Below are 288,358 nucleotides of genomic sequence, written 5' to 3' on the forward strand. Positions count from 1 at the left end.
ATCAACACTGATAGTATCGGAAATCATTTGATTATCTTTTCTAACTTTGATATTACGCCTTCTAACCATCACCACAGGCACATGGTACGATGTATAGGGAATCGAAGGTCTAATATCGTACGTGTTTCTGCGCCAGACCTTGACGTTTTCTCCCTTTGCGACGGACACAGCATTCGTGGTCTCCGTGTTTACGAGTATGAAATATCGACAACATAATTTGTTTAATTAAGCATTTTTTAGTATTATCATTAAGCTCTTAGCGATTTTAATTTACTTGTCACGAGGTACTAAGTCGACCATAATAGTTTACGTGAATTTAAATATTTAGATATGTCTCCCGAAGGCACTTGAGAGTGCATTTAGACTATCATAAACAGAACAATCAGCTGAACTTCATCCTCCACCACTTGTAATATGTGTACTCAATCTTCAGGGAATTCCAATAACACTCACAGGGCCAATCTGTAATGAAAATCCTCAAGTAATTTTGTGCAACGTGCACAACTTCATCTCGGGTTAATTAGGTTGATTAGCGACACTGAGAAGGGAGACCTTGCGGGACTCTAGTATAGCGTGTAGTGTCACCTCTAACCTCCATTAAACATGTTGTCTCGTGCTGCATGTGGAACCATCACACTTTATTATCATTATTCTTGCGGCGCAACAACATATCCTTAACACCGCGTTTGTGTTTTCCCTTTCCTCTGGTCCTTGTATTTAACTGAATTATTATTAGAATTTGTTATCCTTCGGCAGAGCCTCGTTTTAATTCCAAATAACACTTTCATCATTGACTATGACTGGATTCCAGGATCAATTCACGCAGTGGTTTTTTTTATTTTAATTGATTTTAATCATGCCAAGGACAAACTCAGAACATAGGAATTAACCGTGATTATCAATACCAAAGTAGTCCTGGGCATAACAATGGTGAAGGGCTATACAGTTTTGAGTAGCATTACGCAGTATCGTCGACTATAAGAGGCCGGATTCGGTTGCTAATTGTCGATATGCTTAGTGGTTACCGTTGTTAACAATCCAGTTGTTATCTAGAGAGGTGTACATGGTAGGTATCGTTGGTAAAGCAGAGGACGCATTTACTTCTGAAACACGTGGTCTTGATATCCTTGCTCGTTCAAAATGGCCATGTATGAATATACCATCACCACCAACCACCACCAACAACAACAACAACACCACCATCAATTTGTTGAGAATAATTTCTTTATCGTATGCTAATCATATGAAGATAAAACTTCATCAGAGACTGGATGGTCCTCGCCTGGACTGATTTCAATTATGGATATTGCCTGGGATAAAAATATTAACATCTGCCCTGATATATGCCTGAAAAACGAAACCTAGGCACGGGGTGACTATTGATATTTAACTACAACATACTGGTTAGCATTTGTAATGTAACTTCCGGGGTATCTTCAGAACGTCATTCTAGACGCCAGTCCTAACCTCATGATCACGCGCGGCAAAATCTAGTCGAAGTATGAAAGAATACAAAAGATGTATTTAACCAGAAGTTTAGATATCATCTTTATATAAGAACTTCACTAAACTTATGCTTATATATATTGCTCGATGATGTTGAAGATTGCCATGGTCTCTCAAGAGAGAAAATTTACCAAAGAAATATATATATAAATACAGGCACATACCACCGCAACTCTCTATTTTAATAGCAAGATGAAACCCGGGGAAGCAATCTGTCATTGCCAGTGTAACATATATATATATCGCGACATTATCCAGGTGCTTGGCCATTTCATATTAGTAAGCAACTCGTTAGGAAACGAGAAAATATCTACTTTCTAACTTGACCTTGACAAGTATTACCCAGTGAATGTGACATCCCCATTACAACCTCATCACGCGATCCACAAATCTGAACTCAATTCCCAGAGATAACTTCTAATATAAGCAACCGAACACAGCATTTATCCTTGATTTATGAAAACAATAAAACAAAAGTGATATGAATACATTTCACCTAGGCGGAGGCAACTACAACAAAAGAGTGTCATCTCAGTTCAATGTACCTTTTACGTTTGAAGTAATTTAATTAGCAAAAATGTTTTTTATAGAGTTAGTAATGCCATTTCATTTGTGTCGGCTTCGTATCAATCCGATCAGTTAAACCACATATCTTGGATGTCCATTTCGTTCCCTAGCCGGGTTGGTTTGGTGTTGTATTGTCTAACGTCCTATCCTTAGCTCTGGTCATTAAAGGACAGCTAACGTTCTATCCTTAGCTTTGGTCATTAAAGGACGGCTAACGTCCTATCCTTAGCTCTGGTCATTTAAGGACGGCTAACGTCCTATCCTTAGCTCTGCTCATTAAAGGACGGCTAACGTCCTATCCTTAGCTCTGGTCATTTAAGGACGGCTAACGTTCTATCCTTAGCTCTGGTCATTAAAGGACGGCTAACGTTCTACCCTTAGCTCTAGTCATTAAAGGACGGCTAACGTCCTATCCTTAGCTCTGGTCTTTTTAGGACGGCTAACGTTCTACCCTTAGCTCTGGTCATTAAAGGACGGCTAACGTCATATCCTTAGCTCTGGTCATTAAAGGACGGCTAACGTCCTATCCTTAGCTCTGGTCATTAAAGGACGGCTAACGTCATATCCTTAGCTCTGGTCATTAAAGGACGGCTAACGTCCTATCCTTAGCTCTGGTCATTAAAGGACGGCTAACGTCCTATCCTTAGCTCTAGTCATTAAAGGACAGCTAACGTCCTATCCTTAGCTTTGGTCATTAAAGGACGGCTAACGTTCTATCCTTAGCTCTGGTCATTAAAGGACGGCTAACGTCCTATCCTTAGCTCTAGTCATTAAAGGACAGCTAACGTCCTATCCTTAGCTCTGGTCATTAAAGGACGGCTAACGTCCTATCCTTAGCTCTGGTCATTAAAGGACGGCTAACGTCCTATCCTTAGCTCTGGTCATTAAAGGACGGCTAACGTCCTATCCTTAGCTCTGGTCATTAAAGGACGGCTAACGTCCTATCCTTAGCTCTGGTCATTAAAGGACGGCTAACGTCCTATCCTTAGCTCTGGTCATTAAAGGACGGCTAACGTCCTATCCTTAGCTCTGGTCATTAAAGGACGGCTAACGTCCTATCCTTAGCTCTGGTCATTAAAGGACGGCTAACGTCCTATCCTTAGCTCTGGTCATTAAAGGACGGCTAACGTCCTATCCTTAGCTCTGGTCATTAAAGGACGGCTAACGTCCTATCCTTAGCTCTGGTCATTAAAGGACGGCTAACGTCCTATCCTTAGCTCTGGTCATTAAAGGACGGCTAACGTCCTATCCTTAGCTCTGGTCATTAAAGGACGGCTCACGTTCTATCCTTAGCTCTGGTGATTAAAGGACGGCTAACATCCTTAGCTCTGGTCATTAAAGGACGGCTAACGTTCTATCCTTAGCTCTGGTCATTAAAGGACGGCTAACGTCCTATCCTTAGATCTGGTAATTAAAGGACGGCTAACGTCCTATCCTTAGCTCTGGTCATTAAAGGACGGCTAACGTCCTATCCTTAGCTCTGCTCATTAAAGGACGGCTAACGTCCTATCCTTAGCTCTGCTCATTAAAGGACGGCTAACGTCCTATCCTTAGCTCTGCTCATTAAAGGACGGCTAACGTCATATCCTTAGCTCTGGTCATTAAATGACGGCTAACGTCCTATCCTTAGCTCTGGTCATTAAAGGACGGCTAACGTCCCATCCTTAGCTCTGGTCATTAAAGGACGGCTAACGTCCTATCCTTAGCTCTGGTCATTAAAGGACGGCTAACGTCCTATCCTTAGCTCTGGTCTTTTAGGACGGCTAACGTCCTATCCTTAGCTCTGCTCATTAAAGGACGCCTAACGTTTTATCCTTAGCTCTGGTCATTAAAGGACGGCTAACGTTCTATCCTTAGCCCTTGTCATTAAAGGACGCCTAACGTCCTATCATTAGCTCTGGTAATTAAAGGACGGCTAATGTCCTATCCTTAGCTCTGGTCATTAAAGGACGGCTAACGTCCTATCCTTAGCTTTGGTCATTAAAGGACGGCTAACGTTGTATCCTTAGCTCTACTCGCTTAAAGACGGCTTCAACTGTGTGTGAGAGGCATGCGTGTAATGTATGTTTGTGTTTTTGGAGGTTGTGTGTCTCCTTGTAATATCGCGGAACTGATGTCGACTTAATAGTGCTATCTCATTGCGCCTACTGTCTATGACACCCAACAGCACACCCCATCCGGTCATACTGACAACGGGCAAACCAGTCGTCTTACTTCTTGAATGCCGAGTTCTAAGCGAGAATCGCTGCTACTATTTCATTTACTATGGTAAGTCTTTGCCAGGGAACCCAAATCCTTCATCACAGGGGCGAAAAAAGTCGCCTCTTGCGATCATGGAATGGGGGCAACAAGTACAATTTCTAAGCACTATCTGCAGTGTCCAAGCCGTACAACACGTATGACATTCTCTGTCCATATTGTAGGATATAGTACAACTTAATGTATTGTCAATGGAAAAATATGCATTATGTGTCTTTCATCCAATAACAATACCCTACTTCAAACAATCATTTCTGATGGTTAAAATATCTATAATCATTATGTTATACTAAAAAAATGACGTATTGTTGCTTTAATTGGCTAGAAATTAAATGCTACGAAGTACATGTAATTTATCTGAGGAAAGGGCCATGCCAATGTACATAATGTAGATCAGATTATATCATCTTTACATCTTTATGATTTTTGACGTTATTAAGTTTTCTTTGTATAATCGCTTCGCGCTCAATCTTGACAACACACACCGTTTGTGATTTGTTTTCGTTTGTTTGTAATTTTTTATGTTACACTTTCGGATAGATAGAATGCTGAACAATGATTTTATCTGTTTGCTGGAAAACAATAGCTATTCTTTAGCTATAGTCTGTGCAAAATTGAACCAGTGTTGTAAAGAATTCGGACAAGATAATCGTCGTTAAGGCAGCCAACTACACGCGAAACCTCACAGTGGACATGAGTTATATTGTGTTTCTCCTTATTCAACAAAACACTTCCTTTGGAGGAGTTTGTTTATTTTCTGTATCCGGGAAACACATTCGATTTGACATCAGTCGGAAAGGTGAAGGCCGGCCTTGTCACTCGGATGTGTAACCCTACACTGCGTTTAGATGTGATGTGAACAGTATTTGATGTCTCCTTACGCGTCACCTGGATCTAATTTACCGAGCTATAACCTTCCTGTCTTCCTGGTAGTTCAGTGGGCAATTAAAATGACCAAATCAATATGTTGGCGTCATTAGACGAGCTGGGTGAATAGTTCATGCTGACCATCGCGTCAGCTGATGAAGGGCCCGCGGTAAAAAATATCCTTCTCCAATAAAATTTTGATGGCGTTGCCTTGGAGACCGTAGTACTGAAGTCATGTAATCAGCTAAAGATCACATTTTGACCTGAGGGTCAGACAAAAATGTGTTTACCACTTTGGAAGCCGTAACGTTTCAAGTTAATTTAAAGTGAAACTTTGTGTAAAGTGAGTTAATGTATTAAATCAAGAACATGCTTGTTTATTTTTGTCGTAAACAGGAAGCTCAAATTAAGATAGTTTTGATTGTTATTGGCATTTGTTTTTGAAAAAAAAAATATTATGGGTATCTATTATCCATTCAATATCAGTTAAGTAATAGGACAAAGTCAGACCAGGTAGAACCATGACTATGACATTGTATTGATATCTTGGAGTTGGTAAATCTTACGGAATCCTATCCACGGATTGTGCATTGCTATTTCACATTTACTTCTGTTAAGATTTGACCTGTAAACATTAACATGGTTTAAAATCTATATCAAAAGGGGACATATTTTAATCGGCATGAAGTAAGAAAATAAAAGCAGTGAAAAAGAACATTCGGTCTGCCTAACTGGCGTCACGGATTCCATCTGAATGAGGCATTGAATACGTCTTTTGCTACAATAAGATCGGTTATATTTCACAAATTCGACAATAGCAATATTCCATCTCCATACATCGTCGACAAACGCAATATTTCAAATTTTGTTGTCTTCTAACAACACTTTGTCACCTAACAAATAAGAAAATATGTCTCTGCAATATAGAGCTATATCTCACTACATCAATGTAGAGCTATATCCCACTACATCAATGTAGAGCTATATCCCACTACATCAATGTAGAGCTATATATCACTACATTAGAGCTATATCCCACTACATCAATGTAGAGCTATATCCCACTATATCAATGTAGAGCTATACCCCACTACATCAATGTAGAGCTATATATCACTACATCAATGTAGAGCTATACCCCACTACATCAATGTAGAGCTATATCCCACTACATCAATGTAGAGCTATACCCCACTACATCAATGTAGAGCTATATCCCACTACATTAATGTAGAGCTATATCTCACTACATCAATGTAGAGCTATATCTCACTACATCAATGTAGAGCTATATCCCACTACATCAATGTAGAGCTATATCCCACTACATCAATGTAGATCTATACCCCACTACATCAATGTAGATCTATATCCCACTACATCAATGTAGAGCTATATCTCACTACATCAATGTAGAGCTATACCCCACTACATCAATGTAGAGCTATACCCCACTACATCAATGTAGAGCTATACCCCACTACATCAATGTAGAGCTATACCCCACTTCATCAATGAAGAGCTATATCTCACTACATCAATGTAGAGCTATATCTCACTACATCAATGTAGAGCTATATCTCACTACATCAATGTAGAGCTATATCTCACTACATCAATGTAGAGCTATATCTCACTACATCAATGTAGAGCTATACCCCACTACATCAATGTAGAGCTATACCCCACTACATCAATGTAGAGCTATACCCCACTACATCAATATAGAGCTATATCTCACTACATCAATGTAGAGCTATACCCCACTACATCAATGTAGAGCTATATCTCACTACATCAATGTAGAGCTGTACCCCACTACATCAATGTAGAGCTATATCTCACTACATCAATGTAGAGCTATACCCCACTACATCAATGTAGAGCTATATCTCACTACATCAATGTAGAGCTATATCTCACTACATCAATGTACAGCTATACCCCACTACATCAATGTAGAGCTATACCCCACTACATGATAGAATGATGCGATTGTTTTGACTACCGTTTAACTGTGAGAGTAGTTATTCTTTACAACAATGAGACCATGTTGTTTGAATTCTATTTGTTTAACTGCTCCATCCGTATAACAGTGCTAAACTACTGATACAATTGGATATACAGTTTCTGAGTTTTCCAATTAAATGTATTTGGTTGTCTAAACAGCTGATCATCAATGTGCTATTTTTACATTCATTAAATTATATTACTCTGCCTTTTCGTCAAACTCACTAATTATAATAAATTATGTAAATCGTTGTATGTTAATGTAGAGGAGAGGAATCGGTGTTTATCTTTTTACCTGCAAGTCTGTTCCTGTGTGTAAATAATAATCATACAATCTGCGACTGGTGAAGGACCAGGGAGACGGAATTAGGGAGACATCGGGGGATATAGGATCGGGATAGTAATGGAAGGCCTGTTGGGCTAGGAGATTTCTTCTGTGTTCTTTATTTATAAAACGCTCACGAATCAAATTTTGGGATTATGTTATTTTCACTATCTACTATCATTTCTATAGCCTCAAGTTCTGTAGAGTTTCGTGTGATTACCCGTCTTATGAACACGTTTAACGCTGGAAATCCCGACCGTTGGGTATATATGGAATCTGTTTACGTAGCAACAGTAAAATTTGGCGACATAAACCATGCCATGTGTATTAACGTTTCGAGCGCGTGAGTCCATGGGACCAATCACCTCAACAGCTTTGTGTAGATATATCGACACTTAATCCAATCCCGTTGGACGATATGGACATTGTTCCTACCAGTATTGTGAAATTAAGTCGCAAGAAAGTTATCTGAAGCCCTCCCCGAGGCTAAATAAAACGCGCTATCTACTGGGGAAGATGTGATTTTATAGCACTCTTTTATTGTTCCACTCATTTCCGAAAGAGTGGACATAAGTTACCACGAAATCCCTGGCCAATCAATTCCGACTGCTCCTACCAGGGTTGATATATGTTGTTTGTGTCGTGTGTTTAAACCCCATGATCGCTGACCTCGCGCGCACTTGTCCTCAATTACGTGACTGATTGGACCGTACAGAGTTTCCTTGTTCCCATGAAACCGCGAGATATTTCTGACTATTTAAAAAAAAAAAACTAGACATGCCGCAGTGGTCTATGTGCGTCGATTTATTTAAATATGGCAAGTTAATTTAAAATGTGTTGGGTACATAATTATAAATTGCCTCATACAAACACCACTTGGACTTGTCTCAGATTCCGAACCCCGCGGTATGTGTACCACATTGTAAGCATTGCGTCGTAGCTCAAAAGAAGAGCCAACCCGGACAAAAACTAAATCGTTATTTACCGGCCTAGAAGTGACTATTTAAAACTCGCTGAACGATATAAAAACTGTGCTTTATCATTCTTATTTTTGTGGCAAATTGAAAAGTCACTAACAAGCTACTAAGCTTCTTTTTTTTTTAGTTGCCCCTGTGAGGAAGGCTTTGTGTTCTGTCCCCTGGTCGATACATACATGTACCAGAGTCATTAAAAATGGTAGTTGCTACTCCTGCTTAGCACTCAGCATTTTGGGAGTGGGACGACTGGTTGGCCCGTTGTCAGTATAATGTGACCGGGTGGGGTGTCCTGCTGGATGTCTTCGGCAGTATGCTTCAGTGAGGTAGCACTACAAATCGGCAAAAGTTCCGGCCTATCACAAGGAGACTTAACAGGTACATACGCAGCCTCCCAAAACACACATACGCACTCACCACACGCATGCATATCGCAAACACGGTCAACCTTAAATGACCTTAGCTGTTAATAGGACGTTAAACAAATAAAACCAAACCAAACCAATATTTGCGCAACGGCAAGTTCTCGTCTTAGAAAGGTTGCATTCGACACTCTTTCGCAGAAGACAAAGGTTCCATACCATTCACTAGAGACGGATAGGTGGAAACAGGTTGAATGCTGTTGCTACTCAGAAAATCTTTCATGATAAATAATTACATATTGAACCGATTTTATTAGCCCTGTCTCGTTTTCCCGGCTCGTGTGTTCGTAATTGGACTTGGACTTCTAATTATCATGGCACAAACATTTTATTTCATACAATCGGATACGCTTGGGCGTGAAACAAAAGGTCACCATTTACAACATGTCTTAGATCTCAAGACCTGCGTTTTACATGTGGTCTGCGCATAATGGGCAAATGATTATAAGCTGCCTCGTATAAACAGTACATAGTTGTTGGTACAGTTTTACATTGTAGCTCCCGTAATGAATACCAACCCGAACAAAATTTAAATGATATTTACCCCAAATCTTAGTACAAGAGGCTCAAGGACATTCAACTTACAACTTTCAACTTTAATTCACTTTACAAAAAATATGAGCACAGCGAAAACATTGTATACAACATTCAACGTGTACACAATGCATGTGTATCAATCACAGGTACAGTTGGTAAGACACTTTAAACATAAAGTTTTATAAACTTGCACAAATTACGGAAGATTTTGATATTAGTAATATTCTTTAGCTCTGAAAACTTTACAATATTTGGCCGTGTATAATAATATTTTTCTTAAAAAGACTTTCTTCCAATAGTCATAGTCAAATTAATGAAATTCGTCAATCACTTCGATTTGCCACATGGCTTTTATTGAAATTTTCGATTTTGCTTCTAAAACTAAACATGTTATAGATAATAGGAAATACAAACCTCCTACGGAAATAAACGCCACGCAATCCAATACTGCGTGCTATCTATAAATAAGAAACTTGGTAGGATTTGTTAACTTTTGATTACAAGTATTTCTCTACTTTATATTCGTCAATGGTGACTTTCCCTCACGAGTGTTCAGTCAGATAGACACATGTCGTCACCACAAACGTGGTTCTGGTTTTATCCTGTTCTTCTGTAACAATTGGATAATAACTATTCAGTAAAAAAAACGCCGTCCAACTTCTGGAGCGTTGAGACCGGAAGCTGAGGTATTGGTCCGCGAATTTCTACAGACCTGTAGATAGTATCGTCATCTTTCTCCACAAGAAATCGTTGTGTGTCTTTCTGGACTAGTTTCATCTTATTAACTAATTGTCTCCACATAGCTATGCCGAAGCGTGGCTGAGAGGTGGCACTCGTCTCGAAGTCAACATGAATCCCTGAATCCTTGGTTCTGGGGTTTGTGTTCTTACATCAGGATCTTTCCAATCCTGAACAGTTAAGAATGATTAATGATTCCGATTGCTTGGTCAATTAGCAGTTGGTGAAGAGAGAAATGAATTATGTACCCCTTTGGATTGTGTTTTCGTCAGATCTTTCGTTTTTGATATGGTGTTCTGATTTTGCAAGGGGAAGGTTCTAAAGTCTAGACGAGGGGGCCCATAGAATCGCCCACATATATCATCATGTTTTAAAAAGCGTGATATACGAAATTTTTTTCACAAACGTGTTTATTAAACAAAAGAAAATGTTGCATAATATCCAAAACATCGGTTTAAACTTTTGACGGGTATACAAAAACGTAATCACGTGCATGATGGGCATATGGAATCCACGTGGAATCCACGTGCGGCGTTTGTAAATTAAGTATTTTTGGCAACAAGTCCTGTAGGAACTGCAGTACAAAAACTGGCCGTCTATCTGTAGTAACGGTCAACTAATCCCTCGTAGAGGGCATACGTGATACCTAACAGCACTTTCAATTTCAAAAATGGCTTCACTTTTAATGTTAAAAGAAATATAGATTGTAAAAGCCGTAATGTTATTTATGCTATGATTTGTTCTCAATGTAGTGATTTTTATATTGGACAAACTGGTAATGAATTGAGAACCAGAATGACAGTCCATCGTCAACAAATACGTTCGGATAATCTCAGATTTTTAAATGTTAGTAAGCATATTCATAATTGTAGTAATGGTGATTTTAAAATTTTCCCTTTATATAAGATGGATACTTCTGATACAATAAAACGAGAATCAAAGGAGTCAGAGTTTATTAAGCTATTAAAACCAAGTCTGAATAGTGCGTAAACAGTTTTCATTTGTATGTACATGTAAGTTGTTATTGTTGTAAGTTGTTGGTATTGTATGACGTAACTGTTATTATGGCGTCATGATCATTATGACGTCATGGTGCAATTGAAAATAAACAGTCTGAAGAGTCCCCTAGACGGGACGAAAACGTTAGATGTTGTCTGGGTCATTTTTTTTAATTTTTCCATATATTTTCTTCCACAAGGACTACTATTATTTTTTCTCTCTCTATATATATATATACAGTATACTGTATATGTGTATGTTGTGTAGAGAACCTGAATACACGCGGGAGATACCAAAGGTAGCCTTGACTGATGGACATACAAGGGGCTTTTTTTTTTACTACTTTAGGAATTGGGCCCATGGCTTTGAATTTGGAAAAAAACCCATTATCTAAAATTGGGGAAATAACGAGTCATGAAAATATTTGAATCCTATCATAAGTCACATGTTTATTTCTCTATAGTGTTGATATGGGGCATATAAATGTCATATAAAGATTGAACAAAGCTGACGGTATAGGCGCGTGTATCGCTTAATTATGGATGTATCTTATTATTCATAGGCCGAATTCTACAGTTCCTGAGGTTGAAATTTAAGGCAATAGTCCCTTTAAGGCGAAATAGTTTGAATCTGAAAAGGTACAGAAAGCTCAAAGAGAAGCTGCTCATGTAACAGGCCTGCCTTCTTATGCAAGTATCGAAGGTTTACACTTTCACAAAGATGCTCGTTCTGGTCGTCGAAAACGAAGAAAACTTCCACTTTTATATAAGATGCACAACCAGTTAACACTTGTTTATCAAAACGATCTCCTCTCACCTACCTTTGCAGAAAATAACCAATACACTCTTAGAAATGACAATGATCACTTGGGCCATCTCTCCTCCATACCCTCCGCTATTCGTAGCTGGAACTCATAAGATCTATCATTGCGGTCATTAACCTCCATAAATTTATTTAGAAACTCTCCTACCTTCAATATGCAACCATCCCTACATATTTGCTTCAGTATTGGAGAACGAAATGGTCGAGGGAAATCAAGGTTTACCCGGGAAAAATTACTCAGGAGAAATCAATGTTGACTCAGGGAAATCAATGTTTACTCTGGGGAAATCAATGTTTACTCGGGAGAAATCAATGTTTACCCAGGGGGAATCAAGGTTTACTCGGGAGAAATCAATGTTTACTCGGGAGAAATCAATGTTGACTCAGGGGAAATCAAGGTTTACTCGGAAGAAATTAATGTTTACTCAGGAGAAATCAATGTTTACTCTGGGGAAATCAATGTTTACTCGGGAGAAATCAATGTTTACCCAGGGGGAATCAAGGTTTACTCGGGAGAAATCAAGGTTTACTCGGGGAAATCAAGGTTTACTCAGGAGAAATCAATGTTTACTCGGGAGAAATCAATGTTTACTCGGGATAACTCCATGTTAATTCAGGAGAAATCGATGTTTAATCCGGGGGAAATAAAGGTTTACTCAGGGGAAATCAAGGTTTTACTTTATTCTACATACTAAACTGAGACTCAAATGTTCTCTTTATCGTGTGAATCTAGTTGAGGATCAAGCTTGTTTCTATAGAAATTCCATGTGAAAATGTCATTTTTTTCCCGACAATGAAAGGCGCATTGTGCTCCATAATTGGACTACTTTTATTTGGTAATTCAGAACTTTCTGTAGACCTTAGCTCCATTTTTATTTAGAAGCGTGCACAGTTTTATCACAAACCAGCAATACATTTTGAGAGTGGTATTTTTGTGGTGTACTTGTACGTGTATTGTATATACTACTCCATGTTTATGTCTATTTCGTTGTTATCATGTAATTGTAAATATATGATGGAAGAAGGCTCCAATAAGTTGGAACAACTTGTGCCAAATGCTTTGTTCATATCAATTTTGGCGATACAATATGTTAAAGTAAAGAAAAGTACACGTTGTACAGATCACACCATCCAGATTTTTGCTTTGACAAATTGTTAAACTACAGTTTTTGAAGAGTTTTGATTGGATTGGGGGGAAAACGAGAATTTCGCCTTTGTGAATCGGGCCCATATTTGACCACAAATCCATACAAAAAATCCTCAATTAGGAGTTAATATATCTGGACAAGGAAGCCACCTGCGGTAGTCACATTAGTGTGTTAAAGCTAATTCAGACAGGCGCCCATTATTACGACAATCTTCCTTGTGAATTCTTTAAAGCTTCCGAACTTGTCAGAGCAGGAGCGTGTATCCATTAGTGATAGGATGCCATTTTAGAATCCCTTTAAGCGTTCAAAACATCCAAGTGTCTTCTTCAGCTCGTGAAATATGTGAGAATTTGATTCATATAAAGGTGGTTCTAGGTCTTGTTCTTCTTGATAAAGTGGCTGGTGTTTCAAAAACGTCAACATGCTATTAAGAAACGAGACCCGATCGGTAGCGAAATCCGAAATTCTAGCGCCGGTCTAGTCCACAGGCGCTTGCATAGAAAATATGACTTTACATTTTTTTTTGATATGACAGTGGTATGTGTAGCTTAATAGATTACACATACCACTGTCATATCAAAAAAAAAAATGTAAAGTCATATTTTCTATGCAAGCGCCTGTGGTCTAGTCCAGCATGATGTAGGCAGGTGTTTTACATTTCTATCAGATCTCCACAGTGTGTCCAAACATCTATTGTCTGTCATATAAAGTGTGTAAGTAAATAAAGTAACATTTGTAACCTAACGTGTTAATAATTAGTACCAAGGTCATATTTCAACAATGTTTATTTCCTACATCTAACTTATCATTGTAACATTGTTTTCAACGTCTCTGCTAGGAACCAAAGGACACCTGCTCATTAGCCTCAGTTCTACTGAATGAGCCAAGAGAAATTCTCCCTGGCTGAATCTGCTGGGTGCCGCTTGTATCTTTATGTACATGTGTATGTAACGATGATGTCATCGTCAGTTATCTATATACCCTGTGTAACTTATATCCTGACCATAGCAGGTCAACGGAGAAATTATAGTGATTGTGAAGAGGCTCAGGAGCCTTAGCCTTCATTTACTTTAAATTGGTGGCCCTTCGTCCAAGCCCTTTACAGGTCCAGTAGCATGACCATTAACTCATATGACCTATGCGACCTTGAAATTAGGTCAAGGTCATTCATTTAAACAAAATTGATAACCCTTCATCATTGCCCTATACAGACCTAACACCATGACCCTTGGACACTTGGGTCTATTGGTTATAGAGAAGACATTGTTTAAAATGTTAACACATTTGACCGCTGTGACCTTCAAAAAACCGTTATATGTATTTGAACAAGCTTGAACAGCCCTTGAAACTCATCTGTAGTTTCCTGTTTCAATGCCAAAAGTGATGATTGTACATTAACAGGATATAATGTGAATCCTGGTTCTATGCCAATAACGATACTTTTTTTTTTTTTTTTTTTATGAAAATAAATTCTTTAATAGTGCGATAATCACTTTAACTACTATACATAATTGTACATATATCTCCTATCTTAACGACACTTACCCAGAATAACTTTACATATATCTCCTACATGTATCTGAACGACACTTACTCAGAATAATTGTACATATATCTCCTATCTTAACGACACTTACCCAGACAGTATCAAATAACGATACTTGCATATTAACAAGATATAAAAGTAAATCAAAATTGTTTGATACTTTTTATTGCAGTTCACATGACATTAACAATTCACAACTCACTTCCATTCTTCAACACATAAATCAAACAAGAGGCCCAGGGGCCTTAACGGTCATCTGACTCTAAATTAAAGACCCTTATAATATTGTAGTATGCATTCTCTGCAGGTTTAGGGGCACTGTTGGCCATGGCGGCCATCTTGGATTTCTGACCTACCTTAAAAATAATAACACTTGGCCATGACCATCTCAGGATCATTTCTGGTAAGTTAGAGCCAAATCCCAAGGGTGGAATTTGAGAAGAAGTTTGAAATACGTGTTGTTCAGGAAAAACATGATTGCGCAATCATGTTACAAAATGGCCACCGTGGCTGCCATTTCAAAGTTTTTACGAGGCCGAAAAATAACAACACTTTGTTGGCTCCCCGTCCTTAACATCCTCACCAATTTCCAGCTCAATGGCACCAGTGAAACTGGAGAAGAAGTTTAAAATATGTTTTTCAAGATGGTTGCCATGATGGCCATCTTGGATTTCTGATCGACTTTAAAAATAACAACACTTGGTCAGGACTATCTCAGGATCATTTCTGTTAAGTAAGAGCTGAATCCCACTGGTGGAATTTGAGAAGAAGTTTGAAATAGGTCTTGTTCATAAGAACCATGATTGCGCAATCATTTTACAAAATGGCTGCCGTGGCTGCAATGTCGAAGTTTTTACAAAGCCGAAAAATAACAACACTTTATTGGCTCTCCTTCCTTAACATCCTCACCAATTTCCAGCTCAATCGCACCAGCGGAACTGGAGAAGAAGTTTAAAATGTGTTTTTCAAGATGGTTGCCATGGCGGCCATCTTGGATTTCTGACCGACTTGAAAAATAACAACACTTGGTCAGGACCATCCCAGGATCATTTCTGGTAAGTTAGAGCTGAATCCCACTGATGGAATTTGAGAAGAAGTTTGAAATAGGTGTTGTTAAGGGAGAACCATGATTGCGCAATCATGTTACAAAATGGCTGCCGTGGCTGCCATGTCAAAGTTTTCACGAAGCCGAAAAATAACAACACTTTATTGGCTTTCCTTCCTTAACATCCTCACCAATTTCTAGCTCAATCGCACCAGTGGAACTGGAGAAGAAGTTTAAAATGTATTTTTCAAGATGGTTGCCATGGCGGCCATCTTGGATTTCTGACCGACCTGAAAAATAACAACACTTCCTCAGGACCATCCCAGGATCATTTCAGGCAAGTTTCAGCTCAATCTCACCAGTGGAACTTGAGAAGAAGTTTAAAATGTGTTTTCAAAATGGCGGTCATGGCGGCCATCTTGGATTTCAGACTGACCCGAAAAATAACAACACTTGGTCAGGACCATCCAAGCATCATTTCAGGCAAGTTTCAGCTCAATCCCACTGGTGGAACTTGAGAAGAAGTTTGAAATGTGAAAAGTTTACGCACGGCGCACGGCGCACGGCAGACGGCGCGGCGGACGGCGCACGACGACGGACGACGACGGACGAAACATGATGACTATAGGTCATCCTGACCCTTCGGGTCAGATGACCTAATAAGTAATGACTGATGTACTGTATCAACTTATAAACAGAATGATGATGAGATATATTTTTTGCATTGATGTATGTAGGAAGCTATTACGTACATTAATAGCTATAGTATCAAAGTATACACAAGTGAAAAAGGCCGTCAATAATTATATTACCAATATACCACCATTACGTCTCCTTCAAAATTTTGACACAGATGCACCAGCATTTGTGATACAAAATAAGAGAAATAGCTCTTGTCTCACAAACACTTAATATCATTTTAACTTCAAATATTTTACTGAGTGACAAAATTATTACAGGTTGATGGCATGATTTACATCCTGAGGTAAAAGTTTTTACTGTTCTAAGACTTCCTTTTTTAAATCAGTTGAATTTTCAAATATTATCAACAAGGAGCCTAAATGCCTTTAGCTCCACACATTTTTTATTTCATTATATTTTCTATATAAAATATGAATCCATATTTCTGTACAACCAGCCAAACTCTGGTATGGAAAAACCATATCTTAAAAAGGTACAACAATTTTTTGTGACCAAGTATCCAGTGATCAGGCAAAAATGTAGTTATAAGTCTCTTTATGTGCATGTCGCTTCCCTGTATTGGGGTCCTGAAAATAAATCATAAAAGAGTTTGTCCAATTGGTCAAAACATGCTCCAGAAAAAATTATTGTCTCAGTCTATTCAGCTGTTCTAGACAAGAAGAATTTTTACGGAAAGTTGTTGACACAGACAGAAAATGGCCAAATGTTGTGCCACAAAACTTAACAATCAAATTGAAAACAAACGGTCTTAAAAGATTGGGCCAATGTTGACACACTGAGACAACCTCATCAACTTTCCCTCAATATAACATACAGTATATGACTAGCCAATGATATGTTATACTTCCATGAGATAAAAAGCAAAATCATCATTTTTATTTTTTACAAAGTTACATAAAAATACATGAAGAGAAAAGTGGCCTCTAAAAATACATTAGATACATAAACAGAAGGAACTTCTTTATCCTAAATACTCTACTTATTTCACAAAAAGACAAATTCTCAGAGACAAAAAGAATTGTAATTAGAATGTTTCCCATTCTTTAACTAGACTCTGGATTTTAAAATGATTATATCAACAAGTATGGATTGCCTTTATAAAACTCTGATCCAAATATGTCCCTATCCATCACTATTAACAAAGAGGTATGGTCGTTTTCCGCTTATCCTGACCTAGGCCACGTAAAGCGATAGTCTGGGTTAAAAATACAGGTAAAATATCACGTGACCCCAGTGATTCCCACAGTACCAAAATAGATCGTCATGGTTCAATGACGCGCTGTGTGTTGTGAATGGATTATGTAGTCAATCAATACCATGAATACTATATGAAACAAGAGGCCCAGAGGGCCTGCATCGCTCACCTGGATTTAAAATTTTTTAAAATCCTTACCAAAAAGGATGCTACCAGTCAAATATGAGCTGTTTCAGAGAAGAAGTTGTTCATATCAATTTGGCAAAATTGACCCCTTTTGGCCCCACCCCTTAGCCCCCTGGTGGGGTCAACCCTAAAATTTGTAAAATTTTGAATCCTCACCCCATGACCATGCTACCATACAAATGTGAGTGATATCCAATGCTTAGTTTCAGAGAAGAAGTTGTTTATATCAATTTAACCAAATTGACCCTTTTTGGCCCCACCCCTCAGCCCCCTGGGGGTTAGCCCTGTCATTTGTTCAATTTGAATCCTTCACCTAAGTGAATGCTACCAGTCAAATGTTAGAGATATCCATTGGTTAGTTTCAGAAAAAAGTTGTTTATATCAATTCTGCCAAAATGACCCCTTTTGGCCCCGCCTCTCAGCCCCAAGAGAGGTCAGCCCCACCATTTGTACAATTTTGAATCCCGACTCCAAAGGGACGCTCACAGTCAAATATGAGCAATATCTATTGCTTGGTTTCAGAGAAGAAATTGTTCATATCAATTTAGCCAAATTGACCCCTTTTGACCCCGCCCCTCAGGCCCCTGTGGGGTCAGCCTCACCTTTTGTACAATTTTGAATCCCCACCCCATAGTGATGCTACCAGGCAAATATGAGCGATATCCATTGCTCGATTTCAGAGAAGAAGTCGTTAATATCAATATAGCTATATTGACCCTTTTTGGCCCCGCCCCTCAGGCCCCCAGGGGGTTAGCCCCACCATTTGTACAATTTTGAATCCTCACCCCATAGTGATGCTACCAGGCAAATAGGAGCAATATCCTTTGCTTGGTTTCAGAGAAGAAGTCGTTTATATTAATAGAGCCAAATGGACCCCTTTTGGCCCCGCCCCTCAGACCCCTGGGGGGTCAGCCCCACCATTTGTACAATTTTGAGTCCCCACCTCATAGGGATGCTTCTGACCAAATTTGGTCAAATTCTGACCAGTGGCTATGAAGAAGAAGTCAATTGTTGACGGACGGACAAACGGACGGATGACGGACGTTACGGTATGGCATAAGCTCACCTTGGTCCTTCGGACCAAGTGAGCTAATAAAGTGAAATTGACGTGTTAAATATGAATTTTACACTACCCATCCATGTATTCCTGTTGTTGACGATGCAGTTCATTTACAGTTTACTTTGAATGATATGGGGTAAATCGGTTATTATTTTACTCTTTTTTTTTTTATCCAAGTGAAGTTTTTCTATCTTAACATTTTAATCTTTATCTAAATACTTTATATCAAATATGAATTTAAAGTTGCAAATATCTTTCAAATACGATGACGGATCAAGATAAATTAAATGGTATCAAGAAACAACAAAATATGAAAAAGATACACTTTTGTGATTCAAACTCCAAACTTTTGGGTTGCAAAGCGATGGTTCTACCATATGAGCTATGCGGACTTATGGGAATGTGATGTTTATGTTATGAGATATAGTCAGTCTAGTTAATGCTAAATTAAAATATTTTATCAAGTACCTCGGTACGTTTTCAATTTTTCGATACCAGCGCATCGGAGAACCACTTTTAAGAATAGGATTTTAGTTGTCTTTTGGTACATAGAATGAAATTAGACATTGTAAAAGTTGGTCTTCTGATGCGCTCTATGTAAAAAAATGATATGAATGCGGGGAAACCCCCCTCGAAAGTTGCAAATAGCCCGATGAAGCAAATTTACGGTCATTTAATGAAATATCCATTACAATGAACAAACACATTTTTCACAAATAAGAATATTTATATGTTATAGATTTAAGGTTTGTATTCAAAAAATCCGTTTTTAACATTTATTTTTTTATTTTGAAAACGGTCACCGTTAGGTCGAAACAGGCCAATATGCGCCATACCTCTTTACTACTAAAACTCCCATTTTCATTACTTGTCACAGAAGCATTTATGAAATATAAAATAGTTTATTCATAGAGTTTATTCTGTATATCCCCCAGAAAACTAGAAAAAATAATGTACATTCTACAAATATATAATGAAGCTCCTCTTCGCTAGCCAAAGGTTGCATTGATGTCTCTACTCACTTCACTCTTTGCCATTATATGTATATTAACTGGTCATTGATGTCTCTACTCACTTCACTCTTTGCCATTATATGTATATTAACTATGTTTCATATTTCCCTCCACTGCCACATAGCAGAGTCTTTAACTTTCTTCAACAGCAAATCTTTTAACCAATCAAAATGGACACAGCATGAACAGTATGTTTAGGATGCTTACATGGCTTAGATAATCAAAGAATCAATTTGGAATGTTTAAGAGAAAATCAGATAAAATGCTTGCACATATACCGACAGGTAATTTCCCAAATACCACCCTCCTTTGTTTTATGGTTGACAAAGTCTACAGGGCGATTCAGCACATGTGTACTGGCAACTGCAATTACTATTTAGGCAGACTTTCAACCCAGTATGTAAAATGCAATTTCATTGGATGCCCTGGAAAGGTAGGGTATGATAACTTAACAGTTTAAAAAACACGGCAAAATCAGCCAAGGGTAATAAAATGAGTGTAAGCAAATGGAACTCTTGGCTAGTCGAGATGAATGAACCTACGTATCTGGAAAGCTATCGACTTTGAACAGAAATACTGGTCCCGTCAATGTTTTGTTTACAGCAGATTCCCTGTACCTCACATAAATTTTTGTCTCTTCTATATATCGACACTGTATTTATCATGTAACTGGCCTGTACTACCAAGTAATATGGTCACGTCATCAATGATATACCAGTATCATCTCACAAGTAATATATGATGAAAAGGCTTGTGGCATATAAAATTATTGAACTTTTTTTTCATAAATTCATATGACATAGCCACTCAAATAATATGCCCTATCTTTGAGGATGAGTGTACTTCACTACAAAGTTAAAGTTAATACATATTCATTGTTCATAGTAAACACTTTGTATATAGTAGTGGGTCATGTCTCTCATGGATGGTTGACAGTATTGCCACACCAATATCGAGGTCTCATACCAAACACCTTTCTCCTGAAACCTGTCTTACATAACTCTTTGTGTCTCTCTCTACATCTCTATCCATATGTCTGTCTGTCTCTCTCTCTATGTCTGTCTCTCTCTCTCTCTGTCTGTCTCTCTCTCTTTCTCTCTCTGTCAAATAAACAACTTTCTCTCCCTTGACATATATATGGCCTTATAAGTTTGCTGTAGAATATATATATATATTTTCATGTTGTAAGACATTAACAACAGAAGTATAAAATGAGAAAATCATCTATATACATTGAGAAGCTGAACCTGATTTTAATAGACTAGATAATGTTTGTCTGAGTGTCCCTGGTCTACCCCAACACAAAATCTAACAAGTTTAAAACATTGCTAAATGTTGGAATTACTTAAATAAATTTTCAACAGCAATGGTGATTGAACTCAAAAGAACTTTGATGTAAAGTATCAGGATAATATCATTATCAAAGATGCTACATTGCCGACAAGAGTAACTGATCGATTTGAAAACAAAAATAGGGTGTTGTATACTTTTATACTTTATCATTACTGAAAGATGTGTAATTTATGCAACCAGTAAATAATTAATTGCATCAAAAAGAAATTCTGCCTTATTTCATCACTAAATTTGATATGTAATTGTCACTTTTAATAATAACATTCTAGGATGTTCTTAAGTTTCTGATTTATTGTCGTTAATTAAGATATATTTCTATACTATATGTGCCATATTATGTACTTATAATCAGTTTATACTCTCCGCTGTAGCATTTTTAATGAGTGAATGACAGATTCTGCAAACTTTTAAATCGAAATAACGACTTAATTGACAGCGGCGGGACAAGGGGAGGTAATTAATCAACATGGTGTCATTGACGACAAAACGGCACCTATATAGATGTCTGCTGTAGTCACTCTACACTTAAACCACACACTCTGTCCCAGTTCTCAACATGGTAAAGGAATATGTGGTGATGGTGATTCTGTTGTGAATAGCTTGATCCAACAAGTACAGAAGGGTTACTTTGAGATTCTTCAAATATCTATAGCAACAGAGATGGACAAAATACCTCCATTGTACAAAAAAAGACAGAATCTCAGTTATTTAAAACTTTCTTAAAATGAAAAAAAAAGTTCACATAAAAATGTTAACAAGTAACAAGAAACTCTACCAATTTTTCTTCAAAAAAAAAATTGATATAATTTTAAAACATACAATTTTTATTGTGATTAATCACAAATATACTATAACATTGTAGCAAATGTTTTCTTTAATAAATACTCTGACCATTTGAATGTTACCTGTGATTAGTAATACCACACTGTCATATCTGACAACAGAATTTCACAAACTCAACTGTGTCACAACTGACAACAGAAATTCACAAACTGAAATGATACAATATATTGCACCACATACTGCTCGAGATGACTACAGTGTTTAACACTTTTATTCGGCACACTCTCTGTATTTTTTTATGCGTTTCCATTCTCCTGTCTGATAGTTCATTTGGAAAAAGGTGTCCGCAATCATGGTTTTCTGTGAAGAGTCTAATTGTGATACCATTTCTTTGTTCTCACTCAAACGTATACTTAACACACTGCCCTGCTGAGGACACGGATTTTCTGAAAAAGAAGAAAGATGAAAGAATTTCAATCAAATTTTCTATGTGTCTCATGCATATTTATAATAGGATATTTTAGTAACATTGCAGCTGAGTAAAAAAGTTGTTGCCTTCAACCAGTATGTCCAGAATAGTGGAGCTTAAAAAAACCCAGTTGATACTCAAACATATTTGTCATTTGCAGCAGCTCTAAATGTCGAGTTGCCACAGATAACACTTAAAGGGGCATAACTCTTACTGTAATGTATTGATCAAAGCTTCCTAAATACTCTGCCATTAACAAAGTTCTTGGACAATTTATAGAAAATATTCATAGTTAAGAATTGTAATTTATAACTGATAACTTTTTAATATAATACTTTTGTCGTTTATATGAATATTGGTGATCTAGAAATCCTCAAAATACAATATCATGACATTTGTCTTTTTAGAAATATCACTCCATTAAGAGCATATTTTCACAGAATAAAATTTTTTTTGAATTGATCATTCATAGAGTGTAATGTTATGGTACACCTTTAACAATTACACAATACATTTTTTATACATTTAGAATATCCAGGAGAATGGGTACCTCTCTGAAGTTTCATCAAGATGGGTTATTTTACTATTGTCCCTGACATATTTGTAATCTTCAGGATATTGCAAAGGTAAAGATTCTAATGCATTTATGATATTTAGAGTGTGTATAATTTTTTGTGAATGGCAGTGTATATCCATGAAATGGTGCACCAAAATTATAAAGAAACAGTAATATATCAAGTGAAATTAGTGCAACATAATTTAGAGTTTTGTTTCTAGTGAAAAAGCACTAAAATTAGATTTTATACATAAATACATACATTTACAATAAGATTAACATCTGTGTCAATGTTACCCACCTCTTGATCCTGCCATGAAGCCAAGAATTAAGGCTTTTTCTGGTCTTGTAACTTTGTTTGAGGTTCTAAACATTTCTTGTGCTTCCAACATTTGTTCTCTCTGAAATGAAACACAATTTTTTAATCACTGTTTTACCAATACAATTTCTTATCAAAATGAGTTTTGACAATAACATCCTTCACTTCAAACCTATTTCTTAGTTTTCAAAATAAGCAATATCAGGTAATGAGAATACAGAACAAGACTGGTTATAATGTTTTGTCACAAAATGATACAAAATTGTAGTATTGAGCAATATCATAGAAATGCAGAAATTAAACAAATTTCAGCCAATGTCTACTATTAAAGGGATATATGGCCCTGTAATAAAAGGTTTGTCCCCTCACCGTGAGTGACAGTCCCTTCTTTGGCTGCTGTCCTGGTTGTGGCGTGGGCATGACTGGTGTCGGTTGTGTTGGCGTGGTGGTGGTAGCCGGCTGGACCAGCTGTGGGGTGAGAACTGTGGTAAATGTGGAAGGTGTTGTGGGAGTGGTCGCATCCGAGGTGGGGGCAGGCTCTGAGGGGTTATAGGAGGGTGTGTCACTCGTACCCCCTCCTGGTCGTGTGGATTTGTTAAGCTGCTGTAGTTGCTGTTGGAGGTTTTCACGGGCCTGTTGTGTAGAACTAGATAGAGAGGCGGCTGTAACAGAGATCACATAACAATGGTTACTGTATATCAGTAAATAAAATATACACAATATTGGTGAATACCATTAGATATAATAATTGTAATCATGACAATGATATTAACCATGGCAGACAGGAGGAGAACCCTAGATGTTTTGGTTGGCGACACTTACCTTGTAAGGATGTGACTGAGGGGTTGAGAACTCCAGATGTTCAGGTAGGAGATACTTACCTTGGAAGGATGTGACCGAGAGGTTGAGAACCCTTGATGTTCAAGTAGGTGATACTTACCTTGGAAGGGTGTGACTGAGGGGTTGAGAACCCTTGATGTTGTAGCTGGTACATAGGATGCTGTAGGTGTAGTGACATTGTTTGTACTCCCTACAGACACAACTGCAATTTTCTGTTCAAATAAACAAATTTATCTATTAAGAATTTTACAGAGACAACAAGAAGCCCAGGGACTTAATGGTCACCTGAGTTCTGATAGATGATGTTTTAGTTTTAAACCAACATTCAACATATCTTAACACTATGACATTGAAAAGTAGGTCAAGGTCATTGATTTGAACAAACTTTGCAGCCCTTCAACCCGGCATGCTACTTGCCCAATATCATTACCCATGGCCTCTTGGCTACTGAGAGGAAGTTGTTTAAAGATTTTAAGTCATTTGACCCCTATGACCTTGAAAAAAGGTCAAGGTCATTCATTTGAACAAACTTTGTAGCCATATATCCAAGCATGTTACTGACTTACCAGAATTGCCCTGGGCCTCTTGGTTATTGAGAAGAAAAGGTCATTCATTTGAACAAACTTTGTTACCCTTTATCCTAGTATGCTACTTGCCCAATATCTTGACTCCAGGCCTCTTGGTTATTGAGAAGATGTCATTGAAACATTTTAAGACATTTCACCCCTGTGACCTTGAAAGTTGGTCAGTGTCATTGATTTGAACAAACTTTGCAGCCCTTCATCTAAGCATGCTACTGGCACAATATCATGACCTAGGGCCTCTTGGTTTTTGAGAAGAACTCAAAAATATAAATTGTTTATGACACATAACGCCGGAAAAAAAAAAGTCACCTGAACTAAAAAGTTACATGATTAGCATATAGCTAAAGCATAATTCCAAAAAAAATAATACTGTAAAATGATTCTTTTTCAGGATATAAAACAAAAGAATACAAAAGGTAAGTTTTTGAATGAAGGAAAATAAACAAAAAGAAATGGTGATCCTTGCCCTTTCTGTAGCATAAAATCCCAGTCTTGTAAAAACGTGGCCACTATCCCTGTCTAGTAATAAATGGATATGAAGTTGTTGACTTACTGATGTTGGACCAGACACAAGTCCAGCAGCGTAGTCTGGGGTGTATGAAGCTGTTGTTGTTGTGGTAGTGGCTGCCGTGGCTGCCACTGCTTCCTTTTCTTTCTTCTTTGTCTCCATCTCCTCCATATCTGTCAGAAAACAATTCAAGATTGGATATGCTCTTTTTATATTTAAACTTAATATGTCTACTCTATTACAATATTAATTCATATCTATAACTTATAGTGAAAGGCATTTCTGACACATTTCAAAAATACTGGTAGTCAACACCTTTTATTTAGGATTATAGTTTTGTTGCAAACTGAAAGCAGAATGACATGAAAGGCTGACTAGGGGAGTTTTAATAATTATATATGTTGTTTAATACAATATATATTAATCAATATTAGAGTTTCTTTCATAATTCAGACGTACAGTCTTGAGTGAATTTCTGTTGTAAGTAGTATAAATAGTCATTGTAAGTAATTTCAGTGGTAAGAGCTTGGGTACATATGAAAGTTGAATGTTCAATCAAAAATTTTTTCTTGAAGACATTTGGCAATATCAGTGGAAACTGATAATTGATTACCAGTATTGTGAAGTCATTTTTATAGTTATCATGAAGTTATTTACTTGATTTTTTTATTTGTTGTTATCAAGGAGACCTACAGAATTTCACCAACCAATGAAACAGATCATATTTGGCAATTTCACCCCAAGTCTATAAAGGAAAGAAATGAAATATTTCAAAAATGAAACCAAAGACACTAGGTTTGTCAGAAGTATTTTTGCAAAGTTACAAACCTGCCATCTTTTTACGTCTTTTTGCTTCTCTTGCCCCAACAGGGAGTGCTTCCAAATCCAGGAGCTGGAAAGTGAGTCAATAATATATACAGTGTATATGATAAACTAATAAGATTTAACTGAATATTCTTTTTGTGTTATGGTATAACAGCTTGATAGATTTCAACATTTTTTATGATCAATATTTTGTTGAAGAAAAAGATTTAATGAGGAAAGTTGGAAAAAATTATGTTTAACTCAAACATAACTAGGATTAACTGAGAAAAATTAATTCTGTTAATTGTCGCTTTAATACGGATGGGCCAATGTTGTCCTACTTTGGACAGAAAAATGATCATCAGATTATTATATAAAGAAGAAAAGTGATGGAACTCAATCTATATTTTTTTCCTGCATGAACACTCCCGATACTTTGAAATTTTTATGAATTCTACAAATGAAATTTGACAAATTATAACATACTTTGATACCACCTTCCTTGCGCAATGGACTGGGTCGATGTGATGACAAAGGTGTCCCACCTCCCATCGGAGAGGAATTGAGTCGGTTGAGTCCCGCTGAGGGTGACCTAAATCCTGGAGTGCTGGTCGAACGTCCAGGCATGGCTTTTAAGGGAGCTTGAGAATACATAACAAATTTTCTTTACCCCATAATTTATCTCTGTAATTCAATATTAACTGTGTGTCAATTGTCATTGAATTTGTCAGAGGCAGAATACTTCTTTTGTCAGCATTAAAGCAATAACTTGTAAATTGCTAAAGGTTTGGCGTTTTTTTCTTCAAAATTATCAAATATTTCTTAGAAAACTGATATCAAACACAAGCAATTTCAAATCTACCAACTAAAAATCAGAACACGGTTCATTTTTCAAAACGAAGCAAGATTATCTCATTGCAGTTGAAAACAGTGAGAGAAGAATTTTCAATAATACACTAATTATACTCTCAACTTTTCAGTCAGATAAAAAAAAATAAACACACAGTGTTATTCGTAAAGACATTTATTTGCCAATCATTTAAGCATTTGATATCAATACTTTTTTTAGCTTCATAGGGGTATGAAAAAAAAAATTCATACTATAATGGAACTAAAAAATATTGACATCAATGCTCATAAGCAATTTCTGAAACTGTATTTCAAATCAAAAGCATGTTATTTAAGTACAATTCTACTTATTTAATGAAGGATTCTTTTGACCAAATCAATATGTAACGTCAATAGTCGTATTGTGATGTAGAGTTTTTCACACAATTTACATTTTATTCCTAGAGGTATTAAAAGAAAAACTCAACCAATCAGAAAGCTGCATTCTGCATCAAAACAATGGAAAATTAATTATTGTGACCTGATGGACATAGTATATAGATGAAATTCATGATACTCACTGCCATCATCCATCTTCTTGGCAAAGCTTCGCATCTTTACTGGAATACTGTTAGGGACATTGTTCTTCTTGTTAGATGCTACTTCTGATGCTAAAACACATACAAGTCATAAATATTTTAGTCAATTATTACAAAATTTTTAATCAAATAAATGTTTTTTATCAGAAAAAAAAGACAATCTATATCCCGCAAATGTTAGAATTAAATATGATACTAACTTTTATTTAAATTGCTCCAATGCATCTTACTGTACTATGTTAAGGCAGCCTAATATTAATCTTATATTTGCTGGAGTATTTTTTAACAATTTTACCTGTCAAAACTGACCACAGCAAATTAATTTTGATGCTGACAAAAGTTTTAGAAGTCATTATAAAGAGTTATTAAAATGTATATAATAAGGCCAGACATTTTTCAACTTGCACGGAATATCCCTTCAAGTCATATTCATTGTCAAGGATCAAACACTCATGCTCATAATATTCAATGAGTTTATTGATTCATTAATCATATGAAATGAGCTTTTGATGAGTTTCATATGAAATCAATGAATAAGTTTATTTCAATATTTAATAAGCATATTGAAGTGTTAGACTTTATCTATTATCAATTAACATTTTCACAGATGTATTTCAATGTGTCTGCTCTATGGTATCGTGATTGAGGGATTTTTATTCCTACAAAGTCTATAGATACATGTAGGAGTCATTTACGGTATGACATTATATGTCACAATCAATAGCATTCCCACAATGACACCAGACTCAATGTTTGAATGTTTATTATATGTGTGCCATATTGTCCAATTGAATAGCAGATAACTAAAACTGTTTAATATTTTTTAACTCTTAATTACTATTCCAATCTTTTTGCCAGGGTGGAAGCAAACAGTGAATATTAATATGGGAGGAATTGTTCAGTAGTATCTAGAATACCACATGGGAAACACACCAATAAAGGTCTGATAAAGGAATTCAACTCTGATTGTCTTTGTGAATAATTAGTGTTATATACTGCACCAACTTGTTTTAACAGACATTTTGTCATCAACAAAACACTTTAGAGTTTTCTGCATATAATGACACAATACTTACATTTCTGTAATAATTCAGCCCTAAGAATGGCAGACTTGGGTTTTCTCTTCAAGGCAAAATGTTTGACTGGTGCCGGCTGAGTCCCCGCCACGGCTGTGAAAGCAGTCTTGTTCAAAAACTGGCACTCCATTGGTAACATCCTCACACTTGCTGCTTTCTTCACTACAGAAAAATTCTTTTGTGTATAAAATAGCCATCTTTTCAGTATTTGTCCTGAGTATGTAAGGTTGGTTGTAAAATCCATAGGTAGGTGAAAGGTTAAATTGTCTTAACAATACATTAATCAGTGTAAGATTGTTCCCACTAAATTTTTACAGTTTGATCTAAATGTCAATGACACAGCTCAACAGATGTAATTTACATACACATATGCTATAATGCTTGTACTATTTTCATGGTAAGACCCAAAGACCAAGCCTGCATAGGCAGAACTGGACCCCAGGGATAATCATTGTGGTGGTGATGGTGAACATTTCTGTGTCATTACAAATGGACCAAGACCCCCAAAGCAGGATAACTTTAGACACATAATCCTAGAAGCATGAGTGTTTGTCTTTCTATGCCTAGCAAGCCAGTATGGTATATAAATTGCTACAGGGTAGGGATCTCAGAGGAACGAATAGCATAATTGTATACACAATATTTCAAGAACCAAATCAAGATATATTACTATAAAAGTGGATATTTTCGCGTGTGGAAATTTTCGCTTAGCCAGCTTCCAAAGTGTTCGTGGTGTGGATATTTTCGCGCCATCAAGATATTTTTGCGCTAACTTGTATCTTTTATATTTAGTATTGTTATGTGTTAATATATTCGTTTGTGGAAATTTTCGCTTAGATTTACTGATAGCGAAATAAGCGAAAATTTCCACACCGCGAATATTTCCACTTTTACAGTATATGGTATTTTTGAAAAAGCAACTTACCAACTTTATTGAGATCCGACAGTATCTCTGTAAAGGTTGCGTTGTTATCATTGAGGTCAAGGTTGAGTGATCCTGTAGAAGGGAAAGGTCTGAGGATCTCCCCAACCATAGACACCCATTGGTCAGTGTCATGTATAGCCATAAGCAGTATTTCTTCCATGTCCATCCGCCACTGAAACGATTAATGTGTAATACTAATTTTGAAGTTAAACATCAGATCCCAGAATTACTCATCATTATAAGCTGCACAAAGTGTAGTACATGAACATCAGTATGTACTCAGGATGTCTCTGCAACTCTATTGAGTAACATTCCTACACAACCTGATAAAAATGTCACATTTTACCTTTAAGGTCCTATGTACCTTAATTTTTTTAGTAAACTGTAACAGAAATTTTTGTGAAATCATGATTTCTATGAAATGAAAGTTGCTATGGCATATACATCAGATCTTATATAATATATAGTACAGCTGTGTCCGGTTGAGTTGCGCATCCGGTAATCTTACGAACCTGTTTTTACATCACTTCCGGCTAGCTGTCACAGACGACATACTTCATATTACATGTACTTGTTTTCAACGCTGTTTTGCGAGAAAATCAAGAGAAATTGGTAAAAAAAAAAAGGCAAAATAATGAGAAACTTTACCAAAATTGTATCAAATAACTGACCTGCTGAATACAGTGCATTAAATGTTTACGGAAGTGTTATGTGCATTTTGTTTACATTTTGGATCACGTCATCCTCTTAAATATGCATGAACCCCAAACTACCGTCCACTCATAACAACACTATTAAATTAGACTTCCCAAACATTGCAACATTAGACATTTGTCATACCGTAACTATGACTACTTACATATCACTTATAAATCGTGTATAATCACCCAAAGGAAAAGGACCCGCAAAGAAGATTGCAACATGTAAAAAACAGAGAGTTCTTACATATAGTGAAGACGACGATGAAGTTTGTGTTGTTTGTGGCAAGTGGCAACCAGAAGGGGTCAACCTGACCAATGGGGTTAAATTTGTATCGTGGGGACACTGGGCTTTATTTGTAAAGGTTGGGTCCATCTACAGTTCTGTGTGGATGAAGATCATCTGGATGATGATGACATTTTTTTTCTGTGCAAAATGTGCGCATGAGGTGTAAGACAAGTAAAACAGTACGTGGTTGTGCATACAATTACATGCACTTGACACACAGATGTTGTTGTTAAATTAAGAATGTTGAAATAATTGATGTTGGTTTCTTTTTAAGTTTAATATAAATCAAAGTACTGAAAGTACTGTAGGAGGCGTTAGTCAGATGTAAAAGGAGATATTTGAAATAAAGCAAGAATACAAATTAAACTGATATCAACATGACTAAACATTTCCACTTAAATGTGTCAAACCAACCGGACATAATGGTTTTCACAGTCCTGATGAATGTAATGGTTTAGACTGTTCCGATGTACATAATGGTTTTAACCATCTTAAAAGTTGCAAACCTACTTCTAAAAGAAGTTAAACATTTCTTATTTCAATCAAACCTTTACTTAAAAAGTCAAACATTTTAAATTTTTTCAAATCAACGTCTACTTAGGTACATGTCATTAACATTCATACTTTAAACCATCTTTTATACTTAAGTAGTTCATAATTTGCATTTATGTGTTTAAAACAAACTTATATTTTATAGGCCTGGGTATTAGAAATGACGAAACAATAAGATATGCATTTCGATAAGTTATAGCAATACACGATATGTATTGAAAATACAGGGAGTGTCTGCTACTTTTTTGTTGAAAGTGTACAATGTCTTTCAATATCTTGTAAACAAAATTGTTTATTCCTTTCTATTTTGATCTTAGAATAATACCAAAATTAGATTGACAGCTTTTAAAAGTTATTACACTTTTTTTTTAACAAAGACCTCATTTTTAAGGACAATTATTTCAAAATTAGATATCAATTCCATCTATTTTAATAGATCCAATGTCAATATTAACAATAAACTGTGATTTGTTGCTTTTAAATTTACCACCAAGATGTAGATAATAGCCTAGTAGCTATAGGTACTGTATATAAATATACAGCGTTTTACATGCAAAATATTGAAGAAAACTTTCATATTTGATATCAATTCAATATGATTGTATAAGTCCCTTGGGGTGGGGAAAGAACCCTGGGCCTATTTTTACATCAGGATTGTGTAAAAATGTCAATTTAGCGAAATTGACCTATTTTGGTCCCATCCTTCAGCCCCCGGGAGGTTAACCCCAACATTCGTACAATTTTGAATACCCACCCCATAACCATGCTACCATACAAATGTAGGTTTTATACCAAATTGTGCAATTAATCCATGAAATGAAATTGACTTTGGGTACAACCCCATAGGGATTGCTACCACACCAATGTGAGTTATATCCATAACTTAGTTTCAGAGAAACCAATTGACCCCTTTTGACCCTGCCCCCCGGGGGTCAACTCCACCATTTTTACAATTTTGAATCCCTACCCAAAAGGATGCTACCAGTCAAGTATGAGCTATATCGATTGCTTAGTTTCAGAGAAGAAGTTATTTATGTCAATTGAGCCAAATTGACCCCTTTTGAGCCAACAATTGAATTGCAGTTTAAGGATAATTTTTGATTTTGGCAAGAAAACATTCTTTAAAGGGCATGTCTGCATCATTTTTAATAATTTGCCCTTGAAACTTCGCACACACCTTCATAAGAGCCGGTTCTTTAAAATGTGAATGAAGGTCAAGGTCAGAGAGATAAACTCAATATTTGTAGCCAGTTACACATGTTACATGTATCTGTTTGCTAAATATCCAGCCTTCATGTGTATGTGCAGTTTTGGGTCATTTTTTCATTTTGGTAGGAATTTCTTTTTAAAAGTGCCATATCTGCGTCATTTTGATTATTTGACCTTGATACATTGCACACACCTTTAAAAGGGCTGATTCTTTAAAATGTGACCCAAATTAATAATTTTGAAAGAACTTCTCTTCATCATTTGACCCCCGTGACCTTAAATGAAGGTCAAGGTCAAATATAAGTATAACATTTGTAGCCAGCCATACGTTATCGATGCGCCAAACATCAAGCCTTCATGTGTATATTATAGATAAAAGAGCAGAAACCTTTATTCTGCAATTTTGGATTATTTTTTAATTTTGGCTGGAGAAAATAGCTTTATGATTCTTTTCCAAGTGCCATATCTTTCTGCCATATTTTTATCTGATGACAATAAAATATGCACCTTCTGTTTCAGTGGACTATGTTCTTTCATATGAAATGAAAAAAATAATCAATATAAGATTTTTATTTTTGACATTTGAACCCATAACAAGTCGTTGGCCTTGACATTCTCTGACAATATATCATTGAGAAAAGTTTGCCCTAACCACGTGCTAACCAATTTCCAATGATAATGAAACAAATTATGCTAAAATATGTGTGATGAGTTTCCTATATAAACTATAGTAAAATGTCCTCTCCCCAGGGAGAATGTGACACATAGGGGGCCATGAAATTAACAATTTTGATAAAATAGCTTAAGAACCTTTTGTACACCATTCTGCGATATCTTGGTCTTAAGAAGAAGACCGACGCATGACGACAGATCAAATTATAATGGTGTATATTATGAGCTGAATGTCGAAGGATTGTAAACTCTGTACAAATTGTATTATATTATCAGGTAGTCAGCCTTAATGTACGTTTCATATCTACCATATTAGAAGTTTGATGTTTTGTACGATATATATATATACTTAATTTTTACACATACATTAAAGGAGTTAGCTACTTTCATAAATTAAGATGTTTTTTCTAGAGTTTACTAGGCCGGATGAAATATGATCATGAGCAATCAGTATGGTCAATATGAGATTTGATAAAATGCCTCTCGTAGTCAACCACTCATGATCACTCAACTTCTTTTTGTAGGAGTCAATATTATATGTAGGAGAATTAAACTCTTGCGATGTCTGTTGCACACAAGTACAAAGAAATACATTATCACTTAAGCCGAAAAAATTCACACTTAAGTAGCAATAACACATAATAGTCAAAAACCCAATATATGTGATCAGTGGTAAGAAACAGTACTTATAAGCATTTTTGGCAATTTATCCTGAAACAGCTATATAGCCTTCCATATTTGACATCCAACAGATTGTTGCTTGTATATATATAGTTTTAAAGGTCAACATTGGAAAAAACCTAAATGGTTATACATGAATTCATAATAAATAGAATTATTGACAAAAAAGTTTCATTTATTTTCACACTTTCTGGAGACCAATAAGGAGATTGATGATCATTTTAAGGGATTTGTTCATGACATGAAAATCAAACATTTTTAATTAAATTTCAAAAGCAAATATAGATTTATTTTGAAAGTTATGAGGAATATTGATATTTGAGAGTCTTATATTATATGGATTTGATATATCGATTGCCAATAGATATACATGTATTTATCATTTTACATGAAAACAACAAAAAGTTATATTACATGAAAACATTTGAAAAGGTTGAATCGTGAGCTGAATAATATATAAATAAGACAAGCTGGTTCAATAATAATTTAGCATTTTCATATATATTACGAGTGCGAGTAGCTACTGCAGTAAACCTTATCACAAAAGCCCCGATTATGTATATTGTCTCTGTCGGGGAGGGTACAGCACAAATGACCACCACGACAGATATGTGCCAGTTTTCTTAGTTTTAAAAAATAAACGATCGAATTCCATCACGCCATCACCGATCACGTTAGGTCTACCGATTCATAGATTTGAAACACAGGAACTTCGATCAGTTATCGCAGTAATCCGAAGGGTTCTGGTGTTGATATCGCTGATTAAAGTCTGCATATAGTATATAGGAAGATCGTCAGAAAATTCGGACTGTAATCGCAGTAGATATTGTGATTTTGTGGTCTGGCCAGGCCTGAACAACTTATCGTAAACAGTTTCGTCCTAAATAAACAAACACTTATTTCAGTGGGTCAACAAACAGATTTAAACTTTGAAAGCAACTTGCCTTTAATTCATGTTGATAGATATTAATTTCTAGCGACAAACATCACACTTTGATGCTTCGTGTGAAGCCCGTGTCCACGTGCCTCCATTTTGACAGAGTCCTCGCTCACGAAAACAGACGGAGCACGTGATCGCTAAATATCGGACCAAATCTCATAAAATCTCGTGAACAAACTACCAAGTTGTAAACAAAAGAAATGTTGTTAGCCAAAACCTGGAGGGTATTATGAAAATCGGGAATTTGTTTGCGCTTTGTTGTTATGCCGTCTTTATTCCTAGTAGTTAAACAAGTGTCCTCTGTAAGGTAACGTCAGAATCTCGCAGTTATCTCCCTTCAAACAGTATTTTCGATATAGATTTGCAAAAATCGATGCAGGTGTAGATATTTACAAGACATTATTCTTATTGTTTATTCAAAATAGTTCCTGAAATGTTCACAACATAATAAGCATAGTTAATACATTTCTGTGCACATCTACTTTGAAAGACGGACTACAATGACGTGCCTCATACTTGGAACTAATAGTATAAGCTATTAGTTATAGAAATTACCACCAGAGGTCTCAAATTCCGGGCTTCCGCCGAAGAGAAATTTATACTGAATATACCTTTTTTCATGTAATAGCACTTTATTTGTAGTCTTGATAGTTTTCATAAATGTATATATAGTTCAACTACATCATATATGAACCGAAAGAAACTACAAAATGAACTGTGAAAGGAAATATAACGAAAATGAAAGTGAGAGATTGTGACGTCACAACTCGTAGGTGATTTAATACGATTTTTAATACGATAAATAATGGACGCAGGCTGTAAGCCTCTATGTCCATATCAATTGATATTACAATGTTTACAATGTGATATACATCTGGTGTGCAATGAGTTAATTTGTCCTTTTTCATATATATACACAAGTTATTTGTTGGTATTATCCCAGTGATTGTCCAGTGCAATTTCAAACTGTTTAACCTCCTCGGCATCTATAACATGTTGTGGCAAATTGTTCCAAACATCTACTACCCTGAAGCTGAAAAAGTTTTTTCTTATGTCTAGGTTACATCGTTTTTTGAATATTTTGTGCGAGTGTCCCCTTGTCCTGCTGGTGGTGTCCATTTGGAACATATTTGTTGTGACTCGCTCGTCATAAATATTCTTCACGATTTTAAAGACGTTGATTAGGTCACCTCTATTCCTTCGGTGTTCTAAGGTTGGCAGTTTCAGTCTCTGCAAGCGTTCCGGGTACGACAAGTTTTTAAAACCAGGTATGAGTTTTGTGGCCCTCCTCTGGACGTTCTCTATCAAATCGATGTGATTGTAATATGGCAGGCGTAAACGCCTCCATAAAAACTACATTCAAAATGAAATATTCACATAATGTTGTGGCTTGTTATTGAACATCACTTGTTTTGTTCCATTTTGGCTTCCATAGCTCGCAAATCATGTAGTGCCCAATTCAACCGGACACTTTGACATCAGACTTGGCAGGGGGGTATACGTAGCTGCCTATTTTCATTACAAAATACTTTATTCAATCAAGCATTTGAATTAATTTACATACAATATTTCATATTAGAGATAGATTTTAAGCTGCCTTATATGGATAATTATCACGTTTTTCTGCATTATTTTCATGATTTTTCTTTAAAAACATTGAAAAAAAAGACTAATCTATCAACCAATACTGATTTTAATTCAAAATGTCGTTATTGCTGTTTTTAAAATACACTTGATTCCTTAGGAGCGCAAGATTACCAGACAGCACTGTATTTCTATAGCTAAATATAGCAAATCATTTTTTTTAAACGGATGTTTAATATCATTAGCTTAATAAATATTTGTGAATCTAACCTCGAAATAATCTGTTTTCATATACTGTATATACATGTATCCCCCCCCCCCAACATCCAAAACACATTGCCATTAATTAACAGCATCGTGATAAACGCCCACCATGGCTTTGCTACTTGTGTCACTTTTTGTCATTTTCACAAGTCGGTATTTTTTTTTTGAAGACCATTTGATCATGACGTTATAAGGTACATATGTAGAAGAAAAAATCCGCCACAGGGGTGTGTAGAGCAGTAATAGCAGTCAAAAATTGGGAGCCCGTGAAAGCTTATGGCTATGAACAGTTTTAGAATTCAGCTGACTAGGTCAGTAGGTCTGCTGTACGTATACATGCATGATATATGCCAAACAGTCAAAGGCATAAAAAGTAATCAAACAAGACATTGAGACAAGAGTTGGCACCTGTTCTACATTTCGGCGATGGATATGAAGGAATGACAACATCAGTTTGACTTTGACGTGAGGCTGGAGTGCATGGAAACATTGGTGAATGCTCTGGAGTTTTTGATGTGACAGCTGAGCGCATATTGTCTTCCCAGACCACAAATCGTCCGTTGATCCTAACTTGTTGTGCAGCCATAGTGCTGTGTCTCCGGTGGCCATATTGGAAAAAGGTGTTTCAACGGTTTTGATTGGCTGCCGACATAAATATATCTATTATAACGAATAGTCCAAAAGAATCCGAAATTGAAATAACCTGAATAGTTTAGTCGTTGTTTTACATCAAATCTATGGGAAAGTTCCGAGATAACTCAAATGGTCAATCTTTAACACATGCGCAGTACAGATTAGCGGGCTTTTGAAACGAGAAACAGTTGTTTTGATTAGGAACACACAATCATTACGATTATAGATCTATCTAGAGTGAGTATCGTGCCAATTGCAAGGACATCTGTCAAATTGTTATACATTGCCACTGGTTATTTTGCGCCCATCGTTAATGCCTTCAAACCGCATTAACCTCTCCTGCTCGCCTTCTGTAGCTAGTGTAGACTGTAGTGAGTGTTGATTCCCTCATGTCTACATGTACTCTCCATTTCCAAGAGACGAGTCAAAATTTTGATTGTATGATCATCAATTCTTGACCCACAGACACTCAGTTATAACATCAATAGTGGCATTGTGTAATGTTGATATCCTGATAGGTTATCAATATCATAGCCTCGTTGGCATAATGGCATCTCATGATGACTGCTGGTTGCAGCCATGTTCAACCCCGTCCCAAAAACATTTTTTAATAATTTAATTTTTAACTGATTCTTCATAAATTAGTCTGAATGACAGCATTAATCTATCCTGCTGTCACTACACATAAGGGCTGGTGATCAGTTCCGTCCAACGAGTGCATAAAGTGTGAGCACTAACAAATTTTGGAGGGTTCATTGTGCCAATGTTGATTCAGACGTGACTTTGATAAATCCAGAGGACTTGTGCATATCACTTTTCCCCCCAAACTGTTCCGTACATCAACTACTCTACTACTGAATCTGTTTTTGGTGATCATTGGTTTAGTCCAGACACAATAAACGTGACATACATGTGTAGTAGGAGTGGAAAAATGCACGGCCAGACCGGGGTTCGAACCCGGGACCTCCGAACACTAGCCGGATGCTCCACTGATTGAGCTACCTGGTCGCCAATGATCGACCCGGTCCAGTTCCGCTACACTCTTCCCTCCCTTTTTTAAGTCTTCGACCCCGAAGACTTCACAACTCATAACCCAGGTTCGGTTATCCCCTTGTCAAGTACTCACATGAAACAAGGTTTGGTCACTGGCACCAAATGTAACAGGAGTGGAAAAATGCACGGCCAGACCGGTGTTCGAACTCGGGACCTCTGAACACTAGCCGGATGCTCTACCGATTGAGCTACCTGGTCGCCGATGATCGACCCTGTCCAGTTCCGCTACACTTGTAACTTGTATGTTTCAATATTTTTGTTGGCAGTAACGGGCGATATTGTACACGTCTGTCCTTATATCAACAATATCAATATTGTTGATTGTTTTGTAAAATTTTACAATATCTGCCTGTTTATAGGATAAGTGGGATTAGCCATTCACAATAAATTAACTCCTCTGGGTTGACTTTTTCAGTCGTCATCTGGTCCTTGATTAGCAATTGTTTCACATAGATGATGCATATTCCAAATGTGGACTGGTAAGCATTTTATACAGACTTAAAACATTTCTTTATTCTGAAAGGTGAACGTCCTGAATATAATCCATTTATTTCGTTAACAGCCTCTGAAACACATGGTGACTGAATTTTAATTGATGATCGAATATTACACCAAGGTCTTTAATTTCTCTGAATAACATTTGGTAATTTTTTCCTTTTTACCATGATTTTCAGTATTGTATAATGTAAGTGTAGTTAGAAATTTCATGGGAAGTTTCCAATATATGTGCTTGCAATATGTTCACACATCGGTCCATTTAGAAATGATGTCCATGTCATTCGAGAGTTCTTCTCTGTCTCTGTTATAATTACATCCTATACTTTTCATTGATATGGCGTCTTCAGAGAAAATTGAATACTGTGGCTGGCATTGACAGCTCCCATTCACACTGCTGACTGTGAATGTAGCTTTAGTGGACAAAACAGAATCAAAAGTAGCTACAGAAACAGGATAAAGCCATCTACAGTTGATGACCTGTTAACTGTATCACTTGAAGGACTGCCAGTTAAAGAGTTTAACTTTAGTGAAAGTGTTAAAATCTGGAAGGCAAAGAAACAAAGAAAAATCTTTTCCTAACTTGAGGTTCCTGGTTATGAAATGAACTAAGCAACTCTGAACTGTTTGATCATACAATGATGATGACAACTTTTAAGTTTTTGGACCAGACTGGTCCTTTTGATAAGTTCATTGTTCCTGGATCATAATGATTCATTGATGTGAAATTGTGTGAATTTTGATGTGAAAGATTAAGAAAAAAAACAACAAAACAAATTATACTGGTAATACTACATTACTTTTATTAAATGTTTCTTGATGTGATATTGACTTGACATTTGAATTTTTGATGTGCATGTGAAGATTTAGAAGAAAAAAATAAAACAAAACAATTTATAACAGTACTAGTGGTCAGACTAAAATCATTTTTCGTGTAATTTTTACCTTGGCCCTACTTTTTTGGCCAATGACCCCATTTTTTCAACCCAAGGGGGCCTAATGGCCCCCCTTTTCACAAATCTAAAATGAACACTGCTGTGTCGACTTCTTCCAGCATGTTGTCAATGAATATCAAAAACAACAAAATGCTGCTTATGACATCATGAAGATATTGATAAGTTCCCCATTCATGCGCATGCAGACTTGCTGTTTCATGCATGCTGACAATAACCTTTTGATCCAGTCTAGGACTGGAAATTTACCCTTTAATTTATTCCATATTTTTCTATCTTAAGTAGTAGCCTATTGTGGACAGCTTCTAAAAGGACTTCGTTCACATGTATCGTTATTTGATCTTTTATTTATAATTAATGCATTGAAGAATTTTGCAAGGAACAGGTTAAACTGATCGGCCGAACTTTGTGCTAAAATTAAGATTGATATCGCTGGCTTTGCTCTCCATTGACTGCACAGGGTAGCCATTGAGAGCATTTAGTGCAAATATCAGAGATGAGCATGAATTAACCTGTGTTTTATATTTATAGCTCCATTATAATCAATGGAGGTGATAACATTGGTGTCTTACAAAAAAAAAAAAACTGAATTATTTCCCTTTTGGTCTAAAAATGTACCCTGTTGCTTAGGTTATGGGGCCATATTAAAAATATGACACGCTTTTTTGTTACAAAGGTATACAAGAAATTTAAGTGTTTCCATTTCAAATTGATTAATAAATTAAATTATCCTGCATTTGGGTAACTTATCTATTACTCAAAGTAGCAACTGTTACTGAAATGCAGGTCTGTTACCTACATACATATACAGAGCTATGTACATGTCCAACCTGTAAAACTGTTGTGTCAACAGAATTAAACTCAGAGACTAAATTCTACACTAATTTTTCCTGTGCACCATCTCAAGTCAAACAGTGATTGGGTATGCTATGATATACACATGTCATGTTTTGGAGAGAAGTTTTGAGAACTAACCAGTAATTATATACATGTAGTGCATCAATAGATGAACATGATAATGCACATATAATGGATAAAAGTATTTCTATATTTCAAACCTTCTAATTGTAGGCCTACAATTGCTACTTTCCATCCAAATGAAATATGGATTTGATGGAGTTCTCTATGACTGAGGGTAATGATACCCTGACTGGGGATGAGAACTTTCTGCCTCCGCAACTGATGCAGACACCTGTGGTGGTCAACTCCATCCTAAAGCCATCCACTAAGGGCAATCTGATGCAACTGCACACACCCAAACCACAGCAAAAAAATCTCAAGGTTAGTTCTTGGCTCGTAACAGCTAAACAAACCTCAGCATAAAAAAAAAGCAAGAAGAAACAAACTTGAGATCTTACTGCTACTTCACACACCTATTTATCCTCAGCAGAGAAATCTCAAGGTGAGATCTTTCTTCAATACCACCTCAGCAGAGAAATCTCACGGTTAGATCATACTTCACACACCCATTTAACCATAGCAGTGAATTCTCCAGGTGAGATTGTACTTCACACACATATTTGATCTTGGCTAATTGTACAAGTAGGGTGATGAGTTATTTAATCTTATTGATTAGATTGAATGTAAGATTTGGTAGGATTTTGGTGGTCATCAGTCAAAGTTAAAGGCCGAAGGTGACTTGTCACAGTTGACCACTTTTGAAATGGAAAAAAAAAATGTTTGTGATAGAAAAAGTATATATTTATGATAGCTCCTGAACCCCTGGACAAAAGCAGATCACATTCACACCATAACATCACAGCAAGAAATTCTACACGGTCATCTGTCAGGGTTAAATATCAAAGGCTTCATTTGACTACAAATAAAAAGCTTTTGTACAAGATATCCCAGGAACCCCTGGACTGTTTTATTGATAGGGTTTGGAAATATATCTATGTGAGCCCCACTCACTTTACTTTTATCTTTCCAGGTGAAGTTTGAAACACCTCGCTCCGTGAAGAAAGTTACACCCACACGGTACGAAAAGATTGCTGATTTGGATGAGAAAGAAAACTGGATAGAGAGGACAGCCATTGTCACCAAAACAGATCACATGTTAAACATTGAGTGTGCCAGAGATATTCTCGACAACCTGGTAGAAAAACTTCCCATATTGAAAAGGTAAAGATATGAATTTATTAAAGAACTTCATACTCTAATAAACATGTTTCTTTGACACAAACAGTATTTCACATCCGTCTTTAAAACACCAACTTTTCAATTAAAGGTCTTTAATCGTACACCACTACTGTGCCTTTTGTGCTGACTGTCCAATATAAACATGCATTGTACAATTTAGAAGTTTACAAGTTAGAACTGTTAATTTAAAACTGTTATAGGTGGCATATTTTTGTGTGGACACTTTTGAAGTTGAATATTGACTAATTATAGAATAACAATTCTGAAATACTTTTAGATTATGTTATTTTCCCCTGACATTACAACACTTTTGGAGCTTTACTTTTTGGGCTACAACAGCAAGCTACAGTCTTTCTTAAATCTTAGATTTGGAGGGAATTTGTGTGTTCATGCAAAAGTATTCTCTTTTTTTTCCCCATCAAAGTCTGGCAACTTCATTTTAAAGATTTTGATCAAACTTTATCAATATAGTTAATATATATATTGTATATGGGAATACCTCAAATGTGTTCATGTTTCTGGGTGCCCAGTTGCAGGTCAAAGTCACAGATACTAACTGATTTTGATGAAATTTCATATTGGTCCAGGATTAGCACATATATACCTACCTCATGTCTCCAATGATTTTGTGTTTGTGTGCCAAGGTTAAGTTCACAATTACTATATTAAGAATATCATGGTCATCAGATGATTTTAAAACAAATTTTGATCAAACGTCATGTCTTTGTTTTGTGTTTCAGGATGCAAATAAATTTCACATATTGCTCAGTTATGAGAATGCCACATAAGGGTTTTTTGTAAAGGCTATTTGGGGCCGTTAATGCAAATTGTCTCTATTCCCAGCTTCCCAACAGAAATTATTTTGTGTTTTTAAAAGCCAAATTCACAAAATGTGCAGTTTATTCAGAAAAAAAATCTTTTCAATTCATCAATGTTTTTTCCCAAACTGAGACAAATGTGTCATTTATAAACAAGTTTATTTTTCCAAGGTTTTTTTTTAATCACTTGTGATATAACATGTGTCTTAGGGAAAATTTTGTGTTGGAAGTGTGATTCCAGTATCAACTCCTTGCCTTGAGGAGTGATAGACACTTTTTTATAGATCACAGACGACCACCTATTGAATCATTGAACTGCTTTAATGTAGGTATTCAGATTAATTTAACCCTTTCATCCTGATATCAATGCACATCTTTTTTTATTGATACCAAATAAGTACTTTTTATGGATGACAAAATATTACATAATTGGGTCATATTCCTCACTGATGGTACTTAACATGTATTTTATAAGTCAAATGTCTTCAGTTAGGGGAACTGGAATTGCTTAAATTGGTTTTGGCTCCTGGAAATCAGACCTCAATGTACAGATTATGTAAACCTTTTCAATGCCCTAGAAACCTAACTCCAATGGCAATCACACGTACTTACATTGCTATATGATTGTTATTGCAGTGAGTCAACAACAGAAAAGCCTGGAAATGAAAGTGATGATGAGACATTTTTTGATGCCAGTGATGACACTGAAAAAGCTACATCTGATACTCTGGGATATTCTGGTCCTGCCTCACAACAGGTAGCTGACACTTTACCTGTATCAGCCCCACAACAGGTAGTCGATACATTGCCTGTATCAGCTTCACAACAGGTAGTCGATACATTACCTGTATCAGCCCCACAACAGGTAGTCGATACATTACCTGTATCAGCCCCACAACAGGTAGTCGATACATTACCTGTATCAGCCCCACAACAGGTAGGCGATACATTACCTGTATCAGCCCCACAACAGGTAGTCGATACATTACCTGTATCAGCCCCACACCAGGTAGCTAATACTTTGCCTGTATCAGCCCTACCAGCTGCTACAGGAATACTTGATGTTAGCATGGAATGTTGTGAAGCCGAGGATTTAGTTGATGATGAACCAATGGACTGTGATGAAACTGCAATAGAAACCACAGTTATTTGCAATAAAACCTTGGTTGAGGACAAAGCATTAGGCCAGGAAATTGTTGAGGACAACCCTGTGACATTGGTAAAATCTCCTCCACTCCCGGCAAGCAAAGGGGCATACTCTATTGACTTTGATAATCTAGACAGTTTTAATCCATTCCAGACAAAGGCTGCTATGACAAATTCACCTGTGTTAAATGTTGAAAAAGACGGCAAAGCAGAAGACGGAGGAAAAGATGTTGCAGAACAAGCGCCTCTTAAAACAGATGCAGTCGAAGGTATACTTGACTCACAAGCACCAGAGGGTATACTAGACATAGAGGTTGAGGTTGACACAGACTTGTTGTCTGAGGTCCTTCCTGATGTTGGTGGGGGGCAGGAACAAGGTATTTACAGTTTGGACTTTGATGAGAACACAGACCCATTTGCAACCAAGTCACAGGTTACAAATTCTCCTTTCTTAGCTGATGCTCTTCCAACCAAGTTACCAGCACATAGTTATGATGTAAATTCCGACATAAGAACAGTATGTGACTCCCAATCATTTCCTGTGAATGAAGATGTTACAACACCCAAGAGACCTTTGAAAGCTGATGATAGTGATCCATTCTCTACAAAATCTAAGGTTATGAATTCACCTACTGCAGTCTTGAATAACTCAAATCCCTTTGCTACTAAGGCAAATGTATGTAACTCTCCAATATTGCCGCCTGATGAAATGATATCAAAAAGCTCACAGTTGCAAACCCCGATTAAAAATAACAATGCAGACCAGCTCTCATTACCAACAGGGCCCGAGTCCTTGGACACTGTCCACCTTTCTAACTATGTGACCAGTCCAGCTGCAGTTGTATCTGTAATCACTTCTGAAAAGACATTAGGTGTTGAAGTTTCAGACCCCATGTCAATGAAGCCAAATATGGCCAACTTGTCTTCATCGTCTCTAGCTGTTAATGAATTAAACAGTTGTGATCCCTTTGCAACAAAATCCAGTGTATTAAATTCTCCTGTGCCTGGAGCACCCAAGGAGGAGAATCTGTTTGTCTCGAATGTTAAAACATCTGATTCTTTAGAAGTTTCACAGAATGTCAGTTCTCAATCAGATGAAGAAAAAATATCGGATATCAAATATGATCTTGATATTGAACTCTTTGCCAGAGCTCCTGACTCCCAAATGGTTTCAGGTTCTGAAAATACAGGTGGAAATATTAGTACTGACAAATCAAACACAGACAAACAATCAGCACCTGCTACAGAAACAGACCTAGAAGTGGGGACAGTAAAGGTATTAGAAAATGACCCAATCACAACAATATCCAAGGTACCTAGCTCTCCTCCATCTTTAGTAACAGCAAGAAAAGACCCTTTGGCTGATTTAGATCCCTTTTCCACCAAATCCAATGTGGCCAACTCCCCGACACCTGCGCAGGCAACAGACGATCCGATGATTGATCCCTTTTCCACCAAATCCAAGGTGGCCAACTCCCCGACACCTGCGCAGGCAACAGACGATCCGATGATTGATCCCTTTTCAACAAAATCTAAGGTGGCCAACTCCCCAGCGTCTTCAGCGAAACCAACAGAAGATCCGATGATTGATCCCTTTTCCACCAAATCCAAGGTGGCCAACTCTCCGACACCTGCGCAGGCAACGGACGATCCGATGATTGATCCCTTTTCAACAAAATCTAAGGTGGCCAACTCCCCAGCGTCTTCAGCGAAACCAACAGAAGATCCGATGATCGATCCCTTTTCTACCAAATCCAAGGTGGCCAACTCCCCGACACCTTCAGCTAAACCAACAGAAGATCCAATGATCGATCCCTTTTCTACCAAATCCAAGGTGGCCAACTCCCCGACACCTGCGCAGGCAACAGACGATCCGATGATTGATCCCTTTTCCACCAAATCCAAGGTGGCCAACTCCCCGACACCTGCGCAGGCAACAGACGATCCGATGATTGATTCCTTTTCAACAAAATCTAAGGTGGCCAACTCCCCAGCGTCTTCAGCGAAACCAACAGAAGATCCGATGATTGATCCCTTTTCCACCAAATCCAAGGTGGCCAACTCTCCGACACCTGCGCAGGCAACGGACAATCCAATGATTGATCCCTTTTCAACAAAATCTAAGGTGGCCAACTCCCCGACACCTGCGCAGGCAACAGACAATCCGATGATTGATCCCTTTTCAACAAAATCTAAGGTGGCCAACTCCCCAGCGTCTTCAGCGAAACCAACAGAAGATCCGATGATTGATCCCTTTTCAACAAAATCCAATGTGGCCAACTCCCCAACACCTGCGAAGGCAACAGACGATCCGATGATCGATCCCTTTTCATCCAAATCCAAGGTGGCCAACTCTCCGATACCTTCAGCTAAACCAACAGACGATCCGATGATCGATCCCTTTTCAACAAAATCTAAGGTGGCCAACTCCCCAGCGTCTTCAGCGAAACCAACAGACGATCCGATGATTGATCCCTTTTCATCCAAATCCAAGGTGGCCAACTCCCCGACACCTGCGAAGGCAACAGACGATCCGATGATTGATCCCTTTTCCACAAAATCCAAGGTTCCGAATTCTCCATCATCTCAAGCACCTACAGAAGTAAAAGTCTCCAACTTGCCTGGGATGATGTCACAGACTGCACAGCAAGTGTAAGCATTCTTTTCCTAATCCTTCCATTGGTGCTGATAAGGTACATATTAACAGTCTGTTTGTGTCTTTAGTGACTGTAATTTAATTTTAGATTTAATACATACAGTTGTATGCAAAAAAGGTTTGCAATGAATATAAGATGTAGGATCTTTTCCTGATTTTACCCAACCATGAAATTTGTGGGGGGTGGGGGGCATATAGTGTTACTCATGTCCGTCCCGCCCTGTCCTGTCCCATCCCGTCCTGTCCCATCTCGTCCCGATGCAATGTAACTAGCTAATCTCAGGAACTGCTGAGGTTTCGGGGTGTCAAGTGGCAGCAGGGGCAATTTTGTCTTGCAGACATTTTCTATTTTTCATATTTGCTTTGTTCATAAATTTATGAGACTTGGTATTCATGTTCAGTACCTTACGTAGTTGTACTATATTAGGAGTTGTATTCCTGTGGGGAATTATTATATTAAGTTAGCTTTCAGGTTTGTTTTTTTACAAAACCTTGTTTACAAACAGTATTTCCTATAGTGATAATTGTCTGTGTTGTACCAGTTTTATGGTCAAGTGAATTCATTCTGTTTGTGTTTAATGATGTCCGTTGGGCTTTGTTTTCCCTGTAACTAAATGCTTATATAGACAGGATATATTTTCCAGAAGTGGCCTGTCAAGTTCGGAGAACAAGTTTCCTGAGGTAAGTTACATAAAAATGTGATAATTCATCTGCTGTATATATGATCAGCATAATATAAAATGTTCATATTAGACAAATCTTACAGCATAGTATAGAATGTTCATATTAGACAAATCTTTCATTTTAGATTCTATAGTATTACTTGGAATATGTATTCTGTCACCTAATTAAGGTGCCTAATTTTGCTGGCAAATACCTCTCGACATGTGACCAGTTGTAAATGTAGTTATGAGCCTTACCACTGTATCACTGGCCATTTCACACTTACGTACTGTGTTACTGATGATTTCTCAAGTCTGTTTTAATAAAAGTACATTTTGGGATGTAGTGAATGTCATTCATTAAAATCAGGGCCCGGGTGTTCAAAAGGTGAATATTGAGCTTAATCACTGGTTTAGTGAAAACATCACTTCTCCTTTACTTCAAAACCTTTGTCTGTGATTTGTATTCCTTAATATAGGCAATTTGGGCGAGAATGAGGAGTTTTACATAAAAAGTCTCATAAAATCTTGTCAAATTATTTTTACCAGAAATGATTTTCTCATGATTTTAAAATTGTTGTTAAACTGATAAGCCTAATCACCTATTAAACAACTTGGCCCTGGTCTCGCATATATAATTCATACTCTGCTACAATGACTTCATTGTATAAGTTTATTGATTACTGAAATTATCTGAAGGTGAGGTACTCACTGGAATGATTCATTTTGCCTTGTGTGTTTAGATTGTTAGCTGTACATGTCCTTGTACACAAATGTAACACCTGGTGACTGCCTTCTTGTTAAAATTACAGCTATGTCTTTTGGCCTGTCTTTCTCTTTGATGCGATTAAATTTTTTATAGTAAATTTGTATCTACCCAATAACTTCCTCTCTTGAATTGTGACATGGAGATATGGACATTTTCTATGAAACCTGTGGGGCGACGGTAGCCGAGTGGTTAAGATGTACCGACACTTTATCACTAGCCCTCCACTTCTGAGTAGCGAGTTCGAAACCCACGTGGGGCAGTTGCCTGGAACTGACCCTCCTAGGCTGGTGAATTTTCTCCGACTTTCCTCCACCACCAAAACCTGGCATGCCCCTGACTGATAATAGGATGATAAACACAATAAACCAAACTATAGACCTGTTTTCATAGGTTACTTTTGTTGTCAGTAGAAAATTAATTTTCATAATGTTACTTTTGTTGTCAGTAGAAAATTAATTCCCTCTGGGACGATCAGAGATGTTTAGGCATTGTTACTCCCATGCATTCTTTTTTAAAAGCCTCAAGGCTGAATAAGTCCCATGTATATAATGTACACTTGATACACTAATCCTGCTATTGATACCTTTGTGATATTATTTATTTTGAAGGGCGAATTTCCTAACATTACCAAGGAAAGAACTGTTCAAGAGAGTGCATCAAGTGTCCCTGATTTTTCTGATGAAGAATTCCGGCCGGCAACAGAATGCTGTAAGTCTACAAAAAAATTCCCATCGATTATAAAATAAAAGATGTAGCCAGGGGATATGAAATGATCACTCGGTTCACATTACAATTTATTTTTGCATGATTTACCCTGATGTGATATTATTTAGGGTGGTTAATTGTGATCCAGCCCTGTTAGGCCAGTAGCCCTGCTTTGTGGTCAGTAATCCTCGGAAATTAGTCACAAGCAATCGGGTTGTGGTTATCATTTGTCAATGTACTCATTCTATCTCTCACCTGTCCTTTTGTAAGCTTACTGAATTTTTTTTAACAAGTTAGTAGTCAAGCATGCGGTATGTTTCAAAATAAATGGCAGTATAAGGTGATAATGTATTTATCCTGTATACAGTTCAGGAGGCCACACATAAATGTTTTCGGGGCCGCGGTGGCCGAGTGGTTAAGGTGTACCGACACTTTATCACTAGCCCTCCACCACTGGGTTGCGAGTTCGAAACCTTCGTGGGGCAGTTGCCAGGTACTGACCGTAGGCCGGTGGTTTTTCTCCGGGTACTCCGGCTTTCCTCCACCTCCAAAACCTGGCACGTCCTTAAATGACCCTGGCTGTTAATAGGACGTTAAACAAAAACAAACCAAACAAACCAAAATAAATATTTTCATGCCATATTTCTGCTGTTAGAAGTCTGGCTTAAAGTAGAGGGTGGGCTTATTGCAGGACATTGAATTAGCTTTTGTTTAAAGACTTAAACAATAGATTTTGGTGGGGGAAGGACCAAACATGAACTTATTGCCTGATAAATAGACTTATTGATACCTTCATTTGTACGATGTTTATGAGGTTATTTTATGCCAAGGATCACTCCATGATCAGAATCATTCTGAACAACATTCTGTACATTTATGTCAATGTTAAACATGTTTTAGTACAGTAGAGTACATGGAAAGTTAAAATTTTATTTGGGGGCTGTTTTCATTCTTCTCAAAAGCTGCTTTTCCGTACAAACAATGTGTTTGTTTATTTATCTCCCTAGTGTTCAACGATGCTTCATTCCTGGATGTGCTCGAGAAGTTTGGCAGCAGCAACACTGTGAGTATAGTGAAGTCTTAGACACACATGATAAAATGGCACATCAGTGTTAATGTGTACCACATTCGTCGTTATGATAGTTTTTCCATCAACTTTTTATCCCTAAGTGTGGTTGACAGGATAACGGGGATCTGTCTGTTCTTCCATGCATACCCCAATGACTTCCTTGCTCCATTGATTTAATCTATCATGAAACCTGAAGTACATGGCATTAGATGTTAGGTCACTGTTAGTTTAGTATAAATAGTATTTGGACATCCTCACTCTACCAACTTCAGTCTTAATCTTATTGTCGTGAAACTTTGTTCACAACCTCCAGCTTTTGTACAAGTTCAGTAAAATTTTAAATTTTTGTTCTTTAACCAGGAGAGCAAAGCATCTGACCTTGCCCGAATGTCGCTGTACGTCAAGTTTGATCCCCTGGTCGACCTGCCAGCCGCTGGTATGTGCATCTGTCTACATTTAAACTAAAGATTCAACAAAAGTGCTATGGAAAGCAATGTTTTGGTACATTTTATTACATGTTTTGGCTCCCCTCTTTAAGAGATGGTGATACCCCAGTGTCGGTGTCAGCGTTGGTTTCTAAATGTTAAGGTTTTAGTACAATTTATTACATTACATTTCTATATTCGTTAATGTTTGCAGTACTTTGCACTTGAATATTGATAAAATCTCAGCTATTCTTAGATTTGTACCTTAGGTACTGTAGGAAGAATGTTATTGCAGATCTGATTTGAACTAGATCACTTTTAGGTTTTATGAGAGTTGAACTGACACACTTAAGGAGATTTCATTTACTATCTACAGATCCTCGCCGTGCAAGTATGAATTTACTGAAGCGTGCCAGTATCATGAATATGCCAAGAAGAAGTCTGTCTGGAAAGAGTCTTTATGATGTGTGAGTGTGTAACCTTGAGAATTGGACAGTAATCTCCAACCCAAGAGATGATACTACCGGTACTCTTACCAAGTGGACACTTGGGTGTCATGGCTTACCTCTTAATCCGAGCACTAGCCTCGACACTTACAAACAGACTGTCACCCAAGGGACATTAATTCAGTGTATAATATTCAATTGGGGGGGGGGGGGATATACATTTGGTATTTGGGTGTTATAGTAACTGTATATGGTTGTGGCTTACCACTATATCTGAGTGCTAGCCTCAGTGCTTACAAGCAGACTGTCACCCAGGGCTCAGTGTATAATATCAAATGGTTGGGGGGGGGGGGGGGGGATACATGGTTTGAAAATAAAATGATACATTACATTTCATTTCTCTATCATCGGTAGATTTCTTTCTGCCATCATTCCTCCTGAATCTGGTACAGGTGAAATATCTCCTTCCTTGGGAGTATTGTTTTACACCTTTTCACTGTGCTGTAGGTGTAATGCTGAGGAGAGCATGTTACTGATGGGCACGCCACCTAAACAGATGTCACGTCTCGCTAATATCTCCAGCCGCCCCCAGCACACTGGATTTACACCTGGGAGTATTCCAACCACCCCGAAAGCCTTCAAACCTCAGCTCGACCTCCTGTGTGCCAATACACCCCCACGTAGTGTCAAAAAGGTAAAAGGCGACCTATTTATGGCCAGATTGTAATGTAGCTTAAAGATCAGCGTACTACAGTCCGTTTGTCTGACATCAACATTTAGATTAATGTTTTGTTGTTGGATTTTATATAGCAAATGCACCAGGCATACAGTAAGTTGGGATTTTGTTGAGTCTTGTGGTCAACATTACTTCACGTATGAAAATGATGCGGCATTGTTTTCAAAGTGATGCAGTGACATACAACATAACCGTGTACCTTTCCACTAATTAAATTCCAGTAAGAAGCACCACTAGTTAAATTCCAGTAAGAAGCACCACTAGTTAAATTCCAGTAAGAAGCACCACTAGTTAAATTCCAGTAAGAAGTACCACTAGTTAAATTCTAGTAAGAGGCATTTGAAAGTCATTGTTTAAGTAGATAATTACTTGATATATTAGCCAGAGTAATGCTGAGCTAATGATGCTCAGTCTCAGTGTTTTCTGTCCAGTAACAGCAGCCCTAAAACCAGATGTGCTCCTTTCTCCGAATGATACAACATTTCCTAGTATATGTATATGCTAAACAACCTTGTTTTTTGTAGAAATGCTACAAACTAGCAGTGTTCAGCCATTTAGTTTCAGATGGACAGGACTGAAACCTTGCATCTACCTAGAAGGCTGGTACATTTACTAAATGCTCCAGATGTCAGTCTCGGTCTGTGGCTATCTGTGTGGAAGGCTGGTACATTAACTAAATGCTCCAGATGTCAGTCTAGGTCTGATGGCTATCTGTGTGGAAGGCTGGTACATTTACTAAATGCTCCAGATTTCAGTCTCGGTCTGATGGCTATCTGTGTAGAAGGCTGGTACATTTACTAAATGCTCCAGATTTCAGTCTCAGTCTGATGGCTATCTGTGTAGAAGGCTGGTACATTTACTAAGTGCTCCAGATGTCAGTCTCGGTCTGATGGCTATCTGTGTAGAAGGCTGGTACATTTACTAAATGCTCCAGATGTCAGTCTCGGTCTGATGGCTATCTATGTTTTAGGTGGTAATGTGTTATTTGGAAGGTGACCTATTTTGTTGTTAGCTGTTATACTGTTGTATCTGATGTTGTTTCTATGTTACAGTCCACTACGCCTGCACCTGTAAAGGTCAATTCAAACCTGCCCGAGGAACCAGCGGACAACTTAGCTGGTGGTTCTGATGACAATATCATTGAGGTAATGATCCCGATACACAACATTTATAAACAATACTTCAATATAAATGATGGAAGAAATGAGAGTAAGAAGAGAAAGGAAGTTCTCTTTTAAAAAAAATAATGTTGGAACAATTTGAATATTTGAACTTTTTAATGAAGTATGGGGCCCTTCATGAATGAGGCTCTAAACACTTTCATCCACACTTCCTTCTCCTTACAAACTGACATACACTTGTATCACCAGGTACTACAGTATACAGACAAGGACATGTGTGAGTTGAAGACGTCCCTATTCCTCGAGTTCCAAGGCCAGAAGCTATTACTAGAACGAGAATGGACCAAGGTGGTCGACAAACTCAAGGCAAAGATAGAGGAACAAAACAAAACACTGGAAAAGAAGCAAGCAGATATAGAGCTAATGGGGTGGGTCATAGAAATATTCTTATCATATTGTGACCGCCTGACTGTAACTTGAAAAAGGATCGCATAGGTCAAGTTTTACTGTTAAAGAATCAGCATATATACCAATAATGATAATTTTGATACTGTTTGTGCCTACAAAATTCAGTTTTATCCTTTTATCATATCTAGCTTTGTAGAGGTGAGTGTCTGCTGTACATAGAACTAACGTGATTCCTCATAAAATACACAATAGATCCTGTTTATACAATACTCAAAAGGTAGCAATTCACATTTGGCCATTTTTAGGGGTTAAATTACATCTTTGTCAGCCATTTTTGGCTTTGTTTTATTTGTATATTTTTGTTTATCGAATTCTGATGATCTGTTTTTACTTTCATGTTTTTAACTCTATTCTAATTCTATTTCAGGAATATTTCAAAGGAATTGGAAAATATAGTGGAAGGGCTGATTCGTAAGTTCAACTGTTTCTTTAATGAATTGTTATACTATTGTTTTAGATATAAACCACTTGACCTTGTGAAATCATGTCAAAACAACTACAATGGAACTCTTCTAAACTGATCATGCATGATACATGAATATTTGGCCTGTTTAGAGAGGGTTCGTTTTGGAGAATTGATATATTTTGACCGGTCAGGATACGTTTTGTATCTTTGAAGCATTGATAATGGTATGGAAGTTAATGAATACATAGAATACGGAATTGATCAATCAAAACTAATTAAATAATTTCTGAAATAACTAGACTTTCAGTCAAACGAAACATGATCAAAATTGATTACTAGATGGATTTAAAGTTGAAAGCACATTTTATATAAACAAATATCAGTATGTTTCATGAAAATTATACCCTCAAAATATAGATTTTTTTTCATAATTTTCTTATGCAAATAAGCAGAGTTTGGTGTAAATGTCTATGCAAACACCTGAAGTTAAGATAGAAAGACAAAAATGGAAAAAATGGAGATTTTTTTTGTAAATAAAAGTGGGTTATAAGATGTAAATAACTACTATGCAATTCAGTTGGTTTCTCTGTAATTTCTCTTATCCTTTCACAATGCTATCTGCGACACTGGTCTTCATCTGACCTGGCGCTGCATCACTGTGCTTACAGGGCATGATAAGGGGCATGTATTTCATTGCAAACTAGAACAGTTTGACAAATAAAAATAAGAACAGTAATTTAAACATTTACCAGTTCCTATCGACCATATCCAGGACATCGATATTGTATCAAGAGGTGACACATCTGGTTTTGGGAAGTATTTGAATTTGCCAAACAGACAAAACTGTGATGCCACTAATATTTCATTGTCATCAAATCAGTTGTGATTTGTGTGTGACATAAATTATCCATATCCTGGACCTGTGCACATAGTGAAAGTTAGGATCTCCTTACTTACTGTTAAAGAATTTTCTTAATTATTGTTTTCTTTGACATATTGTGGAATAGTAACTGTCGATCAAAAGTCAGTAAATGTTTTTGGGAAAGTTTTTTAAAATGTCTTCAGTTAAGTCAAAAATCATTCTTGGTATGATTGTTCTTGTTGGGTCTTTATTAAACTGATAGTTTGTGAATTGAATTTGTGACATCAATTTTCAATCTTACAAACATTATACCATAATTCATGTTCAACTTTACTTTTTGATGCAGAAAAGTGTTTTTCTTTTGATGCTGGAAATATTTCCATATGAATGGATCAATACTATCAAGGATATACACTAATGTAGGCATTGGAAAGGCCTAAAGGGCCTGTTAGGATAGCAGCTGCCTGTTGGACTGGCGTATCAAACATCCATTCACAGTGTATTAATGACAAACTTTATTAATGACAAACTTTGTCTTTATACAGAGGAGAAAGAGAACGGGAAAACAGCCACAACTGAGCTACAGAAGGAAAGAGATCAGGTGAGTTAGTCTGTAGGGATGTGATGACATCTAACCTATTAGAAGGATAATGTGTTGTCTGATTACTGGCACCTTTTGGTCCAGAGCATCAGTTATTTCATGAAGATTATGTTTTGTTTTGTTTGTTTTCTTAAAAATACTGTAATAAGTCCTTGGAGCAACACTATTCAGTTTGAATTGAATTCAGTAGATATGTGTGGGCACTAGTTTAGGAATAGAATCAAGATAAATCAAACTTTCCTTATATTATATTGTCTTCTGATATGTCAATACAAAATGCTATGTTAAATATCTGGTACATTTCAGGCTGTACAAGACACACAATCTTTAGAAAAGGCATTTTCAGAACTCCATCGACGAAATGAGAAACTGAAAGAAGCATTGAGTGGTTATGTCAAGGTAAGTGTAGCCTTCAGGTTGTAAATAACCCGTTTTTTAGGGAGTAGCTATGGGGATATGTTTACAGTTGTGTGGCAATGTCACAATATAAATCAATGGACTGAAAATGAAATTATTTGTCCATTATGATGTCTTAAATGTAGTTTGGGGACACAACAGTTCACTGTCAAAACGGGTGTATTATATCTAGAGGACTGCACTATCGTGAGGCAGTAAAAGGTGAAGGAAATGTAAGAACAGGCCTTGCTACACTGGCCGGTTTGGTATTTAGAATTTTTATAATATATTGCACAATAAACTATTAATAACATATCAACACATATTTAACTTGGGAGTTGTAGAACTTACAGGATTATTAATGTTGATTCTTAGTAATGATTAATCTGAACCTGTTATTTGTGTGTTGGACAGCTACAGATAAAAATGTAGCTTGTTGGACAGCTTAAACCAAACCTCATTCAGAATTTATGGTCCAGTGACTAGAAATTAGTGATGCTGGGAATCTTAAGTTTTTGTGTTTAGAAGTTTATCTCTGGTAGTATTAAAATCACTTCAAATTACAAGTTTATCTTTGATAGTACAGTGGACCCTCGATAATCCGAACACCTTCGTTCCCAGTCCAAACCGTCCGGATTACGAGTTTTCCGGACTGCCGAATTTCGTGTCCCAGGTCAAAAAAATTGTCGTGTAAGAGTTATCTCCCTTGATTATATACAATCCGGGACGTTTCATAAACACGTCTAATTGTCAGACTTTTTAACAATAAATATACTTATGTTTCTGATATGATTCTTGTTTTGTTTTGTAGAAAGTTTCTTGTTTTGTTTTGTAGAAAGTAAAAAATAAACTATGTTTTTAAAAGAACATGTAAAGTGAAAGTTGTTTTATTTATAGGGGGCATATGTGACCTAAAAACAACACACATGTGTCACGTCCCGGAGGTTCACAAACAAGTAGAAATTACAAATGTTAAATTCCTTAAATAAAATACCCGGATTTTACAACTTACCGTCAGTCCATGTTTTTTTATGATTTTTACGTACCAGAAACCCCAAGCTATCTATTTAAAAGTACGCGATACCAGCGAGAACTACCCAAGATGTCCGATAATTATTAAACCCGTATTCACTTAACAATGTGACGCTTAGTTAGGCCTAAGTATCAGACGACTATTGACTAATTTGTTTGTAATCAACACAGTTCTTGTGATCACTGCTTAATACGTAAATGTGTATGTAATTAATAACATGCATCTTTCAATGAGTTTTCGTTTCATGTAACGGTGTTACAAAGCCGATATCCGTGTTTACCCAATACAAGTGTTAATGATGTTAATTACCGGTCATAAATTTATTACATGTATTTGAGATTGATTAATTATCGTATCACGTACTGTATGTTTGTGCATAAATTCTGTAACATTTAGGTCGTAGAGAAAATGCAATGTACCGTTATAAAAACAAAAGCTACACATTGTAACACAGGTAAACACCCGGGGCTATGACCTGGCAGCGGTCGCTATGACTACGCACAGTGTCAAGCGATAGTCTGTACAGCTGTCGACACGGGTGACTTGCCCCGACATTTTTTTCTCCTCGTGGTGAAAAAATCGTCCGGATTATTGAGGGAAATTTACTAATGAAAAGTACGTTCCGTTCCCAAAATTGGCTTCCGGAATCGGAATCCGAATTTCCGGACTGGTGAGTACAAATAACGTTACAGAAATCCGTTCCCGTGCATTTCCGTCCGGACTGTGAGTTTTCCGGACTATCGGCGTCCGGATTATCGCGGGTCCACTGTACATATTAAAATCACTTCAGATTGCATGGTCACCAGTTTACCTTTGATGGCTTGTTATTGTAGAATCAAGAAACTCTTACTGCACATGCCAAGGAATTACAGAAAGCTCTGACAGGAGTTAAAACAGAGAGTAAGGAGAAAATCACAGAGTGAGTATAATTATACTAATGTTGTCATCACAACCAGTAACTGAATTCCATAGATCTACAACAATAAATGAACATGAGATTTTTGTGCAAATGTTATTCTCATATAAACATCCATTCAAACTTAGATTTAAGCAAAATCTCTTGTAAAAATATTTTGTTTCTGAGAACTATTTCGGATCTGTCAGATATGGTATTAATATGTCGGGGAACTGGATGGAATTAGCTGATCTCCATTGGCCAGGTAGCTCAACTAAAATACTCACAGAAGGTAGTATTGGGTTGCCTGTGTGTTGTTGGAGGCAAAGACTTTGTTAAATGGAGGAGGTATGTAGCAGAACAGGACTCTGCTGATCGCTGGTGGCCAGGTTAAATGGGGGAGGTATGTAGCAGAACAGGACTCTGCTGATCGCTGGTGGCCAGGTAGCTCAAATGCTTAGAGCATCCGTCTAGAATTCAGAGGTCCCAGGTTTGAGTTCCGGACTGGTCTCCTATTACATACATTTATTAGCTCACCGGTTACGAGTAACCGAGAGCTAATGCTGTCACCCCGGCGTCCGCGTCCGCGTCCCACCCCAAAACTTTAAAGTTTTTGGGGTAAGTTTTTGGAAAGCTTTTTTCGCATTTTACCATTTTGTGGACTTTACTTTTTTTGCACCAAAACCCACTTTAAAGTTTTTGGGGTAAGTTTTTGGAAAGCTTTTAAGTCCAAAAGTATACACCTCATGCCCTTCTAAATTGGTGTATACATTCATTAGAGTTCTAGGAGTGATGTTATGGCAAAATCATGCAGAAAAAAATTGTGATTTTTTACAATTTGCCATTTTGTGGACTTTACTTTTTTTGCACCAAAACTCACTTTAAAATTTTGGGGGTAAGTCCAAAATTATACACCTATCACCCTTCTAATTTGGTTTATACATTCATTAGAGATCCAGGAGTGATGTTATGGCAAAATCATGCAGAAAAAAATTGTGATTTATTTTTGGCATTTTACCATTTAGTGGATTTACTTTTTTTGACACCCACTTTAAAGATTATAGGGGGTTAGTTTTGGAAGCTTGTAAGTCCACACTCTTCTTATTTGGTTTATACATCCATTAGAGGTCTAGGAGCGATATTATGTGACATACAATTTCAAAATGACATGCTTATACATACATAAAAAATGAATGCATAGTGTGATTGCTGCCGCCGGTGAGCTTTCACAATCATTGATTGCACTTGTATCTACTAGCTAATGATTTGTCAATGTAGTACAAGATAACCTTGTCTTTTGGTGGGATTTGTTGTTTGCTGTTGTCCACTGCAAACTCCTCCAGAGATCCCCAAAAGTTGAATGGGATAAAAAATTGTTTAGAGGGGAATCAACTTATTTCACTTTTATTTCTGCTTTTTGTCTTGCTCTATTAAAACAAGATCAGAGACAAATATGTTCTAAAAATGTTCTTACTGATATAGTATTGTATTTATATGTATATTTATTTATATATATATACATTGTATATATATTATAGACTGTTAAATATATTGATATGTCAAGTTTCTGTGATATACTGGCCAGCTAAGTGGAGATTAATTAGGCTATTTTCTCAAAGGAAGGAACAACGTTAACAGCAATTGACATGTCCTGGCTATATGATCATGATGACCAAGGCATGACACTGCATGTACATCTGATATATAGACTTCTTTTTTAGGAAACTCAATTGTGATTTTGTTCTACTTGCAGACTTGCACAACAACTAGCAAAAGCAAAGTCTGACCTGAATCTAATAACAACATCCTCTGAGGCCAGGACAAAGCGAGACAAACTGCAAATAGAGAGTCTGCAGAAAACTGTGGATCAAAAGGTGAGAAGTTTCTTTACATTGATAGTTATGTATGGAGCTAATAATATAAAGCTGCACTATTCTAACATCCTCAAAATACTACATGGAACTCTATACATTTAATACATTGATAGTAATGTATGGTACTAATAGTGTAAAGTCGCACTAGTCTATTATCCTCAAAATCCTACAGACAACTCTAAACAAGGTTTCTATTTCTCAGTTTTATAGAATGTTAACTTAGCTACAACTATGTCATTGACATTCAATATGAAGATCTACTGTCTAGATGGTAATATTCGAGGAAGGATTTATTATACCCCTAGAAGTTGGGGGGGGGGGTATATTGGAATCGGGTTGTCTGTCCGTCTGTAGACACAACGATGTACCAGCTACTCTTCCTAAACTACTGAGGGAATTTCAACGAAACTTTATGGCAATAACCCTTATACATTGTAGATGTGCGTAATCTATATCATGTTAAAATTTTGTGGTTACCATGGTAACCAGGTCACTATACTTTGTTTTTTGGGTGAGGGGGAATTTTGTCCAGTCAACTCCTCATAAACCTGTGAACTGCTTCAAGTCAAACTACACAGGAGTGATAGGGAGTCCGGACCATGTGTAAATGTGAATGTATGATATTTCTCAGGTTTCAATACCGATATTCTTGTGGAAAACTTTTTCAAGACAACTCTGACAACTCCTATATAGCTATCAACTGATTTCATTTGAAATACACAGGAATGTTAGGGACTCATAATGTGTACATATGCATGTAGGTTTTTTCCCCACAAATTTAGGTTGCCGTAGTAACCCGTTCACTGAAAACAGATTTTTGTTGGAAAATCTTCACCAGAGGGGCGGGGGGTATGAGTGTGCCCTCTGGACGACAGTTCTAGTTTTCGCTGTATTGCAGTCATTACATACAGTGGAAAAATAACTACCTAGGTAACCGAAAGAATTTTCCTACCGTGAATTTCAAAATACTGGCCCTGTGAAATTAAACAACTATACATAATATCTGGACAGGTTTCTGACAGATTTACTTTAGATAAACTTGACTAAATACATTATGTAGATACATGTTTCTCTGTAAACATTTATCTTGGATGTGAAATTGGCATGAACATGTTATTTTTTGAGATTCTCTATATTTATATTGTTCTACTTGTTGTTTCAGATGTCTGAAAACAAGGAACTTACCCAGATGTGTGATGAGTTACTGGCAAAAGTTTCAACATAGACTGAATCTGATTCTCAAAGGTGCTATGATCTACGTGAAAGTTGTTACACAATGCAAACAAGGAATTTACCCAGGTGTGAGATGAATAACTTCATAATACACTTGTAATCTGGTACTCAAATGTGCTATTGATCTGTGTTTGCTAGATGTTCTGAACGACTGGCAATTGTTTAACCAAAGCCTCAAGTGTGCTACCAAGTTCAGAGCAAAAGAGCTCGGATGTTGACATGGACGGATACATAGTCATTGCTTTTACTCTAAATATTACCTTAGTATCCAGACAGATTCTGTAACCCGGATTTACATATGTACACAGTAACTGCATGTTGAATTTCCGAGTCCTACCAGTATTGCTGAGGAGACTGAAGTTAGTAAAAGTGTATCACTTCAAATGGAGCATACGTAATATACTCGATTACAATGGACGAGTGTTGTGTGGGAGTACCTATAGGATGAGAGGCTTGCACCAATACAGCTTAGTAAACAAATATTCGGTACATTTTTGGCGAGTGTCGTGTGTCTTGTGACTAGTTGTATGCAGAGTTATGACTCTTTATTCACAATTTCACCATTTTGTGCATCATCTGGTTCTTTCACATACAATTGCCAAGTTTTGTATTCGTGTAATGGTGGAATGTTATACACATCTGTCTCCTTCCCTACTATACATGTTATGGCTGCCGTTTAATTTTATCACTTAGTTTATAAAAAAGAGCATTTATATATGGACAGGTTGCAATAATTTGCCTTCTTATTTGATTTGTATATCAACATCTGCTCTAAATACTGCTTTCTTTCTATAAATCTTTCCATAAATCTTTCTTCCTTTCTTTAATAGCCTTTCTCATGTTAAATCTTTTTTTTTCTTTCTTGTCCGTCTTGACATCCATTCTCTCCTCTTTCTTCCTATATATTTTTCAAATCAGATGCCATATGTACATTTCAAAGTTGCATATTCTGTGTAAAGAATTTTGTTACTGAAATGAAATTGTTGCTGCAATTTAATTTTGTTTTAGAGTGTATACAGAAGTGTTTATTTAGAGTGTATACAGAAGTGTTTATTGATTAAGTTGAAGTCTTTGTCTCAATCATGAAGACTCCTTCAAAGATTTTATTTTATTTTCGCCCACATAGTAAGTATTCAATGAATCTTATACAATTAGTTACTGAATGAAGATTGTTTTGTGGTCTTGATTAATCTCTTGGCTTGACAGCAGGACTAAAAAGTCCAGCTGCTATACAAATCTGTTTAGGTTTGGTATACTGTAATAAAAAAAAGTGGTTTCAAACAGGGATGGAACATCAAAGAAAACAAAAAGCAAGCTTCAAGTTAGTATTTTAAAAAATACATAGTACTACTACTACCCATACTCGGGGACAGATTATATTGTCTACATTAACACTAAAAAGGGAAACTGTTCTGTAACATACAGAAGAAGAAACTGTATGGGATACATAAAGTTTCCGTGGAGTTTAATCAGTTAGTCATTGAACTGTGCAGTTTTTGTGTTTATATATTATTGTATTTAGTGCTTTGTTATTTTAGTTTCATTTTCCCTTTTTTTTTTTTTTAGTTTTCTGTGGATTTGTTCGATTAATGATCAGTACATGTATTTATTGTTACAGGTCATAGAGCCACTTTCATTGTTAGTGGCGGTGACTGGATTGGGATGGTCGAGTTAGTGTTGTACCGGCCAGCAGTGGTTATCATATATAATCATAATTCAGGGATTAGTGTAAAATCTGAAATAATTTTCATTCAGAATTGAACCAGTAGTTCGCCTATTAGTTATTAGTTTAGCTTGTCAAGCTTGAACAAGCTTAAACAAGTCCAGGTGGATAGCGCGTCTTGATTAGTGCTGGCTGGATTATATCTAGTCGAGAGTGTATTTATAGTGAGGAGTTCGTGCTGTAATGTCATGCTAGGTCATATACATACTATGTATTATACATTTGTTTAAGGTTTCTGTTGTCTTTATGTCTGAATGATGTCAATCATGGAATAAAAAGGATTGCAATTTATTATGAATATTCTCCAGTACAGATCTGTATCTTTACAAGTGTCTCTTTTTTATGTGAATAAACACGGAAGAATATTATCATTTGGGCTTCTGTTTTCATTATTAAGCTTTGTCCGATCTGAGCATTGAACCCAGACTTGCCGAGGTGAAATACAAGTGGTACCACCACCAAAGTCAGTCTATAGCCAATTTATTGAACTTGTCAATTTCTATTCATCATCATCATGGTTGTATTTTTTGGGAGTAAACAAAGAATCTAAATTACAACAGGTCTGGCAAAGAATTAAAAAAAAACTCAGCAGAGCTTGCATAATATAGTAATAAATTTACTAGACTTGAAACAGTATTATTTGTACAGTATCATAGATATATTATATATATAACTCAACTAAAAACCTGTTTTCAAGTACACAGGATATATCTAGATAGTATTGAATATTCTATAATGTCAGAAAAGAAAAACTATATACATTTTTTTCTGCCATTATAGTAAGTCCTAATTTCAGCATCGTCTACAGACTGGAAAATTAATTAACTTCAATTTCAAATGTACAATTTGAGACTAATGTTAAATTGATCTCAAAGATCATCATGTAACGTGTGTATAATACTTTTGATGATTACAGCCTTTACTCTTAACAATATGACACTTCTCTATTTCATTCATGAACATGCATAATTTTGTCATATAATTAAAACTGATATTTATTTATACAGTATTACGGTACTAAAATGCAAAGAAAAGAAAGAATATGGTTTCCTGAATCTTTCTCTGATGTAAAGAATTTTGGGTAGTGGCTTTCCATGATGCATATATGGAGCCGATTCAATAGTTACAGAATGGGACTTTGTAAGATCACTTGTTTAACACATTAAACTATTTCTCCATGCTGAGATTTTTTTTTAGTAATTTCAGCCTTTTTCAGTAACATACAGATGCAATACAAAAAGAAGAAACTTACCAGCCACTGTGGCCTTATGTAATATGTATCTTGTCTCAACACTTCTCACCTTTCCTGATATTTACCAGTTCTATTGACATATTTTATTAACAAAATATGACAATTATTTCTGTTTTCCTGAACAAACAAAAAATTGATTTGGAAAAGTTCCATGATTAAAAAAAAAATTATGAATTTTGAAGATATTTTTAAGAACAAAGGGCATTTGTAACTATAGACATGAAAATTCATTTTTTAGCCATTTTGCCCATCTAAAGCAAAATTTCATCTATGTTTGTGATTGCCACAATGATGTTATAAGGACATATAAAGGTATGCCAAGATGTCATAGCATTATACAGCACACAGGGACTTTGTACAATTCCAAACCCATGGATCAGCTTGATACATGTACATTATGGACTGTGGATTTGGAATTGATCTGTGCCAAGTCCCTGTTCATATAATACAGTATAGGATGATTTTGTTCAGTGAGAAGGGATTTGAAAATTGTTCATATAATAATGAAAAGTCAAGGTCACATACCACTCATGTAAACTAATGCTACATTATTTAAAGTTGAATAAGGACACAGAAATAGCTCAGGGTAGTAACACTGATCAGTGACAAATAAATATACAAGGTCATAGAACTAGCTCGTGGCTACACGTACCAGGATTGGTCAAGGTCAAAGTATTCAATTTAAACATACACGGTCAAAGTAACAAAGATAAAACAACACATTGTAAAGAAGCATACATACTGATATACATTCTGTATGCTACAGATTTCACTGTAATTTTAACTGGTACAAAAGTTCTGTTTTAAATAGCATTTATCAAAATATTATACATGTGTACCTTATTATAAAAAAGTACATTTAAATTATTGTAGAATATGAATAACAGATTATTCACGACAATTACATGTTTACCTCTTTGTCCCCTTTGTCTATATACATTTGTAGTGTTTTCTACACTATTTATACTTGAAGCAATGGATGAATGAAATAAGTTGGTCTCCAATTCACTCACAAGGCCAGTAACTGAAGAATCTTTCTTGTTTACGAATCTCCTATCTGCCCCTAAGGGGGTTTGAAATCCCTTATCTGCCCCGAAGGACATTTGAAATCCCCTATCTTACCCTCAGGGAGGTTTGGAATCACCTATCTGCCTCTGAGGGAGGTTTTAAATCAGCTCTCAGCCCTGATGGGAGTGAATTCAAAATGATATTAAAATTCTTACACCAGGAAAAGTGTCAACTAAACCCAACAAGTGAACACTTCAGTCATAATGCTTGTTTGTTTTGCTGGATTGATTGCCCAGTGAACAGCCAGGGCCCCTTTGAGTCTCTTTGTAGTAGTTTGTGACTACCTGAACATACAGGAGGCACGTCGCATGCCACCCGGAGCAATTAGGGTAAAGTATCTTGCCCAAGGTCACAACCACAAGCACAGACATGCTGGTATGCTTCAATGAAGTGGATATATAATCTTAATTAACTTAATATTGACTAGTAGGAAAAGAAGTTAGCCTGTGCTATTTTTCTGTGTCAAGATGAACCAGTCTAGCTAGCAGGCAATGCTCCTCCATTTAACTTACAAGATACTTTTTGACAGACATTTTAGCATAATAATGAGTCGGGATATGTTTGTTTGTTTGTTGTTTTTTGTTTAACATCCTATTAACAGCCAGGGTCATTTAAGGACGTGCCAGGTTTTGGAGGTGGAGGAAAGCCGGAGTACCCGGAGAAAAACCACCGGCCTACGGTCAGTACCTGGCAACTGCCCCACGTAGGTTTCGAACTCGCAACCCAGTGGTGGAGGGCTAGTGTTAAAGTGTCGGTACACCTTAACCACTCGGCCACCGCAGCCCCTAGTCGGGATATGACAATAATAGTGTCCATGTAATATCAAACCAATTGAAAACAAATACTTGAACAAGCTTTTGGCAAGTTCTATATGAAATTAATAAAACAAAAGTTTAATTAATTCATTTTAACATGAACACAAGTTTGTTTATTAAGTTACTTCATTAAAATGCTTACAAATTTATTGTCAATGCCTCTCTTATAACATCAACAGAAGCATGACATAGTTTGACTGTAAAAGATGTCACATATGTTTACGTGTGCTATGTTTTTATTGAACAGAATTATTGCACTGCAAACAGCCATTTATGTAATAATATCTAATGATAAAACAACTGACCAGCAGCCTCGTAAACCATAGCAACACGAAAAATATAACCCTACACATGAAAAACAAAACTGAACTCAAGCAAGTCAATAAAATCATCTTTGTCTTAATATAATACAGAGAGAGAGAATTTCTGTACAGGAAGTAAAACTGCTATATTCAGAGCATCTTTGGAGCTGTCTTTAGTTAAAGCTTGAGTACACTCAGGATTAGACACATGTGTATTATCAACATTTCTGAATCTAGGGAATTTAAAGTATTTGTGGAAGAGGCATTTTTTGGGAATGTTATTGTCATCTTCAATGCATTACTTGAATCTGAAAACAAAAATCAACTCTTATGGTAAGTGGATTTTTGTAGATGTGGCAATCCATAGTCATACCGTACATTCTGTTGGTAGTATCTTCCTTCTAAACAGCTATGCAGAGGATGATAATACAGGTACTAGAATTATCCTCGAAAATCCTACAATAAATAGATAGTTCCACATCCAGATGTGACCCTTTTAAGTAACTTGTCCAGGCTGAAAAGTTAAACACATGGTATCAGTGGTGAGGTCATACAGAAGTTCCACCAAGATTTGATTATCTGAATCTCCAACATGAAAACTCTCTGTGCTCTTCAAACTACACCAACAAAAATTTCACGTAAAGGCTAAAACTTACTCCATTATTCTTGTAAGTTCTACCTCAGCCTTGGATTGTTTGTAGTGGCATTTATAGACAATATAAATTCCAACTGTACAAAATTAAATTCAATGAAGTGTGTACATTGTATTGACACTCTCTAATGAGTAAAAGGCTTATAGATATAGTGGCATATAGTTATCATAACAGCAGATATCACTTAGCCTTTTCATTGTTTCCATAGTAACAGATATACCCAGTAATCGCATGGAGATATTTGTATTTCATTCTTGTACAAATTACTAGCTCCCTCCATATTCATAGTACATATGTTCTGATTACATTAATTATTTGAATTTTAAAATCCTAGATTTTACACCTTTTTATTCAAGCTTTCATATTATTAAAAAATCACAGACCAAAAAATCTCTAGCAGATTTGAATTAATATTTCCTGGTATATGCTGACCAGTTGGAATATAAGTTATCTCCCTTTTTGTCAGCTTGAGGAAGTGGGCTGGTGGGAGAACTTTCGCCCCATATCTCGTCTAGGCACTGGCCCATGATAATAATCTAGGGAGCGTGCTCGAACACCACGATACACTTCTCTCTTGTCAGTGGCAGGCAGATTTGAGGACACAAAGCTGCAACCAAATCCATCACTATTCCGTGGTGACAGGCCATAATTAATTAGCGAGGGTGGAGGGCCGGTATCCTCGTCAGAAATGTCACCTTCTTCCTCTTCCACTAGACTGTCCTCCTGGAGAGGGGTGACGTGAGTCAGGTGGTCCACTTTGACACCCTCTCCTTGACTGTCAAAACAACTGTTGATCTTGACCTTAGACGTATCCTCTCCTATGTTCAGTTTCATGATATTCATTATATCTCTGGAAGTATAAATAGTACACATATTATATTTTGATTCACACCTCTTATTTTCATGCTGAATGTTTCTCCTTTGTCACCGATAAAACTGAGACAAAAATTGAGACAAAATTCATGTAATATCTTATATTAGTATCAACTTAGCAAAGTTTAACTGAAAGGTCTACCGGTACTACCTTTGGGTATCTTTCTGGTGCTTGGTGAACTTGATCTTCCCTTTGAAAATTCTATTATAAATATGCGTGATTGAATATAAAAATTGTATATTGCTACCTGCTATAAACACACGGGTATCCAGGTTACTATGACCCTGGCTGTTAATAGGACGTTAAACAAAAACAAACAAACCAGGTTACTAACACTCCATGGTAGAAAGATTTGCCATGCAGTGAAGGTCGTCAGTGCAATGTGTGTCTAACTTTACAATGAGTATGCGAGTGTTACTTTCGTGCTAGACAATTAATACAACTACAGCTGGAAGCGCCACAAACTCATCAAATACGTACCATATGTAACATTCAAGTTACAACATCTGGGGCTGCAGCCAACATTTTGTCCACACATTTTTTTATAGTATATTTGTCCAGCAATAAACGTCATGCTCGAAAACTCACAAAGTGATGCATTTCTTACCATCATTATTAAAGTTTAAAATTCTGGTGCTGTGACAAATTAAGGATTTCCTTAAAACTGATCCATGCAAATAACTTGAGGTGCTGCTTTCGATACAGAACTACAGAACAGAATTGTTTTGTGTCGCATTATGTTCATCAATACACCAAAACTGCATACAAATATAAACATTTATGTATTTACCAATTAGAGACCTGTGGGCATAGGAAAAATAATTAATAAATTGGTAAATTATGGTAAAGCAATGATTTTCCAGACCATATTCATTACCCAGAACCTTTCTCTAGAGATTGTTGAATTTTCATATCCAGAATTTTTGTTTGAATCAGAAAAGTTCTATCACAAAATGAAACATTAGTGTCATGAAAAAACTGATATTCATTCGATAATGCTGACCTAAATTTGCTTTAGATATAAGGTAACCCAAAAATATTGCTTTGAACAGAAGTGCCATCATTAAAGCAACTACAACTGTAGATTTCATACTAATTAATACTTTTTATAAATAGTGAAATAGGTTTAAGATAACAATACACAAGCCCATACTGTGAATCATGTTCTATAAATATCTGTTTATGAGTTTTTAAACACTGATTAAGAATTAAGGGAAAGTCATCATTTATCTATGGTAAAAATATTTTATTCCCAGAGCAGTATATAAAATTATAAAAATATATACAGTATACTACTTATGTCTCTTCTGTAAAATTTATTTGTATAATGTACAGTGTATTCTTAAAAAATATTACACCTGCTGATATTTTCCAACAGTGATTTTTACAGTTATCCATGTAGTTCCTTTAATTCAGTGTAGCTTTAACCGACATGCTGAACTTACTAAATGGCTGGTAATTGACACACTGAACTTACTAAATGACTGGTAATTGACACACTGAACTTACTAAATGGCTGGTAATTGACACACTGAACTTCCTAATGACTGGTAATTAACACACTGAACTTACTAAATGGCTGGTAATTGACACACTGAACTTACTAAATGGCTGGTAATTGACACACTGAACTTACTAAATGGCTGGTAATTGACACACTGAACTTACTAAATGACTGGTAATTGATTGACACACTGAACTTACTAAATACATTTTTTTTTGTATGTCCAACAATCACAATGGGCCCCAACTTCTAGTTCAATTAATATCCTGGATATTGTAATGCTTTTTTTCAAGAAATTAGACTGTACATGAATCACATTTTGTTCAATAACTGTAGTCTGATCAAAACATTTGATGTGGCTTGCATCAACAGGTAATTGTAGATCTCACAAATAGAAAAGATGAAGTGACTTCTCAAAATAATATGTGAACAGATTGCTCATCCACAACAAGAGTGAAAGTACTAAGTGATTAGTGATGCCGTGCCAGATGGAAAGATACAGGTACAAGTATAATCGGAGAAGTTTGACAAAACATGGCATTCAAGTCCGTCATTCCTGTGTAGGATTTACACAAGGCATTCCACTATAAGTGTACCACACGTTACAGCATTGGAGCTGTTTCTAATATAAGAGGTATATCTACGTAGAGTAAAGAGAGAACTAATAGATGTTAATGTCACACATACATGTACTTATACATCCTCTTCTTTACATTTATTTGCTTCACAATGTTGTAGGGATAGCATTAACCTATTTTTAATTTCAATTTTGCCCCATTGACCCTGTTTATTGCACTACCTCCAAGATAAAGCATTACTCATCATCAACAGTGTTTCACTGCCATTCTGCTGATTTCATTCCTCAATATGTCCTTGCTGATTAGCTTACATTCAGCTTCTCTAAATATGGAACACTAAATTTAATCACCATCATACTGGTAGTTGGCCTTATATAATCTTACGCATTATTCAAATGATATCTGCAGTGCAGGGCATACTCATGGACAAACAGGAGGCTTTTAATTTCACCTCTGCTTTGGTTTCATGCTAAAATACATGATTTTATTATGACTTAATGAATTTAACTCTGGTAGTCTTTGTTAAATCCAAATTCAAGCCTGTTTTACCACGGAGATCAGGAATATTATTATTAACATAAAGAAAGAAAAGAGAGGAGTTCACGCTATATATAATACACTAGAGTGAGAATAAGGCTAACTTCAATTATACCGCAGCAAATATCTTACCATCCGGCGCCTGTGACCTACTTAACAGAAAAAAAGGGTAAAGACTTCAAATTTGATGTGAAGTGTATAAACAGTAATCAATGAATGGGAATTTAATAATTCATAATCAATGAAATTATAACTGGAAGATATATTATGTACAGAGAGGAGGTTATTATGACAAGACTAATCAGATTAATGTACAAACAAAAACCAAGAAAAATATCCTAAAAACAAAAATAAATTGTAGTCTAAATGTTTCCCGTGAAAACTCACCTTTCCCGATTATATATTGGGAAATATTTGTAGATTTCTTCTTCTCCATCTTGTGATAAATCTCCTTCCTGAAATGAAAAAATTGATTTTGTTATAAATTTAGTTCAGATCAGTAAACTGAGGTTACCTCCCCTGGAACCATTTTTTTGGTTCATCATATTGAACCTCCTGATGCTTTTAACTGTTTTATCTGGACAATAAGTGGGTCAAACCAACTTCAATAACTACCATGTTAACATTCTACACTTAATATAAAAAATATCTGTGCAAATGTTGCATCCTCAATTTTTAAAGAACTTTGAGAACCGAGATCTTTTTCATAATGGAACTCAAGAAAGCTACAACAAACAAATCTACCACTTTTACCTCCAATAGTACATCAAAGTTATTTCATAGGCGAATTTGTAGATCAACAAATTTAAAGCAAAGTTGGTTTGTCAGGAGTCCTCTGAGTGACCTTCCCTATAGGTAAGATAATGTTGGTGGCTTATACCTTTGTATTTATATAAATTTCCAAGTGAGCATGACAGCACCAGAACTGATAATTCATCAAGATTCTAGACTATCATTTAACTACCATTTAAATACCAGTTAACTACCATTTAAATACCAGTTAACTACCAGTTAAATACCAGTTGGTATGTATGGCTCACTTGGTATTCAATTCTGTTCACCAACATATTTTACATGTGTACCTAAACAAGGCACTGATTCATGTATAGGAAGGTTTAGAAAAGGCTTTCAAAACAACCTTGTTTGTATTGTATAAAGAAAGGTACACGCCAAATATCAGCATCTGCCAGCATGGAATCTGGACCTTACCATTATCACTACAGTGGATCATTTTTCCCCCTGTGACCTTGACTATATGTAAAGATCATTTCTTTTTAAACGATCTGCTTTTTTCCTATTTTCATTTTTTTATGCTCATATATATTACCATGGTCTTCCTTTGACATACAAAACAACTACACTATTTTCAAACATATTTTATATTTTTACCGTGGAACAGCCACTCTCACTGCGCCTGGAATTCTGTTTAGCTAATCGTTTCTTCTTTTTGTGAAGAGGTTTTGACTCGATAATCATCTCCTCAAGTTCATATGTAGGATCACAGTTTAGATGGTCTTTCTGGAAAACAAAGTATAAACATTGTCTTTAAATGATGATTTCACTCTAACATAAAACGACTAACTCTTTCTGGAATACAAAGTATAAACATTGCCTTTAAATGATGATTTCACTCTAACAATGATGATTTCACTCTAACATAAAACGACTAACTCTTTCTGGAACACAAAGTATAAACATCGCCTTTAAATGATGATTTCACTCTAACATAAAACGACTAACTCTTTCTGGAACACAAAGTATAAACATTGCCTTTAAATGATGATTTCACTCTAACATAAAACGACCAACTATTTCTGGAACACAAAGTATAAACATTGCCTTTAAATGATGATTTCACTCTAACATAAAACGACCAACTCTTTCTGGAATACAAAGTATAAACATTGTCTTTAAATGATGATTTCACTCTAACATAAAACGACTAACTCTTTCTGGAATACCAAGTATAAACATTGCCTTTTAATGATGATTTCACACTGTTTAGAACAAGAGTATACCATGAAAGACAATATGTTTGATTGTTGGTTTAAACATATTTATTTGCCTTTAAATGGTTTTAGTGACAAATAGGATTTGGGCACAAGTTCTCAAACTTATCGAGGCCCTCTCCTGAACATACATCAAATGTTTACAGTGTATAAAGGCTGCATATAAGCTATAAATAAATTTGTAAATACTTTACAGTGAATTAGAATTACAATTTCAATTTCAATTACAATTTCAATTTCAATTTCATTTGGACCTTGTTATCTCGAGCTCTCCTGATTGCTAGAAATGGGACTGTATCAATTTTAATAATATAGACTCAATAATAATTAAGTTGTGTGTTCAATTTTTTAGGATTATACATTGCTTATGATTTCTGGATATGTGATAATTCATGTTAAAGATAACAAGGTCCGACTGTTATTATTTGGATAAATAGCACTGTTGAAAAGGATAAGCAAAGGAGAATAAGAAAAGAAAAAAAAAAAAAAAAAGATAGAAAGAAAATAGTTTAAAACTGGTTGTTGACAGCTGTTTCGATGCCCAATTTTTTGCACAACATTTTTTACCTGGTTGCCACATGAATTGATTAAAAGTTGTATTTCTTAAAAAGATGTTGAGGTGCTAAAAATGGTCTGTATCTTTAATGTATTTGCATACGTAGTTAAAAATCTCATTATTCAGGTCTTCAGACAGATTTGGGTTTCCCCACAACAAGGTATTAATATCATATAACAAAAAGTCTGGAAGATTTAAACTTCTGAGATTGTTTAGTAATTGATTTCTAGGTAGTGTATATAAAGGGCAAGAATAGAAGAAATGAAAATTGTTTTCAAAATCTCCGCATGAACACGACGGATCGTTAATTAAATTGGCCCTAAATAGATCATCCTGGAGAATACTGCATTTATTTCTAAGTCTTGTGTGTAAAATTGTGAGTTTCCTGTCTCCCATAGTGAGAAATTTTGGAGTTGAGATTATATCAGGTTTTATTTGATTTTTAAAGCCAACAAGAGAGTTAGTGGTTTTTAATGTGGGGGCAAGGGAATTCCATTGGGATATAGAAGAGGGTATAAATGATTTCCTAAATAATTCGGTCCTACATCTTGGGATTGTAAAGTCGTTTAAGTTTCGAGTGGAATATGCAGATGCTACAGAGCGCAAGTTTGGTAAAAGATCTGAAAGATAATTTGGTGTCATATTGTTTTGAATGCGAAATATAGTTGATAGTTTTAATTGTTTACGACGTTCTGAAAGTAGTTCCCAACCTGTTTCATAATATAAAGATTGTCTTGATGCATAAACAGGTAAACCTGTGACTATTCGAGCGGCCAATAATTGAACTTTTTCAAGTTTCTCTGAGTCCTGAAGAGAGCAACCGTCCCAAACTACAGATGCGTATTCTAAAAGAGGACGGATATATGTTTTATAGAGTATTGATAATGAAAATCTGGACACTGTGTATTTAAGTTTTTTTAGTAAAATTAATTTTTTATAAGCTGATTTGGCAATGCAATCGATGTGGTAAGACCAACTACCATCACTTGAGAAATTGAGCCCTAGATGTTTATGGTGTTGAGTAAATGACAAGCTGACATTTTGAAAAACAATATCTGGTATTTGTGAGTTTCGTCTTCTTGAGAAAAGGATAGCCTTAGTTTTTTCAGCATTAAATCTCATCATCCATTTTTTAGACCAATTTTCTAATATTAGCATATCATGATTAATAAAGGCTTCAATCTCCTGAGTAGATCGGGATGACTTACTCAGTGAGGTATCATCAGCGAAAAGTCTACTGATGCTTATCATATTTTCGGCAATATCGTTAACATAAATTAAAAAAAGTAAAGGACCCAGCACTGAGCCCTGGGGTACCCCAGCTGATATGTTTAATAATTTAGAGTTACATGACTTGTAGATAACTCTTTGTTTTCGGTTTGATAGATAATCTTTTAACCATAATAAAAAATTTCCAGTTATTCCATATTTTTTTAATTTATGTAGTAATCCTTTATGCCATACCCTGTCAAAAGCTTTAGATAGATCACAAAAAACAATACAACATTCCTCTTGAATATCTATGGCAGAAGCAATATTATGGTAGATTTCCAATAACTGAAAGACAGTTGAGTGATTTGGTAAAAATCCTGACTGATATTTGTAAAATAAATCATTAGATTGAAAAAAGTTATATATATTTTTAAAAACAAGACGCTCAAACACTTTGCTTATGCAGCTTAATAATGAAATTGGTCTGTAGTTTGATTGTTGTATCAAAGTATAAAATACATACGGAAGGCACAAAAGAAGGTTTGATGTCGCGGGTGAGCACTTTGGAGAAATCCACATCACACACATACATGTGTTTCTTTAACATCTCCAAACTGGAAACTCTTTTGTTGGGATCAAGGTAGAGTAACTGAAACATCAAAATAATAATCAGTTAAATCTGCTCTTTTGGAGACCTAGTTGCCTAGTGGTAGCATATGGGGCTACATGACCAAACGGTCTCTAGTTCGAGTCCCGGTACCTGTCCTATAAAATTCTGATCCCCATGAAATACCGACCCGGGTCAGTATTTTATGCATAAAATATTGACCCGGGTCGGTATTTTATGGGGGGTCAATATTTTATATGACACCGGCATGGCCGCTGTGTTGCATTCTAGAACAAGATACTTTACTCCGTTTGTATTGCAGTCAACGCAGCTGTAAACAAGTAGATGATAGGGCAGTGCAAGAAATGATGTATGTATGCTGTTAGCACCAAAATGGCAGCTCCAGCTGTATGCTCCCAGGGGGGGGTTGAGAAAGGTATATCTGGTTGCTAAAATAACAATGGATAACAATTTGTGAATCGCTTTGAGATCTCTATATTGCTGTGATAGAGCAGTATGGAAGAACTTCAGATTTTGATTACTATTATCATAATTTAATGTTGTGTACATGTCAACTTCAATTATCAACTATGGAGAATTTGTTTTACAATGTTTATAGGGAAATTACAAAGATTGTTTTCATGTTGAGACGATTCACCCCACAAGGACCTGTTTATAAACATTGCTCTTTTTCAGAAAATCACTGTAGATTCTGCCGAACTGATCAGAGTAGTTATGACATGTTAGTTATCACACCAACTAAACACATACCTGTATATTAAATCTATTCAGGTTAATTACAAGTTGTTAGTTACCTTTTTATGTCTTAGTAACATATTATATATGTAACATGTATATGTAAAAGTTAAGCTATGTACACCCATTAAAAGATTACTTTCAGTACAATTTATCTAAAGACAACAAGAGACACAACCTGGAGACCTAAGCTTGTTATCAGATATACATGTTCTTCCTGTGGTCATTATATAACAAACATCTTAACAACAGTCAAGGTAAATTATTACTGTGATGTACATACAAAGGTCCAAATTGTGAAATATTAACTATTAGCTGAATTTTCAAACACACCTTGTTTTTGTGGGGCTGTGACCTTGTAAGTAGGTCAAGGTCATTTAAATGAGGAAGCATTACAGCATTCATTTTTGTAGCTAAAACTGAAGCTGTATTCCGTTTGGACATTTGATACAGCTGTCTGATAGCGTACTGCCTTCATTGGAATTTTGTTCTTTTCAAAAGGTGATTCTTGTGTTCTCTGCCAGTTGAACATGACACCCTATAATTGCCTCTGAAGAGCTATACATACTGTATCATAACCTTTTCCATTATGGATTCTTCATACAAAACTAAATGTAATCAACATCCTGTCAGATGTTCTGGGCTTGATCAGTACTGATTTAGAAGATAAGACTGTAGCATGAGCTTAATTACTAGACCTTAGCCATCACCAGCAAAACCTTAAAACATCAAGCCACCAACCTCACATAATTTGTAGTAACTTAGGCAAAGAAATGACAGACCAAAGAGTCAGCCATGTACCTGGCCTTGACTCCCGCTGGCTCCTCTTACCTACTAATCATTGTATATACAGAGAGTGATCTAAGATAGGAGATGGTCACAACAAAAGGCTCGCCTATATCAGTGTGTAGACAAAAAACATGTTCAATATTACACTGTTCTAGATTGTAACAAATAACAGAATACATTAATTGGAGTTCCTGTTGTTCCTTGTGAGCAAATTCCAGCACTTTTCCAGTACTGACCCCTAATTCCAGTATTTCCTGCACTGACCCCTAATTCCAGTACTTTTCCAGCACTGACCCCTAATTCCAGTATTTTTCCAGAACTGACCCCCTAATTCCAGTACTTTTCCAGCACTGACCCCTAATTCCAGTATATTTCCAGAACTGACCACTAATTCCAGTATTTTTCCAGAACTGACCCCTAATTCCAGTACTTTTCCAGCACTGACCCCTAATTCCAGTATTTTCCAGAACTGACCCCCTAATTCCTGTACTTTTCCAGCACTGACCCCTAATTCCAGTATATTTCCAGAACTGACCACTAATTCCAGTATTTTTCCAGCACTGACCCCTAATTCCAGTACTTTTCCAGCACTGACTCCTAATTCCAGTACTTAATTCATCTGTACAAACCTTGTAGGTCACTATCTAGGATGAATCATATATCCATGTACAGGTGTGCATATCTTGAAAACAATACAGTAATTCTTCACAGTACTTTATTTTACAAGTTCATCTAACAATTTGTAACCATAAAAAAATTCATTCAGGGTATACAATTTAACAATCACAAATTTGACTACCCAAGTATTCACTTACAATATCTAGTGGTTTGGTTTGATTTGGTTTATTTTGTTTAACGTCCTATTAACAGCTAAGGTCATTTAAGGACGGCCTCCCGTGCGTGCGACATGCATGCGTGTGGTGAGTGCGTATGTGTGTTTTGGGAGGCTGCGGTATGTTCGAATACACAATATACACATCGAAATGATATACAGAACTCAGTTAATGGCTGTTCTGCTTTAGCAATTATCTTTGAACAGTCGACATAAGAGAGGAATGACCAGGGAATGGTAAGTGTATATAATCACTGCCTTCCTGGTTCCTCTAGTTCCTCAGGTGTAATGTCCATGGAATGAAGATCACTAATATAAAGTAAAAGACTCATTTCTGTCCTGGTTGAGATGTAAGCACACGATTTGTTTCTCACTGAAGACGGTGAGGTAACTACCTAAAGACTCTACTTCCTTCTCCTAATGGATCAATAGGCAATTCGTCTACAGGTTTATTAGTGATTCCTCGACAAGTTTATTAGTGATGAAGGATACTTAACATCCCTCTCCAGTGCAGGATAATCTCTTATACATTGTTGAAGTTACATAGAAAAAACTCTCAGATAGCTAATTTAGAATATATAGGCCGGGTGTCTCTTAATTACTATGGTAAATTTTTAGAAGTAAGTGATGCCATGTAGTTGGACTAGAGTGTAACATCCACACTTCACCCATAATAATGAAACATCCACCCTTCACTTATAATAATAAAACATCAACCCTTCACCTATAATAAAGAAACATCCACCCTTCACCTATAATAATAAAACATCCACCCTTACAGTCTTTTGATTGGTCATGAATTTGAACTTTGACACGAACTGCAATTGTTATTAATGTCATCAATAATCGAATGACGTCACTGTACATCACCGGGTCCCAGCCGTCACCAGTACAACTTATTTGTATAGGCGAAATTAGACTTGGTCACGTTCCCCTTTGATTCAAGCCGATATCATTGTGGTAGAAACAGGTTACATATGACTCATGATTTTTGGATATGGAATTTATTTCACACTCATAAGTTATTTTTTAAAAGTTACAAAAGACACTCACTAAAGCTTGTGTCTTTTGTAACTTTGGAAAAATAACTTACAAGTGTGAAATAAATTCTATATCCAACAACCATTCCTTGTGTAACCTCTATATATTAATCACTCTTGTTGGTAAGCAAGCTAGCTATATATACTAGAGGACTTACAGTGGGATGAAACTGTGAAACATGGGTGGACAGGTGAATCCCATAGGTACCTTTTCACATTGATCTGGGAATTGAACCCTGATCACATAGGTAAAAGGCAAGAATATTACCAATGCATCACCGAATCACCTGAAATTAACACCATTCAAGTACTTCCTTCAGATTGAACAGGTAATACAAATGTTGTATAAAATGATAAGAAATCATAAAATACCTGTTTGAGTACATCCTTGAGTCCATCAGTCCAGATGGAGTTGAAGTGTATTTTGAGGCTGGTGAACATCTGTTTGACTTCGTGTATAGAGGTACTGTTGTGGATCTCATATGGTCGCTACAAAATAGGAAACTCATCACAAAATACTCAAATTACCTACAAGATATTTCACTTCAAATAAATTACAGGATGTATGTACATAAAAATTTAATATTCTGCTCAAATATTATGAATTTGTATCAGATATAAAGTTTGGTTCATGCAATGTCAAAGATTTACTCTAAGTAGAGGTCTCCTCGAGTACATTACATATGTTGATTATTGTAGAAAAAGGAAAATGATACAGAGATGATGGATTTAGTTTAATGTGAAATTCTATATCAGTAAAACATCTTTGGATCTGTTTAACACCTTTATCAAAGTGGTAGAAAAGTTCACTTAGAGTTAGTTTTCTTGGTTTATTGCCAATGAACAGCCAGGGTCATTTTGAGGGCGGGGTCTGCTTGTAGTAGTTGGTGACTACCTCATTGAACAACATACAGGAGGCCCGTCATATGCTTTCCACAACAATTAAGGTAAATTGTATTGCCCAAGGACACAACCAAGACAACACAGACTGGCCCGTTTCTCAGCATTTCGAGAAACACAAACCAAACTTCATCTGTGGTTATGTCTTGGTTATGTGGGGGCGCTTTATCAAGACCACTTTTTAACTCCAAAGAATACCTGTTCGCTCATTAAAAGAATGTTTGGTAGGAATCTTCTTTCTTTCTTTTTAGATTTAGGAATTCCAATTTTACAATTTACCACCGAGAATCCTTACCCTTCCTTTTAGCATTTCATAAGCACAAATGCCAAGTGACCACCAATCCACTGCAAAACTGTAACCTGTACACTCATCCAGCGCGCAAGCAAACACCTCTGGGGCTGGAACAAAACATTAACTTATATACAATCTGTACATCGATCAAATGTTAATTTTTTTTGTTAATATATATCTACCCAAAGATTTGATAATTATAAATACACTACATATTTTCCCTCATATTTTACACAATGTTTAGAGAACATCGTAATATTTTATAGCAAGTTATTTCAAATATCATGAATCATCAAATAATTAAGTTCATAAATTTAAGAATTAAAAACCAAAGTTTTTAGATGATTAGTGAATAATTAATTTTTGTAAACCGTGGTATAAAACTGTTCCTGACACATGTTTTGAATAATATACAGTTTGCTTATAGATAATAAGCATATATTATTCAAAAAATGTGTTAGGAATGAATAATGTAATTACCAACAACTATCCGAGATACACATTCTCAATGCTATTTATAATAGTATTAAAACAAAGAGATGTTGATGTGACATGATTGAATTGTCAGCATGACGTCATGGTATTGTTGACGTGACGAAATGCAATTGCTGAGAATGTGCAAAGAGCATGTGTAGCGTGTCTCAACCTTAGGGTGAGATAAGAAAATCTCACTCTGGTAAAACTGTGGATATCCCTGTCAAGGGTGAGAGAATAATAGAATCTCTCACCCCTTTTGGGGTGAGATAGGGGGATCTCAACCCGAGGTGGGGAGATTGTTAAATTCCCAAACACGAGGCTTGCCGAGTGTTTGGGAACTTAACAATCTCCCCGGGAGGGCTTTTGTCCTACACTCATGCAAGTGTATATTGGGAGAAGGATATATGTAAATTAGTTATAACTAACATTAGTCTAAATGCCTTAAGTATCATCCAATGTTCTATTGATTTGATAATAAAATGTTTAAATCAAAATAAAATATTCTAGTATTTATTAATCTGATGATGTATATTATACATGAAAATAATAAAGAAATAATCAGAAAAACTTTTTTTATGATATGAATTCTTTTGTAGAAATATGATAAATAAAGTATTTCTTTAAAAAATGAAAATAATGAAGAAATTATGAAAAATATTTTCCCAATATCACCTCTTTTTCAGCAATAATAAAAAGTGTTTTTCCAATATCGCCTCTTTTTAAGAAATATAATAAAACAAGAATTTATAAAATGAAAATAATAAAGAAATTATTACAAATGTTTTTCCATCATCAACTCTTTTAACAAAATATAATAAATCAAGTAAATTACCATGACTTGGTAGTTTTCTTTATTTATTATATTTCTTAAAACAAGGTGATGTTGGAAAAACGTTTGTTATAATTTCTTCATTGTTTTCATATTCAAATGTTTAAATCATAAATCAAATATTCTGGTAAATTACTAATCCCATGTTCAAGAAATATGTTTTATCATTAGTGAAGTTAATGTCATATATAATACATTTTCCTCAATCCAGCTAGATCAATCTTTCTTTTGCAAGTTCTTTTTTAATTGGCATCAAGGTTTTGTTATTTGAAATGAATGCTGCCTGTAATCAGATGCCTGTCACTCCCTGGTCACTGCAAGGTGTCAGGCAATTACAGGTAAACAACACACTTGAAACTCAGACCAATTATTGGTTCAACTAACAACACATCTGTAACTGTCTATTAGTGATCTTAATGCCACACCTGAGACTGACCAATCATTAGTTCAAACAAACATGGGAATACTCTTTTGTTTGAAGAGTCAGGTGTGATTTGGACTCACCTGACATCTTGTGTCATCAGATGCTGGTGAGCTGATCAATCACAGGTAGATTTTACAGGTATAAAAAGACCAATATATATCACACCTGGCAGAAAAACAATTGGAAACTTCTACCTTCTGTTTTGTACCTTAGTATATCATTAAGTGATAATTTTTTTTAAAGATACTGGTGACAGGTTTGAATACCCTTGCAATTGTGTATTATACCTTCATACAAGGTATAGAGACATGTGACAGGTTGATCTTGTGTATTGTAAAATTAAGTTTGGATATGGACCTCTGTGTACTGTGTAGGAAGTGACAGCCAGACTCCTGGGAAGCCTAGAGGTAGATACCTGTATCACTATATTACTGAGGACACACATCATCATGTCTACCAGATATGCCTTGTTTGGATCCAGTTACATTGCACGTCTTGGACATTTCTGCGACCACAATTTACGCCTCAATGGAACTTGTAGATTCTTTGGACAGGGTGGAATGCGCTCGGACAGGATTCCTAGCCAGCTGTTAGAAGACCTTGTAGACTTCCGACCAGACATTGTGTTTCTTAATTTAGGTGGAAACGACATTTCTAAGACATCCGAACCACAGGAGATATTTGATCGCCTCGTTGCTTTAATAGATCAGCTGACACACTCTGGCGTGAAACATGTCTTTGTCTCAGAAATCATCACCAGAGGGCAGTTTAACAAGTCTCCTGGACTAACCAGATTGAATTTCGACGTGCAACGTTTGAAGATTAACAAGTTGTTGAGAGTGAAATATACAGATCATTATGTGCGTTTATCAGACCAAGTGCAGTTCCCAGCTGATTATGACAGTGACAAGGTACATATCGGTGTCCCAAGGGGTATGAGGAAATATAAAATTCGGATAGAGGAGGTTTTCAGCAAGTGTTCCGATACATGAGTTTTTAAAAATTTGAAAACTATTTGTCTATTTCAACGGATTTTAAAGTGTTCGTTGATTAATTTAGAACCACAGTATGGTACCGGATGGTGTGCTCTAGACACTGTAAAGTATTTTGTGACTTAAGAATAACGCTAGTGGTATATTAATTATACTGTGGATCACAGAAGGACGACACTGGAACATAATGACCATAATAAAAATATGCAGCTTATGTGGAACTTTGTCCGAGAAATACAGCATGTGCAGCAACTTTATGGACATGGAGCGTGTGTTATATCATATCTTCTGAAGCTGCAACATTTTACAGCCAATAATTATAACAACTGGACATGTGCAACGTTATGGTGTATATATAGATAACAGGTTTTGAAGACAGACAGATCGACATACATCCAATATGAGTTAGCTATACAACTATCAGTTTAAAACACCATATTGCTTAATTAATGGAGATTATTATACTAGTACCACATACATCTGCTCTTTTTTAACATTTAGAGGAAAAGTATAACAACTTATAAAATATGCTCCTTAATTAACACAAATCAGCATTAAACTACCAGAAGACATATTATGTCCTTATATATATAGTCCCAAGTTTTAAATATACAATGACTTGTCTAACGTAACTGAATTCATCATCATGTGTCAAACAAGAACTTCTTGTGTTTATGTAATTCAAATGGCAGTACAGCTAGCTCTTAATTATATATGTAATTTTCTAAATCGAAAGTACATATTTTTTTAGCTAACATTTTATTTTTCAAGTTGTCAATAACTTATACTTCTTACAATAGTACTTTTACATAGGACATTAATATATCCAAATGTTGATTTTAATTCAGATATAATTTGGTTTTTTTTTTCATTATGTTGTTGATTGTATAGATGAAACTTGTAAAATTTTATTGGATGAAATTCTCTATTATGATATCGAGGTATAAAAAGACATTATTTTTAAATTATTTTTTACCTATTTTGAGTTTAATCCAAGGAATTAGTCATAGTAACTTAATATCCTCAGGGATAAAATTTTGCTGTGCTGCATGTTAATCTATGCCAATATGTTGTAAATAATTCAATCTTGACAATCAAATTTATATTTGTTTCATCATTTTTAAACAAACATGTATTACAATATATTGAAGTGTAATTGGTTTATTGGGTAATTGTTAATTGGTTTGAAGTGTATTTAGTATTAATAATTTATTTATTAAAGTATATTATTTTAAACTTTTTACTCGTTTTGTTTTAGTCCTTTGAAAATAATGTTGGGATTCTTAGAAAGGTCTTAATAAATCTTAATTGAAATATATAATACTCCTGAAAATAACCATCTTTACAACATTTAGCTATGATTTTTACCTTATCAATGGGCATTATATAATGACAACGAGGTAATAAATGGGTGTTATTTAATGATAACACGGTAGTTATGTATGTGTTATGACAATGATAAATGGTAGTTATATGGTACGAAACTGATAACATGATTTATATATGTTATTGATGTTATGACATTGATAACAGGTGCACATGTTATGACACTGATAACAGGAGTTATATATATGTTATGACATTGATAACAGGTGCAAATGTTATTACACTGATAACAGGAGTTATATATATGTTATAACAATGATAACAGGAGTATATGTTATGACACTGATAACAGGAGTTACATATGTTATGGCACTGATAACTGGAGTTACATATGTTATGACACTGATAACAGGAGTTATATATGTTATGACACTGATAACAGGAGTTATATATGTTATGACACTGATAACAGGAGTTATATATATGTTATGACACTGATAACAGGATTATATGTGTTATGACACTGATAACAGGAGTTATATATGTTATGACACTGATAACAGGAGTTATATATGTTATGACACTGATAACAGGAGTTATATATGTTATGACACTGATAACAGGAGTTACATATGTTATGACACTGATAACAGGAGTTATATATGTTATGATACTGATAACAGGAGTTACATATGTTATGACACTGATAACAGGAGTTATATATATTTTATGACACTGATAACAGGAGTTATATATGTTATAACACTGATAACAGGAGTTACATATGTTATGACACTGATAACAGGAGTTATATATGTTATGACACTGATAACAGGAGTTACATATGTTATGACACTGATAACAGGAGTTACATATGTTATGACACTGATAACAGGAGTTATATATGTTATGACACTGATAACAGGAGTTACATATGTTATTACACCGATATGTACATATACGGAGTGGTGCTGGACAATGATGATAGAGGTGACCAACTGACCATCACTCAGGACTGTGGCTAATATACATACCCATATATGGAGTGGTGCCGGACAAAGTGGTGACCAAGTACTGACCATCACTCAGGACTGGCTAATATATATACCCATATATGGAGTGGTGCCGGACATAGTGGTGACCAAGTTCTGACCATCACTAAGGACTGGCTAATATATATACCCATATATGGAGTGGTGCCGGACATAGAGGTGGCCAACTGACCATCACTAAGGACTGTGGCTTATATATACATACCCATATATGGAGTGGTGCCGGACATAGAGGTGGCCAACTGACCATCACTAAGGACTGTGGCTAATATACATACCCATATATGGAGTGGTGCCGGACATAGAGGTGGCCAACTGACCATCACTCAGGACTGTGGCTAATATACATACCCATATATGGAGTGGTGCCGGACATAGAGGTGGCCAACTGACCATCACTCAGGACTGTGGCTATGTTGAAATCTGTTATATGGACATGACCTGTGTAAAAAAACATGCATCATATCAATAAGAAATCAATCTTAACAAAACTAGGGAATGGACTAGGGAATGGACTAGGGAATGGACTAGAGAATGGACTAGGGAATGGACTAGGGAATGGACTAGAGAATGGACTAGGGTATGGACTAGGGTATGGACTAGGGAATGGACTAGGGAATGGACTAGGGCATGGACTAGGGAATGGACTAGGGAATGGACTAGGGCATGGACTAGGGTATGGACTAGGGAATGGACTAGGGAATGGATTTCTTGTGTTTATTGGATGTGGTCTACCAGATTACACTGGCATGTATCAAAATCAAAGTTACAACTTAAGCTACAGCATAATAAACACACATAAACAAGTGTATATATACAGAGAGTTTGTTTATAAGATCATACGAAGACTGAATACAAATATTTAAATATTGTTCTAAAGATGACACAAGTTAACATATGTTAAATGGTAGATATGAGCATCTCAGACAACCTATATTAGGTGAAGATCTGAAATGTGTGGTTATAGATTCCTAATAAGGAGTGTATGTTTCTCAAGAATCCCAGAATGTTCTGGATAGCATATATATATGTATTTAATGAGGTAGACACCAACTACTACATGGAACACCCCATTTCAAAATCATTTACTTGGCTTGTTTGGTGATCAACAGATTGATATGCTCAGCTTGCTTCTTAAAACAATAAAAAAAAACATAAAATAAACAAGCATACTGGGTATTGTTTAAGCAAAACATGTCCTCAACCGACCTCTGCTAAAAATAGTAACAGTGACCATGACTCATACTGAAGTTACATACCAACATACGTTAACACAATGACAGAGAGAACAGAGAGGAACCTATACCCCTCCCCCCCCCCCCCCCCCCCCCCCCTCAGCTTACCAGTAGGGGACTAGTTAGGGGGACTATGTGACATGTAAAACACAAATGTACAGGAACTTTATGACCTCTAGGTAATACTACCCAAACACGTAGAACTATATGACCTCTAGGTAATACTACCCAAAACACGTAGAACTTTATGACCTCTAGGTAATACTACCCAAACACATAGAACTATATGACCTCTAGGTAATACTACCCAAACACATAGAACTATATGACCTCTAGGTAATACTACCCAAACACATAGAACTATATGACCTCTAGGTAATACTACCCAAACACATAGAACTATATGACCTCTAGGTAATACTACCCAAACACGTAGATCTTTATGACCTCTATGTAATACTACCGAAACACGTAGAACTTTATGACCACTAGGTAATACTACCCAAACACATAGAACTTTATGACCTCTATGTAATACTACCGAAACACGTAGAACTTTATGACCTCTACGTAATACTACCCAAACACATCAAACTATATGACCTCTACGTAATACTACCCAAACATGCAGAACTTTATGACCTCTAGGTAATACTACCCAAACACGTAGAACTATATATGACCTCTAGGTAATACTACCCAAACACGTAGAACTTTATGACCTCTAGGTAATACTACCCAAACACGTAGAACTTTATGACCTCTAGGTAATACTACCCAAACACGTAGAACTTTATGACCTCTTGGTAATACTACCCAAACACGTAGAACTATATGACCTCTACGTAATACTACCCAAACACGAAGAACTTTATGACCACTACGTAATACTACCCAAACACGTAGAACTATATGACCTCTACGTAATACTACCCAAACACGTAGAACTTTATGACCTCTAGGTAATACTACCCAAACACATAGAACTTTATGACCTCTAGGTAATACTACCCAAACACATAGAACTATATGACCTCTAGGTAACACTACCCAAACACGTAGAACTATATATGACCTCTAGGTAATACTACCCAAACACGTAGAACTTTATGACCTCTAGGTAATACTACCCAAACACGTAGAACTTTATGACCTCTAGGTAATACTACCCAAACACGTAGAACTTTATGACCTCTAGGTAATACTACCCAAACACGTAGAACTATATGACCTCTACGTAATACTACCCAAACACGTAGAACTTTATGACCTCTAGGTAATACTACCCAAACACGTAGAACTTTATGACCTCTATGTAATACTACCCAAACACGTAGAACTATATGACCTCTATGTAATACTACTCAAACACGTAGAACTATATGACCTCTACGTAATACTACCCAAACACATCAAACTATATGATCGCTACGTAATACTACCCAACAAGAGATCACAGAGGGATCTTGGCATCCACCATTGAATGATCCAATATATATCAGTCTAATGAAAAACTGATATTTTTTTTCTTCTTTCGCTCTTCCTTGTAAGGATTTCATAACTTTATATAACATTATTTAGCAGAAGAACCTGCAATTGCCAAAATCCACGTTGGCCATACTCTTTGTCATCCATTGATTTATTTCAATTAGACTTGCATGCACAACTGTAGACCAAGGTGAACCTCTATATTTAAATTTGAAAAAGACCCGTAGCAGCCATGTTGTTGTCAGGTAACGTTGGTCCAGCCGGAATATGCATAACTAGGATCAAAGGAAACCTAACTTCAATTGTCAAAAGCTAAGATGGCTGCCTGTCAGCCATGTTGTTTTCCGATTGGTCCCAAAATGCAATACGCATAACTAGGGATCAAGGGGAACTTACATTTAAAATTTGAGAAAGGTCTCTTTAGTACTTTCTGAGACATAGTAATAACAAACTTCAATTGTCAAGATCTAAGATGGCCGTCTGTCTGCCATGGTTTATTCCAATCGGTCCCAAAATGCAATATGCACAACTAGGGACCAAGGGAAACCTAAAGGTAAAATAACTACCCAAAAATGTAGAGGAACTGTATGTCATTGACCTCTAGGTAATACTACCCAACATGAGGCCCATGGGCCTTAACGTCACCTGAGTTTTGATATATTTTAGCATATTTTGCCCCTGTGACCTTGAATGAAGGTCAAGGTCATCAATTTCAACAAACGTAGTAGCCCTTTATCCCAGTATGCTACAGACCTAATATTGGGTCTCTTGGCCTTTTGGTTATTGAGAAGAAGACGTTTAAAAATTTTAGCATATTTGACCGCTTTGATCTTGAATGAAGATTAAGGTCATGTATTAGAACAAACTTGGTAACCCTTCATCGCAGCATGATACAGACCTAATAATGGGTCTCAGGGCCTTTTGGTTATCAAGACAAGAAGTTGTTTAAAGACTTTAGTATATTTGACCCTGTGACCTTGAATGAAGTGAATGAAGGTCTCAGGTGACCTAAAAATGTAGAGGAACTATATGTCATTGACCTCAAGGTAATACAGTCAAACCTGCCTTAGCGACCACCTGAATTAAACGACTTCCTTTCATATGCGACCGTATTTTTTCCTCCCAGCGTTATTTACTATACTAGTGACCTGAATTAAGCGACTACCTGTCAGACGCGACTAACGACCATCATTTCCGTGTCCCAAATGCTGAAAAACGACTTTTTTCAGCGACTTTCCAAGTTTTAAAACGGAAGCAGAAGTCATAATCAAGAAGAAACCGGACGAACTTGTCTGCTTTCAAAGATTAAAAAATACTTCAGAAATGCATGAAATGTCTTATTCTGTCTCAAAAAATGTACTGAATTTATTATCTTTGCCCTGATAACACCCAGAAACGAACGAAACTACTTTACTTCTAAAGAATGAAAGGAGATGGGATATGGCGAAAAAAACGTCCTCGCCATTCAGACGATTTTCACGAAATTTTGATAGATAAAAATACAAACATTTGCTTGAGAAGTATGAAAAAGAGTGAATAAACAGTTAACTTACTGTTTAACTGAAATTTATGTTCTTTTTGAGACATTAGGACAGATATTTGCCAGTTAAAAACGTCTCCATCGTTATGAAGGAAATGCAGTTACGTAACTAATAATCCGGACGGAAGTCCGGACCAGAAATTCAGGAATGAAAAAAAAAAAAATTTGTGTGTAAATGTATCCGGCACTGGATATAATCAAATGAGCCATTCAAACTCTTTGATTATTTTTTGTATTCTAAAATAAAAAAGATAATTGTAACATGCTAAAAGAATTTAAATATATATATTAATGAAAATAAAAGAAACTGAATTAAATTTATAAAAATAAATATTGTACTACATATGTAGAAATGGGGATATTTTTATATATTATCCATTATTATAAATATTTTATTTCATTAAGTGAATAGTGATTTTTCTTCTTCTTTTTTTTTCTTTTATTTTCCTCAAGAGGTCTCTAACAGATTTGATTATATTCACAATCTTAATTGTTGACTGAGGTAATTCCTTTTCAAATATGTACTAATACTTGTAGCTGACAAATATTACATATGTGGCAGAATAATTATGAACTTTCCTTTTCGGGTCATTTTCTTTGAACCTGGATTAAGAGACCACCTGTCATATGTGACCTTTTTTATTGACTCCCTTGAAAGGTCACATATGACAGGTTTGACTGTACTTCCTAAAAATGTAGAGGAACTATATGTCATTGACCTCTAGGTAATACTACTCAAAAATGTAGAGGAACTACAAGTCATTGACCTCTAGGTAATTCTGTACTACCCAAAAATGTAGAGGAACTATATGTCATTGACCTCAAGGTATAATACTACCCAACAAGAGGCCCATGGGCCTTAACGGTCACCTGATTTTTGAAATATTTCAGTAAATTTGAATGAAAGAATGAATTTCAAAACAAATAAAACAAATGATAGTCAAAAATGTGATTTCCCTATAACTATACCCAGTGGGCACACAACGTCTGGAGAACGTTGCAGTTACGTCAGGATGCAACGTTGCATTTAGGTTATAGTAAGGTTGCAAATGAAAGTTTGGGGAACGTTTTCAAACAACGTTCCCACAACGTTACTGTGTTACGATGTGGCAACGTTTTATTTACGTTGTATAGACGTTGTCACAACGTCGTATTATTTTATTTTCTACTATTGCTACCTATGTACAACAAAAACTCAAGTTGTTTTATACAGTATTTTAATGTCTTTATTTCCATGTGTCCATGTGGTTGCACTCCTCCCATCACTCCTATCTGATGTCTCTGATTACCTCGGTGCATCCAGTTATCTCCATTTAATCTGTAAATAGAAAAACAACCAAAACAATAATTATTGATATACCGTAAACTTTTCGGCAATATATCATAACGTATGTGTTCGGTTAACAAATATGTGTGAAACTAAACGTATGCCCGGTGATACCAAACACGTACATCCGTTGTACGCACGTACGTGAAGATAAATCATAACATGCCCGCGATCTGTTTGTAAATAAACACAAGTCAAAATCAAACTCAGTATAATAGAAAATACGAATCATATAGAACTTACCTTGAATTACTGATCTGTATTCGGGAAGAAAGCTGATTCCATATGTTATTTTGAAAGCAAATACATAATCCAGTACAGCAAGTCAACAGTCCGATTGAAATGTGTGTGTGTTGGGCCCATGTGTGTTTGCAGAACAAAGAACCGGAAGTTAAAATTACCGCGCAAATATTAATACCCTTTTTTCGTCTCTCTATCTATTTCTTTTCCCGAAAAAAAAATCGCAACAGTTTCAACCAAAACATGATATTTTCATGCAGTTTAAACTGAAATTAAGTCGTTTAAAAAAATGTTTTTGAAATGAATGTGAATGTTTGTATTGCCCCCTGGCGGATATATATTGCAACATAAAGGGAGGTAACACCGATTTGTTATCGTAACCTCGTAAGTTCGAGTTTTATCACATTTATTGGTATAAAAGGAGGTCTAACAGCAAAATAGGAACAGGAAAGGATCAATGATCGATATATGTTATCAGGGCACATTATAGGCGACGTAGGTTGCTTTTAAACTAATCTAAACAGATTCATTATTGACAAATAAAATTTCGAGCCAATTAGATAATTAAATTTATCATGAAATTTGATGTTTTCGTTCGGTATGTCTTTGGCATTTGTGTAAACTTGCAACCCGTTTAAAATTAACAACAAATACACAAAGTTTGCATTAAAACCTTGTGACAACGTTGTTACAACGTCAAAAGCTAACGTTGCACTAACGTTTGACATGAAACGTTCTCACAACGTTGTAGGAAAGTCCCGGACGTTGTGACCTGAATAGGACGTTTTCCGGACGTTCTCCGAACGTTTTGTGTCCACTGGGTAGTAAAGTTTATCCCCTCCCATGGGGCAAACGCGAGACCCCAGGGCTAGGAAATTCACAATTATGGTAAAGCACCTTAAGACCCTTCGATCTGTGAAGAGTATTTAATTCTACCTTATTTGGGTTGTAAGAAGAAGATTTTTGAAATTTCAGTTAATATGACCCTTTTTGGCCCCGCCCATCAGCCCCTGGGGGTCAGTCAGGGCCAACATGTACATCAAACTGTCATCCCAAGCTGATAACGTTAACGAAGTTAGAATGAATTCCAATAAAAATCCAACAAATAATAGTCAAAAATGTGATTTCCCTATATAAACTATAGTAAAGTTTACCCCCTACCCAGGAGCAAACGTGAGACCCCAGGGTCATGAAATTCACAATTTTGGTAAAGCATCATAAGACCCCTTCATCTATGAAGAGTATTTGATTCTAACTTATCTGAGAGTAGAGAAGAAGATTTTTGAAATTTTAGTCAATTTGACCCTTTTTGGCCCCGCCCACCAGCCCCTGGGGGTCAACCAGGGCCAACATGTACATACCATCAAACTGTCATCCTATGTTGATAATTTGAACAAAGTTAGAATAAATTCCAATAGAAATCCAACAAATAATAGTCAAAAATGTGATTTCCCTATATAAACTATAGTAAAGTTTACCCCCTCCCCAGGGGCAAACGTGAGACCCCAGGGTCATGAAATTCACAATTTTGGTAAAGCACCATAAGACCCCTTCATCTATGAAGAGTATTTGATTCTAACATATGTGAGAGTAGAGAAGAAGATTTTTGAAATTTCAGTCAATTTGACACTTTTTGACCCCGCCCCTCAGCCCCTGGGGGTCAACCAGGGCCAACATGTACATACCATCAAACTGTCATCCCATGCTGATAATTTGAACCAAGTTAGAATGAATTCCAATAGATATCCAACAAATAATAGTCAAAAATGTGATTTCCCTATATAATCTATAGTAAAGTTTACCCCCTACCAAGGGGCAAACGTGAGACCCCAGGGTCATGAAATTCACAATTTTGGTAAAGCACCTTAAGAGCCTTCCATCTATGAAGAGTATTTGATTCTAATATATCTGAGAGTAGAGAAGAAGATTTTTGAAATTTCAGTCAATTTGACCCTTTTTGGCCCTGCCCACCAGCCCCTGGGGGTCAACCAGGGCCAACATGTACATACCATCAAACTGTCATCCCATGCTGATAATTTGAACCAAGTTAGAATGAATTCCAATAGATATCCAACAAATAATAGTCAAAAATGTGATTTCCCTATATAAACTATAGTAAAGTTTACCCCCTCCCCAGGGGCAAACGTGAGACCCCAGGGTCATGAAATTCACAATTTTGGTAAAGCACCTTAAGACCCTTCCATCTATGAAAAGTATTTGATTCTACCATATCTGAGAGTAGAGAAGAAGATTTTTGAAATTTTAGTCAATTTGACCCTTTTTGGCCCCGCCCCTCAGGCCCCTGGGGGGTGGGGACCATATAATTCACAATTTTGGTTCACCCTCAGCCATGGAAGCTTCCTGTAAAATTTCATTGAATTTAGTTCAGCAGTTTTTAAGAAGAAGTTGAAAATGTAAATTGTTTACGACGCACGACGCACGACGCCGGACAAAAGGCGATTGCAATAGGTCAACTGAGACTTCGTCTCAGGTGACCTAAAAATGTAGAGGAACTACATGTCATTGACCTCTAGGTAATACTACCCAAAAATGTAGAGGAACTATATGTCATTGACCTCAAGGTATAATACTACCCAAAAATGTAGAGGAACTGTATGTCATTGACCTCTTAAGGTAATACTACCCAAAAATGTAGAGGAACTATATGTCATTGACCTCTAGGTAATACTACCCAAAAATGTAGAGGAACTATATGTCATTGACCTCAAGGTAATACTAGCCATAAAAAAGTACCTCAGGTAGCACACTACAGGACAGCATGGCCATGGGCGATTTTTTTGTTAAGCAAATAACTCCTGTATTATGATATGCATAAAAAATAAAAAAAAAATAAATTTACACTATAATTGGTATATTCAGTATGAAGAAGTACATACAGGCTTCACATTTGTTAAAACAAAAATTAATAAATTGGTTCCGGATTTTAAATTTCCGGATTTTCCGCAAGTGTGTTTATACAGGAAATTTAGTTTTGCCTACAGCGAAAAATGGAAGCCCACAGTAAAGGTGAGAGAGCGGAAAAACTTAATTTACAACATATGTCAAAACAAGATAAATTCTGTCTTTGGGATAGAGATATTTAATTTTAAATAGGTTTCAGAAAAAAAATTGTGTAGAGAATTGTGTCATTTTGGGTCAAATATCATAATATTTTGCAATTTTTGAGCATTTTTTAAGCTGTTACCATGGTATTCACAGCTCTAAAAATCACAGAATATATCAGTTAACTTATCCTTCAGAGCTGTATTAAAATTGCAAATGTTGTACAGATTACAAATATATACTTTATTAGAGTTTATATGTAGGGTTAACTGGCAATGTTTACATATCTAAGACGTGTCATATTTTTCAAAATTGTGCATTTTTACTGTACACTGCTACCTCAAGGTAACTTTTAAAACACTGATGGACTTAATTTTGTTTTTTTAAACACATAGTTTGCACATTATAGACAAGGATTATGAGTCCTATGGGACATTAAAACACAGCGTAACTATAATCTCAAGGTGACATTGGTCATATAGAATGACAGAGTTCTCAGCAGGACTCGTAATTACCACATTATACGCAGACTTGTGATCTCAAGGAGATGATACGAATATAGAACAATTAAGGACGAGGTCAGAGCCACATGTACAACACATAACTACAGACTTATCATCTCCAGGAGACAAAATCACACATTCAGCGGGGATAATATCTCAAGATAATAACAAAAAAATGTGGGGATATCATCTGAAGAGAAAGCCAATGACACACAAAACACCAAGTTTATGACAAAGGGAAGGCTTCCATCACTGCCTGTTGGAGCCTCAGATCCTTTACCCAACATAATGTTTAAACAAGGAGGAGATATAAACTTAAATTCTTTTCTTACTTTTCTTTTTGTTTTTAAATGTAAATAATCCAATGGATTTGAAGGATGACTTGATACACTGCACATGGTAGAAACAGCTTATAGAGCTTTCTATCATATCACAGATCACAATATATAGACAACATCATAAGTAGTTGTTTCCAAACTTTTAATCAAAGTACCAAGGCCACTCATGGGTGCTGTGCATGAGGGATTAAACAAAGGAGGAAATCAAAAAATAAAGTGATATGAAATGGCAGAAAATAGTAATTGTGTATTCCTGGATGGTAACATATGATACCAGGTAATCATGTTATTTTCAGGAATGTGATTTAGACTTTGAAAAAGCTGAAGACTTGCATTAACATCCGTTGAAGGATGCAGAATTACTGTTTTAAAGTTCACTTGAATTGGCATACTGCGATCATAATTGCGACCTTACAGACCAGTGGGATTAACAGCCATTCACAGCCCTAATTGCCATATGAAAGCTGAACTAACCAATGTGTATTGTTAAAAGGATAAATTTCTGGTATGTTTGCTATATTATTCTTGGGGTCTTCTGGAATATCATAAAATATCTCGCTCCAGCAACCGATCTCAAATATTCAAGGTAGCAAGGGAAACTACATATGAAATTTGAGAAAGATACCTCAGAGTCCAATACCTTACTGAGAGATTAATGCCAAAACAAACTTCGGCTGTCAAAATACAGGAAGGCCACCTATCTGTCATTTTGTTATTCCAATCTGCCTCAAAATAAAATAAGCATTAACTTGGAATATAGGAGAAAATATATATAAAGAGATCCATTAAATACTTCTTGAGAAATAAAAGAAAAATAGTGATGACACAGCTTGAAATTTAGTTTGAGGACAAACTAACAAAGGGCGATACGAAGAGGATGGAAGTGGAAATGTATACACCCACACACATCCGCACACATACAAAGGACTCATGACTAATATGTCCAGTATAGGCTGATGTGATAATGCCCAATAGCTTAATTAACACCTAGATAAACCGTGACCATAGAATAATAGATAAAAAATTGTCATGGTACTAGAAAGTAATTTGTAATTTGGTGTTCTGATGGCTATAGTCCACAGAGTGTTAAGAATGTCCATCAATATCATATTGATGGCTTCACCACATAATTGTCCATATAATACAAGCATACGATATGAGGAGTTCATGAGATATCGACCAGTCTATGTGCTAATTTCCAATCTACCAGCTTGTGACAAGGGTAAAGAACTTTGTGATTTCCTGTGTTAGCCTTGCCTCATTTCTACAGCGCACTTTTGTAAATAACTGCAAGCCATGATTTTAAGTACCACATCTTGTTAAATATCTTAGATTCTTCAAAAATATTCAATGCTGTTTAAGAATGGGATCTTAGAAAAAGCTAGAAATCTGAAATTTTAACAATAGGTCTGGATAAATGACTATTTCAGAAAAAAATGAAAACTTTATTTTACAACAATTGCAAAACAAGCTATATAAGCTTATATTAATCTGTCTTAATAGCCCAAATGAAAGTGGGTGAGGTTCTTACTGTGGGAGGAAATACCCCGGTGAAAGTCAAATGTAACCACCTAAATATATCTCAGAAGACCCAAAAAAATACAAAAAAGTTTAGTATCCATAATTATAGTAAAAGAATATAACAGATTTGAATCAGTCAGGTTTTATGAAAATTTGAATTTGTGTCTGTAAACATGTATTTTTTGTCTGTAAACATGCAATTTGAATGTTAGTTATACATAAACATTCAGTTTCTGACTTTCAATATTTGATGAACACTTTCTAACTCTGAGGACTGGATATCCATGAACTATTCACTGCCTTATAACATTTGATATCCATGAACTATTCATTGCCTTATAACTCTGAGGATTGGATATCCATAAACTATTCATTGCCTTATAACTCAGATGATTTGATATCCATAAACTATTCACTGCCTTATAACTCTCAGGATTGGATATTCATGAACTATCCATTGCCTTATAACTCTAAGGAATGGATATCCATAAACTATTCGTTGCCTTATAACTCTCAGGATTGGATATCCATGAACTATTCATTGCCTTATAACTCTGAGGATTTGATATCCATGAACTATTCAATGCTTTATAACATTTGATATCCATAAACTATTCATTGCCTTATAACTCTGAGGATTGGATATCCATAAACTATTCATTGCCTTATAACTCTAAGGATTGGATATCAATGAACTATTCATTGCCTTATAACTCTGAGGATTGGATATCCATAAACTATTCATTGCCTTACAACTCTGAGGGCTGGATATCCATGAACTATTCACTGCCTTTATTAAAATAACTCTAAGGATTGGATATCCAGGGACTATTCATTGCCTTATAACTCTGAGGATTAGATATCCTTGAACTATTGTTGCCTTATAACTCTAAGGATTGGCTTTCTATGCACTTTTCAGACTTCAAGCAATGTAATGAAAGTATATATATCATTGTTTTCATAAAAATGAAGGTTACTTGGGGAATATCCCATTTTTCCAATATCACAAACATTTCATGGTATAAGCATCCTTTATTTAATACTCAACAGCACTGAGTGATTTGTCCTGATCAATATGCTGCTATGAACATTGTATTACCCTCATTGCTTTTTTGCTTTTATTGCAAAATCAAATTCCCAAAACACAACCAAGCATGCATTTCCTATCAAATTGTATAAATTTCATTGATTTCTTTTGTTGCAGAAGTTAAGATTTAACATCAAATTACTTTCATTCTGCTGATGTTGCCAGAAATACATATAAATATCCTATACACAAGTCAGTATTGTTATTTGGTTGCCATGGCCACCATCAAGATAACAGAAACTGCAAATTCATTAGGATGATTTATTCAACTTTGATAAAGTTTGCTCAACCTTAGAATATGTGATGAATGTCGTGAAATTGGCAATTTGAACAAGTCCCAGTTGGTCTGTACCAACCAAATTGACAATCTTGGTTCCTAAATTGATAGGTAAATAGCACTGTACAGTAACTTTCAATGGCAAAATTCAGTTACTCACAACATACTTTCAACCCTGGATCCCATTTTGAAGGGAAACCCTCAAAGTTTCGTTTTTTTCTGCTAATTTTAGACACAAGTTATGTGTTACCTTTTTTACATCACACAAAACTTCAAAAATCCAAACCTTTCCACCAAGAATAGCAGCTCATTGTATACATATTCACAATAACATTAGTGTTCATACTCCAATAAGCATCCCCTCCATTTTTTCATGGAATTTTAGTATAATCGTACCATTTTTACGATAAAATGTAGCTTGTATATAAAGACAATAATTTTTTTTTCCTAAATCAGAAATGTTTCCCAATAGCTCAAAGGTCATTTTAACTGCCTACCTCAGATGAACCCATGCCCTAAGTTCCAGTGTTAAGAAATGTAGTATATAAAGCTTGGACAAGATTATGTGTGGAAGAACAGAGGGTCAAACAGACACAATGTTAAATTGTAGTCCACCCTGATTCCTGGTGGGGGACTAATCAAATTTCTGATATGTCAAGAACTGGAGACATACATGTCCATAAGCCTTGAAGCTTCCTCACATGGGCACATGCTAAACCCAAAGACCAAATGGATATGCAATGTCAATGTTTTCATAAAGAATAAAAAGATTTCAAGAGGAATAGAATCAAAAGTTTAAAAATCTCAAATTGAGACCTATGTTGCATCTTAAGAATCATACTTTCAATAAACATGGCAGCTTAAAATTACCAAGCCCCTATATAATTATAATACCTGAAGGGACTTTCAGTACCTTAAGTTAACGAGTAAGAAAATGATTTGTTAACGATCTAAGTTCATTTAATTTGATTTAATTAAGACAATTTAATCTTGGATCACTTTGACTTCAACAACATCTTGTTTTCTCATGAATTGAAAAATTGTTTGTTTCATTTATTATATTCAAAGTTTGATGCTAAAAATAAATGTTCAGAATTTGTTGATTTTTTTTCATTTCAGTACTTTTGGCATACAATTAATGAATGTTATTGCTGATTATGATGTAAATGTTTGTGAAGTTAACGAGAAAGAAAATGATTTGTTGACGATTCACGTTGGCCACATTGATCTACAAGCTAAAGACAACACAACCTTGGCTGGTTATAACCATGGACGCAATATAATTACCTTCTTCATCCAGGAGTATGTTGTCAGGCTTGATGTCCCTGTGGAAGAGAAAATCATTATCATCACAGCGTAGTTATTTATATATTCATCTATGCATTATCTCAGGTATTTAGATTGGTCCTATTGACTAACAGATTCCTCTATTCTAAAATGTAGCATTTCAGGCACACATATCAAGATATGGGATCAATGCATGACAACAATAATGGTCTTCAAAATCTTTGTCAAAATCCACCAGAAACATAAATAAGATCTCAAGGTTTGGCTTCACTTAATACATGGAAAACTGTGGTCCAACTCAGATTAAACCATTTTGACCAGGATCAACAAAATCAGCCTAATTAAATGTAAGTCATAGGTGAAACACTTAGCGTACTGGCTGCCTGCCTCTTCTAAAAATAGTAACAGTGACTTTGACCAAAAACCTGAACTTGTACCTGATATTGTAGTCCTTTGTAAGTGTGTGAAGATTGATTAAAATTCCTCAAGGAATAAAGCCCCTTAGAGCATTGACAAGCTTTGGTGTTACATACATACACGCAATTAAAAATCAAAAGATGGGTGGAATCCCCTCAGTTTCACTGGTTGGGGACTGATAATGTAAGCATTACCAAGCCTTACCGTTTTAATTAATTATTTTATAATCGTATCATTATGTATTTACATATTCGTTACCATATCTTAACAGTCAATTAAGTCTTAAACATAAACTATCTTCTACCTGAGTCTTAAACATGTAACTTTGGTTTGTTTTGTTTTTGTTTAACGTCCTATTAACAGCCAGGGTCATTTAAGGACGTGCCAGGTTTTGGAGGTGGAGGAAAGCCGGAGTACCCGGAGAAAAACCACCGGCCTACGGTCAGTACCTGGCAACTGCCCCACGTAGGTTTCGAACTCGCAACCCAGAGGTGGAGGGCTAGTGATAAAGTGTCAGTACACCTTAACCACTCGACCACCGCGGCCCACAAACATGTAACTATCTTCCATGTATTAAACATGTAACCATCTTCTACCCGAGTCTTAAACATGTTTAACTATCTCTCATGTATTTACAGTGTATTTTTTAACAGTTCCAATAAAAATAATTGTAAACTTTCACTCCTCCCAATAATTCTAAGCAATTTTGAATCATTTCCGATGGACATGATGCAAATCATGCTAAAAAGATGTGATTTTAAAGCATATTGAATTTCAGCACCTATCTAGGGAGAAACATGGCATCTAGGGGCCATATGAAATTTACAATTTTGATCCTTCTATCCATGAAGAGTATTTGATTCTACCAAATCTGAGTCTTGATGAGAGCATTTTTGAAATTTCAGTCAATTAGACACAAAACATGGGATTTCCACCCAGGAAATGACCTCAGATATGTTATCGATCTTTCCTACATATTACTTACGTTTTCTCTTCACTTTGACCGGTCATTTGATTACTGTGACCTTGAACTTTGATGGTCAAGGTCAACTATTTGCACCGACAACTCATGCTGTAGATATGCTAATTATCAAGTGTTAATGTGTCACAGTAATGAAAGAAAAACATTTGACTTACATTTTTTGGATAATTGAATTTTGGCAGGAAAAAGAGCCATATCAGCATCATTTTTGATGAATTGACTTTGAAACGTTGCACACACTTTCATAAGATCTTGTTCTTTAAAGTGTGACCCAAATAAACCATTTCGAAAGTATTTTTTTGAATTTTTCATCATTTGTCACCCCTGAGATCTTGAATGAAGGTCACGGTCAACGATAAGCATAACATTTGTAGCCAATGATAAACACTATGGATGTGGGAAAATCAAGCCTTCATGTGTATAAATCAAGCAACAGAAACATTTTATGTGCAATATTGGGAGATTTTTGAATTTTGGAGGGAAAAACATTGCTGTTTTTGTTTTCTCAAAATCTCTGTCATTTTTCATCTTATGATCATAAAACTTGCATATTCTGTTTCATTGGATCATATTCTTTCTTATGTGATGGGAAAAAAATGGCCTATTTTTGACCCCATAGCAAGGCCTTTACCTTGAATCGTACTCTGATAAAATGTTATAAGTAAGCCTGACCAGATTCTAAAAAATTATGCTAAAAAATGTGAGCATCCTATATAAACTTTAGCAAAATTTAGCCCCTCCCAAGGGGGGAATGCGAAACCATGGGGCCATGAAATTCACAATTTTGATAAAGCACCTTAAGAACCTTCCATCCATGAAGAGTATTTGATTCTACCATATCTGGATCTTGAGACAATTTATGAAATATCATTAAGCGACCCCTTTTAGCCCCAGCCCCTAATAGGCCACAGAGGGGTTGGGACCATATATAATTTACAATGTTGGTAGACCTTTAGACCAAAAAGGTTTCTGCAACATTTCATCAAAAATGGTGCAGGAGTTTCTCAGAAGAAGTCGAAAATGTGCAAAATGTTTACTAACGTCCGACGATGACGGCGGACAAAGCTGGATGGAAACAATCACCTGGGCTTATAAATTAATGAAACCTCAATTGCTTCCACAATTTTTCATGATTTAAGCAGGTCATAATATATGTTTGTTTTTTGTCTTTTGTTTTGTTTGGAAGACTAAACCCTAGATAATAATTATCTAAATTATCAATAATTATGGATATACATTGGCCAACATAACTCATCACCAGTATAAATGGCCAATTTGAATATTGCTACAATAAACCACTCATATACATGTACTATGAGAGTAAACATATTCCTGAGTTAAGCTTGTTGAACTTTTCCAAAGGAAAAAGCCTTGTTTAACTTCCTGAATCCACCAACACAATGAGATTCTGGCCTGCTTGATAAGACAGGTCTCCAGAGCATGTGTTGATCCATAGCTGGACAGTTTCTTTTGCTCCAGACAAATAAGCTATCCACATGTATAGATGGAAATGGGAGAACATTGCTCCAAGACACTTCCTAACTTTAAGATTGATGTTCACAGGGAACTTCCAAATTAATGTCTGGTTTCCTTTTCCCTTCTTTTAATCTACAGGCAGTGTACTTATAAAAAAAAAAAGATTTCTTCTTTTTTTTTTCAGTTTCCATTTACAAGTACAAACTAGACAGTTAAATGAGAAGATTTGTCTTTGTTTACAGATGTGGAATGCTTCTGGAAGCTTGTAGGTAATGTGTTACGTAACAATCTTAAAAAAAAATGGTTGTCACTCAAAGTCTAAAAGTTGACTTCACACTTTTTCGTGCATTTTGGAGGATAAGCCACTATAGGGATTCGGCAATCTCTAGGAAGCTGATGGACACACATTTCGCCAATCTGACAGGCTTCTGTGCAGTGAAGCACTAAAGGGTCTTAGAGAAAAGTCAACTAGCAACCATTTCCTGGTTATATAGACACAGGAATCTGATCAAGTTTTTGAGACACCATCCTGAAAATGAAGGAATGTTTTGAAGCAATGTTAATGATATTTACAGACTTTCTATTGACCTAAACTCTATTTTAATCACTTATATTTGGATTGACATATTTACATGGTGATGATTGTGTAAATTGTTATTTCATGAAAGCCTGGTCTACATTGACCATAGCTTGGAATTCCAGCATCATCATGTTAACTTTCAGAATGTTTCACCTTCTGGATTCCGAGATATTTTCTAGAACAAAGGTGCTGACAGACTGATGTCCAGACAGATGAACAGACACCATGATTACTATCGGGCACCTGCGATGCGGTGCCCTAATTAATTAACTGTCAGTTCCAACTTTCAGTAAAACAAGAGGCCAGGTCTTTCTAGTATATAACAGGTGATGGTACTAACTTAAGTTGGATTAGCTATAATTACCTCCCCTGTTCTGTGATACCTACCTCAGTTGGTGTTAATTTGTATTTAACTCCCCATTTGTCTTGGCATGGCTGCCATGGCAACAAAACCTACAGAGTGATGTTCGATATATATCCTAATACCAAAATTTGGTCAAAATCAGACAATATCTAAATTAAAATTCAAAATTAAATATCATGGTGATTGCTTTGGAAACAACTACTAATATGTCAAATGACATGATTTAAAAAACAAATATTGCAATTACCTTACCTGTTCTGTGACCCTTACCTATGGATGGTGTTGTAATTACCTCCCCTGTTCTGCGACCCCTACCTATGGATGGTGTTGTAATTACCTCCCTTGTATTTGTGTCACCTACCTATGGATGGTGTTGCAATTACCTCCCTTGTTCTGCGACCCCTACCTATGAGTGGTGTTGCAATTACCTCCCCTGTTCTGTGACCCTTACCTATGAATGGTGTTGTTATTACCTCCCTTGTATTTGTGACACATACCTATGGATGGTGTTGTAATTACCTCCTTGTATTTATGACACCTACCTATGGATGGTGATACAATTACCTCCCCTGTTCTGTGACACCTACCTATGGATGGTGTTGTAATTACCTCCCCTGTTCTGTGACACCTACCTATGGATGGTGTTGTAATTACCTCCCCTGTTCTGTGACACCTACCTATGGATGGTGTTGTAATTACCTCCCCTGTTCTGTGACACCTACCTATGGATGGTGTTGTAATTACCTCCCCTGTTCTGTGACCCTTACCTATGGATGGTGTTGTAATTACCTCCCCTGTTCTGTGACCCCTACCTATGGATGGTGTTGTAATTACCTCCTCTGTATTTGTGACACCTACCTATGAATTATGTTGTATGTCTGTAGATAATCCAAGGCCAGAGCTAACTCACAGATGTACAATTTCACATGTGACTCGTCAAAGTGTACTTCCTGTTGTATATGGTAACGAAGGTCACCCCCTAGTAACAGATCCACAACAACAAACATGTCCTCCTCATCCTGAAAGGTGAACCATAAGTTAACGAGGAATGGATGATCCAACGCCATCAGGATCTCGACCTCACGGAACACATTCCGCACTGCGTCTTTCTTTATACACATCGACTTGTTCATATACTTCATGGCATACATCTTCTTACTGTCCTTTTTCTGCACTATACACACCTACAAATGTAGAATTACAAAATACCTTTATATCTAGTTATCTAAACACATCTACAAATGTAGAATTACAAAATACATTTATATCTAGTTATCTAAACACACCTACAAATGTAAAATTACAAAATACCTTTATATCTAGTTATCTAAACACACCTACAAATGTAAAATTACAAAATACCTTTATATCTAGTTATCTAAACACACCTACAAATGTAAAATTACAAAATACCTTTATATCTAGTTATCTAAACACATCTACAAATGTAGAATTACAAAATACCTTTATATCTAGTTATCTAAACACACCTACAAATGTAAAATTATAAAATACCTTTATATCTAGTTATCTAAACACACCTACAAATGTAAAATTACAAAATACCTTTATATCTAGTTATCTAAACACACCTACAAATGTAAAATTACAAAATATCTTTATATCTAGTTATCTAAACATACCTACAAATGTAGAATTACAAAATACCTTTATATGTAGTTATCTAAACACACCTACAAATGTAAAATTACAAAATACCTTTATATCTAGTTATCTAAACACACCTACAAATGTAAAATTACAAAATACCTTTATATCTAGTTATCTAAACACACCTACAAATGTAAAATTACAAAATACCTTTATAACTAGTTATCTAAACACACCTACAAATGTAAAATGACAATCTAGTTATCTTGTAATGGTTCTAATGGTTTCATAATTCTATCCGCTGATGAAAAAGCAGATAATTAGATATTGATGCTGGAAAACATTGACTAAAGGTGAACCTTAAGATATACTATCTAATTCATTCCAAAATTTAATGGTTTTTCCTATACTGTATAGCATGAAATGTTGGTGTGTACTTTCTATCATGGTTTATTGGGGCTTTCAAATTACAGTAAAACCTCGTTATATCGCCACCTTCTGTTCTCCGCGATTTTGGCGATATAACGAGTTTGGCGGTATATCGGGTTTGTCGCTCAAACCCAAGTTTCCTGTCCAAACACTATAAATAGTGTTTCCCTAACAACTGTACACTGTGAAAATCAAAAACAATTTATTCATATCAAAATATTGCATCAAATTTTACACATACATGTATATGCTTGATAAGAAATAAATATTAATTTCAATTATTTTCCCGAGAATGTCATCGTAATTTGCATCACATGATTTAGTAGTCGTAACATGATTTTCATCGTTACCTCGTTTAACTGTGTGCATGTTCTACCGGGTGCCGAAAAACGTTCAATTGTCGTCTGTTTTGCCTTCAACCGACAAACTGACAAAACAAACTGTTGAAGAGATCAACATTTCTCAATTTCTGATTCAGCTCTAGAATGCTAGTGTTGACAACGTTTCATCATTAGCTCGCGCGAGTAATGTTTTTAGATGTTTGTCTGGAGTTTCCGGTTACTGTTAACGTTGCGTCATCACGTGGTACGATAGCTCTGTGTACCCGACATCTTACTGTTGTCTCTACAGTAACAGAGTCCTATGACATTTTAACAAAGAGTGAAGCGGTATCACAAAAGTGAGTTTTATTCATCATAACTTACGAAACTTTCCTAAAGAAATACCACAAAGCACTAGCCACGGTTCATTGATTTCATGTGTGTACACGCGCTCACGGTGTGTACAGCTAATTATCTGTCAGTCGACAGTCAGTCACGTAACAATAACATATAAACACACGTCCTTCTGGACTCAATTTGGCGATATTAACGAGGTCAATATGATATTATTTTACCGTTTGTTCTGGAAATATGATGGCAAATGGCGGTATGCAAGTTTGGCGGTAAAACGGGTGTTATAGCATGGTAAGAAATCCGTTCTGAATGAATTCATGGCGATTAGCGAGTTTGGTGGTATAACGGGTGGCAATATAACGGGGTTTTACTCCACAAATTTTGTGGTTAACCCATGCAACAATAACATAACAATAATACATATTCGTTGTATCCATATTTGCGGTTCCATAGCAACCACGAAAACAACAAAAGTTCACACACAACAAAAGTTTCATGTTATGAAATTCACTAAAGATATCTTCAGTAACAACACAATATCAATGTCTCTTAATGTATTTTTACACAAAAATCATCAATGAAGCTTGGCATATCAAATATCAACACTATTGAAGATTTTATTAGGTGTATGGGAAACTCATGAGACAAAATGCTTTTACAATGTAGAAAGAATAAAAACATTACACAGTTGAAAACTTTCAATTGATAAAAAACAGGTTTTTTTGATTTGTATTAATTTCTTTATCCGGCAATAAACTTAAGTAATTTGAATTAACATTATGAAAATAAATTATAACTAAAAATTCTCAATATTACGTCATGAGGAAATAATTTTTTCTAACCCCTTGGAGATCGTTTTTTGACAAAAATCTTCGGTGCACAAAATAAACAGGTAGAATTTTTGTTTTTCATCAATTTAAATCCAAAAATGTACCTGCGCAAATTACACAGTTTTTATGGTATATATCAGACAATAAGCCCAAACAATTGGCAGTGCTGTACAAAACTTATTTTGTTGTCCTACAAAGAGAAAGCCATCATGAAATGACTCCTGGTAGCTGAGGTCTGTACATATATAGCTGTTGATTCACATTAAGACACGGTTGTATTGTGGTCAAAACATTTACATGGGCCACAAGAATATGAATGGACAAACACCATGTTGTATCTTACATGAAATAATTTCCTCCAGATATGTGATATTTTGAACTAAGCACTCAGTTACTCAGGGGTATTTCTGTCCAATTTGTTTGGTACCTTTACATGACATTTGACACCAAGTGACAACACACACTAAATGGTAATTAAATTGACATCAAATCCAATTTGCTTCTGACAAACAGCCACCAAGGGAGGTAATTCAGTTGAATTAAAGAATTTTGGGGGGAAATTTTCTTCAACATTGACACAATGCTTATGAGAAAAAAAATGATTATCATGGATAAGTTCAAGGTCAATTTATCTGTTTTGCGCTGACATTCTATGAAATCTAATTCTCATTTTTGCCTTGATTAAAATTTGGTTACAGAACTTCAGCTCTAGATTGAGACAAATTCATCTGGAGAACATACAAATAGAAGGTATCAGATTCTATAATAGAACCCTGTTTATTGTAAAAATATGTTTGAAAATGAAACATAGTCTCTTAAGAAAAAAGAAAATATTTGTATCGGTAATCAGATATTCAGCTTATTGATTACTTAGAAATGGTGAAGAGGAAAACAACTACTGTGTTATACAGTACGACTGTATAATATAAACTTTATATGTAAATTATAACAATCTCTAAACAAGTTATATCAACTCATATTAGTCACTTTAGTCACTTTTATTACCCCTAATGGAAGTGTGTGAGGGTTTTACGGGGAGAAACTGGTGAAGTATGGAGAAAACCAACATGGTCTGGCTGGTGACCCTTGGTGGTCCTTCATGGAATCGAACCCAGACCATCAAAGTTGGTTTGGTTTGTTTGGTTTGTTTTTGTTTAACGTCCTATTAACAGCCAGGGTCATTTCAGGACGTGCCAGGTTTTGGAGGTGGAGGAAAGCTTGAGTACCCGGAGATAGATAATTGCCACTGTGTGTACCCACCACCCTATGTATACCACGTACATGCCAATTTCCTTTAAAAGCAATACGTAATTGTCTCCCTTCACCTTATATTTTATACATCTGTACAACTCAAAGAGGTACTGGCGGCCGCAATACTTTAGTCCCTTAGAGTGCTAGCCGTAACCTCAGGTGAAGATCCAAGGTGCATGGTTTAACGTTCCCTACCCGTGTTGGTTTGTGTTTCTCTGGAAGCTGAGAAACTGGCTCATCTGTGCTGTCACTGTTGTGTCCTTGGCCAAGACACTTTACCCGGATTGCTCTAGATGACATGCAACACGTCTCCCCGTATGTTGTTCAGTAAGGTAGGTGGGTGGGGTTTTGGAACCATATAATTCCTAATTTTTTGGCTGAGATTTGGCCATGAAAAGCTTCGGCAAATTTTCATTGAAATTCGTCAAGGGATTGTGGAGAATAGAAAAATGAATAGGTTGAAAATATAAATTGTTTACGAATGATGCACAAGATGGACAAAAGTGATTAGTTTACTTGAGATTTTATTTCAGTTGACCAAAAAATTTTAACAAAAATTCTTCAAATAATATAAACAATTTCGCAAATGACTAAGACTTGAACATCAACAGATCACTTAAGAATTTAGAAAGGGCCGTGATAATGTAATGTAATGTGTATTTGTTGTATCATTTTCTTGTATTAGATATTAAATTCTATTTTTAAAAAGCACAATAATATTGTGAAATACATGTATTGATCCCAAAAGGACTAATTTCAGGACAAACGAAGATTCAGTGACGCAAATTAATCTAGGTCAGTGGATGCTAAGGACTATTAACTCCATTCTTATTGCACTCTCCAGACATAATCTCCTCTTGATTGAGAATAAACGTAATTAGTTGGCCAGTCAGCTGCCCAAGGCCAGTCATTCTACCCATTCTTCATCATCCTACAGGGCATGACATTTAGAGGCTGACCATATATTCACATAAGTCAAGTTTGTCCAAGTTCTGCAGACATCTGTTATCAAATCACGTCAAGGCTATCTCTCATTCCCATTTCTCATTTTATTAGACAATCGCTCATACCGTTTCCTAGTTTCATTAAGAAATATTTCATATTACCTTGTTCTATTTTAGGTAATTCTCCATTCCCAGTTTTCATTAGATATAAATCACTCATTGCCATTCTTCGCTCTATATGACAATCTCTCATACTTATTTATTTAATTTCCTAGTTTTATTAAAGCAGTATCTCATGGTATTTCCCTGGTCTTACATCTCATTAAATCTTTGTTCCATGCAAAAATATCTTTTTCTAATTCTACCAGTCAATCTCTCATTAAATTTCTTTGTTCCAAACAGAAATCTCTCATAACATTTCTAATTCTATCAGCCAATCTCTCAATAAATTTCTTTGTTCTATAACTGGCAATCTATCATAAATTTCCTTATTCTATCAGCCAATCTCTCAATAAATTTCTTTGTTCTATTACTGGCAATCTCTCATAACATTTCCTAATCCTACCAGCCAATCTCTCAATAAATATCTTTGTTCCAAACAGAAATCTCTCATAACATTTCTAGTTCTACCAGCCAATCTCTCATTAAATTTCTCTGTCCATTACAGGCAATTTCTCATTCTATTTCCTTGTTCCACTAACATATTCTATAAAGTTGACAATGCTTTGTTTGTTGTTTGCTAGGTTTATCGCCCTGTGAGCAGCCAGGGTCATTTTGAGGCAGGGTCTCCTTGTAGTAGTTGGTGACTACCTCACTGTACAACATACAGGTGGCCCAATGTATGCCATCCAGAACAATTAAGGTAAAGTGTCAAGTATGGAGTGTCTCGAATCATGCACCTCGGATCTTCACCAGACTGAGCTATCGCAGCCCCGAGTTGGCAATGGTACAATAAGAGAATACATTCCATATGACATATCCACTCATGTGAGAACCTCTAATTAATCAACAAATGTTTGAGGACAAAATTGGAAGGAACAGATAGAGGTAAGAACCAAAAGGAATAGAAAGGCAGTTTGTACTGTGGACTTTTTAAACATTCATTGTTATGTTACACAGAATTTAATTTAGGCACTTTATCTTCATTATGGACACAGTGAAAGTACATGTATCGATACAGTTCGGATGTTCATTAAAATAAATGGAAGGGAAAAGCCATTCTACTGTGTGAAGTGATGACAGTTTCCATGGTTATTTAAGTCTGTTAGCCAAACCTTTTCTTTACTAAATTTAGAATCCATACACATCAATCTTTCTCTAGCCCATTACTTAAGCTTAAACCTTGAATGTATTCTGAAACAGTGACATTGTCTATTACAACCTATTTGGTACTTTTTATAACATTCCATTGATTATGAAGCAGATTTGGTTTGACAGTCTGTATATGTATTTACTAAGACCCAATGAAAGCATGATGGATGTGAAATGCGAGAAGCGAGTCCTTTCTCTTTAAGCTCCTAAGGTGATAGATACATCTATCACATTTAACTTCTGATAGTGTATACTGCAATACTCATGTCCTACTGTTTCTTCGGCAGAAATGATGATCTGTGAATATAATCTATGATACATGACTAATATATTTCTGTTCAAAATGAGAAACAAGACCATTATCAATATCAGTTGTTATTCTAACCAAGTCTGATAGCTGTTCATGTGTTTGCTTGCTGAGTTTATATATTGCCCTGTAAACAGCCAGGGTCATTTTGAGGTAGGGTCTCCTTGTAGTAGTTGGTGTCTCCAAACAACATACAGGGGCCTGTTGCATGCTATCAAGAGCAATATGGGTAAAGTTTGTTGTCCAAGGACACAACCATGACAGTAGAGAGCAACCGTTTCTGATCTTCTTCTTTTAAAAGACAATCTGCCACTGGTAGGGAGCATCAAACCAGGCACCTCCGATCTTCACCTGAGGTTCATCGTAGCCACTTCTCTAACCAACTCAGCTGAGGATTCAGTATGACAAATTCTCTTGATTGAAATGAACAATATTTTTGTTCAATTTTAATCTATATAGAGTTCTTTCTTAAATGTCCAGAGTTATTGATAGGACATTAAAAAATACAAAACCAACCTAAAACTGAACTAATGGTCCCATGGAGATTATCTCCCAATTGGTATTAAATTTAATTTAATGACATCAGTTGTGTAATGTAATGACATTGCCTTCTGTTTAAAGAGAAAACCAGAACCACATGGTATTAGGGGTGTCAACATGTCCTTGAAGTTTAATGATGCAATTTTAACTAATTTAATAATATCCATAGTCATTAATTTATATGCTCGTTAGCATTTCACACTGGCTGGTTTAATTTTAAGTTAGTATCATATGACAAGATAATCTAATTACAAAACAGGAGATCCCAGGATTGTGGCATTTGCCATGGTATTAACTGGTTCTATGCAAGTTTGATATTTTTCTTTACTCTTCTTCAGTTTTCTCCTCTTTCCCTTATCATCTTTTCTATTGCTATAGTTTAGGGATAAATTATGACTATGTACTTTTAATCTTCTGATCAGTTAGTTCTGATTAAACAAAGAACCTACAAATAAGTTCTGGAAAAAGACAAACGGAAAAAAAATCTAAGATTGCTATTTGTCCGCCTTTTTGTTTTTCTGATAATTCTCATAATTAAATAAGTCATTGTAGGGACCAATTAAAGGTACACCTACATATGAAATTTGAGAAAAACACATGAAACACTTTAGAAAAAAATCCAAGATGGCCCCATAACCAGCCATTTTATGTTTTTAATCAGTTTCAAGACTAAACATGCACAATCGGAAACAAGACAAAGCTACATATGTATATGCACATGTAATTTGAAAAAGCGGAAAGTACTTCCCGCGAAATAGTGATACCAAATCTCAACTTGTAAAATCCAAGATGGCCATCTTTTGACCATTTTGTTTTTCTGATCAGTTTCAAAATTAGACAATCACAACTAGGAATCAAGGTAAACCTACAACTGAAACTTTAAAAAGATCCTCCCAGACCATCTCAAGAAATAGTGATAGCTGTCACAAGGATGGCTGACAGGAAACCTGGAGGAAGAGTTGTTCAGACAAGAACAGACAATTTGGGCAAAATAATCAAATCTTAACAAGTCAAAAATTCATCAGAGTTCATATAAGCTCTTAGTTTCTGAATTGATAACTAGAATTTATATATTTCCATTAGCCAACCCCTTCTAAACTGGATGTTGATGGTTTGCTAAACATTTCAGCCAAAAAAGGGCTTGCCATATCTTTCTTTCTGAATCCAATCCTGCACTACTGACAAAGGAACATCTGAAGTAAAAGTTGTGCATTCAAGACCCAGATGGACTATTAACAGCCCCTTTGTTCATCATGTACAAGACTTTAAGCTTGCCCTATCAGAATACAATGACTTTGCCCATTATGCATGACATTTTTTGACAAACTTATAATGATGTAAAGCCATAGAGCCCAGATGAGCATATTAATCATATATCAATGAATTCTGTCATAGCTACCTAAACTAATCTATTGAAGGGAATTTCAGTTGTAGCTTTTTTGATAATTTAAAAGAATGTATTTCACAAGTTCTGCATCATAACTTGAAAACTGACACGTCGGAGAGGGCCCCTCTATATGTCTGACCCTGAACGGAACACTGACATGTCATCGAGGGCCCCCTCTATGTGTGTGACCCTGAACGAACACTGACATGTCAGAGAGAGGGCCCCTCTATGTGTCTGACCCTGAACTGAACACTGACATGTCATCGAGGGCCCCTCTATGTGTCTGACCCTGAACAGAACACTGACACGTCAGAGAAGGCCGCATGTCATCTCCTCAATTTTGTGTCTGACCCTTAAGGGTCAATTTTATAACTTAGTATCATATTGATATCAAATTGTTAGTTATTTATGCTCTTGAACAACTTTTGCTAATGTCCCATTAATATCTGCATTTATGTGGCCACTGATGATACTTATTTTGCCTCCATTTTTTGAAAAAGCTAGCTCAAAAAAATGTCTACAAGCATTTAACTTGAAGACTGATTTAAAGCTAATATTTAGGAGCACATAAATTATCATTGACTAAAATATCGTTTTTTTAAACAAGGCAAATTCCAGAGGGTTTGCTGAAGAAACACAGTACAATGTACCAAATGTGAAGAAAAGCAGTCGCATTAAACCTTGTTTGATTCCAAGCAATTTTGCCTCATAATATGTCATAACAAAATGTTCAGTGTATAGATGATAAATCTGACCTTGACATTTGACCCAATAACCATAATCATTGGTCAGTTGAAACGTTTTTGATTCCAGTCAGCTTTGCTGCATAATTTCTTAACAAAATATTTACCAGTTAAGAGATGTAATTCTGACCTTGACCTTTCGTCAGTTAATTTGTTTCCTTTATTTTGATTGTGATCAACTTTACCTCATAATGTTAAGCAGTTCAAAGATACAAACTCTGACCTTTGATTTGATGACCTTGACTTTCAATCAGTTAACTTCTTGTTATATTATGACAAACTTTGATTGACAATGTCATAACAAAATGTTTACTAGTTAAGAGCAAAAAAACTATTTTTTTTAACATTTAAAAAAAAGATGACTAATTAGCAGCCATTTTGAATCGGATCGGCCTCAAAAATTATCAAGCAGAATTAATATGCATGAGAAATCTTCATGTGAAATTTTAAAATTACTCCATTTACTTCCATCAATATTGTGTGAAACAAAACAAAAAAACTGTCACTTCACAGATGGATGTACAAATGGCCGGATGGACAGACAACATGATTACAAAAAGGCACCAGCATCTTTGATACAGGGCCCTAATCAAGTTTTTTTTCTGTTAAAGGAGAAAAACAAAAACACATTTTTTAAGGAGAGTGAAAATGTCCTTGAAGTTTGAGTGACATTGGTGGCCAAATTAATGCTCATTAGTGAGACACGTTTTCTCTTTAAGTTAGTATGACAAAATAATAATCTCATTACAAGACCATAACAAGCTAAAAACAGCCAGAATGAATTTATTAGTAAAAGCCTTTAAATATTTACGGCTTTCCCATATTTAGGGAAAAGATTTATTTTAGCTATCATTATTATTATAGTGCAGTATACCTTTCATTTTGAAGTCCCTACTTTGTTTCTTTAAACCACTCTGGACGCTCGATCTTTATCAATTTTTGGTAAAAAAACTCTAACCAACAATTAATTAATCATTCATCCACGTTAGATTCTGCCCTTTTGCCATGAGGCACATAAAAACCAAAACCCTTCCTTCCTTCCTTCCTTCCTTCCTTTAATATTTCCCATTCCATCTGCTTTCTCCTTTAAAGTATTCCTATGATTTCCAATGTTAAAATCTATTATCAATTTTCTATGCCCTGTCCACAGAATTTAATTTCTAATTTATCTTAAGGTGACAGATTTGTATAATTATCTTAGACGTTTGTTTCCCTTTTCCTTTTATACCTATGCTTTGTTAACTAAAACTAAATAGTGACCAATCTCCTCCTATTGGCCATTCTCCTCCTCAGGGACGGGTTGCTTTGTTAACTAAAACTAAATAGTGACCCTCTCCTCTTCCTATTGGCCATTCTCCTCCTCAGGGACGGGCTGCTTTGTTAACTAAAACTAAATATGAACCCTCTCCTCCTCAGGGAGGGGTTGCTTTGTTAATATGACACTGAATTCCTTTACTCAAAGGATCAGTTTATACCAAACATAAGGATTGAGTTCCGCTTCCGAGCTGCAATTTTTCATCCCGCAGGGGACACACAATTCACTTGTATACAATAATTAGCTGCATTGCAATACACAAGATCCTTTATACCAAATCAGATCAAAATCCATTTGTTCCTCATTACAATAATGTAACCTTAAACTGAACTCTTATTCCTTGATAATGCCCACACCCCTGATGTCCCTAAGGAATTCACTCCTATCGGCCTAATCAACATTGAGACATTTCCCTTAAAAAGGATACATTTTACCAATTAGGTGAGGATCTTTTCAATCATACTAATGATGTTTTTTTATTTTTAAAATACAAATTTCTCCCCCCAGGAGGAAACACACCTTACTTACATTTGAAAAATCATTTTTCTGAGTAAAAACTTGTAAACTTTGGATTTGTTTTGCCGGTGTGAGATGTGCATTATAAAATAGTACATGTATGCAGTGCCACTTACCTTTCCAAAACTTCCTTTTCCAATGGCTCGGAGAATTTGAAAATGGTCGAAGTTAACTGGAAGTAAACAAAAAAATTAATTTCATTCAGTGAATATCATACCTGGTATGTCCCATGTGAAATTCCCCCATAGCGTAAAGCTTCATCATGCCCTGTAATTTGGGTGTCATAACACCCTATTATATAAATTGAGCATCTTGCATGAGTTGCTATTTCATAGCCAAAAGTGTAAGATTCTTTTTTGTAATATAAGTCATTTATGAAAATAAATTAAGTGAAAATTCTCAAATAAGTTTCTTAAGACAGCCGAATTTTGAATCAGAAAGTATGTTTTTCTCTATAGAGATAATTACATACAGTATTTATTATGACATCATAAATTACACAAATGTCTTATATTTATGACATAAATATTTCGTGGTAGATCAGGGCTATTATGTGATCAATTATATTACAAAAACATGTGTAATAATGTCTACCTAGCAGAGTTCTCATTGGGTAATAACACCTCGCTCGCAGAGCTCTCATTGGGTAATAACACCTAACTGGCAGAGTTATCATTGGGTAAAAACACCTCGCAGACAGAGTTCTCATTGGGTAATAACACCTCGCTCGCAGAGTTCTCATTGGGTAATACTGATCAGTAATATTTGCGGGGAATTTATTTTAGCTGTATTTCAACCATTGAATATAACGCAATATCCATCAAATACTAATAAATGCATGCACACAAATGTTTGGAATTATCTACTGCAGAATATTTACAAGTCAGAGTTGTTGGAAATTTAATACCAGCATACAAGATTCGACTGAGACATGTGGAAAATATTTGCACCTCAAAGTTTTCAACAATACAGTATTTTTCTCTTGTTCTACCAATTTTGAATTAGAATTAAGGTTTGGCTTGCAAATTCGTATTCTGTTTGTTGTACATTGTATACTGCATTTGGTTACACTTGCAATGTTGTCACTAATGGACCCAGTTCTTTGGCAAGAAGGGAGAGAAAAAAGTGCTATTACAACAGAGAAATGGAAATCCTACCTGTGGGTATAAAATTGGCTCACAAACAAGCAGAGAAAAAACAAGAAGTTTTATGGTGAACAAATGATGCTGCTCAGAGGACAATAGAAACATTTTTTATTTTGTGATTTAATTAACGTGTGTAAAGTGTAATATTTACACTGCATTTCACCTAATAGGTGTCCTGATTATACTTAAATTGAGAAATTAGGATGATTACAAAACCTTTCAAAATTTTCAAATAAAAGCCAAAAGTAGATATTTTTCTTTCAAGGAAATTGGTAAATTAAAGTGAAAGCCATTTATATATAGGGATCGGACATAAGATGCAGAAATCACAAATCCATCAAAATGAAGGCCTGAATTACAATGTATCAGATTCAGAAGTAACAATAACATAAAAAAAACTAGTTTAACAAAGGACTAGTGGCCGTCACCGTTTGCTTGGCTCCTCAGGTACGTATAATGCCACAGTAGTGATGACTAAAACCTTGCCCGTGTCTCTCATCAATTAACACATCCATAGATTTCCTGTCAGTATCGCGACTTATAATTATGTTCAGCATATCAACCCTTCTGTTGACCTTGGCTATATATAAGTATATTGATTCCTACATCGTGAAAAATATATGTTTTAATTAAACTGATAAAGGAGTGTTTTCATGTAATTGTGTTTACCATTATTATCCCAACATAAACTCAGGGCTTCCAAGACTTCTTGAAAGTAGTGTCAATCTAATAGCATTTGTTAGCAATATACACTATATACATTATTGTCTTGTTCAGAGGGCACTATGATCTGATAGTGTTGTCGAGAGATGGCATAGTACCCAAGTCGTGGGGGAGGTCTGATGGTATTGTCCAGTATGGCATAGTACCCAAGTCGTGGGGTAGGTCTGATAGTGTTGTCCAGTATGGCATAGTACCCGAGTCGTGGGGGAGGTGTGATAGTGTTGTCGAGGGTGGCATAGTACCCGAGTCGTGGGGGAGGTCTGATAGTGTTGTCGAGGGATGGCATAGTACCCAAGTCGTGGGGGAGGTCTGATAGTGTTGTCGAGGGTGGCATAGTACCCAAGTCGTGGGGGAGGTCTGATAGTGTTGTCGAGGGTGGCATAGTACCCAAGTCGTGGGGGAGGTCTGATAGTGTTGTAGAGGGTGGCATAGTACCCGAGTCACGGGGGAGGTGTGATAGTGTTGTCGAGGGTGGCATAGTACCCAAGTCGTGGGGGAGGTCTGATAGTGTTGTCGAGGGTGGCATAGTACCCAAGTCGTGGGGGAGGTCTGATAGTGTTGTAGAGGGTGGCATAGTACCCGAGTCGTGGGGGAGGTCTGATAGTATTGTCCAGTATGGCATAGTACCCAAGTCGTGGGGGAGGTCTGATAGTGTTGTCGAGGGTGGCATAGTACCCGAGTCACGGGGGAGGTGTGATAGTGTTGTCGAGGGATGGCATAGTACCCAAGTCGTGGGGGAGGTCTGATAGTGTTGTCGAGGGTGGCATAGTACCCGAGTCATGGGGGAGGTCTGATAGTGTTGTCGAGGGTGGCATAGTACCAAAGTCGTGGGTGAGGTCTGATAGTGTTGTAGAGGGATGGCATAGTACCCAAGTCGTTGGGGGGGTCTGATAGTGTTGTCGAGGGATGGCATAGTACCCGAGTCACGGGGGAGGTGTGATAGTGTTGTCGAGGGATGGCATAGTACCCAAGTCGTGGGGGAGGTGTGATAGTGTTGTCGAGGGATGGCATAGTACCCGAGTCACGGGGGAGGTGTGATAGTGTTGTCGAGGGATGGCATAGTACCCAAGTCGTGGGGGAGGTGTAATAGTGTTGTCGAGGGATGGCATAGTACCCGAGGCATGGGGGAGGTCTGATAGTATTGTAGAGGGATGGCATAGTACCCAAGTCATGGGGGAGGTGTGATAGTGTTGTCAAGGGATGGCATAGTACCCGAGGCATGGGGGAGGTCTGATAGTATTGTCGAGGGTGGCATAGTACCCAAGTCATGGGGGAGGTGTGATAGTGTTGTAGAGGGTGGCATAGTACCCGAGGCATGGGGGAGGTTTGATAGTATTGTAGAGGGATGGCATAGTACCCGAGGCATGGGGGAGGTCTGATAGTGTTGTAGAGGGTGGCATAGTACCCGAGGCATGGGGGAGGTCTGATAGTGTTGTCGAGGGTGGCATAGTACCCAAGTCATGGGGGAGGTGTGATAGTGTTGTAGAGGGATGGCATAGTACTCGAGTCATGGGGAGGTGTGATAGTGTTGTAGAGGGTGGCATAGTACTCGAGTCATGGGGAGGTGTGATAGTGTTGTCGAGGGTGGCATAGTACTCGAGTCATGGGGAGGTGTGATAGTGTTGTAGAGGGTGGCATAGTACCCAAGTCATGGGGAGGTGTGATAGTGTTGTAGAGGGTGGCATAGTACTCGAGTCATGGGGAGGTGTGATAGTGTTGTAGAGGGTGGCATAGTACTCGAGTCATGGGGAGGTGTGATAGTGTTGTCGAGGGTGGCATAGTACTCGAGTCATGGGGAGGTGTGATAGTGTTGTAGAGGGTGGCATAGTACCCAAGTCATTGGGGAGGTGTGATAGTGTTGTCGAGGGATGGCATAGTACCCGTGTCGTGGGGGAGGTGTAATAGTGTTGTCGAGGGATGGCATAGTACCCGAGGCATGGGGGAGGTGTGATAGTGTTGTCTAGGGTTGCATAGTACCCAAGTCGAGGGGGAGGTCTGATAGTGTTGTCGAGGGTTGCATAGTACCCAAGTCATGGGGGAGGTCTGATAGTGTTGTCGAGGGATGGCATAGTACCCGAGGCATGGGGGAGGTGTAATAGTGTTGTCGAGGGATGGCATAGTACCCGAGGCATGGGGGAGGTGTGATAGTGTTGTCTAGGGTTGCATAGTACCCAAGTCGAGGGGGAGGTCTGATAGTGTTGTCGAGGGTTGCATAGTACCCAATCTGCAGGTGAGGTCTGATAATATTGTCGAGGGGCGGAATAGTACCCGAGCTGGAGGTGAGGTCTGTTATTGTTGTTGTTGTTGTATGATATAGTGCTTGAGCCATAGATGAGGTCTGAGGAGCTGGAGGCAAGGTCTGATAGTATTGTTGAGGGACGACTTGTAACAAAGCTAGAGGTGTCAGGGTACTTTACTATCTCTAGACAACACTATCATAGTGCCCTCAAAAGAAGGCTATATGTTTTTTGAGTACATCAAACATGTTATGTACTAAACTGCCATAGAAATGGGTGGGCTAATCACCAGGCATATAGGCTTAATATATTGTCCTATAGATACAGTACTTGTGTGAAACTCAGAAAACAGTCTGAGATTTATCAAATAAAATGATTAATTTTAGACCTATTTCGGCACTTTGAAAAGTCATTTGCAAGCAAATCATTGTTTGAAAGCTAGGTTATTTTATTGGCTTGATGTAATATGGCATAAAAATTATGTTCAGTAGTTCAGAAAATGTCTTGTATGTAATCTTTTCTTTATGGAGATATAAGTAAAGAAAAATTTTCAATTGGTTTATAACTTCTGGCAAAGATACAGTTGATGCGAGGGTATTGATTAATGTAATCAGACAAATTTCAAATTAAATTGCACATTATGTGGAAATGTCTTCTTTTGTTCACTCTCAGTAATTACCATCAATATCTAACTCATTTCTGTGTAGAGTCTTGATGTGTATTATGTTTGTCTATGATAAAAGGGTAAACTGCCTGGTAAATGCGACAACTTTGTGATTCTTTAGTACTTCCCTGATTATTCTGTGGGTGGTAGATATTAAACATTGTCTTGGTGACTGTGGTTATGGTGTAAATTACCTCTATATATCATTTGTATTCTTATGTACATGTGTCTGCTAATATCAGCTTACTGCTTAATGAGACACGTTTGTCCTTCCGCCCAACACCCACACACCTTCACTCCAGTTTCACAGAAACCCTTCATCACATACACAATTATTGATATTGTTCTACTGTCTGGCAACAAATTGCTTTCTGTTCAAAATTAACACATTCTTATGGCAAAGAAATTGCAACATACCTTGAATCATTTTGCCATAATCTTTAAGGATATTTTATGGGTTGAGAATGCACAGAATATATACATTGTGATAAAGTGCCCAGGCCATTCATACTGGAGATATGCACAAGGGAATAAAACAAAGGAGTAAAGAAGTAATATAAAATGGCAGGAAATAGGAAGACAGTTTTATTCTTTTAAGTAATTTTTGCATTCCTGAATGGGTACTGAATTTGATAATAATACTTTCATGAATGTTAGTGACTTTGAAATGGCTATGGTTTCACTTGGCATAAAAGAGGCCCATGGGCCTTAACGGTCACCCTGATTCACTCTTCCATCTATGAAGAATATTTTATTCTACCTAAGTGGGTCTAGAAAAGAAATTTTTGGAAATTTCAGTCAATTTGGTCGACCCCTTTTGGTCCCATCCCTCTAAGCCCATGGATGGTGGGGACTATATAATTTAAGGTTTAAGGTTAGAAAGTTTTTGAGAATTTGGCAATGTTTAAATGTTAACTAACAATGGATGAAGCTAGATTAGAAAAGGTCACCGAGTCTTGCTCAGGTTACCTAAAAATATATATCTGCTGAGTTCTTAGATCAGCAGGTGTTTTGAATGTCCATAAAATTGTTACTTTATCATATATTTTTGTTCCTGCCTTTTTAAAGTTTTCATTAATTCAGTGTTTTTTCTACAAATTAATTGATCTGGATCATGATTAGATAAGTAAATTGTTTGTTATCGATGAATGTCCATTTATGTGATTTCTTTATGCTCCACATTCATGCCACATAAACATGTAAGCGTTTCAGTACCAACTTTTTTAAACCATGCAAACACTTTAGGCCCTATTGTTATTGAAATCTCCATTGTTGAAAACAGCTAGCTTTAACCATGTATTCACTCTGACTAGCTCAACTAGCACGGCCATTTTTGCACTTTGGTGCCTTTCCAATGTCGCTTCTCAATGAGGGTACAGTACATTCCACTTAATGGGGTAACGCTTAATAGGGTATTTCGTTTATTGGGGTAAGAATTCAAAAACCAAAACCATTTTCTCTTGAATCATGTTTAAAAAAATTGTTTAATTGGGTTGGAAAAGTCGTATTTTTCAGTTATTCGACTACAACAATCCGACCAAAAAAATAGAAATGCTCAAATTTTCACAAAAGTCATCACGTATTTCTTTAAGTTTTAGACATTTATCAACAAATTTGAGGTTTTTAAAGTAAAACCAATTTTCATGAGGTAATACTTACCATAACTTTAGTATGCATATTCATCACTTACACCCATCTTTGTATCCCCAAAAAACAAGATTCAAAAATCCCACCCTCCCTACCGTCACATGACCTGTATCTTAATGATTACGCAACAGAGTGATCTCCCATCCTCAAAAACCTTTATGGAGCCACATGGGCAGCCAGGATAATGAGTTAAGGGGAGGAATAAAAGGGTGGGACTCCATAAAGTTATGGTAAGTATTACCTCATGAAAATTGGTTTTACTTTAAAAACCTCAATTTCATTTCAGTAATAATTACCATAACTTTAGTATGCGAATTCGTCTTACCGTAGTGGAGACTCGAAGCCAGGCAGCCCATAACGACGGCACAGCAACCCAGACGCAACTCCAGGTAGGTAGGGAGATAAATAGGTTCAAGAACCCCCCAATTTTAGCCGACAATGATTAAAAAATGGCAACTACCTCCGCGTATGCAGAGCAGGTGTACCATTGTGATGCCTGATCGCATGATAAATTAAAAAACCCTACAGATTACTGTGGAGGCACAGCCACAGACTGTGCCACCACCACCGGACCAAGAGAGTACAACCCATCTGAATGCGAAGCCAATGACCGGAGATAAAAATCTGTAAAGGTATTCTGCCCACGCCAGAAGGCAGCGGACATGACATCCTGAAAGGAGGAGCCATTGAGAAGAGCCCATGATGTAGCAAAGGCCCTAACCTCATGAGCTCTCACCTTGTAACGAGCCTGAACCTGATCATCAGAATGGTCATAAGCAAACTTGATAACCTGACAGATCCATCTGGAAATGGACTGGGAGGAGATCTCCTGCTGACCCTGCTTGATGGACAAGAAAAGCCGGGATCGAGTACCCCGCCCCCCCTTGGTTTTCTCAAGGTAAAACCTAAGTGCCCGACAGGGACAGAGCAGTTTATCCCGCTCCACAGAACCCATTGAGCCCTGCAAGGAAGGGATCTTGATAGGCTCAGGCAAGAAACCAGGAACCTGATTCTTAGCCAAAAAGGCAGGATCAGTGAGAAGGGTCACGGCAGAAAAGTTCCTAGCCCAACGGAGGCAAGAGGGGTGAGAGGACAAAGCATGGATCTCACTTCTCCTACGACCAGAAGCCAAAGCGATGAGGAACACCACCTTGAAAGTAAGAAACTTCAAGGTGGCCGACTCCAAAGGCTCATAAGGAGCACGCGTCAGAGAATCGAGCACCAGAGCAAGATTCCATTGAGGAGCCAACTGCCGTATTCTAGGTCTGTCCAACCCAAACCCCCTAATCAGGGCAGATAGCGAAGAGGATGAGCTCACCTCTGATCTACCCTGAAAGGAAAGCACACTGGCTATCGCCGTACGATAACCAGCAATTGTGCCCGGGGCAAGATTGCGATCTCTGAACAACCAAAGCAGAAAATCAGCAATCAGTTGTACAGATGCCTTGACCGGATCAACCTTCCTGCCGACACACCAATCACAGAAAATCTTCCATCTTGATTGGTAGACGGCAGAAGAGGAAGACCTAATCGATCGAGCGATGCGAGCTGACACGTCTCTAGAAAAGCCCGCCTGAGCGAGGCCTCCTGAGATAGCCTCCACGCGTGAAGGTGGAGTATCTCTGGACGAGAGTGCATCGTCCTGGACCGAGGCTGGCGAAGGAGATTCGTTCTGAGTGGGAGAATCAGAGGATCTTCCACCAGAAACGACAAAAGCTCCGGAAACCAAGGCTGCCTCGGCCACAGGGGTGCTATCAGGAGCAGGGAGTAATGATGCTTCCGAAACTTCTGCAACACCCTGCCCACCAAATTGAAGGGGGGGGAATGCATAAGCATGCATCCCCTCCCAGTCCAGAGATAGAGCGTCCACGGCCCAAGCCCTCGGATCTGGAACCGGAGAGACAAACGTTGGCAACTGATTGTTCAGGGATGTGGCGAACAGATCTATGTGAGGTCTGTCCCACACCTGACAGACTCCCTCGAAAATCGAAGGATTCAGTTGCCATTCCGTCAACACCGGTTGGCGGCGCCTGGACAGAGTATCCGCCAACACATTCAATCTGCCCGGAAGATGCTTGACAAGGATAGTTAATTGCATCTCCTGGCACAGAAGAAGAACACGGATAGCGAGGGCACACAGGATGTGGGACCTGGTACCCCCCTGCCTCTCCAGATACGCGACAACTGTTGAGTTGTCCGTAGCCACACAAATCACCTTGGATTGCAAGATCCCCCGAAGAGACTGCAATGCCAATAGAACAGACCTCATCTCAAGCACGTTGATGTGCTCGGAGAGCTGTTCCCCAGACCACTCCCCCGACCGGCAATGCCCGTCGAGGTACCCCCCCCCAACCCGTCATGGAAGCATCCGTGAACAGGGTCATAGTGGGAACGGGCTTGGACAAAGGAACCCCACGGAGAACGTTGTCCTGAAGGGTCCACCAACGGGCAAACTCCTTGACCGACTGGTCCAGAGGAATCCAAGCTTCCCAGTCCCTTGACGAAGGGACCCAATTGCCAAGAAGGAACATCTGGAGAGGTCTGATGTGAAGTCTCCCCAAGGGGACCACATCTGCCAGGGAGTTGAGAAATCCCAGGAAACTGAGAAACCAACGCACCTGGACCCGAGACCAGCCGATGAAAGTCAGGGCGAGATCCCTGGCTTTCTCGAACTTCTCCATTGGTGGAAGGGCAATGCCCTGAACCGTGTTGAAACGGTTTCCCAGGAAAACGAAATCCTGAGATGGGGTCACCTCCGACTTCTCCCTGGATGGAATGAAACCGACCTTTAGGAAGAGTTTCAGGACCAATCGGGTGTCCTGCAACAAGGATCTCCTCACTAGGTGAAGCATGAGGGAATCGTCGAAATAGATGTGAACATCTATTCCCCGAGAATGCAGGAATCCCACGACCACCTGCAGCAGCTTGGTAAACACCAAAGGTGCAGTCGTGAGCCCGAATGGCATGGCCCGGAACTGAAAGACCTTCCCGTTGCAAGTGAACCGGAGGAACTTCCGTGCCGACTTCTTGATGGGGATGTGGAAGTAGGCATCCTTCAAATCTATTGAAGTGGCCCACATTCCATCTCTCACGGAGGCGATTATGCCCCGAGGAGTCTCCATCTTGAAGTGAGGAGAATCTACGTGCCTGTTGAAGGCACTTAGATCTATGATCGGGCGCCACGCCCCGGACTTTTTCCGTACCAGAAACATTCTGGAATAGAAGCCGGGGGTGCACTCCGCCAAAGGTACCTCCTCGACCGCGCCCTTGACAAGCATGGTCCTTACTTCCTCCTGGAGAGCCAAAGCCTTTCCTGGATCCCCGGGAGGAGGAAAAAAGATTGGCCTTGACGCTAACGGCGGATCCCGCAAAAGCGGAATGCCTAGCCCCTCCTTGACCACAGACAAGGCCCAGGCGTCCTCCGTGATCTCCCTCCACTCTGGGAGGAAGGCGGATAGACGTCCCCCCACAGGAAGATCTGGCCGTGGCAGATCGAGCCCTTGCCAAGCAAGAGAGTCGTCTGCCAAGCCTGATCCTAATCCTGCGAGAGACGGACCGGAATCTGAAACGGGAGGACTGCACTCCTCCCGTACAAACTCCTCGTCTGAAAGGACCAAGGAGGGTAGAAGAGAGTCAGGAACTCTTCTTCTTACCCCCAGGAGGGTTCTTCCCTTTCTTACCTTTCCCTTTGTTGCCCTTGAAGGAAGGCTTCGCCTTTGGCTGAGCAAAAGTTTGCGTAGCCGAAGGTTTTGCCTTCTTCTTAGGAGGCGCTGACCCCTGCGAGGTGCGGGCCTTCTCAGCCTGAATCCTCTTCACCAAAAGTGCTGAGGCGACTGAGTCCTCCTTCAAATCCTTCTGAACAGAAGGAAGGGACCCTCCAAAAAGAGTGGACCCAGAGAAGGGGGCAGTCAACAACCGGGAGCGGTAAGGTTCATCGACCGGGCGGTTTTTCAAAACTGAAAAACGCCTAGCCAACAAGACATTGACCAGCAAAGACACCTGCAAGGCTGCCAGAGCTCTCAATGCCCCGTTCAGGGCAGAGGTCATCCTGTCCTGGATGTCGGCCTGTTCTGTCTCGGAAATCCGACCCTCAGGCACATCGGAAACCCTATACAGACAAACTGTCAGAAAGTCTATATATGACAGAATCTGGATGGAAAGACGCAGCAGTCTCTCCATCTTGTGGTGCTCTTTAGATCCAAACACCACCTGATCCACTGACTTACCGGGCCAAGCCGCCAGCTCTCTCGATTCCAGTCTAGCTGGTTGAGAAACAAGCAGGCCATCATGTGTGGCATAGTCAGAGGGATGAACCTCAGACAGGTCACCAACACTGAGCTGCAACCCAGCAAACCCAGGCGTACGGGTTGAAGACGAATTCTTCTCCAGAACCCGTGACTGGGCAGTGGCCAGAGCTGAAGACACAATAGTGCCTTCTGGCAGAGAGCGGTCCGACTGGGCGGATGCTCTAGGAGCCACCAAGGAACCCAAAAGGGTGGTGGACTCCGGGATAGATGACGCAGAAGGAGGTGGGCAAACCTTCTCCCCGAGAATCCGGGAAACGTCGGCCCTAAGGGCCCGCATACCGGACAAGACGTGCTGGGCCTCAGCCTCAGCAGCCTCAGGGTCACCCTCATCCTGGGAATCCCCACCTAGAGGATCGTCATCAGACGACCCGGACAGACCAGCGTCTATGTCCGAGCACCCAGGAGAGAGATGAACGACATCCTCCTCATCTGCCATACCCGCGTCCTCACAGTCCATAGCCTCCACACTAGCGGGACATGAAGTCTCGACTGCATGGAACGGGCCAGCCATAGGAACCAATTCAGGAGAATCCTGAAGGGGCTCCACAAAACGGCGTTTAGGTGCAGATCGCCTAACAACCGTGGCTGCAGGCTTAGACTTAGAAGTCACAGCCCTGCCCTTGGACCCGGAGACAAACGAGTCCGCACGCGAGGCAGAAGTCCTAAAGGTGCGGCAAACCTTCTTAGGACCGGCCACAGTGGCCCCCGAAGAAGCAGAGCGCTGGAGGGGGTCAGCGGAACTGCCAAAACGTCTCCGTGAGGGGGAGACCAAACCCCAAGGGTTCCAAGCAGGAAAAGCCATAGGGTTAAAACCATATCCCTGAGGAAATGGAAAAGGTCCCGCAGGTTGGGAGTGACCCCAGAACTGGTCAAACTGACCCGCCTGAGACTGGGGCTGGCCACCCAGTCCGAAAGACATGGGTGGACCACCACTCCCACCAGGTGGAAACCCGGACATGTGCGGGCTAGGCCCGCAACTGCCGGGATGCTGACGATACCCAAAACCATCCGCAGGCTGGTTTGGGTGGCCCAAGGATGGTTGCCCGCAGGCAACCCTATACCCTGAACCAGAGGGAAACGGCGCCTGGAACCCAGTCGCCTGTCCAGCAAAACACTCCCGTGGGAGAACACCCCCTGGGAAACCCGAACCAGCACACTCCGGGCTGGACCTAATAGGACCAGGGCCGGTTAACTGGCCAGGATGAAAAGCCGGACCAGAATTGATGCAGGAATAAGACAGCTGCGCATCCCTTACCCCAGTGGAAGTGGACAATCCCGCAAGAAAATCCGTAACCCCTGGACCTGAACTCGGAGGAACAGGCCCTGCATCAAAACTGCCCCCATCGACAACACCACCTGGATTGCCGAGATCACTGACCAAACCAGTGACCGGCGGCTGAAATTCCCTACCCAAAGGCAAGCTCGAAAGCTTACGGGAATTGTCAGCCAATTCGACCCTGGGCAGAGTTAAACCAGGGTCGGGATGTCCCTCCCCTACTCCAGGGAGTTCCTGAATGGGAAGGACCACCCTCCCGTCACGAGAAGAACCCGACGACACGGGAGCTCCCGAGATAGGAACAACAGAGTTGACAACCGACTCAGAGCCGGGAGCAACATTCTTAACATGCTTCCCTCTCTTGCCGGAAGATAAAGACGAATCCTTCCTACGGGAAGAAGAGGGTCGCCCAGGTGCTAGAGAAACCCCGTCATGAGGTTCGTCCTGAGTAGTAACGCACGGCAAATCCTCATGACCGGAACGATCAAGGGAACATATCTCATTAGAATCCCGTTCTCCGTAGAGATAGGAACGCTCATGAGACGAACCCCGTCGTAGTCCCGAGCGAGACATACTACCTACTAGCACACGACGTTTGTATTCAAAAAACAACAAACACGTAAAAAACAAACTAAAACATACAACGTACGTAAACAAGAATGAACTTTACATGCAGTGTAAAACAGGAACGATGTCAAAAAACAACAACGAAAAACTGCTACAAACGGCCGAACAAAGACCGGCGATTTACAAACGACAGTGACTGCAAAACAATGGCGGACCACGTGGTACACCGCCCGCACACGTGGAATGTAAACACCGGCCGAAAACGGCACAAAACAAAAATATGTATATACAAAATGTATGTAACTCAACACAAAAGGGGAGATGGGCAAAAAGCAAACAAGCGTTGCCAAAATTTGACCAAATAGTCAAAACAAACAGCTAAATAACAATGTCGGGATATCCACAAACTATGAGCCGTCAGCTATCAGCAAGCGCCATAAAGGAAAAAGGATGGGAGATCACTCTGTTGCGTAATCATTAAGATACAGGTCACGTGACGGTAGGGAGGGTGGGATTTTTGAATCTTGTTTTTTGGGGATACAAAGATGGGTGTAAGTGATGAATATGCATACTAAAGTTATGGTAATTATTACTGAAATGAAAAGGGTAATTTAGATGGTTATAATGTCAAAAAACGGTAAAATATTACCTTAAACGATAATGTTATGTCGAGGTTTTGTCATGTTTAGAACTGTTTTGTTGTTCTGCCTCGTGGAGGTTTTCCCCAACAGAAAGTCGATTAAGAATTGTGGGTAAAATTAAATGTTATTTTTAGAGTCAGCAACAGGCCAAAGTAATGGGGTTTAAAGGCATAATTAAGCCACTAGACAATTAAACTTTTACTTCTGGGATGCAAAATCAACGAAGCAGAAACCTAAACAATAGGTTTTGACCTGGGTCTGACTTTGCTACAGACCGATTGATATCACTGCTAACTGTTAACAGTGGCGGATTAAAAGTGAGGGGTTTGCCACGGGGAAATGTGACGACACCGGTACACAGGCAAGTTATTAGAAAAAACAGTTGCAAGCAGATAAATGGACAGACGCCAGACGTTAGCTTATAATTCCTACTCAGGTGAGGGTTATAACTGGTTATTAAAAACATCAAATTGGATTTCGTGTTGTTTTATCAGTGACTGCCAGTGTCAAGGTCGAATTTATACCAAAGGAAACGACCCAAATAAACTCGGTTTCTCCAATCTCTGTGCTTTGGCAATTGGAAATAATATGGTATATTAAAAATGTAATAGCGAACAGAATGCCTCTATGATAAACATAAGGGATTTGAGCTGTAGTTGTCAGCAAGTCCTTAGATCTTATGTCAAATTAGGAACATGTGGATGAAACATGGATCGATGTATGGCATGGATTTGAGGTGCTACGATTGTACTGGATTTTATTATTTTAATACACATATTTTTATACAATATGGAATAGTAATCTGACAATTTGACATCAGTAAAAGAAAAAAACAAAAACACTGTTTATTAACAATAATAAACGCAAATATTTTCATCCAAAAACGACCTAAGTCTGACAACCATTACGGACCAAATCCAAGATGGTGACGTGCATTTCGGCTTATTGCATAAGTCGGTTAATCGGGTAAAAAGCCCCCGCAAATAGGCAACCCAATTAAGCGGAATGCACTGTATATGTAAGTGTGCAGAAAATACTTTGGAATACACACTAGTACTCATTGTTTATAATTTTAACGTTTTTTTTCTTTAATACATTTATCTTAAACAGATCTCTTCAATCATAAAAAGCATGAAACTACAAACAAATACTTGAAAGTGTGTTGTTTGTTTTTTGTGAGGAAATTATTTGGTCCCGTTCTGAACTCATCATATATCATTGTAGAAATATGCAATAGTAAATTCTCTGAGAAGATTTGAATGACTTGGTCCTCACTTAGGAGACCTATACATTAAAACCTTAAAATATAACAAATTCACTGGTACAATACAAACTTGTTCCTTATATATGCAAATTTCACAACAAGCATTTCCACCTTCAATTGTGTCGTATAGTACCATACCGTGCCATTCATCGAATGGTATTATCAGTAAATAGTTATGTGTCGTATAGTACCATACCGTGCCGTTCATCGAATGGTATTATCAGTAAATAGTTATGTATCGTATAGTACCATACCCGTGCTGTCATCGAATGGTATTATCGTAATAGTTATGTGTCGTATAGTACCATACCGTGCCGTTCATCTAATGGTATTATCAGTAAATAGTTATGTGTCGTATAGTACCATACCGTGCTGTTCATCGAATGGTATTATCAGTAAATAGTTATGTGTCGTATAGTACCATACCGTGCCGTTCATCGAATGGTATTATCAGTAAATAGTTATGTGTCGTATAGTACCATACCGTGCCGTTCATCTAATGGTATTATCAGTAAATAGTTATGTGTCGTATAGTACCATACCGTGCTGTTCATCGAATGGTATTATCAGTAAAAAGTTATGTGTCGTATAGTACCATACCGTGCCGTTCATCTAATGGTATTATCAGTAATAGTTATGTGTCGTATAGTACCATACCGTGCTGTTCATCGAATGGTATTATCAGTAAATAGTTATGTGTCGTATAGTACCATACCGTGCCGTTCATCTAATGGTATTATCAGTAAATAGTTATGTGTCGTATAGTACCATACCGTGCTGTTCATCTAATGGTATTAATCAGTAAATAGTTATGTGTCGTATAGTACCATACCGTGCTGTTCATCTAATGGTATTATCAGTAAATAGTTATGTGTCGTATAGTACCATACCGTGCTGTTCATCTAATGGTATTATCAGTAAATAGTTATGTGTCGTATAGTACCATACCGTGCCGTTCATCGAATGGTATTATCAGTAAATTATTATAAGTTATTTGAGAAAAAGTAATCATGTGTATAACAATGTTACAATGTACATATTCATTTATCAAAAAAGAAAATCATTACAAATTCCATGTGTCAGTGTATGAACAGGTAATATGTACACGACCTCACGGTGTACTTTGACCTGTCGACCATTTTGCACACTTTAGACTTTATCTTAATTTTGCAATGTTATTTTCTTCATAAAAAGATTATAAGGCTGCTAACCATGTTTCTACCACAATACCCTGTGTTATTCAACTCTCAGACCATCAGTTAATCATTACAGCCGTTGATTAACAATCTGTTTATACCACACGTGGTATAAACTCTGTACGCATTTTGATTGGCTAACACGGTGAACTTTGACCCAAGCTGCAATTGTTATTGATGTCATCAATAATCTAATGACGTCACATCACCGGGTCCCGGACGTCACCGGTACACTTTATTTGCATACGCGAAATTATACTTGGCCACGTTTCCCTTTGATTCAAGCCGATATTATTGTGGTAGAAACAGGTCACACGACTCGAAATTGTTGGATATGGAATTTATTTCACACTCGTAAGTTATTTTTTAAAAGTTGCAAAAAACACTCGCTAAAGCTCGTGTCTTTTGTAACTTTTAAAAAAATAACTTACTTGTGTGAAATAAATTCCATATCCAACAACCACTCGTTGTGTAACCTCTATTTAACACTCAGAACCTGTTTACATATGCTAACCTCTATTTAACACTCAGAACCTGTTTACATATGCTAACCTCTATTTAACACTCAGAACCTGTTTACATATGCTAACCTCTATTTAACACTCAGAACCTGTTTACATATGCTAACTCTTTCATAATGGGCCTGCTACTTTCTGAACATAGCTTTCAGAATACTATCGACGAGTGAGGAATATGCCACATCCGGTTAAAAATCACTCGTGGGACCAAGAAGTACATTTTCTATAAGTCAATTTTAGTTAAGGACCAAGCATATTTATTAGGTAAGAACACAGGAAATGGCCAGGGATAATTATTTTGTTCATAACAAGAGAATTTTCATATCATAAAAAGGTTTTACTGTAGGTACAAGAAACAGTACCTAAAAACTATGTGTTAATTTTTTGTATAAGAAGATCTATATTAAGAATATTGTAATTGGCTCCACTGAACAGAAAAAATATTTAATGTATAAGCATAAGAATAGAACAAATTTAAATCATTTTAACAATACTAAGATCTTTAACTCCATCTTCCTCATCATCGTCGTCATCATCATCATCATCATCATCATCATCATCATCATCATCTGTATTATAATTTGCTATAATGACATAGAAATGTTAGAGAGAAATAATCAATCATCGAGTGTGATGGAGTGACAGTGTCACCCCTTACTGGCCCCGGGGTCAGATACCTCTGTCTACATCACACAGGGGTTGAGGTTCTGTCAATCTATCACAACCTCAGCCTTTCCTTGGTGGATGTGATCAACAGCTCCTGAGAAATTCACTTCTGATACAACACCTTCATGACAACACTTATAAAAAGGAATCTGTAGAGATTTAAATTGGTTTATTACCAACCTCAGTGACTGCCCATAAAGCCCCCTTCTTCATTTTTTCAGAATCATCGATTTAAGAATTGTAAGTTAAAAGTGGTTCACAACAAAAGTCCTCACGTAACCTTTAATGCTAATTAAACTTTTTCCATTAGCTACTGTACTCTGATACATAAGGTACAATTTGTAGACACATTTTAGCTTAAAAGCCTCACCAGAATGACTCTCTTCAAAGAGTGAAAATCTTAAACTGCTATTTAAAAGTTTCAGTAGTCGGGCCTCCATTGCTATCTCCATTAAAGCAGAGGATGCTCTTTTATTGACCTTTCCAACACAGCAAAATAACTGAACCATCTTGAGGCTTCATTAATTTGTGGAAGTTCTACTCCAATAAATTTTTCTGATTTTCTCTGGATTGTCCATGATCAGTCTTGGTTATTGCTGGTACACTTAAGAGCATAATAATGCTTTATAATGAAAACAATTAAGATTATTAAGATTCTGGTAACTGCGTCAGCTCAAAAACAACTAAGAAAATATATCATTAAACACTTACAGTGAATGTAGGACCTATGTATATTTTGGATTTAGGTATTCCAGGGTCATGAAATTCACAATATTGGAAAAGTACCTTTAAATTCATTCCATCTATTTGAATCTACATTATTTGGGTCTTGAGAAGAACCTTTTTTGCCATGCCCCTCAGGTCCCTGGGGATGGGAGCATAACATAACTAGAACTGTCCCCAGGATAGCTGACTATAATACCCCCGCAATCTGCACGAGTCAATGGTGAATTGGAACTGTTAACTAGAGGCTAACTAAGATAACCCAGTAATATAGTGACCAGTTGCCAGAGCAACCATAATTTTGAGAAAAAAGAAAGTGAGATGCACATCTATACATGGTCCTCTATATTTGTGTGAAGTTTCATTGAAATCGGCCCTTCAGTTTAGGAGTTGTCCTCACAAACTTAAAGTTATGGTTCTTATCGGAAAACCTGTTTATAGTGACCAGTTGCCATAGCAACCAAAATTTTGAGAAAAAGAAAGTGGCAGGCACATCTAAACATGATCATTAATATGTGTGTGAAGTTTCATTGAAATCGGCCCATCGGTTTAGGAGGAGTTGTCCGGAAAAAATGTGTCTACAGACAGACAGACGGACGGACAACCTGATTCCAGTATACCCCCCTAACCTCGTTGCGGGAGTATAAGTCTTTTGGTGGAACTTAGGCCCAGGAAGATTTCTGCAAAATTCCGTTGAAATTGGTTGAGGGGATTCTGAGAAGAAGGTAGAAAATGTTAATTGTGTCCAGACGTGACGACGCGCACAACAGACGTAAGGCGACTGGAATAGGTCATTTGAGACTTCGTCCCAGGTGACCTAATAAAGTTTAATTTAATTTTACCAAATTTTGCTGCATTTTTCTTTTTCTTACTACCATTCTGGTTTCATGCTAGCCTCTTAAAGCACAACATTGACCCCTGACATGTTTTAGAAGTACTAAATTCCTATTAAATTATGACATTGTTATTTTGAACAATCATTAGTACACTAAAACTTGTTTATAACTAGAAAATGTCTGTAAGACATACATGCACCCACTGCCACTTGACACCCCGAAACCTCAGCAGTTTCTCATATTAGCTAGTTACATTGCATCGGGACGGGATGGACATGGGTAACACTACATGCCTCCCCAATCCACGGCGAGGGCATAACAAATTCAATGTTACAAGTGAAAATTCTATTGGTCATAATATCAGAAATCTATACTGAGTATTGCTAAAGCAATTATCTATTCAATACATGTCCCCTACCAGCCCCCTCTAAATATTATTTACAAGTGTCTGAAGTTTGATCCAAATCCCTATGAAATGAAGCCTCTCGAAGGCCGACAAGGATTTTCTTAAAATTGCAATGGTGAATTTGACCTGGACCAGCTTTGAACCTAGAAACCCAAACTTGTCTGAGATACCATTGTCCTTTGTGATTGTGTGAAGTTTGATGAAAAGCTCTCAATAAATGAAGCCGCTAGAACACTGAAAATGAATTTTCTAGAAATAGTAATGGTGACCTTGACCCTGACCCAACAACCTTGAAACTCCAACTTTTCTGAGATATTATGGTCCTTTGTAATTGTGTGAAGTTTGATCAAAATCTCTCAATGAATGAAGCCACTAAAGCGCTGATTTTCTAACACTCAAGTGACAGTGACCTTGAACAAACAACCCTGAAACTCAAACTTGTCAGAGATAATGTGGTCTTTTGTGGGCCGCGGTGGCCGAGTGGTTAAGGTGTCCCGACACTTTATCACTAGCCCTCCACCTCTGGGTTGCGAGTTCGAAACCTACGTGGGGCAGTTGCCAGGTACTGACTGCAGGCCGGTGGTTTTTCTCCGGGTACTCCGGCTTTCCTCCACCTCCAAAACCTGGCACGTCCTTAAATGACCCTGGCTGTTAATAGGACTTTAACAAAAACAAACCAAATCTTTTGTGATTGTGTGAAATTCTATTAAAATCCTTCAAGTAATGAAACTGCTATAGTGCTGACAAACTTTGGTATTACATAGATGCAAGATCGACAGAGCGAAAACCGATAATGAGTCACTCCCTATAAGTTTCACTGGAAAAGTTAGAAGATTTTAACATAGTTCGCTATAAGCAGAAATGCATCAAGTCTGTTTGTCTTAAGTTATCTATATTTAATAGGCTGATATAATGCCCAAAGTGATATATTTTCTGAACCTAGACTCAAGAACATCAAATAAAATGTGTGATGGTTTCATATCTGTATTGTTTCAGTGTATTGATTGTATTGCACTACACTGTTACTGTATTACATAGGCAAAATTAAAAATGTCACTATAATACTGCCAACAATTCAATACTTCCAACATAGAAGTAACTGACACCGTGATACCATGGGTTTTAAGCTAATCAACGCAGGCCAGTGTGAAAATGGAATCCTGGGAGATATCCGCAGTAAAATGCAACAGTTCAGAACTCTTTAATCCCAGAGTTCCATTCTGTCAGTGTCATGTGTGATCAGTCTGCATTACCTCTGTCTAAGAAGCGAGAATTAGCTGAGAGCAATTCAATATTGATCTATATGAGATCTTCAAAGCATGATAAGCTTCTTAATATAGTATTCGATGTAATCTCACAACAGATGTCTTTGTTTGTTATGAATATTTAAAAGTCCCATTCAAGTACAAATTTCATTCATTTTTTTTTACAACAGTAACGAAAAAGGCTTTTAATGGTAAGATCTGACGATAATCTATAGTACCTGTGAGATTAATCAGAACAGGCTTTATATTCCTAGATAGTAGTGTCTGCTAAATGTCACTAGAAATAGACTTCATATTCCTTGCCCTGTCTGATAAATGTGACAAGGCTTTCCTTTCACTCTGGTGTCTGAGAGTAAAATTGTGTCCAGAAAAGAACAGGGTTAGTGGACAGCTCTCATGTTTCCTGGTGTAGTATTCATTCTAGATTTCCACACTCTTTGGCTCTTAGACCTGCTGGCTGGAGGCATCACTGTAAAGATGGAGTCCTGGAAGGACAAAATAGCTGTATGATGCAGTTTATTAATTAGTTGACGCATCCTTGAGCTGTCATTGTTAACAATATTCAATCTTACATGTCTTTTGTACCATCCATCTTACTGTAGTATCAATGGGAATATTTGACTGGCAGCCTAGTCTGATATGATATTCCTTCTACAATATATAGTGTTTGTGAAATGAATGTGAATCAAAACAGACCTGCTGTGTTAAGGACTGGAAATTTCCTTTAGCTCAGTTCCAGAAAAGCACTCAGCCCTATGTTAAATCTGTTGTCCTGCACTTTAATAAGTACTCTATGTTAAATCAGTTGCCCAGCACTTTAATGTTGGCTAACTATAATAATTTCCTGGAATTCAATTCAGCTCCATCAGTAGAATGATATAACATCTACTAAGACTAAACTCCAAGCAAAGAGTCAATGACAGCTGGAACACAGTTGTTAAACAGCACTTCATTTTTATGTTTTGAGGATTCTGGCTGGTTATCCTTCAGAAGGCATCCTCTTCCATTCCAATGCTTAAGTCTCTATCATTAATTGTTAGGTCCTGGAACAGACCAAATGTTTATACACTTGTCTGGCTATATTTTTGAAAATGTACCTGTACAATAACTCATTCCTGATATATAACATCCCTCAATTATGCCACATTGGTGTCAGAAGTGAGATCCCTTCCCAGAATCCTCAGAAATGTACATAACACCACAGAGCAATTTCACACCAAATAATCTGATAATTTCTAACACCTGATTGTGTCTCTTTGAACTAATGATAATAATTCAGCTGTGTCTTCTAAATAAAGGTATAGCAAACAGATTATTGTTCTGATGTAAGAATTGCCGTGATCAATTTGACTGGGCCAGTATTAAGTGGATAACTGTCTGCCATAACGGCCACAATTTACTGGGTGTTGGACATATGTCACACTTCAGTAATTAGCTTCCTCAGACAGATTTCTGCTAAATTGAATTTCTATGTTCAAGTGTCAAGTTCATGTAGAATAAAATGTACCCTAATTCAATAGAACTTGTCTGCATATTCTCTGAAAATGATGTTGATTTTTCTTGCTGAATTAGCTTTGTGCATGAGTGATATATGTGCCGTCTCTTTCTCTTCGTATGCATAACATCATCAGGGCTTACAATCCAGATAGACTCTGTCAACTCATGCTGGCTATAGATTACTTTTTGCATAATAGAATAGTTCACTTCAACACTTGTGTCTGTGTTTTTGTAAGCAATGGCTCCCAATACCAATATAATGTGAAATGTATATCATTACGCAATACAAAAATTAATACCTTAATGGAGTCACATTCACTGTTTGGAAGTAACAACAGAGTAATAAGCCTTAATATGATGTAATATTATAACTTTCACAATTTTTATTGGATTTGAATTTCCGATTACTTCTGTAGCTATTGTTTTATACAACAGAGCACATGATAGATTAAATTTAAATCACTGACTCTGCTAGGAATCGAACCTGGGACCTCTCGCTTACTAGTCCGTCACTCAACCGATCGTAATAAAGAGAAGATGTTTCTCTCTAGCTAAGTGGTATATTGCTGCAGTATTTACCAAGGTTACAGTTATTTTATATGGTAACATTTTCAGATCTCTTAATAATGCAATTTTGATGTATGTATACCGTATTTGACCTAATAAGGGCGCCCCTACCTTTTTTCATGGCAATAAATGTTTGACTGAGTGTCAAAATGGTGTTCAAAAGTAATGATTCATGTGAAATGTTTTGCTGCTTAATGTGTTCAATTTTCTTCAGCAAATTAAGTAACTGGAACACAAGTTTTCACCACATTTTGTCTATTCCTACAGATGACATGTCAGTGCAAAGAGTACCCGAAACTAAACACACATACAAATAATAACTTACCATCTTTATTTGAAGATAAAGTAAGACTTCATTCTTGTTGATAAAAAACTTTTGTTCAGAACAGAAAGGTAGACTAGTAAAATACATTGTAAATCAATTATTAGGTAGAAGAAAACGATGTCTGGTATGATCTAGGAAATCACCTGTGTCTATAAATAGAACACAAAAGAGTTCCATTTTAACATAAATGGTGGAACACACGTTCTCTGGTCTAAAGATCATGATCAGCTGGCATGGTTTACAAGCTTACAGGAATATTCAAGTGATGTTTAATCTTAATATATGATAATAAATAGATATCTTCATCTGGAATTTTTTATGACTGAATATTTTACTGTTTCCACAGCCTTGGGTATTCTGCTATAAGGGGGGGCCGTGGTGGCCGAGTGGTTAAGGTGTCCCGACACTTTAACACTAGCCTTCCACCTCTGGGTTGCGAGTTCGAAACCTATGTGAGGCAGTTGCCAGGTACTGACCGTATGCCGGTGGTTTTTCTCCGGGTACTCCGGCTTTCCTCCACCTCCAAACCTGGCACATCCTTAAATGACCCTGGCCGTTAATAGGACGTTAAACAAAAACAAACAAACAAATCTGCTATAAGGTATAGTCTGTTTCATAAAACTTCAGAATAACTAATCTTAATAAGGGCGCCCCCACTGTCAATTACCCACGCCCTGCACCCTTATTAGGTCAAATACGGTATGTTCTATTACTTCTATTAATTAAATTATATGTGCCAATACGTTTGATAAGGAATGTATATCTTGCATGCAGAAATCAATTCTAAAATCCAAATTTGTTCCCCCGATGACTTCTCAGGACCACACAAGACAAGTTTCAATTTAAATCCCACTGGTAACACATGAAATGTCTGTTGTTTAGAAAAACCAATGATTGCCAAATCATCTCTGAATATGGCCATCAGAAGTGAAGAGCAAACTGGGGACCTTCCTAGCTGATACAGGCTTAAAAGATAATTTTCTTTTAGCCTAACGGTAGGATGTCTGTTCATTTCTCCTTCCTTTTACAGATTTTTTGTACCGTTGACCTTTCCAAGTGAAAGCTATCGGAAAGCCAGAGGTCACTGGTTTGAGCACCAGTATGGGCCTGATATTTTTCATTACACTACTATTACTATCAAGGAAAATAAAACGCTTTGTCGTCTAGAGGCACGGACCATTTTTAGTTTGGGTTGAATCATACTGGTTTCTAGAACTTTATGCGATTTTCTTTCTTTTTTTTAAATTTTGTTTTTCTAGATGGCCACCATGATCGCGGCAGCTTGAATTTCTAACTGACCCCAAATGTAACAGCACATGGTCGGGCCTGACCTCAGGATCATTCCTAGCAAATTTAAGTAAATGCCAGTTGTGAGTATTCAGAAGAAGTTTAACATTTGAAAAGTGTATGTACATGGTGCATCATGTAGACCATGATGGATAAATAGAGGTTACACGAGTGATTTTTGGATATGGAATTTATTTCACACAAGTAAGTTATTTTTTCAAAGTTACAAAAGACACGAGCTTTAGTGAGTAAGTTATTTTTTAAAAGTTACAAAAGACACCAGCTTTAGTGAGAAATAAATTCCATATACAAAAATCACGATTCGTGTGACCTGTTTCTATAATATCGGCTTGAATCAAAGGGAAACATATGGCCAAGTCTTATTTCGCATATACAAATAAGGTGTACTGGTGACGTCTGGAACCCAGTGATGTGACTTCATTCTATTATTGATGACGTCAATAACAATTGCAGCTCGGGTCAAAGTTCCAATTCTTGACCAATCAAAAGACCAGAAGGTCATATTCCACTAGTGGTATAAACATATATGTATCCAACAATCGGCACATTTATACAATGGCTTCAGAGTGGAATAACACAGGGTATTGTGGTAGAAACGACTCGGCAACCGCGGCTGAGTATCACTGTAGCTATCCACTCTTCATTGTGTTTGAGATCTGATAAAAAAAAACAGCTGATCCAAACTACCTACACTATAATAGAAAATGTAAGAGTATTATGTAAAGCTTATTTTTGTGAAATTTCATGGGTTCAAAATTTCATGATTCTGGAACTTATTCATAAATTGCAAGGGTTTAAGGTCGCAGACTACCAAATATTTGTGAGTGTTTCAGAACACATTGTGTAATAGTTCTATGTGTCAGTTACTTAAGCAGTAATCATTTCCATGATTATTACATTTCACAAATTTGATGCATTCATGAATTCAGCAAAATTAAAACCTCACAAATATTAGCAACTGCAAAGTAGTTGAGACAAGACAAACATGTAGTAGTGTAACAAATCCATCACTAATCATCATCCTTCATAAACACCACCAGTCAATTTTCTGATCTGAGCCTCATCCCTGTTAACTCCTAAACCTCAGTCCCAAGGGTTGGGAACACCAATGTATCAATCCCCTTAACCACACAATGAGGAGGTTAAATATTTAGACTAGCTTTTACTTCTAAAATTCATTCAGTCAAACATTTCAATACATCATCTCTTTAATTTAGACAAAGTACATTTAATACATTACTTGGAAAAAACAATGTGATAGTCAATGCAGAATGAGCAGAGAAACAAATAAACAACTTTTTTTTTTGGATAAAACTGGCAAACTGTTGGGTTTGTTTATGACTTAATAGCCAATCTTACACAATAAGGTCATTTAAAGACACCATTTTACTGTGAAATGGAGATTTGATCCAAACCAAGGGAAGCCAGTGAAGGAGAGGAAGTGGTAGGGTTAATTGACATGGCCTAATATTTGCTTCCCAAAAGTCTTCAGGGAGAACAGGCAAATAGATTTCTAATGTTATTTTCACCCACATAATGCTTTCTTTCTAATAACACCTCATCCTTCATGAACACTACCAGTCAATTTTCTTATCTGAGCCTCCCCAACACATCCCTGTTAACTCCTAAACCTCAGCCCCAGGGGTTGAGAACAGCCATGTATCAACCCTCTCCACACCACAATAAGGAGTGTACAAATATTTACTAACTTTTACTAATTCTATACTTCATTCAGTCAAACACTTCAATACATCATGTCTTTTTTTCTGATAAAATAACAGGTCAATTAGGACATTATTCAACAATGTGAAGTCAATTCGTTGTGTTATCATTTAATCTCAAATCCTTCAAAACACTTAGTCTATATTCTTGCTTTTTTCAGTGTCGAACAATTTAGCCATTGTCTGTCCAGGAAGATTTCATCCAGTTGACATTGTCTCTCCCTCAAACCCAGAACATTTTATCCAGGAGGACATTGTCTGTCCCTCAAACCCAGAACATTTTATCCTCAAGGACATTGTCTCTCCCTCAAACCCAGAACATTTTATCCAGGATGACATTGTCTGTCCCTCAAACCCAGAACATTTTATCCTCAAGGACATTATCTCTCCCTCAAACCCAGAACATTTTATCCTCAAGGACATTATCTCTCCCTCAAACCCAGAACATTTTATCCTCAAGGACATTGTCTCTCCCTCAAACCCAGAACATTTTATCCTCAAGGACATTGTCTCTCCCTCAAACCCAGAACATTTTATCCTCAAGGACATTATCTCTCCCTCAAACCCAGAACATTTTATCCTCAAGGACATTGTCTCTCCCTCAAACCCAGAACATTTTATCCTCAAGGACATTGTCTCTCCCTCAAACCCAGAACATTTTATCCTCAAGGACATTGTCTCTCCCTCAAACCCAGAACATTTTATCCTCAAGGACATTGTCTCTCCCTCAAACCCAGAACATTTTATCCTCAAGGACATCATCTCTCCCTCAAACCCAGAACATTTTATCCTCAAGGACATTATCTCTCCCTCAAACCCAGAACATTTTATCCTCAAGGACATTGTCTCTCCCTCAAACCCAGAACATTTTATCCTCAAGGACATTTTCTCTCCCTCAAACCCAGAACATTTTATCCTCAAGGACATTTTCTGTTCCTCAAACCCAGAACATTTTATCCTCAAAGACATTGTCTGTCCCTCAAACCCAGAACATTTTATCCTCAATGACATTGTCTCTCCCTCAAACCCAGAACATTTTATCCTCAAGGACATTGTCTCTCCCTCAAACCCAGAACATTTTATCCTCAAGGACATTGTCTCTCCCTCAAACCCAGAACATTTTATCCTCAAGGACATTGTCTCTCCCTCAAACCCAGAACATTTTATCCTCAAGGACATTGTCTGTCCCTCAAACCCAGAACATTTTATCCTCAATGACATTGTCTGTCCCTCAAACCCAGAACAATATTGTTCAGGCCGGAGGACATTGTCTGTCCCTCAATCCCAGGACATCTTATCCTCAAGGACATTGTCTGTCCCTCATTGCCAATACATGAACATGTCTGACACCAGAATGATGGACTAACTACAGAATGGTCAGGTGGCAGTGGTAACACACACACGCCATCACTAATTGGCAGCCCGGTGCGATTTCGTGATCACAAGTGAAGGTATGCAATGTCACTAAACTGAACTACATGGTACACCAGTTTCCTCCTACAGTAAGACTCCAAGAATGCTCTCATCCGGGCTTACAAGAATGATTGTTTAGCAATTGTTGTAAAACAGATCAGTTTATGTCAGCTCAATTCTTTGACAATATACTTGTGCTTTTTCCTGCGAAACAATACTCCCAACCTGTTGGCATAGGGATGGAACCTGTTGGCATGGAGATGGAACCTGTTGGCATTGGGATGGAACCTGTTGGTATGGGGATGGAACCTGTTGGCATGGAAATGGAACCTGTTGGCATAGGGATGGAACCTGTTGCATGGAGATGGAACCTGTTGGCATAGAGATGGAACTTGTTGGCATTGGGAGGGAACCTGTTGGCATGGATATCAAACCTGTTTGCATTGGAAATGGAACCTGTTGGCATGGAGATGGAACCTGTTGGAATAGGGATGGAACCTGTTGGCATTGGGATGGAACCTGTTGGCATTGGGATAGAACCTGTTGGCATGGGGATGGAACCTGTTGGCATTGGGATGGAACCTGTTGGCATGGGGATGGAACTTGTTGACATGGAGATGGAACTTGTTGGCATGGAGATGGAACCTGTTGGCATAGGGATGGAACCTGTTGGCATGGAGATGGAACCTGTTGGCGTTGGGATGGAACCTGTTGGCATAGGGATGGAACCTGTTGGCATGGAGATGGAACCTGTTGGTATGGGGATGGAACCTGTTGGCATAGGGAAACCTGTTGGCATGGGGATGGAACCTGTTGGTATGGGGATGGAACCTGTTGGCATAGGGATGGAACATGTTGGCATGGAGATGGAACCTGTTGGCATGGAAATGGAACATGTTGGCATGGAGATGGAACCTGTTGGCATTGGGATGGAACCTGTTGGCATGGGGATGGAACTTGTTGACATGGAGATGGAACCTGTTGGCATTGGGATGGAGCCTGTTGGCATGGAGATGGAACCTGTTGGCATAGGGATGGAACCTGTTGGCATGGAGATGGAACCTGTTGGCGTTGGGATGGAACCTGTTGGCATAGGGATGGAACCTGTTGGCATGGAGATGGAACCTGTTGGTATGGGGATGGAACCTGTTGGCATAGGGAAACCTGTTGGCATAGGGATGGAACCTGTTGGCATGGAGATGGAACCTGTTCGCATGGAAATGGAACCTGTTGGCATGGAGATTGAACCTGTTGGCATGGGGATGGAACTTGTTGGCATGGAGATGGAACCTGTTGGCATTGGGATGGAACCTGTTGGCCTAAGGATGGAACATGTTGGCATGGGGATGGAACCTGTTGGCATAGGGATGGAACCTGTTGGCATTGAGATGGAACCTGTTGGCATAGGGATGGAACCTGTTTGCATAGGGAAGGAATTCGTTGGCATATAGAGATGGAACTGGTTGGCATAGGGAAGGAACTTGTTGGCCTAGGAATGGAACTGGTTGGCATTGGGATGGAACCTATTGGCATGGAGATGGAACCTGTTGGCATTGGGATGGAACCTGTTGGCATGGGGATGGAACCTGTTGACATGGGGATGGAACCTGTTGGTATGGGGATGGAACCTGTTGGCATGGAGATGGAACCTGTTGGCATGGAAATGGAACATGTTGGCATGGAGATGGAACCTGTTGGCATTGGGATGGAACCTGTTGGCATGGGGATGGAACTTGTTGACATGGAGTTGGAACCTGTTGGCGTTGGGATGGAACCTGTTGGCATAGGGATGGAACCTGTTGGCATGGAGATGGAACCTGTTGGTATGGGGATGGAACCTGTTGGCATAGGGATGGAACCTGTTGGCATGGAGATGGAACCTGTTGGCATGGAAATGGAACATGTTGGCATGGAGATTGAACCTGTTGGCATGGGGATGGAACCTGTTGGCATGGAGATGGAACCTGTTGGCATTGGGATGGAACCTGTTGGCATAGGGATGGAACATGTTGGCATGGGGATGGAACCTGTTGGCATAGGGATGGAACCTGTTGGCATTGAGATGGAACCTGTTGGCATAGGGATGGAACCTGTTTGCATAGGGAAGGAATTTGTTGGCATATAGAGATGGAACTGGTTGGCATAGGGAAGGAACTTGTTGGCCTAGGAATGGAACTGGTTGGCATTGGGATGGAACCTATTGGCATAGGGATGGAACCTGTTGGCATGGAGATGGAACCTGTTGGCATGGGGATGGAACCTGTTGGCATAGGGATGGAACCTGTTGGCATAGGGATGGAACCTGTTGGCATATAGGGATGGAACCTGTTGGCATAAAGGGATGAAACCTGTTGGTATGGGGATGGAACCTGTTGGCATGAAAATCCAACGCAATACAAGACCAACTGAGCCAGGAAACATGGTCAGTCAATTGAGTACTTAGCATTACAGTATTAAACCACTTTTTCATTCAAAAGAATCAAACCTCTTTTCTATAGTGCATAGTGATAAAAGGCAAGGAATGCCAAGGAATTTCTATCTGGGGACATCAATCAATGGAAGTAACAAGTTTTGGTTCTGTTTTCTATTCACAAAAATGTCCCTTTTTTCAGGTCAAATACTACTTTCTACTAACACAATATTTGCATACATTTTAAAAATCGCACATCATCATTAGAGTAAGATGTCTCTTGAGTCATCTCAAAGTCAATTTGACCATGAAAAAACTTTGAAATATCCAAAATGTATTTCAGGTAACCGAGTATATTTTACATAGAAGTTTTACCGTCTGGTTACTTCAAGTTACATTATAACTAAGGGTTTTCAAGTAATATAATTTTGAGATATCAAGGTTTGACTGTATTAGATATTATACAAACATTTGAAAATCTGTCATATACCAAGGTACACCCCAACCAGGATTCATAATTGACCCTTTTATAGCTATAGACATAGTCTGCTTGTAACTTGGCTTAATGAATCTCATTTGTAGGTGTAGAGCAATTTTATTCTTACTTGTCAAGCATTTTCTTTTCTTCTCTGAGTAAATGAGAAGTCAACAGTAATTTTGCTGGGTTTACTGATGGGGACTAAAGGGTGTGATTGTAGCTACTACTAAACCTGAATTATCAATTAAGTACAAGCCTGTATAGGTACTAATGGTCAATTAGTACTAATGACCCAGCATAGCTAGACCATAGGCGACAGAAATCCGATATAGCTTGGCTGACACCAGCTTAACCAGACACCAAGTTTCCAAAGACAGAAAATTGATTGGTTTTCTATATAATACTGCAAACATGCAGTTTTGTCGACAGAGTTCCGTTTCAGGTAGTTTGGAGTAATATTTACAATTATTTCATTTTAAAAATGTTTAATTTATATCCGTTAAAGCATATTCATATTAATTCTTCAAAACTAGTTAATTTTCATATCTTGGCAAAAACTTGTCCTAAATTTGTCCTTCCTTGGTAACATATGATGTCATATTCTATTGTTTTATAATCACATGACCTCCATTAATTGTCACTCAGGTTAAGTTTATCGTACAAGCTCCATCTGATGACAGCAAAACATGATATGTTGGCTACCAGCTGACTACGTAGGCAATATAAAAATAATGTTACTGGAAATCCCTGGTGTCAGAAGGTTCTTTTCGTTGTTTAACACTTTGACACTAATTTTTTTTTTAATTTCGAAACAAATGAATGTTAATTTGTAAAAGAAATATACAAATGTTCCCTGCTTCCCTGCCAATTATGCTTTGATGGAATTTGTCAGTGAAATGCAAAGCTAAACTATAACCTTATGAAGGTATAATAAAACAGAAAAAGTAGGTTACAGTGACCTATATATCTTTCATACATTGAAGTGGTCAGTACATTATGTACAACTAAAGGTGAAAACCTTTGATGACTCGGATATACAATATCACAGAAAGAGATACAAATCAACACCAAGGTTCATCCATGAAGGAAAACATTAATGATACCTTCTATTATCACACCAGAGATACATCAATTTATTTAATTTGTGTCTCTCGCCACAGCTGACATATCAATTCACTCTAATTTGTGTCTCGCGATCTGCACAGCAGAGACATATCAATTCACTCTAATTTGTGTCTCTCTTCAATGCAGAGAAATATTAATTCACTCTAATTTATATCTCTCTTCACAGCAGAGGGTACGGACAAAATTATGTGACAACAACAAGGATAATTCTGGGTCATTTATGTTACAGGAGAAAGTTTAGGGTTTAGAGAAAATTCAGTGAGATTTTCAGCAAAAGCATTGGTAAATGAACTCCTTTAATTAATTTTGGCGCTGAGTGATCCTGCCCCTGCAACCTGACTTAGAAATTACAAAGAAAGTGTTGGATGTATCATATAACAATACATATGTCTATGCATTGTCTATGTTAGATATAAGTATTTAATTGTATTGGTACAAGTTTTCTAATCAGTCAGTACATATGGCAAAATCCTACAGGAATGGTTAGGTCAACATTAGCCAGCAACATCGGTGAAATCTAAGTATTTCTTCCGGAACTTACCAGTGACTATCCAGTAACTGACAAAAGACTGATGAGTGACATCTCTCTGCACAGTATTTTATGATATGGTAAAATGATGTCATTTATACTGGTGCTACATCTCCTAAAGTTGATCTAATGAAACTTATTACGCCATTACAACCCTCCAGATAACTTTGACATTTTCTTGTTAGAGCAGGTCTATCTGAAATACAGTACTATAATGTGGAGAAAGCACTAATACAGTACTATAATGTGGAGAAACACTAATACAGTACTATAATGTGGAGAAACACTAATACAGTACTATAATGTGGAGAAACACTAATACAGTACTATAATGTGGAGAAAAAACTAATACAGTACTATAATGTGGAGAAAGCACTAATACAGTACTATAATGTGGAGAAAGCACTAATACAGTACTATAATGTGGAGAAAGCACTAATACAGTACTATAATGTGGAGAAACACTAATACAGCACTATAATGTGGTGAAACACTAATACAGTACTATAATGTGGAGAAACACTAATACAGTACTATAATGTGGAGAAACACTAATACAGTACTATAATGTGGAGAAACACTAATACAGTACTATAATGTGGAGAAACACTAATACAGTACTATAATGTGGAGAAACACTAATACAGTACTATAATGTGGAGAAACACTAATACAGTACTATAATGTGGAGAAACACTAATACAGTACTATAATGTGGAGAAAGCACTAATACAGTACTATAATGTGGAGAAACACTAATACAGTACTATAATGTGGAGAAACACTAATACAGTACTATAATGTGGAGAAACACTAATACAGTACTATAATGTGGAGAAACACTAATACAGTACTATAATGTGGAGAACGCACTAATACAGTACTATAATGTGGAGAAAGCACTAATACAGTACTATAATGTGGAGAAACACTAATACAGTACTATAATGTGGAGAAAGCACTAATACAGTACTATAATGTGGAGAAAGCACTAATACAGTACTATAATGTGGAGAAACACTAATACAGTACTATAATGTGGAGAAACACTAATACAGTACTATAATGTGGAGAAACACTAATACAGTACTATAATGTGGAGAAACACTAATACAGTACTATAATGTGGAGAAACACTAATACAGTACTATAATGTGGAGAAACACTAATACAGTACTATAATGTGGAGAAACACTAATACAGTACTATAATGTGGAGAAACACTAATACAGTACTATAATGTGGAGAAACACTAATACAGTACTATAATGTGGAGAAAGCACTAATACAGTACTATAATGTGGAGAAACACTAATACAGTACTATAATGTGGAGAACGCACTAATACAGTACTATAATGTGGAGAAACACTAATACAGTACTATAATGTGGAGAAACACTAATACAGCACTATAATGTGGAGAAACACTAATACAGTACTATAATGTGGAGAAACACTAATACAGTACTATAATGTGGAGAAACACTAATACAGTACTATAATGTGGAGAAACACTAATACAGTACTATAATGTGGAGAAACACTAATACAGTACTATAATGTGGAGAAACACTAATACAGCACTATAATGTGGAGAAACACTAATACAGTACTATAATGTGGAGAAACACTAATACAGTACTATAATGTGGAGAAACACTAATACAGTACTATAATGTGGAGAAACACTAATACAGTACTATAATGTGGAGAAACACTAATACAGTACTATAATGTGGAGAATGTCACTTTCCTGCGTTACGTAGTATAGCAGGAAATATATGTCTGAGGGTTTCGTATTTAGTAGTTATGAATATTCATGGATAGGAGCGAGGTGCACGAGTTTTGCGTGAGGGTACACGTGTCTAGGAGAGTACAGGTGAGAATACAGGTGAGATAGTCATTCTAGCCAGAGACCCGCATGGCAGTACACCGTTCTAGTACTAGTTCGAAGATGGACCCTAGAGACATTAACGCTTTAGTTGAAAATTCAGTCAAGGAGTCCCAAAACACCATTTTAAGCAGATTAGGGGACCTGATGTCTTCCAAACTTGATAATTTCCAGCAGGAAATGCATGAGAGTCAGAAGGCTCTCGGTGAAGTTCAGGTTTCAAAACTTGAGCTTTTGACAGCGGATGCTTACAAATTCAACAAAAAAGGAATTGAGGAACAGTTCAAAGTGAATGCCAAAATTGGACAAAAAATTAGAGAAGCGGAGGTTGCCGTGAAGGATAACTCAACCGAACAAGCCCTAGAAAAGATATCTGAAGGTATGAGCATTCTGGAGCGTCGTCAAAAACTCATAAAATTGGCCGATAGTTCGGAGTTGGGGTGGAGAACTGTATCAGAATATGAGACTAATTCCATAGCAGATAATTCGGACGATGAGAAAAAAATGTGGAAAGCCGAAAGTAGAGCTCAAAGAAAATTCAAAATGTCAAGGAGGACGTCATCATATAGGGGCTACAAGCGAACGCACCCTTACATTCCGGAGGTTCAGCAGACCATGACCATGCCGCCGGCCACGTCGGACAACACGAGGAGCCAGAGAATGTTCAACAGGAAGCCAGGAACTTGTTTCAGATGTGGCAAACCGGGACACTGGAGATATGAATGTCAGGAGGCACAAGGCAGACCAGAGGAAAGAAATGAAAAGCTAAGTATTCAGCTTAATTTGTTTGTTGATGAGAGTCATGACTGCGAGAAAAATGTAAACAAAGGTGAGTTCGATTCGAAATCTAATGTTTTGACCACAGTAGGAAGGCTAAGGAAGGCTAGAGATAAATGGCTCGAGATAGGTGCTAGTGAGTCAGTATTAGAAATAATAGATTATGGTTACAAGATACCCTTTTTCACAATGCCAGGGAGGGTCGATTTAACAAATAATAAGTCGGCAAGAGATCACAGAGAGTTTGTAGAAGAAGAAATAGGTAAGTTGATGGAGAAGGGGTGTATTTCAGAGGTGAAAGAAAAACCTTTTGTTGTTAATCCTTTGACAGTTGCAGACAATAAAGAAAAACTGAGGTTAGTACTAGATTGCAGACACATAAATCCACATTTGTTCAAAAACAAGTTTAAGTACGAGGGAGAGGAGGTAGCGAAGGATATTTTGAAAAAAGGGGATAAGATCTTTGGATTTGACCTGAAATCCGCTTACCATCACATAGAGATTTTTGAACAACACAGGTCATATTTAGGTTTGGCTTGGGAATTTGAAACCGGTCGTCGATATTTTGTTTTCAATGTTCTCCCTTTTGGAATATCCACAGCAGGATATGTATTTACAAAGGTAACTAGATCGTTAGTAAAGTATTGGAGATCAAAGGGAGAAAATATCATAATGTTTTTGGATGTTGGTATTGGAGGTGCAAATGAACAGAAAAAAGCAGAAACATTCAGCTTAGAAATACAGAAAGATTTATTAGATTTGGGTTTTTTGATAGCACAAGAGAAATGTAACTGGGAACCTCAGAATAGACTTATTTGGTTAGGATTTTGTTGGAACATGGAAGAGGGCAAAGTCTATGTCACAGGTAAGAGGATAGAGGCACTTAAGAGAAATATAGAAAGCGTGTTGGAGTACACTGCAAACCAAAATTTAATATCGGTAAGAGAAGTCGCAAAAGTTGCAGGGCGGATAATATCAATGCAGCCGGCAGTCGGAAAGATGGTACAGTTAAAAACTAGAGAGTTGTTTACATGTATTAATTCTAAAGCAAGCTGGAATGCCCCAGTGGTCTTAAGCGAGAGAGCCAAATCTGAGCTGAAGTTTTGGTATTTGAACATTGATCACTTAAACGGCATAGAGTTGGTAAATATGACAGAATACTCGTATTCTGTGTATACAGATGCATCAGGAGAAGGATATGGTGGGTATGTGGTAGAGAAAGAAAATTCAGAAGTGATAGGTTCATGGTCAAAAAGTGAACAGAGAAAGAGTTCGACTTGGAGAGAGCTCGAGGCTGTGAACAGAGTGTTGAAGTCCTCTGAGATAAGCCTGGAAGGGCAAGGTGTACAGTGGTACACGGACAACAAAAATGTTGTAAGCATCATCCAGAAGGGCAGTAAGAGAACTCAGTTACAGGACAAAGCCATTGAGATAAATGAAACATGCAATAGGTGTCATATAATGATTAACCCGGTATGGGTTAGTAGAGACAAAAATATTAAGGCAGATGGTCTGAGCAGGTGCTCTGACAGTGATGATTGGTACATAGATTACAAAACATTTAGAATTTTGGATGATCATTGGGGTATACACACAGTTGATAGGTTTTCGAATGAATACAATAATCACTGTAAGAAGTTTAATTCAAGATGGTGGTGTCCAGGTACATCAGGTGTGGATGCTTTCAAACAAAATTGGGCAAATGAAATGAACTGGTGGGTGCCCCCACCTCGTTTGATATGCAAAACTATTGGGAAAATAAAGAAAGATAAAGCGAATGGGACTTTAATTATTCCTATGTGGCAGTCAGCACCATTTTGGCCAAAATTACGGTGCGAGTCTGGGTATGCTGATTTTGTTAAAGAATTTCAAGTATTAGATTCTGAGGTGTCAAAGAAGGGAAGGGGAAATAATGGAGTTTTCGGTAACAGAAAACTGAAATTCAAGTTCATGGCTTTTTGTGTTAAAACCTAGCATTTTATTAAAATTTTCAGGCCTAAATCTGAAGGAAGCTGTGGTAGCAGACCTGCATAAGACTGGGGTAGTAACAGGCAGCCTCATGGACTTGGCCAACAGCATGTCTACACATATTCTGAAATCAAGGGGAGACAACACAGTGTCAAAATATTATGGATCATTCAGGAGATGGGAACGGTTTATCAACACGGAAGGAGGTAGTGCTATACCAGCGCAGCCGGTGCATGTGGCCCTATATTTAACAAGTTTGATAGACAAAAACTGTTCAGTAAGTGTTATACAGTCGGCAATTTATGGAATTAAATGGGCTCACAGCATCAGAGGAATGAATGACCCTACGGACAATCACTATATCAAACATTTACTTGAATCTTGTAAGAGGCAAAACAGTGTGCCAGTGGTGAGAAAGGATATTGTAACTTCAGAGCAGATAGTGAGTTTATGTGAGAAATATGGAAGCTCGAATGATATACTGGTCTTGAGAGATTTAAGCATGATAGTGTTAAGTTTCAGTGGTTTTCTGAGATTTCAGGAGGTAAGCAATTTAAGGTGTAAAGATTTATCTTTTCACGAGAATTTTATGTCACTTTTTCTGGTGAAGTCAAAAACTGATCAGTATCGTCAAGGGAGCAAAGTTTTAATCAATGAAGGGAGAACTACCGGGTGTCCAATTAGGATTCTTAAGAGATATATTTCAACAGCCAATGTAGATTTGAAATCTGGGGAATTTTTGTTCAAACCAGCCTATAGGTCAAAGGGCAAATGTTGTCTTATTAAGAAAAATAAGCCAATTAGTTACACCAGGGCCAGAGAGACAATTTTGGCCAGATTGAAGGAGGTTTGTGGAGATGCAAATTTGGGCTTGCATTCAATGAGGGCAGGCGGTGCATCTATGGCGGCAAGGTCCGCAGTCAATGACCGATGCTGGAAGAGGCATGGGCGTTGGAGAGGTGAAAAATCCAAAGATGGTTATGTAGAAGATACTATTGAGAAAAGGCTGGAGGTTTCAAAGTTCTTAAACTTATAAAAAAAAAAAAAAAAAAAATTATACAATATTTTTCTCGTCAACATAGCCCACAGAATTCTACCCGTTCTTTGTTATTTTCTATAAGTCTCTCGGGCAGGCTACTTCCAAAAAGTATTTTGGTGTTGAGTTATATATATTATATATGGTTTGAGTATATCACAGACTGTCACTTTCCTGCGTTACGTAGTATAGCAGGAAATATATGTCTGAGGGTTTCGTATTTAGTAGTTATGAATATTCATGGATAGGAGCGAGGTGCACGAGTTTTGCGTGAGGGTACACGTGTCTAGGAGAGTACAGGTGAGAATACAGGTGAGATAGTCATTCTAGCCAGAGACCCGCATGGCAGTACACCGTTCTAGTCTATATTGTATTTACATTTATATATACATGTAGGTAGGGTTAATGTTTGTATTGATATTATTACCACTTTTGTGTGAAGATACTGATAGGGGTAAGACGTCAAAAGGTTTTCCAGAGTTTTTGTCTCATTGAGTTTGACCTCTGGTTTTTAACCCTGGACGTTGCGCACAAGCACATGCTGTATATATGTGCTTATGGAGTGATTTGAAGCTTAGCTCAAATTTCATTAGTAAAGTGTGGGAGTGAGAGTAGACAATGTTGTATTGACACTGTATTATTACCAAATATGCTGCAAATAAAAGTCGGTCCATCAAGTCTCTCGGGCAGGCTACTTCCAAAAAGTATTTTGGTGTTGAGTTATATATATTATATATGGTTTGAGTATATCACAGACACACTAATACAGTACTATAATGTGGAGAAACACTAATACAGTACTATAATGTGGAGAAACACTAATACAGTACTATAATGTGGAGAAAGCACTAATACAGTACTATAATGTGGAGAAACACTAATACAGCACTATAATGTGGAGAAACACTAATACAGTACTATAATGTGGAGAAACACTAATACAGTACTATAATGTGGAGAAACACTAATACAGTACTATAATGTGGAGAAACACTAATACAGTACTATAATGTGGAGAAACACTAATACAGTACTATAATGTGGAGAACGCACTAATACAGTACTATAATGTGGAGAAACACTAATACAGTACTATAATGTGGAGAAACACTAATACAGTACTATAATGTGGAGAAACACTAATACAGTACTATAATGTGGAGAAAGCTCTAAGTCAATGCACAAATTCACTTCTGCATACCATTATGTCTCATATCGTTGACCAAGTCTGCAAAAAGGAAATGTTCCAAATTGATATCTGCAACATCAGATATAAAGCAATATATGATGTCCAAAGTAAATACAGACATTTTAGGTGAATTAATTCTAGTCTAAAAGGTACAAATGGTTAGAAAACAAGCTAGTAAGCAATGCTTTCTATGGTGTCTGGGTGTTTGATTATAACTTGATGTTTACTTCCCAGAAGACAACAGCTGGGAAGCTGTTACCATGCAGCTGGACCTTGGCCACTCAGGACCCGTGATCAATAATCATACCACTATGACCAGCCACATATCCAGGTCAGGAAACAAATTATTATGGCCATTGACCATAGGAGTCTTGGAAATTCTGATAATTATGTCGATTCAGCACTAATCAGTGCCAGGCCTCATCTGAAACGTGCTGCGCAAAAACATGGCTGTTCATTGCTGTATCAGTGTATATTTGCTTATCTTTTTGTGTTGATCTACCTTACCAAATGTTTAATATCGGGTCTATGGGCCTTTTGGTTATCAAGAAGAAATTGTTTAAAGATTTTACCATATTTGAACCCTGTAACCTTCAATGAAGGTCAAGGTCATCCATTTGAACAAACTTGGCAGCCCTTCATACTATTACTCTATAGACCCAATATCAGGTCTATGGGCCTTTCGGTTATCAAGAAGAAATTGTTTAAAGATTTTAGCATATTTGAACCCTATAACCTTGAATGAAGGTCAAGGATCATCCATTTGAACAAACTTGGAAGCCTTTCATCCAAGCGTGCTACAAATCCAGTCCCTTGGCCTGTTGATTATTGTGAAGAGGTTAAAAATGTAAATTGTTTATGATACACACCGAACGACGCCGGACAGAAGGCAATCGCAATAGGTCAACAGAGCCTTCATTTCAGGTGACCATAAAAGTAGATATGAAATTATGTTCAATGAATACTTAACTCTTTACGTACTCATTCAAATTTCGCGGTCGCTACCGGAAGTGAATGCTGGGTAGGTCCTTTGTGTATTGGAGCATATGGCTATCACATCAGACGTCGATAAAACGATCTTTTACTGATCTTTTACTGTTGTATAATGCTTAATATTAAATGAAGTTTATCATATGGAACAAGTACTGAGTACGGAAACTCTTTTACCCAATTTTTCCTTTAAAATACGGCGAAATCACCAGGCAGAATCGCGGGAAATGACATGTTAATCGGCACATGTGTCACACATGTGCAAGAAATCATGCAGCCAAAACATTGTTTTTTCGGTGTGTAAAAATATTTTACGTATTTCTTACTTATTTTGATGATAAACGTTACTCAATTATATATATATTATCGTTTTTAATTGTTTTATTGTGTTTAACACCTCAACAATCTCGCAGAAAACGAAAGTAAATTTGAGGCCGCCATTTTGTAGCTATGTAAACAGCTCGGCATGAACCGGCGGAATTCTTTGAAATAGACAATCTTAACGAATGAATTATGCTTCTGGTACGTAAAATATACCATCAATACAATATTTACATTGCTTTTTATTTCTTAAAAACATCATTTCCGTGTCAATTCCTTCGTATGACTATGCTAAACCAGCAAGTAATATCAACATCTTTCGCGATGTTTTACGACGATTTGAGTCGTCACAAAGGATGGAAGGCATGTTAATTGTGACGTGTGTAGTCGTTATGAAGGATACAAGAGCACATTTTTGTGACGTCTGTAGTCGTCGTGAGTACGGAAAGAGTTAAAAAGAACTTCAGCCTGGTTATCAAATTTTGAATCACATTGTATAGTCATATAATGATATTGTTGTACTCTTGTAAAGTATCCTTTGCCATACATAGTTTTTGTCAATATTTATTGCCATAAGCTGTATCATATATTAAACATCAAAAGTTCTTCACTACAACCAATTCAGGATAGATCAAACCCTTTATCGAATCTGTTCCATTTCTCACTTATTGCAGAAAGGCTAAGAAATCAACATTTCTTATGACGCATGCTGAAACTATTAAAAAACAAAGAGGCCAAATGGGCCTGAATAGCTCACCTGCTTCTAGAGTAACTTTAAAGTTGATCTAAGCCATTTAAATGCAGATCTTAACTAATGTTGATGACCACTTTATCAAAATATCAGAGAAGGCTAGCTAGGTATATTGATGTAAGTTAATTTTGAAAGCCTTCATTCCAGCATACTAATTTGGGCAAATAGCAGGTCTGGGGAGTCTCTTGGCTATCGAGAGATGATGTTTAAAGATTTTGACATATTTGACCCCTGTGACCTTCAATTATATTCAAGGTCATTCATTTGAACAAAATTGGAAGCCCTTTAACCAAGCATGCTACAGACCCAATATCATCTCCCTTGGGTCTCTTAGTTATTGAGAAAAGTTGTTTAAATATACATAAAGTACATTAAGTATGTCAAGGTCATTAATTTAAACATACTTGGTAGCTGTTCAACACAGCATGCTACAACCTCAATATCAAGTGCCTTGGCCTCTTGGTTATTGAGAAGAAGACATTAATAAGATTTTAGCCAATTTGACCTTGTGACATTGAATGTAGGTCAAGCTCTCTCAAATTTATTTGAAAAAACTTGAAAGCCCTTTCCCAAACCAAGTTACTTGCCCTATTTCAAGTCGTTGGGCCTCTTCAACTTAGGGTCATTAATAAGAAGTTGTTTAAAGCTTTTAGCTTATTTGACCACTGTGACCTTGAATATGAAGGTCATTAATTTGAGCAAACGTCGTAACCCTTCATTCCAGCAAGCCACATGACCAATATCAGGTGCGTCTTTATTTTTGAGAGGAAGTTGTTTAGAGGAAAAAGTTGATGCTTGACGGACCGTACGGACCACAAAGCCACACCAAGGCATAAGCTCACTTACTGCCTTTCGGGCAGGTGAGCTAAAAATGAAATTTTTTTGATATCCCCCAAGGAGAGTAACCTAGCATTTGCTGGTGTAGGCAATCTTGATACATCCATCCATGATTAAACTGAAGAGATATGATTATTCATTTGGTGAAACTATTTCTGTATTATGGCTTGTGTGTAAGCCTCAGAGAGCACAAACATTACTCTGCCCTGATGACAATCCCCAATATATTCAGAAGCGCACATAAAACCTAGTTATTGCTGTTTTATGACTTAACATAAAACATAAATCCCTGTTGATAATCAGACAATTACTTTGGCCATTAATGAATGGTGCAAATGAGCTTCTGAATCTTACAGATAAGAGTACTCAACTTGGCCAATCGTAACATTAAATGGGTATACCTGATGAGAAAATGACCCAACAGTCTGAACAGTCCTATAACTTGCACGAGTTTGGTGACTGCTAAAGTGTGCATTCCTGGGTAATCCTGTTTTTCTGTGAAGGATCAATTCAATGTCATTGCATTGATCTCCCTACTTGGAAAGGACAATTGCAATGTTTCATGTCAGAGTGTAGCCCTTGGGATCATCAGCTCCGACGCCAGCTTCAGATATACTGATATGACCTAATGGAACCCAGAGAACACAGCTAGTCTAACCAAATAAATCACAGCTTTCTTCTACAAATATTTTTGAAATAACATTCATTTCATTTAACATAATTTCCAAAAAAACTTGAATTAAAACAAAGGAAAATCAATTGTAATTCTGACAAAATAGGAGGTAACTATGTTAAGTTGTCCATACATTCATTACACACAACAATTAGTGAAAGGCTTCAAGCAATCCCCAACAGTTCTCAGATATCACCAACTGAAAATTCTCATCAACACTGATCACAAAGGATATATATAGATCTGTATACCATGATTTTACTGATGATACCAAATACTGAGTCACATTAACTTGAAACAGACAAAAAATAGAATTTTGATCATATCTTAATTGGAAAAAAATGATTGCAATTCAAAAAAAATAAATTTTCTTTTTTTTTTGGTTTTTTTGGCTTTTTTCTGTTAACTTATATTGCATTGAGAGATACCCAACCTGAATTGCACTATGCTACACTACATTTATCACCCATGGGCCAGCTCAGTGAAAAATCTTTTTTTTTCAATAGAGGCTTTTTGATTGGTTCCCTCACATTTTCCTATTGGAATTTTAGCCAATCAGATTGAAGGTAACTTATGCTTTATAGAAACCGCTTATCAAGAACAGTGGCATCAATTAAGTGATCTCAAAAACATGTTTCAGAAATTTAATATCAACAGGTTTTGATCATTTCAGCAGAATATCATTGTTGTCCTTTTGTCTGACAGAGATGTCTTCCTATCAACTAAAACAGGTGGTGGAAACCCTGCAATCAGGCAATTCAGCACATGTGGACAATTGTTATACCAAGACTTTGTTAAATTCTGATACTCTGTTAAGCTTTTTGACGCACAAATTACATGCTAAACACACCTGGGCTGTCATCACAAATACATTGCCATATTAGGTTATACTCATTTAAAACATTAAAGACCTGTCAGTCCAGCTCTATATGTTTATAACATAATCTGCACATCCTCATGGGCATAGCCGTATTATTATAAATGTACTTTTTAATATTTCTCCTCTAATCCTGAGGAGTTCTTACTCTGAAAGGTGAATGTGTTGATTGGTTTCTATTTTTAGAGAAACGTATTGAAACGACGAATAAAGTGTCTTACAATTCTAGATATAACAAAATAATGAAACCTAGGAGATATTGATCAGATGAACATTCCCACAAGTCATTGCGTTATTATTATCGGACAGTATGACAGGGTGAAGTACATATAGTCATGTCCAAACTGTCTGAATCCTGTCTACACTGTTCACCATATTTTTGGACATACATATATAATGGACATCTGTAAGGTTCAAACTTCATAACAAAATCAATGGTTGAGATGAAATCAGCACCAAAGGAATGAAGTCTTATTAATTTGATTCAAATCACTGCCTCCACAAGGGATTATAACTATGGGACCTCTAGCTTATTACACTCCACTGATCGAACTAAATAGAAGATCTCTGTAGCCAAGTGATAAATTGTGGCTATAGTATTTACCAGAGTTACATACTCCTCCTCCAGCAAAGAACTCATCTTCGAGTGTTTCCTAAGGTAACAGCGATGCCTGTGGAGCAAGGCTGAGTATTACTCCTGGGTCCCAACATGGGGACCAATCTAACATGATTAATTAAATGTAAATCACCCCCCTCTGCTAGGGATTGAACCCAGGACCTTTGGCTTACTGCATGGTCTTCTTTTACCTTAAATATGTTGAAAATCAGTAGATAAATATAATAATGAGTTGGCAGAAAACAATTGTCAATATCTGCTTAGTTACAATTATGACAGTAAAAAAGGACCTATCGACCTTAACGGTCACCCAAATTTTTATATATTTTAGCAGATTGGATTCCCATGACCTTGAATTTGAGATCAATGGCATTCACCCACACATGCTACAAGCCATATATCAGGTTTCTAAGTGTGTTGGTTCAAGAAAAGAAGATATTTTAAATATTTTAGCATATTTGATCCCTGTGACCTTGAATGAAGGCCAGGGTCATTTATTTCATCAATAGTGATAGCCCTTCACCCAAGCATGCTATAGGCCAAATATCAAGACCAATACTGTATGAGCATTTTTTTGTGTTGACTCGATTCCTTGACCTATAACTGCAATAACTGCATAAATAGGGTATCACACCCTGGGTTGATAACAGCATTAATACAGTATCACACCCTGGGTTGATAACAGCATGAATACGGTATGCCGATGTGTTAATCTCCTTTTTGCTGACACCCTACAGGTAGAGATGTCGAGAAATAGTCTGTTACTGTGCTGTTAATCACATGGTGCTTTCATTCTCTTAATTAATACCTCAAGTTAGCAAATGAAATTCTATAACTAAATTGTAACAAAACTGATTAGAGCAGAACTGAGTCGATCACCCTGAAGATTCCAAATTGTGTTGTTAAGTCTCATCGCTCCAAAGAGCTGCACTCTAGTGATAGCATGATTGGTTCATTACAATTTCCTTGGATTAACTGTCACAATCTTTAAACCATTTCCAATGACATAAGTGGTATTTTAATTTGTTTTTAACAATTCTACATTAATTTCAACTCTTTGCATCTTGCAATTGAAAGTGTTTTATAAAGAAAGTTGCTAGAGTACATGACAAGCAACAGATATGGGTCACATACTGCTGACAATATCACTAAGGTAAATGTGAAGTAAGCCATGGGTGGCATTGTGGCTATGGGAGAGATTAATCTATTGCTGCTTGGCTTTAGGAAATTAAGTTAACAAGCAAATATGATACAGAAATAGGATAATCTAGGTACATTTTATGCTCGCTTGACTTTTTTTATGATTACTTTTATAAACTGTAAGTATTAACATTTTAGCTTAACAAAGGAGGCCTTATATGTCTGAAAGAAATTACAAAAAGAAATAAGAGCCTTTACATAAATAATCTTGAAGACACATTTATCTGAAATGACATTGGCAATTAAGAATCAGATAAAAAAAACAAGAGTCCAAGAGGGCCTGCTTCGCTTACCTCGATATTTCAGTAATCATGGTGAAATACTCTCATATAAGTCATTTAAATACTTTCCTATTTTACTTAACTATATCTCACTACAATGGTTTAAAGCAAATGTGGACCCAAACCTATCATTCCTAAAGAAAGAGAAGAAGGATTTTCAAGAATTTGCCTTATTTCCTAAAGAAGGAAAAGAAGGATTTTCAAGAATTTGCCTTATTTCCTAAAGGAGAAGAAGGCTTTTCAAGAATTTGCCTTATTTCCTAAAGAAGGAGAAGAAGGATTTTCAAGAATTTGCCTTATTTCCTAAAGAAGGAGAAAAACGATTTTCAAGAATTTGCCTTATTTCCTAAAGAAGGAGAAGAAGGATTTTCAAGAATTTGCCTTGTTTCCTAAAGGAGAAGAAGAACGATTTTCAAGAATTTGCTTTATTTCCTAAAGAAGGAGAAAAACGATTTTCAAGAATTTTCCTTATTTCCTAAAGAAGGAGAAGAAGGCTTTTCAAGAATTTGCCTTATTTTCTAAAGAAGGAGAATAAGGATTTTCAAGAATTTGCCTTATTTCCTAAAGAAGGAGAAAAACAATTTTCAAGAATTTGCCTTATTCCCTAAAGAAGGAGAAGAAGAATTTTCAAGAATTTGCCTTATTTGCCTGAAGTGTTGTTGGTATAGTATTGCAGAAAGTGAAATATGTGGTGATCAACATAGATTGTTGTAGCGCCATGACATCTTGTATCTGAAGACTGGTGTTCTTACACCTGGCTTATTTGTTCTGATAGCGGTCACAGATGATGTCAAGGGCTTTTTCAATGGGCGTGTTTGTAAATAGCTAAACTAGTATATCATCATGCGAGATGAATCCTCCTGGTTTAGGACTGTGGACATATTTTCTGCAAAATCTTTAGAATATATCATATGATGTTCGGACTTTCTAACTAGAGGACCCAGAATGTCTGCTAGGGGCATAGATATATTGTAACCAATGGCACCAGCGTAGTACACCATCTCATACAATATACCGTCTCAGTGTACACATATGTTATACTGGTCAATTAAGTCAGAGGAAGGTAACAGACATGTTATAGAAAAGTCACCAAGATAACAGACCTGTTATAGAAAAGTCACCAAAATAACAGACATGTTATGGAAAAGTCACAAAAGATAACAGACCTGTTATGGAAAAGTCACTAAGATAACAGACCTGTTATAGAAAAGTAACCAAAGATAACAGACCTGTTATGGAAAAGTCACCAAAGATAACAGACCTGTTATAGAAAAGTCACCAAGATAACAGACCTGTTATAGAAAAGTCACCAAGATAACAGACCTGTTATGGAAAAGTCACCAAGATAACAGACATGTTATAGAAAAGTCACCAAGATAACAGACCTGTTATAGAAAAGTCACCAAAGATAACAGACCTGTAATAGAAAAGTCACCAAAGATAACAGACCTGTTATAGAAAAGTAACCAAAGATAACAGACATGTTATGGAAAAGTCACCAAGATAACAGACATGTTATGGAAAAGTCACCAAAGATAACAGACCTGTTATAGAAAAGTCACCAAAGATAACAGACCTGTTATGGAAAAGTCACCAAAGATAACAGACCTGTTATGGAAAAGTCACCAAAGATAACAGACCTGTTATAGAAAAGTCACCAAAGATAACAGACCTGTTATAGAAAAGTCACCAAAGATAACAGACCTGTTATGGAAAAGTTACCAAAGATAACAGACCTGTTATGGAAAAGTCACCAAGATAACAGACCTGTTACTGAAAAGTCACCAAAGATAACAGACCTGTTATGGAAAAGTAACCAAAGATAACAGACCTGTTATAGAAAAGTCACCAAGATAACAGACCTGTTATAGAAAAGTCACTAAGATAACAGACCTGTTATAGAAAAGTCACCAAGATAACAGACCTGTTATAGAAAAGTCATCAGCTATAACTTTATTGGTTGTGTTAAATAACCTTTTATATAGCAATCTTTACCAATTTAAAAATTATGTTTTACATTTTTAGATGTCTTGTTCAGGTTAGGATTTACGTAAATCTTACTCACTGGTTATGCATTTGATAACTGACTGAGGTAAATTTTAATTGATACCAGACAGAAATGAATATTCAGCATGTTTCATCTCTCAACTAAGCTGGTTATCATCTACCTCACCACATTCTCTATTACAGAATATATATAAAAATCAGCATCAAAAAGCTTATGGAAAACACAGGCTAAACAAATTACGTGATTACAAACAACAGGTTTGACCAACGTCGTTAAAAATTGTGGCCTCAGACATAATGTTGGTAGTGCTGTGTTCTATTTCCTGTGTTTAATGTACCAAACACTGTTTCGTTAAGTGTCTCCTCAGGAAGATGTATCAGGAGAGCGCAGAATCCAAATAATAAACATTGATTTCTAGCATGTAACACTGAATAAATACCAACCCTTTAACCTAACATCAAAAATATAGCTTTCTACATGCCAACTCTTATCTCTATGCTGCAATAATTTCTCTATCTCAGATCAACTAAGAATGAACATTTTATTCCAGCAGATATCACAATCCATGACTGTGTAATGGAAAATATCCTAAAAAGAATCTTGTATGTGTAAAATGCTACTTATAGTGCAGCCTGTCTAGACAGCAGAAATATAACATGATATAGCCAAACTGACGTTTACTATATCAAACCTTCAATTAACAGCCACAGCTTCTGTGTCACCAAATGTTACATAATGACTGACCTCACTGTAATGTCTACAGTCACGGTATCTCGGTCACCTGTATGACTGACCTCACTGTAATGTCTACAGTCACAGTATCTCGGTCATCTGTATGACTGACCTCACTGTAATGACTACAGTCACAGTATCTGGGTCATCTGTATGACTGACCTCACTGTAATGTCTACAGTCACAGTATCTCGGTCATCTGTATGACTGACCTCACTGTAATGTCTACAGTCACAGTATCTGGGTCATCTGTATGACTGACCTCACTGTAATGTCTACAGTCACAGTATCTGGGTCATCTGTATGACTGACCTCACTGTAATGTCTACAGTCACAGTATCTCTGTCATCTGTATGACTGACCTCACTGTAATGTCTACAGTCACAGTATCTCGGTCATCTGTATGACTGACCTCACGGTAATGTCTACAGTCACAGTATCTTGGTCATCTGTATGACTGACCTCACTGTAATGTCTACAGTCACAGTATCTGTGTCATCTGTATGACTGACCTCACTGCAATGTCTACAGTCATAGTATCTGGGTCATCTGTATGACTGACCTCACTGTAATGTCTACAGTCACAGTATCTCAGTCATCTGTATGACTGACCCCACTGTAATGTCTACAGTCACAGTATCTCGGTCATCTGTATGACTGACCTCACTGTAATGTCTACAGTCACAGTATCTCCGTCATCTGTATGACTGACCTCACTGTAATGTCTAGTCATAGTATCTCGGTCATCTGTATGACTGACCTCACTGTAATGTCTACAGTCATAGTATCTGGATCATCTGTATGACTGACATCACTGTAATGTCTACAGTCACAGTATCTGGATCATCTGTATGACTGACCTCACTGTAATGTCTTCAGTCACAGTATCTGGGTCATCTGTATGACTGACCCCACTGTAATGTCTACAGTCACAGTATCTGGGTCATCTGTATGACTGACCTCACTGTAATGTCTACAGTCATAGTATCTGGGTCATCTGTATGACTGACCTCACTGTAATGTCTACAGTCACAGTATCTGGGTCATCTGTATGACTGACCCCACTGTAATGTCTAGTCATAGTATCTCGGTCATCTGTATGACTGACCTCACTGTAATGTCTACAGTCACAGTATCTGGGTCATCTGTATGACTGACCCCACTGTAATGTCTAGTCATAGTATCTCGGTCATCTGTATGACTGACCTCACTGTAATGTCTACAGTCACAGTATCTCGGTCATCTGTATGACTGACCCCACTGTAATGTCTACAGTCACAGTATCTCGGTCATCTGTATGACTGACCTCACTGTAATGTCTAGTCACAGTATCTGGGCCATCTGTATGACTGACCTCACTGAAAGGTCTACAGTCACAGTATCTCGGTCATCTGTATGACTGACCTCACTAATGTCTAGTCACAGTATCTGGGTCATCTGTATGACTGACCTCACTGTAATGTCTACAGTCACGGTATCTGGGCCATCTGTATGACTGACCCTATTGTAATGTCTACAGTCACAGTATCTGGGTCATCTGTATGACTGACCTCACTAATGTCTAGTCACAGTATCTGGGTCATCTGTATGACTGACCTCACTGTAATGTCTACAGTCACAGTATCTCGGTCATCTGTATGACTGACCTCACTGTAATGTCTACAGTCACAGTAACTCGGTCATCTGTATGACTGACCTCACTGTAATGTCTACAGTCACAGTATCTCGGTCATCTGTATGACTGACCTCACTGTAATGTCTACAGTCACAGGATCTGGGTCATCTGTATGACTGACCTCACTGTAATGTCTACAGTCACAGTATCTCGGTCATCTGTATGACTGACATCACTGTAATGTCTACAGTCACAGTATCTGGGTCATCTGTATGACTGACCTCACTGTTATGTCTACAGTCAAAGTATCTGGGTCATCTGTATGACTGACCTCACTGTAATGTCTACAGTCACGGTATCTGGGTCATCTGTATGACTGACCTCACTGTAATGTCTAGTCATAGTAACTCGGTCACCTAACCCTGTCTACTAACCCCAGTAACCTAACCTAACCCGGAGTCTCCTAACCCCTGCTACCTAATCTAAACCAGTCACCTAACACAATCACCTAACCCTTGAAGTCACCTAACCCAGTCACCTAACCCAGTCACCTAAACCAGTCACTGAACCTTACAGTCACCTAACCCAGTCATCTAACTCAGTCACCTAACCCATGCAATCTCCTCACCCATAATACTTGTCCAAGTCACCAAACGAAATAACCTTACCCAGTCATCTAACCCTTGCAGTAACCTAATAAAGTCACCTAACCCAGTCACCTAAACCAGTCACTGAACCTTACAGTCACCTAAACCAGTCACTGAACATTACAGTCACCTAACCCAGTCACCTAACTCAGTCACCTAACCCTAGCCCGAGTTTTCTCTGGCCCTGTCACCATGTCTGGTGTAGGGCCAGAGCGCACTACTATATGAAAACGTGGAATTATCCGACACCGTTTGGTGTCGCTAAGAATTTGATGCAAAAACAATAAAATCGGGTGTGACATAACACCTACCTTACATATATGGATAAATGAGATATTTATGTACCCCAAAACACCCATTTAGTCCCATCTAGGCGTTTTATTCCGTCCGTACAGGCCCTCGCTTTACGCTAGTCAAAATTTCATACTGTTGACCCGCCATTTTGTAAGTGACAGTACGACTAACCACCCAAATCGGAACGCAATGGACCGATAAGACCACATATCATTTATTGTGTTTTTCTTCTTACAAAGTTTAAATTATGAAAACTAAGTTGATTATTTCCCAAAAGATGTTATATTCCATCAAAAAAAATCATTATTTATAAATTATAAGCGGTAAAATATATAAAAATAAATGTTGTATTTTTTTTCTTTTCGCTCCATCGCGCACAGATTAGGGTAATTAGGCGAACCGCGACCTACATAGTTAGCAATATGGCGTCGAGTCAAGTATGAAATTTTGACTAGTGTAAAGTGAGGGTCTATACGGACGGAAAAAACACCTAGATGAGACTAAATGGGTGTTTTGGGGTACATAAATATCTCATTTATCCATATATGTAAGGTAGGTGTTATGTCACACCCGATTTTATTGTTTTTGCATCAAATTCTTAGCGACACCAAACGGTGTCGGATAATTCCACGTTTTCATATAGTAGTGCGCTCTGGCCCTACACCAGACATGGTGACAGGGCCAGAGAAAACTCGGGCTAACCTAACCCATGCAATCTCCTCACCCATAATACTTGTCCAAGTCACCAAACGAAATAACCTAATCAAGCCATCTAACCCTTGCAGTAACCTAATAAAGTTACCTAACCAAGTCACCTAAACAAGTCACCTAACCAAGTCACCTAACCAAGTCACCTAACCAAGTCACCTAACCAAGTCGCCTAAACAAGTCATCTAACCAAGTCACCTAATTTACTCACCTAACCAAGTCATCTAACCAAGTCACCTAACCTCACAGTCACCTAACCAAGTCATATAACCATTGCAGTCACCTAACCAAGTCACCTAACCAAGTCACCTAAACAAGTCACCTAACTTACTCACCAAACCCAGTCACCTAACCCAATCATCTAACCCTTGCAGTCACCTAACCCAGTCACCTAACCCATGCAATCTCCTCACCCATAATACTTGTCCAAGTCACCAAACGAAATAACCTAACCCAGCCATCTAACCCTTGCAGTAACCTAATAAAGTTACCTAATCCAGTCACCTAACCAAGTCACCTAACCAAGTCATCTAAACAAGTCACCTAAACAAGTCATCTAACCAAGTCACCTAACCAAGTCATCTAACAAAGTCACCTAACCAAGTCATCTAACAAAGTCACCTAACCAAGTCATCTAACAAAGTCACCTAACCAAGTCATCTAACAAAGTCACCTAACCAAGTCATCTAACCCTTGTAGTCACCTAGCCAAGTCACATAACCCAGGCACCTAACCTTACAGTCACCTAACCTTACGGTCACCTTACCCAGTCTCCTAACCTCACTTACCTTATCTTAACCAAGATCTTATCCAGTAACAGAGCACAGTCTCTTAACACCAGTTACCTGACCTATTCTGTTACCCTGGGTCACCTAACCCTTGCAGTCACATAACCCAGTCACCTAACCCTTGCAGTCACCTAACCCTTGTAGTCACCTAACCCTTGTAGTCACCTAACCCTTGTAGTCACCTAACCCTTGTAGTCACCTAACCCTTGTAGTCATCTAACCCTTGTAGTCACATAACCCTTGTAGTCACCTAACTCTTGTAGTCATCTAACCCTTGTAGTCATCTAACCCTTGTAGTCATCTAACCCTTGTAGTCACCTAACCCTTGTAGTCATCTAACCCTTGTAGTCACATAACCCTTGTAGTCATCTAACCCTTGTAGTCATCTAACCCTTGTAGTCATCTAACCCTTGTAGTCATATAACCCTTGTAGTCACATAACCCTTGTAGTCATCTAACCCTTGTAGTCATCTAACCCTTGTAGTCACCTAACCCTTGTAGTCACATAACCCTTGTAGTCATCTAACCCTTGTAGTCATCTAACCCTTGTAGTCATCTAACCCTTGTAGTCACCTAACCCTTGTAGTCATCTAACCCTTGTAGTCATCTAACCCTTGTAGTCATCTAACCCTTGTAGTCATCTAACCCTTGTAGTCACCTAACCCTTGTAGTCATCTAACCCTTGTAGTCATCTAACCCTTGTAGTCACCTAACCCTTGTAGTCACCTAACCCCTGTAGTCACCTAACCCTTGTTGTCACCTAACCCTTGTAGTCATCTAACCCTTGTAGTCACCTAACCCTTGTAGTCATCTAACCCTTGTAGTCACCTAACCCCTGTAGTCACCTAACCCAGTCACCTAACCCAGTCACCTAACCCTTGTAGTCACCTAACCCTTGTAGTCACCTAACCCTTGTAGTCATCTAACCCAGTCACCTTACCCTTGTAGTCACCTAACCCTTGTAGTCACCTAACCCAGTCACCTAACCCAGTCACCTTACCCTTGTAGTCACCTAACCCAGTCACCTAACCCAGTCACCTAACCCTTGTAGTCACCTAACCCTTGTAGTCATCTAACCCTTGTAGTCATCTAACCCTTGTAGTCATCTAACCCTTGTAGTCACCTAACCCTTGTAGTCATCTAACCCTTGTAGTCACCTAACCCAGTCACCTAACCCTTGTAGTCACCTAACCCAGTCACCTAACCCTTGTAGTCACCTAACCCTTGTAGTCACCTAACCCAGTCACCTAACCCTTGTAGTCACCTAACCCTTGTAGTCACCTAACCCTTGTAGTCACCTAACCCCTGTAGTCACCTAACCCTTGTAGTCACCTAACCCTTGTAGTCACCTAACCCTTGTAGTCACCTAACCCTTGTAGTCACCTAACCCCTGTAGTCACCTAACCCTTGTAGTCACCTAACCCAGTCACCTAACCCCTGTAGTCACCTAACCCTTGTAGTCACCTAACCCTTGTAGTCACCTAACCCCTGTAGTCACCTAACCCTTGTAGTCACCTAACCCAGTCACCTAACCCTTGTAGTCACCTAACCCTTGTAGTCACCTAACCCTTGTAGTCACCTAACCCTTGTAGTCACCTAACCCTTGTAGTCATCTAACCATTGTAGTCATCTAACCCTTGTAGTCATCTAACCCTTGTAGTCATCTAACCATTGTAGTCATCTAACCCTTGTAGTCATCTAACCCTTGTAGTCACATAACCCTTGTAGTCACCTAACCCTTGTAGTCACCTAACCCGTGTAGTCATCTAACCCTTGTAGTCACCTAACCCTTGTAGTCACCTAACCCTTGTAGTCACCTAACCCAGTCATCTAACCCTTGTAGTCACCTAACCCAGTCACCTAACCCTTGTAGTCACCTAACCCTTGTAGTCACCTAATCCAGTCACCTAACCCTTGTAGTCACCTAACCCTTGTAGTCACCTAACCCTTGTAGTCACCTAACCCTTGTAGTCACCCAACCCTTGTAGTCACCTAACCCTTGTAGTCACCTAACCCTTGTAGTCACCTAACCCAGTCACCTAACCCTTGTAGTCACCTAACCCCTGTAGTCACCTAACCCAGTCACCTAACCCAGTCACCTAACCCTTGTAGTCATCTAACCCTTGTTGTCACCTAACCCAGTCACCTAACCCTTGTAGTCACCTAACCCTTGTAGTCACCTAACCCTTGTAGTCATCTAACCCTTGTAATCACCTAACCCTTGTAGTCACCTAACCCCTGTAGTCACCTAACCCAGTCACCTAACCCAGTCACCTAACCCAGTCACCTAACCCTTGTAGTCACCTAACCCTTGTAGTCACCTAACCCTTGTAGTCACCTAACCCAGTCACCTAACCCAGTCATCTAACCCTTGTAGTCACCTAACCCTTGTAGTCACCTAACCCAGTCATCTAACCCTTGTAGTCACCTAACCCTTGTAGTCACCTAACCCTTGTAGTCACCTAACCCCTGTAGTCACCTAACCCTTGTAGTCACCTAACCCAGTCATCTAACCCTTGTAGTCACCTAACCCTTGTAATCACCTAACCCTTGTAGTCACCTAACCCCTGTAGTCACCTAACCCTTGTTGTCACCTAACCCAGTCACCTAACCCAGTCACCTAACCCAGTCACCTAACCCTTGTAGTCACCTAACCCTTGTAGTCATCTAACCCTTGTAGTCATCTAACCCTTGTAGTCACCTAACCCTTGCAGTCACCTAACCCTTGTAGTCACCTTACCCTTGTAGTCACCTTACCCTTGTAGTCACCTAACCCTTGTTGTCACCTAACCCAGTCACCTAACCCAGTCACCTAACCCAGTCACCTAACCCTTGTAGTCACCTAACCCTTGTAGTCATCTAACCCTTGTAGTCATCTAACCCTTGTAGTCACCTAACCCTTGCAGTCACCTAACCCTTGTAGTCACCTTACCCTTGTAGTCACCTAACCCTTGTAGTCATCTAACCCTTGTAGTCACCTTACCCTTGTAGTCATTTAACCCTTGTAGTCACATAACCCAGTCACCTAACCCTTGTAGTCACCTAACCCTTGTAGTCACCTAACCCTTGTAGTCATCTAACCCAGTCATCTAACCCAGTCACCTAACCCTTGTAGTCACCTAACCCTTGTAGTCACCTAACCCTTGTAGTCACCTAACCCCTGTAGTCACCTAACCCTTGTTGTCACCTAACCCTTGTTGTCATCTAACCCTTATAGTCACCTAGCCCTTGTAGTCATCTAACCCTTGTAGTCACCTAACCCTTGTAGTCACCTAACCCTTGTAGTCACCTAACCCTTGTAGTCACCTAACCCTTGTAGTCACCTAACCCTTGTAGTCACCTAACCCTTATAGTCACCTAACCCTTGTAGTCATCTAACCCTTGTAGTCACCTAACCCTTGTAGTCACCTAACCCTTGTAGTCATCTAACCCTTGTAGTCACCTAACCCTTATAGTCACCTAACCCTTGTAGTCATCTAACCCTTGTAGTCACCTAACCCTTGTAGTCACCTAACCCTTGTAGTCACCTAACCCTTGTAGTCATCTAACCCTTGTAGTCACCTAACCCTTGTAGTCACCTAACCCTTGTAGTCATCTAACCCTTGTAGTCATCTAACCCTTGTAGTCACCTAACCCAGTCACCTAACCCTTGTAGTCACCTAACCCTTGTAGTCACCTAACCCTTGTAGTCACCTAACCCAGTCACCTAACCCAGTCACACTACATTTATTGCTTTTATATGTCTCAAAGACAACAATATTACCCCGGTTTAAATGCCTATCCCTTTGTAGAATACATACTTTACTTATGAGCAGAATTTGTCAAAGGATCACTGTAAGACAAAAAAGAGGCCCAGAGGGCCTGTATTACTCACCTGGTTTATTAGAACAAACTTCAAAATAATGCCCATGTTCCATTATATTTAATAGCTTTATTTGTTGATGTCTAACAATGCTATGTGAATGATTATTGGATGGTGATGTCAACTGCTTAAAAGATATACTCATGATCAGTAACTCAGAAACGAAGTCAAGACTCAACATGATTGTGTTTGATATATATGGTTAGGGGTCAGCCCCATTATTTGTATAAATTTGAATCCCAGTCACATGGTGATGCTTCCTACCAAATTTGGTTAAATTGTGATCAGCGGTTAAGAAGAAGTCAATTGTTGACGGTTGGACGCTGGACACTGGACGCCGGACTCCGGACACTGGACATCACGGTATGGCATAACATCACGAGCTAAAAAAGAAATTGCAGGGACAGACCAGAATCTAAAATACCACCAACATTGAACTCCAGACAATCCAATTGAACTAATCCTGACGGATAACCTAGTCCTGAGCTCCACTAAGAAATATCACCTGCTTCTCTCTGGTTATTTTACTTTACGTTGTACCACCGCCTTTAGGATAATCCAATAATCCAATTTTAAAATATGGTTGCGTGAATCTTTAACAATTCAGACTTGTCACACTACCATTCTGACGTGATGTTGTAAAGACCAATAGACAGGAATAGTGTCTGCCATCATAGTTGTCAATCCCAAGAAACACAAATTTCTTTATCAGAAGTCTATATTCTTCCCCTACCATGATAGTGAAGGAAAATCTTGAAGTCTAAATATCAATATGAATATTGATGATTCTGGTCTCATCACTGACCTGAGCAATTTTTATTTTAAATATTTTCATAAGGGAATCAACCTGGCCATGTTTGAATGGATGTAGTCAAAGTAGCACAAAGGGACTTGTACACACACAAGCTTACAGCCAAACCTATATATATGGGGATCAAAGTCCCTCACTGTTTTCCTGCCCACACACATAAAACAGGGCCTTTATGACTCCTGCAGCAGCCCACACAGGAACCTGACAATATTGATTGTAATTCACATGTCTGTGTGTTAAAGTGTTCATCGCAAAGACAACATGCATCAATATGCAAACAGATACGGTTAATGTAGACAAAACTATGGTCGATAAGAATAACCTTTTATAGCAATGTCATCATTGATATGAAACTGATTATTTTTAATGTACACATGGGTACATGTATATACTTTTTAATAAAGGTTTTATTGTACAATGTACATGTGTATATATATTTAACTAAATTTGCTTTATCTTTAATAAATGGTAAAGAAAATTAAATCTGACAAAAATGCAGTTTAACCAATCAGCTACAGAGTTCCCTAGTCTTTCGTTAGACGATTTTGGTTTGAACACAATTATCTAACAAAGTAAACTCTATGAGGTTCGCAATCTGAGTTATATGGAAGCAAGCATTCATCTTCCCATGTACGGCAACTACTGTATGATTGTTTCATGGGACTATAAAAAATATAACCTTTTGCAGTTGTACAATGTCCCAATTGGATAGTTTGTGGGTATTAAATGTCACACAACCATAGTATATGCCTTGTAAACACTTGCAATAAATGCTTATATACATTTCAGTATACGGTCAAACCTGCTCTAACTAAGCTCTGAATAAGCGGCCAGTCTGTGGTCCGCCCGATTGGAAAACACTATATAATGAACCAGGTATTTTTTATCAAATTCATCAAAACTTTCATCTTTGTTGGTTTTCATTTCAAACTACACTGTACATGGTTTATTGTTATCAATATCAATAGGTGCATTATAATATGAAAAAATTCAATAAACTGTTGAAAAAAGAATTGGGCAACAGGCCGCTTCTGGCCAACCTGGTTTAAGCAGCCACCTGTCTTAAGCAGCCAATATCTGTCAGTCCCTTGGGTAGCTGCTTAATACAGGTTTGACTGTATGTGTACATAAAATATTCGCAAATATGTCCATCAGGTAACAAAATGAAATTCTCGGGTACATATATTATAACCAACAACATTGGTTCATATCACACATGTTTTGTTATAGTTCACATTAAATGTCTTCTTACCTTCACCCTGAGCATCGAAGGAATCTTTCCTACTAGAATTGGCGGCTCCCATCACGGCTGCTAGGAGTTTTCTGAGCAATAGGATTTGAAGGAAGGGCTGATAGAGCCCTATAGACGGGAATGAACTTCCACCCCGGGGCTGGGTGGGGTCATGGTCACGGTCTCCTGCACACCAACACCATTAATTCTGTAATGTACAGTAATTCCAATAAGTGATTCTTTTGGGAAAACAGAATAGATTTAGGTCAGCATTTTTCACAGGGCTCTTTATTCAGGTTTGTCAAACTTACCAGTACAAATATTTGTCGGACAAGGACATTTTACCATTCACTTATTTTAGCTGAAAGATACTTTTAAAAATGAAAAATAAACAAAATGCATTCCTTAAACTCTTACGCTGTTTTTTTTTTGTTTTTAAAGAGATTGAACTACGATACACAAATATCAGATATTGATTTCCCTGAAGTAAGTTACTAATTAACGTTTGCTAGTAAAAATCATAGGTTATTTTGAATAAATTCTCTATCGCAATTGCATTTGTATTAAAAGTTTTCATTAGTAAAAGCATTTCAATGAAATGGAATACTGTCGACTGCAGAGTTAGGTTACACCAGCTCTACAAGATGAATTTTACACATTTTTGTTTTGTTAGTGATGTATTTCAGTCACTTAAATATCTTATGGAAATATAACCAACTATGTCTGTGTTTTTATCAACTCTTCAGCAAGGTTCAAAATTTAGACAAAAGCATTTAGCTGTCGGACAAGTATAGCTTTTGAATCTATTTGTCCTGCAAGTTAACAGAAAAGTGAGAAAAATGATAATGTAGAGCCTTGATAAATGTCACATATTTATCCTTAAATAAATCCCACTCCACTTGTGTGACAGTTTAGAATTGTAAGCGAGGGAAGGATTTATTTGTGAACCGTCCACTTTTAGCTTACTATTTTCAAATTGATATTCTGTAAAAATAAAAAAAAATTTAGGCATCAAGGCTTATTTGTGTATAAATACAGTAGTCTAGTACAGTTGAGTCTCAGGTGGGTGGTACTTAGGGAATCTAGTATGTACTGTAGACCAGTGGCCTACTGAAGGTTGAGGAAATAATGGAGGCACGCACCAACAATTCTATCAAGCTTACCACTGAGTAGGAGTACTTGTTTACGATAAAAAGGACACCTGTATATTCAATTAGGAGGAGGAATATCAGTTGAAAATGTGGCAGATACAGTGACTACATCAGACACAATGACATGAAGCATCACAGATCACAATAGGTCAAAGATACCACACCATTGAGCATATCTCTGAGGACATGTAATACCAGAGATCCCAGAGGGATCATAGCGCCCACCATCACATGTTCTCCATTGGTTCTATTGTAAACTTGATTCATCTCTCAATTCTTCTCTTATCTAGTCTGGTGTGCTGATATTCATGTCCACAGCAAATGAATGATGTTAACATCGCTACATGTTCTGAGATTATTTTGTTTTGTTTGAAACAGTGCTTAAAATGAGAACGCGCCATTCCATCTGTAAACCAGAATAGTAACAAGAGGCCCATAGGCCTTAATGGTCACCTGACTTTAACAGACCCTCGTACTAGAATGTATTATAAATACGCAGTAGCAGTATAATGTACCGACAACAATTGGGATTGATCAATACTGTATGTTGGCCATGGTGGCCATCTTGGATTGCTCAGCAACCTAAAAAACACTTAGTCAGAACCATTTCAAAATCATTTCAGGCAAGTTTGAGTTGAAACCAACTGGATGAATTTGAGAAGAATATTGAAAAGTGTTTTTCAGACTTTCGCATTTCAGACCGACTCAAAAATAACTACATAAGGCAAAACCATCTCAGAATTATTTTAGCAAAGTTCAAAGAGCTAAATCCCACTTGTGAAACTTGAGTAGAAGTTTAAAGATGGCAACTATGGCAGCTATCTTGGATTTTTGACCGACCCAAAAAATAACAGCACTTGGTCAGGGCCATCATCTCAGGATCATTTCAGACAAGTTTGAGTTGAATCCCACTGGTGGAACTTCAGAAAAAGTTCAAAATATGGTTTTGAAGATGGCTGTCATGGTGGCCATCTTGAATTTGGAACAGACGCAAAAAGTAACAACACTTGGCCAATTAAGTCCATTTCAAGAAAATTTGAGCTGGTGGAACTTGAGAAGAAGTGAGTCTAAAATTTGGTGTTCAGGAAAACTACAGTTGAACTTCGTTTGTTAACTCAAAGTCGGAAAACTTGAATACCTCGTTTAACTCGAAGTACTTCCTCAGTCCCGCCCGAATTCTCTTTTTATCCTAGCAAAAAAATCTCTACCCTACTTGAAATGATACAATAACTCGAAGTATCGTTTTTAGTCTAACAACGATCGGTGGAAAACGGCAAATTTTTTTCAACATCAAATTTACGTTTTGTAATACTGAAGGTATCGGCACTACAAACCTACCAATTATTATATGCTATTATAAGTGTTTAATAAATTAATAAATTGTCTGTTGAATCTTATAACAACAATTCTCAGTGATAAAAAGTACGGCATACTTGCATCAGGTAATTTCCCAATGAGGTCACCGACAATAATACGCACTACAGTCAACATTACTCATCTATCCGCTCGCTGAAGCGGAACTAATCTCTGACACACTGGTACTCGGCTGATGTTTTTACAGGTGTAAAAATGAAAAAGTCAACGCTGCCTATTAAATCTTTAAAAGACTGAAACAATGGTTCTGTTACATTTTACATATAATCTGTGTTAAATTTAAACGGTTATTTTATATGACGCTAATAAATTGTTATTTGTTTGAATTTTGTTTTATCGTTATCCCTTTTGCAAACATGACATTAAATTATATCGTTATTGAAGTGATTTAGTGAAAGAAACTCTATCGTGACTAAATCGGCAAAACTACACTAAACTACAAGTGACAGAAAGAAACATTACATATACATGTACATGTATTGACCAGTCTTTACACTGAACTGATGAGCGACAGAGTGCAGTAATATTGATCAAATAATGTTGAAAAATATTGGCCAAACTTTGCACCAAAAATGACAACTCGCTTAATTTGACCACTCACATAACTCAAAGTTTTCTCGTGGCCCCGTCGACGTAGAGTTAACAAAGTTCCACTGTATAATGATTGTGCAATCATATTACAAATGGTAGCTGAAGCTGCAGTGTTGAAGTTAGTGCTGCAACCATATGCTTCCCTCACCATACGATCCATATCGCGATACTTGTCTTATGATACAATATATATCACAGAACATTTACTTCACAAAAAATCAATAACATATATCAAACACCATTTTTTTCCTGTTACACGAAAACTAAAATGTTGCCAAATATCTTATTTAAATGAAGCATGCGGTTCTTTCAAATCTAAACAGTCACTCGGTGAAAGCACGTTCACTGCCATGCTGGTTGTGGGCGACACTTATCCGGAAAACCAATTGGGCATCATAACCATGATGCGAGAACAAAAATATACTATGAACTGAACCGTGCTATTTACATCACAATATATCGCCCCACAGATTACTGTTGTAGCAGTAGTTCAAGTTTTGACTAGTCTGAAAAATAACAACACTTTGAGCTTCCCTTCCCTAACATTCCTACCAATTTCCAGTTTAATGGCATCAGCAGAATGTGATAAAAATTTTAAAAGATGGCAGTCATGAACTCATGAATGACCCAAAAAATAGCAACACTTGGTAAACATCATGTCAGGATAATTTCAGGAAAGTTTGAGCTGAATCCCAAAAGTAGAACTTGAGAAGAAGTTTGAAGAGGGATATTAGTTAATGAGAGGGGCACATCAGACGACAGACGGAATACAATGCCTATCAGACGACAGACGAAATACAATGCCTATCAGGTAATCAGGAGTAGTAGTATAAGTTTGCTGTAAACATCCAAAAGTCATATCCTATGAAGCTATAGTGTGATGATAATTATTCAAGGATTGCAAAATATTGGAAGAAGAAGACATGAAGCACAAAATATGACATGCACAAATTTGACGCAGACTAAAGATACCCATAATGTTTCGAGATAATTTCTACACTACATGTCCTGGAGAATTAAACAGCAGTTCTAAACAAACTTAATGTGCCAAAAGTTAAAATAGGCTGCCTGGCAACCATGTAGAATAACCAATCAAGTCAAAATGTGATAATTGTTTGGCAAGACACAGGCTGAATATGAGTTTATGAGTTTAGGTTTATTTTCTCTAACGTCCTATTAACTAGCAGCCAGGGTCTTTAAAGGACATGCCAGGTTTTGGAGGTGGAGGAAAGCAAGTACCCAGAGAAAAAACACCGACCTACGGTCGGTACCAGCCAAATGCCACACATGGGTTTCGAACTTGCAACCCAGAGTTGGAAGGCTAGTGATAAAGTGGTGGTCACATAACACCTTAACCACTCGGCCACTGAGGCCCCTGTCTGAAAATGACCTTCACATTTCAAAAAGATGTCATAAGTTTATTCCTATGGAAAATTCCCTTAATTAAGCTCAGGAAAAATAGATGAAATTCGGGCAAGCTGATATCCTTTTTTAGGTTGAGGTATAGTTTAATACTAGGAGGGGTCAAAACTAACACATAATTCATGGTTGCGCAATTCAATCTGACATGACAAGAGATTAATAATTCTTCGTTAAAATTTCCACATCAATTCTGAAAATTTTTGATTGCATTTCCGCTCCAATGGATCTCCTAAGAATAAAGATTAATACAACTAATCCTCAGAATCAAGCATTCATTTCAAAGTGCTAGCTTCAAATTTCATTCACATATGATCAGGAAGTGACCTTACATGGTAGCAATCACAAGCAGCATTTTCTTAAAAACAAAAAACAAAAAAGAAATAAATAAAAGAAAGTCTCTTCTGGGTTTGAGAATAATGCCAAATTTTAACACACCCAGGTTAAAATGTGATATTCCAGAACAAATCTGCGTCCTTTCTCTAAAGGCTTCAGTGTTCGACACCGAGCCAACTGTGATCAGGGTTTGTGTGAAGCTTATAAATTCTTAATGAGAATATTTCAAATTTTGAAATTCTGTGTTGATTAGACTATAGTAATATGAATATGTACAATGTATTCCCAATAGATGTATTGATGGGCGAATGAATAAATAATTTTGTACTGGATCCCCTGTGTGTTATAGACAGGCGGATAACCCACGTATTGATCTGTTTCATCACACCTGCCACAGTGGATCCTTGCTTCATGATGTTGTTCAATAATTTGAAAATTTTGTTTCTAGTCGCATGAAAAAGAGGAATGTAGGTGTCTTGGCAGCTCTCGCTAGAAAGAACTTTTGCTTTTATATAGTAGTAGTGCTTATGCTAATTAGTGAGAGGCAACTAATTCAAACCCAAGACAGGATAATTATCATCACTCCGTCCTATTACATTGGAATTGACCACTCAATTAAACCTATAGGAGGTTTTGATAGATTCAATCAGTAGAGCATAGAAAAATTGAGCTTAGCTATAGAACCCACCAATTTGTAGGTTTTATATAAGTTTGATCTTTTGTCTACTTTTTCATTATTTTATAGCTTTGTTGTCTGTAGCCGCATCACACTTCAAACAAATATTCGCAAACATATGATTTTGTAAACACTGATCTAGAAATTACTTAAAATTTGCGAATGATGAGATATTAGTGTCAATTAAGGGCTCTGCAAGACTCCTATATCGGTACACTTACTGATAGGCTGGCTACCATCCAAAAGTGTTATTTTTATACAAATAATCGCAATGGATTTGAATGCACAATAGACTCTCCTCTCATATTAAAGTGAAAATAAATCCGACATGAAAAGTGATCTACAGTACAAGAATATTTTTTTAAATGTTTTATTAATATCGCTAAGTGTTAGTGTTATTTTTTGGTTACTTCACACGTAAAAACAAAACTATTTGTCACTAGGGGTGAAACGGCACACTTTCAGCACGGTTCGGTACGTATTGCGGAATAGTGTTGACAGATTTATTTTAAGATATATAAACCAAAATACAAATTGATGAATAGCTGATGCGGAATATCTGTAAAACAAATTCGGCAAGTAGCTGCCGCCGCATCCTTTATCGGAAACCAAAATGTTTCTATATGGAAGATTGATATGAAGCCAGGGAATCTCTTAGGATTAGCACCATTTTCCGGTCATGGGGGCTCTCTTTTTTTGGTAACTTGTGTCACCATTTCAATCGATTTGGCCTTTAAAATTCAATATTTGCTGAATTTTTATCCCCCAATTCATTTTTGAGGGTTAATTTAAGCTATCATGTTCTTTTTCATTATTTAACTTTTATGGATACACCTGCCGGGCTCTCCCCAGGTGCTACTTCTGACCTCCTGGGCTAACCTATAGTGCTGGTACTATAAAAGTGCTGGTACTATAAACCCCAGGCAGAATGTTAGTTTTTACAGAGTAGCCCCTAAGAATGCCAAAATATAGTTAGTTAGTTTCGGTTCATTAATAAATCCAATTAACCTTACTACTGGACTTTGTTGTTTTGTATAAAATTTTAATTTATTTAATTTAAGTTTATACAAGTGTGAAAAGTCCATCCTCTTATCGTCTAAACATGTTATTAAATAGGTTAGTATATTGGAGGTAGATCGTAAGGGAAATATATGCTAATTAGGCCAAGAGGAAGTAACTGCTATAGTAGTCACGTGACCTAACTGACCAATGGTCAGCAGGAAGCATCCAGTCAGCCATCTTTGTGATGCGAGGATAAGTCAGACTCTAGAGATAGTTCATCTGCTTGATCGTCAACACCCGCCAACCCTCCCAAGTTTTATTTATTATATAATTAAGTATATACAGGATGCCTGCCGGGCTCTCCCCAGGTCTTCCTACATTTAAAATTTTAGGCTAACATCTACACCTGCCGGGCTCCCCCCGGGTGTCAAAATTTTTTTTAGAATATGTTTATATTAGCTTATACACCTGCCGGGCTCCCCCCGGGTGTTAATCTCTTAGAATGTGTTTCTATTAGCTTATACACCTGCCGGGCTCCCCCCGGGTGTCAATCTCTGAGAATGTGGTTATATTTGCTTACACACCTGCCGGGGTTCCCTCCGGGTGTCAATCTCTTAGAATGTGGTCATAATATTAGTTTATACATGTACACCTGCCGGGCTCCCCCCCGGGTGTCAATCTCCTAGATTGTGGTTATATTAGCTACACACCTGCCGGGCTCCCCCCGGGTGTCAATCTCTTAGATTGTGGTTATATTAGCTACACACCTGCCGGGCTCCCCCCGGGTGTCAATCTCTGAGAGTTTGGTTATATTTGCTTACACACCTGCCAGGTGTCATCTTTTTATTGACAGCATTTTGCATCTCATATAATTGGTGTGAGCAGTGGTGTTAGTCAGTCACAGACAATGCAAGTTATTGTCATGTTTTATTTAATTGCAATGCTTAGTTTAATTTTAGGTGCGAAGTGATTCTATTTTTGTATCAGTACAGTTACAACTGTCATATGCTCATCGTTACATGATTGTATATGGTTATACATATAATCGATTGTTTTAAGACAAGGTTATGAAAATATGTACTTGCATGGCAGAGATTGCTTTAACAGTTTCTTTATGAATGAGTGTATGTATGTTTGTGTATTCCTGCTGGTTTTACGCATACTCTATTACATTGTTTTTGTATATCATGTCACTTACCACCATTGGGCTACTCTGTAAGATGAATTTTATCATAAGTTCTTTTTGACTGCCTTATTGATATTTACGGAATTCTTTAATTTAGGCCTTTAAAATTCAATATTTGCTGAATTTTTATCCCCCAATTCATTTTTGAGGGTTAATTTAAGCTATCATGTTCTTTTTCATTATTTAACTTTTATGGATACACCTGCCGGGCTCTCCCCAGGTGCTACTTCTGACCTCCTGGGCTAACCTATAGTGCTGGTACTATAAAAGTGCTGGTACTATAAACCCCAGGCAGAATGTTAGTTTTTACAGAGTAGCCCCTAAGAATGCCAAAATATAGTTAGTTAGTTTCGGTTCATTAATAAATCCAATTAACCTTACTACTGGACTTTGTTGTTTTGTATAAAACATCGCTTTAATGTAAGGCCTCTTCTGATTGGGACTCATCAAATTCGCTTGATTTATCAGAAACCAGCTTTTATATATATCGTCAGTCTACCTTCTGCCGGCGGATAGTGAAATAGACACCCATATAAAAATTAACCTCTCATGGTGCATGTACCGTAATTTGCCATAGCTATGCTATGTACTGAACCGAAAGAAAACCATTGCAGTTCAGTTACACAGCGATAAACCTTTTCATCCTATTTGTCATTGCATATAAGAAAGTTTCTATTTGAAGTGAAGAGTCATCATTGGGTGTTCTATCTGTTGTAATTCCTCCCACCAGTAAACAACTTTTACAAGATTACCATATCATTTACAAATGGGGATTGATTTACATAAAAAATATAATAGAAAGTCATGTAAGTGTAAATATAGTGATTGGATTTCACTTTTATGTTAAGCACGCTTTTATGGAGCAATTCCTCTAAGAATCTACCGTAACTCATCAAATATATTCTTAGAGGAATTGCTCCATAAAAGCGTGGTTAACATTAAAGTGAAATCCAATCCCTTTTTTGATGACACTTCATCATCATCATCATTTTATTTTGGTCAAAGTTATGTCTATTGGACACAGCTGGGACTTTGGTTGGTTGAATATGTTTTTAAGATGGAGACCTTTACATCTTTTACCTTTCATAGAATATCAGGCTTATAGGTGTAATTTTTAATTTAAGGCTTCATGTTTTCAAGGAGTTTTATCTTTGCAATTTCAAACCACAGAATAAAATCATGAACAAGAGGCCCCTCAGGCTTTATCAGTCACCTGAGTTCCGATATGATCACGTTTTGTTTCTTAACACATCTCACCCCTGTGACCTTGATAGTAGATCAAGGTTTGTTCATTTGTATAAACATGTAGATATTTATTCCAGCATGCTATCTCACTAATATCATGATTCTATGGCTTTGGAAAGAGAAAAAGGTCATTCATTTCAACAAACTCTGCAGCCTTTCATCCCCATATGCTACTGCCCCAATATCATGTCCCTCGGCCTTAAGGCCTCTTTGTTATTAAAAAGAAGTTGTTTAAACATTTTAACACATTTGACCCCTCACTACAGTGACCTTAAAACATGTCAAGGTCATTGAAGGTTATTTAAAAGAAGTTGTTTAAACATTTTAAGGTCATTGAAGGTTAATGAAAACAAGTTGTTTAAACATTTTAAGGTCATTGAAGGTTATTAAAAAGAAGTTGTTTAAACATTTTAAGGTCATTGAAGGTAAATAAAAAGAAGTTGTTTAAACATTTTAACACATTTAACCCCTCATTACAGTGGCCTTAAAACATAAGTCAAGGTCATTAATTTCAACAAACTTTGTATCCCTTCATCCTAACATGCTACTTGCCCAATATCATTAACCTCAGGGCCTCTTGATTATTGAGAAGTCAATTATAATCTTAACACTTTGACCCCTGTGACCTTGAAAGTAAGTCAATGTCATTCATTTGAACAAACTTGATAGCTCTTCATTCCAGCATGCCAGTAGTCCTATATCATAACCCTGGGCTTCTTGCTTACCGAGATGAAGTCAAAAAAGTAAATTGTTTACTGATGCATGACGATGGATAAATTTAGATGATAATTATTAGACTTTGTCTCATTCTGTTCTTTTCCAATAATTCTGATGAAAATATATCCTTTCTACTGTAAACTTTTAATAAAATCATAAACAATTTAAACAATGGGGAAAAAAATCAACCTATTCAATCTTACCAAATAACCCATAGAATGATGAAAAGAATTCTCTAAATTAAAAATAATGTGTTTTTTAAGGCTATGATGTGTGTGGGAATATTTTTACAATTCCAATTTAAGACACTGTCTTTATCATAAAGTGAAAAGATGTGATGTGTTTGTTGGACTAGAATTAATCATGATAAATTGAAATTTAAAAACAGGTTAAGGAATCTGACATTTAACATCACATGGATTTTATTTCTGTAAAGCCTCAATTAATGTGTTGCAATAAATCATCAATAATTATATTTCCCCAAAAAACCTCTAATGAATGTTTCATCACTGCATTCATCATCACTGACTCCACACATCAAATCTCGAAATGTTGAACAAATCAATTAAACATGTTCCAGCAAGTTCACACCCAGTAAATGCAAGAAGTTACAACAAAATGAGGTTCATTTTGAGACTGCCATTTTGAGAGAAGGTCAGTTGGTTGTAGCAACCTCATATAGGGGTGTGGATACCTTACTGAACATCAGACTGCAGATCCATCACATTCTATCCAGAGAGGCAAAGCGTTTACAACACAGGATGGTTCAAGGTCACAACCTCAACAGCACAGGATGGTTCAAGGTCACATCCTCAACAGTACAGAAAAGTTCAAGGTCACAACCCTATCAGCACATGCTGGTTCAAGGACACATCACAACAGCACATCAAGGTTCAAGGTCACAACCTCAATAGCATGGGATATGGCTCTCAAGGTCACAACTCTAACACCACAGGATGGCTTTTAAGGTCACAACTTCCATAATATGTGCATGGATTGTAACACATCTTAGCTTGCAGCAGTCCAATTCTCTATGTGAGCTACTCACATGTAGTCCCTATTTTTGTTTTTGTACAGACTGTGTTATTAAAGTTAATACTAATGAAAATCATGGAAAGACAATTTTACATCAATAAATAGGTTGTAGTCAGTCAGAAAGACATGTCCACATAAAGTGACAGCAACGCATGAAATCCAGTAAGTCAGCTAGGACAGACTTCAACAGACACACAAAATTAGCATCTCTGTTATACAGTTTAGTCTAGCACACTTGATATAACAGGCAAAATCAACTTGATTATTTCAAGCATTCACACAATGTCTCAAAATGAACACTTCTCTGCAAATTTGATTTATTCTGAATTTCACACAGGAAAACCAATTCATGGTGAATTGGTCTACTGTGGACCATCAAATCGTAGAACCATCCACCTGTTCCAAATCGGCACCATTCTTTAAGAGCCAATGGGATAAATGTCGCTGTAATCAGGCTTGCCTATCCAGCCCTGTGGGATCAGTGTTTATTCTGAACCCTGTATTCATGACCTTCTAATGGTCTTCATTTGATAACTCAATTATTGTGGTAGAGCGCTCCTCATCTAAGCCAGAAGTCTAACACATGCTCACACAGATATGTAGAGTTCAGATTATGATGATAAAGTTAACCCTTCCACATATTGTACAAGGACAAACAAACTGACATTTACATATCATACGGTAAATGTACAGTCTAATCTGTAATTAAGGGACCATCTTTATTAGGAGACTCTCTGTTCTAAGTGACCCCTTGTCCTTTTTTATTATATATTATAAATCGATAAGCGTCCCTCTCTTTACGCGCACAGCGATTACAGAATTTCTTCCTTATGATCGCAATAACTCTCTAATAAATGACCAGAAGTCTTTAAAAAAAAAAAACACATTCAGTTCCCATTTTTGCCTTGATAACACCCAAGTACAAAGAAACTTTACTTTTTTGTGAAGAAGGAAGAGGGAGTAAAAAGACATTCTAGCAATTCTAACAATTCTCAGACATTTGACTGATAAAAATACATAAATTTACATCAGAAGTACAACAAAGAATGCATAAACTGACTATGAAACCATTACAAGACACACAATATAAGCTGTTTAAGTTTCTGAGAATGAAAGTTTTTGTACAATCATGCTGTCTCAGAATTTAGTAATTCTATTAGATCATCTCGATATATTGGCTAAGCTTCAGCAGATATCAGTACCCAGAGAGCACACATCATACAGTATAATTCACTACCATTCAGAATTAAAGTCTTTGTACATCTGACGATTCAATGATGTCAATGAAGCCAGGCACTGAAGTAAAGTCAACATTACATACATGCAAGGGCCAAAATGGTAGGTGAAAAGCAATCCTCAGGGATGACCGAGAAGAAGATCTCATCCCTCCAGGTAAGACTCTTAAAAAGCCTTATTTTCATCCAGTTAAGAATCCCCACACTTGGGTTAAGATTCACATTGACACTGCTTGCTCCATGTGATACCCTCCAAATACCCACCGGTATATTATACTTTCCCAGTTTAATATACCCTCCCAGTATATCATACCAACCGGGTATATCATACCCACCCAGTACAGTCGAATCTGTCCAGGTGGGTATATCATACCCACCCAGTACAGTCGAATCTGTCCAAACGACCATCTCTATTTAGCGACCCTCTGTTCTATGCGACCATTTCAATTCCTCCCGAGCGTTTTCGCTATATATTTTAACTCTATTAAGCGACCCTCTGTTTACGCGACCAGCGACCACAATTTTTCGTTCCAGTGATAAAAATAACTCTCCAATAAGCGACCAGAAGTCTCCAAAATGCCTTACATAACCATTTTCGCCTTAATAACACCCAAGTAGTTTTACTTTTCGTGTATAAGGACGGGAGATGAGGCGAAGTGACCGTCTGGAATTCTGACGATTTTCAGACGTTTTATATACGATATATCTCATTTTGCATGCGAAATATAACAATGAATGAAAGCATAAACAGTTAACTAACTGTTAAATCGTGATTTGTTTTCTTTTTTGAGACATTAAAACAGATATTTGCCAGTGAAAAAGTCGCCGTTTTTAAAGTAGGAAATGCAGGAATGTAAATAATAATCGGAGTGGAAATCCGGACCAAGATTTCAAGGAATTAAAAAAAATATATAAATAATTTGAAAGTAATCTAATTAACCAATGAAATATATTTCTCATGTTAAATCGATGTATTTTGCTATGCTGAAAGAATTTCAAAATATACATATAGTGATGAAAAATTAGCACAGTAATAATTATTAAAAAAAAAATACACAAAAAAAAAAAAAAAAAAAAATTATTTTGTTTTATTCAAAGTGGTGGTTCATTTTTCATATATATTATCAATCATTATTGCCAATTTATAAAGCGAATAAAAAGCTTATGAACATTTATTAAATTTAAGATACCATCTCTATTAAGAGACCACTCTCCATTAAGAGACCGTTTTTCAACTTCCCTTGAGTGGTCGCTTAATACAGATTCGACTGTATATCATACCCTCCCCATGTATCATACCCACCCAGTATATCATACCCTCCTCATGTATCATACCCACCCAGTATATCATACCAACTGGGTATATCATACCCTCCCAGTATATCATACCCACCCAGTATATCATACCCTCCTCATGTATCATACCCACCCAGTATATCATACTCTCCCTGTATATCATACCCTCCTCATGTATCATACCCACCCAGTATATCATACCCACCCAGTATATCATACCCACCCAGTATATCATACCCACCCAGTATATCATACCCACCCAGTATATCATACCCACCCAGTATATCATACCCACCCAGTATATCATACCAACTGGGTATATCATACCCTCCCAGTATATCATACCCTCCCCATGTATCATACCCACACAGTATATCATACCCTCCCCGTGTATCATACCCTCCCAGTATATCATACCCATCCAGTATATCATACCCACCCAGTATATCATACCCACCCAGTATATCATACCCACCCAGTATATCATACCCACCCCATGTATCATACCCACCCAGAATATCATACCCTCCCCATGTATCATACCCACCCAGTATATCATACCCTCCCCATGTATCATACCCACCCAGTATATCATACCCATCCAGTATATCATACCCTCCCAGTATATCATACCCTCCCAGTATATCATACCCACCCAGTATATCATACCCACCCAGTATATCATACCCACCCAGTATATCATACCCTCCCAGTATATCATACCCTCCCAGTATATCATACCCACCCAGTTTATCATACCCTCCCAGTATATCATACCCACCCAGTATATCATACCCACCCAGTATATCATACCCACCCAGTATATCATACCCACCCAGTATATCATACCCACACAGTATATCATACCCACACAGTATATCATACCCACCCAGTATATCACACCCTCCCCATGTATCATACCCTCCCAGTATATCATACCCACCCAGTATATCATACCCACCCAGTATATCATACCCACCCAGTATATCATACCCACCCAGTATATCATACCCACCCAGTATATCATACCCACCCGGTATATATTACCCACCCGGTATATCATACCCACCCGGTATATCATACCCACCCAGTATATCATACGCACCCAGTATATCATACGCACCCAGTATATCATACCCTCCCAGTATATCATACCCACCCGGTATATCATACCCACCCAGTATATCATACCCTCCCTGTATATCATACCCACCTGGTATATCATACCCTCCCCATGTATCATACCCACCCAGTATATCATACCCATCCAGTATATCAAACCCACCCAGTATATCATACCCACCCAGTATATCATACCCACCCAGTATATCATACCCACCCAGTATATCATACCCACACAGTATATCATACCCTCCCAGTATATCATACCCACCCGGTATATCATACCCACCCGGTATATCATACCCACCCAGTATATCATACGCACCCAGTATATCATACCCTCCCAGTATATCATACCCACCCGGTATATCATACCCACCCAGTATATCATACCCTCCCTGTATATCATACCCACCTGGTATATCATACCCTCCCCATGTATCATACCCACCCAGTATATCATACCCACCCGGTATATCATACCCACCCAGTATATCATACCCACCCGGTATATCATACCCTCCCCGTGTATCATACCCTCCCCGTGTATCATACCCACCCAGTATATCATACCCACCCAGTATATCATACCCACCCAGTATATCATACCCACCCAGTATATCATACCCACCCAGTATATCATACCCACCCAGTATATCATACCCTCCCAGTATATCATACCCACCCAGTATATCATACTCTCCCTGTATATCATACCCTCCCAGTATATCATATCCTCCCCATGTATCATACCCACCCAGTATATCATACGCACCCAGTATATCATACCCACCCAGTATATCATACCCACCCAGTATATCATACCCACCCAGTATATCATACGCACCCAGTATATCATACCCACCCAGTATATCATACCCACCCAGTATATCATACCCACCCAGTATATCATACCCACCCAGTATATCATACCCTCCCCATGTATCATACCCTCCCCATGTATCATACCCTCCCCATGTATCATACCCTCCCAGTATATCATACCCTCCCCATGTATCATACCCACCCAGTATATCATACCCACACAGTATATCATATCCTCCCCATGTATCATACCCACCCAGTATATCATACCCTCCCAGTATATCATACCCACCCAGTATATCATACCCTCCCAGTATATCATACCCTCCCAGTATATCATACCCACCCAGTATATCATACCCTGCCAGTATATCATACCCACCCAGTATATCATACCCTTCCCATGTATCATACCCACCCAGTATATCATACCCACCCAGTATATCATACCCACCCAGTATATCATACCCACCCAGTATATCATACCCACCCAGTATATCATACCCTCCCAGTATATCATACCCTCCCAGTATATCATACCCACCCAGTATATCATACCCTGCCAGTATATCATACCCACCCAGTATATCATACCCTTCCCATGTATCATACCCACCCATTATATCATACCCACCTGGTATATCATACCCACCCAGTATATCATACCCACCCAGTATATCATACGCACCCAGTATATCATACCCACCCAGTATATCATACCCACCCAGTATATCATACCCACCCAGTATATCATACGCACCCAGTATATCATACCCACCCGGTATATCATACCCACCCAGTATATCATACCCACCCAGTATATCATACCCACACAGTATATCATATCCTCCCCATGTATCATACCCACCCAGTATATCATACCCTCCCTGTATATCATACCCACACAGTATATCATATCCTCCCCATGTATCATACCTACCCGGTATATCGTACCCTTCGAGTAAATGATTAAGATAATCAAACTAAATAGTAAAATAAGTCCTACATGGTTGTAAATGTGTGAATAATAACAGTCACAAAGTCTTCAATAATTATAAAATATATATCATACCTAATGCAGATACGTACACAACCATACACCATTAAGACTCGACCAAAAATATTAAATATTAAAGCAATGACAGGCTGGCTGTCTTCCATACACCCCCACAATAATTTGTCAGAGATGTCACTTATGCCACTGCACTGTTATTTGACAGCTGAAACCGACTTAAAAGATAGATGGAAGGGTCTTATGGTGCTTTACTAAAATTATGAATTTCATGACCCTGTGGTCACACATTTACCCCTGGGGATGGGGTGAATTTTATTATAGTTTATATCTATAGGGAAATCACATTTTTGACTATGATTTGTTTGATTTCTATTGGAATTCATTCTAATTTCATTAACATTATCAGCTTGGGATGGTAGTTGATGGTATGCACATATTGGCCCTGACTGACCCCTTGGGGCTGATGGGAGGGACTTAAAAAGGGTAAAATTGATTGAAATTGCAAAAATCTTCTTCTCAAGACCCAAATAAGGTAGAATCAAATACTCTTCATAGATGGAAGGGTCTAATGGTGCTTTACTAAATAGGATTTATTAGAGGATTACATTCAAATATGATCCGTCATCTCTTCCAATACTGTCAGGTTCCTACAGTCAAATATGATCCGTCATCTCTCCCAGTATTGTCACAATACTACAGTCCAATATGATCTGTCATCTCTCCAAGTACTGTCACAATACTACAGTCCAATATGATCCGTCATCTCTCCCTGTACTGTCACAATACTACAGTCCAATATGATCTGTCTTCTCTCCCGGTATACTGTCACAATACTACAGTCCAATATGATCCGTCAATTGTCTCCCAGTACTGTCACAATACTACAGTCCAATATGATCTGTCATATCTCTCCCGGTAATGTCACAATACTACAGTCCAATATGATCCGTCATCTCTCCCTGTACTGTCACAATACTACAGTCCAATATGATCTGTCATCTCTCCCGGTATACTGTCACAATACTACAGTACAATATGATCCGTCAATTGTCTCCCAGTATTTTCACAATACTACAGTCCAATATGATCCGTCATCTCTCCCAGTACAGTCACAATACTACAGTCCAATATGATCTGTTATTTCTCCCAGTACTGTCACAATACTACAGTCCAATATGATCCATCATATCTCCCAGTATTGTCACAATACTACAGTCCAATATGATCTGTCATCTCTCCTAGTACTGTCACAATACTACAGTCCAATATGATCCGTCATCTCTCCAAGTACTGTCACAATACTACAGTCCAATATGATCCGTCATCTCTCCCAGTACTGTCACAATACTACAGTCCAATATGATCCGTCATCTCTCCCAGTATTGTCACAATACTACAGTCAAATATGATCTGTCATCTCTCCCTGTACTGTCACAATACTACAGTCCAATATGATCTGTCATCTCTCCCAGTACTGTCACAATACTACAGTCCAATATGATCCGTCATCTCTCCCTGTACTGTTACAATACTACAGTCCAATATGATCTGTCATCTCTCCCAGTATTTTCACAATACTACAGTCCAATATGATCTGTCATCTCTCCCAGTTTTGTCACGTTACTAGTCAAATCTAGTCTGCAATATATAGACTTGCATGGGAATTCCTGTAAAAGTACAAGGAGAATAAGACCATGTGCTCTGGAAGATTAAAATGAAGTCTTTTCTAAGTGACTTCAATTCTGCTTAAGCGCCAACACTGGCCATAAAAATCAAGGTCAAATCTGGGGTAAGAATTTCAATCTCAAATGAGAGTTGATCCACTTGGCATATCAACAAGCATTAAACATGTCTGACTTCATATCAAATAAGAAAAGAGAATATATTTCCAATTGAGATCAAGATGCCCACCATAAAATGTTGTAATATCCCATGATCTTCATCTACCTGCATACAAGGAAAATTGCATAACAGAAATCAGTTTAAACTTCGGGTACCAATTATTTCTGAGTGTCAGCATGACCTCCTTCATTTAATGAATATCAGGAGTATAAAGACCACAATGTACTTATGTGCATGTGATCGCTCAAATATTTCAAGATTAAAATTATGTTATGGATGCCTTCAAGTGAGGTGTTGAATGTAATGGAACAGGGAGTACACAGGCACCGAGTAACTTAGGATGACGTCAATCTAGTGTGGACAGAAACACCTCGGCACTCAAAACTCTGCAGGACAGTGATTATAAAGTGCCAAATTAGCACTCATGTAATTAGGTTTTCGATGTAGGTCCCCGAAGAACAATCTCATCTTTTGTCGCCTTTAGGAAAACATACTGGTGACTTAGACTCTGTAGGGAATTTTGGAAATTCCTGTACTTTGAGCTTAGAGTTCAATTAATGATGTTCAATAACTGTTCAAGTTAGTTCAATAACATTCACACATGTTTATACTACCTTATTGCCAACGTACCTGAACATTAACTAATATAAATATATTACAAGGATCTTAAATATGTACGATACAATCTATATCCTTATTGTTATAATATCATATTTTTTACACTTTCTAATTGACTAAAATAGTGTCATGTGATTCCTGATTAAAAGTCATATTGACTGGCTGTGCAAAAAATCTGGTAAAAAATGCTGGTTGACTGGGTGTTTTTAACAATAGATTGATTATGAATTACTTCCCCTTGGTATTGTCCAATAGGTAGCAGTGTACAGTAAAAATGCCCAATTTTGAAAAATATGACACATGTCTTAGATATGTAAACATTGCCAGTTAACCCTACATATAAACTCTAATAAAGTATATATATTTGTAATCTGTGAATACCATGGTTACAGCTTAAAAAATGCTCAAAAATTGCAAAATATTATGATATTTGACACAAAATGACAATTTTTTTTCTGAAACCTATTTAAAATTCAATATCTCTATCCCAAAGACAGAATTAATCTTGTTTGGACATATGTTGTAAATTAAGTTTTTCTGCTATCTCACCTTTACTGTGGGCATCCATTTCTCGCTGTAGGCAAAATTAAATTTCCTGTGTAAACACACTTGCGGAAAATCCGGAAATTTAAAATCCGGAACCAATTTATTAATTTTTCTTTTAACAAATGTGAAGCCTGTATGTACTTCTTCATACTGAATATACAAATTATAGTGTACATTTATTTTTTTCATTTTTTATGCATATCATAATACAGGAGTTATTTGCTTAACAAAAAAAATGCCCATGGCCAGGCTGTCCTACTGTAGTGTGCTACCATAGTGTCAAATATCATGCACACTTTTGAAACATGACAAGCATAACTTTAATTATTAGAATATTAAATAATATTATCAAATTTTAACAGATAAGCATAAAAGTTTGCACATTACCAAATTTTAACAGATTAGCATAATACTGAATTTACACACCCATACTATTTTCTATAGAGATTTAAATCATAATTTAGCTCAATGCCTCAGTGTGAAGTGCTAAAATAAAGATTACTTCATGCTGCATTAGTTAAGTTGTCCTAAGATAGTCTGTGGACTTCCGGATTTTACTGTCCGATTCCTCTTCTGCTTGCCATTATATGTGTTTCTGATATTTTTCTTGAAAAATGTAAGTCTGATTTTCAAGTCAACACACTTTAAGGAAGTATCACTGATGGCCTATAGATGTATACAAACAAACTTTTTTTTCCTAAAAATTATTAAAGATGGCTGACACAGCCTCTAATTGGCTAAAATGTTTTAAGCAATAACTTTTGTTCAATTTGGGGCAACAAAATGAATACTGGTGGAATGGATAATTAAAAGACACACTCTAAGAGGAAACAGAATAATTGGACATAGTCTGCAAAATGGCCACCCAGTGAAGGCTTCTGATTGATTGAAATTTAGATGTCAGATTTTTATGAAAATTGGTAATTTATCAGTGTGGTTTGGCATAAATGCAATGATGAAATCTGTTTTGTGATTAGACAATTAACAGGCTTCTGAATATTAATACTAAATATATTGTCCAGATTTGATGAAATTTGAATGCAGGTGTATTACGGAAACAGTTTCGAATAGCTTGGGTGAAAATTGAGGTCTCTGATTGGCCAAAATTTAGATGATTTTCCCGAAAATTGGTACATAGGGGTTACTGACTTTCATTTCTGGATTTGAAAAATCAACTACAGCCATTTAGTGTTCAATTACAATGGGAAATGTGTTTAAAAGTATTATGACTTATGGAACAATATTGTGGTTTCATTATAAGCTTCATTTGCTACTGTGGTGGTAAATTTTGGGGGCTTAATTCTTTAATGTTGTAATTATAAGTCGCTCGTTGAGATTGTTTTTCATGAAAAAAAGATAGATAGGAGGTTATAGTTATTCAAAATTTAAGTTTTTATATATATATACCACTGGTATTTAACAATCAAACACTTGTTAGATTGTATCTATACAATATAAATGCAATCTCTGTGACAGATAAGTAGAATGGCGCCCATATAAGGGCACCATGAATATTTATCTGTGACCTAGATTGCATTTATATTGTTATATTTAACATTTACTTATGTTAAACTCTTAACTAAATATACATTTTTCGTTTTCATCCATTTCCTTATAATTATATATGTTCATATCATTTGAAAGAATATCATTTTTAAATCAGCTTCCTTTCTGTGTTTGAATTGCAAACAATTTGACACACAGTACAAGGCCTTGCCATGAGGATGATCAACATAGCGCAAAAATGATGTCATAATGATGCAATTGTTCTCAATCATTATCTTCACTGTATTTCATTCATAGCGCATAGGAAAGCATAATAATCATGTCATGTGATCTTGACTGCATCTATACACTCATAGATGCAGTCAAGATTAACACTGAGGCAATGGGAGACTGTAGTGCCAAACATAAAGATATATTGTTAGACACAAATTTGTATTAATATTGAAATGTACTCAATCAGTGCCATATTTGGTTCACTTTACTGAAAGGAATATTGATTCTAGTGAGAGAACAAACTACACAAATTGAAGAAAATTTAATTTCCTTGTAGACAGACCATGCTGGTATACATTTGTAGGTGTGATTTGATTTGTCTTGCTTCATTCCTGCACATCTAAACATTATAGACCTACCGCTGTATTCGCCTTAACTATAATAAAGTATGGAGATTTTTTCAAACTGAAATTTCCAAAAATGATCTTAAAATCCACCCCTATTCTGATTTGATATTTCTGATGGTCACAGTATATCCCAGAAAGACCTATAGCTATAGATCAATTTTGTCTGTCCTGAATACAATATTACCCCTTTTTTCACAATTTATGTCAGTTCATCTCACGTGACTTATGTATGCTATATGTAAGTGTAAGTGTGAACGCATGAAAATGCCTCATTCCAGCTTTAAGTGTTTGTGTGGACTTTGCCTCCAAAGATAGTCAGACCGCCCGCTGACAAAGACAGACATCAATGTTTCTATTGGCGAATCCAGCAAAAACTATAAGGTATGTGTAATTATACTTTCTTAATTATATTGAAAGGGTTATTATTCTTCAGTAGATAATCTGGATGAAAAGCAAAACCAAAGATCTGCTCGCACCTCAAACTAGCAGCTGCTCTCTCTCCAAGCAGGGAAAATTCCCGCTTTAAAGCCTAAGCTAGTTATGACCTGTTGTTTCTACTTTACACTACTTCCTCGATCTATCATAAATCTTTGTCCCAAAAGACAATCACAGTCAGGTTCTTTTGCTCAAAGGAAGCCTCTCAATCTCCTATAGCTTACACTTGGAGAGGTCAACGACACCAAATCTGTAACAGGAGGGAGGAATGAAAAATACTCTGCCCACTCAGGCTCAACTAGCTATCTTTTAACTCTCTAGATGTCCATCCTTCCACAAAAATAAAGTGAAATTCCTGCTAGTCTGAGCATACAAAGATCTCTCGATGATCTTTTGTTAACATTCAAACCCAGATAGTAAATTGTCTGATAAGATTCTTTTAGAATTCTTACAAGCTTTATGTAACCGCCCTTGAAATATTTGCATAAGCTAGCACACTCCGTATAAAAATATCATCTTTGTGTGTTGGTTGGTCATTAAATTTCCTGTTTTTAATATTTTTCACTCTGAACTGACAATCTTGTTTAGAAATGTATCATTTATGCGCCATTCACATGAGAAATTTTATTACAAACAGCTTAGGAGATTGTAAATTATTTGTATTTTTCATGTGAAAGTGTCATGTAAAATGGCCATAATGGTTGTTTTTTAAGTGTTACCTTTTTCAAGTCTGTCATCTTCATAGCCAAAAAATTAAACAACATTTTGTCGATTTTGATGGTGTTACTTATGTGGTTGGGACATGCTATATTTCTGCATTTTAATCTTTAAGGAAAAAACTCTAGCATTTTGATGATAACTTTTCCGCCATATGGCCCAAAGGGTTATAAAACGATGACCATTAGTCTTTATATTTTATCTGTCATCTACTGTCCAAAAATCTTTAAAAAATTTTGATAGCTCAATTGGTTTGCGTACTGGCCAGTTAACCTCGGGTGAAGATTGGAGGTGCATTGTTCAATGCTCCCTGCCCACGTAAGTTTGTGTTTGTGGTAAGCTGGGAAAGGGAGCCAGTCTGTGCTGTTGTGGTTGTGGCAAGACACTAAACTCTAATTTCTGTGGATGGAATGCGATGGGCCTCCTGTTAGTCCTGTATGTTGTTAAGTGAGGTAGTCAACAACTACTACAAGGAGTCAACAACTACTACAAAGTTTTTTTTTTTTTTTTTTTTGTTTAACGTCCTATTAACAGCCAGGGTCATTTAAGGACTTGCCAGGTTATGGAGGTGGAGGAAAGCTGGAGTACCCAGAGAAAAACCACCGGCCTACAGTCAGTACCTGGCAACTGCCCCACGTAGGTTTTGAACTCGCAACCCAGAGGTGGAGGGCTAGTGATAAAGTGTTAGGACACCTTAACCAATTGGCCACCGCGGCCCCTACTACAAGGAGTCAACAACTACTACAAGGAGACCCTGCCTCAGAATGACCTTGACTGTTTGAGGGGCGATAAACCCAGCAAACAAACAAACAAAAATGGCCAGAATGATCCATGTGAGGAATTATGAGTTGTTAAGATTTAAAGGAGGACTTCTTGATCTGCTCTCCTTGTGGGTGGGGTTTTAATTACTGAGGCCTAAACATAGTAAATGTTCACATTACCTGTATTCAAAATTTCAAGATCTATAATCACTTAAGTTAAATGGTATTTGTATGTTGGAAGGAATAAAATTTGCTCATGCCAATTGTGTTTGTCCCTGAGCTCCAGTGAGGAGTCAGAATTTACTTTAGGTGTAGGAAATGCATATTGTTACCTACTGTGACATCATGGATTGGTCAATTTGATTGGGTTTTGTGATGAGAAAAATTTTGCCATGAATGCCACAGCTACAGTAAAAGTTTACTTGTATTTATTGTATGTAATAAAGGGATTATTACCTGTGATTTAATGTTATTTAAGCCAGATACGTCTGTGGATTCCTCTAGATATTTTTGTGCGAACAAATTATACAGCAACCAGTGTTGCCATCACTGTCATGCTCAACATGAAACGGAAATCAACAGCACAAGCAACACACCATTGGCAACTACAGACTCCTTTAGACATTCCAGGAGAGGTTAGAATTGATGCATCCATATTGTTGATGTTCCTTGATAATATTGGCCTCAGAATACCTGCCGAAAATGTCCAATAGCTAGGTGACACACTAATTGGCTATTCAAATCGGTGATTATCTTAATGTGATCCTGATTGCAGTATCTTCAGATACTCAAGTGTAGTATATTGTCGCAAAAAAAATTATATGGACAGACGATTTTAATCAGATTAAAAGTACCAAGCTAAAACCCCCTTCTTCTGGTCTTTGTCATTTTTGGACATTGTTATGGTGTTTGCAATATATCAATACTGTAGATTCCATACTGTAGACATTTTTACTTTACATTTAGATTTTCAAAATGCACAAAACAAATATGTTAGGGAAAACACATATGGTTTGGTTTATTTTGTTTAACGTCCTATTAACATCCAGGGTCATTTAAGGATGTGCCAGGTTTTAGAGGTGGAGGAAAGCCGGAGTACCTGGAGAAAAACCACCGGCCTAGTCTGTCAGTCACTGGCAACTGCCCCACGTAGGTTTCGAACTCGCAACCCAGAGGTGGAGGGCTAGAGATAAAGTGTCGGAACACCTTAACCACTCGGCCACAGCGGCCCCTAAAAACACATAAGGAATCTATACTGCAAAAGTCTTCCAGTCAACATCTGCAAGTTTAAAGAATAAGAATAAAAGGAGAAATACACTTGAATTCTGCTTTATCTGCAGATTTTGATCTACTCCAAAACTAAGCAGATAATTGTCATTGCATGTCTTGAACTGAACTGTTTCCTCTGACAACATATCAAACACGCCACACAGATCAACAAGCCCAATACTACAGAAAGACATGCTATATGTGATCTATATATACTCCGGATAAAGACATGTTCACTATATATAACACACTCTATAGCTAAACATGCACCATTTAGCTAGTGTAGACATCGAGCATCAGTGCCAGAGATGAGCACCAACTGAAGTGCTTGCATGGACAGATACTAATTATTATGAACAGAAGTGGGTGTTCACGTTTGTTTAAAAGGAAGGAGTAATGAAAAATACCCTGCCTGTGACGGAGGCTTCGAACTAGCAACCTTTCGCGTTTTTAAGGCAAACATCCTACCACAAGGCTAAAGGGAAATTCCCACTAGTCTGAACTAGGTGACTTTATACTCTCTACTTTTACACTTGCATTCAAAATGGCAACCTCCTGCTTAAATGTAAAATACAGTTGTGTGATTTGGTTATTACAGTAATAACTCACCACTCCAGCATGATCATCATTATTTATTCAAATATATAATTCTTACTGGAATGAAAACTATTTAGGGCATCTTTTTTAAGAACAATTCATATGTAACTCACTCATCCTTTTCTTCATAGTAATTACATTGGATGCATTTTGGATTTACTGGGAAACTAAATAAAATTTACACCAGATAGATTTACAATTGGTTTATTTTGTTTAACTTCCTACAGCTAGCTATAGGGTCATTTAAGGACGTGCCAGGTTTTGGAGGTGGAGGAAAGCCAGAGTACCCAGAGAAAAACCACCGGCCTACGGTCAGTACCTGGCAACTGCCCCATATAGGTTTCAAACTCAGAAAGCAGAGGTGGAGGGCTAGTGATAATGTGTCGGGACATCTACTACTACTCGGCTACTGTGGCCCAAAGAGATTTACAAACACCAGGTGGATCCACCTACATTATACCAGATAGAGGTGCAAACACCAGGTGGAGCCACCTATATTATACCAGATAGAGGTACAAACACAAGGTGGAGCCATATATAGATCTATATTATACCATATAGAGGTACAAACACAAGGTGGAGCCACCTATACTATACCATATAGAGGTACAAACACAAGGTGGAGCCACCTATACTATACCAGATATAGGTACAAACACCAGGTGGAGCCACCTATATTATACCAGATAGAGGTACAAACACCAGGTGGAGCCACCTACACTATACCAGATAGAGGTACAAACACCAGGTGGAGCCACCTACACTATACCAGATAGAGGTACAAACACCAGGTGGAGCCACCTATACTATACCAGATAGAGGTACAAACACCAGGTGGAGCCACCTATACTATACCAGATAGAGGTACAAACACCAGGTGGAGCCACCTATACTATACCAGATAGAGGTACAAACACCAGGTGAAGCCATCTATCATATACCAAACAGTGCCACAAAACATTGTGGAGATATCCCTTATCAATTTGCAGCATGGACTGCAATGCAGCATATGCTGCAATCATGCTGCTTTTATGCTGGCATCATGCTGCTAGTTTCACAGCATGATTGCAGCATGTGCTGCATAGCAGCATGGTACCATGCTTCTGTACAGCATGTACTGCAACCATGCTTTAAAAATTGAGGTAATTGAATATCTGAACTCTATCATGCTGCAATCATGCTTTGTCGACTTAGTTAATTTATCATATGCACTGTATCATGCTGCAACCATGCTGCAATAACTTTGCCAGTTTGGATATCAAATTATATCATGCTGCAATCATGCTGTGTGGACTTGGTAAATTTATCATATGAATTGTATCATGCTGCAACCATACTGCAATAACTTTGTCATTTTAGACAGGATATGTACCATGCTGCAACCATGCTGCAATAACTTTGCCAGTTTGGATATCGAATTATATCATGCTGCAATCATGCTGTGTGGACTTAGTAAATTTATCATATGAAATGCATCATGCTGCAACCATGCTGCAATAACTTTGGCATTTTAGATAGGATCTGTACCATGCTGCAACCATGCTGTATTAACTTTGCCATTTTAGATACAAACTGTACCATGCTGCAATTATGCTGTATTAACTTAGTTAATTTAATGAACTGCACCATTCTTTCATGTATTAACATGAATTATTTAGTTGAAATGTGTATATGCTTTGCCATTCTGTATTAGCTTAAAAGGGCATTCCTTTGTTCGGACATCACAAAATTTCTGTGGGTGAAATGTAGGTCCAAGCGAGGATCCAAAATCTAGGACCAAATTTCCCAGATACCAAGATTAACCTAAACAATTATTAATAAAATAAGATATAGAAAATTATCAAAAGTTGGTGTTAGATATTTTAGTATCTTTTTTTTAATTTTAAATAAAATATAGAAAATTTCCAGGTATCAAAATAAAATAATTTTTAAAAACATGTTTGTGTTGCAGAATTTCCTTTTTATACTTGATCAGTACCACACATGTTTATTTAAAATTCAATAACAATTATTTTAATTAAATATTTCATTTATAAGTATGTTCTTTGTTTAGTATAACGGTTCACAGCTTTTAAATGTGATATTTTGTCAGCTTTCACTTGTAGTTCTATCTCAGAAGGAATTAACTTAAACATTGATGATGTTGCAAGTTAGTACATTCGTGTGACGACTTAAAACTCATCCCTATAAAAATTTCATTCAAATTTTCAGAGTTTAGATCGTTTTTTGAAGAACCAGTATATTGACTTTTGCTTCGATTATACACTTTTTATCGGAGATAGAATCAGTCACTTTATCCAAACACTGACATAAACCAAGACGTTGCCATTTACCATGCACCAGCTTACTACCAGGTAGCCATACATGTAGTTCGATCGCCAAAACAAAATCGGGGTCACTCTACCGACAGTTACACATGTGCTTGGAATATCGCTTTTAATTCAATCAAATAAGATTAAAATCACCTGCTCTTTGTCTTTGTATCGCATACTTTCTGGATATATGCGGTGTTAAGATTACATCTGATAATAGCATACGAAATCACGTCGTGTTTGACACAACATTCATCGCTATAAACTCCAATAAACATGTGTCGAACTTATGTTGTCACTCGGACGCTTTCTTGTAAAACGTATATTGAAGTTAAGCGCTGTGATGATCTCGACCTCGACATGAGTTTTTACTAACAAACGATATATTCCCTGAATAATCTGAATTATTTGAAATCGTGAACATGAAAAGAAAACGTGAATATGGTCGGTTCCTCGTCTGAAAATACATCCATATTAAACAATAGGCGTATGACAGACGAGGCCAAAACCTCTGGTCAGATTACATGTTTATCGTTCGGTTCACCTATGACCTCGTTTGTTTACCTTGCTCCCGAGATGTGACGAGAGTGCTCCTCGAGCTCGTGCGATCTAAATGTGTATGATGCAAGTATTAAATACTGTAATATTTATCTTAAAAGTATGACACAATATAAGTTTATGATTTAGAATAAAAAACACGCACAAGTAAAAATGAATCGTGTTAATCTCTGGCAGTAAAGTATTTATCCCATGATGCAACACACACGAGTTTAGCGGGAAGTCTGATAGCCATGTTTGAATTCACCGGATGTTTATTTCCAGAAGAAAAGTATAAACAAACACGACGATAGCCTAAAAACGAAGTTTGTTTCCCGTCTTACTGAAGAAGATCGACTTACTCCAAGTTACCGACGAAAGAATATCAGCTTTCTCGTTGTTTTTGACGACCGATGCATATTTTTGCCGACAAACATCGTTACGAGACAGGGTAAGTTTTAATTATATAATCTTCTTCACGTTCTGACATCGTTTCACCTACGTCTACGACGATGAATTTGATATAGACTAGATCTATTCATATCAATAATACCTATTTTTTTTTATTTTTCAGGGTTTTGATGATTAATTTATCACAGATTACACGACTGAATGAAACGCAGTACCGATCCATGTGTTACAATCGTAAGTTTTCAATTTTATTTATTTATTATTAACGATCTTCGGCCCGACTTAAATTGCATTTTTTCCCCACTCACACAACCCTTGTTATGATTATGACGTACATACGTATTCACAAACAATGGTGAGGAAAATTTGTGTTTTGGATTATGAAACCTTTCGGGAAAGATCTTAATTTACCTCCACACTTTTGAGGATCGATGTTTGCAGATTATTGCATCAAATTGAAACGATTAAATGAAATAGGTGAATTAAGATGAATTATAAGTAAGTAACATTGTTTTATGTATAGTATATTGCAGTTTCACATTGATATGAACTGATGGAGAATTCGGGAGTAGCTTGATTTAATTAATAATTAAGTCATTCTGGCAAGTTTTATTTTGTAGCTTTGTGTGGCTGGCTTAAATTTTCTTGATAAAAAGGCTTCCAAAGCAAACATAATGTAAATGATAGCAAAGTGATTATGAAAAGTACATAAGTTAAATACATACATTATCTTCAAAAACTTCACAATTATTCTAATTTTGAAATAAAAGAATATTCTAAAATTCTTTCTTTCTTCCAACAGAGACTGAGTCTGCATGCAGTACATTCTGGAATGAGGGACACCGCATGCATTGTGGTCCAAATTGATGGCATTGACTTAACACAAAGCAGAAAGGAATGAAGAGAAATTAAGAAGTTTATGTTTCACATTAATTAAGATTATTCGAGATATGTTATCTGTCGAGGTATACAACATTTCCTTTCATAATAAGTGTAAACATTAATATATATACAAAAAAAATCATGTATATAATCTAAAAATCCTTGTTAGTTATTTGTTGTACTAGCAACAAAATATAATATAGCCATCTCAAGCTTGGTTGTATTGAAATCCCCGGGGACAGTGACCGAGATATATCACTACAGTACATGCTACATCAAACAACACACCATTGTTCAAATTGTCAATCAACATTTCATTTAGTCAGTATTTAGAATTGATTCCCAAATTATGATAATCTTTTCACAGTTTAGTAGAAATAATGTTAAATTCGATAGAAGTAGTCTTCGACTGTTGCTTGTTTTTGTTTATTTTAAGTTCACGGACACACATGAAAACAGTTTCCAGTACATCTGGGCTACTTCGAGGAAACTGTGTATACTGTCTGAAATCAGTCTTGTGCATCGGTGACAAAATGTATACATATCCTACTTTAACTCTGCTGGAAAATATTATTTTATACTATTTTCCTACTATTTTAGAAAAAAAAACCAGAATTATAAATACATACTGTAGTATATGTACTGACATTGAACTTGTATATCTTGTTGACTATTTTTGTTGAAACAAACCACTTCTAGCTAGGATGAATTGATATTAGTTGTATTTGAAAATTGTACTAGAAAAAGATAGCTGTGTTGTGTATGTGATGGAAGTTTTGAGAAAAAGAATATAAGAGGCAAATAAAATAAGTACCATGGGTAAATTAGAATTAAAATTTGTTTTGTCACATTCTCATTTCATTGATGAGTTGTAAATGTTTGAACTAGAAAAAACAGCCTGTATGAAAAGTTTTATACCATGTTAATTACCAAATAAAATGTAATACAGAAGTATTCTTCAAGTTTTTATTGCATGATTTACATTGATTTTGTAAACCATGCTGCCATAAAGCATGATTGAAGCATGATCCCAGCATAATTTGCATAATTGAAACATGCTGGGATCATGCTGCAGACCATGCTGGGATCATGCTGCAAACCATGCTGGCATCATGCTGCAGACCATGCTGGGATCATGCTTCACAGACCATGCTGGGATCATGCTGCAGCCATGCTTCCTTAAAGCATAAATGCAGCATGATCCCAGCATAATTTGCATAATTGAAACATGCTGCAATCATGCTTTAACTAGTAAGAATATATAGTGAGGTAAATTAGGCACCATGCTGCAGCCATGCTTCATTCATGCTGCAATTCCATGCTGCATTCATACTGCATCTATGCTGTGATCATGCTGCAAATTCATAAGGGGACACTCAACATATGCCACAAAATATAACCAAACAGATTCTTCCCAGCTATTAAGCCACCTAGCTATTTTTTCCAGTCACAATGCATGCATCATGTGGAGACATTTATCATACACCAGGTGGAGTCACTCAACATACACCAGATAGTCAGCAACAAAATATCACCAAATAGAACCACTTAGCTGTCCTCTACCAAATTGAACCCCTAGGTGGAGCCACATATTTCCCATGCTCTGTATACCTATGGTCATGCAACATCACAGTGAGATTGAAGGACAGATTCGTTGTCTAGGTCATTATTTCTGATCCATCATTAGAAAGAAATATGTTTTTATCATTACATACCATACAGTGATTAATTGCTGTGATCTATGTGTACTGCAAGCCTTACCATCATTTATGTACAAAATAATTACAAAGTCTGTCAATCTCTGTATAATTTTACTAATTAAGGTTTCCATGGAAACCTTTAAGTTTACTCATGAAAAAGATGGGTAGTATGCCATTACACACATGGAAGCAGTAAAACTCTTTGATAGCAGAATCAATATCACCTTCCTGTGGTGGCGACTAGGTAATGAAGGTAGTGCGGTCAACTGATAAAAAGTCATGGTAAGCTATGCATAATGACAGACTTCTTAGATTTTCTTCCTACATAATATAATGGTTGCTTATTTTGAAATGATACTGGCCTGATGACTAACCATACAAGTTAAATCATTTGCTGCCATGGCTTTTGTGGCATCTATACATAAAATACATTTTTAGATTATGTCATTCTTTGAGGCGCTAATATAAGAAAGGATAAAAATTAGTACCATTGAAAATTCCTGTGGATTCTACTGTATTCCACTAGCATTCAATAATACCACTACAAGTTCCACTGACATTACTGGAGTATCAGTGGAATTCTAACAATAGGCCCAGAGGGCCTGTATCGCTCACCTGGTTTATTTGAGCAAACATCAAAATAATGTTTATGTTCCATTTGCTAATAGCTTTATTTGTTGATGTATGATTATATATAATTATGTTGTGGGGATCTCAACTGCCTCAAGATATAACCCAGAAACAAAGTCAAGATTCAAAATGATTGTATTTAATGAAACTATAAGTCCCTTAGGGTGGGGAAAGAACCCTGAGCCTATTTTCACATCAGGATTGTGTTCATCTATTGATGCCCAGCAAGGCTATATATGATTATGGGGTGGGGATCTGAATGGTTTCACAGATAAAACAAAGTAATAAGTCTCCAAGGGTTGGGAAAAACCCAAGGGAGAGGTGTCAGCCCCATTATTTGTATAAATTTGAATCCCAGCCTCCTAGGGATGTTACCACTGAAATATCAATGTCATACATCGCTTAGTTCCAGAGAAGAAGTCATTAACATCAATATTGCCAAATGGACCCTTTTTGGCTCTGCCCCTTAGGCCCCCAGGGGGGTCAGCCCCACCATTTGCACAATTTTGTATCCCTACCTCATAAGGATGCTACCAATCAAATATGAGCAATGTTCATAACTTAGTTTTAGACAAGTCGTTTATATATCTTTAGCCAAACTGAACCCTTTAGACCCACCCTTCAGCCCCCTGGGGTCAGCTAGACCATTCATAGTTTTTTTAATCCCCACCCCTAGGGATGCTACCAGTCAAATATGATAGATATATATCACTTTCTTCCAGACAATTAATTGTTTATATCAATTTTGCCAAATTGACCCCTTTTTGCCTCGCCCCTCAGGCCCCCAGGGGATCAGCCCCACCATTTGTATAATTTTGAATCCCTACCCAATAACGATGGTACCAGACAAATATGAGTGATATCCATTTCAAAGTTTCAGTGAAGAAGTTGTTTTTATCAATTGAGCCAAATTGACCCCTTTTGGCCCCGCCCCTAGGCCCCCGGGTGATCAGCCTCACCATATGAACAATTTTTAATCTCCACCCCATAACAATGCTACCAGACAAATATGAGTAATATCTATTGCTTAGTTTCAGAGAAGAAGTTGTTTACATCAATTGAGCCAAATTGACCCATTTTGGCCATGTCCCTCAGGCCCCCAAGGGGTCAGCCCCATCATTTGTACAATTTTGTATCCCTACCCCATAAGGATGCTACCAGTCAAATATGAGTGATATCTGTTGCTTAGTTCCAGAGAAGAAGTCGTTTATATCAATTAAGCCAAATTGACCCTTTTTGGCCCCACCCTCTGGCCCCTGGGAGTCAGCCCCATCATTTGTACAATTTTGAATCCCTACCCCATAAGGATAGTACCAGACAAATATGAGTGATATCCAAGGCTTAGTTCCAGAGAAGAAGTTGTTTATATCAATTAAGCCAAATTTACCCTTTTTGGCCCCGCCCCTCAGCCCCCAAGGGGATCAGCCCCACCATTTGAACAATTTCTAGTCCCGACCCCATAATGATCCTACCAGTCAAACTTTGTTCAATTCCAATCAGCGGTTATGAAGAAGAAGTCAATTGTTGATGGACGGACAGACGACAGGTGCCGGATGATGGACGCAGGCACCACGGTATGGCATAAGGTCACCTTGGTCCTTTCGGACTAGGTGAGCTAATAGCTGTGGAACACCGGTGGATTTCACTGGACAGTGGAAATACATATGGTTCAAACTTTCATGCAAAAAAATAAAATAAAAATGAAACAAAAAACTCATGGGACTTAACGGTCATCCGACTCTAAAGACCTTTAATTGTACTATTGAAGTATATACTCAGTAAGCAAGTATAGTGGTACTGTTGGCCACGGCAACCACCTTGGATTTCTGACTGACCCAAAAAAATAACACCGCTTAGTCAGGACCATATCAGTATAATTTTTGGCAAGTTTGAATCCCACTGGTGGAACTTAAGAAGAAGAAAAAGGTTGTGTTTAGAACAACCAGGATGGTGTAATCATGTTACAAAACGGCCACTAAGGCTGCCGTGTCGACATTTTCACTAGGCTGAAAAATAACAATACTTTGTTGACTGTCCTTCCTTAACATCCCTATCCATTTTCAGTTCAATGGCACCAGTGGAACTGGTGGAGAAGTTTAAAATGTGTTTTTCAAGATGGCAGTTATCTTGGATTTCAGGCTGACCCGAAAAATAAACACCTGGGTATCGTTTTACAAAGCTTCATAACTTACGAATTTTGCGTAAGTCAGATTTACGAATTACTAAGCATTTCACAAAAGTTTTGTAACTTACAAACGTTTGTAAGTTACGCAAAAACCTTGCGTAACTTTACTCCATTATCCCCCCTGTCGTAACTTAGAAAACAATTCCAAATTGTACGCAAGCAAGCTCTTTTGAACAAAAATGACATCGTACTCAATTACAAATTAGCATAAGAGAATGTGAGCAATTGTTCCAGGTGGAAACAGAGTTTTTGAATGTCAAGGAGGATGCAGGCAAAATACTTATTGACATGCAACTAATTGTAGGTATATTGGCAGACTGTGCCAATAGTTAGTCTATTTTAAGAGCATTACATACCGTATTTGACCTAATAAGGGCGCAGGGCACGGGTAATTGACGGCGGGGGCGCCCTTATTAAGGTTAGAAATTCCGAAGTTTTATGAAACAGACTATAGGCAGCACCAGGCAGTGTAAAGATCAAAGAATAAATATACGTTGAAATTTGAAACAGACTATAGCGAACTTCCCGCGAAATCCTTTTATTTGCTGTCTAGACAGAATTCTAGCACGTGCCGTCTTTCATTGACAACCTGTCACCTTGGCAAGATGAAAAGTTATGAAAATAGATTTAAACTGCAAGTAATTACATTTGCTAAAGAAAATGGCAACAGGAAAACGGCTAAGCATTTTCGTGTTGATAGAAAATGTGTTCAGCGGTGGCGAAAAAATGAGGAAAAAATCATCAATAGCGAAAAGAAAAGGAAAAAATTGACAGGTGGCGGAAGAAAAGTGCACAGTCTGGATATTGACATTAAATTGATGGAATGGCTCCAGGAACATCGCGAAAGCGGTGTTCGGGTTACTGGGAAGGTCCCAAAAAATAGAGGCGATTAGACTACATAGAGAAAACGGTTGTCAGTCTTTCAAAGCCTCAAGCAGATGATTTCGGTGCTTCAAAAAAAGACACAATATCAGTATGAGACGAACAACACACATTGCCCAAAAAAGTGTATCGGCTATAGATGACCGCATTGATTATTTCCTACGTTTCGTTAACAGAATGAGACGGTCTCGTAATTATGATTTAAAATGCATCGGCAATATGGATGAGACCCCCGTTTGGATGGAAATGCCAGGAAAATCTACCCTCGATATCAAAGGAAGAAAAAGTGTAAGCGTAATGTCTACGGGTCACGAGAAAGAAAGACTAACGGTAATGTTAGCAGCTTACGCGGATGGAACAAAAATGTCACCTTTCGTCTTGTTACCCAGAGATAAAACCCTACCGAAGACCGATATTCCTAGTGGAGTCATCGTGCACATGTGTGGTAGCGGTAAGAAATCATGGGCAGACGAAAACACAATTTCGCTGTGGCTGAAAACCGTGTGGGGCAGAAATAACACGGACAAGCGATTACTTGTATGGGACACGTTTAGAGGTCACCTCACAGAAAAGGTCAAAGATATTGCTAGGAAAAGATGTAATACTGATCTTGCCTACATTCCGGGTGGCTGTACAAGCAAGTTACAGCCTGCTGATGTATCGTGGAATAGACCTTTTAAATCGGCATCCGCTGAAAAGTATGACGAGTGGTTGTTCAACGGAGAAGTGAGCCTTACTGCACATGAAAATCGGCGGCCGCCATCCAAAAAAATCATTCTCCGATGGATCAAAGAATCTTGGATAAATATAACACCAGAAATTATTCGGAAATCATTTTAAAAATGTGGAATAACTAACGCGTTAGATGGAACTGAAGACGATATATTCATGGCAGAGTCGGAATCGGAAAATGAGGTGTTTGAAGGCTTCGATCAAGTTGATGTTGATGTTGCGCAAGCTGTTTATGAAAACACAAGTGCCGATGTGCATAATATACATTGAACTTTCTGAAAGCAGTGATGACTCCGACAGTGATATGAATGACGCTGATGATTACTACGACTGTGCCAGTCCTGGCCATTAGCCTTTATTTAAGTTTTTCCCGTGGTTGTGTTGCAGTTGATACGTTCAACGTTAATGACAATTTGTGAAGCGCTTGTGCGATTTAATTTTGTGATTTTAATTGGACAAATAAATCTGAAAATGGTAAGTGTATTATATATATTTTTTATTAATTCTGAACACCATAATCATGACGCCATATGCAGCCAAAGATTTTTTTCATGTAAAAAATGGGGGGCACCCTTATTAGGGCAGGCGCCCTTATTAGGTCAAATACGGTGTATCTGTGAGCAGTGGGCAAAATCTGTGAAAATTGCATTGTTACTGTTTGTTTTACCGGATGACAGACAATATCATATTGAAATTTTACAGAAAATTTGATCTTCTCTCAATAATACGATTGTTTTGATAGAACAAAAGGAAGTTTATAGTGTGGGTACGGGACTCGGGAAAAGGAGCGGCGTACAATTTTCACTTCAAAAGTGTCGTCTTTTTTACCTCCAATTTAGAGAGTGGTATAATTTTACCGGGAGAATGTATAATTTGACGTAAGATACGATAAAAGTTACGAACACCTTTGTGAAACGGTCTTACAAACTTCGTAAGTTTTGCATAACTTTTTCGTAAATATTTACAAACGTTGGTAAGTTACGAAGCTTTGTGAAATGATACCCTGGTCAGGACCATCTCAGGATCATTTCAGCTAAGTTTGAGCTGAATCCTACTAGTGAATCTTGAGAAGAAGTTTGATTGAAATGTGAAAAGATTATAAAAGGCAAGATGACAGATTCAGTATAATCTTCAATGATGGTAACTCCTAATGGATTGTCATGAATCGGCTGCCTATTCGATTATCTGGACAATGCTGTTCTAGCCTCTCCAAAGTGTGGGAAGAATATTTTTCATTACTCCTTCCTGTTACACAAATTATACAAATAAAATGAGAACATATCTATTCTGTATACATTGTGTAGTCTTTCTCATAAATCATATTCTCAATTTTCATTTCTCCCGATCTGAACTTTTAATCCAAGTAAAGGTGAATGGCACATCTGGTCCTCAGATGTGACCTTGAAACATAGAACTCAACAATTTGAATACTTCAACTTACAAACTGTGAATAAAAAACTGATGTGTTTGACATTAAAGTTTAACTGCATGATCCTCAAAGTTGCTTCTGTGATCAATAAGCGAAAAAAGCAAAGGAGTGTTTTCTCTAACATCAAATACAAATTTGACATACTGCAGAACCCTTACATTCCAAATGCTCAAAAGTTATTAATTCTTTTTTTGTTGAGTATACTTGCAATCATTTGGATAGAATTAAATATAGATCAATATTTTTGAAAGGGATAGGTCTACTCTTTACAATACTGTTAAAGGAATGACATCATTTATGTTGTCAGACTATATTCACTCGGAGTACACCCCCACACAAAAAAAATGACACTTCAGTACCTAGTGTTGGCACTTCTTGGAGGAATCCCTCAAGGATTCTCTTATGCATAGTATTTATTAGAATGTCAAATCACCTGAAGGGAATATTGTTCCATTCTTCTTTCAATGCTGTAATCAATGGGGTTTGGTTAGTTGGAGAGTTGACATTTTCTGATATGCAATGCAAATCATGTTCCAAAAGATGCTAAATGTCAGAGTTATATGGAGGCTATTAAGGTGGTTCTAGAGGCTGGACAATATTTGCTATGAGAAAATCATGGTAGACTCTAGCAACATGTAGCTGAGCATAGTCTTGCTGACAATTCTAAGAAGTAGAAAGTATGAAGGATTTCTCAGTATTAATGACATTGAGGTTTTGGTTCAGGGTACCATTTAGATAATATCTAAAATCACATGACAAAGGTGATTGTAAGCAACTCCTATTATGGTAGGAATGCCAGGTATGTACCTGACAGTAGAAAGTGAGAGTTTCAGGAAAATTGCTGTACTTGAAAGGCACTATTCGTACAAAAATGCCAGCTTAACGCACTGTTCCTGTATGGCTGGTCTGGAGTATGGACAGAATGGAAGCATTAATATATAATAGAGGACGACTCCATTTCTGTAACTTTGATGAACTGTGAATAATTCTGGATATGATTAAGACAATATTTAAGTACTGGATTAGTTAAGTGGATTTCCTATGGTTGTAAAAGGAATATATTTTATTTTATTTCAGCTTTGCTCAGAGATTTTCGTAAGATTAACTTGTTCTTTTCATCTAAACACTAGGTCAGACATGCATTTAATAATGTAGCTTAATGTGCTTAAAATGACGCTTATAGCAAGCTGAACTACTTATAACTATTAACTAATGAATGAAAAGCAAACATGTTATTGTAAGAGTAACGTCCCTTCATTTTGAAAGCGAATCTAGTTAGTTATCAGTGATTATTAATTAGCAGGTAGGTAAGAAATACTGTACATAGTTAATGATTATACTGTTATTGGTAAAAAGATATTTCACCAGTAAATTTGTGATTATTTTTGGTAGAATCATATGTTTAATATATAAAATTTTTGTGCACCCAATACACCATGCAATTTGCATGCCTATAAAGCTTTGCTTCATTTCATTTTGTTTCGTTTTGTTTTGCTTTTGTTTTGCACTTTACAAGAGTTAAAGAACAGAGTGAATATTGCGATAAATTTATTCTTACCTGTGTGTTGTTTTTACACCGATGAAGGGACACTTGGGCCTATATACAGTCTAATATTTTTTTCATTTTTTCAATGGTTCCTTTTTCATTTCGTTTCAATTCGTTTTGAAGTTTGAGCACTGCTAGCTTAGGGTCTACCATGAGTGTCTAAGGTATGCGATGCTGAGTGGGACGCTCATTATCTAACCCTGAGTGGCACGAAACTGTTGTGCTATGACCATCCATAAGTATTGCATTTGCTAAAGCCTTTTGAATTTGTGTTAAATGTATGTGGCACCTTTGATAATGGAGAAATCAAAATGTTTACATGCAACCTTAATGTGGCGCTTAACCCAAAGTCTCCACTGGAATGATTTGTTAAAAATGACCTTGCTTAGTCAGGTCATGTGATTCGGACTGACCTTGCTTAGTCAGGTCATGTGATGTGGACTGACCTTGCTTATTCAGGTCATGTGATGTGGACTGACCTTGCTGTGTCAGGTCATGTGATTCAGACTGACCTTGCTGTGTCAGGTCATGTGATTCAGACTGACCTTGCTTAGTCAGGTCATGTGATTCGGACTGACCTTGCTTAGTCAGGTCAAGTGATTTGAACTGCATGACCTTGCTTAGTCAGGTCATGTGATTCGGACTTAAGAAGCTTATAAAGCCAGGTAAATGTCTAGAAAGGTCATACATGCTATGTTTTACATTTTTATTACACACTAAGGTGTTGTGCAGGGGGAATTTTTATATGTTTATTTATTTACTTTTATTTGTCAAGTATAGTTTTGTAGCTGTTGTGTTGTTTCAATAGGTAACATTCCAGTCAGCATAAGGTAGACATATATCACGGAATCACTGCAGATAGCACCTGCACCTGTCGTCAATAACAGCTAATGTATATCCTTTATTAGACCACTATCCTTTATTAGACCACGTAAATGTTCGATCAGGTACTCAGGGGACCTTACATGTATACCATGTGTTTAACTTCCTGGTTTGAAAAAGAATGTGAAAATAGATAACAGCTCTATGGTAATCCCATGGTAATCTGTTAGTAGTGATGATCACCTCTTATGTAGTCTACATCTAAGAAGCTAAGGAATTATTTGTGTATAGGGTTGAAACTATGACAGTATGGGATGGGAGGTGTCACCGTGTGAAGGCAGTATTTATATGTTTTATAATCAGACGCAGAGAAAGAGAGGTGAAAATTGATTGATGTCTGATGTTAGACAGAAGACAGTCTGTTAAGAACATGGTGCTATTGTGAGATAGTGTAATATGTTGTAAAAGAAAGATAGGAATTCCAAATTTCAGTAAAACTCTAAGACAGACCGAGACCCATGAGGACAGGGAGGAGATAACTTCGGGAAATGTGGTCTGCTGTTCTCCAATAGGAGAGGCTGAGTTAGTAACAGATTGAATTCCATCGATACATCATCAGTTTATGTTTACCGAAATGAATAAAAGTTGGAACTGGAAAGGTGTGTCATATAATGGTTCGCCTGACCGTATACAAGCAAATATGTATACTGATTTAAGCAAGGTCAGTTGGTTACAACCAATATCATTACAGTGCAGACTTTGGGTTTATAGCCACATTAACGTCACAAAACAATTAAGACCTAGAGTGTTGACAATACATACTGTTTCTCACAAAAATTTCTTAAAAATGGCATCCACAGTGTAGAAATATATTAATTAACACAAATTAATGTTAAAAAAAAATAGAAATATGTTAATTAACACAAATTAATGATAAAAAAAAGAGTCCTAAAGATGATTGCTTAATCATAATACCAGAAGTCGCATTACAAAATATAAAGGCGGAGTATGATGGATTTCTTCAGTATACAATTAATTAATCATTTACTCTCAATTCAAAAACTAGAATGAGAAGCTCAAACTTTTGGAGGGTAATAATAGTGTAAAGTATGTAACATTTGGAGGGTGGTGAGTAGTGTAAAGTATGTAACTTTTGGAGGGTGGTAGTAGTGTTAAGTATATGTAACGTTTGGAGGGTGGTGAGTAGTGTTAAGTATATGTAACGTTTGGAGGGTGGTAATAGCAGTGTAAAGTATGTAACATTGGATGGTGGTAATAGTGTAAAGTATGTAACATTGGATGGTGGTAATAGTGTAAAGTATGTAACATTGGATGGTGGTAATAGTGTAAAGTATGTAACTTTGTGGAGGGTCGTGATAGTGTAAAGTAAGTAACTTTTGGAGGGTGGTGAAAGTGTAAAGTATGTAACTTTGTGGAGGGTCGTGATAGTGTAAAGTATGTAACCTTTGGTAGGGTGGTGATAGTGTAAAGTATGTAACTTTGGGGAGGGTGGTGATAGTGTAAAGTATGTAACTTTGGGGAGGGTGGTGATAGTGTAAAGTATGTAACTTTGGGGAGGGTGGTGATAGTGTAAAGTATGTAACTTTTGGAGGGTGGTGATAGTGTAAAGTATGTAACTTTGGGGAGGGTGGTGATAGTGTAAAGTATGTAACTTTTGGAGGGTGGTAATAGTGTAAAGCATGTCACATTTGGAGGGTGGTGATAGTGTAAAGTATGTAACTTTGTGGAGGGTGGTGATAGTGTAAAGTATGTAACTTTGGGGAGGGTGGTGATAGTGTTAAGTATGTAACTTTTGGAGGGTGGTGATAGTGTAAAGTATGTCACATTTGGAGGGTGGTGATAGTGTAAAGTAAGTAACTTTTGGAGGGTGGTGATAGTGTAAAGTATGTAACTTTTGGAGGGTGGTGAGTAGTGTAAAGTATGTAACTTTGTGGAGGGTGGTGATAGTGTAAAGTATGTAACTTTTGGAGGGTGGTGATAGTGTAAAGTATGTAACTTTTGGAGGGTGGTGATAGTGTAAAGTATGCAACTTTTCTGGAGGGTGGTGATAGTGTAAAGTATGTAACTTTTGGAGGTTGGTGATAGTGTAAAGTATGTAACTTTTCTGGAGGGTGGTGATATAGTGTAAAGTATGTAACTTTTCTGGAGGGTGGTGATAGTGTAAAGTATGTAACTTTTGGAGGTTGGTAATAGTGTAAAGCATGTCACATTTGGAGGGTGGTGATAGTGTAAAGTATGTAACTTTTGGAGGGTGGTAATAGTGTAAAGCATGTCACATTTGGAGGGTGGTGATAGTGTAAAGTATGTAACTTTGGGGAGGGTGGTGATAGTGTAAAGTATGTAACTTTGGGGAGGGTGGTGATAGTGTAAAGTATGTAACTTTTGGAGGGTGGTGATAGTGTAAAGTATGTAACTTTGGGGAGGGTGGTGATAGTGTAAAGTATGTAACTTTGGGGAGGGTGGTAATAGTGTAAAGCATGTCACATTTGGAGGGTGGTGATAGTGTAAAGTATGTAACTTTGTGGAGGGTGGTGATAGTGTAAAGTATGTAACTTTGGGGAGGGTGGTGATAGTGTTAAGTATGTAACTTTTGGAGGGTGGTGATAGTGTAAAGTATGTCACATTTGGAGGGTGGTGATAGTGTAAAGTAAGTAACTTTTGGAGGTTGGTGATAGTGTAAAGTATGTAACTTTTCTGGAGGGTGGTGAGTAGTGTAAAGTATGTAACTTTGTGGAGGGTGGTGATAGTGTAAAGTATGTAACTTTTGGAGGGTGGTGATAGTGTAAAGTATGTAACTTTTGGAGGGTGGTAATAGTGTAAAGTATGTAACTTTTGGAGGGTGGTGATAGTGTAAAGTATGCAACTTTTCTGGAGGGTGGTGATAGTGTAAAGTATGTAACTTTTGGAGGTTGGTGATAGTGTAAAGTATGTAACTTTTCTGGAGGGTGGTGATATAGTGTAAAGTATGTAACTTTTCTGGAGGGTGGTGATAGTGTAAAGTATGTAACTTTTGGAGGTTGGTAATAGTGTAAAGCATGTCACATTTGGAGGGTGGTGATAGTGTAAAGTATGTAACTTTTGGAGGGTGGTGATAGTGTAAAGTATGTAACTTTGTGGAGGGTGGTGATAGTGTAAAGTATGTAACTTTTGGAGGTTGGTGATAGTGTAAAGTATGTAACTTTTGGATGGTTGTAATAGTGTAAAGTATGTAACTTTTGGAGGTTGGTGATAGTGTAAAGTATGTAACTTTTGGAGGTTGGTGATAGTGTAAAGTATGTAACTTTGTGGAGGGTGGTGATATAGTGTAAAGTATGTAACTTTGGGGAGGGTGGTGATAGTGTAAAGTATGTAACTTTTGGAGGGTGGTAATAGTGTAAAGTATGTAACTTTTGGATGGTTGTAATAGTGTAAAGTATGTAACTTTGGGGAGGGTGGTGATAGTGTAAAGTATGTAACTTTTGGAGGTTGGTGATAGTGTAAAGTATGTAACTTTTGGATGGTTGTAATAGTGTAAAGTATGTAACTTTTGGAGGTTGGTGATAGTGTAAAGTATGTAACTTTTGGAGGTTGGTGATAGTGTAAAGTATGTAACTTTTGGAGGGTTGTAATAGTGTAAAGTATGTAACTTTGGGGAGGGTGGTGAAAGTGTAAAGTATGTAACATTTGGATGGTTGTAATAGTATAGTGTAAAGTATGTAACTTTTGGTATTGTTTAAAAATATGCACTCATATTCTTCTCTTCCATGGATCACATTTATTCTTTGTCTATGGTGGTATCTTTAAACAATAATTTTGTTTTTCCATTATTAGCAACATCAGGTATCCAGTATTTTAATTTCCAAAATGAAGCACAATGTTTATTCATATTCAATCATAAGCATACTATTGATTGAAATCTGCCATTTTTGTAGTGTATAAATAGGAGTTGTGAACTGTCAATGTGGCAATTACACAAGTGGATTTACGCTAAATACACTGAAGGCCATTCAGCCTCAAGAATTTCCCCTACATGGTATGGTTTTGTCATGCATGTGATGTTTATAGAACATTTGCAAAATAAAATTAGAGGCCCACCGGCCATAATAGACATCTGATAACATTACACCATATACCAGTGTAGCAAGTTGTGGAACTTGAAAAGATAATTGTTTAAGATAATGTTATTCAAGAAAACCATGATTGAACAATCATATTATGAAATGGCCAACATGACTACCATGTTAATCTTTTGACAAGGTGAAAAATGAGAGCATTTTGTCAGCTTTCTTTCATTAATATCACCAACAATTTTCAGATCTGTTGGCACCAATGGGACTGGAGAAGAGTTTAAAAGGTGAGTTTTTTTCAAAATAATGGCCATCTCAGAAAATATATACACTTAGCCAGAACCATCTCAGGATAATATCCCACAGGTGGAACTTGAAATATAAGAAAGCCATGTATAGTACAATCATGGTACAAAATGGCTGCTGAGGACGACATGTTGAACTTTTGACAAAGCCAAAAACATAAAAACACATTGTTGGCTTCCTTTCCTTAACATCCCGACCAATTTTCAGCACAATGCCACTAGGAGAACAAAAGTCTGTTTTTCAAGATAGCAGCTGTGGCAACCATCTTGGATTTCTAAAATGCTCTAAAAATCAGACCACTTCGTCAGCACAATCTCAGGACCATTCATGGCAAGCTTCAGATCAATCCCACTGAGATGGAACAAGAGAAGAAAATTGACAAGAGGCCCCCACTTTCATGCACTTTTTATATAAATATAGTAAAGTTTATCCACTCCCCAGGAGGAAACTTACGAACCAAGGGTTATGAATGTCACAGTTTTGATAAAGCACCTTATAAAGAAGAATATTTGTGGTCATGATTTTACAATATCTGGATCTTGAAAAGAAGATTTTTGAAATTTCTGTTAATTTGACCATTTTTAGTCCTGCCCCTCAGATGCCTTAGGAGTTGGGGGCGATCTAGTCCACAAATTTGGTTGCCCTTTGGCCAATGAAGTTTTCATTGAAATTAGTTCAGTGGTTTATGAGAAGAAATAAAAAATGTGAAATGTTAACAGCCGACAGACAGCGGACAACAGACAGTGGACAGGAGACAGCTGCGGACGGAACACAATGACTATATATAGATCATCCTGACCCTTTGGGTCAGATGACCTAAAAAGGTACATTGATCACAAATAACCCATACATGTACAGTTTACCTATCGATATCGCAAACTTAAACCCTGCAGAAATAGCCATGTTTACAGTATTCAGTACATAATATGACATTTGTCCCAACACGCCAAACAGGATATCAAACAAACCTGTATCTGACCGATTAATGATCTGATTTACCCACAACAGTTGATACAATATATATGTTATAACTGAAACCTATAAAGACAAATTAAATTGACTTAATTTGTATCAAATAACAACCAGTCACATTAGATTAATCTTTTATGTTTAAGTCCTACGATCCTAAAACCTTTTAGGGTTAAATTACTCTATCATGTTTGTATCATCATGGCCAGTTTTAAACACTCTGGCAATAATGACTTATTATCAATTGATTCCGAAAGTCTGATAATCAATCCTAAGTATCAGACCCATTCCCAGATCCTTATTTAAAGTTGAAAGTAAACCAGTTCTCACTGTGATTAATATGCTGTTTCTATCTCACTAAAATGTAAATTATTTATACCTACATTAACAATGTTACAGAGAAACTACATGGGTGTGACAAAGCATGAAAAACTACAAATTTGGTTGAATACTTACATCTCATCAAGCTTTAACATTATAGCAGAGAAAGTGGTAAACTTGTAATATATGATATAGCTTTATACTCGGCAATAACAGATATCAAGTGTAATGTTTCTGTAAAACGTCTATTTAGGGGATAGTACGTTGTTTTGAGTGGCTATACTGACGATTAGAACATGAAATTTGGTTTGAACTCGAGATCGATAGGTCGAGAGTTTAAACCAAATTTCATGTACTAATCGCTAGTATAGTCATGAAAACAATGTACTATCCCCATTCTGACACGTTTACTGGTATTAAAATATATATAGAAATATTGTTTTACTTCGCTACAAATACGCTGTTAAGTAAGAAGCTTTCAAAGTCGTTCAATTGGCCACGCCCATACTGGCGAGAGTTCGACCTGTACGTTGACAAAGCGGTGTATTTGGATTGTTGTGAAAGTCCTGTTACAGAAGATTTAACGACATATTTGGATTTACTCTGCAGTATGCACAACGAAATGTGCGTTTTGACAAAGTCAGTGTTGATGTGTTTCTATAGGCCCAACCGTTATGTGAAATTTTGTGAACTTGTTCCATTGCATTTCGGATTTAACTTGGCTAGATGACTACACATGGACGGAATGAACGTTTCAATCAACAAGAGGCCCAGAGGGCCTGTATTGCTGACCTGGATTTCATGAGATATGAAACAAGAATGATGATTAAGTATATTTGTCACTGGTATTGCTATGTCATTGTATCATAGGCATTTTATATGGGTACGTGAGGATTTGATGTCAAAAAATGCATTAATCCATGAAATAAAATTAACTTTTGGCACAACCCCATAGGGATGCTACCACACAAATGTGAGTGATATCCATTGCTTAGTTTCAGAAAAGAAGTTGTTGAAACCAATTGACCCCTTTTGACTCCGCCTTCTGCACCCCGGGGGGAGTGGAGGTCAGTTCCTTCCTTTATAAAATTTTCAATCCCTACCCAAAAGGATGCTACCAGGCAAATATGAGCTGTTTCAGAGAAGAAGTTGTTCATATCAATTTAGCCAAATTAACCCCTTTTGGCCCCACCCCTCAGCCCCCTGATGGGTCGGCCCCATTATTTGTACAATTTTGAATCCCTACCCCAGGGGGGTGCTACCAGGCAAATATTAGATATCCATTGCTTAATTTCAGAGAAAAAAATGTTTACTTATCAATTCTGCCAAAATGACCCCTTTTGGCCCCGCCTCTTAACTCCCTGGGGGGTCAGCCCTGTCATTTGTACAATTTTAAATCCCTACCCTAGGGGGGTGCTACCAGGCAAATATGAGTGATATCCATTGAATCCCTACCCCAGGGGGGTGCTACCAGGCAAATATGAGCGATATCCATTGCTTAGTTTCAGAGAAGAAATTGTTTATATCAATTCAGCCAAAATGACCCCTTTTGGCCCCGCCTCTTAGCTCCCTGGGGGTCAGCCCTGTCATTTGTACAATTTTGAATCCCTACCCCAGGGGGGTGCGACCAGGCAAATATGAGCGATATCCATTGAATCCCTACCCCAGGGGGGTGCTACCAGGCAAATATGAGCGATATCCATTGCTTTATTTCAGAGAAGAAATTGTTTATATCAATTCAGCCAAATTAACCCCTTTTGGCCCCACCCCTCAGCCCCCTGGGAGGTCAGCCCCACCATTTGTGCAATTTTGAATCCTAACCCCAAAAGGATGCTACCAGGCAATTATGAGCAATATATCCATTGCTCGGTTTCAGAGAAGAAGTCGCTTATATCAATATAGCCCAATTGACCACATTTGGCCCTGCTCCTCAGGCCCCTGGGGGGTCAGCTCCATCATTTGTACAATTTTGAATCCCCACCCAATGGTGATGCTACCGTTTCTAGTTTAAGGTTATCAGAAATCAATTTCTGTTTCCAAAATCATTTCAGGCTTATCATTAATCAGAAATTAATACAAACATCTGTACTGCAACTTCAACTGATTAGCAGTGACGAGATTACCTAATCATCAACTGATCTGATAATAGACCGTAATATCTTGCATTTGATTATAGGTAGATTAATATTTTCTTTTTATTCTCTTCTCAAATGATGTATAGAGAAAACATATTTACAATATAATATATATATTAATGATACATTAAGCAGTCTGTTTCAAAACATAACATTGACATTATTACCAAGGAGGACAAATTATGTTATCAATTATTCTGATAAAAGTACACATTTTGATTAGTGTTTTAACATTAGTTGTATTCATCAGTTCATTAAATTTAATAATATTTGGTCTAGATAAAAACATTTCATAGCCTTCTTAACATACATAAATCATAATGATGTCCATCATAGACACATTTTATTCATATAAGCTAAGGATATAAGTTCAGCATTTTTGATTAATAAAATAAACTTGAGAGTTTATTCCTTTATTATGAAATTTCAACAGAATTTTGTGATCAATTATTAATCTGTACGTCGGTAGTCCTTTCCCAGAATAACCAATAACTGATTATGGATTTACAACTAACATCCCTTCGTTACAGCTTTGTCACTCATAAGGAATTTCATAGTCGATTAATTGAAATGGGTTGTGTACTGATTTTCGATAATTATTAATCATCTGACATAATGCTTAGCATTACATAACAAAAGGATAAAAATCCTTGCTCAGTAACCAATCATCAAAACAGACCTTTGAATGTTAAACCAGATCTTGTGTAGTTTGGGTACAGATATTTCATATATAGTACAAGTACGTGTAATTTCTACACTTTTGGACTGGGCCCCTGTAGCTGGGGTGTCCCTGAGGCCCTTTGAAATATGGAATTTCCCTCTGCTGTTTTTGTTCAAACTATACAAACTGGGACATTTTACTTTCCAGGAGTTACAGAAACGAAAGTATCACTATGTACTGTGCATGACAAGATCAGTCAGGTAGAATATTGAAGCACACCACCATAATCAAAGCAGCATTTCTATATGATGGATTTACTTTAACAAGAATTGAGTTAGACTTCATTTTTGACAAGTCTTTTTACAAATACCATTGGGAAAAGTAACCAAGCATATTGAAAAAAAGGCTAACTTTTTGATGATGAGAATCGCAGTCCCAAAAACGGCAAAAAATCGCAGTCCCAAAAACGGCAAAAAATCGCAGTCCCAAAAACGGCAAAAATTACACTAAGTGGTGGTGGGCCGGTAATCGAAAATAATAGCAAATTAGTCAAAAAATAAAAATAAAATAAAACAGATCATGGATGACAATTTTGAAAAGGCAACGGTTTGGCATATATTTGTAATGGTACCGAACCAAGAAAAACTTGATCTTATATTCTACTGATATATTTATTGGTCGTTTACAAGAGATTAAGGAGATTTAAATATATTTACGACCATTACTAGTAGCTTTACTGATAACAAGGCTAAGACATGTAATACTGTACTTGTGATGTACACCTATTTTCTACAAAAGTGGCAATTCTGTGCCGAAATTATAATTGACAATCAATCGATTTTGTGTTCTGATTATTGATTCTGAAAGTGAAACTGATTCCCATCTCTTAGTACTTTACTACCAGGTATTCAAATCTAAACTTAAACAGAAAGTTTGATCTTACAATGTAGATCTGAATCCAAAGCCAAGAGTATAATAAACTGGGTGATATTCTACTGAGGATGTATTTATTTAACTATCTATTTTTTACAATAATTAACTTCTTTTGTTAATTTCTTGGCATCAAACTCTTTACTAGCTTAGTTAAGGTTCAGAGCCTCACTGAACCATTTGGTTTGTATATATACAATGTATCTAATCGTTTTTCAATTTTGTCATATTTTTAATTTTGTTTAAGTCTAAATATAGGTTGTATGTTCCATGAAATTTGGACTGGTTGACAACTTGACAAGAGGAGTGTAAAAACAAACAGGCTATCATGAACAGCTAGTTGATAATCACAGGTTCAGATCTAGTATTGCAGTGATTTCAGTTGAAAAGATTTTTTATAGATTTGCTTGTAAAATAACTATTTGTGCTAATTGTGAAACAGCTTCACTGCAGAAAATCAATAGAATTTACATCAGAATTCAAACCATTCAATTATACAGATAGCTCCAAGTACAGCATCAAAGGTTTACTGATACTAATCGAGGGGCTATCTAATGTAAATCAATTGATTCATTAACAGAGGTCGAAGGAAGACAAAAATGCATGACCTACCTTTCCCCATCCTTTTCTTTTTCGTCGATCCATTGTCCTTGCCAAATAATGTCGTTTTAAGAAAGGTTGTTGTCGCAGCACTGCTCTCGGTATGGATAACGGGTGCCAACAGCTGATTGCCAAAGTATATGGTAACTGGATTAGTATTGGAATTCAAATATATCTAATATTGCTAAACGCAAGGCGGTTGTGTTAATTCGAGTCTATAATCTTCATATATAAAGCTGTTGCTTCCTCTAAAAGAACTCTTTACTCAATAATAGCCAATGTCATCTTAAAAACCTGTCATCAAATCCATTGGATTTGTTTAGCACTATACTCCCTCGCCGAGGAATGATACGGGTTGTTTACATGGATCGTCAGCGAGCATGTCATTTCTGTCGGCTCTGTACCATTCTGTGTAGGTTCGTCTGCTGTGCTGATTATGCCCGTAACGTCACGTGCCTTGCCAATCAATTATGAAGCTAAGCAGAAGTAGTGTTCTGGCTACAGGTAACACCAGCCTCCAACAAATGCTAGCTCCTAGTTTTGTGTCTATCAACTCTCGATCCACTTCCTAAACAAATCGATTTTCTTGTGAGAAAGTTGTAAGAGTTATTTCCCTTTATTGCTGCAGAGGCAAGTGTTTGGCGGGAAAGATGCACGATAACATTGGCGCTTGGTAACAGTAACATTAGTTTGTTATACTCTGATTTCATTTCAAGAATATGTATTACTCAAATGCATTCAACTTGTAACTATGACGTCATGTTTCCCTTTTATTAAATGCATTTTCAGATTTTTTTTTTTTTTTTTTTGGAGGGGGGGGGGGGGGGGGGGGGGAGGGCTAGATTAAAATCCGATAGAAATGACACCCCGATGTTCATTATAAGGAGTGTCATTTTTACCGAATTTTAATCTAACCTCCTAAAATATCTGAATATGTACTGTACACTAGGGTTGGTAAAAAAAAACACGTAGACTGTAACAAATCCTCGGGTCCCTGTGATAAGTCTGTGCACGTAAGACATTCGCGTTGTGTAGCAGGTTTATCAATTCAGTTAAGCATGTATCAAAATAAACAATTATACAAGAGAAAAAACGAATTAGCTTTTTCATTCACCTACGCACAATAGTACATGGCTGTCCTGTAATACATGAATGTATTGTAATGTCTGTACTGTAATAAATCAGTTATATATATAACTTACTTACAATCGGCACGTGATACTGTCAAAGTAGAGGTATAAATTACATAGAGTAAGCCTATAGTAATAGATAACACGTATAGGTGTACGTCCTTGGTCGTCGGGTTTCAACGCGTTTTAAGTTACATTCCTTCGTTTCAATAAAGTGTATGTCGCCCAAATGAAACCTTATAGGAAATCTGTAATTTTCCAAAGTAGTAAAAATTATAAAAAAAAAATTGGGGGGGGGGGGGGGGGGGGGGGGGGGGGGGGGGGGGGCTAGATTAAATTAATACATTAGTTTTACTCTCAAAGGAAACCAAAGTGCTTCAAGTATCAAATCGTAAAAATTCTCAATTCGACCCGAAGTATTACTAGTTACCGCAAAGGCAGACGGTATTTGTGTACGAAACGTCATTTTTTCTGTACATTTCGGCGTTAATTTCATTACTGGTGGGCATACTCATATAATCATCATTCGGGCATAGATTATACTGACCGTAGGCCGGTGTTTTTTCTCCGGGTACTCCGGCTTTCCTTCACTTCCACCAGGCACGTACTTAAATGACCCTGTCTCTTAATAGGACGTTAAACAAAATAAACCAAATAAACCAAATTCTTCCTCTCTCTGAATGCACTTTTCAGTTACTGATATCGCGTTGCTGTGGATGTGTATACCCATACGATTCAGTATAAAAGACGTACAAATGTGAAAGCACACATTCAAACCAGGTCAAATAATGCGTAAAACAAGTAGTTTTCTGACTTATTAAAGGAACTATATGGTTAAAAAACACTATGAGAAAAGGATATTAAATGTTATATTTTCTATGAATATGTTACAAAACTAACACTTTCTGTTAATTACAAAAATTTAAAGTCGCTGCAACCATTTATGATAGATATATAAAAAATAAAGAATGTAATTTATATAAAGTTGGCGGTGTTGGCGCGTGTAACGCTTAATTATTGATATATCTTATTATTCAAAGGCCGAATTCTACAATTCCTGAGGTTGAAATCTAAGGTAATAGTCCCTTTAATCTATGACACTTCAGTTGGTTAAAGTGACTAAAGCTATGGAAATAAAAGACAGGGGAGATGTGAACCAGGGGTTTGGCACGAATTCCCAACCCACAGTCATATATATGTATAACTATTCGTGCCAAATCCATGTAGGTGTACTAACATCACAATGGGCGGAGTCACGGAATCGTTATTCAATAAATTTTCAAAATTTGGATATAGAATGTTTTAATGTGTATAATGAGATAAACAGACCTATCTCACAAAACGAGATTATCAAAACTCCTACATATCATTATTTTCGAGTTTCATACATACATACATACATACATACATACAAATGTACATACATACATACATACATACATACATACATACATACATACATACATACATACATACATACATACATACATACATACATACATACATACATACATGCATGCATGCATACAGGCAGGCAGGTAGGCAGGCAGATCTTGACATTTCTATGACTGAAAAAAAAAAATACTGTTAGAAAATGATATCAGGACCTTTTCTTGTTTACAAAAATTTAAAGTGTCCCGGTTTCGTCGGCACGTCAGTGGAGCATAATGTTGTTTACAAAACTAAACAAGTGTAGAATTGTACGGTATAGGATCGGGTATCGCTATATCTTAGACCCATGACCCATTTCACAATTTATAAAAATGAAATTACCTTTTAATGAGTATGAAATCTACAGTTATAGTCGCTTTAATCACGGACTTCATGATTCGATTGGAAAATAAATTGAAATAATATTTATGTAAAGGACTGAATGATTAATCCGATTGTCTGTTTTAATTTGAAAGTTGAAATCTATTCTGACGGAATGCTAATTTAAGCTCATAAAATATTTAATATTTCTTACTACGCGGGATATATTCAAACAAATACGCTATAATTATTTATCAGGATATTCTGAAATCGATGAGGTCTGCCAAGCGTACAACAAGGTTCCACGTGGTTGATTTCTCAGTATAGTATAAATAATGAAGTAGCAACTTGGATCGAAGCCTCAAAAGGAAAAGTAAAAGAAAGTGTTCGTGGACGGACATTAATCCACCCATTCATCTATCCCTCCATCCAACCCTCCGTTTCTCTACTCGTCCATCCGTCTCTCAACCCATCCATCCACCCACCCTCCACGCCTTGTGTTGCTATGCTATACATGTATGTACATTATTTATAGAAATATACATGATTTGCATGATGTCATCCCGGTATGATGTCAGTCCGGTATATGATATCAGCCCGGTATATATATGATGTCAGTCCGGTATGATGTCAGTCCGGTATATGTTGTCAGTCCGGTATATGTTGTCAGTCCGGTATATGATGTCAGCTCGGCGGTAAATGATGTCAGTCCGGTATATGATGTCAGCCCCGTATATGATATCAGCCCGGTATATGATGTCAGCTCGGCGGTAAATGATGTCAGTCTGGTATATGATGTCAGTCCGGTATGATGTCAGCTCGGTATATGATGTCAGTCCGGTATATGATGTCAGTTCGGTATATGATGTCAGTCCGGTGTATGATGTCAGTCCGGTATATGATGTCAGTCCGGTATATGATGTCAGCTCGGCGGTAAATGATGTCAGTCCGGTATATGATGTCAGCCCAGTATATGATGTCAGTCCGGTATATAATGTCAGTCCGGTATATGATGTCAGCCCGGTATATGATGTCAGTCCGGTATATGATGTCAGTCCGGTATATATATGATGTCAGTCTGGTGTATGATATCAGTCCGGTATATGATGTCAGTCCGGTGTATGATGTCAGTCCGGTGTATGATGTCAGTCCGGTATATAATGTCAGTCCGGTATATAATGCCAGTCCGGTATATGATGTCAGTACGGTATATGATGTCAGTCCGGTATATGATGTCAGTCCGGTATATGATGTCAGTACGGTATATGTCAGTCTGGTGTATGATGTCAGTCCGGTATATGATGTCAGTCCGGTATATGATGTCAGTACGGTATATGTCAGTCCGGTATATGATATCAGTCCGGTATATGATGTCAGTTCAGTATATGATGTCAGTCCGGTATATGATGTCAGTCCGGTATGATGTCAGCCCGGTATATGATATCAGTCCGGTATATGATGTCAGTCCGGTGTATGGTGTCAGTCCGGTATATGATGCCAGTCCGGTATATGATGTCAGTCCGGTATTTGATGTCAGCTCGGTGGTTTATGATGTCAGTACGGTATATGATGTCAGTCCGGTGTATGATGTCAGTCCGGTATAAGATGCCAGCTCGGTGGTTTATGATGTCAGTCCGGTATATGATGCCAGTCCGGTATATGATGTCAGTCCGGTATTTGATGTCAGCTCGGTGGTTTATGATGTCAGTACGGTATATGATGTCAGGGATCATTGACCACGTGGCTTGTAAACAAAGAATAGGATATCTATGTGGAAACTTCTTTTTGTTGATGTAATGTGTATCAAAATATTGTTAGTGTATAACTCAAGAAAGCTTAAACAAGTTCCCGAATGTGGTTAAATCGAAAATCATAGTGTGTTTAATTCACTAAGGAATATGTCATTTTGAACTCTTGTTTGATATACCTTGTGTAGAGAAATATTACCTATACGATCTTATTACAAATCTCCGTAAAACATAAATATGTTTTTCGGCATAGCCGTATAATATTCTTTTGGCCCGGATATGACGCGACAAGTGGCGTTACTGGTCAAGATGAAGTATGTGATTGGTCAATGTAGCGGTAAATGAAAAATGCAGGTATGCAGTTAAAAACGAAATAAAGTCAAGATTGATTGCAAGCTGAATAAGTGGATGTATCTTTTCAAATAATACATAAATAAAATAGTATTCCTGATTCAAATGCAGTCTTATTACCACCAAAAATCATTCAAACTGATATAATTGTGTTTTCTGTGCTGAAACACATTAGTTCGTTCATTTATTTCACAAGCAGCTTTATGTTATAACCACCAGCATTAAAACTATGCCGTTTATCTTTTTTAAAGATATTTCTTGTTCGTTATATCACGGACTTCTATTATAATATCCAATAAAAACCGTGGTCATATGAAGTAATTAACTGATTTATAGCAACGCTATTACATATGATTAAACACAAGTGACCTACTATAAACTTTATTTCATTCATAATTCAACAATAAGCTCATAACAACACATAGAAGAGAACGAAAGAATAAGATTCGGAAACAAGTTGAAGTAACTTAATTAATCAGTTAATCCGTTTCCTGAAGTGAGTTTCACCCTAGTACGACTGTAGGCTACGCCGACAACCAAAACGAGGAAATCATCGTTTTTCAAAGAATTTGGTTTGGTTTGGTTTTATTTAGGAAGGGGGAGGGGTAAGTGTAAAGTGTATTCCAGAAGAAGGTATTCCATTATCTTAAAAGAAGACAAGAGGTTCGGCACAAGATATGAACCGCCCTCTCCCAAACTAAAGAAGGTACACGACATACGTTTCTATAGATTTCTGTTATTGTTTTTCATTTTGTGGCTTTATATAGATATTAAACAAAGGTTAGATTAGACACCATGACAATTCTCTCTACTCCCAGTTGTTTATACTTTTTAACTTGTCGTATTTAGATTTGACACCAAGACAATTCTCTCTACTCCAGTTGTTTACTTTCTAACTTGTCGTATTTGGACCAGACACCGTGACAATTATCTCTACTTTAGTTGTTTACTTTCTAACTTGTCGTATTTGGACCAGACACAATGACAATTATCTCGGCTCCCAGTTGCTTGATCAATTGTATGACTATATAAAAAAGCGCTTTAAAGTTGAGGCTCTACTAGATAAATATGAATATGCCCTGAAAGATTTTATGAAAATAAATGATGATATTTTTATTAGAAATTAAATCAATAATCATGTTCGCATAAACATAGCCAAGTTTCGAAGCTTTACAGAGGTTGATCTTTAAAATGTTCTCGCCCAAAACCGTGACTGTCTAACCAAGGTAACCTGGTATTCCGCTGTGATTTCCTTGTTTTGTAAAGTTGATAATTTCAGTTGTTGTAGTATTTCTGTAACGCATCCTTCATCCCCACTTGTATAATCTCCAGTAATTAGGCGGGCTGCTCTCCTTTGTATTCCTTCCGGATTTTCGATGGCTTTTTTAAGGAGTCCCAGATAATACTGACATAGGCCATAGTTGATCTAAAGAGTGATAAGTATGCTGTTTTCTTGCACTCTTTTGGACAGTTTTTTAGAGTGTATATATATATATTGCGACAACATAAAAATGTAAAGTATTGGGCATACGATACATTGCGTAATATTTATTTTCATGCCAGTCTCCGCTATATTGATAAGGTTATGTATTTGTTTCATAATTTGTATAATAGTAATAGAGCTGGCAGCAGAGGAAATTGAAATACCATGTTTCCTCAAGCTTTCAGATATGTATCCTGTTTGTTTTATTACAAACTTAATACTTATATTTAATGGCGTTGATATTGCCAGAGACATATATAGATCTATATATGTCTCTGATATTGCCTCTGTTAATTGTCTAATTTGTTTAATTTCGGTACAGAATGTCATTGAAATTATTGTAATAACTTGTAATTCATTGTAAATTATTGAAAACACTTGTATTACTGCCATTGCGAGTCACTGTACATGTATTGATATTGCTAATGTAGGCAAAATACTTTCTTTACGAATATGAATGTATATCAAAATAATTCTGAGCAGTACACTATATAATGTCATGTATCATAGCTGAGGGTTTATTTATTTATTTATTTATTTATAGGTTTTACGTCCGCTATTACGGCCTTACGGCCTTTCAGCTGACGAGCAGCTGAGGGGAGATAACTCGAGTTATATAAGCAAACTGAATTTGAGTCAAGCAGCGAGAACCTTTGGTGAAAAATAAATAGGAAGTTCCAGTTAGAGCATGCGCATTTCTAGACTATTCTGACATCACACGTGCGGAGAAGCAAGGGCACCGGTGGAGAAATTCTTCGACTTTAGCGATACACTTATATAACGAGATGCTGTCGACTTCAAGACTTTCACACAAATGTTTAAAAACTGCCACAGATCTGTGCAGTTCAAGAAGTTTTACCAGTTTTTCACGAAAGGTGCGTGTTGGCGATAACTTTTGCAGCAAGTGCTAAGGTCAATCATCGTGTTAGCCATGTGGTTTCCTACCTAAGAGTAGAGTAAATCGTTTACATAACTGAAAAGTTGTGATTTTACGTAATGTGTTTGCAGTATGTAATGCATTGATTATCAAATTGTTATTGTTTTCTTTTCTGTGAACAATTTTGATTTATTTGCTTGTATAAGTGATTTGTCTTATTTTCTGATGCAAGAGCGAATTTGTTCTTTCATAATCATAAATCTAGCCAATAGCACAGGTGTTTGACCAGAAACATATAAGTGTGTTTCTGGTTTGACGTTTTATCAAAAAGAATGTATAATCATCTATATAAAATACCTCGTAAAGTTGACGTTTTTAAATTATATATGGGTATATGGATATTTGTTATTTATTCTTTATTGTTAGAACGTCAACATTCTGTCGCATCTATTCATAAACAATGATCAATCTGCAATTTATTTCCAGGGGTCCTTTTCAGCTATATGCCTATTGTTGAACACAATTAACACAACAATGTTGAAATTTAAGTATTTCCAGAAATTCTGTGTCCCATCTAAATTTTATGAGCACTTTACTGCATGAACTATGATCATGAGTTTTGGGTATTTGCTAATTAAGTTTCATTATACATATAAAAAGTCCAGTATTGTTTTTGATAGTGTAAATAATTGGCCAGAATTGTGGAAGAATGATAGATCAGGACAGATTAGAGAGGAAATGGATATTTTATCACTTGATCTAGATTCTGATAAATTTCCTCTCCTTAATTGGCAAGTCATTAGCATTTTCACTTCGACATATATATGATAGCCTTCATTAGCCATGTCATGTAGATATAGTTGTAAATAAGAAATAACTTGAGTAAGATAACCGGCAAAGTTAACTCTGTAGTAGCTTTATTTTTGACAGAATGGAACAATCAACTGACTCGAGAATGGATATAATTGTATGCCGGGCAGTTTAATTTAGTTTAAAATGTAGTTGTTAACATCGAAATGTTGAATGTCTGCTAATATATATGTATAGCATCACATTATATATCTTAATCACTTGATCTGTATTTAAAGTAAGTTCTGAGCAATGGTAAACATTTCTGCAGTTACTTTAAATTATAGTTTAATACCTTGCCATGGATTTCGTAGACTAATTAAACCAGCCTGACAACATACTGAGTAACTGGAAACAAGCTGTGATCAGTCATGAGAAATACTGCATTTACTTTGATACATTATGACATAGATTTTGCAAGCTGGCCTTAAAGGGATTTGTTGACAAATTGTTTGGTAGACCTACATAATTGATTTCGGACTAAGTCTAGGTATAGGTCATTGTTAGCATTGATGGTTCATAATCCATCAAGCACCATTTTTGACCACCTATGGGTAAAATTGAGTACTAGAATATTTTTTCTTTTATATCTTGAGGATTTCTTTATAGGCTTGTAAATATTCCTCAAATGACTGGTTCTTTTTCCTCACATGAAAGCATTAAGCCTTTTTTCATCAGTTTGAAATGAATTACATTACAGGTTTCAGCAACTTTATTTGCACCATTTATTTTTCAACCAGATTAAGTAGCAAACAAGCTTCATGGAGCATATTTGGGACATTATTCTTTGTCTAGATGTTTCTATGGACCTGGACATTGTGATTTTGTGTATTTGGCCCATGGCCCCTTGTCCTTCCCAACCACTGTCACAATGACAAAGCGTGATGACATCTAAATTGTTTGTTATTTTTATCAAAGTGTTTCATGGTGCTTTGTGGAATGCTTGTTTTTATCAAAGTGTTTCGTGGTGCTTTGTGGAATGCTGTGATATACTTAGTTCTACAGAAAGTCACTGACTTGTAAAGTGAACACGCCAATGCTGGTAATGCAAATGTTTATGTACCTAAACATAGAATAACCCGGAATTTGTGTTTGTGTACTTGCAGGCTCCAGCTTCTGTTGTGAATAATAAAAATGAAACTGTTCAGCATCAAAGCAAGAGGCATGCGTAAGTATAGATATTAATCTGAAGGTTTTGTGGCATGGTTAATATTACAAATGAAAAATAACACTTTCAAGCATAAGACTTTTCAATTAAATCAATTACAACATTTTCTTAATAAATATAATGAAACAAATTTTGTTTTACCCATATCTGATAATGTAACAATGTTGTAGTTTTGGGTTCTTGTGAGAAAGTGTAGTTATAGATGTAAGCTTAATAACCATTAAAAATTTGGGGGCATGTACTTCCATCTCTGTATTAGTAATTAACCACCCAAAGGGAAATTCAAAGCTGGCTGGCTTATTGAAGTAGTGGTAAGGTACAAATAAAAGTTACCATCAGCACCACAGTTTCAGATTTAGCTCACCAGCCCGAAGGGCAAATGAGCTTGTGCTGTGGTGCGGTGTCCGGTCGGCATCAATTTTTCCTTTTATATAATTACACATTGATGACCCCCAGGTATTTAATTTATATGCATATCTAGATTGCTTGAGACTTGATTCAGTAGATCTCATAATAATTGAACAAATCAGGCTATGGGAAACTAGTCAACCTAATGGTAGTAAATAATATTTTTGAGGGTTTAATGTTGGAGTGAATGCAACAGTTTCAAGAAGTAATAAATTTCATTATGGAAGTAATATATTCCTGCCTTAAATTCAGATTGTTGAAATGAATAGATTTTATTCTACAAAGGAACGATTTGTCAGAAGTGGCAAGAAATGAATATTTTTGGCGATTACACAGGTTTTATGAGCAGATTTGACTTTTACTGGATACCTCAAATTTGTAGTTTTGAAATATCAGATTGTAAATGTCACTACACTGTGCTGTAGATTGTAAATGTCACTACACTGTGCTGTTGCTATTAAATTTCTGAACATTATTAGCATTCTTTATATAACATTATATTGATTTCTGAATATATTATTCTATTAAAAAAATTTCATTTGAATAGATCTGAAAAAGTTCGAGGACATGTCATTGGAATCGATCTTGGCACAACAAATTCCTGTGTTGCCCTTATGGAAGGAAAATCTGCCAAGGTCCTGGAGAACTCGGAAGGAGCGCGTACTACACCCTCAGTTGTAGCATTCTCAAAAGATGGCGAGCGTTTAGTTGGAATGCCAGCAAAGCGACAAGCAGTGACCAATGCTTCAAACACATTCTCTGCCACCAAACGTTTAATCGGTCGACGTTTCACAGATGCTGAAGTGCAGAAAGACATGTAAGAATCAAACAGTTATTGCTCCACAAAACAAACCAGAAAGAAGTTTAATGGAGCTATAGATGTATAAGTATTACTGAGCTAGTAAAGTCATGCTTCCAAAACATTGATGTCTTAATGAAGTAGTTACAGCATTTCTCATTGTTTTGATGAAAAGCTTTCTGTTGATGTTAACAATTTGCCACATCCCTATGTTGTCTAGATCTTGACTCTTCATTGTCTTTTTCCAGGAAAACTGTTTCTTACAAGATTGTGAAAGCATCTAATGGTGATGCTTGGGTTGAAGCAAATGGCAAACTTTATTCACCTAGTCAAGTGGGAGCGTTTGTTCTCATCAAAATGAAAGAAACTGCAGGTAAGGCAACATGTAGTTTGATTATTTTGCAGCATTTTATGAAAATTACAGAAATTTATCAAAATTAAAAAATAACTTTTTTGAAAAAGCCATGGGTGTGTGACCAACATCCTGTTTGATATGATAGTAGGTTAGGTGATGTTAATATCCCCCAAATGGTTCACAAGTAATTAATTTACTAAGTACTGTACTTTGATCTACACTATTAATACGTTGAGTGATCAACAATATCAATACAGGTTCACGGTCTGCAGCAATATTTCAATACAAGGTTCATGATATTTCAATATATATATATTTTTGTCACAGAGAGTTACCTCGGCCAGAGTGTGAAGAATGCAGTCATCACAGTCCCTGCTTATTTCAATGATTCTCAGAGACAGGTATGTAGTAATCATAGTGGTGTACTACCACTTAATGACTCTGTAAGGTGTGAAGTAATGTAGACATAACTAGGGCCATGCTGCTGGAATATGCTTCTAATCTATTGATTTGTTTTAAAGCTTCACAGGACTAAAGACATCTGACCAGAAATATCGGATCATCATCTATATTATTCAAGTTGCAAAAGAACTTCTGCATTAATTTAGTAGCAACATTGCTTTGTTGGAATCCTTTCAAATTATGTATGATAAAAATGTATTGACTATTTTTTGTTTGTTTTACAGGCTACAAAGGATGCTGGTCAGATTTCTGGACTGAATTGCCTCCGAGTCATCAATGAACCAACAGCAGCTGCTCTGGCCTATGGAATGGATAAAACCGAGGATAAACTGTGAGAAAATATCAACTTTCAATATACAGTGGAACTTCGTTAACTCGAACTCGGATAACTCGAATACCCCGCTTAACTCGAAGTACCTCGCCGGTCCCGGCCGAATTCTCTCTTTATCTTAGTAAAAAAAACTCGGAAAATTCGAATTCGGATAACTCGAAAAACTCGGATAATACGAAGTAAAAATTTGGTCCCAACAATAAAAATCCTACTTGAAATGTTCGAATAACTTGAAGTATAATTTTCGTCGATCGGTGGCAAACGCCGACATTTTTTAGAGCTAAATTCCGTTTGTAATACTGAACATATCGGCACTACTAACCTACATGCTATTATAAGTGTTTCATAAATTCATAAAAGAAATTGTCGGTTGAATCTTATAACAACAAGACTTGGTGATAAAAAGTACTGCTTTACTTACATCAGGTAATTTCCCAAGGCGGTCGCCGATATCAGTACACACGATAGTCAACAACTCATCTACCCGTTCGCTCAAGCGGAACTAGATATTCTAATCTCTGACACACCGGTAGATCTACCCGGCTGATGTTTTTACAGGTGTAGAAATGACACAGTCACCGGCGCCTATTAAATCTTTAAACTGCTGAAACAATAGCGTAATTACTGCCGAGGTGTTAGAGTACAACTGTAACGGTCAGTGCTGTCTATTAAATCGGATAAAACACCAACTCAGTTACAGTAACATTTTATACGCACATGCGCAGCCCAACTTCAGGTGCTAATACACATGGAAATGGCGTGGTTATCAATAAAAAGTAAGTAGGCCGATCGATCAAACAGTATTTTTATATATGTCCAATAAAAGGTAATGGTTCTGTTACGTTTTGTATGCAATCTGTGTTAAGCTTAAACGGTTATTTGTTTTGGCATTAATAACTTGTTATTTTGTCGAATTCCATTTTATCGTTTACCTTTTGCAAACATGACTTGCACATCAGATCGTTATTGAAGTGACTAAGTGAAAGAAACTTTATCGTGACTGTATATCGGCAAAACTACACCAAATTACAAGTGACATAACGAACATTACATATATATTTACATGTATGACCAGTCTTCACACTAAACTGATGAGCGGACAGAGCGAAGTTTATAATGATTATATAAGTTGACAAATATTGACCAAACTTTTCACCAAAAACGATAACTCGCTTAATTCGAACACTCGGATAACTCGAAGTTTTTTCGTGGTCCCATCGACTTCGAGTTAACGAAGTTCCACTGTATATAACTAATTGAATAAGAACTGTGGTTATCCTAATAAAAGCCCAGTGGGCAACTTATTGACTCAATTCAGTTAATTGCATGGTCAAACAGATGTAGCCTGCTGGCCATGGTTAATGAAGCTGACAAAGACTGGAATACTTGAATAAGATCAAAAATATTACCTACTACACTTAATACTGAAAAAAATGTAGCTTATAATTGTGGTTGAAACTTCAGCTGACCGCTTTAATAAATTATCTTTGAATCTGAATTTATGCTTTCTTCAATATAATCATTATTTAGTCAGAAATTTTATAGCAACTTAAATGAAATTTTTGTAGTATAGTATTTATCTTCCCTTTTTGCTTTTATTTTATTTTTTTTTATTTTTTTACAATTTTATAAAAACAACTAATTGAATAATTTCTGTAGTTATCCTATTATAAGCCCAGTGGGCAACTTATTGACTAAATTCAGTTAATTGCAGAATGTACAGGATTTTTACTAAACTGCAGTAGATAAGGTTGGGGTTATTACCAGGCATGGGCTACAGGAGAAATATGGAAACAAACACACATATGAAAAAGTTTTTAACCAGTGTATCGTATGAGCCATATCTTGTCTAGTTTGGGTCATGTTAAGACTGGGAGATAAAGAGCTTTAGAGAACTGGTCAAACAGATGTAGCCTGCTGGCCATGGTTAATGAAGCTGACAAAGACTGGAATACTTGAATAAGATCAAAAATATTACCTACTACACTTAATACTGAAAAAAATGTAGCTTATAATTGTGGTTGAAACTTCAGCTGACCGCTTTAATAAATTATCTTTGAATCTGAATTTATGTTTACTTCACTATAATCATTATTTAGTCAGAAATTTTATAGCAACTTAAATGCTTTTATTAATATTTTTTTCTACAATATTACAGAATTGCAGTGTATGATTTAGGAGGTGGTACCTTTGATATCTCCGTACTTGAGATCCAAAAAGGTGTGTTTGAAGTGAAGTCCACTAATGGAGACACATTCCTTGGTGGGGAAGATTTTGACAATCACCTTGTCAACTTCTTGGCTGCAGAATTCAAACGAGATGTAAGTAGATTTTAAATTGTGATCAAATTCAGGGAGTATGAAAGAATGATGTATTAATGTTAGAAGTCTGAAAAATATGTCTGGTGACTTATCACCAGAGAATGATGTATCAATGGTAGAAGTCTGAAAAATAGTCTAAAATTTTCATCATCAAGATGAATTAAATACCATATTAACCTAACAATAAACTTGTATTGAAATTTAGTTAAAACTTGCAATAGGTCAATTCCTTACCTGGAATAAAACCTTTAGTTGTTTGTCACCTTGGTAGTACAGGGTAACTCAGTAGTGGGAAAATGGAGAAGACAGTTTAGAATTTGCATTTAAGGGGTCTGTATGGCTTTTTGAAGCTAAACTATTAATAACAACACCACTTTTGTAAGGATTTTTATTTTCCATACAAGAAGACTGAATTTGAATCTGAACAAGACCTAGATTTGGCAAATCTTGGCACTCATGTGATTTCTGTATCAATTGCATTTTATGTGATTATTGACTTTCCAGCAAGGACTTGACATAACAAAAGACAATATGGCGATGCAGCGACTGAGGGAGGCTGCGGAGAAGGCCAAGATTGAATTATCCTCATCACTGCAGGTAAAGTGGCCACCTTAGCTGTGTTTCTTTCTCCATAGACAATACACATTGTAATATTTCTTAATTAAAGAGAAGGAAGTGAAAAATTTACAGGACAAATTTGTTTGTATTTGCAGACAGAAATAAACTTGCCTTATTTAACAATGGATGCCTCTGGACCAAAACACATGAACCTGAAACTTTCCCGTTCAAAGTTCGAGTCCATTGTCGAAAGTCTTATTAAACGTACAGTTGGACCCTGTCAGAAGGCCATGCAGGATGCTGACGTAAAGAAATCTGATATTGGAGAAGTCATTCTGGTTGGTGGAATGTCCCGAATGCCAAAGGTTTGTAGAACAATTAAATATATAAATAGTATTTTGTGGATTAAGATGGATTTATATACAAATGCTTAGTAAGTTGCTTATCCAAAGTTTTCAAGGTGAAAATGATGTGACTCAGTATATCGCATGAGTCTTGTCTCCTATGACTTGGGTCATGTACATGTTAACACTGAGAGATGAAGAGCTTTAGAGAACTGGTCAAACAGATGTAGCCTGCTGGCCATGGTTAATGAAGCTGACATTGTATGGGGTTGCTAAAGTTGGAAAAATAGAAGTTGGACAAATAGTAGCGGAAGATAACTTCACTCCAGAAGGAAAATCTTTAGAAATCATGCATTAGGCCAAATGAAATTAATTTCTTGTTTCTCAGGCCCGCCCGCATCCAATATGAACCCCCCGCACCAGTCACTTTTTATTGAAATCAAAATAATAAAAACGTCCGCGCCGAAAAATGAATTCCGGAAAAAATTCCGACATTGGTTCCCGCATTATCCGGAACTTGCCCGATCCGTGTTTTAGAATCTCCCAAATCAGATCATTGAAACATTTGTTTATCTTTTAGAAGCTTGATTTTTCTATTGCTCATGGTAGAAATGATTTCCATTCAATTTCTTTTTCTGGGAGTGTTATTTTACCCTGGACAATCATATCAAATTATAGCGACACTTGTTCGTTTGGCGAACTTTACAAGGGTCTGCACGATGGATCGCTTGGTCCCGACGACTTGTCGTTTCCGCCAAAATTCACGGATCATATGTCGGCCGCGATCGGCAAACGGAAAGCTGATGTTTTTCATTTTATGCATTTAACAAATGACACAATTTCAAATCACATGATTCATGTATATGTATCATTATGTGACTGAGAGAAAAAAATAAAAAAGTCCCTCCCTCATCACATTTTTAGGTAGTAAAAAAAAGAAAAAAAAAAAACCTCCCTCCCTCATCCTTTTTTGGAAAAATGTGCCTGAGAAACAAGACCTTAATTTTGTTTGGCCTTATCTTCTATAGCATACAACATCAATAGAACAATACATTAAAATTTCTTTTTTAATTCATTTGTGGGAATATGTGAACTTTTCTATCATTTTGTAAGTTTTGCTGTTTAGTCTTAGTGCCCTATTTTATGGTTGTATATATGCTAAATGCTCTATATTACAGTTGTATGTTTATGCTAAGTGCCCCTTTTTATGGTTGAATTTGCTTTCAGGTTCAGTCTACAGTTCAGGAACTGTTTGGCCGACAGCCGAGTAAGTCCGTGAACCCAGACGAGGCTGTGGCAATAGGTGCTGCCATTCAGGTTTGTCAAATATTTACTTACATTGTCATTTTCAATTCTTTTAGAGCAAAACTCTTCATACATCTCTGAAGCTTATTTTTTCCATTATCAAATCACAGGCTAATTGCTGAAGATGGTCAATGTTTCCAACTTACTTTTAAGTTATAAGTAATTTGTGTATGTTAAGCTGTTGTTTAAATTCTATCAAATCATCTTTAACTGTAAATTCATTTTGTTTGTGATGTTTTAATCTGCAGTTTGTAATAAAATTTGTTATGTTTTAATCTGTAGTTTGTAATGTTTTAATCTGCAGTTTTATAATAAAATTATGTTTCAATCTGCAGAATAAAGTGGAATAAACTTGTTGATTTAAGCATGAATACAGATGTAGAATATTTTTATAGGGAGGAGTGTTAGCAGGAGACGTGACAGATGTTTTGTTATTAGATGTAACTCCGCTGTCTTTGGGTATCGAAACACTTGGAGGAGTCTTCACCAAGCTGATCAACAGAAACACCACAATTCCTACCAAGAAATCACAGGTAGGACTAGGCAACTTACATCAACATCTTATATGATTCCAATTCTCTTGTTTAAAGAAAAACTGTCAGTAATTCAACTTATAAGTGAACTATACTTCCCACAAAAAGCATCAACATATATATGTACCTTTTGATTTTGACTGATGACCCATTTTAAGTTTGATACATTCGAATTGAAAGTCACGTAAAGCATATATGTGGTCTTATTCTCCTTGTACTTTTTCCAAGGGTCTCCATCCAAATCTTTATCTTGTTTGTATAAATTAATTCACCGTTCCTATTAGGACCGTTCGTAAATTATCTGTGTTGGAGCCCCCCCCCCCCCTTTTTTTGTAACACATTTATCATAAAGCCTCCCGCACAGATACTTCTTGAATAGCCCATATCAATTTTAAGATAGAATTATGTTTTTTTTTTGTGCAAGTCCGTATTCTCTCTAAGCCTGTTTTTCCTTGTTTTTGTGGTATTTGATGACATGCCAAAGTGTAGTAATGCCATTAATCAACTAGGATGCTACATGGATGTAACTTGCCCCTCATTAACTATTTCATTCATGTAATAGAAGTAAGATCATGTTTTAATTAAATCTATTTTAGAGGAAGTATATCAACAGCTAAACAAATGAGAATGTATGATTAATAGAATCTATCATGAGTCTGTTTTGTGGACAGGGATATCTCAACCCGAGTGTAAGAGGGTTGATATATCCTTGTTCGCGGAACAGACCCATGATTGATTATTCTTCTCACATACTTACAACCAAATGTAAGTTTTTATGAAAGTTTGTTATCGCGCCGTCTTCAATGCTCCTTGGAATGTGCGTCAAAATTGATCATGTCATCATTTACGACTTGGTTACTCAACGTAAAATGTTGATGTTACGTTATTGTGAGCAGCGTCATATAGCGCATGCCGGCTGTCTTTTACCCACCCTGTGTAAGATCGATTTTATCTTTTCCCTAGCAACCGCTGGATAACCCTGTGAAGTATGGGAGAAAAAAAGTGTTAATGTTATCTCTACCTAATCAAAAAGACATACAGTTCATTTTCATTATGATTACATTGTATATAATTCTGTACTTCAGGTATTTTCAACAGCAGCTGATGGGCAGACCCAGGTAGAGATCAAGGTTCACCAGGGCGAGAGAGAAATGGCAGGCGATAACAAACTCCTGGGACAGTTTCAACTGGTAAGTTCACTTGAGGCATGCCCTTTCACAAAACTGATCAATAGCACTTTAGTTTATATAGTGTCAGATTATCAAATAGTTTAATGAATTGAAGGAAATTTTTATAACCTAATACTGTATAGTCTTATAAATTAGAAACGGCTTTCTATTGAATTATGGTTTGTATTCTTAACAAGGAGACAAAATTCTGGCATTATGTACATAAGACAGCTAACAGCCGAAATTAATATGGAAATTCTTGCATGTTTTGATAAAACATAACCAGTTTATCGTATGAGCCATATCTTGTCTGTAGTTTGGGTCATATTAAGACTGGGAGATAAAGAGCTTTAGAGAACTGGTCAAACAGATGTAGCCTACTGGCCATGGTTAATGAAGCTGACACTTCTGATTATACATTTAAATTAGAATTTCAAATTCATCTTTAATTAAGTTAACTTTTCATGACTACTTGACTATTTCCAGATCATTGTGAAGACAAAAAAACAATTCTAATAACATTGACACTCAATCCAAAAAAAATAAATCTGAAATCATAGTGCAGTTTATAAAAGAAGAATGATTAATTTCAGGTTGGAATTCCCCCGGCTCCAAGGGGAATCCCCCAGATTGAGGTGACCTTTGACATTGATGCTAACGGTATTGTGAATGTGTCGGCCAGAGACAAGGGCACAGGAAAAGAACAACAGAGTATGTAGTTCTATACTTAAATGTGTATTCTGTGACTGCTTTACCAGTACATAAAAATATGTGACTTTTCTTAACTTGTTCTTTTTGTGCCCGTCGAATTATGTTGAGCACATCATGGAATACTGTCGATTTGTCCATCAACAATTGGTTAAAGTTATGCCAGAACTTTATTGCTATGTATGATTGTCAGAACCATTCTGATACAACTTAATATTATATCATCGATGGTATACTTAAGTAGGCATTGGGAAAGGGTCTGTTAGAACTAGGGCTAATTATCAGACAGGTGTATCTTGCATCTGTTCGTTGTGTACTTTTTGGATTTTGAATATTGTTTCAAAATTCTTTTTGAGATAAATTATGTGAAATGTTAATAGTAGTAGCTAATAAAAAATATTTATAATAAATCAAATTTTTATTTGTTTCAGTTGTAATTCAGTCTTCTGGTGGACTTAGCAAAGATGATATAGAAAACATGATTAAGAATGCAGAGAAATATGCAGCTGAGGACATCAAACGAAAGGTAAGATGATTCAGTTTTATACAGTAAAACTTAATAATGCACTGTTCCTAGGTATATTTCATTAGGAACTAGAACACATTGTTCTTGCTTATTACAAAAGCCCTTTGTGCCTATAATCAAATCTTAATAGAAGTCCTTTGGTTTATTTGAAAAACTCTTGGAAACATTTTTATTGGCTGAAAAGAAAAACATTTTAAGACGTCTATATGATTTCAGGAATCTGTTGAGGCCATCAACAAGGCAGAAAGCATTATTCACGACACAGAGACCAAGATGGAGGAATTCAAAGCCCAATTACCAGAGGAGGAGGTAACACATTTAAAAAATATAATGGTTTTAAATATTTACCAATAATTTGGCAAAGAAAAAGACTGAATAGTGTATTAAACCATTAAATCGTAGGAAATTCATATTTCTTAGATATTTGATTAGATGAAGAATAGGTTACTATGTAAAGTTGATATATAATCCAAGTATCTTGCAAATCCTGACACCACTTGAAAATAGCTATCTTATATGTAGGTTCCTATTCATTTTACCTATACCATGACCTCAAGAAGTCAATCCCAAATTTAATGAAAAGGATTATTTTATCCATAGATGATGGAGTAAAATCTGTCCTAATTAGAAAGATTTAATGTGATGCCTCCTGTAGCATAGTTTGTGTAGGATAAGGAGAATTAAATATGTTTAAGTCTGGCTATAATCCACCTCGCTTTGGGCGACAATTTTTATTATAATTTCGTCCGTAGCATTTGTTCTACATCACAACCTGATCATTACAAGATGAGGTTGTGTACATTAACTTTGTCTCAAGTTCAAACGTCTTTGCAAGAGTTATACTCCTTCTCAATACCTGGGTAATTGATTTCAATATTGGATTCAAAGATATAGATTTAATATTATATTGCTACCTAAGAAACCCATTATTAGAATATAGAATCTTTCATTAAAGGCTTGTAGGAAAGTTTGATTTCTAGTTTGGTGTTTGGCCATTTGCATAATATGCAGCTTTCACTTAATAGGTGATTTCTAGATGTTTTCCCTAAACATGCTTTACAAGTTTATATTTGTTCGTATTTCAGAGCCAGAAATTGAGGGAACAGATTACCAAGACAAGGGATATTTTAGCCAATAAAGATAATGAGTCACCAGAAAATATTGTGTCAGCTACCAATGAATTGCAGCAGTCTTCATTAAAATTATTCGAAATGGCATACAAAAAGGTAAAAACAGAAAAAAACATATATATTCAGAAACAATTGTATAAACTTATACTATGAAGTTTCAGAAACGTTAATCAATACTTAGATTTTTTTGTTCAAACCCACTTTGTCTATAATAATGATAAAATTAGTGAAAAAATTAAGATAAAATTAGTGAAAAAATTAAAGTATGAAATTTTCCTCCAAAGTACATTCAAGTCAATATTATAAGCATCATAAACATTGGATGTGTCAAATTTTAAGTCTTAATTTATGTATACTAATTATTTTTTTTATAATTTTACATAAAATAGGACTATTAGATAAACTCCAGAGGAGAAATGCACCTGTAATAAATGTAAATAATTTTAGATTCATCAGTCTGGCAAATGTTATCATTCTGCGATGACACTTAGAAGAGAGTAATCTCCCTTGATGTATTGTTTAACTTTTCCTATCAACAATACTTATTGTCTTTTTTGACAGATGGAATCCGACCGTGCCAGTGAAGCAAGTTCATCCTCATCTTCATCCGACTCAACATCACATGAAGGGGAGGGAGAAGAGAAGAAGGAAGAAAAGAATTGATGATGATTTGTGTGATAACTGTTGTAACAAAGACTATATATGTACATTTAGTCATGTCGACCGTCGGCAGTGGTACCATATAATACAAGAGGAATATTCACCTAATATTTCTAGGAGGAAGTCAATTTGACCATGTGATATCCGAGATTGGTACTATTGTGTAGATATCTTGGAGAATTGTGTGTGTGTGGGTGTGTGAGATTTAGCAGTGCCAACTGGTTTGAGTTGTTCATATAATAGTTTACTGGAAAGGACTAGATTTTGCTCCCAGGGTATATTTTGAAATTTGTATCAAAATTCTTTTTGTGATGGATGGAATGTGTGAAAGATATTGAATCATCGACTCGTTTTCATATTGTGTGAAAATTCATTCCAAGTATTCAAATCAATGACTAAAAATTGAATCACTAGGCCCTGGTAGAGCTGAAGAATCTGATCATGTTCATCATATTCATCAAGTGAGTGATTGCACTATATAACAGTTCCCTATTTCGGGGCCGCGGTAGCTGAGTGGTTAAGGTGTCCCGACACTTCAACTCTAGCCCTCCACCTCTGGGTTGTGAGTTCGAAACCTACGTGGGGCAGTTGCCAGGTACTGACCATAGGCCGGTGGTTTTTCTCTGGGTACTCCAGCTTTCCTCCACCTTTAAAACCTGGCACGTCCTTAAATGACCCTGGCTGTTAATAGGACGTTCAACAAAAACAAACCAAACCCTATTTCAACTTGTGTCTCATCAACAGCAGTGTATCAAAAGTTCAGCCTCACAATGTGTGTTGTCATATACAGTAATACATGGACAATTATGTTGAGGTCTGTACAAACCTCTTTAAATCTGTTCAGTCAGTGTACTTACATAATCAACATGGAGTTGGCGATATTCCAGGCCTTTGTGGCTCTTTTGTTGTGTATTGGTCTGAATCGGATACAGAAAAATCTCTTATACTATTGTTCTAGAGGCAGTTTATAAATCGTTCTGGGGTTTAGCGAATTGAATAACGTGTCAGTTGGTCAAAGTTTTGAGTCCTGTATATGATGGGCCCTTTGTAGGTCTGGGGTATGACCAACACCAGATTGCAATAGGTCCGAGTTTGGTTGTTGTAGATCACTGTTACAGATGGCGAGAATGTTGTATTTTACTCTGAATAAAAACAGTTTGCATCTGGTTAATGTTGTATGAACTGTGGGGAAATATAGAGCATGTCCATTTGATAAAACTAGTACAATGATTTGGGCTTATACTTACCAATCGGCATTGTTTTTGAACCATAGATTAATCGTATTTAATTTTGAATATGTAGAATATTGTACATAAGTTTGTACAGTAATTATCATACTGCCATATCATGTAAACACTTGTATGGTTTAATTGATCAAAATTATAATTTAAGGAAATGTTTTTGATGAAACCATTGCAGTGTTTTGGTTTATTATATTACATTTTGTCAATTGAAACAAATTTCTGATTTAAAAGTTCATCACAGCAAGCTAGCTTATTTCAAATTTTAGATGGATGGTGTGGGAAATGTAGTAAATTCTACGATGAATCACATGTTACAGATATCCAAATGAGTGTATAGAAATATTTTGTTTGTTAGATATGAGTATATATATGTATTAGGATAGATAAGCAATGAACAATTTTGGTATTAAACAAGTTCAACTTTGGTGATATCATATTTAATTTATCTTGCATCTGACAAGTTTTACCATGATAAAACCATTACCCAAGTAAACTGGTCTCTTAACTTTTTTCACCAGCATCATTTAATGTAGATATTTTTCATTAACTTAAACTGGCTACCAAATGTTCACATTGTACAGAGTTATGTCTTAATTTGGACCAGTTCTTGATGTGCTATCAATAATTTTATGATGGCAAATGTAAGATGTACTATTCAGACTGCATGTTCAAGCAATCCGTAAAATATGAAGTAAATCTTTTGTGTAAACATTTTGATTTGTTGTCAACTTATTAGGCAATATCAAATGACTTATTGAAATTGTCTTTCGTCCGTCATCGTACGTTGTTCCATCTGTAAACAGTTTACATTTTCGACTTCTGATCAATAACCAAGAGGACCAGGATTACGATATTGGGTCAGTAGCATACTTTTTTCAAGTACACACAGTTTCTTCAAATTTATAACTTTTGTGAAAACAAAGGAATGTAAAACCAATTTTGCCAGAAAAACACAACTGCAGATGAAGTGGTGAAGTTGTAAAATTGAACTAAATGAGGATCCAAGGGATTGAATGAAAAAGTAATTTTTTGATAGCTAGTTCTCAGAAATCTTTTATATCAACCATATTTGGTTACAAGTGAGTTAATAAAAATACCTACCTAACAAAGTCCTTTCAGAGGCAAAAGAACGAAATGAACATCAGTACTTCAAACAACTGATGAGACAGGTTTAGGATAAATATTTCCCTGGAGTATGGTAAGTGGGAAGAATCCAGATCACTTGGTCAAGTCAAGGTCAAGTAGAGGTTGTGGATGAACACATGAAACAATGCCTTCACACTACCAATTTATCATCAAGAAAAATGTTGCTTTTTTAAAGACGAATCATCAGAATAACATCATTAAGGTTTTTCAGACATGCATCTGAATAAACCGTAATACCTGCATGTACTCGTCCAAATCTGAAATCCATGTAATCTGGGATCCCATTGAAGTCGGTTACTTTCATTTGGGCAAACTCGACATCCCTCCATCTAAGCCCCAGCTTATACAACAGGTCAAATATGACCATGTGTCGGGGCAGGTTACCAAGGTCAGCTACTTAAAAGACTTCTACCCATTTGCCATATGTGACCTTGAAAAAGAGTCAAGGTTATTTCTCCCAGTATGCCACCAGCCAAATATCTTGACCCTGATTACATGTGTTTATCAGAAGAAAAAATAATGTTGCCACTAGTCAGATGACCACTGCTCTTACATTGAATAACCATCTATCATCCAGAGCTACATTATCACAGCTAAATCTCACCATGGCAGATGCTCAATTGCCCTAAAGGTGAGCTACTGTATATACATTGTTTATTACCTGGTACATACTGATGCCAATTTCAGACAAAATATGTACCTCATTTGATTATTTTTCTAAAACAAATCATCAACAAAATATGTTCACAAAATTTTTGATAGCAAGTTTTATTACCATGCTCAGTACAAATGCACTAATAATTCTATGATTGACACCATGCATATTCTGGTATAACAACACATTACATATAAAAACCATGCATCATTGAAGAGTTGTGCATCAATTTCGTTGAAAATCTTGTCATGTCAACAAATGCATATTGTTATTTAAATATCAACAAACACAATTACAAGAATATAACACTGTACATGAAAACAAGAGATCCCAGAGGGATCTTGGCGCCCACCATTGAATGATCTTCATAGGTTCCATGTCAGATTGATCTTTTCTCTACTTTTCCCTTCTTCTAAGTCTTACTAATCTGTGTAAATTCAGAAACAGCCCTCTATAGCTAGTACTTTTCAAACAAGGGGAACCTATATATAAAATTTAAGATTTAGCCATAATGGCTATCTGTCGACCATGTTGTTTTTGGATTGGTCCCATTATGCAAAACTAGGCACTGAGGGGAACCTACATATGAAATTTGAGAAAGATCCCTTCAGTACTTTCTGAGAAATAGCGATAACAAACTTCAATTGTCAAAATCCAAGATGGCTGCCTGTCGGCCATGTTGTTTTCCGATTGGTCTCAAAATGCAATATGCATAACTAGGCACCAAGGGTAACCTACATATGCAATTTGAGAAAGATCCCTTCAGTACTTTCTGAGGATTAACGATAACAAGAATTGTTTACGGACGGACGGACGACGGACCACGGACGCAGGGCGATTTGAATAGCCCACCATCTGATGATGGTGGGCTAAAAATGGAGTCTTAACTAATGAATAATCAAATTTGGTTTATCCCATTCAATCTTGGATCAGGTTTCAATAAATACACTGGCCTGCTTCTCGCTCATGTCATGGAAACGGACCCCATTATATGTAGACCAATACAACAATGATGGGTGTTGATGGGTGTCACTGCAAACTTCTCAAACTGAGGCTAGATATAGTGAATAACCAAACAAAATATAACTACTCAAATTCACTGCCTTGACCTGTGTTGATAGAGGGACAACCAAACCGACAGTGACCGATACAAATACTGGCTTTTGTTTGTACTTTGGTTTAATGCCTTGTGAACAGCCATTTGTTATTTTGAGGCCAAGTCTCCTATATAACACTTGAAGCTTACTGAACAACATACCAGAGGCTTTTGCATGCCATCCAGAGCAATAAGGGTAACGTGTCTTGCCCAAGGACACAACCATTTTCATTTACATTTGAAAAGTAAGAAAAATGATAATGTACTGTAGTCACTTTGAGGATGCATCCTTTCATTGTTATGGTATATGTTATCTAGATGATTCGAGCACAAAAAATTCACCAACAAGAAGAGTGTTACAGTGCTAAGCCACTGTGACATACTCTGGTGGTCAATGATGCTTGTTACTGACCAACCTAGTTTCTAAGTAATAAATAATACTATACTGACTATATGAACAAACATACTGGGTGTTGGTAAAGCAATAGATGTCCACTACCAGCCCAGCTAAAAAGTAAGTGTGACCATGACACTAAAAATCCTGAAGCTGAAGCTTGCCGGAGATTAATAGAATCTTTCACCCCTTTTGGGGTGAGATAGGGGGATCTCAACCCTCGGAGGGAGATAGTTAAATTCCCAAACACGAGGCTTGCCGAGGGTTGAGATCCCCCTATCTCGTCCCAAAAAGGGGTGAATGATTATTTTTCTCTTGCCCTGTTTTCCAATCGTAGTGTGAACCAAATCCAAACATATGTAAACAACAACACGTGGACGGCGGATGGCTGTTGGGATAAGGCTGCAGCAGACGCTTTACACCTTACGATGTTGATTTCATACAAAATATAGTTCCAATAAGCTTGTCAAAAAGAACACCAAACACTCGGTTAACTTTGATAATTAATACTTATTTCAATTTCTTTTGTGAATAATGTTGATATTTAGCATTCAAACGTTCCGGGTCAGGTCATAGTGAAGTCACCCTGTGGAGAACAAGAGCACATTCAAAGAGCATGTGTAGCTTGTCTTTTCCCTAGGGTGAGATAAGAAAATCTCAACCTGGTAAAGCTGCGGACATCCCTGTCCAGGGCGAGAGAAATAATGGTCCTTAATCATTGTGTGAAGTTTGATCAAAATCCCTCCATGAATGAAGCTGCTGGAGCACTGACGAAACGTTGGTGTTATGTACGTACATACAAGACAGACAGACAGACAGACAGGAAACCTATAGTTCCCCGGTTTCACCAGTAGAGGACTAATAATCAGGCAATCGTCATCATTTCATCATCATACTTGCCCTTTATCCACATAGCACGGCCTTGGTAAGTTTACAACACACAAAAAAGTGTTTGGTGTTTTTTAACATCATATCTACATACAAAGATGACACACTGCATGAAAAAATATATGACCTGTACATGTATATATCTTTTTGTATATTTTATTTATATACTGTATTAATTAGCCCCTTTTAATTCAAAACAATGAAATCATGGCGTTAATGGAAATCAGCATAGATCAGTCTTAAAATGTGTGTACAAATATATATTTAATATGTACAGTTTGTATAAGCGGTTTGGATTTCTAATGATAGGTCACATTGGGTGCATTATTATAAGCAAATGTAATTTGGGGACAAACAGCAAATCCAAATATAAAAATAAACCAGAAATTGTATATCTCATAAACCTTCTGAAGCATTTTTTGTTGTCGTCTCTTCATGTTGAGATGAACTATTTTAATAACTATTATTTGGTGTCTTTCAAACATTTTTGAATAGAATCAAAACATTGAAAAAAGTTTGGATAAATTTCAATTAAATGTGCCAATTTTTAATTCTATGAAGATGATATGGAACATGTCCCGCTGTACAGATGTCACCCCTGTGTTTGACATCACACAAAATATCCTCATCACAAAAATATACTGTATTACAGTGTGATCATGATCATTTTTTCATTTCATTGACATTTCTTGTTCGTTCAGAATTTTTACAGAAATATTTAATCAGTAAAATTAATGTAATATTTCACATAAAATTCAACATGGATATACAAAACATTTCAAGTACACATTCATACCGCAGGCAAGTTAACACTCCTTGTAGAGATACAGGGATATAATCCAAATAACCCTTGTGTCAGCCAGATTATAACATCATTTAATACCTACACTTGATCATCAGTTCCTACTGGATTTAATACAAACACAACTATGAAAAAAAATCTCATTTTCAGCGGAAAAATAAAGAGCACTTTAAATAAATCTTTCAAACCTTGAGGTACAACACATACAAATGTACTATCTACTTCTGAGCCGACTCTAGCATGGTCATACAAACAGCATGTTAGTAACACAAACAGCAAATTCTAGCAAACAATCACACAAAATGAATGATAGTCCTTGATCACAAAATATCCAAGTAAGGTACAAACACTTGCATACATGTATACATAGTAATTCTGGGATCACAATTACTGACCAGTAATTTCATATCAAATTGTACATGGTTGTTCAGGTTATTGCATACAACCAAAATACACTCGCACAATTTATGATCGGACAAGAGTTGTTCGTTTATGAAATAAGGATGGATGTGATGACTTCCTGTTGATTTCAGACGATCCATGACAAAGACTTTCAAGGCCTGTATTAACAGCTGCAGGTCCATCAAGATCTATGCTTGAAATATTATGTTTAAAAATGGATCAACTGGTTGTTCAGCATATGAATGAACAGACCCTATCGTGTCAGACTGTGTAAGCAAACACAGTGTGACACTGAATGTAATCTCATCCGGACCATCATAGTAACATACCTTTATCTGGCAATAAGGCCATGTCTGGTGAAAAGCTCGCCTCCCTTTATGATGAATCAAAGTTTATGTTGGCCCCTGGCCTTGGGCTTATCACAGGAATAATGTTGTAATGTTTTATGATTGAAACAGCAATATATTTACAAATAAAGAACAAATATAGACTAAAGACTCTCCAAAAAAATAATCAAAACAATTCACCTTGTATCTAGTGATGTAATGGGGAACTTTTTTTATCCTGTAGAAAAATATTACTTCACGAAGTTAAAAATTCTTGCGATGACCCTCTATGAATTTTTTTTCTTTGTACTATTTATGACTTGTAATGTCATTTATTGAATTTGGAAGTAAAATTTTAGAACTCTTTCGCATACTTTACCTTTTTAGTATCATTGTTTGGTACCATCTATAAAGGAGACAATCATGCTTTAAAATATGTGGTGGTAAAGCTAGCCAAGAATTTAAAGTTAACTGTTTCTATGAACTGTAAGGACTCACAGGGGCTTGACATGTTCCTATGACCCTGAATGAAAAAGTGAACCCATGGTCTGACCTTAGATCACTAAAATTAACCCCAGGGTCTGACTCCTAGATCAATAGGACCCTGGGGTAAACTTTTCATTATTGGGCAAAAGAACGTGTCAAGCCCCTGTGCAAGCACTTGTATGCTGGGATGAAAGCTGTTTTCATTATAAAAAAGATATATCACAACAAACTCAACACAATTAACATTAGCACATTTACAGCATATAATACTTAACACTGACATAACATTGATTATAGTTAATTAGTACATAAAGTGAATAAACTAAACCAAACTAAACAGATGGTGGGTGGTGTTAGACCTTGTACATGTGTCCAGTATAACAAGTCACAGCACCATCTCCAGTTTTATCCCTTTGTACCTGAAAGCACGTGTACATTCTTATAAAAAAAATCAAAATAATAAGATTTTTTCCCAATAGTTTGCCTGAGATGGCTTCTCTCAGTTTTGTTTATCTTGATCTCCCAGGAAAGCAAAACCATGTAATCTTATTTTTTTCAGTGTTTTTTTTCCATTAACAGATTATTACAATGTACATCACATACAAATCTACATGAATACTTGTGCAAAGGTTATTTATAAAGAAAATTTAACTACATTTTGTATATGAAGTAATGAACTATGAAAAATGGTTGACTTGATTCTCATCAAAAAGACACAGAACATAAAATCAGCATTAACTTAGGTAATGGGTTCTTGTTCATTAAAATCCACTCTGAAATGATATGGTGCCTTTTTCCTTAAAAAAATGCATCAAATATAAAATGACATCAGTTAACTGACATAGCTTCCTGTTTGTATCATTAGTAATGTTTTCTAACACGATCCGGTAATATGCTATCCTGTGCAGATTTCAAAAATGAAAGAAGTCCATATTTCTTTCCCTTTGCCTTGAAGTAGTTTGATACCACGTCTGCGGAGTCCTGACTTTGGGGTCTTGCTTCTGACATTGTAGGCAAGACATTTTCATTGGCCGACAGGGACACGAAAAACGCAAATGGCACCAGCCACAGACACAGTGTGAAGTATGACAGCACCTGTTAACGAACAATAAAAATATGGTATATTCTGGGACTATTTATAGCTGCCATCCTTCATCTTCTTTTGTAAAATTGGAACCTTCACTAAAACAGCTTAATGATTAAGCATTGAGCTGCTGTTGTGAGGTTGGTATATCTAGCCAGTATAAATATCATTTAGAAATGACAAATCATAAGAAGCATACTTACCAGTACACTTAAGCTTGAAGTAGAATTCAGAACCAGCAGAAAGCTGCCTTATATTTTTTTTCAACATTTATATGTAAATGTCAGAAAAAGACAATTACTGGTAATAAAATATTGTCATGTCATTAATCATCATGTTGAGTGCACACATCTGGATGCAGTTATCTAAGTTCAGACACAAGAAATAGACATGTATTTCAATGGGTGAACCAGCTTTTGGTTGTAAACTATAATCAAACACAGATGGTTTTATAAAGAGTATTAAAACAGTAGCTGTATGTAAAATCTTGTTTCCACCATACTGTTAAGATGACTGGATCTAAACTTGTTGTCACTCCTCTGTGGTGTTCAAAGGACACACTTGCATCAGCTTATTTTTATTAGCGATTAGTCAGGTCATTCTCCCAGACACCAATCAAATTGCTTGTAATGTGCCCTGGATATTGCCATGCCATATTTCAGTGGTGCCAAGAATGAAAGTGAAAGTAGCCCCCTGGAGTATTGAGGATGAATTAGATATTGATGGTTTATATAGGTCTGACCAATATAACTGACATAAGAGGCTAGAGACCGAGATATACTTACGTCAGTGAATGGGTACCAAATCGACGAGAAGTATTGGAAGGCAAGGTAGTGATTGATAACAACGAAAACTGAAATGAAAAATACATGAAAACAATAACTGAATGTACTCTATACAGGTAACTTATAATTTCTATTGATTACTAGTCTATGTAAAACAAAAACTATTTGTGACCCTGAACATAATAAATTTTAACACATACAGATCATAAGTTAAAACCACAGTTAACTCTACATATGTATTTACATCAATCTAGATTCTTTTTTTTCTCCCTCTCGAAAATTAAAAAAACCATCCAACTTAATTAAACCTGTATACCTACAAAATCAGTGATTTAATTTGTTAACATTTTCAGAAATTTCTCAAACATGATTTATACTTTCCTCTCAACATTGTAAAGTTACACATTAAAGAGGCTATAGCAGTGATATATTTCAAATTAGATCAAATTGATGACAAGGTAACAAAAGGTCTGACAAATTAACTGTTATACTTACCTACAGAGCCAACAAAAGCAGGGGAACTGATGACAAAGTGATGGAAGGTCTGACAAATTAACTGTTATACTTACCTACAGAGCCAACAAAAGCAGGGGAACTGATGACAAAGTATGGGAAGGTCTTTAACACCAAGAAAAATGCCACATTTCCCAAAAGTCCTGATACAACCATCATCAGCGGGAAGTCTTCTAACAGTAACAAGCCTACATAGACTGCCGACGTTCCCTACAAAACATTCAGTATATATAAGGTGTAATAAACAGAGGATATCAAATAGTATCTTCAGTAATACCAAATATATTTCATGAGTGGGACTAATATTTTGATATTTTGATATTTTTCATGAGTGCCTAGCACGATTGATATAGCATGATTGAACAAGAGGCCCAGAGGGCCTGTATCGCTCACCTGGTTTCATGAGATATGAAACAAGAATGATGCTTAAGTATATTTGTTGCTGGTATTGCTATGTCAATATATATCATAAGCATTTTATATGGGTACATGTACATTTGTTTTATTTTAATACTAAAAATGACAAAAAGTGCATTAATCCATGAAATGAAATTGAATTTTGGCGCGACCCTATAGGGACGCTACCACACAAATGTGAGTGATATCCATTGCTTAGTTTCAGAGAAGAACTTGTTTAGACCAATTGACCCCTTTTGACCCTGCCCTCTACCCCCTGGGGGGTCAGCTCCTTCCTTTATGCAATTTTGAATCCCTGCCCCAATATGATGCTACCAGTGTAATCATTGCTAAGTTTCATAGAATAAGTTGTTTAAATATCAATTTAGCCAAATTGACCCCTTTTGGCCACACCTCCAGCCCCCTGGCGGCCAGGGTCAACCCCAACATTTTTACAATTTTGAATCCCCACCCCATAACCATGCTACCATACAAATGTGAGTAATATCCATTGCTTAGTTTCAGAGAAGAAGTTGTTTAAACAAATTGACCAATTTTGGCCCCAGCCCCTCAGATCCCTGGGGGGGTCAGCCCCACCATTTGTAAAATTTTGAATCCCCACCCCATAGGGATGCTACCAGTAAAATATGAGCGATATCAGAGAAGTATTTTATATCAATTCTGCAAACTGACCCCTTTTGGCCCCGCCCCTCAGGCCCCAGGGGGGTTGGCCCCGTCATTTGTACAATTTCAAATTCCTACCCCAAGGTGATCAGGGCAGCTTTAAAGTTCATGGTCGAGTTAGCAGTGCTTTGATTAATTTGTCAAATAAGAAAAAGTGATATTTTCATTGGTGAAAATATAAGAAAAAGGTGATACATGTAGTCTGTTCAGGATACAAATTTCTATATTTCATGGAGTTTGTATCGACCCATGAACAGCTAGGGTCATATTGAGGCGGGGTACCCTTGCAGTAAATGTAGTGGGCAGCTATCTGATCACTGAACAACCTATGGGAGGTCTGTCGCAAGCCGTCCAGAGCAATTAGGGTTAAGTGTCTTACCCATGGACACAACCAAGACAGCACAGACCTGCCCATTTCTCAGCTTCCTTACAAACACAATCTGATACGAGTAGGAAGCATCGAGCAACACACCTTGGATTTTCACCTGAGGTTACGTGGTCAGTATTCTACCCTACGACCCAATTATGCAGCACCGGGTACCTGTACAAATGATCTACATTGTATCGCAGGCGTCTGCTTCTGTTAAGTATTTATAGAAAAAATATTAGCCCCTATATCCTTATATCCTACTTTATCAACAAGGTGTTACACTTGAAAAGTCGGAAGTGGCATAAAATGCACACAAACATCAATAACATACCATGAATTAGAATCTTTAAATATCAATGCATGCTATTCTTTTGTCGTGTGAAAATGATTTAAAGGCGAGAAAATACCAGGTAGATCAAAAGCAGTCGTGACAGTCGATGATGCACTGACTGTGGAACGAAAGTAGGCTATGCGTTTTAAAGCAGTTTTGCATGGGGCAAACTGATTGGTCGACAGCTCTGTAAATAATACTAACTATAATTGTCGACCAATCAATATCCTACTTCTATTCCACAGTCGATGCATCGTCTGATCTTCCAGTGTTACTCCTTGTTGATATAGTAGAAGTAGGTTTTTTCTCTCTATAACTAACCAGAAGCAGATTCCTATGATTGTATGTATACCTAGTATTTGAGTATTATTTACTCCCCTGGGACATTTGTTAAATAATTAGGAGAACACTCTATCTTTGAAGTAAGACTCCTCTTGTCCATACACCAGTGTCTTTTGGTTGATATACCAGTCTTAATCATTTTGACTGATAACAGAGGCTAGTTACGGGGTACCAGGTCATGCTGCTTTTATTTAAGCATTGAACTAGCTGCTTTCAGTTGGCAGTTATGGGCTGATAATGTCAACTGGACAATGGCAAATTTAAAATGAAGTGCTATTATCAGCCCATTACTGCCAACTGAAAGCAGTTCAATGCTTATATTTACGATTTAAAAAAAATCACTTTTATTAATGGAATTCAACTTTCCCCACCATTCCCTGTTAACAGCTCTACCGTGTTGTTCCACATAAAAATAGTGTGTAAGATAATAGAAAACCAGGTAAGAATAATAAAAGTAATACATATATACAAGAGGATAATACATATTACATTTGTTATATTTAATTTTCTACACCAAAGGTTTATTTTCCATTATTTATTTTGCCAAGGCCGCAGATGTGTTATATTCATACGCCAGTTGGCAGTTATGAGCTGGTAACGCCCACCTACAGTTGGCAGGGTCATACAGTGGCAATGTCATACAGTGGTAAATATATCATTATCTTCCACAGAAAAATGCATTTCACTTTATAATACTTACAAATATCATATACTTGATGATCTTAGCTGTAAGCACTGTGTATTCTTCAACCAGCTCGGCAAGATAGTAAAGACCAGCAGCTATGAAAAAAAAAGAAAAGAAATAATGAAGATTTCCATATTCAAATAAATTTTTTGTGTTTTTAAAAAGATGTTTCCAAATGAAACTTAACATTTGATACATTTGATATATATATTTGTTAAACACTTTTTCATGTACATGTGATGGCAAGGTATATCCCAAAACCTTATCAAAGGACTACATGTATATGTATTGGTAAAATGTTATATTCAGATTTTCTTTTTATGATTTGTATTGATTGAAGACAGACGATTACAAAACTATAATAATAGAAAATGTCTTTTCAACTGTAACAGAGGCTTATAATGATAAATTGTGTTGTGTTCTATTGCATGTTTTATTTTCTTAATATTCTACCACAAAACGTCCATTCATAGTCTTTGTTTTAATGTTATACGATTCAGATTGTTGTTGTCCCATCATGATTGGTGATGGACAGTTACATTAATTATAATATGATTAATTTATATTTTACCAAGTATTGAAGATATTATTACATTCATGAATTGCATCATTTTTAACAGATTTCTACACAAGATTACACAAATCTATATATACATGACGTAATGTTTGTGTCCAAAACTGATCATGACCCCATCGAAAAAACAGTGACTCTACATGAACAGTGTATATGTATCTGATGGTGTTAAGGCCATGTATCATCCTTACTTCATCTAGCTAAAAGTTTCTGGATATTTTTTGGTTCGGACACTAACCAACTTTTAGCAACCGAACCCTATCACATATAGTGATATACTGCGCAAGTTCCACCCTGATTTCAGGGCGGAAAGATTAAAGCAATAATATCAGTATTTATAAGTGTAAACTTGATGACAGTGATGTGTACTTACAGTTTAGGTATTATATATCCTGTTTAAACAGTACAATCACTAATTCACACCAAATTCATAATGCTTTAACACAAAACACTATGCTACATCATTGCACCGCTTCAAGTGACCTATTTCGAACATGGCAGCATTAGTTGTAAAAAAATACAGAATGTGTGTATCAAACGGAAAAAATATAAAGAACAAACAAAGCTTTTCGTTTGTTTTTGTTTTATATTTCATTTTTGTATTTACTGGACCACCATTTTCAATCTGAGTTGTTACCTAAATGAAGTCAGGAAATGTAAATAATCGTGATTGTGTGTCTTTTAGTGTTATTTAATGACTTTAATTATAACAGTGAGTGACTATTAGTTTTTTTGTGCAGGGTATACATAAAAGGTAAAAACAGGTGTATTTCTTATTGTGTGATGCGTGCTACAAGTGCTGTATCTAAGGTTATGTATGCCTTGGAGTCCTCTATAGTGTTGTGTATTGTAATGTACTATATATAGGAAGGAGATTCCATTATTATTGCGTGTGGAAAATAGCAGCGATGTGTTTGTGTGCGTGAGGATGTGCATGTCTTGTTCGGGGGTCTGAGGGAGTGAGTATATATGCTTTTTTTTCTGGAGCAAAGGTTTGTTGTACAATTTTGTAAACAACAAAAGGATGACATTGAAAATCTACTCAAATGTAGTCGACCAAATATTATAATGTAATCATTATTTTAAATGTTGTCAATAAAGTTTGATATAAATATGCAGTGCAGATAATTTGCCTCAAGTAGCTTAAGCACTGTTTTACTCCCTGATCACGTCATAATGTCATTGCTATATTCTGTGTTTAAAATTCGGATAACGAGAGTCGAGCGTGTGCAACGCCATTATGTTCTTACCAATCGACAAGGTTATGACGATAATCTGCAATAGCAGGGCTATCCAACTGATGATGTACATGAACCACATTTTGACCGATAATCAGGTCACCTTAAACCTGCATCTCCAGCTGAACGTTCACGTTGGCAGTAACTTTTTACCGGAAGTTTAACATTTATTTCTAACTTACGGATACGTACGCGGACCGGATAACATGCGCGACTTCGCTTTTAAAAATATATTTGCATTACCAATCGGGATAACGATATCAAAACAGGGCAAAACAGTCGAATATATAATAAAATTAAAAATAGTGAGAATTAAAGGCCCTAAACACTGTCAATATATTCACGTACAATAGACAATACATGGACTGGCACCCTAAATCTCTGTTAATAAAAATATCTGCATGTACAGTATGATAAATGCCAATGTGTGCAAAGTTCGAGTGGTTTCCTGTTTCAACTAATTTTCTTTTGGTTTTCTGGGATAAACATATATCCATATAACGGCCAACCAAAAGGAAATTCAAAATAAATTGTGATCGGACACATGCATAGACTTGGTCTGAAAAAAAATTCTCGAAATGAATACTGTATTTGCTCACTGAATCTGATAATATCATATGTGCTATGGTGGAAAACGATTATCATGATTTAACGTACACGTACCAAGAGTACTGCATCTTGCTTTAACTAATGCCATATATACTCATACACAACGCCCCAAGGCTGTTTCTGAAAGTTTTTTGGACCCGATATTGTCCTATTCCTGATTGTAATGATACATTTCCCAATTCACCAGTTTTCTTTCCAAAGTGAGACCCATCCAATTCAATGAAAAATGACCTTTATAGTTACTGTGCCAAATCTCAAGTAACAAGGTAATAAAGGACAACAATTATTGAAGAGAGTATTAAACGTTTCATGCATCAGGGCATTTAGATATGAAATAAAATTGGACATGATAATAATGAATAAATGAAAAAAGACATAAAAAAAAAAAAAAAAAACAATAAAAACAAAACAAAAACGACATCTTCGTCATCACGAGAAGAGCTTAAAAAAAACTCTCGAGAGCAAGAAATGGGCTGACAACGTTAACAATCCATGACACTCGCCCACACTCTGGCCTTCCTGTCCCACAGTACAACAAACACTCACAAATCTTTCCAGGTTAGAGTTAGGGTTAGAGTTTGTGAATAGAAGGGGTGACAGGTCCTTATGGACTTGATAATTGGATCACCGATCAAACATGTGATGTCGATATGTGATATTTGTCTGTCCAATATAATTATACATATCGGTTGTTTTCAATACGTCATATGCTATATGATATAAATATTTTTTTGCTGTTTTTTCTGAATCGTCATTTTTTTCTTTTCAATCAATTTTTGATAGCACTATTTTTAAGTTTCATGCTGGAATGGAAGAAAACCCGATTGCAAACTTATCATGAATACGTCCATTATTTCGTGCAAAAAAAAAGAGAAAAAAACCCTGTCAAAGTTAAATGGACAAAAATGATCGTAAACGGTCTAAGTTACAGCAACACTGGGTTTAGAGAAGAGAATCGCAATTGTCACACAATTGTAGTTCTAAATTGAATAATAATAATAATAACAACAATAAAATACTATATATTATGTAGTATACTCATGTGATTGTCAAAACTCGGTTCATCGTCAGAAACCCACGGCCTCCAACCTTGTCGTTTGAGTTTGAAGGTTTACAGACTTGGTAGTCATTTTGAGGTCGTGACTAACACGAGTTCTAAAAAAATTATCCTATCATCATGTAAGTTGTTAAACTTTCGAAATAAAATTGTATTGAATTGAATTAAAAAAAAAAAATAAAAAAAAGATATCGTCGATGAAATAAAAGACGACTACCTTTCCGAGACACGAGGTGTTATTCTACTTTTATCCGTCCATATATTCTCCTCTCGTTTGATCGATTTAAAGTAAGAGTAACGACTTCGTTAACATTTTACAATTCTTTACTTGTATCCTATGTGTAACGATCGTCACTAATTATGCTCTAAACACACGAACAGACGTCTATCACAGCTTATTGACTTAGATAAATGTGGAATTTTACGTCAAAACACTGACAACGAAGCATTTGGAATTGATCTGAACTATAAATAGCTTCAACGGCAAACCCCGAAATCCTCAAATAAATCTAATTGTGATGTTGGTACCTTGTATGTATTGATTTATAATTAACAATGACTTTATTAATGAGTTAGGGTATTATGTAATCAAATCGTCACACTCATTACACGAACATCCTAAACACGGGCTGGAAGACAAACATTTCAACGAGTTAATGATTAACGATTTAACACCGCCAACAAGACTGTTTTTAAACATCGACCGTCTGTCTTTTGTCATCCAGGCTCTGGATTTATTATTAGGAAATCGTACTTTTCGACTTAACATAATCTTAGTTAGCACTTTCCCTATATTCTGTTATGGGAGCTTTTAAGCTTAGGGATATTGATGAAACTGGGACCTGGAGGTATTTTTTAACGATGGTGAGTAATATTTTGTAGGATTCAGGTATTATCAATCGATTAGGATCCCATATCATATATTTAAAAAGAAAAAAAGTTAAACCGAGTGGACATTTATCATATTTAGAGAATATCATTAGTTGTTTTTAATATTAGCAAACAGACCTTGCCATAAATGTTATACATGGATATAAAGGCCAAAATTGTTATAAATGATGAACTCCTTTGTTCCTAGTAGACAAAGGACATCCAGTGGGTAGATTGCGAAACAGGTAATATTGAGGGCGCGAGAGTTCTTATATGTGGGAGGAAAGGATTGTGTCGTGAGAAAACCAACGTGATAGGGCAGGTATCACCATACCTATTCACGTCGGTCCCATCAGGGAATCGAACCCCAGCCGCCTAGGTGAAAGGAGAGTACGTGTGTTACCACTGTGCCACCCGACATTGTACCCGGTGACATAAGATGACATGGCTTTTGGAATCCGGGACAAAAAAAATTCTGATGCCAAATGGTAAAGTGAAGAACGCCTTATATCACGAGACTTTGGCATACTTTCTTTTTTCTCCTTTGAAAATGAGCTCAATCGATTTTCGTAGTGTTCCGAGAACTAGAATTTCATCCCGTGGTACGATAATGTCTGAGAGTTACTCCCCTTGATACAGAGATATAACTTGTTGACTACCACTTCGGGAATCTACACTGCATACACAATATGATTACATGAATGGATTAAGTAACAAAACAGAAAGGTATTAACACAATTGAACAGGGCATGAACAATGTATTAGCCTGTGTCATAGAGCTGTTCTAAGTACCCAGCGTTTTGGAGGGGACTCGAGACAAAAAATGTTAAAATCTCCCTAAAAGGAGGTCTATTAAACCCGAGATAAATTGGGAGATTAAGTCAGGGATGTATTTCCTATACCAACTATACCAATGTACATGTGTATGAGCACGTGTCCTATCCAGGATAATATGTGGACATATCACAAACCGAGAAACGGCATGTAATGGTAGGTGTCACCAGCCACTAGGCCTACAAGGAGTTAGACAGGGGACAAAGAATGAAAGAGTACGGCACCAGAAAGGAGATATCGGATTGGAACAGACAGGGGACAAAGAGTGAAAGAGTATTGCACCAGAAAGGAGATATTGGAATGGTATAGACAGGGGACAAAGAGTGAAAGAGTACGGAACTAGGAGATATCGGAATGGTATAGACAGGGGACAAAGAATGAAAGAGTACGGAACCAGAAAGGAGATATCGGAATGGTGTCGACAGGGGACAAAGAGTGAAAGAGTACGGCACAAGAAAGGAGATATCGGGATGGTATAGACAGGGGACAAAGAGTGAAAGAGTACGGCACAAGAAAGGAGATATCGGGATGGTATAGACAGGGGAAAAAGAATGAAAGAGTACGGAACCAGAAAGGAGATCTCGGAATGGTGTCGACAGGGGACAAAGAGTGAAAGAGTACGGCACAAGAAAGGAGATATCGGGATGGTATAGACAGGGGACAAAGAGTGAAAGAGTACGGCACAAGAAAGGAGATATCGGAATGGTGTCGACAGGAGACAAAGAATGAAAGAGTACGGCACTAGAAAGGAGATATCGGAATGGTATAGACAGGGGACAAAGAATGAAAGAGTACGGCACCAGAAAGGAGATATCGGAATGGTATAGACAGGGGACAAAGAGTGAAAGAGTACGGCACCAGAAAGGAGATATCGGGATGGTATAGACAGGGGACAAAGAATGAAAGAGTACGGCACCAGAAAGGAGATATCGGAATGGTATAGACAGGGGGACAAAGAATGAAAGAGTACGGCACCAGAAAGGAGATATCGGGATGGTATAGACAGGGGACAAAGAATGAAAGAGTACGGCACCAGAAAGGAGATATCGGAATGGTATAGACAGGAGACAAAGAATGAAAGAGTACGGCACCAGAAAGGAGATATCGGGAATGGTATAGACAGGGGACAAAGAATGAAAGAGTACGGCACCAGAAAGGAGATATCGGAATGGTATAGACAGGAGACAAAGAATGAAAGAGTACGGCACCAGAAAGGAGATATCGGAATGGTATAGACAGGGGACAAAGAGTGAAAGAGTAAAGCACAGAAAGGAGATATCGGAATGGTATAGACAGGGGACAAAGAATGAAAGAGTACGGCACCAGAAAGGAGATATCGGAATGGTATAGACAGGGGACAAAGAATGAAAGAGTACGGAACAGAAAGGAGATATCGGAATGGTATAGACAGGGGACAAAGAATGAAAGAGTAAAGCACAGAAAGGAGATATCGGAATGGTATAGACAGGAGACAAAGAATGAAAGAGTACGGCACCAGAAAGGAGATATCGGAATGGTATAGACAGGGGGACAAAGAATGAAAGAGTACGGCACCAGAAAGGAGATATCGGAATGGTGTCGACAAGGGACAAAGAATGAAAGAGTACGACACAAGAAAGGAGATATCGGAATGGTGTCGACAAGGGACAAAGAATGAAAGAGTACGGAACCAGAAAGGAGATATCGGAATGGTATAGACAGGGGACAAAGAGTGAAAGAGTACGGAACCAGAAAGGAGATATCGGAATGGTGTCGACAGGGGACAAAGAATGAAAGAGTACGGCACCAGAAAGGAGATATCGGAATGGTGTCGACAGGGGACAAAGAATGAAAGAGTACGGAACCAGAAAGGAGATATCGGAATGGTATAGACAGGGGACAAAGAATGAAAGAGTACGGCACCAGAAAGGAGATATCGGAATGGTATAGACAGGGGACAAAGAATGAAAGAGTACGGCACCAGAAAATAGATATCGGAATTCACCAGGGAAATCGAAAAGGTACCTTTATTATTCTTTTGAAAATCAGTTTTTTTGGTGCGAATTAAAAAGTTTGAAGTTTAAAATAAATTAACAAGTCGTTCATTGTGATATTGTTTCTTCATAATTTATTTGATATTAAAATGTCTTTTTTTTTCTTCTCTTTTTCCAGGGCGAAATTGTAAGCGCCTGTGTAAGAATCTGGAACGGCGTATTTTTTTAGAAGCGTCATTCTATTCAATAAATCTCGAGGAAAAAAATCAGTGCTTCACTAATAAGGGACTATAATGATGTTTTTCGTTCCGAAAAAGCGCGACATTCTTACATACATAACCAAATCTCGGCTGTAACATCTCGACATATTCATGGATCTTAATTGGTCAGTGAACTGTCGTGTGATTTTTCTTTCCGATCTATCGGTATCTATATAGGTCCTTTTTTAACTTTAAGTCTAAATTTGCCATCGCGTGTTGATGCCGAAGTTATATTATAATTATGCATTTCCGGCTTCATTATCGCATTGCGTTAGACAATAACATCGCGTGCACAGATTTATAAATAGGACCGGGTCTCGAGGAGCTTATGGGCGCGCTTCAATGGGAAACACTCGGACAAAGCAACTATATATCGGTTATATATCAAAAATGAGGTATGACGAAGTCAGAAGGCGTCCGTAAAGGAATAATAACTCTAAAGTAGTTTGGAGAGATACCATGTGTCTACAATATATCACATGAAGATGCAAAGATTGCAAACGGCTTTAACGACCAGAAACAAAACATGTTCACACTGTAGACACTACGTACGCCTACATTGTTCTTGTTGTAGGGAAATATTAACTCCACCGGATATTGGTACCACGGAAGCGGAAACCCTTGTATCGGTTCATTGGTTATATTTCTAGGCACTATTTAATTGTGGAATATGGCATGGGACTCCTCATGTAATTAAACTGAAAGTTAAAGACATGGATATAATGTATATGTTATAACACCTAACAAAACACTAACAAAACACTGGCTGGTACCGATGAAATCTCAACTTTGGTGAAGATAAATTATATTTTAATCGTTATCTGAGAGATTATTTGTTATTAAAAAAATCAGAAATGGAAAAAGTCAAAATGCTCTTACCCTGCTAGCATAGAAGTACATATATTTTACAAATTGCAATCATCGTTTACAGATTACTCCACTGTACGGCGATTTGCCAAGTTGCCGTACAGTACTATGACATTGTATATTTCTTACTATTTACAACGATTTTGCAGTTACGATGGATGCATGTGTGATACATAGATGCTGTAGGTACTACAGATTTTGGATAAGTGAATTATCAATGTTGACACACTGAAGTTATTACTTGCGAATGTTTGCCGATACCAGGCAACATGTTTAGCATATTCTAAAATAGGTCTAATGAACACAATGTATAATTTAGATAGAATTTCTTTTTTAACAGTAAATTTCAACTTTCGTAAAACAGACAAATGCTTAGAGACTGATCTGACAATGTTAGATATATGTGTTTCCCACTTTCCATTTTCGTTTAAAGTTACCCCTAAGTGTTTATGTGTAGCACTCTTTGTCAGTGTTGTATTATTGAACGGCTAAATCATGGTTCATATAATTTTCAATATCTGCGTTGTTATTGGAAGAATATGCCAGCGAAGTGTCATCAGCAAACATTCTTGACATTGAAAATAAATTTTCACAAATATCATTGATATATAACAGAAACAAAAACGGACCTAATTCAGAACCTTGTGGTACACCAGACTTTATGTATCCTATATAAGAAATGTCGAAAAATACCATACAGGTTTGTTTTTTGTTTTCTAAAGATAAACAAATGTTATGATATATTTCTAGCAATTGTGTAACAGTTGAATGCCCTGAAATAAAACCGGACTGATATTTGTATAAAAGATTGTTATCGATGACAATATTATATAAATCTTTGTAGATTACTCGCTCAAACACCTTACTAACAGTACTAAGAAGAGAAATGGGTCTGTAATTAGAGGATAAGAAACGTTCACATTTTTTGAATAAAGGTGCAACTATAGCAGTTTTCCACCGACTTGGAAACTTGCATTGACTCAGAGATCAATTAAAAAGTAGCTAGAAATACCCGCAGCTTATACCGCTGCTCTTAAAAAGAAGATTTAAATGGCGGAGTAATGGTCGGCCCGATACCTTGACACGATCACAGTGACGAGTCGTCTATTTAGGGGATAGTACGTTGTTTTGAGTGGTTATACTGGCGATTAGAACATGAAATTTGGTTTGAACTCGAGACCGCGTGCGACAAAACAGTAATTGATGTAGCCCTAACACAATGGTTGGTGTACGTGTAATTTAAGGATGCGACACTGGAAACTGTTTTCATCATATTGCTGAGCGTATTTTTTAATTTAATCCTTAATGTTGGGGAGTTATTAATTTCGCTAAGAGGCAACTTGACGCCATATTGTTTCGATTAGAAACGGGGCGTGGCTTAATCGCGATGGGCGGGGTTTAACACGATTGATCATGGTTCTATCGCAGATTAGAACATGGTCCGTATCCAATCAAAACACGCGTTGCAAACGAATCGTGTTAGAATAGAAGATAAGAATATCCGGATCGCAATGTATTTACATACATGGATGCGAATTGTTCACATATTATAAAAATTCATCACAGTACAACTACGACTTATTAAAGTATATTGTCTTATCTTAGTAATTTGCGGTCATACACTGTATGTATAGAAAATAGATCATATGGTTTTAATCTTAAGCTTCTGTCTGATCCCATTCGTATCAAATATGTTAAAACACCATCAACAGTGACCAACCACACCAGATCTCCGCTTCCGTAGTACCGATATCCGGTGGCGTGAACACACGGTGGTACAGGAGCGGGCAACAACAAACATGTCGAATCTCATGTCGTAAGAGGCGACGGATAATGTGGGACCCCTTGCAGGATCGGGGAAGTTTCCCTGGTATCTTAAGGAGTCACTGGGGAATCTAAGAGTATGTATGCTCTACTCCAAAGCTTGATGATATTAGGAGGCGATTAAAAATTCACACAGAACCTGTTGAGACTATTCAGTCTATTGTCTATTGCCTATTGGATACTTCAAACATCTAAAATGTGTACGTGCTTTGCACCTGCCCTTAATTAACAAACTGTTCACATGACACGAAAAATAATGGTGACATGTAAGATGCTATTTCATTTGAAAATTTATCTATCATCCTAGGGTCGGAGCCTACATTGATAAGTACATGTACGTACGAATGAATATATAATTAGCCCCAGTTGTCTCGATAAATATGTCAATTGACCATATTCAATGATGATACTGATTGCACACACGCACGCGCGCGGACAGCTTACATAAAAAGCCTTATAATAAGCGTAATCATTTCTATTTCCCAATTGCTATTTTTTCCATTTCTCGATAGTAACATCCCTGCTTCCCCTACGCACATACTTTAAATCTCCCGATTGATGCAATATTGTTCAAATTAACATGATTTCAATCACCGATTTGGATTTTTCATGGAAAGATCAACAACAGAAAGTTTTGAGAGTAGTAGGAGGGTGAAAACCACGGGCACGTTGTATGGTCGATATCATGACCTCATTTTGAAATATTTCCGTGTGAGATATAAAGTCAGACGTGTCCGATGATTGTTGTTGGTGACATGTAAGATGCTATTTCATTTAAATGTATCTATCATCCTAGGGTCGGAGCCTACATTGTGAGAACGAGCCGCCCGTCTCCCCTTTTGTACCAGCACTCTACAGCCGTTAGATAATGCCGATGGGTACGTGTGACGGACACCGACATTTGGCCCAGTGAATGTCACTGATTAGAATTGATATGTTTTGCACAACATCAAATGGTTAACATCTCAACGCCAATGTAATGAGGGTATTGACATTTTCGTCAAAGTGTTAAGGCCATGCGAGTATTGTCAAAACAGGTGGCATCTTGCATCTTAAAACATTACGGGATACAATTCATTCTAATAGTTCGATAATCGTCATTTAAGTAGATGAAAAGAATGTCTTTTAAAATGTGAAGTGAAATTTATTTGAGTGGAAATATTTTAACATGCATATTTGTCCATAGGAAGCCAAACGTTCCGACTAAAACGTTTTACTCAAGCAAAAAGATAAGTACGTACGGTTTAATGAATATATAATTAGCCCCAGTTGTCTCGATCAATATGTCAATTGACCATATTTAATGATGATACTGATTGCACACACGTGCACGCACAGAGGCACATATGTACGCACCCACGCCCGCATATACGTACGTGCAATATGTACGTACGCACGCACGCACGCACGCACGAGTATATACATGCATATTGTAGATAGCCACTGAATGTCGTATTCCAGCTAAACAGGGCGTTGTATTATGAATAATAATGATAAAACGATTCTATAACCTCTGATTTCCGGAGTACAAATTTGAAACGGCGACATATCTATATATGTCACAAGATATAAGTATGTCGATTACCACGTATTGATAAGACGATAAATACCTAGCCTAGCGATACACTGATCACATTACCTTAATGAGACATATGGGTCACACCAAATCGATTGTGTAGCTCGTCTAAATGCTATACAGTGATGTACTAATTAAGCTTCTTCCTATCCTTTACAACCCTATATAATGGACAAACACACTTTTCTTTGCACATATTTTGCATATAATGGTAAGTAAATTAAGGTCACGTGACCACTAACTGGTGTTCCGAGCTGACGTTTCTCCTCGTTATCACTTAAGGAGACCAAATAATAAAGAATGAAGAGTTCCGCTCGTGACCGACCAACACTTATTCTCTTTAATATGCAATCTTTAAGATGTCCTCAAATACGACGGACATGTTTACGAGATTAGCTGTAATGATGTTAACACCAGAGTTGGTCAGCTCCTACTGACCGCCTGTCCTCTTAAAGGCCACAAAGTATTGGACAGGCAAAGAGAAGGGACACACCCAGTTACGGAAATCAGATTAGCGTCACTTATGCCTGTCTGTAACGATCAACTCTCCCCTCATTTGATCCACGGGATGTTTTGTTGCAGTCTTAACATTTAACGCTGATTTTTTTTTATGGTGGTTGGCAAAGGTCATATTCTGTTACAGCCAGGAAAAACGACACGGCCATAACAGGAGGGGAACACATTACAAGTAGTATGCAAATTAGACTCCTAGAACGGCGATTTTTTTTTTCGCTTGCTGCACTTCTACGTTTTTGAAGCGACAAAGCTCCATTTTAGATGTGTTCTCCGTATTACATCGATAAATGTCGCAAAAACTTTAAAACACAAAAGGAACAAAACTGGCTCCCAGCATCAAGCACGGGTTCCCATTCAGTTTACGTTAGCACTTTAACTACCATTCTCAATTCTAAACTTAATGAACGCCTCCGTTCTCTTGTCATGATACTAGTAACATTTTAATTCAAGAAAGGCTAATGAACGACGTAGATGTGAACTATACTGGATAGTGTTTAGTTAAACAGGCGACTAGAGAATATACACCGAGGATGGAATCGTGAAAATGAATTTTTGATCTACACCATCATTGTCGAGTTTGGTGACAAGCTTTTCCAACAAACTATTGACAAACTATTGGGAACAAGTTGTGCCCCATTGTCGGCTGACATGTTTTTGCTTTCATACGAAGCTGGATATATTGAAGAACTTCAATTTCAACTATAAATATATTGACGATGTGATACCTTTAAATAACAAACCATGTCGATCAGATGTTATATCTACACTGGCTGTAGAACTTGAAATCATGGGCACTTCAGACTCTTCACCTGTTTATCCTCATCTTTGCTTACGTCATATCAGCAGGAACAGCTTGCAACAAAGCCGTATAATAAGCGTAATCATTTAATTGATACTTTTTCCATTTCTAGATAGTAACAACCCTGCTTCCCCTACGCACACAGTTTAAATGTTCCGGTTGATGCAATATTGTTCAAATTAACACAATTTCCATCACCGATTTAGATTTTTCATGGAAAGATCAACAACAGAAAGTTTTGAGAGTAGTAGGAGGATGAAAACCACGGGAACCTTATATGGTCTACGTCATGACCTCATTTTGAAATATTTCCGTATGTGATATAAAGTCAGACACGTGTGAGATATAAAGTCCGACACGTGTCCGATGATTGTTGATATGCCCAGTGTTTCCTTTGCCACCACTGCAGTTCTGATTTTGAGAATGTGATTTTTATTTGACCGGATCCAGAAGATGCTATCCCTCCCGGAACACATGGTCTTCATTTACTGGTACTTTTACTGGTCCAGGGGTCCCATTGTTAATCAATATATTCACTGTTCTTATATTGCCATCGTTTAAGGGATTTGGAAACACATTAAGTTTTCCGATTCATTGTCGTAATTTTCTGTTGTTTTTGTGGCGAAGGGGGACTACATTAAATAATTTTAGTAAATTTCATGAGAACATTTTAATAACTTAGCATTGTGTGACAGCGAAGGATTACTAGGTCCGACACCAGTAACATGTCGCTACTAAAATGATGTGGGGATGATTTTGTCCATAAAACAAACAGGAGAAATAGCAGGAATCCAGGCCCAGACAACAATCAAGGTTCTGGTTAAGATGATTAAAACACCAATGACAGTTCCCAGTTGGCATAATCCAGATATTTTTGTTCTGAGTGGATAATCCATATATCTTATGCCCAATAGATAATCCAGACATCCTTAATCCCAGTACATGTAGATAATCCGGACACCTCCATTCCCAGTAGATAATCCAAACACCTCCATTCCCAGTAGATAATCAAGACACCTCCATTCCCAGTAGATAATCCAGACATTTTCGTCTACAGTTGTAAATCCAGACGTATTCGTTCCCAACAGTTAGCAGCCACACACATGGTAATATTCTCATATTCTCCCGCACCTGTTATATAGCAAGAAATCGGTCTCATCAAAACAGGATATCAAACTGAAACATAAAAAGAAAAGAAAAGAAAAAAAAACCCAACAAAAACAATCCAGTCTGCACATCGCTGGCTGAGGCGTTTGAAATTGTGCTTTTCCTATTATTTACATGTATTGGGATAAATTGAGTTAAAACACCGATCAAGGAGTAGGGGCAGTGACTGATCGACACAAGTTGACCAATTCGTCCTTACTAATTATAACTATGCTTAGATATGAACGCGTGACACCACTCATTCTAGGTTCGCCTCTCTTCACTATCCACCAGAGGGCGCCACTCTATTTGTACCGTGTTATCTCATCAATCGTGTGGGTCATTCTGTGTCTGACGAAGGCAGCCATTCCGACAGTTTTTGATACTAACAGGGCGCCCTCTGTGTTTCGTCACATCGTTAACTGCCAGCTGAGGTCCTCACGAGCCACACTGACGGTTCCATTTATGTGGGTATTGACCAATAACTTGTCATTTGTGTTTAAGCAGAGTTCAGGACAAACAAATTTACTAAGTCAGTAAAATAAAACCGTGAATCTGAGGCAATAACTAACTTATTTGTATTGACGTGGCCATTCGAGAAGATTAATGAAAAAGAACAGCGAACGGCTGGCGCAGATTTGATTTTCCGTCCACAATCTATACCGAAGGTCTCGGACGGTTAGTGTCCATAATAGGCAGAGGGAGAACCCCGGCACAAAAAAGTGTTATTGTAAGATTGTAGGGAATCGTCAGCTGACTGTACAGACCTGGGATGAATACAGAATAAAAAGGTTAAGAGGACAATGGACCTACGTTAAACCTTTATATAGCCAAACGTCCATTTGTTTCTTAGCACACAATAGGATAAAAAAAAAACCAAGAAATATCTTTAAAAAGATAAACGGCATAGTTTTAATGCTGGTGGTTATCATGTAAAACTGCTGGTGAAATGAATTAACGAACTAATGCGTTTCATAACGGATAACAAAATTATATCAGTTTGAATCATTTTTGGTGATAATAAGACTGCATTTGAATCAGGAATATAATTTTTAATGTGTCATTTGAAAAGATACATCCACTTATTGAGCTTGCATTCAATCTTAACATTGTTTCGTTTTTAACTGCATAGCTGCATTTTGTATTTACCGCTACATTGACCAATCAAATAATTCATCTTGACCAGTAACGCCACCTGTCGCGTCATATCAGGGGCCAAAAGAATATTATACGGCTATACGGAAAAAACCCAATAGTAAATTTAACTCAAAACCGATAAGACGGAGGTAAGACATGAACACACATTATAGATTGGTATGGAGTACACGGAGAAAATACCAGGTGTCACGGAAGGGTAAGCGTCTTCTGCTATATCGAAAACAACCAGTCATATAAATCTAGGCCAAATCTGGGTAAAGTCACAAAGATCAGAAGTAGGGTGGTTACAACGGAACCACTTAGTATAGCAACAAACATCAAACACGTTTGAGTTCATGCCGCAGAAGTTCATCCAACTTGTATCTCTCTAATCCCCTTGAGTTCATGCCGGAGACGTTCACCAACTTGTATCTCTCTTATCCTAGTGTTGTTAGTTTTTCCGTCAGTGATCGACATCTAACACGGAACTCATGAAAATGAATACAAGTATATCGAATGGACTTGGACATGTAAACACCATAGATAGAGGAGCAGAGAAATTAGCAATTACACTAACCATACAGCGTTGTTATCAGATCTTCATTCTGGTTACGTTGTCAGCAGAGATCGAGGTAAACAACTGATGTTGAGTCTGTAGTGTCTTTGGTTCCAAGTTCTACAGGGCATAGCCGATTATGATTTATGTTATTCAAAAATAAAACATCATCAACATACCTATAGGTGAAATTGAAGGATTTTGCACGGCCTGTCTCTCAGAAACCCAGCTTGCCAAAAATCTAGTCTAAATCACAATATGACATAAGAGTGGAGTGATGTTTGACGGTAGGCCGTATGCATGGCAAGAGGCGACTTAACTTGGACTATTTTGTCTCTCCTACCTCTTTCCGAATAACGTTTGTCTTCATGACGTCTCCTTTGGCATTTTCTCTGAGTTTTGAGCGTTCGTCCCAGTTGTGAACGACACTGGGTTTTGTTTCCGGGCCGCCTTGGCATACCAAAAAAAAATTAAAAGGGTACTTGATGCTCGCCGAGCGTTTACTGTTGTTACAGAAGGTACCTCTGGTGTATTATAATGGCCCGGGAGAGATGCCAGTGTGTCTCCCACATGAATTTTCAGTAAAATGGCACTCGAAACTTTGTCGATACGAAATAAATGTGTTGATAGAAAGTTAAGCGTTAACACCCAAAACACGATGGAGAGTATACAGGTATGGCCGCAAAGACAGGTGACACACTAGTATAGCAGATTAACTGTTGATATTTCCTCACTTTCAAATCTAAACTTTTCATTTTTACAATTGTAAAACAGGACATATCCATTCATATTTATACATCTTGTTAGCCGAGATGGAAGCCGATAACCGGTCTTACTGTGGTTTAGTTTTAAAAAGTCTTATAATTTGTCCTCCTGATTGAGACACTGTGCAATAGTTGAATGTTATAAAACATATTTTCTCTTTACATCATATCCTTGTAGAGATAATTCAATAAATACAATTAAAAGAGAGAAAGCCCACGTGTTCGGACAGGCGTCCCCATACGTTTCCACGTCCAATCGCGGAGCATCGAACCCCGGTCGCCTAGCTATATATCTAGTTGATAGGCGAGTGTTACCACTTTGCCACCTGGCCCTTCCCTAAACTCATCAATTTATCCCCGGATAAGCACAAAATGTGATTCAACGTGCCACAAACAACTAATTTGGTCTTATTGCCGGGAAAAAAGGCCGTCTGTTGTTGGTCTAGTTTGTCTGTCATCAGCCATTAAGCAATTTCGCCAGCCATTATTCGTCTGTACTAGACATAACTAATGGTAACGACAGATCTGGTCGGGGTTAATTGTTAGGTATACTGGTGCCTGGTAAGCACTTTTACCTATATATAATGATTAATTTGTAGTCATGTCTGATTGGGTGCGGAGGAAACTAGCTACATAGCAGTGTCAAAGCTATGGATAATTTAGAGATGTTACGTCTCCTACAACGGGTAATTATGATTGATGAAAAAACAACAATATGTTGTTGTATATCTTATAATATACCGTACGTTACATAAGTTACGCTATTATCAACCCCTAAAATTTATTGTTTAAATACATTTTTATCTTTTGATTTAAAGTAAATTTGGTATATTCCATTTGGTCTTAAAAGTGATCATTATTAAATACAGATATATTTTCCGAATTCATCGAGTCATTTATCATTTTACGGAAACTGGCCATTTTGCTATGCGTTGTTACACAGTTTATGATAAAAGGGGGAATTATAAGTGTATCGCGTGCCATTCCGTACAATTTATACATAAAAACAGCATACGTTGATTGTTAATGTGTCTTCCAAATCAAATATCATGTCTGCGTGTTTTTATCTGGAATTATTGAAAAAGAATCAAATAGACATAATCATTCGGAGTCTCTTGGTAGTGATCATAAGTTTGATCACCTAACATCTTTGACTTAATAGGTGCCATCCATTATGTGGCCACATATGCAGTACCTTTCTGATTGTCTACACATGTAAATCTGATAAAGGTAAGCTTGTTGCTATATAGAACGGTCTTAAAAAAGACATAACCTTTCGGAATCTATCGGTCATCATCATAAAATAAGATTAACTTTTTATGATATACGAGTACGGACACAAACAAAATCAATGACAATTTACATTTAATATATCCTGTTTTGTGGTCCGTTTCTTAAAGACAATACCAGGTTTATCTTGTGTAATATATTGTAGGTAGACGAGAGTTGAGACTCAGGGGGAACATTGAACGGCAAGACAATTTATACTGATTGTTAGCTGGTAATGCATGGTGTTCTCAAAGGAAAACCACCAGATCCAGAGCTACAAATTACATTCATCTGGATCACAGGCATGAATTCCCAACCCATGGTCAGTCTACTCCCTATATATAACAGGCATGAATTCCCAACCCATGGCCAGTCTACTCCCTATATATAACAGGCATGAATTCCCAACCCATGGCCAGTCTACTCCCTATATATAACAGGCATGGACCGTTCGTTAGGAAATCATGCCAAGGCCCCCAAGAACAGGTACCTTGACATATATCTGGAAACACACACAGACGGACATTCCGACAAATAAAACTAAATCTCGAAAAGCCGTCGGAACGTTTCTAAAACAATATGCAATTAAACATTCATCACGGTTCAGGGAAATCTACAGCTATTCAGAGGTCTAGCCAACGATGTACCAACAGAAAAAAAACCAACATTTTCGCGACATTTGAATGATTATGTATTTTGGTTAATGCTTATGTCACCCTGGTAACGGTACCCCCTAATGACGTGACAACAGAAGTGTCGCTACACAGACAAGGGGAACAATGATATATCACTCGGTCATGCTGTTCTGATAACGTATGAGAGATATCCTGGAAAGAAATGTAACGATGACGATATCGATCACTCTTTTTATTTTATCAAAATTCTGGTAAATCCTCCTTGATGTAGGTCAAAATGTTGTGAAATTGTTTACTGATGATGTCAGCTTGATGTGAGCGTGAACGATCAAGTCGACTTTCATCGACCACAAATCTTCGATACTGACAATCTGGGATGTTTATAAAGGTGTTTGTACGCGTATCTACAAAAACTACAAAATAAAAAGTGGACGGCCGGAAAATATAGCCTGTCAGAAGAAGAGAAAGGGGGAAGGGGGGGGGGGGGGGGGGGGGGGGGGGCGGTTACACCAACTATCCTTAACTTAGTGAAATAAAATGCCTTTACTTAAAAAATTTCTGCAGGAAAGCATTACAGAATTTAAGGGGAATATCTTAGTTCAGGCACCCTCCTTAGATTCTGTAATGTTTTCTTATGGATGATTTTAAAGAATATAAGGGATTTTGATGAAACTTGCCTCAGGGGGCAAACAATAAGGAGACGACATTTTATGTACCAATTCAAATACCGCAGTGTATATGAACAGTTAACCATAACCTAGGGAAAATGGACATTGCTGAAGCGCATCCTCCTCAAATTATACAAAGCCACATTTAAGCTTCATCTGGACTGAGCTTCTTGTTCAATTTGGTCACTCATTTATAAAAGAGGCTATGTTTCTTATGTTAAATGTCCAGTCACGAACACTGGTAAGTCAAACTAATGAGCATTATATTACCTTCATTGAAATAATACGATTAATTGATGAACATCAATTCAGACCAAACACCGTTAATCGTATCAGACGACAATAATCTGTAAACATAGCTCATGAATTGCCAGAAGAGAAGAACTTTTATCGACCTTTTTAATCATGGCCATTTGATTCCATCTCTGTTTCTGATGACATACAAATACAAAATGTATCAGGATCGGCATTTATCTTAACAGAAATTAGCATTGTAACTGTCATCTTTGGATGTGCAGCGCCAAAAACCACACCCGTTAAGTACTGAATTTCCAAACCTATTTACACAGAAATATGTGATTCATATACCTCTCGTATTAAATCTAACCTTTATCAGATAAGATAATATCAGTGTAAAGTGTTACATACTTATCTGCAGAGTAATTAGGATTGACAGTTCCCAAGGGCGCGGCCATATTTACGCTCCGGTCTGACTGAGCCCAGCGATAATCCAAAATGAGGATTACTAGGGTACTGTTTTCTTACGTGTTGAGAACTGAGTCAGTGCCAATTCATGGACATAAAAACGAGAGAATATCACTACATATCGGCTTGATTTAGCACTCACAGATACTGTCTTAGCGAAATTAACGTTTTATTCTCTCTATTCGTATATATATTAGGACTTACAAAGAAGATTGTAGTATTTAAAGAAACAAAAACGTTAATTGAGCTTAAAAGCAATACAACAAGGACGTCCACATTTTGAGCAAAAACCACGTAAATAATACTAAGATAACATGACTACATGTTTCAAGAGAATCAAGGTATCTAAATATGGTCAAATCAAAGTTCTGTCAAATTTTCAAAACGACAATTAAGGAAACGAAAAAGAGCAGTCATTACTTATTTATTATATACCTGGTCCAGGTAAGAAACATTCAAAGTTACAAGTTAATCACTAGTAGAGGAGGAAAGGATGACGTATCACATCTGCTATAGTAAATGGTGAAGGGATTCAAAACAAGCCATCCAAATGATACGCCCTAAAATGCACCCGTTTCATTTCACTACTAATATTTCTGTTGGCTTGATGTAAGCACTCAGTAATATGTGCCAATGATGTTTCAGTAGATCTATAGAGTTGGTGATATTACAAATATCCTCTATAAACGCAATGCATATAAAACCTGGTAGGTTGTGTTAACACTTCACCGTGTACATTTTTATGAAGAAAGAAGTGCAATGGTAATCATAGAAAATAAATAGAGCTTGAAATAATATGATTCATGAATACAAAACTTGACGTAACGTTATAGGAATTGGCTCGCGTGCGTCTTCCCGTGTCACACGGGAAATGTTGATTCAACTTCCGGTGATAAGATACGACTGTTACAGATGAGTCATTCAGGCGAGGATAGACTATACATGATTTATATATAAATTGGCCTCGTGAGGATGACATACGACAATTTAACTGTATTATGTGTTCACGTTAATGTGCTCAATGAATCCGTTCCTGATGCGTGAACTATTAGTGGTGTTCAGAGATGTTAGTGACAGGAACGATAACTCTGGGTATATATTGTGAAGAAATGTCTGGAAATTCGTATAAAGAAATAATCAAAACTATAGACAATGTTAATTCATGAGTGGGCTGAAGTTAGAAGCGGTTTCATTCTTCGATATTGAGGATTCGAATAATGAATCCACTGCCACCGGATTGAGATTCGAATAAGGAATCCGCAGCGGATTGGGACGTTTGTCTCTCAAGTACGGGACGACACTGATTAATTATTTGTAAATATATCTGTAATTCACGTCGTCATTTGGAATATCTTCTTATAAAAGAATACCTTTCCTGTTTCTGTTAATGTCTCAAACAACATACTATATTCCTGAGTACAAGAAAAGAATTATGATGTGTATGGAAGTTACTAAAGAAATGTGATTCCATTGTCACAGAACAACAGGACTAAGCCAAGGACAGAATCACGTGCGTTCCGCTATGATGGCACGTGTATATCATGATTGGAGGGAAGGTCAACGACTGGGAGAGAAAAAAGGAAAGAACAAGAAAAGGAACATTAGGGGAAAATAAGTTGAAAGGCCAAGAAGGCATCCAATGTATAAATGGCATCCAACAGCAAGGAACCCGAACATGACGCTCCGAAATATCTTGTTTATCATCAGGATAAAACATCAAAAGAGGAAGTCGCGTAATGTATATAAAATCCGATGTAAGAACTGCGGCGCGTCGAGGGAGTCCATAGACTTCGCATATTTATGACCAGGGTATGAACAAAGCGTAGCCCGACTTCTACAAAGAAGTAGCTCTTGACCACCTCAGTGTAATATAGAATTATGGTGTGGACAAAAATACATGTCAATTTTATTTTACAATCTCGTACGTTAAATGCAGCTTCACTCACGCTTAAAATCTGATACTTTTTAACGACTTGGGTTGTCAAGGACAACGTGACATATCTTACCAGAAAATTAAGTATCGGAGCAAAAGCGTCGAAAAAACAGAACCTTATGGTCGAGTTTTGTAGATACACATGCTCTGTTTATGATTGTGATGAGAACCCGACGCCAATCGCCTAGTGCAACAGCGACACTGCTACCAATCAAGTCAGGAGCAAATGTGAGATTGTGTGAGAGTGACTCGGAGAACAGCTCGTCTGTGAGAGTGACTCAGATAATATTTCATGTGTGAGAGTGACTCAGATAATATTTCATGTGTGAGAGTGATGCAGATAATATTTCATGTGTGAGAGTGATTCAGATAATATTTCGTGTGTGAGAGTGATTCAGATAATATTTCATGTGTGAGAGTGATTCAGATAATTTTTCGTGTGTGAGAGTGACTCAGATCATATTTCGTGTGTGAGAGTGAGTCAGATAATATTTCGTGTGTGAGAGTGAGTCAGATAATATTTCATGTGTGAGAGTGATTAAGATAATTTTTCATGTGTGAGAGTGACTCAGATAATATTTCATGTGTGAGAGTGATTAAGATAATTTTTCATGTGTGAGAGTGATTTAGATAATATTTCGTGTGTGAGAGTGATTGAGATAATATTTCGTGTGTGAGAGTGATTCAGATAATATTTCGTGCGTGAGAGTGATTCAGATAATATTTCGTGTGTGAGAGTGATTCAGATAATATTTCATGTGTGAGAGTGATTTAGATAATATTTCATGTGTGAGAGTGATTCAGATAATATTTCATGTGTGAGAGTGATTCAGTGATCATTTCATGTGTGAGAGTGAGCCAGATAATATTTCATGTGTGAGAGTGAGTCAGATAATATTTCATGTGTGAGAGTGAGTCAGATAATATCTCCTGTGTGAGAGTGATTCAGATACTATTTCGTGTGTGAGAGTGAGTCAGATAATATTTCATGTGTGAAAGTGAGTCAGATAATATTTCGTGTGTGAGAGTGATTCAGATAATATTTCGTGTGTGAGAGTGATTCAGATAATATTTCATGTGTGAGAGTGATTCAGATAATATTTCGTGTATGAGAGTGACTCAGATACTATTTCATGTGTGAGAGTGAGTCAGATAATATTTCATGTGTGAAAGTGATTCAGATAATATTTCGTGTGTGAGAGTGAGTCAGATAATATTTCGTGTGTGAGAGTGATTCAGTGATCATTTCATGTGTGAGAGTGAGTCAGATAATATTTCGTGTGTGAGAGTGAGTCAGATAATATTTCGTGTGTGAGATCGACTCAGATACTATTTCATGTGTGAGAGTGAGTCAGATAATATCTCCTGTGTGAGAGTGATTCAGATAATATTTCGTGTGTGAGAGTGATTCAGTGATCATTTCATGTGTGAGAGTGAGTCAGATAATATTTCGTGTGTGAGAGTGAGTCAGATAATATTTCGTGTGTGAGAGTGATTCAGATAATATTTCGTGTGTGAGAGTGATTCAGATAATATTTCGTGTGTGAGAGTGAGTCAGATAATATTTCATGTGTGAGAGTGATTCAGATACTATTTCGTGTGTGAGAGTGATTCAGATACTATTTCGTGGGTTAGAGTGATTCAGATAATATTTCGTGGGTTAGAGTGACTCAGATAATATTTCGTGTGTGAGCTAAATTCAAGCGGGAAACTGCATTATGATATTGACTGATCATACTTTGTAATCACTTAAAAAAAATAGCAACAGACAAAAAACAGTCCATTCACAATCAATAGCCTGTGCTATATTCATAAAGGTGAAGAAAAAAACAGTTATGATAAATTTACAATTTCCAGTATTGAGTCAAGAAAATCGTCTGGTATCGACAATGAATCTCTGAACCAAGTCAAGAACGGATTTGTTTAAAATAATATCCTACATCAAAAGAACCAAATAAAAATAATTGTGTATTATGTAGCATATGATCACTCAGAGCAGCTAGAGAGTTGAAAAGGGATTGCCTTTCAATGTTATAAAGATGACAGTTTAGAAAGAAGTGAGAACAATCTTCAACTGGATAGCCACAGTTGTAGGCAGGGGTATCTTTTAAATGAGAATTAAATAAATCTGCATTTAGATTACTCACAGAATTTCTTAACTGACATAAAATTATATTAATGTTTCGATCTCCACCGTTTTTAAAAATAGTAGTACATTGTGTATCACGATCTTAGTCAAGATGTTGTAAGAATTCACGCTTTAAGGTATCTAAAGAGGACATTGAGGGAAACAGACAAGTTGGATTGTTCCATTCAGACATGATTTTAGGAAAAAAGCTTGTATTATAAAGGTTTGTTCTAGCCTGAGGCACATCAAAAAGTCTATTATGACGTAATGGGTAAGCAATATTATTTGTGTTCATATAAGGTAAAATAGATTCACTAAGATGAGCAGGGCATAATTTAATAACAATCTTATAAAACAGAATATGTTGATGAAGATGTCGACGCTTAGAAAGTGGAATAAGACCAGATTCTCTATACAAAATAGCATGACTTGTTCCCCGTCTCAAACCAGTAATGATGCGTATAGCCTCGAGTTGGATCGACTCTAGGAGCTCACACTCTCTTTCAGTACAATTTGCCCAAACTACGTCGGCATATTCTAATATAGGGCGAATGAATGTTGTATAAATTAAAAGCAATAAGTGTTTGTCAATTTTATATTTTAGCATTCGGAGAATATTTATTCTTTTATAAGCTTTTTCATAAATAAAGTTAACATGGTCAGACCATTTTGCATGATTGTTAAATACTAAACCAAGATGATTATGAGTACGAACATTTTTTATCAATGAGTTATTGAAGTATAAATCAGGGTGTGAAGTCTCAGAGTCTAACCTTCTCGAGAATAAAACAGATTCAGTTTTATCAGGATTGAATATAATACCCCATTTCCTCGACCAGACTGATATTTTTTCCAAATCTTGATTAAGAATGGTGGAAGCCTCTTGCCTGTCCCTCTCAATTAAAACATATAGGGAAGTGTCATCAGCAAAAAGTTTAACTTTAGACACTAAATTATCGCATATATCATTAATAATATAGTAGAAACAGATAAGGACCTAAAACTGAACCTTGAGGTACCCCTGCCTGTAGAGTTTTCCATGTAGATTTAAATCCATCAATGACCACTCTCTGTCTTCTATCAGTTAGATAAGATGAAAACCATTTTAAAATACTGTTACTTACACCATATCTTTTTAATTTATAAATTAGACCATCATGCCAAACCCTATCGAAAGCTAATATCGCAAAATACCATTCTTGCTTCTTTACCTTTATCTAAATGTTTAACAATTTCGTCATAGAATAATTGATTGACAGTGGAATCTTTAGGCAAAAAGCCAGATTGATTTTTAGAGATAATGTTATTGATTGTGAGATAGTTGAACATATACTCGAAGATAATTTTCTCTAGCATCTTACTAAAAATAGAAGTAACAGAGATTGGTCTGTAGTTAGTTGGGTTACTTTTTTTCCCTTTCCCTTTATAAATCAGAGTGACATGAGCGTTGTTCCAGGAAGTAGGAACTATTCCACAGGAAACTGATTTACTAAATAAGATAAAAAGAGGTTGAACAAGTGACTGTGCTATACCTTTGATGAATTTGGGAGGAATAGAATCAGGACCAGCAGGTTTGTTAGTATTAAGGAGGTGGAGTTGGTCAGTTATATCCTGTTCACTAATGTCAATAGATGATAAATTATGTCTAGGCAGGGGACAGTCAGGTGGTAAATCGTCAGCATTCTTTTCAGTTTCAGAAATGGATGTAAAATAATTATTAAAAGATTCAGCTTTATCTATCGGTTTCAGTTTAAGATCGCCATTAATCACCAAAGGGGAGTCAGTTTCACGTTTGTTTTGAAGATTCATTACAGATTTAGCGATACGCCACCATTTTCCAGGCGGGATAATTTTATCAATCAGAGAAGATCTTAGCTTAGATATGTACAATTTTTGTATTTATCTTTGGCCTCGCGGACTAGAGAAATTACTTGATTACGAATTGTTTTGAAATTGTTCCAGGAGGCTGGAGTAGTATTATTTTTTGCTTTAGAATGCTGACGGTTTCTTTGTCTGATTTTAAGTCTCATTTCGTTAGTCATCCAAATCTTGTCATTAGGCCTTATTGTTACTGTCTGTTTAGGTACGAATAAGTCAATAGCAGTTAGAATGTTATTAGTAAGGATAGAATTAGCTTCATTAATGTCACCCTCTAACAATATGTTCCAATCGACAGAGTTTAGGAAATCATTAGCTGCTTCAAAGTTAGCATTTTGAAAGTAGAGAAGGATTTTTTTTAAAGCATGTTTCTTAACAGTTTTAAAATTTAAGTTAGCACAAATCGGGGAGTGGTCGCTACAAGAGGGAGGGAGTAGAGAAGCATTTTTAACAAAGTTCAAATTGTTAGTTATTAAAATATCAATTGATGTAGAGGAGGTGGGGGTGATCCTGGTACGTTCAGTAATAGTATTTTGTAATCCAAATTTTAATAGAAGCCGTGGGAAATGAGAGTTTGGATTGATATTCGTCATGTCTTGGTTAATATCACCTACCAGTATCACTTCCCGCTGTAAATCAGAAATAGCATCGAGATTATTTTCAAGTTTACTCCAATAACTAACTGTTGAATTTGGGGGTCTGTAAATACAACCTATCAAAATGTGTTTACTGTGCGTAATTACTTCTACCCATAAAAGTTCCAGGTCATCAGTTTCAAGGTCATGTCGTCTATTAATGATAGTATTGTTTTTGGAATATATAAGTACGCCACCGCCACCACCATTAATTCTGTCCTTCCTAAAGGACATTACCAAAATTTTCAAGAGATATATCAGTCAGGAATAGTATTGTTTAAATGAGTTTCTGAAATACATAAAATATCAACATCAGAAAATTCAGCGTCGAGAAGATGTGTTTTGTGCCTTAGTGAGCATATGTTGAGATGACATAACGAAATATTTTCGAGTGAATTATTAATATCATTATTAGGCCCAGGATTTGGATGAATATCACCACATAACATTTAATAGGGGACAACATATATCAATAGACGTCGGGAGAGTCAGAGAATCATTAACGATACCAGAATATTGACGAGAGTCACACTCCGCACACTCTGAACCACGAAACAATGTTATTTTATCCATTGTCAAGAAACATATAGAAACGGTAAAGTAGAATCATGGTGCAGAGGGAGCAGCGGGTGACTCTAGCAAGAATGCCAATGTAAAAATGTGCAGTTTTAGCGCAGATGAGGAGCAATTGACATGCACATTTATGTATATTATGAAAAAACTCAGTATGAAAAAAACAAACTAAGGTAGACATTGAAAACAAACATGTGTAGAAACTAGACATTATTTACATAAAATTATAGGATCCATAAAAATGATAGTAGAGAAACAAACATGAAGCACCGGTATATCTCTACAGTTCAATAACATCTTTACAGTTCAATAACACCTTTACAGGTAAGTAATATCTTTACAGGTTAATAACATAATTACAGGTAAATGATATCTTTACAGGTAAATTACATCTTTACAGGCCAATAATATCTTTACAGTTGAATAACATCTCTAAAGGTAAATAAGATCTTTACAGTTCAATAACATCTTTACAGGTAAATAACATTTTTACATTTCAATAACATCTTTACAGGTCAATAACATCTTTACAGTTCAATAAAATCTTTACAGTTCAATAAAATCTTTACAGTTCAATAACATCTTTACAGGTAAATAACATCTTTACAGGTAAATAACATCTTTACAGTTAAATAACATCTTTACAGCTCAATGACATATTTACAGGTAAATAACATCTTTACAGCTCAATAACATCTTTACAGTTCAATAACATCTTTACAGCTCAATAACATCTTTACAGCTCAATGACATATTTACAGTTCAATAACATCTCTAAAGGTAAACAAGATCTGTACAGTTCAATAACACCTTTACAGGTAAATACGATCTTCACAGGTAAATAACATCTCTACAGGTAAAAGCATCTTTACAGCTCAATGACATCTTTACAGTTCAATAACATCTCTAAAGGTAAACAAGATCTGTACAGTTTAATAACACCTTTACAGGTAAATAAGATCTTTACAGGTAAATAACATATCTACAGGTAAAAATCATCTTTACAGCTAAATGACCATTGTACAGGTAAATAACATCTTTACAGGCAAATAACATCTCTACAGGTAAATAACATCTTTACGAGTAAATAACATCTTTACAGCTCAATGACATCTTTACGGGTAAACATCTCTACAGGTAAATAATATCTTTACAGGTAAATAATATCTTTACAGGTAAATAACATCTTAAAGGTAAATAACATCTTTACAGTTATTTCAGTAAAATGACATCTTTACAGTTAAATAACTGTAAAGGGATTCCTTTCGTGTCCAGATAGTGGTCTTTGCTGTAAAATGTGTCATTTATTACGTCAGAGCTAACTAGCATTTAAACAAATAGCTATTTCTTATTGGTCGAAATCAGGGAACGGAACTTACCATCGATCGTTCTCGTACACGATACTTTCACCAGTTATTGGACGAGGAAGGAAATTGGTGTTTACAGAGAGGAGCAGGCTTCCAGCTAGTTAGTAACAAATAGCCATATCCGGCATTGCCTCGGAGCAAGTAATTAGGTGTATGTTTTTTATCATTAGGATAGAAAGTCTATATCTTCTATGTGAACCTGGGGCAGTATCATTCTGGATATCTAATGTATACACCATCATCACACTGTACACAAAATCTACCACACATTACACGTGCATTGGGTGAGGTCACATGTACGTTACAGGTACAGCTCTGTAGGATGGCATGTGCACATTACACGTAAATTGTGTGATGTCACATGTACGTTACAGGTACAGGTCTGTCGGATGGCACGTGCACACTACACGTAAATTGTGTGATGTCACATGTACGTTACAAGTACAGGACTGTAGGATGGCACGTGCACATTACACGTACATTGTCCGATACTCGTGGACGATAACAAATACACACTATCTGTAGTAGGACGTGACGTGTTGTACGTCGTGCCCTGTATAACAAGAATGACATAACATGTTGCACGTGTAATATTAGTTTTCATTATATCAGGCAATACAATTTGTATGTACACTTGTATTGCATTACACACATAGTAACACATCCACAAATTAAGGGCAACACATGTACATTATAGTTATACATACGCGTGATTTAAAAATATTTTATTGTCAATAGAGACAAAGAGGCGAGGGACCAAATCTGACAACTTGAGAACTCTTCTATACCAAAACGCCAAGAGAACACGCAATTTGTATTGCAATTATACATGTACCCAACACTGGCACATGGATGACATATGCAACACGAAATGCATGCTGTATCAAAATGTTGTTTAATTTGAAAATACAAATTTTTCGCAGTTTGACCAAAACAAACACTATACAATTTTTCACTACAATTGTGAAACAGGCCATATGATTTTCTTTATTACAACATCTTTCAATCATTAAATTTTTATAAATTTTATTCGCTCTCCGAAAATGACTTAATAGAACCAATCTACAATTTATGTCATATGCGTATACGGATTCTTTGATAAGTTCTTCTGACCCAATTGAATGCGTTTTTCGGCAATCTACGCCATACAGTTTCGAAGTAAATGCGGTAATGTTTACGATTGGGCAGAACTTGTTTGTTTCCAATTATGCGGCCAGACCGTTCAATAAGACTGCAAAATCTACGTGAAACGTCATCGAAGTAAATGCTGAAATTTTTACGATAGGCAAGAACTTGACTTTTTCCCAATTATACAGCCAGCCAAATTGAAATAGACATACTATTGGTCGCGTTTATGGCGTAGACTTTAGCCTTAATCATCGAGCTTGTTGGTTGTTCAATCTACCGTAAAATGTACAATGGTGTCAACTTTGACAAGTATCTTTTTCTTGAATATATTTTTTGTTTCGAGTTTAATTAAGTACCTGATACATTAATATACAAGGGGCCGCGATGGCCGAGTGGTTAAGGTGTCCCGACACTTTAACACAAGCCCTCCACCTCTGGGTTGCGAGTTCGAAACCTACGTGGGGCAGTTGCAAGTTACTGACCGTAGGCCGGTGGTTTTTCTCCGGGTACTCCGGCTTTCCTCCACCTCCAAAACCTAGCACGTCCTTAAATGACCCTGGCTGTTAATAGGACGTTAAACAAAAACAAACCAAACAAACCAAATTAATATACAAGTAAGACTATAATACATTTTCTGACTCTTAACGCAGACTACTGAATAAGCTTGTACCAAAACTTTAACCGATGACTGACGGACAGCCAAGACGGACGGACGCAGACACATTTCGAGATACTAAGACGGACGCCACCATCGTGTCCATAACATACGAAACAGCAGACCAAACTGTCGGGATTTCCAGCTTTAAGGAGAACAAATTCATTAGATGCCATCACACACATTCCTATCTTAATCCTCCAAGATAAGACATTTTCGATTTTTCAGGTGATAATCAGCGACAGTATGTAGCAAAAAATAAAGATGTTTTTTACTCAGTTTCCGTCTGTATTTTTGTCTATATATAGACATTTCGATGAGTCGAATTACTTTGTCCTGACACGAGACAGATATTAATTGTTTAGGCCAGAGCTGACGCGGCCATTTGTCCCCTTATATATAGCCAAACGAAGATAATAATTCATAACGTGTCTGTGATATCGAATTATTGAAAAAAAGCTGTATAGAACAAAACGCCAAAAAGGATATTAAATTTTTTTGGTTTAATTTGTGTTGTACAATCGTTTTGAATACCCCTAAGCTGTTAGATACATATCTAAAGATGCCATGTATTCTAGTATTCTACATAGTGTAGTATGTACCGACTCCTGTTAGATACATATTAATGGTACCATGTATTCTAGTTTGTACTGACTCCTGTTAGATACATATTAATGGTACCATGTATTCTAGTTTGTACTGACTCCTGTTAGATACATATTTAATGGTACCATGTATTCTAGTTTGTACTGACTCCTGTTAGATACATATTTAATGGTACCATGTATTCTAGTTTGTACTGACTCCTGTTAGATACATATTAATGGTACCATGTATTCTAGTTTGTACTGACTCCTGTTAGATACATATTTAATGGTACCATGTATTCTAGTTTGTACTGACTCCTGTTAGATACATATTAATGGTACCATGTATTCTAGTTTGTACCGACTCCTGTTAGATACATATTTAATGGTACCATGTATTCTAGTTTGTATTGACTCCTGTTAGATACATATTAATGGTACCATGTATTCTAGTTTGTACCGACTCCTGTTAGATACATATTAATGGTACCATGTATTCTAGTTTGTACTGACTCCTGTTAGATACATATTTAATGGTACCATGTATTCTAGTTTGTATTGACTCCTGTTAGATACATATTTAATGGTACCATGTATTCTAGTTTGTACCGACTCCTGTTAGATACATATTTAATGGTACCATGTATTCTAGTTTGTACCGACTCCTGTTAGACACATATTAATGGTACCATGTATTCTAGTTTGTATTGACTCCTGTAAGATACATATTTAATGGTACCATGTATTCTAGTTTGTATTGACTAGTTTGTATTGACTCCTGTTAGATACATATTTAATGGTACCATGTATTCTAGTTTGTACCGACTCCTGTTAGATACATATTAATGGTACCATGTATTCTAGTTTGTACCGACTCCTGTTAGATACATTTTTAATGGTACCATGTATTCTAGTTTGTATTGACTCCTGTTAGATACATATTAAATGGTACCATGTATTCTAGTTTGTATTGACTCCTGTTAGATACATATTAATGGTACCATGTATTCTAGTTTGTACCGACTCCTGTTAGATACATATTTAATGGTACCATGTATTCTAGTCTGTATCGACTCCTGTTAGATACATATTTAATGGTACCATGTATTATAGTTTGTATTGACTCCTGTAGATACATATTTAATGGTACCATGTATTCTAGTTTGTATTGACTCCTGTTAGATACATATTTAATGGTACCATGTATTCTAGTTTGTATTGACTCCTGTTAGACACATATTTAATGGTACCATGTATTCTAGTTTGTATTGACTCCTGTTAGATACATATTTAATGGTACCATGTATTCTAGTTTGTATTGACTCCTGTTAGATACATATTAATGGTACCATGTATTCTAGTTTGTACCGACTCCTGTTAGATACATATTTAATGGTACCATGTATTCTAGTCTGTATCGACTCCTGTTAGATACATATTTAATGGTACCATGTATTATAGTTTGTATTGACTCCTGTAAGATACATATTTAATGGTACCATGTATTCTAGTTTGTATTGACTCCTGTTAGATACATATTTAATGGTACCATGTATGCTAGTTTGTATTGACTCCTGTTAGATACATATTTAATGGTACCATGTATTCTAGTTTGTACCGACTCCTGTTAGATACATGTTTAATGGTACCATGTATTCTAGTTTGTATTGACTCCTGTTAGATACATATTTAATGGTACCATGTATTCTAGTTTGTATTGACTACTGCTAGATACATATTTAATGGTACCATGTATTCTAGTTTGTATTGACTCCTGTTAGATACATATTTAATGGTACCATGTATTCTAGTTTGTATTGACTCCTGTTAGATACATATCTAATGGTACCATGTATTCTAGTTTGTACCGACTCCTGTTAGATACATATTTAATGGTACCATGTATTCTAGTTTGTATTGACTCCTGTTAGATACATATTAATGGTACCATGTATTCTTGTTTGTATTGACTCCTGTAAGATACATATTAATGGTACCATGTATTCTAGTTTGTATTGACTCATGTTAGATACATATTTAATGGTACCATGTATTCTAGTTTGTATTGACTCCTGTTAGATACATATTTAATGGTACCATGTATTCTGGTTTGTATTGACCCCTGTTAGATACATATTAATGGTACCATGTATTCTAGTTTGTATTGACTCATGTTAGATACATATTTAATGGTACCATGTATTCTAGTTTGTATTGACTCCTGTTAGATACATATTTAATGGTACCATGTATTCTAGTTTGTATTGACTCCTGTTAGATACATATTTAATGGTACCATGTATTCTAGTTTGTATTGACTCCTGTTAGATACATATTAATGGTACCATGTATTCTAGTTTGTACTGACTCCTGTTAGATACATATTTAATGGTACCATGTATTCTAGTTTGTATTGACTCCTGTTAGATACATATTAATGGTACCATGTATTCTAGTTTGTATTGACTCCTGTTAGATACATATTTAATGGTACCATGTATTCTAGTTTGTATTGACTCCTGTTAGATACATATTTAATGGTACCATGTATTCTAGTTTGTATTGACTCCTGTTAGATACATATTAATGGTACCATGTATTCTAGTTTGTATTGACTCCTGTTAGATACATATTTAATGGTACCATGTATTCTAGTTTGTATTGACTCCTGTTAGATACATATTTAATGGTACCATGTATTCTAGTTTGTATTGACTCCTGTTAGATACATATTTAATGGTACCATGTATTCTAGTTTGTATTGACTCCTGTAAGATACATATTTAATGGTACCATGTATTCTAGTTTGTACCGACTCCTGTTAGATACATATTTAATGGTACCATGTATTCTAGTTTGTACCGACTCCTGTTAGATACATATTTAATGGTACCATGTATTCTAGTTTGTATTGACTCCTGTTAGATACATATTTAATGGTACCATGTATTCTAGTTTGTACTGACTCCTGTTAGATACATATTTAATGGTACCATGTATTCTAGTTTGTATTGACTCCTGTTAGATACATATTTAATGGTACCATGTATTCTAGTCTGTATCGACTCCTGTTAGATACATATTAATGGTACCATGTATTCTAGTTTGTATTGACTCCTGTTAGATACATATTTAATGGTACCATGTATTCTAGTTTGTACCGACTCCTGTTATATACATATTTAATGGTACCATGTATTCTAGTTTGTATTGACTCCTGTTAGATACATATTTAATGGTACCATGTATTCTAGTTTGTACCGACTCCTGTTAGATACATATTAATGGTACCATGTATTCTAGTTTGTACCGACTCCTGTTAGATACATATTTAATGGTACCATGTATTCTAGTCTGTATTGACTCCTGTTAGATACATATTAATGGTACCATGTATTTTAGTTTGTATTGACTCCTGTTAGATACATATTTAATGGTACCATGTATTCTAGTTTGTATTGACTCCTGTTAGACACATATTAATGGTACCATGTATTCTAGTTTGTATCGACTCCTGTTAGATACATGTTTAATGGTACCATGTATTCTAGTTTGTATTGACTCCTGTTAGATACATATTTAATGGTACCATGTATTCTAGTTTGTATTGACTACTGCTAGATACATATTTAATGGTACCATGTATTCTAGTTTGTATTGACTCCTGTTAGATACATATTTAATGGTACCATGTATTCTAGTTTGTATTGACTCCTGTTAGATACATATCTAATGGTACCATGTATTCTAGTTTGTACCGACTCCTGTTAGATACATATTTAATGGTACCATGTATTCTAGTTTGTATTGACTCCTGTTAGATACATATTAATGGTACCATGTATTCTTAGTTTGTATTGACTCCTGTAAGATACATATTAATGGTACCATGTATTCTAGTTTGTATTGACTCCTGTTAGATACATATTAATGGTACCATGTATTCTAGTTTGTACCGACTCCTGTTAGATACATATTTAATGGTACCATGTATTCTAGTTTGTATTGACTCCTGTTAGATACATATTTAATGGTACCATGTATTCTGGTTTGTATTGACTCCTGTTAGATACATATTAATGGTACCATGTATTCTAGTTTGTATTGACTCATGTTAGATACATATTTAATGGTACCATGTATTCTAGTTTGTACCGACTCCTGTTAGATACATATTTAATGGTACCATGTATTCTAGTTTGTATTGACTCCTGTTAGAT

At 36.9% G+C, this 288,358-nt stretch overlaps 6 protein-coding genes and 1 long non-coding RNA gene across 13 annotated transcripts; 4 read left to right on the forward strand and 3 right to left on the reverse strand.

Annotated features, from left to right (window-relative positions):
* Window positions 1-21,413: 21,413 nt before the first annotated feature.
* On the reverse strand, window positions 21,414-37,063 carry LOC117339558 (negative elongation factor A-like). Its single transcript, XM_033901238.1, has 11 exons — window positions 36,863-37,063; window positions 29,566-29,737; window positions 28,641-28,802; window positions 27,547-27,636; window positions 26,624-26,778; window positions 26,162-26,225; window positions 25,379-25,506; window positions 24,342-24,453; window positions 23,771-24,063; window positions 23,384-23,483; window positions 21,414-22,503 (listed from the first exon to the last, which is right to left on the reverse strand). Exons 1-11 carry the CDS (start codon window positions 37,061-37,063, stop codon window positions 22,328-22,330), a joined length of 1,653 nt encoding a protein of 550 aa, XP_033757129.1. The 3' UTR covers window positions 21,414-22,327.
* A 178-nt stretch (window positions 37,064-37,241) lies between these two features.
* On the forward strand, window positions 37,242-62,593 carry LOC117339515 (mucin-2-like). Of its 3 annotated transcripts, XM_033901163.1 has the most exons (19): window positions 37,242-37,324; window positions 40,660-40,869; window positions 41,519-41,709; window positions 43,182-45,375; window positions 45,526-46,343; window positions 46,992-47,028; window positions 48,387-48,486; window positions 49,491-49,546; window positions 49,913-49,988; window positions 50,354-50,444; window positions 50,931-51,117; window positions 52,212-52,304; window positions 52,530-52,708; window positions 53,116-53,159; window positions 54,562-54,617; window positions 54,924-55,016; window positions 56,880-56,965; window positions 58,695-58,815; window positions 59,978-62,593. In XM_033901163.1, exons 2-19 carry the CDS (start codon window positions 40,693-40,695, stop codon window positions 60,038-60,040), a joined length of 4,662 nt encoding a protein of 1,553 aa, XP_033757054.1. In that variant the 5' UTR covers window positions 37,242-37,324; window positions 40,660-40,692; the 3' UTR covers window positions 60,041-62,593. The 3 variants fall into 3 exon arrangements, with proteins under 3 accessions (XP_033757054.1, XP_033757052.1, XP_033757053.1); XM_033901161.1 differs by having other exon boundaries at window positions 43,182-46,343; XM_033901162.1 differs by having other exon boundaries at window positions 43,182-46,343; window positions 46,995-47,028.
* Window positions 62,594-65,087: 2,494 nt separating this feature from the next.
* LOC117339516 (serine/threonine-protein kinase 32B-like) lies at window positions 65,088-220,355 on the reverse strand. Of its 3 annotated transcripts, none has more exons than XM_033901166.1 (13): window positions 219,794-220,355; window positions 170,610-170,796; window positions 113,147-113,202; window positions 102,031-102,356; window positions 97,354-97,391; window positions 83,799-83,888; window positions 78,351-78,454; window positions 77,528-77,644; window positions 73,655-73,780; window positions 70,744-70,872; window positions 69,742-69,809; window positions 69,487-69,503; window positions 66,598-66,711 (listed from the first exon to the last, which is right to left on the reverse strand). In XM_033901166.1, exons 2-13 carry the CDS (start codon window positions 170,659-170,661, stop codon window positions 66,704-66,706), a joined length of 1,131 nt encoding a protein of 376 aa, XP_033757057.1. In that variant the 5' UTR covers window positions 170,662-170,796; window positions 219,794-220,355; the 3' UTR covers window positions 66,598-66,703. The 3 variants fall into 3 exon arrangements, with proteins under 3 accessions (XP_033757055.1, XP_033757057.1, XP_033757056.1); XM_033901165.1 differs by having other exon boundaries at window positions 69,487-69,506; XM_033901164.1 differs by lacking the exon at window positions 69,487-69,503 and having other exon boundaries at window positions 65,088-66,711.
* LOC117339517 lies at window positions 147,025-150,864 on the forward strand. 2 transcript variants are annotated; one of them, XM_033901167.1, is made up of 3 exons: window positions 147,025-147,139; window positions 149,146-150,131; window positions 150,163-150,864. In XM_033901167.1, the coding sequence occupies exons 2-3, from the start codon at window positions 149,213-149,215 to the stop codon at window positions 150,201-150,203; spliced, it is 960 nt and encodes a 319-aa protein (XP_033757058.1). In that variant the 5' UTR covers window positions 147,025-147,139; window positions 149,146-149,212; the 3' UTR covers window positions 150,204-150,864. The 2 variants fall into 2 exon arrangements, with proteins under 2 accessions (XP_033757058.1, XP_033757059.1); XM_033901168.1 differs by having other exon boundaries at window positions 149,146-150,864.
* Window positions 198,703-200,502, forward strand: LOC117339518. Its single transcript, XR_004535225.1, has 3 exons — window positions 198,703-199,024; window positions 199,148-199,218; window positions 199,787-200,502. It is a non-coding gene; the product is annotated as an uncharacterized LOC117339518 (long non-coding RNA).
* Window positions 220,356-226,954: 6,599 nt separating the features above from the next.
* On the forward strand, window positions 226,955-242,704 carry LOC117339714 (stress-70 protein, mitochondrial-like). 2 transcript variants are annotated; one of them, XR_004535293.1, is made up of 18 exons: window positions 226,955-227,120; window positions 229,078-229,139; window positions 230,095-230,364; window positions 230,595-230,719; window positions 231,029-231,102; window positions 231,388-231,494; window positions 233,653-233,815; window positions 234,320-234,412; window positions 234,529-234,738; window positions 235,945-236,034; window positions 236,418-236,555; window positions 237,641-237,745; window positions 238,318-238,435; window positions 238,864-238,958; window positions 239,175-239,267; window positions 240,044-240,184; window positions 240,650-241,110; window positions 241,163-242,704. XR_004535293.1 is itself a non-coding variant. In XM_033901431.1 (17 exons), the coding sequence occupies exons 1-17, from the start codon at window positions 227,031-227,033 to the stop codon at window positions 240,749-240,751; spliced, it is 2,076 nt and encodes a 691-aa protein (XP_033757322.1). In that variant the 5' UTR covers window positions 226,955-227,030; the 3' UTR covers window positions 240,752-242,704. The 2 variants fall into 2 exon arrangements, 1 of the variants encoding a protein (XP_033757322.1); XM_033901431.1 differs by having other exon boundaries at window positions 240,650-242,704.
* A 3,069-nt stretch (window positions 242,705-245,773) lies between these two features.
* Window positions 245,774-255,339, reverse strand: LOC117339715 (protein TEX261-like). Its single transcript, XM_033901432.1, has 5 exons — window positions 255,202-255,339; window positions 253,393-253,472; window positions 250,626-250,779; window positions 250,057-250,124; window positions 245,774-249,282 (listed from the first exon to the last, which is right to left on the reverse strand). Exons 1-5 carry the CDS (start codon window positions 255,269-255,271, stop codon window positions 249,049-249,051), a joined length of 606 nt encoding a protein of 201 aa, XP_033757323.1. The 5' UTR covers window positions 255,272-255,339; the 3' UTR covers window positions 245,774-249,048.
* Between the last annotated feature and the right edge of the window lie 33,019 nt (window positions 255,340-288,358).

Source organism: Pecten maximus, chromosome 12, assembly GCF_902652985.1.
Source record: "Pecten maximus chromosome 12, xPecMax1.1, whole genome shotgun sequence".
Classification (NCBI taxonomy): Eukaryota; Metazoa; Mollusca; class Bivalvia; order Pectinida; family Pectinidae; genus Pecten; species Pecten maximus.

Bases quoted from the DNA above. Each gene is read 5' to 3' on its own strand.
- LOC117339558 (XM_033901238.1), bottom strand. From the start codon at position 37,063: ATGGCCACCGGAGACACAGCACTATGGCTGCACAACAAGTTAGGATCA. The intron at 29,738-36,862 runs GTGCCAACTCTT...TAATCGTTTCAG, and splicing joins ATCGCCGAAATGTAGAACAG to TGGCGGATGGACATGGAAGA. The intron at 26,226-26,623 runs GTATGTTATAAT...CTCACTTTCCAG, and splicing joins GCAAGGAAGGTGGTATCAAA to CTCCTGGATTTGGAAGCACT.
- LOC117339515 (XM_033901161.1), top strand. From the start codon at position 40,693: ATGGATTTGATGGAGTTCTCTATGACTGAGGGTAATGATACCCTGACT. The intron at 48,487-49,490 runs GTAAGTCTACAA...TTATCTCCCTAG, and splicing joins CCGGCCGGCAACAGAATGCT to TGTTCAACGATGCTTCATTC. The intron at 53,160-54,561 runs GTAAGTTCAACT...GTCTTTATACAG, and splicing joins TATAGTGGAAGGGCTGATTC to AGGAGAAAGAGAACGGGAAA.
- LOC117339517 (XM_033901167.1), top strand. From the start codon at position 149,213: ATGGACTTGGCCAACAGCATGTCTACACATATTCTGAAATCAAGGGGA. The intron at 150,132-150,162 runs AGGTTTCAAAGT...CTTATAAAAAAA, and splicing joins TACTATTGAGAAAAGGCTGG to AAAAAAAAAAAAATTATACA.
- LOC117339516 (XM_033901164.1), bottom strand. From the start codon at position 170,661: ATGGGAGCCGCCAATTCTAGTAGGAAAGATTCCTTCGATGCTCAGGGT. The intron at 78,455-83,798 runs GTATGTATATTA...GTTTTGTTCCAG, and splicing joins CGGCACCACTCCATATATGG to CCCCAGAGGTGTTTGCTTGC. The intron at 77,645-78,350 runs GTAAGGATTCTC...CCTATTTTGTAG, and splicing joins ATGAAATGCTAAAAGGAAGG to CGACCATATGAGATCCACAA.
- LOC117339714 (XM_033901431.1), top strand. From the start codon at position 227,031: ATGCTGTCGACTTCAAGACTTTCACACAAATGTTTAAAAACTGCCACA. The intron at 230,720-231,028 runs GTAAGGCAACAT...TTTTTGTCACAG, and splicing joins CAAAATGAAAGAAACTGCAG to AGAGTTACCTCGGCCAGAGT. The intron at 231,495-233,652 runs GTGAGAAAATAT...ACAATATTACAG, and splicing joins GATAAAACCGAGGATAAACT to AATTGCAGTGTATGATTTAG.
- LOC117339715 (XM_033901432.1), bottom strand. From the start codon at position 255,271: ATGTGGTTCATGTACATCATCAGTTGGATAGCCCTGCTATTGCAGATT. The intron at 250,780-253,392 runs GTAAGTATTATA...AATGTTTTGTAG, and splicing joins TCATCAAGTATATGATATTT to GGAACGTCGGCAGTCTATGT. The intron at 249,283-250,056 runs GTAAGTATATCT...GTTCGTTAACAG, and splicing joins TTTGGTACCCATTCACTGAC to GTGCTGTCATACTTCACACT.